General features: G+C 39.5%; 1 protein-coding gene and 1 non-coding gene across 10 annotated transcripts; one reads left to right on the forward strand and one right to left on the reverse strand.

The window, feature by feature from the left end:
• Positions 1-22,736: 22,736 nt before the first annotated feature.
• EYA1 (EYA transcriptional coactivator and phosphatase 1) lies at positions 22,737-201,104 on the reverse strand. Of its 9 annotated transcripts, none has more exons than XM_068984167.1 (16): positions 200,986-201,104; positions 178,008-178,085; positions 165,680-165,749; positions 165,209-165,354; positions 161,348-161,485; positions 142,363-142,445; positions 141,761-141,947; positions 108,355-108,494; positions 106,837-106,920; positions 68,040-68,129; positions 39,504-39,562; positions 39,247-39,407; positions 37,988-38,102; positions 37,756-37,877; positions 33,509-33,609; positions 22,737-22,825 (listed from the first exon to the last, which is right to left on the reverse strand). In XM_068984167.1, exons 1-16 carry the CDS (start codon positions 201,098-201,100, stop codon positions 22,745-22,747), a joined length of 1,770 nt encoding a protein of 589 aa, XP_068840268.1. In that variant the 5' UTR covers positions 201,101-201,104; the 3' UTR covers positions 22,737-22,744. The 9 variants fall into 9 exon arrangements, with proteins under 9 accessions (XP_068840268.1, XP_068840264.1, XP_068840263.1 ...); XM_068984163.1 differs by having other exon boundaries at positions 161,348-161,470; positions 165,209-165,351; positions 200,986-201,100; XM_068984162.1 differs by having other exon boundaries at positions 161,348-161,470; positions 200,986-201,100.
• On the forward strand, positions 144,790-144,861 carry TRNAW-CCA (transfer RNA tryptophan (anticodon CCA)). Its single transcript has one exon. It is a non-coding gene; the product is annotated as a tRNA-Trp (tRNA).
• Positions 201,105-288,358: the final 87,254 nt, after the last annotated feature.

Below are 288,358 nucleotides of genomic sequence, written 5' to 3' on the forward strand. Positions count from 1 at the left end.
GTTAATTTAATTAATATGTGTCTTGGGGTGTTTCGCCTTGGGTTTATCCTATTTGGAACTCTCTGTGTTTCTTGGACTTGGGTGATTATTTCCTTCCCCATTTTAGGGAAGTTTTCAACTATTATCTCCTCAAGGATTTTCTCATGATCTTTCTTTCTGTCTTCTTCTTCTGGGACTCCTATAATTCGAATGTTGGAGCGTTTCATATTGTCCTGGAGGTCTCTGAGATTGTCCTCGTTTCTTTTAATTCGTTTTTCTTGTTTCCTCTCTGATTCATTTATTTCTACCATTCTATCTTCTATTTCACTAATCCTATCTTCTGCCTCCGTTATTCTACTATTTGTTGCCTCCAGAGTGTTTCTGATCTCATTTATTGCATTATTCATTATATTTTGACTCTTTTTTATTTCTTCTAGGTCCTTGTTAAACCTTTCTTGCATCTTCTCAATCCTTGTCTCTAGGCTATTTATCTGTGATTCCATTTTGATTTCAAGATTTTGGATCATTTTCACTATCAATATTCGGAATTCCTTCTCAGGTAGATTCCCTACTTCTTCCTCTTTTGTTTGGTTTGGTGGGCAACTCTCCTGTTCCTTTACCTGCTGAGTATTCCTCTGTCTCTTCATCTTGGTTATATTGCTGCGTTTGGGGTGGTCTTTTTATATTCTGGTAATTTGTGGAGTTCTCTTTATTATGGAGCTTCCTCACTGTGGGTGGGGTTCTATCAGTGGCTTGTCAAGGTTTCCTGGTTAGGGAGGCTTGTGTTGGAGTTCTGGTGGGTGGAGCTGGGTTTCTTCTCTCTGGAGTGCAGTGGAGTGACCAGTGATGGGTTATGAGACATCAAAGGTTTTGGAATAATTTTGAGCTGCCTGTATATTGAAGCTCAGGGGAGTGTTCCTGTGTTGCTGGAGAATTTGAGTGATATGTCTTGTTTTGGAACTTGTTGGCCCTTGGGTGGAGCTTGGTTTCAGTGTAGGTATGAAGGCATTTGATGAGCTCCTACTGCTTAATGTTCCCTGAATTCAAGAGTTCTCTAATGTTTTCAGGCTTTGGATTTAAGCCTCCTGCTTCTGGTCTTCAGTTTTGTTTTTACAGTAGCCTCTAGACTTCTCCATCTATACAGCACCGATGATAAAACATCTAGGTTAAAGATGAAAAGTTTCTCCACATTGAGGGACACTCAGAGAGGTTCACTGAGTTACAAGGAGAAGAGAAGATGGAGGGGGTAGTTAGAGGTAACTGGAATGAGATGCGGTGAGATCAAAAGAGGAGAAAGCAAGCTAGCCAGTAGTAACTTCCTTATGTGTGCTCTATAGTCTGGCCCACTCAGAGGTATTTACGGAGTTATACGGGGAAGAGGAGAGGGAGGAAGTAGACAGAGGTGACCAGGAGGATAAGAGAGAGGAATGAGAAGGAGAGAGACAAATCCTGCCAGTAACCAGTTCCTTAGGTGTTCTCCACCATCTGGAACACACAGAGATTCACAGAGTTGGATAGAGAAGAGATGGGGGAGAAAAGAGACAGAGGCCACCTGGTGGAGAAAAAGGAGAGTCCATAGGAGAAGAGAGTGGTCAAGCCAGTAATCTCGCTCTCAGGTAAACTTGGGTAGTGAAGTTTGGGTTTTTAAATGAACAAAATTGACAACAAAAACCTAAGAGCAAAGGTTAAAAATCTAGAGTAGAGGTTGGATTTTCAAAAATCCAATATTAAAGAAAAGAAGCAGAAGGAAAAAAGGAGGAAAGAAAGAAAAAAAAAACAAGAATTATTAAAAAAAACAAAACAAACAAACAAAAAAAAAACCCACCAACAACCATCCAAAGGCTATATATGGTGTTTGCCTTAAAAAAAAAAAAAAAGTCTTTTTTTAAAAAATAGTAATAATAGGTTATAGTAATAAAAATTAGAGGAGAAATAGAAGACTTAACAATTAAAAAAAAAGTTAGGAAAAAAAAAGAAAAAAGAAAAAAAAAAGGAATGATTTTAAAAATAGTAAAAATATTTCTGGCCCTTCTCTGATGTTTTGGGCCGTGTGGGATCACTTCCAAGGTGGTTCCCTCTGTTTAACTTCTTCCATTTGCTGGTTTTTCAGGCTCACTAGTTCAGTCGCGCTGTGGGGAGGGGGGATGCTGCAAACAAATAGCACTGTCGTGTGCTCACAGTGTCTCAGCCCCGCTTGACCTGTCCCTTCTCGCGGCGCACAAACCGCTCCGGCTCTACGATGCACAGCCGGGAACCATCTGGGGCCAGCCCTAGGCTGCGTGCACTTCCTCGGTTCAAGCCGCTCAGGTTTGGCGCTCAGGCAGCCCTCAGAGGCACAGATTCGGCTGGGACTGCGCTTTGTGCCCTTCCCAGGTCCAAGTAGCTCAGGAGTTTGGCGAGCGTGATCGCCGCGGCTTGTCACCTTTTCTGCCGCCGCTGCTCAGCTTTCTGGGTGGACCGCTGGCGTCCCCCGTGAGGCAGATTGTGACTGTCCAGCACCCCCAGAAGTCTTAGCAAAGAAGCCTGCTTGCAGTTAGGTAAGTAAAGTCTCTCCGGGTCTGCAATTGCCCCTTTCCAGTCCTTACGGCTCTGGCTGCCTGTCCCCGGCGGGGGATGGTCTGCAGCCGGCTTTTTCCGTTCCGTCCTTTGTTCTGTGCTCGGTCCTGGCGGTGTCTTATGTTCGAGCTTTTCGTGCGGTAGCTATCCCACAATCTGGTTTGCTAGCCCAAGTTAGATCGTTCTGGTTGCGCGTGGGGCGTTCCTGCCCGATTCTTACAAAGCACTGCAGCCCGCGCCTCCCGCGCGTCCCTGCCCTGCCCCCACTTCCCAATGGCGGATGCAGGCGTCTGTGCTGCTTTTCCGCTGGGGGAGTTACTGTTGGGCTTGTAATCTCTTGGTTTTAATTATTTCTTTATTTTTCCTTCCTGTTATGTTGCCCTCTGTGTTTCCAAGACTCGCCACAGACTCGGTAGGGAGAATGTTTCCTGGTGTTTGGAAACCTCTCTTCTTAAAATTCCCTTCCTGGGACGGGCTTCCCTTCGCGGGACAGAGCTCCCTCCCCACCTTCTTTGTCTCCTTTTTCGTCTTTTATATTTTTTCCTACCTGTTTTTGAAGACAATGGTCTGCTTTTCTGGTTGCCTGATGTCCTCTGCCAGCCTACAGAAGTTGTTTTGTGGAGTTTGCTCAGCGTTGAAATGTTCTTTTGAGGAATTTGTGAGGGAGAAAGTGGTCTTCCCGTCCTGTTCCTCCGCCATCTTTATGCTCCCTGTTTACCTTTTCAAAGAGAAAATGTTATTTTTATTTTTGCTCTGAGTTTTGTTACTAACTTCCTTCTACTAACTTTGGTTGTCATTTTTTCCCCTGGTGCTTTAAGGTGCAAAATTAGGTTGCTTACTTGAGATTTTTCTTGTTGCTTGATGTAGGCCTTTATCACTATGACAATTCCTCTCAGAGCAGCTTTTGCTGCGTCTGATATGTTTTGATATATTTTCACTTTCCTCTGTCTCTTTTTTAATTTATCTTTTGCTTTCCTCTTTGACCCATTGGCTGTTCAGTAGCATGTCTCTACTCCACATATTTATGAATTTTCCAGGTTTCTTCTTGTAACTGATTTTCTAGTCTCATACCGTTGTTGTTGAAGATATCTGATATGATTTCAATTGCCTTAAATTTCTTAAGGTTTGTTTTGTGCCTGATATATGAACCCTCCTGGAAAATAGAATGTTCCATGTATACTCGAGCAGAATGTGTATTCTTTTGCTTTTGAATGGAATGTTCTGTGTATAATATATATGTTAAGTCCATCTGGTGTAATATGTTGTTTCAGGTCAATGTTTCCTTATTGAATTTCTGTCTGGGTGACCTAACCATTTATGTAAGTGGGGTATTAAAATCCCCTATTATTGTTTTGCCATCTTTTTCTCTCTTTAGGTCTGTAAATGTTTGCTTTACATATTTAGCTCCTCTTGTGTTGGGTGCATAAATATATACAAATGGATGTCTGTTTTCTTCCCAAGATCAGAGAAGTTTTCAGCCATTATTTATTCAAGTAAATGTCTGCTTCTTTCTCTCATTCTCTCTCCTTTTTCTGGGGCCCCTATTATGTGAATGTTAGTCTGCTTGATGCTGTCCTTTAAGTCCCTTAAATGATCTTCACTTTTTTCATTCTGTTTTCTTTCTGCTGTTTTGTGCTGCTCCTCTTGGGTGATTTCCACTGTCCTGTCTTTGAATTCGCTGATTTATTTGGACTGCTGTTGAACCCCTCTAGTGTGTTTTTCAGTATCGTCTTTGGGTCTTTGATGTCTATCACTAGTACTTTCTTATATTTTCTATCTTGTTTTTAAAGTGCTCACTGTGTTCATGCATTCTTCTTTCAATGCTTATGAACATTACTTTGAACTCTTTATCAGGTAAATTATTGTGCTTCATTAAGGTGTTTTTTTTTTTTCCCTAAGGTTTTATCTTGTGGAGCATACTCCTCTATTCCTTCATCTTGTTTGATTCTATGTTGGTTTCTATGCCTTAGAAGAAAGAGCCACTTCTCCCAGTCTTGAAGGGTTAGCCTTGTGTAGGAGATACATCTTATCATTCAATCCTGCTCTGGTTCTTAGCTGTCTGTCAAAACTTTGTAATTGTCTAAGAGGCCTATTTTATTTTTAGTGGCTCCCAGTAGTTAAGGGTGTTGTAAGAACTACAAGTGATCTGAAAGGAAAGATCTTAGCACTGAGATTCAGACTGACAGGAAGCCTGAACTTCAGGCAACACCTTTTAAAGAATACAAGTATATTTAGTCCTATGGGACCACAAGTGTAAGCTCCATTGGCCACCAGAGCCAAGCATTCTAGAAATGCCCCTTGGGTGACAGTTGCAAAAATTTGGGCTTCAGATGACTGTATAAATGCCTTTCTGGGAGATACTGGCAAGGTATACTGAGGCTGAGGGAGAGAGCAAAGAGTGTGTCCACTGGCCTGTGTTTCCTGAGAGCATCTCCATCAGGGTCTAGATGTGTGCCAAACCAGAAGTCTGCCCCTAGTGTTGAAGCTCTAGGACAAGCAAATAGGTTTCTTTTGCAGAAAGACTGGGAGTGTGTTTCTGTCTGCTCTCTGTGCCATGCCCTGTGGGTAGTAGCCGAGAACTGGGTTTCTAGTTGTTACAGTCCTGTGGGATCCAGGAACACAAGCCCGTCTGGCCATCAGAGCCAGGTGATCACAGAGTATCCTCTGGGTGGAAACTGCAAAAAGCACGGTACCAGATGTGTATAAAAGCTCCCCTCTAGGAGATACTGGTGCTCTGGAGCATAGCAGAGGAATAGCACAAAGACAGCATCCATCCTCCAAGATCTCTGGAAGGGATTTAGTCAGCCCTTAGATGTAGCTTTAATTAGAAGCTTGTCCCTCAGGCTACAGCTATAAGATAATAGGTTTGTTTCTTAGAAAGACTGAGTCCTGGGTCTGTTGCTTATTATTGTGCTCTGGAGGGTGGGAGATGGTAGCCATTTAAAAACTCTTTCTTCATTGGCTCCAGTCCTGTGGGACTCATGAGTTTAAGCCTCACTGGTCTCCTCCAACATAGAGGTTCCTCTGATGGCAGCCACAGAAATCAGGGCACCAGACAAGGATGTAAGCTCCTTTCTGGGTATACTAGTGAGCTGGACTGAGGTGAGCTGGAGAGTGCAGAAAGAATGTGTCCAATGGCCTCTGTTTACCAAGGGGACCTCTATAGGCCTCAAGATACATATGCCAAACCAGAAGGCTTCCCTTCAAGCCAAAACTTCTCAACATGCAGAAAGGTCTCTTTCACAGAGGAGTGTTTCAGTCTTCTGCCTGTACAGTACCCTGGAGATGGTAGTCTGCCAAGAGCTGTCTTTTCAATTGTTAATGTCCTGTGGGATTCAGGATCCAGAGCCAGGTGATGAAGTGGCATTCTCTGGGCAGTTCAGTACAGTTCAGTCGCTCAGTCGTGTCCACTCTTTGCGATCCCATGAATTGCAGCACGCCAGGCCTCCCTGTCCATCACCAACTCCTAGAATTCACCCAGACTCACGTCCATCGAGTCTGTGATGCCATCGGGCCATCTCATCCTCTGTTGCCACCTTCTCCTGCCCCCAATCCCTCCCAGCATCAGAGTCTTTTCCAATGAGTCAATTCTTTTCATAAAGTGGCCAAAGTACTGGAGTTTCAGCTTTAGCATCATTCCTTCCAAAGAAATCCCAGGGCTGATCTCCTTCAGAATGGACTGATTGGATCTCCTTGCAGTCCAAGGGACTCTTAAGAGTCTTCTCCAACACCACAGTTCAAAAGCATCAATTCTTTGGTGCTCAGCTTTCTTCACAGTCCAACTCTCACATCCATATATGACCACTGGAAAAACCATAGCCTTGACTAGACAGACCTTTGTTGGCTGCTTTTCAATATGCTGTCTAGGTTGGTCATAACTTTCCTTTCAAGGAGTAAGCATCTTTTAATTTCATGGCTGCAGTCACCATCTGCAGTGATTTTGGAGCCCCCAAAAATAAAGTCTGACACTGTTTCTATTGTTTCCCCATCTATTTCCCATGGAGTGATGGGACCAGAGGCCATGATCTTCGTTTTCTGAATGTTGAGCTTTAAGCCAACTTTTTCACTCTCCTCTTTCACTTTCATCAAGAGGCTTTTTAGTTCCTCTTCACTTTCTGCCATAAGGGTGGTGTCATCTGCATATCCTAAGTTATTGATATTTCTCCCAGCAATCTTGATTCCAGCTTGTGCTTCTTCCAGCCCAGAGTTTCTCATGATGTACTCTGCATAGAAGTTAAATAAGCAGGGTGACAATATACAGCCTCGAAGTACTCCTTTTCCTATTTGGAACCAGTCTGTTGTTCCATGTCCACTTCTAACTGTTGCTTCCTGACCTGCATACAGGTTTCTCAAGAGGCAGGTCAGGTGGTCTGGTATTCCCATCTCTTTCAGAATTTTCCACAGTTTATTGTGATCCACACAGTCAAAGGCTTTGGCATGGTCAATAAAGCAGAAATAGATGTTTTTCTGGAACTCTCTTGCTTTTTTGATAATTCAGCAGATGTTGGCAATTTGATCTCTGGTTCCTTTGCCTTTTCTAAAACCAGCTTGAACATCTGGAAGTTCATGGTTCACGTATTGCTGAAGCCTGGCTTGGAGAATTTTGAGCATTACTTTACTAGCATGTGAGATGAGTACAATTGTGTGGTAGTTTGAGCATTCTTTGGCATTGCCTTTCTTTGGGATTGGAATGAAAACTGACCTTTTCTAGTCCTGTGGCCACTGCTGAGTTTTCCAAATTTGCTGGCATATTGAGTGCAGCACTTTCACAGCATCATCTTTCAGGATCTGAAATAGCTCTACTGGAATTCCATCACCTCCACTAGCTTTGTTCATAGTGATGCTTTCTAAGGCCCACTTGACTTCACATTCCAGGATGTCTGGCTCTAGGTGAGTGATCACACCATTATGATTATCTTGGTTGTGAAGATCTTTTTTGTACAGTTCTTCCGTGTATTCTTGCCACCCCTTCTTAATATATTCTGCTTCTGTTAGGTCCATACCATTTCTGTCCTTTATCGAGCCCATCTTTGCATGAAATGTTCCCTTGGTATCTCTATAATTTTCTTGAAGAGATCTCTAGTCTTTCCCATTCTGTTGTTTTCCTCTATTTCTTTGCATTGATCGCTGAGGAAGGCTTTCTTATGTCTTCTTGCTATTCTTTGGAACTCTGCATTCAGATGCTTATATCTTTCCTTTTCTCCTTTGCTTTTCACTTCTCTTCTTTTCACAGCTATTTGTAAGGCCTCCCCAGACAGCCATTTTGCTTTTTTGCATTTCTTTTCCATGGGGATGGTCTTGATCCCTGTTTCCTGTACAATGTCACGAACCTCATTCCATAGTTCATCAGGCACTCTATCTGTCAGATCTAATCCCTTAAATCTATTTCTCACTTCCACTGTATAATCATAAGGGATTCTCTGGGCAGCCGACCCCAAATTTGGGCACCAGACCTAAAACTCAGGATACCAGATGCATATTTTCTCCCCTCCAGAAGATATTTGCACTTCAGGAGCATAGCAGAGAGAGAGCACCACAATGGTGCTTACCAGCCAGCAGGCCCCTAGATGTGCATTAAATGAGATGGCTCAGGCTAAAGGCTTAAGATTCATGAATGAGCCTCTTTAACATAGAGTCTGACTGCTTCTGATACAGAAGGGCTGCTATTGCACTGAGCCCTGGGGTGGATGAGTCTGTATGTGAGTCCTTTAACAACTCTTTCTTAGATGGCTATAGCCTATTACTCTCATGGACACAGGCTCCATTGGCTTTTCAGTCTTTTTTTTTTTTTCTTAATATTTTTATTTGGCTGTCCTGGGTCTTAGTTGTGGCACACAGGATCTTCGATCTTTGTTGAAGCATGCAGGAACTTCAGTTGCAGCATGTGGAATCTAGTCCCCTGACCAAGGATGGGACCTGGGCCCCTTGCATTGGGAGCGTGGAGTCTTAGCCACTGGACAACCAGGGAAGTCCCCTCCCCCATTGGCTTTCAAAGGTAGATTTGGGTCTTAGAAGTTGGGGTGCCCACTGTGGGGTTCAAATCCTTTACTCCTCAGGGAGATACTTTAGGTTTTGAAATCCCACAGTTGTGTGTTGCTGTGCCAGGAATGGAATTTATGGAAAGACTGTGTCCCAGCCTTTCCTGCCGGCTTTGATGGGGAATTTCTCTCATTCACCCAGTGTGTAGGAGGTGCTCGGCTAGGTTTTAGCATTTTTTTCAGAGGGAGTTATTCCACATGTACTGCAGATCCAGGGTGTCCATGGGAGGAGATGAGTTCTGGCTCCCCTGTGTCGCCATCTGGAACCAGAACCCAAGCATTCATTTTTACCCCCTGATCATGATTAGTCCAGCCAGGTAATTATTTTTGGTTCCCATTGCATCTCAGCTGCATTATGCCTAATACTAATTCTGGTGAATAAATAAATCAATAAATAATATTCCTCTGAATATATTCCTGGAAATTGAGTTGTATAGAGCTTATTTATTTAAAATCTAAGATATTAGTATATTTGATATGGAGAAGATATCAAAGAAAAATAAAATAATGGATTAGCATTTTTTTGGTAACACAAAAACATGCTTGTTGAGCTACACTACAAATCAACAGTACTTTCAACTGATATTCCTGAATATTTACCCTGTGATGGCCTGGATACTCTTTTGGGATAGGAGATGAGAAATTGTTTTCACTCTAATAAGTTTAAAATGTTGGGTAGGGGGTTAAGAAATGTCAAGGCAACAGATAATACAGAATAAATGGCATAAAGAGTATGTTCCCAGTCATGCAGAGGAGTGCAACTTGATCAAATTTAGCAGATATTGCCAGTTTTACAAAGAGACTATACTCATGTATACTCCCACTTGCATTATCTCTTTTTCATTTCAGCCATTCTGGTATAATGGAAAGGTATCTCATTACCATTTTGCATTTCTTTGACAAACAATGAAATTGAGCAACTTTTTCTATATTTGTCAACCAGTTGGATATCCTCTTTTTTAAAATTTATTTTTAATTGGCGAGTAATTGCTTTACAATATTGTGTTGGTCTCTGCCTTACATCAACATGAGTCAGCCATAGGTATATATATGTCCTGAACCTCCCTCCCACCTCCCACACCATCCCACCCTTCCAGGTTGTCACAGAACACCTGATTTGAGCTCCCTGCGTCATACAGCATATTCCCACTGTCAGTCAGTTGGATCTCCTCTTATAAGGAATGTTCATTCAAATCATTTACCCTTTTTTTATCTTGAGATTTATTTAGTTTATATTGATTTATAAGAGCTCTTTATATATTCACTTTATGAGTACTTTATCAGACATATGTAAGAATCTTTTTTCACTATAGCTTGCCTTTTCATTCTTTCAATATTGTGCTTTGAGCAGAACACCTTAAATTTAATTTAGTCCAATTTATAAATTTTGAAGTGGTTAATGATTTTTTGTGACTTACTAATCTATCTGGAATTCATAAATATATTTTATATGTATTTTTCTAATATCTGTACCAATTTAAACTTGGATATACATCTCAAGATTTTATTTTTGTGTATGGTGAAAGTTAGGGTCAAGTTTCATTTTTTCCCCTAAGGGAGATAAAATTTTCTGATCAACACCATTTATTTAATCATCTTTACTGTACTGTAGTCTCCTAGTCATCAGTGACAGAATATATGGAGTTTTCTTTTTTTATTCTTTACCATTTTTCCTCATCTGTTCTAGTGCCAATACCACACTAATTGATATAGCTTTGTGACTGGTTTTGACAACTGCTAGTATAGGTCTTCTTGGTCTTATTTATTTTAGCAATCAGCCTGTGTTCTCTCTCTCTCTTTCTGTAATATTCAGTATTCTAATTTATGAACATTGTACATCCTTCCATTTATTTAGGGCCTCAACTTCTGTCAACAATATCCTTAATTTTTAGATTTTTGTTGCAATTAGATAATACACAATTTGATATCTACTTGTACTTTTTTTGAGTACAAAAGCTGGAAAATGTTAGAAATACCTGCAGAATTTTTAAATAATGTGGATTCTAGATACTACCTCAGAACTACTGCAGCAGTATCTCTGGGAGCAGGGCTCTGAGAGTCTACAGGACCTTTCAGATTTCACAATACTTTGGGTGAAAATGTAAAAAATAGTGCAATTTTTTTGCATAATAATTTGGCAAATTTTATTGCATTAAATAGTCACACCTGTTAACCTTGCACTTATATATCTAGGAAGTTACTTTCTATGAATTATTTGTGCACATTTATAATACTCATCGGAGAAGGAAATGGCACCCCACTCCAGTACTCTTGCCTGGAAAGTCCCATGGACGGAGGAGCCTGGTGGGCAGCAGTCCATGGGGTTGCGAAGAGTCAGACACGATTGAGCGACTTCATTTTCACTTTTCACTTTCATGCATTGGAGAAGGAAATGGCAACCCACTCAAGTGTTCTTGCCAGGAGAATCCCAGGGATGGGGAAGCCTGGTGGGCTGCCGTCTATGGGGCTGCACAGAGTCGGACACGACTGAAGCGACTCAGCAGTAGCAGCAGTATAAATACTCCTGGAGTTTCCCCAGTGACTCACAGGTTAAGAATCCACCTGCAACGCAGGAGCCACAGGAGACATGGCTTCAATCCCTGGGTTGGGAAGATCCCCTGGAGGAGGGCATGGCAACCCACTCCAGTATTCTTGCCTGGAGAATGCCATGGACAGAGGAGCCTGAGGGGCTACAGTCCATAGCGTTTGGACGAGGTGGACATGACTGAGTGACTTAGCATGCACAAGGCCCTCCCATATTTGTGTGCACATTTTTAGCCAAGATGGATTCTAGAGAAGAGGTCTATGGGTAGTCGCATCACTTACTATGAGGTGGCGCCCACCCACCCTCTCTTTTGACCTCCAAGGAGCACATGTATAGTCAGGTGGTCTCCTTAACTTCTATCTGGTCAATTCTAGCCTCCTCCATCATCCTGCTCTTATGGAGGTTTTGTTTAGCCTGAGGCCCTTCTATCTCCTGCCTCAATTCTGTTCCTTACTGTTCAAGTCAAAATTACCCAACAGCACCTTTATCTCAGCAGCCCCCCAACCCCATCCTGGGAGTCATGACCTTCTCAGGACCTTGCTCCAGGCTGGGCACACAGTGTGTCTTCAGTACATGTGGAAAGATTACATGCCAAAGGGAACTATTTTTTCAGCATCTCATTTTCTTTAAAGTCTGTTGATGTTAGGCTGTTTGGAGCAGTCTGTTGTTTTTCCTGGTTCCTGCATTTCCCTTTGTTTTTCATGGAACGCGTAGCCCTGATTTCCTGTAAGGCTTTGCAAATAAATATCAAGGTCAGGCTGGGAGCATTGCTGGAGTGATCCTGTCACCTTTTGATTTCACTGGGCCAAGAAATGCTTTCAACCCTGGAGGGCAGAAGTTTTTCAAAACAAGACTGTTCCAATAAGGGCGTGGGCTTCCTCCATCAGCGCAGGCACCCGCCTGCTTACATTTTAACTGCTTGGAGAAGAATGGAAATTCTGCAAAACCCTTGGTATTTTTGAACCACTGAGTTGGTTAGGTGATGGGGCCTGTGGTGACTTCTCAGTGAGAGGTTGGTACAGATAGGAACATGGTGGGAAGCGGTAAAAGAGGCCCTTTCTGAAGAGACAGTGGAGGGGGCAGGGCCTCTTCTACTCAGATCTCCTCTCCCCTTCTTCAGGGCTCACAGAGCCTTTGATCCCTGTGACTTGAGGGAGGTGGGGGGGGAGAGCTGTCCAGACCTCCTGCACAGCAAAGTGAGGGCAAGTGCAGGGGGATACTGTTCAATGGTTTAGTTCTTTTGAACGTCCAAGTTGACACAACAAACTTTCCCCTTCTCCTCCTTCACACTCTGTCTTGGTTTTTCTCTTGTCTTTTCCTCTTCTTTAGTACTTTACCATCTATTTGAGGTGAGCTCCATGCTTGTAAACAGGGAAATGCAAGGGACACTGTCAGAGGGGTTTTGCATTTAAGGACCTTGGAGCACCCTCTGGGTACCTGGTTCATCCCTGAGGATGCAGTGTTCCTTAAGAGGAGGTGCAAGGAGTGGGGTGCAAGTTTGTGGGGACCCTTGTCCTCCTGAAGATGTTACCTGAAAACTGAGTTTGCCTCTTCTTGAGTGTTGAGCCGATAGACACAATCAAACCAAAGATGGGAAGAAAGAGGGATTTATTATTACTTGCAGCCAATAAGAAGAAGCCTGGGGATATTTCCCAAAGCAGGGCCTCCCTGCACAGCAAAACTGGGGAGTATTTATGCTAAGGGTCCATGCATGTTCATGAATGGGCTTGGGCAGTATATGCATATTCATGAAGGGGGTTGAGCAGAGCAGAATTCAGCATAAAATTGGAGCAGATGTCTACAGAGTTCAGACTTTAGTTGCCTCAGGTCAGGAGGATCAACATCATCATTCTGTCCTTTCCCCATGGATGAGGGCATTAGTTCCTTGAAGAATTCAGATATATTATTCTGTATATCCCTTGAGGAGACATAGGACTCTGCTTTGTCACTGTGCTTTATTTGGCTGCCTTTTCTCTGTTCCTTCATTCCCCTAAGATCATTGATCATTGAGACCTGTTCAGGGTCAAGCATGTGGCCTGGCTTACATCACAAAATGCTGAGACCAACATGGCCCTCTTTTGTCAAGAAAGCCATTCATAGTTCTCATTCTCTGGGGACCCTGTGATCCATCTGCTTACAATATTACAAAGGTCCCCTCCCCTGTCTCCCACCCAGGTTATGTTTTTAGAGGATGATAGTAAGGGCCTCCACAGAAGGGTTTAGCTTCTTTAAAAACTCCTTCAGTCAATACCCCACCCCCCATTTTGAAATAGAAAACTGCCATTTTCTCAATTACATGTAAAGGGCTTCAGCCTGATTGATGCATTTCTTGGAACCATCAGGGAAACCTGGTTGCAATTCTGGCTCCTTTAAACAAGTCAGTGCAACACACACACACTCACAAACAGCAAAGTCTTCCAGGTTTGGATTAGAGAGAAAATTTAGAAAGAAGCAACACCTTCCACATACACACACACAAAGAACCAATACCTTAAACATACACACACACACACACACACACACACACACACACACACTTTAGAGAGAAAATTTAGAAAGAAACAACACCTTCCCCTTAGCTATAATCCTGACTGGATTTTACACAACTTTACACTTGGCTGGATCCAACAATATCCTTTCCAGTGTTGACTGGAGGTGGGGCAGGGCGTCAGCAAGGGAACCTTGGAAGCTGGCCCTATATACTAGAATTGCCCTGCCTCTGGGACACCTGCTGTGTGGGTTCTGAATTTCTATCCCCAGGGCTGCCCTAGGACAGACCCTCCTTCCATCTTGCTTGGGTTATTGCAACCACCTCTTGATGTGTCCCAGCAACAGTTATTATACATCTCTCATTAATCTGGGGAGGACTGGAGTCTAGGTTTAGTAGCCTGAATGTTGCGTGCTAAGTCGCTTCAGTCATGTCTGACTCTTTGTGATCCCGTGGACTGTAGCCCGCCAGGCTCCCCTGTCCATGGGGATTCTCCAGGCAAGAATACTGGAATGGGTTGCCATTTCCTCCTCCAGGGGATCTTCCGGACCCAAGGATCGAACCCACAGCTCTTCCATCTCCACATTGGTAGGTGGGTTCTTTACCACTAGTGCCACCTGGGAAACCCTATCAGCTTCTTATTCTCTTATTTCATTCAGGCCAGTGAAAATGTCATCCTTTTAATGATACTTGTTTCCCTAGCCAACACTCACCACTCTCGCCTCGGGGCTTCCATCATAAACTAAAACTCTTTGCCACAGTTGTCCCCCTAGATTTCTGGTACTCTTGCAGTCCAGTGAGGCCCTCATCATAGTCTGCATTTTCTCACATTATCTGTTTTCCCACTAGATGGCTAGCCCCCCCAAGGACACCCCTGACACCAGGCAGAACTCTTCATTTGCAGAAGGAATTCCCTAGATTCTGGTATGGAATTGAGTTGGGGGTCATAAGGGTTTCAGAGGCACAGGCACAGCCAACCAGGAATCAGAATGGCTTGGAAAGGAAGAGCCAGGAGCTGGAACACACGCTCCACACAGCCAAGCCTTGTGGGGAGCTGCTGTAGGTGGGGGTCTTTCCCTCACACCTGGTTGGCCCACAGCAATGGCTCTCTGCCTTGGCTGCCACTCAAGCCCCAACCTAGACAAGTTCAGTGAGACTCTAGGGAGGAAAGGGCGGGGCGGTGGGGGTGGGGGATGAACTGGGAGATTAGGATTGACAATCTACACTAGGACACTGTGTATAAAATAGACAGGGCTTCCCAGGTGGCTCAGCAGTGAAGACCTTGCCTGCCAGTGCAGGAGACACTGATTCGATCCCTGGGTCAGGAAGATCCCCTGGAGGAGGAAATGGCAACCCACTCCAGTATTCTTGCCTGGAAGATCCCATGTACAGAGGAGCCTGGTGGGCTGCATTCCATAGGGTCACAAAGAGTTGGACAGGTAACTGAGCACGCATGCAGGCACATAAAATAGAAAACAGATGAGGACCTACTGTATAGCACAGGGAACTCTACTTACTGCTCTGCGGTGACCCGAATGGAAAGGAAGTCCAAAAGGGAGGGGATATATGGATATGCACAGTTGATTCATTTTGATGTGCAGTAGAAAGTGACACAACATTGTAAAGCAACTGTATTCCAATAAAAGTTAATTTAAAAAAAGAATCTATAGGAAGGGGCTCAGGGAGTTTTCTGAGCACCCAGGTGATTTCAAGGGGCAGCCATTTGAGAACCACTGCTGCTGCTGCTAAGTCACATCAGTCGTGTCCGACTCTGTGTAACCCCATAGACGGCGGCCCACCAGGCTCCCCCATCCATGGGATTCTCCAGGCAAGAACACTGGAGTGGGTTGCCATTTCCTTCTCCAATGCATGAAAGTGTTGAGAATCACTAGCAGAAGGAAATTAGAGCTTGCAGTTGGGTGGGGTGGGGGTGAGGCTCCGATTTTAGGGAGTTCCCAGAGGTCCCTGCAGAGTCCTGCCGAAGGGGTAGCAGACAGAGGAACAAGGTAGGGTGAGTTGGCGGACAGCACCAGGAAAACACCCAGACAGCTGATCTCCTTTCACAGCCGGTGGGCATGCTGTCATCTGTGGATCCTGGGGCTTTATATCAAGCCATGAGAGAAGGCGGGATAGGCCACGGAGTGCTGGGGGCAGAAGTGGAAGTGGGAGGAATCCATCATCAGGATGGTCAGTGTAGCCATGGTCCCAGGCAGCAAACTCAACCAGTCAGACAAGCCCACAGACCCAGAACCAAACCACTGTGTAGTGTGTAGCCGCTAATGCACTGGCTCTGGGCACACTCCGTCCCTCTACCAGAAAGTTCACTCCTAAGGGCTTTCCTCTGGAAGAGGATCCAGTTTTCTTCTGTTGCCAATAAAAATCCCCAGCGCTGTTCTTTCTCCTTCACGTCCTTCTATTGCTTCTGACAGAGTTTGCCAGTTAGCTGAGGTCAGGATTTCCTTTTTACAAACAACCTGCTTTCAGTCAGTGGGGCCAAAAGGTTTCCTAAATTACAAACTCTTTCATTTCTTCTGCCACAAGCTCGCCTGTCAGTTTGGATAATTGCACAGAGCGGAGAGAAATGGAAACCTTTCTGAGAGACACTGAAAGAAGGAAGTGCTATTGGTAGCTCTCTCCTTTCGGATTGTCAAAAATCCATCCTGAGCAGGATGGACAGGGTGACATGAGTCAGCTGAAGGTTTTGTGCCTGTGGGGACTGTTGCGGGGGCGGGTCCCAGGATCTGGGAGGGAATTCTTAGAGGTTTTAAATGAACACCCAGTGTTCATGGGCACATCTCCACATTCTGTTAAGCAAATGCGTGTGTGCTAAGTTGCTTCAGTTGTGTCCGACTCTTTGCGACCCGGTGGACTGTAGCCTGCCAGGCTCCTCTGTCTATAGGATTCTCCAGGCAAGAATACTGGAGTGGGTTGCCATTCACTTCTCCAGGGGATCTTCACGACCCAAGGATGGAACCCTGGTCCTCCTGCATTGCAGGCAGATTCTTTATCATCTGAGCCACCAGGGAAGCTCCTTCAGCAAATGGCCTCCTTTATATTCAGTTGAATTGGGGAACATCCAAGCCCTATTCCAGTTTTGAAAAGCAAATTTTAAAAGTTATTACAAAATGTATGTGCGTGGGCATATGTAAATGTGGATTAGGAGTCAAATTTTAAACCAATCTCTGGAAGGATAGCATGGAATTGAGGTGCTATGAGCATTCAGACCTCACTGAACAATTGTATTAACTGGACAGGATGTGAGATACCCCTTGAAAATGGAAAGGGCTGCCTAAGCCCTGGTGTGGAGCGATGGAGCCAGAGGAAAAGTCAGCTTGTACTGACCTGAGAGCCCGTAACCTTTTCATGATTCTGTGTTGTATCCAAGAGTTGCTCAGAGCCGTGACTGCCTGATTCGGCTATGACCTCTCAGAGCATTTAACTTGAGTTTTGTAATCTGTAAAATAAAAGAGGCTCTGCTGGACACTACTTAGGGCTCTCATCTAAGTCTAGTTTAATGTTGAATCAGGGGCCCCAGTAGAGGGTCCTCCAGGCTGTGTGCTAATGCAGGAGGCTGAGAACCTCTGGTCCTGTCTTCTTGCTTTCCTGTCTTCCATAGAGGGGTAACAGCCAAGCTTGTGGGTAATAAAAGCACTAAGTCCGAAGTTGTCTTTGGAGGTAACGGACAGTTCCCGTCCTCACCTTTCCCTCTCCTAGCTACTCAGACCCACACTCCCTCTGCTCCTGTAGTCCCGTGGCCTCTCTCCTATGCTCTCCTCCCCACTCTGCTCAGGCCAGCTTCAGCCTGCAGGGCTCAGCTTTGGGGCAGGGTTTCCAGCCTGCCCTGCTCGCCCCACCTCTCATGTCCACAGGACCGCTCACACAAGTCTCCTTTATCATTGTGATTCTTTTTTTCTAAAATTTATTCACTTATTAAGTGCTGCGCTGGGTCTTCGTTTCTGCTCAGGGGCTCTTCGTTGTTGTGAGGGGACTTTCTCTAGCTGCGGTGCAGGGGCTTTTCTGCCGTGGCTTCTGTTCTGGAGCAGGGCTCTAGGGCACATGGGCTCAGTAGTTGTGGCATGAGGGATTGGTGTCCCGCAGGATGTGGGATCTTAGTTTCCCTGGACCAGGGACTGAACTCGTGTCCCTGCATTGGCAGATGGATTTTTAACCACTGGACCGCCAGAGAAGTCCTTTTTTTTTTTTTCTAATTAATTTTCATTGGAGTATAATTGCTTTACAATGTTGTTAGTCTCTACTGTACAGCAAAATGAATCAGCCATACAGAGACATATATCCCCTTCCTTCTGGATTTCCTTTCCATTTAGGAAACAGGATGAAAAACTCGTTAATTCCTGACCTCAAGCATTGGGATGGTGGCTATTAAAAAAGAATTGCTACTCAGTGGTTGTCTTTTTCATCCTGTTTCCTAGACTTAGGCCTACCTGGTGGCTCAGACTGTAAAGACTCTGCCTGTAGTGCAGGAGAGCCAGGTTTGATCCCTGGGTTGGGAAGATTCCCTGGTGAAGGAAATATCAACCCACTCCAGTATTCTTGCCCAGAGAATCCCATGAACAGAGGAGACTGGTGAGCTAGAGTTTGAGCTATGACTAAGTGACTAACACTGTAACTTTCACTTTCCTTGACTAGTCCAGAAAAATGTAATCCCCTTGTAAATGGTCTATGCCATCAAAGAGCTGATTCTTTAGTTGGAGAGAAAAAAAAAATGTCTATAAATACTTAGCAAGTATATGAATGAACAGCATTCAATAATTTGCCAAGTGGTGTCCCAAGCACTTTATTCATATGAGCTTACTTGGTCTTCATTGTAATGGTCTGAAGTGAGTGATAGTCACTCAGTCGTGTCTGACTCTTTGTGACCCCATGGACTATAGCCTGCCAGGCTCCTTTGTCCATGGAATTCTCCAGGCAAGAATACTGGAGTGGGTTGCCATTTCCTTCTCCAATAGTCTGAAGTAGGTATTCTTGTCATCCCCATTTTACAGATGAGGAAACTAAGGCACAGTGAAGTTAACTTGGCAAGATAAAATGGGAAAGCCAGGATTTGAACCCAGGCAACCTGATTCCCTGGTGGCTCAGACTGTAAAGTGTCTGCCTGCAATGTGGGAGACCCAGGTTCGATCCTCTGGTCAGGAAGATCCCCTGGAGAAGGAAATGGCAACCCACTCCAGTACTCTTGCCTAGAAAATTCCATGGATGGAGGAGCCTGGTGGGCTACAGTCCATGGGGTCGCAAAGAGTCGGACATGACTGAGCGACTTCACTCACTCAACCTGCCTGCAGAGGCCAGTACCCCATTGGGTGTACTATCTGACAGTGGGTGGGGAGACACCTTACTCTGGGGGTGTCCATTCTCCTCTTGTGTCCCACTGCTCACTTCTTTCAACTCATCAGCCAGTGCTGTTGTTGCTATTGCTAAAAATAAATCCAAGTGTTCTTTTTCCCATCCTAATCTGAATCTGGCTGCTGCTCGCCTGGTCCTGGCTGTTGGCCTAATGACTCGTTTCCCCAGTTCTTCTCTTGCCCCAGTTCTTCTCTCGCCCGTCTATAGTCCACTCTCCACCCAGCAACCAGAGTGGTCATTTCAAAGAATGTATCAGATTGGGTCACAGCCCTGTGTAGACCTCTCAGTGGCAAGCCTTTGCAAAATCATTTCTTCTTGGACCCATGAGTGTGATCCTCACTCTGAGAAAACAATAAATAGAAGTCTTCTCCTCCTAGGACTTTGTGCCTCTCTTTTCTACACCTCATCTTCACACGCTGCCTGCTTCTTAGCAGCTGGTCTCAGTTCATCTGTCTCAGCTCTGTCCGTCCTTTCCAGGGAAGCCCTGTCACTTACATATATTCCCTGTTTTAATTTTCCACAAAGAATGTTTCCAACTAAATATATCTCATTCATTCACTCATGTGTCTGTTCACGCCTACTCTGATGTAAGCTCCATCCATAGGAGCAAGGACCTCCTATCCGCAACATCTCAGACAAACACTCCCCCACCTCCACCATGGTGGGTGCACAGTGAGCCTTTATTGAAGGGGGTATTAGGAACAGTCAGTAAGACTATGGACACTGGAGGTGGGGAGAAGTTCAAGAGAAGGAGTTCACACTGTGTGCCATGATGGGAAAGAAGGTTCTGCAGGGAAGGCTCTGGAGACTGAACATGGCTTGGGTGGATGGAGGGTGGGGGAAGTCACTGATGGCGGTGGGGCAAGCCCTGAGTAGAGGTGAAGCAAGGATTCTTAGGGGCTGTTTGGTCTATTAAAGAGCTCAGTTAACATGGACTGGAGGTTTGTTCATAAGAATAACAAGAGACAATGTTGGAAAGAAAGTAGAGACTGTATCTGAAAAGTCTAGAATGGCAGGGAGAGAAATGTGGCCTCTCATCTATGGACCAAAGGGCATCATGTTAGAAGTAGCACTTTAGAAAATCCATCCTTTGAGGGTATGCTCTCCTGTTGACTCTTTTCCATACTTTCTTCACCTGAGACCTAAAAGTCCCTCCACTCCCCACCCCTGCCTTTCTCTACAGACATTCTCCAAATGTCTCTCTTGGGCAACCGAGCATGCACGGACACTTCATTATTCAAGCCACTTGGCCAAACGTGTGCCTGTGAAAAATGAACGTCCTTGGCCTGATGAATGAGTCAGACCCCTGCATGTTTGATGTTCATGTGTTCTGTATGTGTGAATGTTGTGTTTCTAAGATGAAATCCCAGGAGGAAGCAAGTTGTGCTGTTATATAGCTCTTTGTCAGTGATGAAGCTGGCCAAATCTTAGAGATGTATGTTGTGGGCGTTCTTTACAGATGAAATGGAATGGAAACTAGTTTCCATTGCTGTCCCTTGGGTATCGAAGTGGCTAAATCTATGCTCTGACATCCAAGATACTTGATGCTGAATTCGGTTCCATAGTAGATAAATCTGAGTGAAGGTCTCGTTTATATAGTTTCAGAGGAAGTAAAGCTTTTCCATTCATCTGTTCTTAATGGTGATCAAAGAGACAGCTGTTATTTTCCTAGCTTAGTTCCTTGCAAGGGCTGATAAAGCCATTACTACAGTTGTTCCATACAGCTTCCTTTCATTGGACTATGACTGTTCTAACACCACCAAGATCCTGCTATTTTACAGAACCAAAAGATGAAGAAAATACTGACAGGGAGCTTACAGTACTTTACAAATCAGTTTTATTAATTTAAACACAAATTGAAGAAAAAGTCTGTACACAGTTGTGGACACGACACACCTTTATACAGTAAGGCCAAGATAAACTTTTGTCTTTTCAGTTTGTAGAGTACAAAAACATAAAATGGAAAGGCTAAAAAACTGTTGACTTCTGTTTGCTTCAAGCAAGAGAGGAAAAAACTGAATTCAATGATTAAACAATTTGGAGATATTCACAACTGACTAATTCTAGCAGCAACATGAAACCTTAGGAAAGGATAGGGCAGCTCTGTAGCTACTTTGGGTCAAAGCTGGTGGGTTTTTTTCCCTTCAATATACTATTAAAGAAAATTCATCCAAAAAGTAATTTCATGACAATGGAAGGCCTTTAGATGAGAGAAACTAGTGTCTAGATAAACTGATGGATTACTTTTGGCTAAACTTTTTTGGGGGTATTACAAAGGTGACAAACTTCATTTCTCAGATTTATGCTTATCATATAATTAGAATGGGGGTGAAAAGAGTAGCATTATTTTCTTGGTGATGATGACTGGATCATGTCCCACTGCTGGCAATGAACTTTTCTGGGATGGTGGGGGCGGGGGGTGGTGGGGGCGGGGGGTGGTGGAGGGAAAGAGAAAGAACATGAATGTAAGGAAGTAATACAAAGTTGTGCTGATTTGCAGATATGTGATGGCCTTCCTTAAATAAGAAAATATCATCTGGACATATGATAGTGTCCCTTTGCTAGTGTCCAATTCATGAACCATTTATAAAATCTATCCATCATCTACATTCTTTCTGTGGGAAGAAGCATTTGAATAACTGTCCTTTGCCAAATAGTTATACTACATTAATGCTAAAAATGAAAAAGTGAGGTTGTAAGAGGACTTGTCTTTCCCCTCCAATTGTTTAAGACACTGATGTGTTATTTACCAAGGCCCTCCTAACAGCATTAAAAAAAAAAAAGTACAGGTTGGGAAAAAAATTAGAAAACAAAATCCTATTGACACTTGACATCCATGCTTTTGGTCTTGACAACATGATCTAAAAAAAAAAAAAAATCCATTATCTACATATTTATACCCAGTACTTGGAGAAGGCCCTGCATGTCTGTGCAGGTCCTCCTCATACTTCACTATCAAGGCATTGCTACCTTTCAATATCATTTTTCTAAACAATATGTAAAAGAAATCATCCATTATTACAAATTTACACCAAAAATTCTTTCTGTACATGATTGTCTCAGTGATGTACATATTATACGTTTAAATTAGACATATTTTAAACTACTTTGCAATGTGCTAAAATTCAAAGTACTTGCTGTGTCATGAGGCCAGGGCCTTCGATCGCTTCTGTCATGCTACTGTCTCTTCAGTTATCTGATGTCAAAAGTCTGTTTTCGTGAACTGTATGGTTCTTGAATTATACCTCGATAAAGCTGTGGTTTTTTTTTTTTTTTAAAAGTCTGTTCATAAATAAGTAGAGATGTACAGAAGACCCTGGGTATGAGACACCAGAAAAAGTAAACCTTTACAAGAAAAATCCCCCCACTGGTACTCAGGAAACCCATCTCAGTCTTTGTTGTGCAATCAAGTTGGCTGTACTGGAGAAGCTGTGCTATGTCACATTGAAGATGCTAGAAACATAAAGCGTCTGCAGGTCCTTTCTTCACAGGTTCGAACCATGGTTAGTTAATGTGGCCAAGACACACGACACTGTGCTAGAACATTCTCATGGCTTATTTGCAATGGATTCACAGTACTAGGAGTCAACAGCTGTTCTGAAGAAAGGGGTGTGGTGTCCTTCATTTCCCACAGAGGTGGAGGCGAGGACCCACAGCAGCTGGGTGTCAAAATGCTGAAATGTTAATTTGGAGTCTGGCGCCCACTTGGGACTCAGCTTGGTGGATGTGTCCCCCGGTCACAGGGTGGCTGTGCAGCTTCAAAGTGCGAGGTGACTGTTACAGGTACTCCAGCTCCAAGGCATGATGTAGGGCCATGAGGTCCGAGTGGCTGGAGACCCTCCAGAAGGGCATGGCGTGCTGCAGAGGGGCGGACAACGTGGTGAGGATGGAGAGCGCTCCCAGCACCAGCCCTGAAGGGCTGCTTTGTCAGCCCACTCCACTGCCCACCCCCCTTTATTCCGAACTGTGAAAACTGCCCGTTAAGATCTCAACAACACATCTGTTTAAACAAAATCCAAACTTACTCCTCCCCTAAGAATGCCAGAGTGCATTTTAAAATGCAATTCGGGAATCTTTTTTTTTTTAAAAAGGTGATGGGTATTTCTTAAGCAGACCTACACTGCCGCTTGAATGCCTATTCCAAACTTCAAATAAAACCCAGTAGCTGTGAACAAAAATGTGTCAAATATCTCCCTGTCAAAATCTGGATCCACTGGAGCTTTCACGCTGCAAGTTTAAGTGGTTTTCCTTAAGTGGTAGTATTTTACATTTTACAAAATTTGATTTTAGTTCTAAAATCAAAATCTGATTAAAACAACTATTTTTTTCATTTATTTCCATCAGGCATTGTTCACACTGACCTTGAAACAACATTACCATATAAGAAAATTTTAAATGAACATCTAAGGTAGTTTTTTCAGCTTTTTTTTTTTTTGTAGTTGTTTAAAACATCAATCAAAAAATCTTCCTTAAATGATGGAGATATCTTTGCAAAACATCTGAATTAATCAGAGACAAGAAAAACAGCCCCCTTCCCCCTGCCTCGCAAAGTTTCATCATCCATGAAAGATAAAAACATGATTATCAACTTTACGGCTCAAAAACATTATAGTATGTATGTATCAGCAAACTCTTCTTAGATAAGAGGAAGATAATCATCACCTTTTAGAGAATAAAATTCTATTAAGCCCACAGAAAACATTTTTTTTTTTACACAAAAAATAATGTGAAGGTCTGAGTATAATTTGCGATTATAGTTCTAGGGGGTTTTTAAACAATTCAGACTATTAGGAGAATATGGCATGAAAACAAATAGAATTTGGAACTGAGGAGTTTTGGAGGGACTACCTAGATAAGTGACAGCAGAAGCTACTGTTTTCGTATAGATCACATACCTGTTGTTATTCTGGGGATGCAAAATATTGTTACTTATTGATAATGTCTTTGTCTCAAGTGATCTGCTAAAAACATATACCATAGTCCAATGTCACATGTAGGCCTTTCTGGATTCTATACTATTTTAGGGTATCTCTTTTTGTTATCCTTCAATAACAGTTCAGTACCAAGTACTAGAGATCTTTTTTCAAATATGTATGATGTTCCACTGGGCAACTTTAGATCATAAACATATACTGTACTATTTTGCATTCATTCATTAGAGATTTTTGTGTTTGCAAGCATGGCATAGAAGACATCCCTGACCCACCCTTTCATAGTCTGTGGTTGAGCAGCAGACATGAACGGCAATCATGCAAGTTCACCTCAAAGGAGCAGGAGGAGGTGATTCCCGTTGCCTGGGGAACTGTGGGAGACACTTGGTAAGAGGAGAGGCAATAACTGAGCTAGTCATGAAAGGATGGTCATTCAGACGAGCACTGTAATGGCTGCGTGTGTGAAGGGGCAGAGGGTAAAGGACAAGTCCATTGTTTCAATACTAGCTGTGTGAGAGAAAGACATGGCTCTGACATTATTGGCTGTAGGAGTCAAATGGTGCAAGACCTGGTTAGTCCTGTTAAAGAGTTTATTGATAGTTATTATGAACATTTAATATTGAGTAATTATAAGATTGAGTCTAGGGAAGAGAACGGGATTCAAACATGTGTTAACAAATAATTATATTGCAAAATAATATTTTCTCTAAGTAGGCACATACCAATGTGAAGCTTTTATGGATGAACAAGAGCTTCCCAGGCCCAGTAAGTACAAAGTAAATAATTTTTTTCCTGAATCAGTGTTTAGCTTGGAACAAATATTTCTTAAATCAGAGAGTGATGGTGGCAAAAGAGGAAAAGAAAAGCAGGTTCTAGAATGAGGAGACCTGGGTTATACTCTCAACTCTGACTTTAGTAACATGGCTTTGAATCATGACATCTCCTTGGAGCCCTAGTTTGTTTATTTGTAAAGTAATGGTTTAGGGGAAATGACTCAGGGTTGCTCCTAGGTTTAATAAAGTCAATAACTTTTTCATTAAAGTATTACTTGTTCAGCACTATAGCTAGAGCAGATTTATAAAATAATATACATACATAACATATCCTCCCACTGCCAAGAACCAGCAGGCAAGACATATCTGCTGAACATTTTTATTACAATGTAAGGCAGTGTGGGATTAAGAATCAAAATGACCTAGCCAGCACATCAAGTAAGAAAAATAAAAGCATCAGAATTGGAAAGGAAGAAGTAAAACTATTTGCAGATGACATAATTTTATGTATAGAAAATCCTGAAGACACCAACGAAAAACTGTTAGATCTAATCAATGAATTCAACAAAGTGGCGGGATACAATATTAGCCTACAAAAATCGGCCTTTGTATACACTAAGACCAAATTATCCAATAATAAAGTGATTCCATTTACAATAACATCAAAAACAGTAAAAGTGAAGGATTTCTACACTGAAAACTATAAGACACAGATGAAAGAAATTGAAGAAGACACAAATAATAGATGGAAAGGTATGTCAAGTGCATGACTAGAAGAACAGATATTGTTAAAATGTTCATTCTGTGTGTGCATCCTTAGCTGCTCAGTCGTGTCTGACTCTTTGTGACCCCATGACTGTAGCCCACCAGGCTCCTCTGTCCATGGGATTCTCCAGGCAAGAATACTGGAGCAGGCTGCCATGCCCTCCTCCAGGGGATACTCCCAACCCAGGGACAGAGCCCAGGTCTCCCGCATTGCAGGCGGACTCCGTACTCTTCTGAGCCACCATCTACAGATTCAGTGCAATCTCTGTCAACGTTCCAATAGTGATTTTTACAGAAGTAGAAAAAACAATCCTAAAATGTATATGGAGCTAAAAGACCTCAAATTGCTAAACCAATCCTGAGAAAGCACAAAGTGGGAGGCATCACACTTCCTGATTTCAGGCTGTATTATAAAGCTGTGGTAATCAAAACAGTATATAATAAAAACAGATACATAGAAAGTGGAACAGAATCAACAGCCCAGAAACAAAGCCATGTATATATGCTTAACTAATAGAAGGGAGAAAAGAATACTCAGTGGAGAAAAGATGGTCTCTTCAATAAATGTTGCTGGGAATACTGGCTATTCACATATAAAAGAATGAAACAACCTATAAAAGAAGGAAAAAATCTAAAAGGGACTAAAGATGTAAATGTAAGAACCAAGAACCATAAAACTCCTGTAAGAAAACACTGGGGAAAAACTCCTTGGCATCAGCCTTGGTAATGATTTTTTTGGATATGGTACCTAAAGCACAAGCAAACAAAATAAACATGTAGACTATATCAAACTAAAAAGTTTCTGCACAGCAAAAGAAATGATTGACAAAATGAAAAGATAACCTACGGAATGAGGAAAAAAATTTTGTAAACTATATATCTGATAAGGGGTTAATATCATAAAACTCAATAGCAAAACAATCTAATTTAAAAATTGGGCAGAATAGACATTTTTGTAAAGAAAATATACAGACGGCCAACAAGTATGTGAAGCAGTGCTCACCATCACTAATTAGTGAAATACAAATCAAAATCACAATGACATAATCACCTCACACCTGTCAGAACAGCCTTCATCAAAAAGATAAGGGGTAACAAATGCTGATGAGGAGGCAGGGAAAAGGGAACCCTTATGCACTGCTGGTCAGGATGTAAACTGGTATAATCAGTATGGAAATGAGTATGGCGGTTCCTTAAAATATTAAAAACGGAACTACCACATGACTATACAACCCACTTCTGGGTATATACATGCCCGAAGGAAATGAAAATAATATGTTGAACAGATATCTGCATCTTCATAGCAGAACTATTACCATACTCCAGATATGGAAGCAACCTAAGTGTCCATCAACAGATGAATGGATACAGACATTGTGAGATTACACCACATGTATATGCAGCTATTCAGATGGATGAAATGGGACTTAATGGACATGAATTTGAGCAAACTCTGGGAGACAGTGGAAGACAGGGGAGCCTGGTGTGCTACAATCAGTGGGGTGGCAAAGAGGCATACAGGACTTAGAGAATGAACAAAAACAACAACATGGAGATACTCCATCCGGTGACCAGAGCCCTGAAACCGAAACAGTTAACAATAATAGCCTAAACTGATGGGTGTGTGACTAGTTTATCGAGATTAGGCATATATTGAGAAAAATAGGCACCAAGACCTAAATTTTAGGAAGTAGCACATGTTTTAGGGTCATTAGAACCAAAATATTCCCTAATGGGAAGATGATGACATATCCTTTCTGTTCCTCTTGCCTACATGTGCAGTTTTCCAAATTTCCTTCTGCCACCTTTACGGTCTGGTATTTCGTGTTTATCCCTTCTGGTTATACATAAGATCAGTAATATAAAAAGCTGGGCGTGTGAACATTCACATGTAATTTGAATTTTGCTGAATTATTAAAAAATAGTTCAAAACCATAAAAGCACATAGCCTTTGCCCTAGGCATTATACTTCTAGGAATTTATCCCACAAATATATTGATACTTGCCCACGCATGAACCACGTAAGAACTGTCTGTAATAGTAAACACTGGAAACCGCCAAAATGTTGAGCCCCAGGGGACTTGTTAAACTATAGCACATCAATGTAATGAAATTCTGATGTGGTCATTCATAAGCATTAGTGATACAGAGCTCCATGTGCTCCTGATATGAAATAACTAAAGTGAAAAAAAAAAGGTATAAAAAAAGTATATAATTTGTATAAAAAAAAACTTATGTGTGCTTTCCTATGCATATATGTAGAAAATTTGCATATGGAGATACAAATACTTCACAAATTGTAAATAGATTATTCTGAGAATTTATGAAACTTTCGGCACAGCTTTGCTCTATGACTATTTGTATATCTGCATCCCCTCTGGACAAAGTCTGCACTTTAAAGATGAAATACATTTTAAGATCTGGCATATAGTTTGTGCTCATTAAGTTAAATAAGTGTAATGGCTTTAGAATAAAATTCTGTACTCAGTGTTAGTAATCCCTTTGTTTCATTTAAAACTAAAAGCAAAACTTGCATAAAAAATACTGTCTTTTTTTTTTTAAACAAAAGTCCTTATTTTTCTCCTAAATAAACTCAGAATCAAGCATTATGAAGCAGATTCCCAGTTTCATCTTGGTTTTGGGCAAGGTTTGGGATGCACAATGAAAACGGACATTTTTGATGAAGCCGCTGTTATTATGTAGAGTAATGGATGCTTCCCATACCCACTTCCCTCCATGTTATTCACAAGAGATTCATTTTAAGTGGTTCTCTGAAAAGTAAATAAAGTCAGAGTTATAAAACAAGGCCATTTTGCTCCAGAAACCAAAACTGCTGTCAGTGTGCAGAAGACTATTACTTATATTTTGATATTTAAATCATGCTTTAACTATTTTCACTGGAAGAATGTTAGGAAAACAAGAAATTTTATGGTTAAAAAAAAGCATGGCAAATTTTGATAACAAAAGACATACATACATCAAAGGAAGATATTGACAGGTAGGGAGATAGTTTCTCTCAACAGTCTTTCTAGGAACAAAGAGGTGCTTGAAGAAAACTCTTACAAGAGATCTTGTTTAGAATTTGCTTATTTCTTCTAGGGTGAAAAACTGAAAGCATTTCCTCTAAGATCAGAAATAAGAAAAGGATGTCCATTCTTACCATTATGATTCAACATAGTTTTGGAAATCCTAGCCACATCAATCAGAGAAGAAAAAGAAAAGGAATACAAATTGGACCAGAAAACTACTAGAGCTCATCAATGAATTCAGTAAAATTACAGAACACAAAATACACATAAATCTCTTGCATTCCTATATATTAGCAATGAGAAATCAGAAAAAGAAAACCTTAATTCAAAAAGATACACGCATCCCAGTGTTCACTGCAGCAAAATTTACAATAGCCAGGACATGGAAGCAATCTAAATGTCCATCAACAGAGGAATGGATAAAGAAAATGTGGTACACATATACAATGGAATATTAGCCATAAAAAGAATGAAATAATGCTACTTGCAGCAACATGGATGGACCTTACTAAGTGAAGGAAGTCGGACACAGAAAGACAAATACTATATCACTTAAACGTGCAGTCTAAAAGAACAGTACAAATGAACTTATTTACAGAACAAAGTGTTACAGATGTAGAAAGCAAACTTATGGTTACCAGGGGATAAGGCAGGGGGAGAGAGAAATTGGAACTGACACAGACACACTAATATATATATATATAAAGACCTACTGTTGCAAAGAGTTGGACATGACTGAAGTGACTGAGCATGCACATATGGCCCAGGGAACTCTACTCAACACTCAATGACCTACATGGGGATAGAATCTAACAGAGAGTGGATATATGTATAATTGATTTATTTTGACGTACATGTGAAACTAACACAACATTGTAAATCAACTATACTCCAATAAAAAAATTTTTTAAGGATCTTTTTAGAATAATGTTTTTTAAAAAACAAAGGTATCTCTAACCTTTTCTCTTTGAAGGAATGTGCTTTAATGATACAAATTATAGAATTAGATCCAATTACTGATGAAACTCCTGGAATTGTACTGGAAAAGATAGCAACGGTGACAGAGCAGATTTTGAGCATAACACAACAGGTAATTGGCAGAATACTTACTTACTACTTTTCATGCCTGGGCTAAAAAAACAAAACAAAACAAAACACAACACTACATCTAGCAAAAGAACTTTATTTAGGGAGATGAAAAATATCTCCACAGGTAGGAGGCAAGAGTGTTGTACTAGATTTTTAAAAGGACACAGGAAACTAAGACACAAGCAAAATGGTTAAAACTGATTTAGAAGAAAAGAAACATGTTTTGATTTTGCAAATCATTTTAGTACCCACTCTTGCAGCACTTTACTGTTTCACTGTCAGTTTTATTTAGTGATCTGAAATGCTTGTGAACCAAATTACAAACTAGAATTAATGATTTAAAAAATTTTAATCATGAGTATGAAATGGGGAGAACATTTAACACAGTTCTATATACCTCCCAAAAGGAAATAAACATTGCACACTATAACAATTTTTCAAAAGCAATAAAATTATTTTTTGTAAATCAAATCATATTTAAGATATCTAAGTGAAGTTTGTAATTTGAAGGAACTTTGCGCTGAATTTCAAAGATATAATTGGCTTCATATCTTACTTTGGTAGCTTTCAAGCACTGTGATTTTGGCCAAAGTATTCACCTTCCTGTGATATCTGAATCACAGGTGCAATTTTTAGGAATGAATATTTCTGAAAAATCTGTACAATTTACAAACACACATAAAGATCTTACAACTCTAGGTTACAGTTGCATTAGAGTTTCCAAGCTGGTAGGTCTCAAAGTACAGAGTTCCTTTGTAACAGAATACTGCACTGATCACAAACACTTATCCCAAGAAGCTAAAACAAACTTGAAGCTACAACTTCTCATTCACGGTCAAACAATTTAAAAAGGATGTTCTTTGTAAACAGTTGTCTAATTTTTTTTTTTTTTGGTACAGGTGTGTGTGTTTGTCCTCAATAAAAAGAATAATATGTCCAAGGGATAAACATTGGAAACAATTTTAACTGCTCTTCAGAGGGAATAAATACTCTCAGTACTGTTTCTACTTTCAATTCTAACATCAAACCAATAATTCCTTTTCTTTTTCCATGTTGTGTTCACCCACACAAATATCTAAGAAAGAAAATTTCTCAGAAAGGCTTAGGAAGAAACTGGTCTACAGAATCCTTGACTGGAGACCAAAGTTTTGACTTGTGTCTTTTTTTTTCATATTAAGTCATCACTTTTATAAACATTATTCTGTTTACCACAAGCTAGAAAGCCATGTTTTGGCTTCTCTTTAAAATATTTTGCTGAATACCAGATGGAGAAGGACCAGCCTGGAGGGCACATTCACACCTTGGCCCTGGGCCATCCTGGCATGCAATTCTGCTCTTCAATTCTATGATGCTCAGAGGGGCAAAACTATTCCATGTTCCCATCGCCACTAGGAGGTCCTGTCTAGAAATGGCAGGGAATTACTCAGGAAAAAGACTTGAGTCTGGATTTGCACCAAATATTCTCTTTAACTCTCCAGGGTTGAGTTTTGGGCACTTTACTTAGTCTGGGAAAGATTTCTTTTTATGAAGACAGCCCAAAGGGCTAACAGATGTACCTAATGACAATGGCCATTGGTGAAGCTGGAATGCAGAGTGACTGCTTAGATGGCAAATACTGCTTAGAATCAAGTTTTTAAAACGTGTGGGTGGGTTTCCACCAGTGCTGGTCACACTTGGGGAAACTGTAATCCTGGGCATATGGTGTATCTATGAATATAAGAGAAATAATCTATTATTTATAGAATTAGGGTCAGTTTCTATGCTTTTCTATGCTTTCCTGGTGGCTCAGACGGTAAAGAATCAGCCTGCAATGCAGGAGATGCGGGTTCAATCCTTGGGTCAGGAAGATCCCCTGGAGAAGGTCATGGCAACCCACTCCAATATTCTTGCCTGGAGAATTCCACAGAAGAGCCTGGCAGACTACAGTCATGTGGTCACAAAGAGTCAGACATAACTACGCGACTTACACTTTCTATCCTTTTACCGGAATTCAGAGTTACTGAAGGTGAATTTACCATTTTGGGACTCTAAAGAGGCTGGCCGTGTGCCATACTGCATCTATGGTGTGGTGCCATTTCTGGGATATACTGGAATATTCCAGAAGAGCTTGCCTCCTTTATGGAAATATATTGTCATTTCTATGAGTGAGGGTGTGGGCAAGAGATGGAAAAATTATCCTATTGGTTAATCTCAAAATATTTAATGCTCTTCAATTTAAGAAATATTAGAGCATGACTGTGCCAAGATTTAGGGAGTTGTAAAAAAGAAATGAAGACTGAGGGCCAAACAAAAATCAATCAAAATATAAGGTTCCCATCACTCAGGAGCTCATACTTAACTGCTGAGACAGGCACACACACAAATAGTTAATAATAATGGCTGCCACTTGTTGCATACTTCATAGGTATCAGGCTCTGTTTTATATTTTAACAACTTATTTACCAGAGACATATCAATATATCTCTTGTTAGTTGAATGTTATTGACCAGTGTTTCAATATTCACTTACGTAACAAACTGCCACAGTTGCTAGTTTCTGCAAAAGTCCCACAGCCAGTAATGTGTTAACTAAATCTAAGCCTTAAAATAGCCCAACGAGCTAGGTGCTGCTATTGTCCCTATGTATAGATAAAGAAAGAGAAAGGTAAAGTAACCTGTTCAAAGCTGGTAAATGACAGCTGCAATTCAAACGCAGGCTGTCTGGCTCAAGAATCCAAGTTATTTCCCATAGCTTCTCCAATTAAGGACTTCCCTGGTAGTTCAGATGGTATAGAGTCTTCCTGCAATGCTGGAGACTTGGGTTTGATCTCTGGGTCAGGAAGATCCCCTGGAGAAGGGAATGGCTACCCACTCCAGGATTCTTGCCTGGAGAACTCCACAGACAGAGGAGCCTGGTGGGCCTACAGTCCATGGGGTTGCAAAGAGTCAGACATGACTGAGTGACTAATATTTTCACTTTTTTCGCTTTCTCCAATTATAGAATAAGTGGTGCTACTGAGTTCTTAAAAACAAGAGAAACAGAAAAGGTGGTATATAAACTGGATTTTGAAAAATGAGGAAGACAGTGACATTCGGGCCCTGGGGAAAGGAGCAACAGCAGCGGGGGTGGTCCTGGGCATGGCCAAAGGAAGGTAAGCAGACCAGTATGCCTACAGTGTAAGCTGCAAGAGTGGAGGAGACTGAAAGGTAGGTTGTTACTAGGTTGTGTAGACCCTGAAAGCCTGGCTAAGGAATGCGGTTCCTCCTCCTTCCCCCTTTTAAAAATGCGATAAAGGACATTCATGAGAAAGCTTTTGCTAAAGGAAATGACAGAATTATACTTGCAGGGATGCAGAAAAATAGAAAGAAATATGATGGATAAACTGGGTAAAGAGACCTAATTAATAGTTGGGTCTGCTTCCTTCCTCCTTTCTGCGCATCCCCAAAGGGGTAATTCACTGACGTTGTGATCAAAAGAAGGTGCTATACTCTAGGGAAGAAAAGTTTTGCATCCTAGCTCTGATCAGCTGGTAGAATCTTTCTGAACTGATGTTTAGAAGGTTCTCAGAATTGATGTTTAGAAGGTTCATAGGCTGCATCCAGGCTTAGGTAACAAAGGTTTAATCACCTGGTGATGTCTGCCATGGGTGCAGAGAGGGGCATGCTGGCGTTAGCAGGCACGTATGCTGTCTCTATTCCAGGTGACAGATCCAGAGCTAAGCCTCCTTTTCTGTTCCCCAAGTCCACATTCTGTGAAGATGAACCATCCATGACCCCTGAGCTTGTGAATATCACTCTTCAAAAAGATTATTTCAATAATGATTTAATTCTACTCTGCCCTAGATCAGTGCTTACAGTTCTGGATGCATTCACAATCTGTTTCAGAGAAATGGAATGTGTTTAAATGATCCAGCTCAGAATTTTGAGGACTAAGAAAAATTAAAGGGCACAAGAAACGCCAATGAGGAACACTCACCTTTTTTGCCCCTTGTTCCTCTTCCACTCCATCTCCTATGACAACATACACCACTTTTCTTCCAAACCTCTGAATTATTCTCTCAAAACAGCTTTCCTTTCCTAATGAACAAAAGTAAATGATAAAAAAATGTAAACTTTGGGCAAGTCAGCACTCTAGGACTTAAACTTTTTATATAGAATGCTGTTTTTATGCTTCTGATCCAACTCTATCATACTTGTGTGAACTAGGAAAAGCATGCTTTTACATGCCATTTGGGGAGTATGCAGAACAGCATAATACAGCAAAAACTGTAAATGAATTACCCATGTGGTATCCTGTCCCTGGGAAATTGACAGTTTTAGTACTTTTTCCTCTAAGACTCATTTATTAAAAAGTAGGATCTGGTCATTTACCATATAAATTTGGTAGAGAAAGTATTGTTTTGTAGTACTTTGACCCTCTGAGCTGAGACTAAACAAAATCATGCCATTCTGCCAATATATTTTAACTTGATTAAAAAAAAATTTCACGATCTGTCAAACACTGAATCTAATATCTGATTGAAAGGCTATTGAGAAGGATGAACAAAACTGAAGGACTGGTTTTGTTATGGCAAGAGAAATCAAACACCGGACTTAGTTTTACCCTTCATTTTCAGGTTGGAATACTTCTTTGAATGAAAGACACTTCCAAGGCCAAATGTGTTGACTGGAAATATTCTTGGAAAACTGTTTCTGAAATGAATGTCATGTAATTTGGGGCCTTACCAGAGCATGCTTGTCTGACCCATGCTACAATACCTACAAGAGCATGCTTGCCTGACCCAGGCATCTAATGTTCAGTAAAGCAATTTCCTAGAGGAAAAGCGGGATAAAGGTAACAGAATGCCTTTATCTGTCTATTATCTTTCCCATGTCAAGGCTTGGTTTGGGCTCCAGTGGCAGCTACGCTGTCAGCACATCCCTGTGGTTAATGCAGTCATTGTTGCTTTGTAGAACAGGAACTAGGGTTCCAAGTCCAGGGCTGCCAATAAGGTCATTTTAATGGACAATGGGACAGTTTATAGTTTTCAGATGTGAATGCTGAGCGGGACCTGTACCTCTTTCAAATAAGGATCAGATATACACACGAACAAATTGCTTGTTTGCTTAAACAAATGTCTGCTTTATATTTGTATTTTGCACTAAAATCTCTAGTTTGCATCTGACAGAATGAAATGGAGCCAGCCTTATTCAAAGATGTCATTTCAATGCTTCTGTAGTTGCTCACTAACCTGTGAAATATTAAATCACTTTGAGAAACAAATACAAAGGCTGGTTTTCACTGCAAAAAAATATACAACCGAACACTTGGATGTCATGAAACTTTGTTTTCCCCCTTAGAGCAAAATGTTTGCATATTTTTGTAAAGTTTCCTCTTCACAGGAAAAGGAAGGTAAACTCAATGTGACTTTAAAATAAAGCTGTGATGGACAAATTCTCACCCAAATACTATCTTCCTAATAAGGTTCATTGTGAATACACAATAAGAATTAATAAACTGAAGCTCACATTTAGAGGTTAATTTGAGGTCTTACATGGAATTTTGATTTTGATGAATCCATTTTGTCTGAAAGAACATCACAGCTCTCTGCTGAATGACAGACCAGTCCCTTTCCTTCTCTGATTTTGCCATTCTGCCTTCAGGAAAAAATCCCTGGTTTTTCTACACTGATCCCCATATGACATATCTTGTTTGATGGCAAGATTAGCAGTAATTAACAGGAGTTTCAATCTCTATTTTTATTCCAAAAAAAAAAAAAATCACAGGAACGTAATTCTACCACTGGTTTTGAGATCATTTCTACCACTGTACAGTATTTAAATTGAATTTTTATTCTATATTGAAAAAAATTCCAATATTGCAAACAATATGTTCATTAAAAATACTTTCTTGATTGTTATTATAATTTCCTATTATCCTCACGTTTTCAGATTATTTGAGATTAAACTTCAACTTGCAGAACATGTAATATACTATTATTCCTTTCCTTCTAGGAAGTTAAGTACTATATCCCTTGTATATTATATGCTTATTTGGAATATGTTCTTTCTTTCATGTGCCAATAAAACCTTATCTTGGATCCCTGTTCACAAAATATGATTTCTCTTAATTGATACAGATAAAGACCTGAGTTAATGAAAATTGATTACTAATTTATGTGAGAACATGTAAAAATTCTGGGTATATCAGGCTACTAGGAATTCTTTGTTTTATAAGGGTCTTCTAGTTTTCTGTTCTTGGCCTTTCTCAGGAGGCAGCAGTCATTCTCAAACTCCAACTATTTCCAACTTTATAGGGTTATTTGAATATCCTACAGGTTCTTCAAACTCACATAAGTAGGATCAAACTCTTATTTTTGTCATCAAACCTGATTTCCCCATCAGCTAATAGTGTCAATACTGATCCAGTTGCCTAAAAGAAACCTCTATTGTCAGCCTTCTTCTGAATAAACAACCATATATTCATCCATTTCATTCAACATTGAGTACCTACTATGTGCTAGGCCCTATGGCTACAATGATGAATGATACAGACAGACTCAGTTATCAAGGAGACTATGAACAAATAACTAAACAAGTAATTTTTTAGTGATAGTTTAGTAAATTCTTTGAAGAGAAGAACAAATCAGATAGTCTGTTTTGCCTCTTTTTGTTTAGCCAGAAACAACCTTCTTCCCACTTACCAGGACACTCATCCTCTGTCCCTAGGACTCAATTATGTAACATTCACCTCATCATAGCAACATATGCTGCTGCTGCTGCTAAGTCACTTCAGTCGTGTCCGACTCTCTGCGACCCCAGAGATGTCAGCCCACCAGGCTCCCCCATCCCTGGGATTCTCCAGGCAAGAACACTGGAGTGGGTTGCCATTTCCTTCTCCAGTGCATGAAAGTGAAAAGTGAAAGTGAAGTCGCTCAGTCATGTCCGACCCTCAGCGACCCCATGGACTGCAGCCTTCCAGGCTCCTCCTTCAATGGGATTTTTCAGGCAGGAGTACTGCAGTGGGGTGCCATTGCCTTCTCTGATAGCAACATATACGGGCACTTAAAACCCAAATCTACCTTGCCAGCTACCCATGAATACTGCATATTAATCACCCAGAAAAGCTCACAAGTCCCTTAGCAGGGAATACATTTTAATTTCTCTGTTGCTTTGTTCTCACTAGCCATCTGCGTTTATAAACTACCTATATATAAACTCTTATATACTCTTGTATACCCAGCTCAAATGTCATACCTTCCCTTTAACTTTCACTGACACTTGACCTTCTGTCTCCTTCTGAGTGGGACTGAATGCTCCCCCAATGAAGGGCACACTTGGGCACTTACTGGTAGGATTCCTCAGCATGTGGAATGGTCTGCTGGACCTTAGACTCGGAGATCTACTCTAACTCTCAACTTTACTAGCTATTAACTTAAACTGACTTACTTACATCTCTGAGATTTAGCTTCCTCAGCTGTAAAATGAAAAGGTTGCAAAGATGGACTTTAAATATGTAAAATGTTTAGTACAATTCTGGGCACCTAGTAAATACTTGATAAGTGTTCATTTATATACCATTGAATACTCTGTCATACTATAGTTATTTTGTTGTCTGTTTCCTCTGTTAGAGGAAATTCCCTAAGAACAAGAGTCATGTCTTCTTTTAACTCCTACTTTTGTTTTGTCTTGGTTGATATTTTAAGTAAATTTCACACTAATCTTTTCTAACTACATTTTCTTTCTGTAAGAATCTAATTTTTTGATCCCCATAACAAAAATGAGAACTTAAATCATTTACACATGTTAAATTAAAGCAAAAAAAAAAAGAAAAATAGTTCCAGTAATAATAATATATTGGAGTTGCCTAATTAAAGCTATTAGTTATTTCTGCTTTTATATTTCTATATAACTACTTGTTTTAGCTTATAAAATAATTTTTGTTGATGCTGCCTAAGAGAATAAAAATAATAATCTAAAAATGATGCTAAGTTGACTGTAGTAAAATGCATAAGTTTTAATGTCAGCCAGTGAAGTAAAATTTTCTGAGTTTAGCTACATGAATTATGCTTTATATTTATCTTGATATCTAAAGGCAATTTTGACAATAAAATTGGTTTAAACATTATTCTAGTTTTCTGACATTTAGAATCCTGTAAATAAAATACTATTTGTTGCCTTTCATTTTTACTAGCCTGAAAGCAAAAGGTTGACTGTTATATAAATGATTAAAAAGTAGCTTACCTATTTTAGTTGCACTGTAAATATTTTCTATTGGAAATACAATTCCTAAACCATATAGCAAGACTTTCGCCAATGCTGGGATAAGCTGAGTAGTTGTTACTAAAATATTCACACAGTTCGTTCTATGAGAACAGAAAGAAAAAAAAGACAGTTGAAAAATAAGTCTCCAAAATGAACAAGCAAAGCCTGTCTTCAGGCAGAGGCCCTACAAAGTGACTTGGGGACAACTTACCGGGAGTGAATGAGCGTGAGGGCTTTTAGAGCCAGTGTCAACCAGGAGTCTGTCAGGGCTTCAATTTCAGCCCTCAGCTGCAACCAGGCTTCCCTCTTGGCTGGACCAAGCAGACCTGTGGATTTAAAAGCAAAGGAACTACTTCCTTATCAACGAGTCTCGCCAACTTTATAAACAATAAACATTTAAAACTACTCTAATACCTCCCTCAAGCTTTACGTGTACTAAGCAATTTTTCACATACCATTCAACAAATATTTAGTACTGTAGGAGACATCTATTGTTTCTGCATTCCCGGCATCCCTTTTTCTAGTTATCGAAGTCCTCTCTTCTATTGAGGGAGCCTACTCACCCCTATTTCTCCAACTGCATAATTTGCAAAGAGACACAACACTATCCTCTGGCTCCCACAATAGGCATATGACCTTGTCTTGGCCACTGAAAGTACCTGGAACTTTTTTGTTGAATCTATTGGGAAAGATGTTTCTCCACCCCATGGAGGTGCTGGACTGGTTGAATAGAAGCCTGGGTCTACTGGTGGTCACTTTGGCCACCTTTCGGGAGGGACTGACCCCAGAGGAAATCACAGGCCAAGGATTACTGATTGCATCACCAGAGCATCTGAATTTAGCCATGCTAGAAACCAACAATCACCCTTAAACTTTTCATTGTGTGTTAGTTGCTCAGTCGTGTCTGACTCTCTGCAACCCCATGGACTGTGTAGCAGCCCACCAGGCTCCTCTGTCCATAGAACTCTCCAGGCAAGAATACTGGAGTGGGTTGCCATTCCCGTCTCCAGGGGATGTTCCCAATCCAGGGATTGAACCCAAGTCTCTTGCATTGCAGGTAGATTATCATCTGAGCCACCAGGGAAGTCAATATATTCCTTTTCATACCAAAGTCCTTTTGAAACACAATCAAAAGATGAACTAATACAAGCATCTACCTGATAGAAGGATGCTTTATGATTCATCTTAAGTCCTTTAGGCAAGAGGTCAAGAAACTTACTCCAGTAAGTTTACTAACTCACACAACTGCTAAGAAAGGGAGCCAGGACTAGATTAGCCTGGCCAGGGCAGCTGGCTCTAAATCTATTACTTCCCTCATTCAATTACAGTAGAATAATCACTGGTTAGATGAAACTACTCTCAGCAAAAGCTGTTCTACCCCTAAAAATGTGATGTAAATGTATGACGCTCTGAGTATTTTATTGAGACTGTCTTAACCAGCCCAGCAAGCTACTGGTGATAGTCACTTGCCTCCAACATTATTTTTGTAGGTATTGTAGATCTCTTTCACTCGTCTGTAGCGGAAGGCCAACTTTCTCATCCAGTCTACACCGCCCCGGACACCGGTTGCCAAACATAAATTAGCACTGGTTGCTGCAGCAGGAAAGCCATCTGTTCCAAAGTTATATGTGCTATTTAGATGCAAGAAAAGCCCAAAGTTAACCAAAGAGAAAGTTCATCTTAGTGAGCTGAGCAATTAAACCATAACTTCCCGATCACGGGCTCACCTTAGGTCTTGTCCGTTGTCATCGGAAGAGACATCGTCTATATGAACTTGGTCACATTCCTAAAACACAATTAAAATTGATACATGTTAATTTTCAAAAAGGATCTACATTTTTTTGGGAAAAACCGTACACAACTATTTAAAAACAACCACCTCCAAACACTGAAATTGGTAGTGTTTGCCAACCACGTCAATCAGTAGGTGGCAGTCTCGTTAAATTGACATTTTTACCTACTTTGGGTCCTTTCTCAATGTAAGAAAGGAGCAATGTCAATAAGGACTACTGTTACTCAGGTTCAGAAAACACATTTTTGTGTTTAGAAAGGAAAGTGATTGAAAACAATTAGCATATGTGTTCCATAAACCTCAGGTACCTGAAGACATCACACTGCTCTGAGCTGATTCAGTCAATGCCGAAGTGTAACTGAAACCAGACATTTCGGTAAATCTAACATGCTAGAAAAATTAAACCTGATGCTAACTGCCAATGAAATTATGACCTTTGATTGCTGTTGAGCCACACACCAACACAGCCTGAGGCCAGCGTGGAGCCCAGACCAGAAAATCTGTTACTAGTTTGCTATTGATTTGAGAGATGTGAGTTTTATTTTGCTCACGCGTGCACATGTGTGTGTGTGTGTGTGTGTGTGTAGGAAAAAAGCATGGGAGACTTCCCAATATAAAAAAATTAACCATGAGGCGTTTTTCTTTTACTGTTTTCAAAACTTAACTTTTTTTTTTAAACTGTTTTTCTGTTATTACATATTCATTTTAAATAGTGGATTTATGAGTTGATTATAAAATAATATGATTGGAACAGACCTGATTTTAAAATCCCACACCATGCATAAACTGTTTAGAATAGGGGGTGTAATTGTGGGTTAAAGCCCAGTTGGACGGGTTCACACTGATACACCTGTTCACATGTAAGCACTCCTACATCTTACTGCTGTGCCCCAGCCTCCAGCATCTTTGTGGGAAGAGCAACACTCAATAAACATTTGCTGAACAAATGAAGGCAAACTATAATTTGGAGACAGACATGGTCTCTAGTCCAGAAACAAGTAATACGCACTTGGCATGTTTTAATATTTTAGCCATGATTCTTCTCTTGGCAGTCAGCCTCCAAATACCACAGTGGCCTTTCTGACACTTTTATTTCCATTAAGTTTTAGTGAAAAAAATCTTATAAGAAATCTGCAGGCGTGCATCTTGTATTTTAAAAGGTTCTTTGGACTAAAGCTCTTGTCATCCTTCCCATAGAGTTCACCTCATCAAATCTATCCTATCCCTCTCGTGCTTGACATTCAATGTGTAACAAAGATGCCCGAGATAAAGCACCCTAGGAACAGAAGGAGGATTTTTATGTTGCCGGTTCCTTCTGCACAAATTCTTTCTCTCCATGGATTTGTGAGGAAGGGAGCAGGAGATAGAAGTAGAAAGAAACTCAAACCAGCTGTTGCTTAACAGAATTAAAATCCTGACCCCAACCTCTTCCTTCTAAAGCATCTATTTTCCAGGCAACCCTCTCCCAGCAAGCCACAAGTTCCAAGGAGGAAAAGGCTTTGACCTTGTAACCCTTCCCTGCTCTCCTGAGGTCCATAACCCCAGATAAGAAAAAAAAGGAATAAAAGTCTAGGAGGCCTAGCAGGCAGGGCTGTGAATTTAACATTTTAAAAACAGGTCATTCCTGCAAAACTCAATGGGAAATTTCTGAGTTATTATACATAATTCGGAGGGTGAAAGATGAATGATAGCTGTGTTTTTTCAACAACGTACTTATTCTGGGTTTAAAGAATTACTAAATCGTGACTTTCTACCATCTAGCCATTCATCTAGACAGAAATACAAAAATGCCGTTGGTACACGACTCTGTTAGGGTGTGTGGTTAGTTAAAAAACATAAATGCGAAAAAGGGTACTCCCGCAAACAAACAGAACCCCCCAAAGCCTCAGTGCTGTTAACGCAGGATTTTTCTCTCTGGGGAGAAAGAACAGAGAGAGGGAGGAAGTTGAGGAATTAGAAGAGGAAAAGATATGTTTAAAAGAATTGAATTTAAGGAATCAAAGCTGACCCAAAGTTACCTGGTTAATTCTAGGGGTGGGAAGAATGCTTTGGAAAAACAGGGTGTTAAGAGGCTTTTCTTAAGCTAATGCAGTTGTAAATCTCCATTACTAACAGAGCAGCCTTATCTTCTAATGACTGTTGATGACTCTACCACAGCTATTGTCTGCCTGAATCCTGTATTTGTTTTGTCCTGCCAGCTTTCCTTAAGGCTTTTTGTTCCCAGGCTGGGCCCTCATTTGAAATACTGTTCAGTATCTTGGTTTACTCTAATTAAGGGTCAACTGCTCCCAGCCTTTTTACCTGCAGATAACCAAACTCACTTCACAATGATCTGATTAAAGCACAGTTTGGTGTGACAGCAACCACAAAACCCTGCTGTTTAGCAGGATTTCTTTTTAAACTTATTCTCTATTGGAGTATAATCGATTAACAATGTTTTGATAGTCTCAGGTGGACAGCAAGAAGAATCAGTCATACATATACCTTAGCCAGAGAATTTTTGTAGAATGATTTCAATCAAGAGAGATAACTAATGAGAATGTACTCAGGGAACTCTACTCAGTGCTCTGTAGTGACCTAAATGGGAAGGAAATCCTGAAGCAGAGGAGATGTTCATATAGCTGATTCACTTTGCTGTACAGCAGAAACTGACACAACACTGTAAAGCAACTATACTCCAATAAAGAGAGATTAAAAAATCAAGAGCATTCTTGAAGGGCCTAGTTGGCGCTTTTAGGAATTAAAACATCATTAAAGTGTCTATGTAAAATGTATTTTTGGAATGAGCTCTCAGTTTACTTAACAATAGATAAGTAGTCTGTTGCACAAACTTGCAATTGATAACATGACTTGGCGACTGAACAACAATATTAAAGATGATAAGTCACTATTATGAGTTTACAAATAATGGTAAAAATGTCTTGGAAAATAAGCTGTGTATTAAAAAAAATTTTTTTTAATGAGAAACTATAATATTACTATTTTGATGCTTACCCATAAAAAACTAATTCCTCAAAGAACGGAGACTATGAAGAGACTGAAATATCATTTCATTTCTCAGCTGAGCCCTGTATGTGAACTTGTACTCAGTGTACTTACTGTTAAATTAGAAAACTGTAGTTCCCTGCATTCTGATATCCTGAAATTGTCTCCTCCATGGCGATAAGGCTTCCCTTCTTTCACTTTTCAGAAGCCATCCAGCTTTTTGCCTGTTTTCCTAAGAGCCTAATTTGAGGCTTCCATTTTTGCTTTCTGAATTTGGTTGCTTTTCACTTGCAAATCTATTCTAAACCCAGACAGTTAGGTAACTGAGGGATAGGAGAAGAAACCAATGAAACAACAACAGCAACAAAGTTTAAAGCCCCACTGCAAGAGTCTATAGACGCAGAAGACAATAATGGAAGCTTTCTATATTTTCAGGTGCCAAAATCTATGCCTACAAACCATAATTAGATGCTTAATACACAGAGTGCAGAATATATATAATTTCATGAGAAAATACATTTTTATTCCCAAAAGACTGAATGTGCTGAAAATGTAATTGAAATAAACTTCCAAAAAGTATGCAGTAAGATTTTAAGGAATTCAAGCCATTACCGAATCCAAGTCTTGGGGTAGCATCCACATAGGGGCCTCCCATGGCCAGTGCAACCAATTTAGTGTTAATTAATTAATTGGTCAGGCATTATTCTGGCCTGCTGAGGCTTGAGACACCTAAGGGACCCCAAACACACGTGGGTGTCAGGCTTGGGGTCTCATATAGGGGTGTGAAGTAGTCATTTCCTTGTCTCCTGATAGACTCTGCACTCAACATGGATCCAAAGTGGCTAATGGGTGCTTTGGGTTAAAAAGGTGATCATTTATTTATTATTGTGTCTGATTATTTATTAAGGAATACCTGTTCTGGGTATTGCTATAGATGCTAAGGACACACCACTTAACACAAAAATCCTTACCATCTTAGAACTAACATTCCAGTTGGGAGAGACATCCAAACAAGAAAACATGCAAAACGTACAATCTGTTAGACAGTGATAAGTGCTAAGGAGAAACAATATGGCAGGCAAGGGGATATGCAATGCTGTGGGAGTGTCTGGGGAAACAGCTTTGCAGGACAAGGAAAAAGCAAGTGTAAAGGCCCTGAGGCCAAAGGGGGAGAGTTACATGGACCAGCGGGTGACAGGGACTGTCGATGCTGGTACTCTACTTCTGAATGGCTGTAGTGTGAGGATGGGGGAAGGTGACCTTTCGGAGGCCAGCCATCCTTCTCTCTAGAAAATACCCCACAGATGCAAAGGGACTCTGTGCAGTTAATCAGCAGGTCTCAGAGGTAGGAAGGAAAGATCTTAAACAGTTTCTTTTAACCCTCAAAGTACAGATACGAGAACTGATGCAGGGCTGAAAAGGGATCAAGAGATAAGCAGAGAACTATTTGTTGTTCATGGCTTTCCAAAGGGATGTCAATATCAATATTTTTGTATAAAGGTTTACATCATGTCATGTCAATACGAGAGGAGTATATAATTAACATTTCTATTTAACCAGTTTTAACATATACCCACATCCCTCAAAGAGCTTCTAAGAGTCAAGCCAGTGCTAGGCAAAGTTGTGGTTATCCTTCACTAGGTAAATTTCATAATTTTGTACTGAATTAGACATCGGTAACACATTGGGCCCACTGTTCTCACCCTGAGCTCAGTCCCTCCCTTTCCAGAAGTCCTAAAGCACCAGGAATACACCACCCACTGACACTGGATTACAAAGGTATCCTGTCTTGACAGTCTATATCCTATGAAGAATGGATTTTTCCTTCCCTTGAAGGGATGGATAACAACTCCAATAAGAGCTGTTTTCTATATTTGTGTGGTGGTAAAGAACTCCACCGGTTTTGGAAGAGACATAAGAGAGGCGGTTTTGTTCCCTGGGTTGGGAAGATTCCCTGGAGAAGGGCATGGCAACCCACTCCAGTGTTCTTGCCTGGAGGATCCCATGCACAGAAGAGCCTGGTGGGCTAGTCCATGGGGTCACAAAGAGTCAGACATGACTGAAGTGACTTAGCACATCTGCAGAGGCAGGCCCATGGTTGTTTCTACTCACACAGACTCCTTTATTGAGCTGAATTACTGATACTTATGTTGGACACAAAATAGTATTTAAGGTTACAGCCTATTTTATGGCTGCAAATAAATGAAGACTCAGAAAAGCTAAGCAACCTCAGTGCTGAGACACTATACGGGCCTTGGATCCCCAAGCATTATTTCTCCCTAGGATCCCTGGATTTTGCATAATTTAGACTATGGCCCACTCCACAACCTAGGCCCCTGCTGGCTTGTCAGTTGTTTGATGTTTACGAGATTCCTGCTCCAGGATGTATCCTCACCTCTGTTTGCCCCATGCCCACCTGGGGGTCCAGCATTTGTCACCACTGCCCCTCTTTTGGCCCAGAGCTCGGAGATTCAAGCTCCATCCTGCAGTTCAAGCCCCACCCCTTCATCTCTCCTCTTGGCCTCCAAAAGATTGGCACTTCAGAGAGAAATTTTCCCAGGAGGAAAGCCATCATGGAAACTCAGTCTTTACAAGGGTGGAGGGGGCAGAGCACAAGGGTAGATGAGAGCACAGGTATTAGCATGATTTTGTCACATGTCCTACTAGAAGGCTCGAAGCCTAGGAACAAGGACTCAGTCACAGTCACAGTAGAGTTGAATGAGGGCAGGTGGCAACCATCAGGGAAGCATGATGCTGAATCCACAGGCACTGGCCTGCAAACTCTGTTGTACCTGAAACGGCTCCTATGAGCAAGCATCCTTCAGATAAACCACAAACCCAACGCCCAAAGTTCAGCCTTGTCTGGCTTCCCTTTATGTGCCATGCCTTGTGCTTCTCACAGAGCAGTAAAATCAATAAAATCAGCAAGCTTCAGTGACTCTGGGCCCTCAGCTTACAGACATCTCAGCCCTTGTGGGGCTGGATTATAAAATGCTGACATGCATGGCTGGGGAAAAGTGCCAACCCATGAAGCAGCTGAATACCAGGTCCAGTGTTGGGAGCAGGAAGAAAGCCACATGGGGTCCTATCTCACGGCCATGCAGCAAAAGCATGGTCTCCCTCAGAACTCTGGTTGCACTGTTATTCTGCCTTTTTGGTTCTTTCTGTCATTATTCTTGGCACTGCAACTCAAGCTGACCTTTTTCCGATCCATCATCATCTCTGGCCTTCCAGGGCTGGGCCACAGACATGTTCTTTTGGACTGAGCTCCGGGAATAACTCAGATTTTGTACAGGGGCTCATATGCAAAATATTAAGTTATGGCAAAATTTTTCTGCAAATATTTATTCTGCTTTGATACCGTAGTGGTTGGACTTTTCCCTCAAGCCTCTCGCTTGTGCCATAATTATGTAAAAACACACCATGCCATTCACGTTCATTTAGGAAAATTAATGAAAAGAATTAAGACAGTTACAATGGGTCTTATTCTCTGTGCCAAACACAGTGACATCACAGTCAGGATGCTGAGGCGTTTACACCCCTGAACCTGACACTAGAAACATAAACTCCAAGTAAACCTGCAGGCTTTGCATAAACAGACTTGAAGACTTGGAGGCAGTCTGCACGTTATGAAAGGGAACAATATAAAAATGTTACAAACATGTCTTGGGAGAAGTTGAGTTATATAAGCCCTGATTCTGCTGACTGAAGCGATATTTGCTCCATTTTCCAAATTTACCATGAGAAAATGAACACCATACTGCCGACTAATTGTTTCAATACCTTCCTTTATGAAGCAAAAATGGAAAGAAAAAGCATCCTCAGAGAAGGAGCTATTTCCATTGTGTCCGTGCATCAGTTAAGCCTCCTGAGACTTGCTGGAGTTGGCCAGGGACACGGTGGCTGGGTTCTCTGCCCCCTTCTGTCATCAAGCAATTACATCCACTGCTCTGACCTCTCCACCAAACAATAAGATAACTAGCTTGACACCTTAGACATCTGCAAGTTACCAGAACGTTTTCCTTTTATTCCTAAATATGAAAACTGTAATATATGGAGTACAGGAGTATTTCTAGTACTTTTAAAGACAACTCACTCAAATGAGCTTCCCAGGTAGTGCTAGTGCTAAAGAACCTGCCTGCTAGTGCAGGAGACATAAGAGATGTGGGTTTGATCCCTAGGTCGGGAAGATCCCCTGGAGGAGGAAATGGCAACCCACTCCAGTATTCTTGCCTGGAGAACTCCATGGATAGAGGAGCCTGGTGGGCTCCATGGGGTCACAGTCCACGGGGTCACAAAGAGTCGGACACAACTGAAGCGACTACCACACGTGGCACACACTCACATTAGTTGTCTGGAAGGCAAGTGATTAACAGTGCTTTCAAAAATTAAAAGAAAAAACAAAAGATTCTCCCTGTGGATCTGCTCACACTACCCTCTTTCTAATAAAAAAATCCAATTGTACAGATGGCATTACAAGGTGACCAGTATTTGAGTGACAGAGGTTTTTAAGGGAGTGATTTCCATGCGGCTTTTGGAAATAACTCCCGACTGCCTAGATATCTGCATAATTTTGTTGGAAAAATAAGGTAAGATGGGTCAACACTAGAGATTTTCTGTGACTTGGAAGTTCTATGGAGGGGGGAGGGGTGGTCCAGAAGCAAACTAATTGATGGCAAAGATGTGAAGAGTCCTGCTCCTAATTCACTGACAATTAGATTCAGCTCCTTGAGCCCTGTGGTAAAGAAATTCTGTCTGTACGGCGTAGCACAGGGAAATGTATTCAATATCTTGCAACAACCTATAATGGAAGAGAATCTGAAAAAAATATACGTATAACTGAATCACTTTGATGTACACCTGAAACTAACACAACACCATAAATCAATGATATACTTTGCTTAAAACAGGAAAGAAAGAAATTCTGTCCATCAGTAAATGTGCAGAAACTTGGATTTTACTGGGATATTTTGCTCTGTATAAAAGAGGCTGTTCAATTAGCACACTGTGTATTTAGACTCACTAATCTAAATAGTAAGTCTAAATCATGTGCTTGTAGTGTGCTTCCTAAAGCTGTGTCCAAACCCGCACTACACTTTCAAATGGATGCAACGAGAAGTCACAGCACTGCTGTGACCTGTGCCTGTCACTGTGGACTGGTGGCATGCCTGTGGCACGAGCCTCCTGGGAAGAAGGGTGTGGGGCTGCAGCCCTGTTACTCTGGCTCTCAGCAGCAGGACTGGTCATGTCCGTCTGGGGTGCACCTTGTGACCTGTGGCCCGCCCTTGCTTTCCCGCACAATGCTTCCTTGCAAAGAAAAGGTTGCAGATTACCCATGGCTACAGCACAGGAGATGAAGAACAAAGGGAGTTTTTGAAATCTGCCTCATTCTGTTAGACAGTTTGGGGAACACAAGGAATTAAAATACAGCTGGACAAATTTATCTTTACATTCCCACTTTAAAACTATCTACTCAGCACAGCATCAGTGCCAACACGTGTTAATAAGTCAATATTTAAATATCCCGTTCTGTTTTGATAGGAATAGGATGACACAAATATAGAAGCCAACAAGGGGGGGGGGGGCGGAAAACAATTTCAAATCTCAAACTAGGTAAGAGGAATTTTAACATCAATTTTTGAGATCTGGTAATAAGATGCAACTTGTAGAGACATATGCTGTTTTTAATTATTGTTTCTTACTTAGAGAAACAATATTTTAATATATTTAAAGTTACAATATCCTGTAGGGATTATCTAAACAAAAGAGATATTTTTCTAGAATATCTCTAGTACCTGTATTTGAAACCCAAGACTTGAATTACAGCAGTTTCAGCAAAGGCAAGACATTAGCTATTTCAATCTCATTCTGTTTAGCTGAATATTCATAAAACATTTAGAGGATAAAATCTTTACTGAAAAGTATGTGAAGATGGCATGTTAAAGCAGAAGATAAAGTGCTTACGCTATGTTTTCATATATGTACAAGGATATACTAAATATTTAAGATCACTAAATAAAAATTATAGGGTTATCAAGCTTCTTATTAATGAATTAAAGAGAAGATGAGAACATGTTTTCAAATTTGTAATATGTTCTTATAGTATTAATTCCTTTAAAAATGTGCTCATTAAAAGTGAGATGGCATGATAATACCACCACAGCACACTTCTCCAAGAATCCCAAAGGAATTGCATGAAGCTGGTTTCTTCTTAGCGAGTGGTACAATGTTAATAAATATGTCAGTTTCACTCTGCTTGGAGTTCCTTCTTTCTAATCATGAATACCTTCTTTACCACATGGTCATATTAAATATATTTGTCTTTATTCACACCCTCACCTTAGGGTGAGGAAAAGAAGGCTTACTAATCAAAGCCAGACAGAACTGAAGATAAGTTTTTAAAATGAAATGGGCTTATCTGAAATTGTTCAACAGTGTGTCTCTAAAAGTAATGGATTCATTTAATTGATAATTATGGCATGTTACTACATTTGATCAAATGATATCAACAAATAATTTTCCTTTCTTTAAAAAAATACAGTAAATTAAAATATACAGTGAATAAAAAGCACCAAGTGAAAAGGTATATGGTGAATGCCTAAAAATTTAATGCTACAAGATCCATCTTTTATTGATTATGTTTTGTGCAATAGCACAAAATACATTTCAGTGCATTCTGTACCTTTACTGCATGATACTATACACAGAAAGCTTTGGCCCAAATTTAATAGCTTCATTTATAGTTCAGCTAATATAAGAAGATATGGCATTTTACAAATCTGCAGAGAATTCAGTGAAAATGTTCAGTTCAGGTCAGTCGCTCAGTCATGTCTGACTCTTTGCAACCCCATGAATCGCAGCACGCCAGGCCTCCCTGTCCATCACCATTTCCCGGAGTTTGCCCAAATGTTATGTTATATACCTTCAAATACAAAATAGGGTAGTGCATCAATGTTTCATAATATGTCAAATTGTATTACATAGTTTTTCATTAAAATATCATAGTTTTAATTGTATCATATAATTTAAAATCAAGTAGTAAGATAAAACAGTAAAGGCTGACAATGTACAAAATAATAATTCAGAGCCTTGAAAAAAATAAAACTCAGCACATGTCTAATATAAATGTCACTCTTTTGACTGTCAGGACTACTCTTAAGAATAAGCCTTTGATTTACTGCTGAACTGATTTCTCAGTTTTCAATGGGTTTGCCCATCATTTTGCAAACATAATTTGTCATTGGCCACAGTGTTCTTTGTAATTCCTGTTGCCTTTCTTTTAGATCTATTATTCCTGCTGAGAGTATCTACCAAAGAAGAATTTTTCATAGTGACACCAACTCTAGTCTTGCTGTGAATAATCACATTCTCATAAAAATCATTCTTTTTATTGCAAACTTGCTGCCAGAAGCACAGAAACATACTCAAACCAGGAAACCTTTTATCCTTTCCTGCAATCACTTTCTTTTAACTGTCACTGCCATTTGAAGAAAATTAATCACATACTAATTCATTCACCAAGCATTTAACTAGAAGTTTTCATTTACCTGGACTATTTCTGTTTTGATCATACATAAACCAATGAACTAAAGCTGTGATATTAAACAGGTCATATTTTAAGAGAGATTTTTTAATCTCTGAAACAATATTTCGCTCTAAAATTCAGTGTTTGCAACAAACACAAGTTCTGGTTTATTATCATTCCATGTCTATTGATTCATTTTCATTGACCTTCAAGCCATTTGTCTATAATCTTTAAAGGCATATTTCAATGTAATTGGTTTTTTAAGTGACTCTTTTTTTGCAGGGGTGGGAAGTAAAATTTGAAAGTTTAAAAGAGACCAATTTGTCAATTTTAGTTGACATATACAGTGAGATGACTTTATACTGGTAAAAAAGACTCAATTTTGTATCAAAGAATGTGTAGCTCAGAATAACACCCTTAGTTAATAAGTGAATAAAAATTTTCCACGCTGATTTCCTCTGCCATATAATTATTGCTGACTCCCGAGAGAAAAGTTGGCAGAACCGGACGTAGGCACTTAAAAAAATAGGTTCCCCATGAGCTGAAGGAAGGTTCCATCATCACCTTCCCTCACTGTCAGCCCCTTCGTGGGGAGTGAGGACCTCTCAGGAGGCACTTTCTTACTCAAAAAGCTCTCTCTTCTCTTCTAAGTATCAGGGGGTCTGAAATTCCACCCCTTGAAATCTTCCCTTTTCAATCTTCTTTTATAAGACAAAGACTTCCGGTAAGGGTAAATGACTTAAGTAAGCTCCATTACTTTGTGTGAACTGTCTTATCTGGTAAATTTCCTCCAGCATGGGGGTGCAAGGGGCTCTGGTATGCCCCAAACCAATGCATGTCAATAGCAGAGGGAAAAGGAGTTTGGGGCTGAAAACTACGGAAAAATTTTGTTCATACTCAAAGTCTCACTTCCTATAAAACCATGCCCTTTTCCTATGATTAAACATTTCAAGCCACAAAGAATACCTTTTGATTGTTTGTATATTATTCAGGAAAGTATTATATAGCATTAATATGGTCTATGTTATATATTACAGGACACACATTCTGTATTCTTTCATTTTGTTATGTACTCAACTAACAATGACTGACCACCTATACCAGGCACTAAGTATACAAAAATAAATGAAATGCACATATAGCCAGAATGGCTTCATAAACATGGGAGGGGCTGGAGAGAGAGGGTACAAGTGAGTGCCACTAGAATTTTCTCTCAGGGAAGGAACTAGAATTCTAACAAAGCTATGAGAATGGAACATGGGATTCACCATGCTTCTAGCCCTTTTCCTTTCAATCCAGCCTGTGCATCAAATCACTGTCAGATACAGTTCTCTCAGAGTAGGTTTTGTCCACCCCCCACCCCCAATCCCCTGCCCCGAAATACAATTTCCACTCTGGAGGGTTAGCTTCTTGGTGGCAGGTGATACACTTCACTTCTCTTTCTGTATCTGCCTTTTAGCCAGAAGGTGATCAGATGCTTGCGTGTGTGCTGAGTGGTTTCAGTTGTGTCCGACTCTTTGCGACCCTATGGACTATAGCTCACCAGGCTCCTCTGTCCATGGGATCCTCCAGGCAACAATACTGGAGTGAGTTGCCATGCCCTCCTCCAGGAGATCTTCCCAACCCAGGGATTACACTTGTGTCTCTGAAGTCTCCTGCACTGGCAGGTAGGTTCTTTACCACCAGTGCCGCCTGGGAAGCCCTAATAGGTGCTTAGGAAAAATTAAATTAGAAACACTAAATATATGCCAATGCAAATGGGCATTCGAAGGCTTTTCTACTGAGCCTTAACCTTGCCCATCCAATGCCATGTCTGTCTCTCCTTCACAGCCCATCTGGAGGGGTCACATGCTCCTGGCAGGCCAGTCTCAGCCTGGTCTCCACGTCCCTCTTTCACTGGATAACGACTGTGTCTATTGCTTGCTGGAATGCCTTGTCTCGGCTCTCTCACCTGTCAAGGCAAGGTTTCTTTCTTTGTCAGCCCTGACGAATGCTCTGGAGCTCACTGAATAACAGAAGCAACAATCATTAAGAGCTACTATGTGTCTGGTCCCTATACTGCAAGCCTATCCCTTCTCTTGGGGATCTTCCCAACTCAGAAATTGAACCAGGGTCTCTTGCATTGCAGGCAGATTCTTTACCAGCTGAGCTACCAGGGGAGCCCATGTTATTTCCAACCCTCCCTTAAACTCTACATTTGATGGATAAGGAAATGAAGGCTTACAGAGATCACTTCTGCATATCCCAGCAGGTAGTAAATTCTTGGAAGGAAGAGATAACTTTTTATGGGTCTTTTTTCTCTCTTTTTTCTAAGTTGGACCTTATTTCTGCCTATTCCTTTCCTACATGGACCAAGCACATGGATGATACTGAAGGAAACCTTCCAGATTATCTGACAGAATTTAATATGAAAGAATGGGTCAACCCAACTGGAAATTAATTGCTAACATTTTTACGTTTTGTCATTGTAGTGTTAAAAAGTTAGTAGTTTTAGGAAAATATATTTATTATCTTGTTTGATTGCAAAATGATACATACTCATGTACAGCATTCATGAAAACAGAAAAATATATAAAGGAAATAAACTTCAATTCCATCCCTCAGAAGTAAGCTGTTAAATTCTTCCATCGTTCTTCCTGGTCCTACTCACTCACTCACTCAGTCAGCCTTCCTCATGTTTTTCATAGAGCTTAAATTTTGATAGGTGATATATACCTCCTCCTCCCCCCCCCCCCCAAAAAAAAGTGCTTCCCAGGTGGTGCTGGGGTAAAAAATTCACCTGCCAATGCAGGAGATCCAAGAGACAGACGTTTGATCCCTGGGTTGAGAAGATCCCCTGGAGTATGAAATGGTAACTGCTCCACTATTCTTATCTGGAAAATTCCATGGACAGAGGAGCCTGGCGGGCTACAGTCCATGGACTCACAAAGAGCTGGACTGGACTATAAGACTGGAGCACAGAGCACGTACCAAAACAGCAGGCAAAACCAGGTGTCTGTTTTGCAGCTACTTTCTCTTCCACTCAGCAATGTGGAATAAGTATCATTTTCTATCAATTAACCATCTCTCTTATCTTTTACATTGCTGAATACTATTCACAATTATACATGTTTCATATTTCTCTTAACCAAACAATGGCTGATAGTTCTTCAAACTGTTTTAAAATGCTGATAGCATTTTTTTTTTTGTATGTTTTTTTTTTATTTTTTTTTTAATTTATTTTTTTTATTAAATTTTAAAATTTTTAAAACTGTTAATAAGTAGGGCAATGGCTGTCAATCTTCCTTACATTCTATTTTAAGCATCTAAAAGAATATTTATTATTAAAGAATAATTAATATTTAAGCATCTTTGTGCACAAAACAGTAATCACTTGATAAATGTTTAAGTGAATGACCAGGCTGATGAACAAACGTAGATTCATGACATTCAGTTATCTCTTTAGGCTATATTATACTTTCCTTATTTGACATTTTTCTTCACTCAAATCTCTGATCCTTGTTCTATATCCCTTCTGCTTAGAACATTCTTCTCTAAAGTTCACTCCATACAGCTCTGTCGATTCCTGTTAATCCTCTGTGGCAGTTTCAATGTCACCCTCATCTTTCTGAGTCCTTACTCTGAGCTTACATGATTTTAAACACTTTGAGAACACAGACGGATATCTGCATCTTATTTACTATCATCCCTAAAAAGCTTTAAAAAATTCAGTTGTTTCTTAACTCTAACATAAAGTTTTACATTTTCTCTTGGATTTTGGGAAAGCTTCTGTCAATTTCCTTAAGGCCTTGACTTCTGCTTACAACAATTTGAATAGGTATGTGATTGAAAGCAGAGTGAATCTTTCATTTTTGGCATTTAGAATGCAAGTAATTTCCCCTATATATTGAAGAAAGCAAAGACTATAATTTCTACTTTGCAAAGAGAAAGTATTATTTCACCACACCTCTACATGTTCTTATTACAAACATGCTAAATACTACCTTTCAACTATGAATGTTCCAAGCTACTTATTTTTTATTTAGTAGGAACATTTTTTATCTGCAAATCGAGGAGGACTACATGAATGTGTATTTAAAACAACAATTTCCTCCAATTAAAAGGGATGGTATCTTGGACCTAAGATGTCCCTTTAACTTCTTGACAAAACACAATACCAGAAGATACTTCTTAGTTGATTGTTTTTCCAAGAGGCAAACAAAATCACCAGATAATGTTGATCAAAAAACAGCATCCTCTCTGCCTGCCCCGGTCCTCTACCTGCCTTACAAAGGAGTAGCACACAATTAGTAGCAAGAAGAATCTGGGACTGAAAAGCCTTTCCTTAGAAATGCTGTTAGCATACTGGACTGGCTGAGCCCAGATAGAGGCTCTATTGTAACTGCCCCGAAATGGGAGAAGACTCCAGGGACCACAACTTAAGCACATTTGGGGGAAGTTGAAGTTACAGGCTTTCTCTTGCACTCGTCAATTTAAAAAAAAAAAAAAAAGAGAAAAGAAGACTTCTTTTTTCTCTACTAAGAAAACTTCCTATGAAGGTAAGTGAGTAAAATCTCCCAGACTGAAGATTACTGGGCACCTGTCAAAATGAAGAATCTAAACAAAAAGTCTGTCATAGGTGACACCAACAGGTCAATTTCTCAGGATTTTTAAATAAACTGACAGCCCTCAGCCAATTACATGAATTACCAGCCGAAGTGGCATGTCTGTTCGGTAAGCAGAAAAGGCACTTTACATGCAGAGGCCCACCAAGTGCCAGGCACTGACTGGGGCTCCAAATATTCTCCAACTGTACTGCACCTCTGAACCATCTCTGATGCTCACCAGGGTTGATGGGTGAAGCTCATGCATTCATTGTTCAGGTGAGGCCTAAACTTGGGCCTGAACTTCAAAGAAGTGTTCACTGTTTCCTCAGGCCACACTGCCTCCTAGTTGCTTCATCCATAGAACGAAGCCAGTATTTTATTTTATTCTATTTTTTAGGAAATAAAGCCAGTATTTTAAATAACGATAAATGGAATATAACCTTTAAAAGTGTGAATCAGTATGTTATACACCTGAAACTTACATATTCTTATACGTCAATTATACCACAATAAAAAATAATAAAAAAGAGACTTTGGTAAAACTAGCAAGATAGCTTCACAGGCAGGTCAGTTACCAGTTTGTTAGAACATCCACTTTTGTTTTACACATGTTATCAATGTATGTTGAGATTCTGTGTTGCCAAACAGAAATCTCACAAAGAGACCCCTGCTCTGAGATGTTTCTTTTTCACTCAATACGTTCTTCTTAGAATCTTAACTAATTTCATGAGTGATGACTTCAAACTCACTTTTCTCTGTTGAGCTTCAGACCTGCATTTACTACACTTGCTGGAGTCTGTCTGATGTACAGAACACACTTCAAATTCAACAACTCAAAAAACCTGTATTTAGCATCTTCCTCTTGGAGCCAGCTCACTGTCCTGGGTTTTCCATCTCTACCTTACTGTTCAAGCCTGAACTAAGATTCTGGTTTCCCAACCCAGTACATCGAATCTACTCCCACATCCTCTCCAGACTATTTTCTTAAGAGCTTCTCCATTTGCCCCCAGACTCTGTTCCCACAAACAAGCCCTGGTGATTTCTCCTCTAGAGTACTGATACCCCTCACTTCACGATGCAGTTCATCTCCATAGCAAAGATAAGCATTCGTTCATGATTACCCTGGGCATTCATATGACGTGGCACGTCCTTCGCAGAGTTTACAAAGCCTCTCATAATCTGGCTCCTCTGTCCTCTTATCTCCCAACTGCTTGGCATGCACTCTGCTTTGTGTGTGTGTTCGCTGCTCAATCATGTGCAACTCGTGGCAACCCCATGGACTGTAGCCCACCATGCACCTCTGTCCATGGAATTCTTCAGGCAAGAGGACTGGAGTGGATTGCCATTTCCTTCTCCAGAGGATCTTCCCAACCAGGGATTGAACCCTGGGCTCCTGAATTCCAGGTGGGATTCTTTACCATCTGAGCCAACACTTTAGATCTACTCAAACTGTTCCTAAATGCCGTGCTCTCTCGCCCCAAAGGTTACATACATCATGTGGAAGTCGTATCTCCTGCCTTCTTGTCTCGTCACTCCTCCCATAGGCTGGGTTGGTGATCTTGGTTTTGGACTCTGCTATCATTACATGTTTCCATCACTGTGGAGATTCACTGTGATATAACCGTTCCCTTACTTTTCTGTCTCCACCTCCCATCCTGACTCCTGAGGGTCCCATCCTGACTCCTGAGGGCAGTGACTATATTTCATCTCTTCTTCTCAATGCCTAGCATAGTGTCCAGGATGGAGTAAGCATGAGTAAATTTATAGCACTTTTTCTCTGTCACATGTGGATGTGTGTTAGGTGCTCAGTTGTCTCCAACTCTTTGTGACCCCAAGGACTGCAGCCTGGCAGGCTCCTCTGTCCACAGGATTCTCCAGGCAAGAATACTGGAGTGGGTTGCCATTCCCTTCTCCAGGGGCTCTTCCCAACCCAGGGGTCAAACCTGGGTCTCCTGCATTGCAGGCAGATTCTTTACCATCTGAGTCACCAGGGAAGCTGCAATGTAGATAGACAGAGGCAGCTAAAATAATATTTTTGTCTACTCAACAATAGGAATTTACAAGTACATCCGTCTGTCCATCATCTAACAATCAAGCAATCTATTTACCCACCTACCTCCAAACCTTTTCAAAACAGATTTTAGGTTTGCTTGAGCAACTACTAATAGTAGAGTACAACATATAAACGAAGCTAACAAATAACACATTGGAGACAGTATGTTCTGTTAATGGGATCTGCTATATGACAATGGCGTGTGACAGCATCAACATGCCACTATTTCCTTTACGTTGCTGCAGAGAAATTGCCAGGTTATGGGACATGGCTAGAGAGGTTTGTGTAATGATACTGAGGTAGGAAATCCCTTTTCCCATCTTAGCTTTACTATTACCTAATCAAGATGTGAAGAGCCAATTCATTGGAAAAGACTGATGCTGGGAAAGATTGAGGGCAGGAGGAGAAGGGGGCAACAGAGGATGAGATGGTTGGACGGCATTATCGACTCAATGGACATGCGTTTGAGCAAACGCCAGGAGGTAGTGAAGGACAGGGAAGGCTGGCATGCTGCAGTGCATGGGGTCGCAGAGTCAGACACGACTGAGTGAACCACCACCACCACCACCACCACCAAGTGGCTTTGGGCAAAAATCACATCATTTCAATTGCCTACATGTGTACCCTGCAGATAAGAAGACTGAGTTTCCAATGCTGATAGAGGTCAAGGTTAATGCTCTGTACTGATGTGAGAAGAGTTTCCCTTTAGCCAGCTTCTCCCTCTGCGTCACTCTGCACACGGCAAGGCTCTGCTCTATGACACAGACACCACTAGCAAGGCCCACAAGTCAAGTCTTCAAAACATGAGGCAAGAAGAGGACAAGAAAAGGCAATCAGCACAACCCAAGAAACACATTTCTTTTGGCCAAGAAGCCAGCATCCTTGTTTTCTATGAAGGGACAGCACAGGGTGAGTGGAGCCAGACACAAGAGCTATTTAACTGCCCCAAAGGAACCTTCCCTCTTGGAACTGGGGGTGGGGGAACAACACAGAGGAGGAAAGAACAAAAGGAGTGCACTGGATCCGTCTGCATTTGCAAACTGAACATCAGCAGAATTTCTGTTGTTTTCGTGTGATTTCTGTTGGAATTCTACATGGGAATTTTGGCAGCAAACCACTTATTATTTCAAAATTTTCATTCCCTATCTATTCCCTAAGCCACCCCCTCTTCTTTCTCCATGGCCCTACTCCAATTTTTGCATCAAAGATACTCAGGAAAGAACAGCAGATTGGACTTCCTTAGTGCCTCCTGTGTGTCAGAGCTAGTTCTATGCACCTAACAGATGTTTAAGGGGGACTTCCCTAGCAGTCAGGTGGTTAAGACTCTGCACTTCCACTCCACTGCAGGGGGCATGTGTTCGACCGGTGGATGGGGAGCTGAGACACCACATGTTGCATGGTCCGGTCAAGGAAAAAAAAATTTTAATAGGTATTTATGTACTGAATCTTCATACTGACCCTAGGATACTATCATTATCCAATTTTAAAGATAAGAAATTGAGGCACAAAAGGGTCCCTCCAAAATGAATGAATACTTAAGTTCAACCTCCAGTACCCTAGAATCGTAAGATGTGCTGTGCTATGCTTAGTCGCTCAGTCGTGTCCAACTCTTTATGACCCCATGGACTGCAACCTGCCAGGCTCCTCTGTCCATGGGATTCTCCAGGCAAGAATACCAGAGTGGGTTGCCATGTCCTTCTTCGGGGGATCTTCCTGACCCAAGGATCGAACCCAGGTGTCCTGCATTGCAGGCGATTCTTTACAATCTGAGCCATCAGGGAAGCCCAGAGTTGTAAGATAACATGCTGCATAAATGCAGGGCTTTGAGTCAAGTTGGAATAGTTGATTATAATTATTCAACAATTTTCTAATTATAAGAAATAGTAACTACAGAAAAGAAAAATATAAAGAGAACTTATAGTTTAGTTTATGGTCGTGTTATGCCCACTGGTGGTAGCTTAGTTGCTAAGTTGTGCCTGACTCTTGTGAGCTCATGGATGGTAGCCTGTCAGGTTCCTCTTCACATGGAATTCTCCAGGTGAGAATACTGGAGTGGGTTACCATTTCCTTCTCCAGGCGATCTTCCTGATCCAGGGATCAAACCCAGGTCTTCTGCATTGGAGGCAGATGCTTTACGGACTGAGCCATCAGGGAAGCCCACTATCCAGAGATAAATCCTTTATTGTAGAATTTATTTATTTTTGATAACATTTTTAATGTGAAAAATTGTTTATCTTCTTTTGGATGTATATACCTTAAAAAAAAACCTTAAACTGGAACTACACTGAATATCATTTTATATCATACCTCTTGCACCTCCACTGTGTTTTGCCACATTTTGAAAATATGACTTACAAAAAGAATAATACCAAAATTTCATCTCTTGGACAATTTCAATTATTTTTAGGACTTGTGATTAGACATTTACTTTTAAAAAGTTAATGTCTGCAAATTATTAAAAGTAGTGCTCACTGTAGACTATTACTTTCAAAATTTTGGAAAAAAAATTAAAAAGACATAGGAGAGCCTTCTACCTACCAAATCTGGTGCTTAAGCTTCCAGTGGACGAGTCATGGTCCCTGCCATCAAGGGACTGATGGGGGAGGATAGAAAGGGACAGACAGAAAATCATGAGCTATGAGGGAGGTATTTTCACAATGAGAACAGCCTCTTCTTCCAGCATCTGTACCTGGCGACTCTTCCTTCCTTCTTACTGAAGTCCAGCTCTGTCACTGGTTTTCTGAATCCTATCCTCTTGCTACCCAAGGACTTGACTCTTTCTGCTGCTTCCTCTCCTTTCCACATAACTTATCATTTCTATTGGATCATTCCAACTGACACTCAAACACGTCTAAAATAGCTTGTTTTAAACCAACCTCCCCACACCATGATCCTATGATCCTCTCTACCTACAGCCCAACTCTTTGCATCTTGTCATTGTGGAAACGCCAATCAATCTTTCCTGTTTTCACTTCCTCAACTCTCCTTTTATCTTCAACCCACTTCCATTGGACTTACATGTTCTGCTTAATGAAATGGTGCTTATCACAGTCATTACCAACCAATATCCTGGGCAGATCCAACAGTCACTCGACACAGTAGTGAACACCCCTCATTCTGGAAATACTATTCTCCAGGTCTTTGTGATGCCTCGTACTTTCCCACCTACCTCACTGTACACTCCTTACCACTTTCTCTTGCAAGTTCTTCTTTCTTGGTCCTATTTCTAATTGTCTGAGTGTCTAATGCCCAATCCTACACCCTCTTACCCTTTCCCCTTTGAGATGATATATCATCTTATGCCTTTATGACCCCCACTACACCTTTCCATTTTCTTCTCTCCTCTGAGACCCCAACCTAAATGTTCATAACCTCTTGATCTGGATGTTGAATAGGTATTTCAAACTTAATCTGCTCATTTCAGAAGAGTCGAGGACAGCTCTTTCCCCGGTCTTACTACTACAAACCCACCCATCCTCATCTCAGGTACGATGACCATCCATCTAGATACTCAGGTCAACAGCTAGTGGCCATCCTTAACTCTACTTTCTCTCTCCTCCCACATCTTGTCTAGTAGCAGATCCTGCCAGGGCTTTCGCCAAATTATATGTCAATCTTCCAACTTTTCATCATGTCTGGAAATGCTACAGTCTCAGCCAAAAGCAGCTGTCTCTTAACTGGTCTCAATGATTCTAGTTCCTTATATAATCAGACCAGTCATTTAAAAGTGTAAACACAAGTCGACCATATTCATGCTAAAAACTCTCTAATGGCTTCCCACTGCAATTGGAAATAAATCCAACTTTCTTTACTACAATCTACAAAGCCCTTTTTGATCCAGATCCTGTAACTTTCCCCCACTCACTCTGCTCCAACTACATGGATGACCTTGTTTATTTCTTGAAGAAGCAAAATGTATTCCCACCTCAGGGCCTTTGCACAGGTCATTCCCTTTCCAGAATGTCTTCCTGCTGTTCCAGGTGCTTCTTCCCACCTTCCTGGTTTCTCTACAAATGTCCTCTCTTAAACCAGAATTGAAAGAGACACATGTACCCCAATGTTCATCGCAGCACTGTTTATAATAGCCAGGACATGGAAACAACCTAAATGTCCATCAGCAGATGAATGGATAAGAAAGCTGTGGTACATATACACAATGGAGTATTACTCAGCTGTTAAAAAGAATACATTTGAATCAGTTCTGATGAGATGGATGAAACTGGAGCTGATTATACAGAGTGAAGTAAGCCAGAAAGAAAAACACCAAAACAGTATACTAACACACATATATGGAATTTAGGAAGATGGCAATGATGACCCTGTATGCAAGACAGCAAAAAAGACACAGATGTGTATAGTGGACTTTTGGACTCAGAGGGAGAGGGAGAGAGTGGGATGATTTGGGAGAATGGCATTGTAAAGTAAAGAAAAGAAAAAATAAAAATTAAAAAAAAATAAAAATAAAAAAAATAAAAGTAAATAAATCAAGTAGTATCCCAAATGTCCTCTCTTCAAAGACACCTCTTCCCACACATCTCAGCTAAAGATATCCCAGTCTGCAACATCCCTTATCCAATTACTCTTCTGATTTTCTTCCTACACATATCTCTACCTGAATCTATTTACAATAAAAATGTTTATTTTATACTTGCCCTCCAGAGCACATGCTCCATGAGGGCAGTAACCTTGATTTAATCATTGCTGCATCCTCAGCACCTACAACTGTGCTTGACACCTAACAATTAATAAATATATATTGGCTAGTAAATGAAGTGTCTCAGTGTTGGAGCATCACAGAGAAACAGCATTTATAACTGCAAAAAAAACATCCAAACTGGCAACATTTTAACGTATTTAACTCTGCTTATTGTATAATAAGTCATAAGTGCTAAAATCATCATCATACAGTATAGTATGATTTATTTTGCTGACTGTTCATTTTAAAACTTAAAGTTACATGCTGCTGCTCAGTCGCTCAGTTGTGTCCAACTCTTTGTGACCCCATGGACTATAGCTCACCAGGCTCCTCTGTCCACAGGATTTCCCAAGCAAGAATACTGGAGTGGCTTGCCACTCCCTTCTCCAGCAGATCTGCCCCACCCAGGGATCGAGCCTGTGTCTCCTATGTTTCATAACAGCAGTTTTTAAAATTTCCCTCCAATTTCTTTAACATTCCATACTTTAAGAAAAATTAATAAATTAAAAAAATATATTAGGTTTACAGCAAAACTGACCAGAAAATGACAGACTCCATACACTCCTTGCTCCCACACACCCATAAGGTCCCCTGCTGTTGACATCTCACACCAGAGTGGTACATTTGTTACAATCAATGAACCTATATTGACACATCTTCACCACCTGAAGCCCACAGTTTACATTAGTGTTCAACTTTGGCGTAGTACATTCTACAGGTTTATACCCACCACTGCAGAATCATACTGAATAGTTTCACGGCCCTAAAAATCTTCCGTGCTCCACCTAATTCATCTCTCTTTACTCCCACTCCCTGGCAACTAGCTGATCCACAGTTTTGCCTTTTCCAGAGTATCAAATAGTTGGACTCATTCAGTATGTAGCCTTTCCAGATAATTTGCCATACATTTTAAAATCAAGGCTACACTGTACTGCACAGTCTATTTTTAAAACTTGGAACTGACCATGAATATTTTCCCTATATTTAATAAGCAGTTTTAAAACAATTTTCAGTGAGGATGTAGCATTAACCACTATTCATCTATTTTAGAATTTTAAAAATATATTTCCATATTTTATTGGTTAAAAAAAAAAAACTACCGTGTGAGAGATACAGCGTGGAGTTGAGTGGATTTCTAGAAAGCACTGAACCTGAGTTAGAATCTGCCACTCAGTAGCTGTGTGGCCTTACACAAGTTTTGTTTTAGCCACTCTAAGCTTCTCTTGGATATTCTATAAAAAGGAGATAATACCAGTGCTCCTATCCTAGAAATATAAGGGTATTAAGTGGGATAATGTATGTAAATCACATAGGACAAGTGTTCAGTAAATGTTTATTATTCTATCAATTCTCTGCCTATAACTGTTTTCTTAGAATAGAAGTTAAAAGTGAAACTACTGAGTAAAAGGATCAGTACCTTAAGGTTCTGACGTATTATTATCAAGCCACCTTTCTGAAAACTGTACTAATTTATACCCTTATCAGTAACATAAGTGGTCATCTCACTGCACTCTAGAGACTATATTACTGATTTTAAATCTTTGCTAATTTGGTGGGCAAGAGGCTGAGCACTCACTCTGACATTTTTGATTACTAAAGGTGAAATCCAACATTTGTTTTTTCTTTATATATTGAAAATTCAAATGCTTTTCTCTTGTGTATTATCTGTTTACGTCATTTGCTAATTTCTTTAGGCTTTCCTTAGTGCACTGCAACAATACTTTTTATTGGTTAAAAATAATTTTGTCTTTTAATATTATCTATAGTTTTCAAAAAATAGTGTTTGTTTTCTTCCCTGACTACAAAAGAAATAAGTATACGTTATAGAGAGTTTGAAATACACATAAAAGTATAAGTAAGAAAACAATCAAACCTCTAACTGCAGGTAAAAATACTGTTAAAATTCTACAGAACATCTTTCAATCTATCTTTGTTCCTCCATTAATTCTAGGTGAATTATACTTTTCTATTAAAAAAATCAACTTGCAAATTAGCTTACAGCTCTTCCACTTTTAGAAGCATAAACATTAGGACAGAATACTTCACTTCAGATCAAAAGTAATTAGCATGGCGTTCCTTCCTTTGAAAGAAGATTCTTTTCCTAGCTAAAAATCAATTTCTTAACAAGATATCAAAATAATTAACACACAATAACCTAAATTTTACAGTTATCCAAGTTTATACTAGTTATTCTAATTTATCCTAAGGTTAAATTATAATGAAGCCAAGAGGCAAATTAATTTCTTTCCTTTATAAGAAAATTTATTGCAGCTTACTTCCTTTCAAGTGTGGCATTACTTAGAGGCTGTCCATGGTGCCCTTCCTTGGTCTTTGAGTTATCAAACCCAGGTCTATTGAGATCAGAACCTTAGTCCCAGGCCTTTTTTAAATAAAAAATTATGAAAACGAGGAGCTGTAAGAGTAAATGCTTTGAAAATCAGACCTGGGATAGGAGTCCACACGTTAAAGGCTCAAGAAAGGACTGTGGCATTCACATTGCAGAGCTCAACACCAAAGAGTCCTCTGGGCCGTCTCAACGAACCAACATACTAGGAGAGTGAGGCAGAAAGATACAACACAGCTCCACCCTTGACGAGGAGAACATGGTGTGCACAGCCCTGAAGACAAGAGGTGAGGTCCTTCTGAAATGGAGCAAGACCCTATGGTCCTCGCGCCCCCTGTCCCCTGCCTGCCGTTTCGCCTGGGGAAAAACTAGCTAAAGAATAAGTTTAATCAGAGAAGTGAGAAGGTGCAAAAATGAAGGAAAATAGTCAAAGGAGACTAAATAATAATAATGTACTCATTAAGCATAGTCAAGGACCTTTGGTTCCTTCTCAAGGGCTAAGATATCCTGTGAGCTGTCTTAGAGATACTGAAACTCCCACCAGGTGGAAGAAGTTAACTACTTGTGACCAGACTGTAGCCAGGACATAAGCTGCCACAACTCTAAGAACTGGCCTCAAAGAAATGGAAACAAACCGACCCTGGAACTGAAGATTAACTGTATCTAAAACAATCAAGATGAAGCGGATCAGTCAACCGATGACCAGTTTCACGAAGACTGTCAAAGGTGCCTGTGCTGTTTCTACTTGTAGCCCCTCCCTCAGCCTATAAAAGTTCTTGCCCCCTGATTGTCAGTGGGGAGCAGTCGGCCTATGGACATGGGTCCACCCTTCCCTCGGTTGTCAGCACTGAAATTAAAGCAAGCTTTCCTTTTGACCAACCTGGCCTCTTTATTGGCTTCTGAGCAGCGAGCAGCCAGACCCCACTTTCTGTTACACTTCTGCTTCTCCACCTTGACCCCTGTAGCCTGAGAGAAAGAGTCTCAGAGGCTACCACGTTGATACAAAATCAGTTAGGATGGCAACCGTAATGTCAGCGAGATGATACCACTTAACACCAGACAGACAGAGAAAACTCAACATAAATTTGTGCCTTACTTTTCTTTAGACTTATATCCATCAAATATCTTCCTGTAACTGTGGAGAAATCCAGTAGGAGAACCGATAAAAGGCAAGTTAAACTGAAATGTTATCATATTCAGAAGGCCCATCACCTTTCAATAAATAACCAACAGAAAGAGCTCTTTCTCCATTCAGTCAGAGAGAGACAGGCTTTACTCAAGAAGCTGGAAAAGAAATCCTCCAATTTCATACCGTCGTTCATAAAAAATGACTTTCCATAATAAGCATCATAGGATTGCACACGGAGACCTTTGGTAAAATGATACAGAGGGCATTAGACGTGGACATAGGAAAGTCAGGAGTGCATGGAACTCAAGTCTAAACCCTTCTCTGGCAGGGTCGGGGGCTGGAATAGTATTTTCTTTGATAATTGTGTCTCTCTGTCACTCATGTTCCTTCACATGTCAAGTATTTTTAATGGCTCAAAAAACCAAGATTTCTCTTTTCTATTTTTTTTCCTTAAGTGTCAACAGAATTAATTTAAATTGTGATTGCTTTTATTAAAAATTGTCAGTAAGCGAGATGACAAGATTTCTAAAACTAAAAACGGGTAACTTTTTAACACCTTAAAGTACAATGAAGATATTTGTAAATTACTTTAAAATCATATCTAAAATTTCCCAAGTAATATTCTAATAAACATTTTAAGCAACTATTTTTATAACATTAAGAATTGTCACTGGAAGCTCCTCACAGTGTGTTTCTTTATTCAGCATCTTTTATAAGTCACAGCTGCAAACTAACCAAATTATACAGACAGGCTGGCAAAAAGTTAAAATTTTAAAAGAAAGTGAGGCTACAGTCAACAATCAGAGTTCAGAAATCACACATCAAGCTAACCAACAGACTATTAATTTCCATAACATTACTAGTACTCTAGATCTTCAAAAGCTAAAAACATGTAATTAAAATATATTAAAATAGTAATGCCCCTTACCACAGTGCACTGCTAACTGGAGTGTGAAATCAGGCATTACCACATCATTTTTGCCTGATGAGATAATTTTGGTTTTCTAAAGAGTATTAAACTAATACATTTATTTTTGCCAGGAAATAATTTCACTCTTTAGTTTGAAAGAAACTAATACTTGTAGTAACCACTCTCAGCTTTGTTGAATTACAAAAATATAAAATGAAAGATTGAAATAAGTTTAAGAACCAATTTATTTTTTAAACATTGTGCAAATCTAGAGCAATGGCTAAGTGAATCCTTCATTTATACTTTTGCTGACACCTTTATATTACTCTCAGGTAAAATAATGTAAAGCCAACTGTGGTAAAGTTAACAAGCTTAAATAATTTTTCACTATTGATTTTCATATGTGGTTGAATTAGTCCTTTATCCTGTTTTCTACTTGACTTATAAGAAAGAGTCCTCAAGAATAAAATCTGGTATTTCAGTATCTTTATGGATCCTTAGTTCTTTTTTAAAATTTAGGCTTATGAAAAAACTACATCCATCACAAATCTAAACTAGGACTTTTAATATTTACTTTTATTTCAGACCTTCTCTGTATAGTTCAGCATGAATAATGTTAGTAAACAAATAAAAATCTGACTATTACATCCAAACTGAGTTTGGAAGCTTCTCTGTCTTATATTACACCGTTATTACTTTGTCTAACTTCTCACTTTTCACCACATAGTTCTGGCATTGCACAGACTAGCTTTGGCATTTTTAAGAAGGTAGAGTTTAAAAACAATAGAAAATTACTGCTAATTTCTTCTTGATGGATGCTATTAACACCTATTAATATCAGTAAGAGTAACAAGGCTGAATCCAAAATATCAATCTAGTCTGAATCATTGGAAACAAAAGGAAACTCAAGAAAGGAATTTTAATGTATTAGTAAAATATAGAATGTTTTGTTGCTGTTCTCTTATGAAGGGAATCACAACCAAATATCAGAAACAGCTTTTGAAAATAAGTATGATTATTAAGCTTTTCTAAAGGAATTAGGAAATTGTCACTCCCCCTTGGAATATTTCTACCTTAAAAATAGTAAGACCTTACATATAATTTCCTTAAGGAAAGCAAGCACATTAAATGCCAAAAAAAATCTGTATTTTACTCTATGTGTAAAAATAAATATTTCACTAAAGGAATGGAGGAAAAATGAAGCACATTTAAATAATTTCATTGCACTGGAAGTTGCCAATTCGTCTGTGAGTAGTTTCATTGCAGATGAAAAGAAATCAAAATACAGGACAGATGTTGAACAAACCACATTTAAATTCTGTCACACACTAGCATTTTTAAAATGATTTTGGCTCATCTATGAAATAAGGTGCATTTTCCTTGATTTTGAAAAGGGGAAACATCAGGAAATATTTAAAGGCCAATTGCTGCCAATTAACTTTGATCAGTAAAAGTTCTATTTGAATCTTTCAGATTCTTCTCCTGTCTGAAATAACATACATTTATAAAATCTAGCAAAACAACAACCTGATGATTAATGCCTCTTGGCAGCCCTACCACTAGCTTGCTTAATAGCAGGATTTAAACAAACAACTATCTCTATCAAGGAGAGAGTGAAAATAGGCATATTTTCTCATAGTGTAGACATGAAAACCAATATTCTGAAAAATGCTTCCAACCAAGATCAGCACGTTTGTCGCTGCCCATAACACATTTTACTAGCCACTGTATAAAAATTTCCTCCCGAACTATGAAGGACAAATAAAACCATCAGCAGTTTGACATAAGGAATCCTGGCAATCCCAAGCGTAGAGGCTTGACTAAACTGTTATACAACCAGCTGGACTAGCCTGACAGAAAAGCACCTGGCTCAATGTGACAGGAGTCTGACATGGATAACATATAACACATGCAAGGATCACTAAAGGTAACACATCTCAACAGTGATTATTAACTGAGAAATCTGTACTCCTGATAATCAGCACAGTTTCACATTAAAGATTCTTGCCATCAACCGTTAACCCGTATCAATGGTTCCACAGAATCAAACTTTGAAACACAACAACCAACGTAAAGCAAAACAAATTCCACGAAGGCAAAACACATCACCATATAATCAATAATTATGCTACCTCACCACTCCAATTATATGTTCGAAAAATAATATTCCACTGTTATTTCAGGACCAATCATGCATTTCCAAACACGCAACATGAAGAGTACATAAAAGAATCCTAACTTACTTCCAAATCATTAAAAAATAGATGAGTGTCGGCCAAGTTGAAAATCATTTCTTCCATTCGCAGTCCAAGGGAAACTGAAGTAGGTGGATCCTGAAAGAAGAATTTTACAGGTCAAGACCATATCTCCATCAGGGTACAGGAAATAAAGTGTCTCATCGAGAGGGACTTTACATCAGGATAGGCCACAAGACCTGGGCTCCAGTCTTTGTCAGATTATGTGGCTTATTCTGTATTTGGACTTCAGTGACTTATTTCATTTGAAATGTGCCTCTAATGTTGTTGGTACTTTGCCTAACAAAGAAAATATAAACTCCAGGGTTACTCAGACATGTAGAGTGGAGGAAATTCACCTTCACACAACTGTTTCAGAAGCAAGGGAATCAGTGACTCAGGAAGACACGTTTTTTATGTTCTACTATAACTCATACTAACTACTGCGGGCAAGAATCCCTTAGAAGAAATGGAGCAGCCCTCATAATCAACAGAAGAGTCTGAAATGCAGTTCCTGGGTGCAGTCTCAAAAAGGACAGAATGATCTCTGTTCGTTTCCAAGGCAAACCATTCAATATCACAGTAATTCAAGTCTATGCCCCAACCAGTACTACTGAAGGAGCTGAAGTTGAATGGTTCTATGAAGACCTACAAGACCTTCTAGAACTAACACTCAAAAAAGATGTCCTCTTCATTATAGGGCACTGGAATGTAAAAGTGGGATGTCAAGAGACACCTGGAGTAACAGGCAAATTTGGCCTTGGAGTACAAAATAAAGCAGGGCAAAGACTAATAGAGTTTTGCCAAGAGAACACACTGGTCATAGCAAACAGCCTCTTTCAACAACATAAGAGAAGACTCTACACATGGACATCACCAGATGATCAATACCAAAATCAGATTGATTATATTCTTTGCAGCCAAAGATGGAGAAGCTCTATACAGTCAGCAAAAACAAGACCAGGAGCTGATTGTGGCTCAGATCATGAACTCCTTATTGCCAAATTCAGACTTAAATTGAAGAATGTAGGGAAAACCATGAGACCATTCAGGTATGACCTAAATCAAATCCCTTACAATTATACAGTAGAAGTGACAAATAGACTCAAGGGATTAGATCTGATAGACAGAGGGCCTGGAGAACTATGGATGGAGGTTCATGACATTGTACAGGAGGCAGTGATCAAGACCATCCCCAAGAAAAAGAAATGTAAAAAGCCAAAATGGTTGTCTGTGGAGGCCTTACCAATAGCTGAGAAAAGAAGAGAAGCGAAAGGCAAAGGAGAAAGGGAAAGATATACCTATATGACTGCAGAGTTTCAAAGAATAGCAAGGAGAGATAAGAAAGTCTTCCTCAGTGATCAATGCAAAGAAATACAGGGAAACAATAGAACAGTAAAAACTAGAGATCTCTTCAAGAAAATTAGAGATACCAAGGGAACATCTCATGCAAAGATGGACTCAATAAAGGACAGAAATGGTATGGACCTAACAGAAGCAGAAGATATTTAGAAGAGGTGGCAAGAATACACAAAAGAACTATACAAAAAAGATCTTCATGACCCAGATAACCATGATGGTGTGATCACTCACGTAGAGCCAGACATCCTGGAATGTGAAGTCAAGTGGGCCTTAGGAAGCATCACTACAAACACAGCTAGTGGAGGTGATGGAATTCCGGTTGAGTTATTTCAGATCCTAAAAGATGATGCTGTCAAAGTGCTGCATTCAACATGCCAGCAAATTTGGAAAACTCAGCAGTGGCCACAGGACTGGAAAAGGGCAGTGTTCATTCCAATCCCAAAGAAAGGCAGTGTCAAAGAATGTTCAAACTACCACACAATTGCACTCATCTCACACACAACCAAAGTAATGCTCAAAATTTTCCAAGCCAGGCTTCAACAGTATGTGAACCATGAATTTCTAGATGTACAAGCTAAATTTAGAAAAGGCAGAGGAACCAGAGATCAAATTGCTAACATCGGTTGGATCATCAAGAAAGCAAGAGTGTTCCAGGAAAACATCTACTTCTGCTTTATTGACTGTGCCTAAGCCTTTGACTGTGTGGATCATAATAAACTGTGGGAAATTCTTCAAGAGATGGGAATACCAGACCGTCTGACCTGCCTCCTGAGAAATCTGTATGCAGGTCAGGAAGCACCAGTTAGAACTGGACATGGAACAACAGACTGGTTCCTAAAGGGGAAATGAGTACGTCAAGGCTATATATTGTCACCTTGCTTATTTAACTTATATGCAGAGTACATCATGAGAAATGGTAGGCTGGATGAAGCACAAGCTGGAATCAAGATTACTGGGAGAAGTATCAATAACCTCAGATACGCAGATGACACCTTATGACAGAAGGTGAAGAACTAAAGAGACTCTTGATGAAAGTGAAAGAGGAGAGTGAAAACGTTGGCTTAAAGCTCAGCATTCAGAAAAGATCACGGCATCAGATTAAGATCATGGCATCTGGTCCCATCACTTCACGACAAATAGGTGGGGAACAGTGGAAACAGTGGCTGACTTTATTTTGGAGGGCCCCAAAATTACTGCAGATGGTGACTGAAATTAAAAGATGCTTGCTCCTTGGAAGAAAAGCTATGGCCAACCTAGACAGCATATTAAAAAGCAGACATTACTTTGCCAACAAAGGTCCATCTAGTCAAAGCTTTGGTTTTTCCAGTAGTTGTGTATGGATGTGAGAGTTGGACTATAAAGAAAGCTGAGCACTTAAGAATTGATGCTTTTGAACTGTGGTGTTGGAGAAGATTCTTGAGAGTCCCTCAGACTACAAGGAGATCCAACCAGCCCATCCTAAAGGAAATCAGTCCTGAATATTCATTGGGAGGACCAATGCTGAAGCTGAAACTGCAATACTTTGGCCTCCTGATGAGAAGAAATGACTCCCTGAGAAAAACCCTGATGCTGTGAAAGATTGAAGGCAGGAGGAGAAGGGGATGACAGAGGATAAGATGGTTGGATGGCATCACCAACTCAATGGACATGAGTTTGAGCAAGTTCTGGGAACTGGTGATGGAGGCATCACTGACTCAATGGACATGAGTTTGGGCAAGTTCCAGGAATTGGTGATGGACAGGGAAGCCTGTTGTGCTGCAGTCCATGAGGTCACAAAGAGTCGGACACAACTAAGGGACTGAACTGAACTGATAACCCATAATCCTGGGCTTCCCAGGTGGTGCAGTTGGTAAAGAATCCACCTGCCAATGCAGGAGATGCAAGGGACACAGGTTTGATCCCTGAGTCAGGAAGATTCCCTGCAATAGGAAATAGCAACCCACTCCAGTATTCTTGCCTGGAGAATTCCATGGACAGAGGAAGCTGGTGGGCTATAGTCCAGTTCAGTTCATTCGCTCAGTCGTGTCTGACTCTTTGCAGTCTCATGAACTGCAGCACGCCAGGCCTCCCTGTCCATCATCAACTCCCAGAGTTCACTCAGACTCACGTCCATCGAGTCAGTGATGCCATCCAGCCATCCCATCCTTGGTCGTCCCCTTCTCCTCCTGCCCCCAATCCCTCCTAGGATCAGAGTCTTTTCCAATGAGTCAACTCTTCGCATGAGGTGGCCAAAGTACTGGAGTTTCAGCTTTAGCATCATTCCTTCCAAAGAAATCCCAGGGCTGATCTCCTTCAGAATGGACTGGTTGGATCTAAGCCATGGGGGTACAAACAGTCTGATATGACTGAGCACCCATAATCAACATAATCCATGAAGTGTCTAAAACCACTGTCACAACTACCAGAAAACAGATACAATTTAGATAGATTTCAGAAGCACAGTAAATAGCAATTTTACTCCAGATGATAACTACCATTATTTTTTATTTATTCAGCCTGCCTCCCAATTGTGAGTGCACTCAAAATAGGAAGCGGTGGCCATTCTGACCAGCTGGCACCATGCCAACTCAGAAGGCTGATCTTGACATTCTTGTGACACTATTTAGTCATCAAACAGCCAGTACCACACACAGAGGGGAGCACCAGCATTCTCAACAGTGGCTTCTACCCAACACTTCAAGCCTTTGACACTAGTGATTGATGGTCTGTGCCACACAATCTATATCCTGATGACATCTGCCGGCATTGAGATGGGGAGTGTGGAGGTATTTAATGGTGTTACTATGTTCAAAATGCATCTCACCCACAAAGCAACAATGTTCACGGTGAACATCCTGACTGTGTGTGTGTAAGTCACTTAGTCATGTCCACTGTTTGCATCCCCATGGGGTACAGCCTGCCAGGCTCCTCTGTCCATGTGATTTTCTAGGCAAGAATACTAGAGTGGGTTACCACTTCCTTCTCCTGGGGATCTTCCTGACCCAGGGATCAAACATGGGTCTTCTGCACTACAGGCAGACTCTTTACCATTTGAGCTATCAGGAAAGCCTGCATAGTTAGTGAAAAGCAAACAAAAAATTCTGTAGAGAAAGTATTCAAGGATATAATGTGAGTTTTTCAAGTTTTTATTGGCATTCTAACAGCAATACCAACTTTCACCTTTATGGCATTTAAAATTTTTCCAAAGAACAATAATTTCTGATCTACTACTTAATAATCACAGCAAACCTTTGGATGTACAGGTATCATTTAGTGAGAGAAACTATGACTAGAGAAATTACACCTTCATGTCGCCCATCCATCTGGCTGGGGTGTAATATGTGTATCAACCAACTCTGAGTCTTGGAGTAGAGAACAAAAAACCCAGAGAAAGAAATAATCTTGCTTCCTAATACTGTCCAACATAAACCTTGCCCATTTTCTCTATTGTCTTCTAAACACACTGTCTTCATTTTAAAGCTCAAGATTTGCCTGTTTTACCCCCTACCCTGTAAGTATCTGAAGTGCATCAACAACCTAAAGCCCCATCTTCTCATGGGCTTTGATACATAGCAACAAGTGGTGGAAGAAGAACCTAGACCCAGGGGCCAAGCCCTACCCTTGTTCTTCTACTTTGGTGTCTTTAGCTCACTAAGCCTCAGTTTTCTCACCTAATAAATCAGATGGCTAGATAGCAAATACCAGATAGAATATTTTATCCCATAGAATTTTAAAAAAACCTCCATCTTTTAATTTGTCACAATCATAGGGGCTTCCCAAGCAGCTCAGAGGTAAAAGAGTCCACCTGCAATTCAGGAGCTACAGGAGATGCAGTTGATCCCTGGGTTGGGAAGATCCGCTGCAGGAGGGCATAGCAACCCACTCCAGTATTCTTGTCTGGAGAATCCCATGGACAGAGGAGTCTGGCGGGTTACAGCCCATAGGGTCGTAAAAAGTTGGACACGACTGAAACAACTTAGGATGCATATGTGTTTATATACATGGGAGAAAGGAGGGGCCTGAGACTCACTGGGTACAGCCATGGGCCAATCAACTGTGGCCAGGAAGGCAGAGTTAACCCCATCCCTGCAGGACCCATCCCACTAGCTCCCGTCTACCCCACCTGCATGAGCACCTGGATGCTCTTACCTTTGCAAGAGTCCCAGAGAAGGACAAGACGAGGTCTGAGGAAATACAGCAGGATGGTACTGCTAGCCTCAAATCCCCTCCCCCCAAGGCCTTCTCTGCCAGCTGACTGGCAGTGGAAAGGAGGCAGAAAACACATCATTGCCAAAAATCTGGGGTGAGATTGGTAAAAGGGCTGAGCAAATACCCCAGGGTTTTTGTAAGAAGGCATACAGAAAAGAAAAATACTTAGGCCAGCAGAGTGTCCAAGAGCTGTGTGTGGAGAGACAAATAAAAACAATTCCTTCAAATTTCCTGTGCAATCAGATGAACCTATTTGTGAGGCAGGAATAGGGACACAGATATAGAGAATAGATAGGTGTACACAGGGGAGGGGAGGGTGGGATGAACTAAGAGAGTAAGATTAACATATATACACCATCATGTGTAAAATAGCTAGCTAGTGGGAAGCTGCTATATGGCGCAGGGAGCTCAGCTCAGGGCTCTGTGATGATCTAGAGGGCTGGCATGGGGGTGGGAAGGAGGCTCAAGAGGGAGGGGATATATGGATACAGTTAGCTGATTCATCTATTGCATAGTAGAATCTAGCATAGCATTGTAAAGCAATTATTCTCCAGTTAAAAAAAAAAAAGGAAACACATTTCCTATGCAATGATTTAGCCTTGATCAATCTTCCCCTTGAGCTACCACCTAAAATCAATGAAATTTCATAGGTTGTAGAAGAATTAAAAACAGTTTACAAGTGAGTAAAGAAAAACTCTTATCGAATCTTGGTTTTATAGGAAAATTGCTCACTCACAAGAATTCCAAGTAGCAATAAGCATGCTAGGAAAAACAAATGCTCAAATACAGCCCAGAGCAGAATGGATCAGCAGGGAAAGTTCAAACAGTTGTTTCTGAAACAAACACCTGACTCAGGTGTGTCCTCCTTCTCGTTGAGGCCAATATAAATACACTGACTTATCTCGTAACCACGTCAATGAATCTTTTTATGTGGCCAGGCGGAAGAGACACATGGCAATTATTTAATTGGCAATTCTAGAATTTATGTGCCACGGTAGCATTACTTCTGAAAAACGATTATTTCTCCTTGATATGGTTGCTTATTTATACCACCATCAAAAGAATTACTCTATTGTTTGTGAATATATAGCATACTCAAACTTTTCTTCATAAATTACAGTAATGACCTGTGAGTCAGAATACTAATAAATTTTAAAGGCTCATTCAGTCTTGTGGTCAAATACAACACAGATGTTGGCCTTATTTACCTCTTAATGCTTTTCTCTTCTGTTATTAGCTGTCATTCCTTAACAGTTTTCCTACTGCCACTCCACCATACTATCAGGAAACATTACGACACCTAAAGAACAGCCTGATGATGAACTGGGATGGAAGAATTTTAGAATAGGAAGGGGATCAAGTCAAAAGCAGTATTCCTCAAATATTTTAAAATAATCCACAGCAAAATCTAACAGCATCTCTCTCTGTGTCACACACACACAGCTGAAATGTGTGTTTGGCAAAATGAGACTTTCCATACTGTGAGGAGCCTATTCTTCTATTTTCCATTTCATCGCCCATTAACGTGTCGAAGTCTATAGTTTGAAAAGCAGAATTCTAGAGAACATGTACTTTTGATTTCAGAGACAGGAAAACTAATTTGCAACTGTGTTACGATTTGCTTGTGATGCTGGGAAAGACTAAGGGCAGAAGGAGAAGAGGGTGACAGAGGATGAGATGGTTGGATGGCATCAGCGACTCCATGGACGTGAGTTTGAGCAAACTCCACAAGACAGTGACGGACAGGGGAGCCTGGAGCACTGAAGTTCATGGGGTCACAGGGTTGAACATGACCGAACGACTGAACGACAGCAACGGAGCTGTGAGGGTGCAAAGTTGCCTCACCCCAAGTGTTCTACCTGAAAGGAAAGGAGCTGGAAGAACAGACAGATAACCATGGTCACAGATTTACTCCACATTCGAGCAACTGGAGTCCTCATACCAAGGTTAGATTCGATCTTCCTATTATAATAATCTTTTAATATTTTCACATTTTCCAAACATGCCTGATACAAGTCAAATGTCACAAAAGCTAACATTGAACAGTTAATAAATGAGTCGCAGCTTGATGGCTTATTTTGGCATATTTAGAGGAAGAAAGGGGAAAAAAACACGTTTTTTAAGACCCAAACTGAGACATTAAAATCACCATGTTTTTGGCTAAATCTTACTTTTCTTGTACTTTGCAGTAACAAATTCCAGAGCTGCAGTTATGAAAGAGTGGTTTTTAAAACACCATTTTTTGCTCTATCACTTTTGAAAAATTATTTAGAACCTTGCTTCCGCTTCAGAGAAATATTTCATTTTAAGTAAAACTTGTTGCCGAATGTTTCCATTCTTCTCTGAATTTGACTCCTCAGTGGTATTTGCCACTCCTGTCGAATTTCTCTTAACATTTTTCCTTCTCTGATGTCTGTAACATCATGAACTGTTTTTCTGAGCATTGTCCTACAATCAGATTATCCATGCCCTATCCCTTAAGTGAGGTCAGTTCCTAGGACTGTTTTCATCTGTTCCTCACTCTATTTACACTGCCTACAGAACCCACACACTCACACCTTCAACCACCACCCCCATCCCCCTCTATTAAATCTTAGACCTCATTTGTAGGCCCATGTATCAATCGCCTATTGGTCATTGATACTCGATGTACCATGCTGTTGTTGTTGTTCAATCCCTAAGTCATTTACGACTCTTTGCAACCCCATGAACAGCAGCACGCCAGGCTTCTCTGTCCATCATTGTCTCCCTGAGTTTGCTGCCCACTGAGTCAGTCATACCATCCAACCATCTAGTCCTCTGTTGCCCCTGTTGTTGTCTTCTCCTCTTGCGCTCAATTTTTCCCAGCATCAGGGTCTTTTTCAATGAGTCAGCTCTTCGTATCAGGGGGCCAAAGTATTAGAGCTACAGCATCAGTCCTTCCAATGTACCATACAGTACTCGAAACTCAATGGGCTGCAATCTGGAGTCATCATATTCCCCACATTAAATGAATCACAACCTTCTGCTGCTTGGACCTAGAATTCATAACTTCCTTATATTTACCACCATTTTCTTTTTCCCCAGGCCCATATCTCTTTATAACTATCTGCAGTAGCCTCTCTCACTGGACTGGTCTTCTCGGGCTGTCAGTATGAAGACATCAAGGTCTCTGTTCAACCCCCATGCCCGCATCCTGCATCCTTGCCCAGGGCTTCTCCCACTGACCCTTCATCAGCCCATGGGTTTCCTCCATGGCTTCTCTCAGACAGGCTTGTCAGCTTCTGGGTACCACGGCTGTGTGTGCTCTTGTCTGTGGCAGAGTCATACCCCTGTATCTCTCTCCTCCATCCTTGAGACCATGCATAGTGTCTGGCCCAGGGCTTCCCCAAAGTTCGGTGCAGAAGTAAATGAATGACAGCAATAAACAGCAAGTATTTCAAATAATTCTAATTAAGAAAAAATATTAATTTTTATCTTTAGTTAGTATCCAGTATCAGTGAAAAAAAAAAACACACCTTAGGTACTTAGCTTAGGAGGAAAAATGGGTGTTTGACTCTCAAAATCATTCTATCTATCTAAATACTATTAAACACATTCATTCATAATTTGTACCTGATTAAAGAGCAGCTCATTTTTAGAAACAGCTGCTTACAAAGCCTTTCTTATCTATGTGATACACTAAATAAGACTAGCCTAAGAACAGCATCCAATTATTTATTTTTTAAACTCATCAGTGATTATGTGTTAATACATCTTGTGAAATATATTATCATGTGCTCTGCAACTTAGTTCCCTAGTAAAAATTGAACAGTCCAGTGAAGAAGCTCAAATAGGGAAAATATAATCAAATGTTTTATCATTTTTCTGGTTTAACAAAGAAACACTGTAAACTTACTACAGTTCTTATGTCCAGGAAATTCTACTAGCTGTTCCTTGCCAAAATAAGACAAACAGTATTCAGAGATAAAGCTATTTGCAGCAACATGGATGAACCCAGAGACTGTCACACTAAGTGAAGTAAGACAGGGAAAGAAAAAATAAATGTGATATCACTTATATGCGGATTCTAAAAAGTGATACAAATTAACTTATTTACAAAACAGAAATACTCACAGACATAGGAAACGTATGGTTAGCAAAGGGGAAAGGAGAGGAGGAGGGAGGGATAAATCAGGAGTTTGGGATTAAGAGATACACACCAGTACATATAAAACAGATGAACAGCAAGGACCTACTGTATAGCACAGGGAACTATAGTCTATATCTTGTAATAACCTATAATGGAAAATAATCTGAAAAAGAATATATATGAATATTTATATATACATATATATATGAATCACTTTGCTGTACACCAGAAACTAACATAACATTGCAAATCAACTATACCTCAATTTTTTTTAGATGGCAAATGTCTGCTTAAAGTCATGAAAATAAGGTGAAGGAACTCGTTGCAATGCGAGGCTACTCAAGGTTGCTTTGTGTAAACTGAAGATGGTTATGTCTACTTAAGAGAAAGCAATATTATACAGAAAAGTTAGGTCCAAGTCTAAAGCAATTCTTTTGCTCTCATCCTCTATCCAGTGAACCCCACAGCCTCAAGATCTTTTTCTCCTGTTTCTAGAACACAGAACTGCCCACAGAGATGAACGTTATTATCATCCTGTATCCAGATCATCAGCATCACCCCGGCCATCGTCATTCTTTTATTGTCTGTCACTTGATTTTTTTTCAGCCTGATCACTGCCATTTACATTAGGTCTTCATGTGATGAAAATGCTTTGAAGAGAAGAAACTCTAGACAAAATCAGTGCATAGAAATGCTGAAATACCACTAAATTCATCTTTCAGGGAGATTCATGTGTCAGTCTTGAATTAACATGTTGACAGTATATGCACTATTGATACTATGCATTAAATAGATAGCTAACAAGAACTAATGTATATACCTCAGAGAACTCTACTCAGTGCTCTGTGGTGGCCTAAATGGGAAGGAAATCCAAAAGAGGCTATATGTATATGTATAGATGATTCACTTCTCTGCACAGCAGAAACGAACACAACATTATAAAGCAACTATCCTCCGACAGAAATTGATTTTTAAAAGATTATATATAATGTGAATTAAAGGAAAGAAAAGGATGTTTATAAGTATATGTGAATTAGAACATTGGAAGACTAGGATATGGGCTCTCGTCGACTTGTTTTGTCTTACAGATGAGCTAGGGCATTTGATAAGAGCTTCCCTGGTGGCTCAGAGATAAAGGATCCATGGGTTAATGCAGGATACATAAGAGATGAGGGTTTGATTCCTGGGTTGAGAAGATCCCCTGGAGAAGGAAATGACAACCCACTCCAGTAATTCTTGCCTGGAGAGAAGCCTGGCAGGCTACAGTCCATGGGATTGCAAAGAGTCAGACTCAACTTAGCCACTAGACAACAACAATGTATGACTTAGGAGACTAAACAACAACAAAGGGCATTTGATAAGCATCATTAAAAATGCACTTTTCAGTAAGCACAATCCACAGCAACTCAGAAATTTGATTTTGCCAAGACTCAACCACCAGACAAAGACACTGCTTTGACTGCAGGGCTGTGACACTGTTTCTAAATTTCCATCTAGGAGTTCTCTTAGGATGACGAGGACTGAAACTCCTTTCATCAGAGCTTATGAGGGTGCCATCGAGTTCATCTCTTGACTGAACTAGGTCTAACACTGGCCCACACATGAGGCAGTGGCAGGAGTACATATTTGCTACATGTCAAATAAATGGAAGTTTTCTAAGGTAATTGAGCTCCCAACCTGCAGGCATAAAGGGCAGAAGGACACCAGAAGTGTACATTCTCACAGTGGTCATACCATGCGCTTTGCAGTCATAGCATCTAGACTGAAATTCTCACTTTACCATTTACTAGCTCTGTGGTGGGCAGTTCAGTTACTTAACCCCTGGATTTCAGGTCCCAGATCAGCAAAATAGGAATACAACAGGTTTGCTTGAGCTTTTTAATTGATGATATATTTAAAGTTCTGAACACAGAGCCTAGCAAGTATTAAGCTGCTGCTGCTGCTACTATGGGTGGTGGTGGTGGTATTTCTATCTCTACACTACAATAATAACTGCAGATCAGTCCAAACATGGGACACCACGTTCCTACTACAGAAAGGTACATGAACATTCTGCGTTCAGACTGGATGTGAAGTTCATGCTTTTGTAAAAATAAGGTCACCCCTAAATTTCTCATGCCAATATTTTTGAGGTGATTGTGTTTTTAAGAGACCAATATCATTAGAGCTGATTTGTGTGGATGTTAAACTGGGAACATGCAGTGTGACCGCTCCAAGAAGCAATGCCACTGGTTCTCCCAAAAGATGCTAACCAAGCTTCTTATCACTAACAGTAATGACCCAATTCTAGGAAATCAGCAGAGGTGTTGTCCCATACTCTGAAGATCTAGGAATAGAGGGGAAAGCACTGTCATTCAGATAGGATCCAAGCACTACACCAATTCCATAGAAATCCAAAAATGCTCTTTAAGGAAAAAGCAATTACCTGCATAGCCAAGCAGTGTGATTTCTGTGGGTGGGTCACTTATACCTATTAGCTTATACCCTTTAATCATTAAAGGGTTAGATTTTTGGACAGGAACTTAAGCAAAGCCCAAATCCATTGTTTACAGTCCAAATGACTTGGCAGACCAGGTCATGGCAAAATCTTGATAAGCCCAAGCTTATCAACAAATAGCTGGTAGTGACAAAGGGCAATAAACCATAATTACTGAGGTACATTCCAAATGTAGTACCTTCACTGTATAGTCCCCGAAAATTTTCAGGGTTCAAAAAATGACTTCAGCATTTGAGGAATACATAATTCAGAGAGGCCTTGTTTGTGTTAGGGTCAAAGAATAAATCTGTGGGAGTACTTTAAGAATATCAACATCATACAAAATTATCTGCTACTATAACAGGAAAGAAAAGTAGGGTCTTCTAGTATTAGTTGTTCAAAAAATAGCACCTCTGATTGGAGTCATGTGACTGATGACCAGGGAAAGGTATTCCATTCCTCAGCTCCCATGTGAGCATAGCATCCTTTCCCTAATGTAAATAGTTGATTACTCCCAAGATTACCATGTATTTGCATTATACATGAAAGTAAAAGTCCCTCAGTCCTGTCTGACTCTTTGTGACCTTATGGACTATTCAGTCCATGGAATTCTCCAGGCCAGAATACTGGAGTGGGTAGCCATTCCCTTCTCCAGGGCATCTTTTGAACCCAGAGATTGAACCCTGCTCTCCTGTACTGCAGGCAGATTCTTTACCATCTGAGCCACCAGGGAAGCCCATGGTGGCCACCATATATATTGTACATAAACCTCTGCTAGATACGTACACAGAAAATGCCTAAGGCTAGATTTAAGCTTCAAGGGGCAGAATTGGATTTACCTTTAAAGTTAGCCACCAAGCATCAAGCACACCTACAGATTATTCATATTAGTTCACCGACTCAAGAGCTGTGGGTGGTAAACTGAAATTCACTATGTTGTTGAAAAGATAATGAAGGAATGGGGCACCTACATGAGCCACTAAGGATACCCATCTGTCTCCAAGAGGTGACCAGGAAGCCTTAGCCAGGATCTGCACTAATACTGGAGAGATATTCTAGGAGAGAAGATATTTAAGAAAATCTCCAAATTCAGAAAGCAGTTTAGGTTCATCCCATAACTGCCGCAAATCAACCCTGAATATTCATTGGAAGGACTGAAGCTGAAGCTTCAATACTTTGGCCACTTGAGCAGAAGAGCCATCACTGGAAAAGACCATGATGCTGGGAAAGGTTGAGGGCAAAAGGAGAAGGGAGCAGCAGAGGATGAGATGGTTAAAGAGCATCAGTGACTCAATAGACATGAATCTGAGCAAACTCTGGAAGATAGTGAAGGACAGGGGAGCCTGGCATGCTGCAGGCTTCATGGAGTCACAAAGAGTGGGACACTGCTTAGCAACTGAAAAACAACAACACTACCTCCCCAAAAGTAGCTACGAGCTAGTCATCTATAAAAAATACTGTCATTCTTTTTATTTCTTATGTGGGTCCACATATGCTTGGTTCTGCTGAGTTAATGAATTTGTGGTTTAAAAACCCCTCAAACTGGAGTTTTCTCCTTCTTAATCAACTTTGAGTCAAGGATTTACAGGATAATTGAGAACACTCTACAATGCCTTGTTAAATGAGACTTCAATCAGAATGTTGATGTTAAAAAAAAAAAGAGAGAGCAACCAGACACTGTGAAGTCACTCAGTAGTGTCTGACTCTTTGTGATCCCATGGACTGTAGTGCACCAGGCTCCTCCATCCATGGAATTTTCTAGGCAAGAGTACTGGAGTGGGTTGCCATTTCCTTCTCCAGGGGATTTTCCCAGCCCAGGAATCGAACCTGGGTCTCCCACATTGCAGGCAGACGCTTTACTGCCTAAGCCACCAGGGAAATGCAACCAGACATTCAGTTCAGTTCAGTTGCTCAGTCATGTCCGACTCATTGTGACCCCATGAATCACAGCACGCCAGGCCTCCCATTCCATCACCAACTCCTGGAGTTCACCCAAACTCATGTCCATCGAGTTGGTGATGCCATCCAGCCATTTCATCCTCTATTGTCCCCTTCTCCTCCTGCCCCCAATCCCTCCCAGCATCAGAGTCTTTTCCAATGAGTCAACTCTTCGCATGAGGTGGCCAAAGTACTGGAGTTTCAGCTTTAGCATCAGTCCTTCCAAAGAACACCCAGGACTGATTGCCTTTAGAATGGACTGGTTGGATCTCCTTGCAGTTCAAGGGACTCTCAAGAGTCTTCTCCAACACCACAGTTCAAAAGCATCAATTCTCTGGTGCTCATCTTTCTTCACAGTCCAACTCTCACATCCATACATGACCACTGGAAAAACCATAGCCTTGACTAGATGGACCTTTGTTGGCAAAGTAATGTCTCTGCTCTTGAATATGCTATCTAGGTTGGTCATAGCTTTCCTTCCAAGGAGTAAGCGTCTTTTAATTTCATGGCTGCAATCGCCATCTGCAGTGATTTTGGAGCCCCAAAAGATAAAGTCTGACACTGTTTCCCCATCTCTTTCCCATGAAGTGATGGGACCAGATGCCATGATCTTCGTTTTCTGAACGTTGAGCTTTAAGCCAACTTTTTTACTTTCTTCTTTTACTTTCATCAAGAGGCTTTTTAGTTCCTCTTCACTTTCTGCCATAGGGTGGTGTCATCTGCATATCTGAGGTTATTAATATTTCTCCCAGAAATCTTGATTCCAGCTTGTGCTTCTTCCAGCCCAGCATTTCTCATGATGTACTCTGCATATAAGTTAAATAAGCAGGGTGACAATATACAGCCTCGAAGTACTCCTTTTCCTATTTGGAACCAGTCTGTTGTTCCATGTACACTTCTAACTGTTGCTTCCTGGCCTGCATACAGATTTCTCAAGAGGCAGGTCAAGTGGTCTGGTATTCCCATCTCTTTCAGAATTGTCCACAGTTTATTGTGATCCACACAGTCAAAGGCTTTGGCATGGTCAATAAAGCAGAAATAGATGTTTTTCTGGAACTCTCTTGCTTTTTCCATGATCCAGTGGATGTTGGCAATTTGATCTCTGGTTCCTCTGCCTTTTCTAAATCCAGACTGAACATCTGGAAGTTCACAGTTCACGCATTGCTGAATCCTGGCTTGGAGAATTTTGACCATTACTTTACTAGGGTGTGAGATGAGTGCAACTGTGCGGTAGTTTGAGCATTCTTTGGCATTGCCTTTTTGGGGGCTTGGAATGAAAACTGACCTTTTCCAGTCCTGTGGCCACCGGTGAGTTTTCCAAATTTGCTGGCATATTGAGTGCAGCACTTTCACGGTATCATCTTTCAGGATTTGAAATAGCTCAACTGGAATTCCATCACCTCCACTAGCTTTGTTCATAGTGATGCTTCCTAAGGTCCACTTGACTTCACATACCAGGATGTCTGGCTCTACGTGAGTGATCACACCATCCTGATTATCTTGGTCATGAAGATCTTTTCTGTACAGTTCTTCTGTGTATTCTGGCCACCTCTTCTGCTTCTGTTAGGACCATAACATTTGTGTCCTTTATCGAGCCCATCTTTGCATGAAACATTCCCTTGGTATCTCTAATTTTCTTGAAGAGATCTCTAGTCTTTCCCATTCTGTTGTTTTCCTCTATTTCTTTTTTTTAAAAATTTATTTAATTGGAGGCTAATTACTTTACAATATTGTATTGGTTTTGCCATATATCAACATGAATCCACCATGGGTATATACGTGTTCCCCATCCTGAACCCCCCTTCCCGTCTCCTTCCCCGTATCATCCCTCTGGGTCATCCCAGTGCACCAGCCCCAAGCATCCTGTATCATGCATCAAACATGGACTTCCCTACTTTCTTCAATTTAAGTCTGAATTTGGAAGTAAGGAGTTCATGATCTGAGCCACAATCAGTTCCCAGTCTTGTTTTTGCTGATTGTCCAGAGCTTCTCTATTTTTGGCTGCAAAGAATATAATCAATCTGATTTTGGTGTTGACCATCTGGTGATGTCCATGTGTAGAGTCTTCTTTTGTGTTGTTGGAAGAGGGTGTTTGCTATGACCAGTGCATTCTCTTGGCAAAACTCTATTAGTCTTTGCCCTGCTTCATTCCACATTCCAAGGCCAAATCTGCCTGTTACTCCAGGTGTTTCTTGACTTCCTACTTTTTCACTGCAGTCCCTTATAATGAAAAGGACATCTTTTTTGGGTGTTAGTTCTAAAAGGTCTTGTAGATCATCATAGAACCGTTCAACTTCAGGTTCTTCAGTGTTACTGGTTGGGGCATAGACTTGGATTACTGTGATATTGAATGGTTTGCCTTGGAAACAAACAAAGATCATTCTGTTGTTTTTGAGACTGCATCCCAGTACTGCATTTTGGACTCTCTTGTTGACCATGATGGCTATTCCATTTCTTCTAAGGGATTCCTGCCCACAGTAGTAGATATAATGGTCATATGAGTTAAATTCACCCATTCCAGTCCATTTTAGTTTGCTGATTCCTAGAATGTCGACGTTCACTCTTGCCATCTCCTGTTTGACTACTTCCAATTTGCCTTGATTCATGGACCTGACAGTCCAGGTTCCTATGCAATATTGCTCTTTATAGCATCGGACCTTGCTTCTACCACCAGTCACATCCACAACTAGGTATTGTTTTTGCTTTGGCTCCATCCTTTTATTCTTTCTGGAGTTATTTCTCCACTGATCTCCAGTAGCATATTGGACACCTACCGACCTGGGGAGTTCCTCTTTCAGTATGCTATCATTTTGCCTTTTCATACTCTTCATGGGGTTCTCAAGGCAAAAATACTGAAATAGTTTGCCATTCCCTTCTCCAGTGGACCACATTCTGTCAGACCTCTCCACCATGACCCTCCCATCTTGGGTGGCCCCACACGGCATGGCTTAGTTTCACTGAGTTAGACAAGGCTGTGGTCCGTGTGATCAGATTGACTAGTTTAACCAGACATTACATTAATGTCTAGTGTAACCAGACATTACACACCTCTCACTGAAAGATTTAACCCACTCATGAAATCTTGCCCCAAACAAACAAGCCAACCATCAAATATACATCTAACTCAGCTGCTGGATCTAGCTACTGATGTGTAGGAAATACAGAGAACAAAAGACTGTGATAAAGGAAGACAATGGAGATGCAATCAAGACAGCCCACTCTCAGGAATGCTACAAGAGAGATGGTCTGATCATTTCAAGAGATACACTAGCGATTAAAAAAAAAGATTAGGTGAGAATGTACTATTAAAATACATAGTAAGAGACATACAATAAACTATCAAAAAATAAAACCACTGGGAAAAACCCTTTATAAACTAGGAATAGAAGATAGAAGGAAACTATCTCAATACTATAAAGGCCACATATGAAAAACCCACAAGCAACTTCATATTCAGTGTTTAAAGTTGAAACGCTTTTCCTCTATGAGCAGGAACAAGTCAAGGATATCATTTCTATTTGACATTGTACTGGAAGTCTTAGCCAGTAAAACTAGGTAAGAAATAAAAAACACCCAAATAGGAAAAGAAGAAGTAAATTTATCTTTATTCACAGATGACATGATCTTATGTGCAGAAAATGCCAAAGAGTTTCTAAAAACTGTTATAACTAACAAGTGAATTTGGCATAGCTACAGGATAAAAAAAATCAGCACACAAAAATCAGCTGCCTTTTTATATACTAACAATGAACAATCCATAAAGGAAATTAAGAACATTTCACTTAAAATACCATTAAAAGGAATAAAATACTTAGAAATAAATGTAACAAAAAGTAGTCAAAAGACTTGTATACTGAAAACTATAAAATGTTGCTGAAAGAAATCAAAGAAGATACAATTAAAAGGAAATACATTCCATCCTCACAGATGGAAGGCTTAATATTAATACTACTCAATGTGACTTATAGATTTAATGCAATCTCTATCAAATTTGTGTGTGTGTGTGTGTGTGTGTTAGTCATTCAGCCATATCCAATTCTTCATGACCCCATGGACTATAGCCCACCAGGCTCCTCTGACCATGGAATTCTCCAGGCAAGAATACTGGAGTGAGTTTCCAATCCATTCTCCAGGGGATCGTCACAACCCAGGGATTGAACCCGGGTCTCCTACATTGCAGGCAGATTTTTTACCATCTGAGAGAAGAATATTTTCAGTAGATCAAAATTTTAAGGGGATTTTTAATGGTATTTTTTTTTGTAAAACCAAAAAAATCCATCCTAAAATTCATATGCAATCTCAGAGGATCCCAAATAGCCAAAACAATCTTGAAAAATAAAAACAAAGTTGGATTTCATACTTCTTAATTTCAAAACTTAATCACAAAGCCACAGCAGTCAAAACAGGATGGTATATAGAGACGTGGATGGACTGAGAGACAGTCATACAGCATGAAATGAGTCAGAAAGAAAAAAATGTCATATATTAATACATATATGTGCGATCTAGAAAAATCGCATAGATGATCTTTGCAAAACAGAGAGACACAGATGCAGAGAACAAACATGGATACCAAGGAAGAAAGGAGAAGGATGGGAACAATTGGGAGATTGGGATTAGCATACATATATAAATATATACACACACATATATCAGACCACCTAACCTGCCTCTTGAGAAATCTGTATGCAGGTCAGGAAGCAACAGTTAGAAGTGGACATGGAACAACAGACTGGTTCCAAATAGGAAAAGGAGTACGTCAAGGCTGGATATTGTCACCCTGCTTATTTAACTTATATGCAGAGTACATCATGAGAAACGCTGGACTGGAAGAAACACAAGCTGGAATCAAGATTGCTGGGAGAAATATCAATAACCTCAGATATGCAGATGACACCTCCCTTATGGCAGAAAGTGAAGAGGAACTAAAAAGCCTGTTGATGACAGAGAAAGAGGAGAGTGAAAAAGTTGGCTTAAAGCTCAACATTCAGAAAATGAAGATCATGGCATCCGGTCCCATCACTTCATGGGAAAGAGATGGGGAAACAGTGTCAGACTTTAATTTTTGGGGCTCCAAAATCACTGCAGATGGTGACTGCAGCCATGAAATTAAAATATGCTTACTCCTTGGAAGAAAATTTATGACCAACCTAGATAGTATATTCAAAAGCAGAGACATTACTTTGCCGACTAAGGTCCGTTTAGTCAAGGCTATGGTTTTTCCTGTGGTCATGTATGGATGTGAGAGTTGGACTGTGAAGAAGGCTGAGCGCCAAAGAATTGATGCTTTTGAACTGTGGTGTTGGAGAAGACTCTTGAGAGTCCCTTGGACTGCAAGGAGATCCAACCAGTCCATTCTGAAGATCAACCCTGGGATTTCTTTGGAAGGAATGATGCTAAAGCTGAAGCTCCAGTACTTTGGCCACCTCATGCGAAGAGTTGACTCATTGGAAAAGACTCTGATGCTGGGAGGGATTGGGGGCAGGAGGAGAAGGGGACGACCAAGGATGAGATGGCTGGATGGCATCACGGACTCGATGGGCATGAGTCTGAGTGAACTCCGGGAGATGGTGATGGACAGGGAGGCCTGGCGTGCTGCGATTCATGGGGTCGCAAAGAGTCGGACTTGACTGAGCGACTGAACTGACTGAACTGATATCACATATACATATATATATACGCTACTGACTATACTATGTATATAGCATATATATATGCTACTATACTATACTATTTCATGCTGTATATGAAATAGATGACTAATGAGAACATACAGGGAACTCTACTCAACACTTTGTGGTAACCTAAATGGGAAGGAATTCAAAAGAGAGGGGATATACCTATATGTGTCGCTAATTCAGTTTGCTCAACAGCAGAAACTAACACAACACTGCAAAGCAACTATACTCCACTGTAAATAAATTTAAAAATAGTCATTTATAAAGGCTGGTATAGGGACAGACATATGGACTACTGGAATCCAACAGAGCTCAGAAGCAAATTCCCACACATATGGTCAAATGACTTTCAAACAGAGTGCCAAGATTATTCAACAAGGAAAACATAGCCTTTTCAACAAATAATGTTGTGAAAACTGGATAGCCACAAGCAAAAGAATAAAGTTGGATCCTTACCTTATACCATACACAAAAATGAACTCAACATGGATCAAATACCTAAACATAAGAGTGAAACTATAAAACTCTTTGGGAAAAACACTTCAGACACTGAATCTGGCAAGTGACTTCTTGGCTATGACACAAAATACACAGGCAACAAAATGAAAAATAGATAAATTTGACTATATCTAAGAACTTCCATGCATCAAAGGATCCAATTAACAGAATGAAAAGGTAACCTACGGAATAGTAGAAAATATCTAAACCCGTATCTGATAGGAGGTTAATATCCAGGATATACAAAGAACACCTACAACACAGCCATTAAAAAAAAAAAACCAACAACAAATGGGCAGAGAACTTAATGGTGATCCTGGTGGTTCAGCTGGTAAAGAAGTCGCCTGCAGTGAGGGAGGCCTGGGTTCATTCCCTGGGTTGGGAAGATTCCCTGGAGAAGGGAACAGATACCCACTCCAGTATTCTTGCCTGGATAATTCCATGAACAGAGGAGCCTGGAAGGCCCCAGCACATGGGATTACAAAGAGTCGGACATGACTGAGTGACTTTCACTTTCAAAGATAAACAAGTGATCAGCAAGCACATGAAAAGATGCTCAACATCACTAATCATTAGGGAAATGCAAATCAAAATCACCATGAGATACCACCTCACACTCACTAGCATGGCTACTAAAAAAGAACTGGAAATAACAAGTGTTGATAAAAATATAGAGAAATTGGAACACTTGTGCCCTGTTGGCACAGCTGCTATGGAAAACAGTATGGCAATTCCTCAAAAAATTAAGTATAGGATCACTATATGATCCAGCAATTCTACTTCTGAAAGTCCAAGTGAAAGTTTCTCAGTTGTGCGACTCTTTGCAATCCCTTGGACTGTAAAGTCCATGGAATTCTCCAGGCCAGAGAGTGGAGTAGCCTTTCCCTTCTCCAGGGGATCTTCCCAACCCTAGGACTGAACCCAGGTCTCCTGCATTGCAGGTGGATTCTTTACCAGGTGAGCCACAAGGGACGTCTAATTCTACTTCTGGCACCCAAAATAACTGACAGCAGGGTCTCCAAGAGATATCTATACAGCCACTTTCATAGCAGCCTTATTCACAATTGCTTAAAGGTAGAAACAATTCAAGTGTCCATTGACAGATGAATAGACGAAATGAGGCATTCCCATACAATGGAGTATTATTCAGTTCAGTTGCTCAGTCGTGTCCAACTCTGCAATTGCATGGACTGCAGAACGCCAGGCTTCCCTGTCCTTCACCATCTCTCAGAGCTTGCTCAAACTCATGTCCACTGAGTTGGTGATGCCATCCAACCATCTCGTCCTCTGTCATCCCATTCTCCTCCTGTCTTCTATCTTTCCCAGCATCAGGATTTCTTCCAATGAGTTGGCTCTTCACGTCAGGTAGCCAAAGTATTGGAGCTTCAGCTTCAGCAGCAGTCCTTCCAATGAATATTCAGGATTGATTTCCTTTAGGATTGACTGGCTGGATCTCCCTGCAGTCCAAGGGACTCTCAAGAGTCTTCTCTAGCACCAGAGTTCAAAAGCATCAATTTTTAGGAGTTCAGCATTCTTTATGGTCCAACTCTCACATCCCTACATGACTACTGGAAAAACCATAGCTTTGATTATACAGACCTTTGTCAGCAAAGTAATGTCTCTGCTTCTTAATATGCTGTCTAGGTTTGCTATAGCTTTTCTTCCAACGAGCAAGCGTCTTTTAATTTCATGGCTGTAGTCACCATCTGCAGTGAATTTGAAGCCCACAAAAATAAAATCTGTCACTGTTTCCATTGTTTCCCCATCTATTTGCCATGAAGTGATGAAACCGGATGCCATGATCTTCGTTTTTTGAATGTTGAGTTTTAAGCCAGCTTTTTCACTCTCCTATTTCAACCTTCATCAAGAGGCTCTTTAGTTCCTCTTCTGTTTCAAAAAGGAAAGGAATTCTGACACATGCATAAAGCATGAATAAACCTCGAAGACATTATGCTGAGTGAAGTAAGCCACTTACAAAAAGACTAGTACTGTATGATTGTACTCATATGAGGTATTCAGGAGAGTCAAAATCAGATAATCATACTAAGCGCAGCAAGTGAGACAAAGACAAATGTATGATATTGCTTACATGTAGGACCTAAAAAAATGAAACAAACCAACTTATTTACAAAACAGAAATAAACAGACTCACATACATAGAAAACAAACTTACAGTTACCAAAGAGGAAGGAGAGGATAAAATTAGGAGTATGGGATTAACAGATACATACCATTATATATAAAATAAATAATAAGGATTTACTGTTTAGCACAGGGAATTACATTCAGTATAATAATCTATAAGAAATATCTATGTACACACATATATAACTGTGCATCTGAAGCTAACACAGTATTGTAAATCAACTATAGTTCAATAAAAATAAAGAGCAATCAAAATTATAGAGACATAAAGCAAAATGGTGGTTGCCAGGTGCTGGAGGGAGGGGAAAATGGGGAGTTATTTAACCATATAGACTTTCAGTTTTACAAGATCAAAAGAATTCTGGAGATTGGTTGTACAATAATGTGGATGTATTTAATACTATTGAACTGTATGCTTATGAACTGTTAAGAAGGTAGTTTATCTTAGGTGTTTATTTTACTACAATTTAAAATCAAAATAGAATTGGAGAACTGTAACTGTTGATTAGACATTTAATATTAAGAAATTACTAATTTTGCTAGACAGCTAAACTCCTGAGTGCTAGCTACCATTTCTATTCTAAAAATTCTTTTAATGGCGTCTTAAATACACATTGAAATACATACAAACTAACTAATACAATCTTTATTTGAAAAATAATCCTCCAACAGAGCTAGGCAGGGAGGGATGTGGTAAGGACACAGATGCAACAAGATTAACTAGGATTTGGTCATTGTTAAGATGGCATCACTGACTCGATGGACGTGAGTCTGAGTGAACTCCGGGAGTTGGTGATGGACAGGGAGGCCTGACGTGCTGCGATTCATGGGGTTGCAAAGAGTTGGACACGACTGAGCGACTGAACTGAACTGAACTGAAAGTTGGCAGAGGTTACACTGGGTTTCATTATATCAATACTATTTCATTTACTTTTGTAGATTTAGAACTGTCTATACTAAATTTTTAAAAAATAGGCAAAAATATGCACTGAGACAAGATTGGTTGTCTTCTGGTGGTAAAACTATAGATTAAAAAACATTTTGAAAATGTAAAGCACACTCAAATCATACTTTTAAAATTACAAGTTTTTTTTTTTTAAGTCAAAGTCCCAAAAGCCTTGCAAAGTTCCTCAGCATATCCTCTTTTATTGAAAAGACTACGCTCAGACATGCTTGTTCATCTGAGAGATTTGGAATATACACAGGATGTGTGTCTGACACTGCTTTGTCTGTATTAACGCTACTAATTTTTATCAAAGGGAATGGCCTTTTCCAGGAAGCCAGAGAAACTTCTATTTAATACATTTATAATTGAAGCCATAGGGGCAGCACAGTCACACTGCAACACTGATCAGCAGCAAAGGAGAATTCCCAGTGTAATTTAAGAATAGCAGGAAACCTAGAAGCATCTCATTTAGGACTTCTGGCATTTAGTTTTTGGTTGTGTAGCTCCTGATCCTTTTTTTCTGGCCCATGATACTAGTGTTATCATCTAACATCCTATTATTGGCCTTTTCTTACTAGTTAAGTGGTTGTAGTTACCAGAGAACATTGTCATGAGTAATACAGAATACTTGTTTCCTTCCTAAGATTGTTATTCCTTTGGATATATGCTATTGTTATACCCTTTGGACATTCTGTGGTTTCCCTCCTTGCGGGTTTAGTGGTGTTGGTTTAGATCAGCCCATGAAGGACTGCTACTGAAGATTCATTCATTTCCTATTGACTATCTGCTTTATTAATCTAAAAGCTCCCTGAAGCCAGGAATTCTGTCTAGGCACCTATTAAACTACTATGTTGTATTCAAGAAATTACTAAGGACGGACTGTACTTTTTGAACTTTTTATTTTGTATTGGGGTATAGCGGATTAACAATGTTGTGACAGTTTCAGGTGAACAGTGAAGGGACTCAGCCATACATGTACATGTATCCATTCTCCCCCAAACCCCCATCTCGTCCAGGCTGTGACATACACTGAGCAGAGCTCCCTGTGCTATACAGCAGATCCTTGTTGGTTATCCATTTTAAATACAGCAGTGTGTACCTGTCCATCCTAAACTCCCTAACTTCTGTTCCCCCTGGCAATCATAAGTTTGTTTTCTGAAGAGGGATATTGTAAGTGACTCATTGGTATCAAGCCAGGAGACAAACGGTGACTCGGGCAGAAGAGGGGTGCATGGCCAAGTGCACATCTTGGGTACTAGAGCCCATATATGGAGAAGGCAATGGCACCCCACTCCAGTACTCTGGCCTGGAAAATCCCATGGGCGGAGGAGCCTGGTAGGCTGCAGCCTGTGGGGTCGCGAAGAGTTGGACATGACTGAGCGACTTCACTTTCACTTTCATGCATTGGAGAAGGAAATGGCAACCCACTCCAGTGTTCTTGCCTGGAGAGTTCCATTGACAGCTGAGCCTTGTGGGCTGCTGTCTGTGGGGTCGCACAGAGTCAGACGTGACTAAAGCGACTTAGCAGCAGCAAAGCTCATATAATATGAATGGTTTTGAATGTGCAACTAGAGAATGGTGACATTTGGTGGCACAATTTTCTGAAATACTTCATAGACATTTTCAGTGATCATTACCCACAACAAAACTACTATAGGCCAGAAGATTAAGGTACTGGGTATCATCTACTACTTCTGTTTTGATAATTTCTTCAGATGGGCTCTTAAATTTTGGTTAGTCCTAACATGGAGACCACACGGCATTAGCATGAAATCCAGACCTGAGGGGAAGAGCAGGAGAGGGTACTTCCTGACATGACTTTTGTTTTATTTTGGTGATCAAGCTGAAGTTCAATGCTCCTCAGATTATTTTGTTGGCCATTCATGTTGAGAAATATCATAGTTACATCCGCATTGCTAATTCCAGTGTTTGAACATATTTGATCTTACCTATCTGTGAAATTGCTTTGAAGGATGGTATGAAATGGCAGCCCCCTCCAGTGTTCTTGCCTGGAGAATCCCAGGGAGCCTGGTGGGCTGCCGTCTATGGATCGCACAGAGTCAGACACGACTGAAGCGAGTTAGCAGCAGCAGCAGCAGCAGCAGCATGCACTCATATGCACTCATAATTCTCATTTCATGGCTTTAATGGCAATTTAATCTATTTTTAATGGCAAAGATGACTGTCCCTTGTACCTACCCACTCTCCTTGCCACCCCTCTCCCCAAACTGAGACTGATTCAAAAATGCTTTTAATTCATTTTCATTTATGTTCTTAAAATTCTGTTTTAGGCTCAGAGTATTCATGGTCCTTTGAGCCTCAAAACAGTTTAAGGAACACTTATTTATATTTTCTTGGGTTTTTAGAACAGGATTTAGAATGTTTTTGAGTATAAAGATAAAATACTTTGTCCTTCCTCTAGAAAACTTAAAGCTAACCATTCATCTAGCCATAAAAATATCCCTTCCTTTTATGTAACTATTTTGAAAGATATATTCCAAGGTTTTTAGTTTTGGTTTAATGCTCCAATTTCTCACTTCCACTGTATAATCATAAGGGATTTGATTTAGGTCATACCTGAATGGTCATGCAGTTTTCCCTACTTTCTTCAATTTAAGTCTGAATTTGGCAATAAGGAGTTCATGATCTGAGCCACAGTCAGCTCCCAGTCTTGTTTTTGCTGATTGTAATAGAGCTTCTCTATCTTTGGCTGCAAAGAATATAATCAATCTGGTTTCGGTATTGACCATCTGGTGATGTCCATGTGTAGAGTGTTCTCTTGTGTTGTTGGAAGAGGGTGTTTGCTATGACCAGTGCAATCTCTTGGCAAAACTCTATTAGCTTTTGCCCTACTTCATTTTGTACTCCAAGGCCAAATTTGCCTGTTACTCCAGGTATTTCTTGACTACCTACTTTTTCACTGCAGTCCCTTATAATGAAAAGGACATCTTTTTGGGGTGTTAACTCTAGAAGGTCTTGTCTGAAGAATCGATGGTTTTGAACTATGGTGTTGGAGGAGACTCTTGAGAGTCCCTTGGACTGCAAGGAGATCCAACCAGCCCATCCTAAAGGAAATCAGTCCTGAATATTCATTGGAAGGACTGATGCTAAAGCTGAAACTCCAATACTTTGGCCACCTGATGCAAAGAACTGACTCATTGGAAAACATCCTGATGCTGGGAAAGAATGAAGGCAGGAGGAGAAAGGGACGATGGAGGATGAGATGGTTGGATGGCATCACCGACTCAATAGACATCAGTTTGAGTAAGCTCTGGGAGTTGGTGATGGACAGGAAGGCCTAGTGTGCTGCAGTCCATGGGGTCGCAGAGTCAGACATGACTGAGTGACTGAATTGAAATCCCCTAAGTTTTACCGCAAAAACAACTACAATTAAAAATGGCACCAAATGTTAATAAGAGTTTCTCTTTATTGCTTATATATACCACATATAATTCATTCTAAATATATATTATTGTGTGCTCAGTCGATTCTTTGTGACCCCATGGACTGTAGCCCACCAGGCTCCTCTGTCCATGGGATTTTCAGGCAAAAACACTGGAGAGGGTTGCCATTTCCTCCACCAGGGATCTTCCTGACTCAGGGATCGAACCTGTGTCTCCGAACTGGCAGGCAAATTCTTTACTGCTTGAGCTACTGTTAGGGGAAGCACACTGACTGACACCGCCCACCCTGGCCAGGCACCATAGTAACCAGTTGTATGAGTTGTTTTAGGACAGGAGGTCCTGTTAAGGAGCACAGAGCTAATAAGCCTCCACCAACCTGAAGAATTTGGGAAAGGTCAAAATGAGACATCACACGTCCGACCACCTCCCAGAACCCTTCTCTCTGGAATTCATCTTGGCTGAACAAGGTACCACCAGGAAGGACTCTGAGCCAGAACGATTGGCTAAAGACAACTCGGAAACTAATCCCATCACCATAAAACCCGAGACTGTAAGCCATGTGGCAGAGCTGTTGTACTGGGTTCCCTTACCCTACTGCTTTCCACCCGGGTGCCCTTTCCCAATAAAATCTCTTGCTTTGTCAGCACATGTGTCTCCTCGGACAATTCATTTCTGAGAGTTAGACAAGAGTCCAGTTTCAGGCCCTGGAAAGGGTCCCCCTTCCTGCAACACTACCACCACTAGACTAGATATCTGGGCAATGTATTAAAAGAAATAACTGTTTGTATTGTTAATATAACTCCAGTTCCTATATCCACACCTCTGCACATTTTGCCCTTTCATTCTTTTTCTTTAACCATATTTTTCTAAACTTAAAAGCAAAACAAGAACAATAACAACAGTGAAATAAATCAGGCAAAAGTATAGGCAATATACAGTTTTCCAATTTAAATTCTTTAACTTGAGACTTTTAAGAAATATTTTAATACCTAAGTTATTGTTCCGTTTTAAGCATTCCAAGCTAGGAATTGGGTTCTTCAAAGCACCAATGATGCCAGGGGTTTATTTCCCTGAAAGCCAAAAAATTAGTTTTGCTTTTAAATTTTTACCTATTACTATTTCCAATTTCCAAGTACATTTTAAATACATGATAAATTTCTTTTGCATCTCTCCTATTGAACTCCTGGCAATTGCTATTCTATTTTGGATCAAAAAGTAGAATCTGTCATGTTTTTACAATGCTATTTAAAGAATTTATCTTAGGCTAAAAGGTTCATTTCAGAAAGTCTGACTAGTACCTTGGGATATGGTACTTATATTTTAAATTTGTAGACTAAAAGGTAAGGTTCCTAAAAATCCTATTTGCCCTGACCCTGTGTGGGCAGTTAAGCCTCCGGTGGTGAATAATTACCGGGACTGATGTGGCCCAGTGAGGTGTGATGGGAAGGTTGTGAGCAGGTTTATGAGGATTTGCTGGTCAATGTGAAAATCTTGTAAAGTCTACTCAAAGCAACAACAATATTGGCCAGTCTCAATCCAAGGAAAGAAAAAAAAGCCATTCTGGACACGTTAAGCAACTCCTTATTTTCAATGCTAGTATTACAGCCACGGAACAGGGCCTGCATGCCATTGAAAATACATTCTCTTCATTCAGGACCCTTTGTTTTGGAGAAAAAGAAGCTGAAAAACAGGAATAGGCAGGCACTTTGAGTCCAGGGGTGGCTTATTTTCAAGGCCCCATGCTGGTTGCTCACAAGGGAAGGATTAAAGATAAGATGAGAAAATTAACTCCCTTACTGGAGAGAAGGAAAAAAATGCTAAAATGTTATTTCTTTAAAAAATACTTCTAAAAGTGTTATGTAAATAATCTGTACAGACTATGAGACCCAAGATTCCATTTTTTTCTCTAATCTGTCTAAAGTTATCAATACCATCAAAGGAATATTAACTTTTGCAATTTTATACAGCTCTATCATGTCAAGTTTTAGGAGCTGGGTGTAGTTCTGATGCCAATTAAGAAATAATCTGGATTACCAGGAAAGAAAGTACACACATGAGAAATAATTCATAGCTGAATTAATGGATGAATGACTTAAAAAAGTAAAAAAACAAAAAACAAAAAACCCCCACAACTTATGGTGGGGCTAATCAGGTTATTATTATTGATTAGATATGTGACACTGAACTGCTCTAATTTTCTCCTTATTTAAAAGACTCTTGCAACACCATGAAAATAATACCCAAGTAGAGAATAAGAGTAAGAACTTCACCATTCCAAAGATTAACTGTGATTGTGGAAAAAACCCAATGAATCCCAAACATGAGAGAGCTGCCAAGATGTGGTACAAAGAGGGAAGAAGGAGAATAAAGCCAGGACAGATCTAGCCAAGTCAGGGCCCACGCAGTGCTGGCAAAAAGCCTACACAGCTAAATCCAATCAAAAGACCTATCTAGATTTCATTTGTAACCTCTCCTATCCCTCTCTCCTTCCTAGTGTTACAGCCATTCTCTCAGACCTTGATTATTTCCTAACAGGAGGACTGCAATAATCTTCTCTGCTATCAGATCAGTCTTCTAAGTTGTACACGTCCATCATGGCTCAGACGGTAAGCATCTGTCTGCAATGCAGGAGACCGGGGTTCGATCCCTGGGTTGGGAAGATCCCCTGGAGAAGGGGATCTCCAGTATTCTTGCCTGGAAAATCCCATGGACCCAGAGCCTGGTAGGCTACCGTCCATGGGGTCGCAAAGATTCAGACACAGCTGAGTGACTTCACTTCACTTCTTCACGTCATGTCACTCTACTGTTTCAATACTGTTCATGCCACCCCCATGCCTACAGCACAAAACCTAAATGTTTAACAGTTTCTGTTTCCAAGCTTTTTCTAAACATGTAGGCATGAGGGATTTTATCAGCCAAAAGCGGTGTTGACCACAAGATCATGGACACATTCTTAAGCATCAGTTTTAATGTCTTAACCTTGAAGGGGCAGATGCAGAGGAAGTGAGATTACTTTTCCAAATTTTTTATTGGGTGCATCCCCTTTTTGCAGGCAATGAGCCCATCAGAAGATAGATGAAATTCCTGATGTTGTCACTTAACAGATGAGCTTCTTTGGGGCAATCATTTAATTTTCTGAGACACAGCTTCTTCATTAGAAAAAAAGAAGGAACTGACTGGATGTTTAATAACTGTGAGATGGCAGTGTAGGTTGTAAAAGCTGAACAAAGGGGCAGTATTTTTATTACCATTTCAGAACATTTTCTGCTACTCATCTTCTGCAAATACGATCCTCTATATATCCTTAATAGATATCCAGCCACTTTGTCGCTTATTTCCCTAAACGGTTATGCTCAGCTACCACCTCTTCCTGTCTGCTACCTGGAACAATAAAGTATTCACTATTTCCCACTCCCTCTTCTGAACTCCTCAAGGTAAGCAATAATAGCTTGTATTTAGAAAGTGCCTATGAGTATTTTTCTAGGTGCTTTATACTGTTTTCCCAAAAGCCCTGTGATTGCTCCCTTTTTACAGGGGGAAGATTAAGACAGAACAAGTGAGACTGGCTTATCTTCAATGGGCTATTCCCATGGCCTTAAAGCAAGGGAGGTCCAAAGCTGGTGATGGCAGACCAGAGTGGTGGCTGGAAAACTGTGGTGATTCATGTTTGTTCACTGCATTTCCTTTTACATGTATGGGCATGAGAAATAGAGCTTTATTCAAAAGGTAGCAGGACCATACATTTCAGTACGTTACTGCCAGGAAGGAGGAAGAGGCTGAAAGTTAAGGGAAAGAGAACCACTGTCAGAATAAGGCCAAAGGAAAGGGATGAAGGAGGCTCTTTTTGCTGGAAATCCCCTTAACAGCCAAACATACTGTGCTAGTTCATTTTGAGAGTTCAGGTTCCAGGTCATTTCACAGTATTCTGAAATTATATTGACAACCCTAATTTATTTCATCATTTTGATCTAACATGGCACTGATACACAAAGTAGAGAATAAAATCAGGGAACGAGCCTTTGGAACTAAGTGGCCCCTTGGCACATTTGGCACACAGCCCTAGGGCACTGCTCTGCTGGGATGGCCAAAGCCACCACAAGGGTTTGAAAGTTCTGGGCTTTACTCATTTGTCAAATATTTCTCAGCTGAGAACTGTGGCTGTCACTGCCACCCATCCACTGAAATCCACTTTCTGTGTTTTCCTGGCCACTCAACTAGGTTACATCTCCTGGTCTCCCTTGCACTAGGCCAAGAAAGCAGAGGTGTGTACCCTTCCTTCCAAGACTAGTCCTTAAAGTGTGCCATTCATGCTTCTCTTGCTTTTTCCCCCTGTGGGCTAGAAAGCTGATGACGAGGTCCCAGAAGCCTCAGAAGCTATTCAGTGAGATGGCACAATCATGCTGCCTAGACCATACAACCTAGCTAATCCACTCAAGACCATTCAATAGGACAGAGATGTTTCTGTTGTGTATGAACATGAGATTTGGGGCCTATTTGTCACTGCCAATTTGCCCACCCTGACAAATTCATGTGCTGGCTTGTGCTTCACTGGGGCCCCAGATGCAGACACACGATGCCTGCACTGAGTTTACTGTCTAGTCAGCCACACTGTGACCGTCATTGACTTTGCCCCGGTGTCCTGAAGGCAGGAGTAAAATTAATCAACACAAAATTCAGAACATGATCTAGAACAAGGGCAGGGAAACGTTTTCTCTAAAAGGACAGACAAAAAATACTTTAGACTTTGCTGGCCATATACAGTCTCTGAGAAGATTCTTTTATTTTAAAATAAATAAATGAATATAAACCCTTTATAGGGGTTCCCTGGTGGCTCATACAGTAAAGAATCTGCCTGCAGTGCAAGAGACTCAGGTTGACCTCTGGGTCGAGAAGATCCCCCAGAGACGGGAATGGCAACCCACTCCACTATACTTGCCTGGAGAATTCCATGGACAGAGGAACCAGGTTGCAAAGAGTTGGACATGACTGACCAACTAACACTAAGTAACTAATAAGCCTTCAAAAATTCAAGCAGCATTCTTAGCTTGGAAGCGCTACAAAAACAGGTAATGAATCAGATTTGGCTTTGAGATACGATTTGTCAATCCCTGGTCTGAATTTTTAAAATTCAAAGGCAGGCACATATTTCATGACATGGAAAAACTGCATGAAATTCAAACTTGAGAACTATTAATATAACATTTGGTGATATGTATTCATTTACATATTGTCTGTGGCTCACTACCAGGGCAGAGCTGAGTAGTCATGATAGCATATGGCCCACGACATTTTTATTATCTTATTACCCTTTACCAGAAAAGTTTGTGAACCTCTGGTCCAGAGGTTCCAAAAGAGAGATCATTCTGTTTAAGTATAACTAAATCCTCTGTAGTCCGAGGAAGACACTAGATGTCTAGCTGCTTTGATACTATGCTGAGAATCCAGCATCTACAGCCATCCTGGAAGGTGGTCATCCCTCATTAGGGTCTGGAGTTTACTGTCATGCCCTGAAACAGACACAGCACTCTAAAAAGCAGTAGTCTTTACTGGCTACCTGGAATGTTCTGATGAAATGGGGTAAACTGCTGTCAAGTCTTTCTTCCTTCAATGTGCTGAATGATCACAGTAATACACTCACTAGGGAGGTTTAGTTGATCTAAACTTATTGTGACAACTGGGACCATCCTATAAGCCTGGCACATTAGAAAACAAAAGCTTAGGCAGCAGATACAAGATCAATCAGTGATATATGATGTATTTATTATTAGGTTATTGCTGTTAGTAAGACATGGTGCTGGACCCTTCAAATTCATGACACAGCTAAATTTTTTTTTAAAATACCTTCTAGCTTTACTGAGATATCATTGATGTGAGTGAATTCTTAAAGCGATTACAAGCAGTCAGATTTATGAATATGGAAACCAGGCTCAGCATGGATAAACAGTTTGGCCAAGGTCAGTGAACTGAAAATCAGAGCTTGAATCTGAGTACAGCTCTATTTGAATTCAAATCTGATGCTCCTTCTATTACATCATAAGGCCTATCACATATTGATACTTCAAAAATTTAAAGATAGTATCATATATTACCTACTGGCCACTATGTCAGATTCAAGGGTTTTTTGTTGCTGTTTTTTTTTTTTTTTGACAGTCAAGGTTCAGCTACATTAAAATGCAGCTAATATGTATCTTATGTATCTAATATGTATGGTACTGTTTTTCACATTTGATCTCTAACCTCTTTTAAATTTCAGTTTCCTCATCTGTAAAATGGGTTTGGCAACAGCAGTTTCAGAGCACTAGTTAAATGAGTCCTGGGCACAGGGGAGATTCTTAATAAGTAGGGCCTACAATTGATGCTTTCAAGCTGTGGTGCTGGAGAAGACTCTTGAGAGTCCCTTGGACAGCAAGGAGAGCAAACCAGTCAATGCTAAAGGAAATCAATCCTGAATATTCATTGGAAGGACTGGTGCTGAAGGTGAGCCACCTGATGACTGGAAAGAGCTGACTCACTGGAAAAGACCCTGATGGTGGGAAAGATTGACGGCAGGAGGAGAAGGGGACGACAGAGGATGAGATGGTTGGATGGCATCACTGACTCAATAGACATTAGTTTGAGCAAATTCTGGGAGATGGTGAAGGACATGGAAGCCTGACATGCTACAGTCCATGCAGTCACAGAGAATCAAAATGACATAACAGCAGAACAACAACAACAATTGAAATGCTAAGCTTCATGCTGTCTTAAGTGTTCACATTTAGGCTTTTGTGTAAAATGAGGAGCAAGGCTCAAGACTCTGAAAACCTAGTCTAGCCCAAATCTGTATAAGACACAGGTGTTGAAGCAACAATAAAGAGAAAGTATTAAAACAATCAGGATACTGGGTATCATGAGAAGTCCTCCCCCAAGAAGGGACTCATGCTTGGGACATCAGTACAATGCTCACTTTAAATATAAATCTGGGGTCTATGCTTTGATGTCAGTAACTATATTATTACCTCATCTACTTTAAAGAGACCATTCAATGAAAAAAAAGGAAGATTCTTTTACTTCAGTAAAATTGGGGAACTTGGATTTGGTTTGAAAGCAACTTTAAAAGATGCTAGGACATATTAGGAACAACAACTTAATTTACATTAACATCCATAGACTTCATTTTCCTTTTAATATGCTGTTTCTTTTCTCTTCCCTAAAACTTGAACTGTACCTAGTACTTTCTTTTTGTTCCCATCACCTTTGTTATAAAACAGCACTTCCTTATAACACCCAGCAGGCCTGCTTCCCACAGCTAGGATTACATGGAAGGTGAGACATTCTCAAACTTTTTTTGGTACATATTGCTGTAACATGCCCTAATTTTGCATTATATCAACCAGATCCTGTATCCCTTTACTGAATGGCCTACTCATCGAGCAGCCTAAGCTACTGTGACTAAGCTACTTCTCAAGTATCTGGTTCCCATAGAAACTGAACAGCAATCACATTGTCAGGCATTCACTGCTTTATATGCTTGCAGAATAAGGCCCCGCCACATGCCCCCTTGACAAAGCCCAGTAACATCCCTGAACCTGTGCTCTAAGAGAGGTGGCTAGCTCCTGAACTGTCCTGAGACTTCTCTCCTGCATCATGGGTAGAAAAGAGCAATCCAAGTAATGATCAAAAGCATCAATTCTTTGGTGCTCAGCTTTCTTTATAGTTCAACTCTCACATCCATACATGACTACTGGAAAAACCATAGCTTTGACTAGATGTCCCTTTGTTGGCAAAGTAATGTCTCTGCTTTTTAATATGCTATCTAGGTTGGTCATAGCTTTTCTTCCAAGGAGCAAGAAGAGTCTTAATTTCAAGGCTGCAGTCACCATATGTAGTGATTTTTGGAGCCCCCAAAAATGTGGTGTTGGAGAAGACTCTTGAGAGTCCCTCGGACTGCAAGAAGATCAAACCAGTCAATCCTAAAGGAAATCAGTCCTGAATATTCATAGGAAGGACTGATGCTGAAGCTGAAACTCCAGTACTTCGCTGCCACCTGATGCGAAGAACTAACTCACTGGAACAGACCCTGATGCTGGGAAAGACTGAAGGCAGGAGGAGAAAGGGATGACAGAGAATGAGATGGTTGGATGGCATAACTGACTTGATGGATATGAGTTTGAGTAAGCTCTGGGAGTTGGTGATGTACAGAGAAGCCTGGTGTGCTGCAGCCCATGGGGTCGCAAAGAGTCAGACATGACTGAGAGACTGAACTGAACTAAACTGAAATCCTGAACAGCTTGGTTATTATTACTGTTTGGAAGCATCCTTGCTGAACCACACATTCTTATAAGACACAAGTATCAGATCGTGGAGCAATTCTGCCAGATTCTAAAGTTCTCCAATAAAGAGATCATACAGCAAGCTTTCTTGCATGATTTAGGCTACAAGTCAACATCCTCAGCAAGGAGTCCTCAAAAGTCAGGAAAGGGGCATGTCCCACCAATCAGAGGATAGGGTGACTGACAGTGCCAAGCTCAAAGAAGGTGTTTGGGAAGAAATTGAGCTAAATGTGTCTGAGGACCTTCTCATCCTGAGCTGTGCACTGTTAATTCTAAATGTGACATCTGCCCCGACCACTCTCCACCATCTCCCATGGTCCCCTTCCAAGTGTCACCTTGCCTGGTCTGGGCAGATGTTTCATGGGTATTTCAAACTTGAGCAACACTGAATTTTCCATTTTCCCTCCAAATTAGCTCTTCCCCATCTCAACAAATTCATGAAAATTCTTCCAATTGCTCAGGACAAAACCCTGGGAACGATCTGATCTCCTATTGCCTTTTGCCCACTGCTGCTGCTGTTGCTGCTGCTAAGTCGCGTCAGTTATGTCCGACTCTGTGAGACCCCATAGACGGCAGCCCAACAGGCTCCTCTGTCCCTGGGATTCTCCAGGCAAGAACACTGGAGTGGGTTGCCATTTCCTTCTCCAATGCATGAAAGTGAAAAGTGAAAGGGAAGTCGCTCAGTCGTGTCTGACTCTTAGCAACCCCATGGACTGTAGCCTACCAGGCTCCTCTGTCCATGGGAACCTCCAGGCAAGAGCCCACTAGCAGAGTCCAGTTAAATCCTAATTCTTTACCTGCAATAGAATCCATAATCCACTCATTTCTCCATTTGCACTGCCAGTGCATCTGATCACCCTGAAACCTCCTCTCTGTTCCTCATCCTCTCTCTCCCTACCACTAACTCTCCACACACAGCCAATGGAATCTAAAACACTATATCAGATCTCACATCTCCCCTTGAAGACTTCCAGTGACTTCTTACAGCGCGTGAAATGAGATCAGTTCTGTTGACTATGGTTGGGAGGTGCTTCATACCTGGCCTCATCCCAGCACCTATCTCTCTTGACTCTGTGTCTCTTTCACTAAGCTTGGCAACATTATCCTCTTTGTCTCTCAAACATTAAACCCTTTCCTGCCTCTGTGCTTGCTATTTCCTCTGCTTATAAAACTCTTTCTCCTGATGGGCACATTATCCACTGGACTCTTTAGGTCATTCAGACCTCAGGCTCACGGGATCATGCTCAGGTAGACGTTTCCAACCCGACTTTCTGAAGTTACCCTCTCTTCAACACCCATCAACTCATAAAGGATAACCTTACATTTAAATATCCCAAATCATCTGTATTTGAAAGAATACATACATCAAGCTTTGGGAAATTATAGAAGATAAAAATTTTAATCACATACCCTAGTATGAAAAAACTAAACAAAATACTATGGGTTGAAGTCTTAAAATACTAATAGTTGACACTGGTAAAAATAAAATCCATGATATTTATAACACTTGGCTTAGATGTCAAGAATCCAAGTGAAAAATTCTAAGCTGCCCTTGGTTTCCATGTTAGGCATGAATTCCATGCGTAAACCAGTAATTTATGGTCAGAGAATGACACAAGGCCAGGAGGTCAGGGGATATTCACCACCTCTAAGCAGGCCCCTTTCAATGGCTCAGAGCACACAGATCAAGACAACTCTCCTTAATCAATCTGGCCTCTAGTGACAAAGCTTTTAAAGACTTGAGACTTTCCCGATGGTTTTCAAATGTTGATTTCCTAAGTGTTTCCTTTTCAACACTTTTCTGTGAGTTCCAGGGGCCAGCTCTCTTCCTCCAGGAGTTAGTTGTAGGGACATTAAAATGGTTCAGTTAAGATGATCTTCAAGACTCTTCCTACTTACTATACTTTGATATTTTAGGTGTTTAAAGGAGCAGTTTTTGTAGAAATAGGGATAGTAATAATATCAATCAAAGAAATTATAAATAAAAATAACACAACTAATATTTATGGAATCCTTAATATGTGCTAGCCACAAAGTAAAGACTTATTTCGAATGATTGACTCTATGACTTCTGCACAGCAAAGTAAACCATAAACAAAATAAAAAGACAGCCCTCAGAATGGGAGGAAAAACTTGCAAATGAAGCAACTGTAAAAGGATTAATCTCCAAAATATACAAACATCTCATGCAACTAAATATTAAAACAACAAACAATCCAATCAAAAAATGAGAAGATCTAAATAGACATTTCTCCAAAGAAGGCAAACAGATAGCCAAGAGGCACATGAGAAGATGGTCAACATCACTAATTATTAAAGAAATGCACATCAGAATTACAATGAGGTATCACCTCACACTGGTCAGAATGGTCATCATCCAAAATATCTACAAACTATAAATGCTGGAGAGGGTGTGGAGAGAAGGGAAAATCTCTTCTACTGCTGAAAATGTAAATTGATACAATCTCTATGGAGAACACTATGGAGGTTCCTTAGAAAACTAAAAATAGCCTTATTTTTTAAATAATCTGTGGTTTTGTTCATTATCTTCTTCTCACAGAAAATCTGTTTAACAATAAATTGGGGGATATTGTGTTTTACAGATATTTCTGACAGACATTCAAATGGTGGAATATTCTAGCTCTTACAAATGTGCATTTTTCTGGCCCTCCCCTTTTTTTTTGTATTAGGTATATATTTAGGGTTAAGGAAAGGAAGGCTGCACTGTGACGCTCAATGAGCATCTCTTCACTTTCACCTCCAGATGCCTACATATCAAGCACTAAATACGTATTTATTGAAATATGATTTATTGAAAGGATGAATTCCTGCAAAGTCTGCAATGAGAGCATGATCATTTTATGAGTTATCAATTTTAACAGTTAATACTGAGAAACGTCTGGAGTCACCAACACATACGAATTCAGTTCCTAAGACTTCCAACCAATAGCTCCAAGGATCTAAGACTTGTAATATGATTTCTTTAACGATTAAAAAAATGAAAAATATCATATTCACAGGATAATTTCTCTTAAGGCACATTTAATAACATGATTTTTGCATGAGGAAAAGTTATGGAACCAGCAAGGAAACAAAAAGAGTTTCCAAGGTTTTGGGAAACCCAAATGCAGAACACTGAAATTAAAATTATATTCATGGAAGGTGATCTGTAAAATTATTCTGTACCTACACCACCAAGATAAGTGTTGTAACAACTAAGAATTGGATATATTTGTCCTTTGTCATTCAGAGGCCAAATTTTTACAAACTATTCACATAAATTTAGCTCTACAGTGAAGGGACTAATAAAGACATTCATAATAAGTGTTTTGAAAATAAAATACTAACACTGTTAATCATGGAAGACAATATAAAGTGAACTATCTGCTCCCCTGAATATGCTGGGAATAAAGAGAATAAAAATATGTGGCAAATAAAAAAACACAACACAGAAGATCTTTCTATATCATCTATATATTCCACTATTTCACCCTAGAATAGCATCCGATCACCTTTATTCATTGGGGTTTAAAATAAGAATGTATTTAATTGCATAAAGTTTATCTTTCTGAGATCTTTATATTCTTAAGAGCCTAAAAAGAACTCCTTCTGTTAATGTATGGCTTTGTCTTATATATATATTTATTTCAATAAATCAAGTTACTTTAAGCCACATTCCCATTTGGATAAAAAATTCAATTGTAGGCAGATTTAAAGAAATGAACAAATGATGCCTCTTGGTACTCACCCTCCCATATCTGTTGGCATAGGACCCAGTGAGCAAGGAATGGAAAACGATGATTGTCTCGTCCAAGTCCCAGATAAACACCCTCTACAAAGGAAGCACCAGATCAGTGTGTCTTGCCCTTGGCTGAGAAACCTGCTATTCATAACTTCAACAAGGAAAGGTAGTCTTGAAATGGGAGACAAATGAAAAGTCTGAATTTACTATTTTTTAAACATTAATGGACATGAGTTTGGGTGAACTCCAGGAGTTGGTGATGGACAGGGAGGCCTGGCGTGCTGCGATTCATGGGGTCGCAAAGAGTTGGACATGACTGAGCAACTGAACTGAACTGAACCAAAAATGTTCCAAAGTGTATGTCTCAGCTTTTCTCAGATAAAACCTCAGATAAGATATAAGAGAATAAACAACCAGCAACACTGTCAAAAATACAGGAAAGAAATAAGACTACATGTTCTTTCGACTTCTGTAGTCACTTCTCAGTCTTAGTTCTAAAGACATGGAAAATAAACTAAAACGAGTTTGTTTATAACTTCTAAGACAGAGGGGCAATCAATGAAAAAATCATTCAGTTGATCTTTTCTTTGCCTCTGATCACTGTTCATTAAGAAGTGTTAAAATAACTAATCTTAAGGCTTATTCTTAATAAGCCAAGTATCTAAAAATTGTATATAAAAACTAAAACTTTACATCATTTATTCACCTTGTATTACCTATTGGGATGTTATCAAATGGATGGTATATTGTTCCTGCCTGATTTTATTGACATTTCAGAGTTAATAACTTAAGTGGACATAACCTGCATGCTCTTGGCATACTCTTGGGGTTTTTAGAATTGAATTATTGAAGGAACTCATCTCAAAAAGGTCTTTGAGATATCACCAAAGGCTTCCATATTCTGCTGTTTTCTTCCCAGCCCCACTCACACCAGCACATATTCATACACTCAAGTTCTGCTGGAAATCTGTCATCTTTTCAGCCAAAACAATCATGTTTTCTACCATCAGTTTCACTTGGGCAATGAAAAGAAAGTTAAAATCAGTGGATTCAATGTTTTGAAATCTATCATCCTGTAAAGTTTTATTTAATATCTCCTGCTTTGAACTCCAACAAAGCATGTCTCAAAAGGTAATAACCACTTGTGTTTAGAACATTCTGGGTTTTCTTCCCCACAGTACACACAGTGTGCCTTTAATTTCCAAGTGAGTTTTATGAAGCATATTTAGTACAACACTTAATTTAACAGCAATGACACAGAGCAGTACAAGAGAAGTTTGTCAAAGCAGAATGATATAATTTATGATGTTTCACTAAAGAGGAAAAATAAATGCTTTACCACATGAAGTGAAAGCTGCTTTATCTTTAATATGGAAAAAAGAAAAAAAAATGGCTTATTTATGTTGATATGGAACGGAAAGCAGTAACAAAGGCATTTGGACACCTTACTCATAGCAGGTATACAGAATCCGCATTTAGCTTCTAAATCACTGGCTATTTACTTAGGCTTTGGCAATGACATACCTCAAGATCAGAATCCGGAGGAGGAGAAGGGTTATTGTTTCTTCGGCCCCGTCCACGTGACTTCCCATCTGAACCTCGACGCAATCGATCAGAATCTGAATCTTTAATAGGTGTTGACGGGCTATGGATTGTACCATACTCTGTGGAAATACAGGAAGGATTCTCATCTCTTGTTGTATCACCATGGTGTCAAGATTAACCCTGTTCTAATTCACAGGGAAGTCGGAAGAGTAAAGCACGTTTCATTCTACTCAAATTCTCCATTATCTTTTACTGGCATTGGTAAATAATTTAAGAGGAAGTTGATGCTAGCCTAGCTTAGAAAAAATGTGTGATTAGAAATACTTAAAATTTAATGGAAGGTGGGAGACAACAGGTTGTATGGAGCTGGAGAGACTTCCTTTGTGGTTCTCTGTGATGAAACAATGCACCCCATCTCCAGGTCCACCTGCTCTCTCATCCCACAGATAGCCCCTGGCCATACAGAGAGGTCCACACAACTGCCTTATAGGGGCTCTTCCAATGACAGAAAGGCTTCTGGTTCATGGAAAGAAATGAAAGAAAGACCCCTGGGCCAGGGGAAACAGAATCAGATGGATTTTTCTTTGAAAATTTAAATTCTCCGTTTTCTCCCTCATTTTATGTGAGAACAAGGGGTGGGCAAGATGAGAGCTGATGTGCGAGCAACACCACACTCTGCACAGTATTTGTCACAGGCTCTTTCTGTGTCTTAGTCTCTTTGAACCAAATATCCGAAACCAGGCAGCACAGTAAAGTCACTCATCCGGGAAACTCAGAGAAACCATGGAAACAATTGCACAGAAGCCACAAAATTAAAAACACCCCCAGCATGCTCAGAGGAAGAGCTGGACAGTGGTTGTGGAGCTGGGAGGAGACTCTTACCCTGCTTCCAGAAAGGAGACATCTACTCTTACCCCTAGGTCCGTTCTTTTCATAGTCCATCCAGTTTATCCATCAGACATCTCTACCCACATAACTCCAGATGTGCTGACTCCCCCCAAACCTCTTTGCCAGATCACTCTACTAGATAATGGGTTGAAATCTTTCAGTCTAATATGAGAAATATTATTTTCATAGAGACAATGACACTACATCTCACCAAACAGAAAACTGTAGAGAACAGCTAGAGACCTGGTAGCCATTGTTAACTGGTACTAAGTTACAGTACCAGTTACTCTATCAATTGAACAACAGTACAATTGTACCACTGACTCTAACCGGACCTTCCATGAGTCAAACTGCGTGGTCTCAGTATAACTTCCAAGTTGAAGTGTTTCTGCAAAGCCTTAAGAGTCAGGGTAGATAGGAATGGACTTTGACAGATTAAATTTCATTTCTAAATCACAAGAGACAGCTCGATGTCTCTTGTTTCACCTTAAAACCTAATTGGTTCCTATAACTTTTAGATGTAGCTTCTCCATGTCCTCTGGCACAGCAAACCAGATGGCAAACTTCCTCATATAAACTAGTCATGTGGTTCTTGCACCGAGAAATCACCATGAGGACTTAACAAAGCTACTAGTTAATTACAGCCAGAAAATCCAAAACAATGCCACTCAATGCTCAATTTATGTTAATCTAGATGTATTTCTGAGCTAACTCATCTGGTAGAACTGTTAGAATACAGTGCTGCCTGGTCAACGATAAACATTCTCTAAAATCTGTATTAGATTTTTTTCTTGCAGAGGTCAATGTTTGTGGCAAATTCTCAAGATGTTCCAAACCAAGCTTCTCTCTTCCATGTTTTATAGAGAATCAGGAACTATGCACAGATTTATTTTTTATGGAGTTCATTAGATATAAAGTTGTATTTTAAAGAAAACATCTTGATCTCTTTTTTCTTTAAATATTGTTCAATCTACATCTCCATACAGAATCTGAATAGTCACTACCCTACACAGAACACGCACCAATCCCTTTTAATAGTTTCAAAATGGCATATTAACTTTGTCTCTGGAATAGCTAACATCTAATTTGCCCTGGATGTCAAGCAATCGTTGTAAAGTCTATCTTGAATGGTGATGAGCTCTCTAGCTCTGGAAGTTCATCTCTGTGAAGAAGCTGAGGACACCAAGTAATGTGTCTTACCACGTGTTTTATACCTTGACTTCCAGAAAGAGATCATTTTGTCCTAAAAGTAATTTATCTTACCTAGGTTTTCTGAGCTCAGATTTCCTCCAATTGACTGCCTATTCCTTTACTTCTTGGTGTTTACTTATCTTTTTTTTAACTCAGTTAAATCTTTAAAAATACATTTTGTCTCAATTTGAAAATAGAAAAGCTAGAATGAAATCAGTTACTTACTTCTGTAAACCTCCCTCCAAAGAAAACAAACTGAAAGATCAAAGTTTACAAAAACATTTTTACATCATGTTATGTAGTTTTTCCAGGTGAAGAAAATAAACCCTAAGAGATGGACAATCTGACATTTTAAAATATTAACACACACACACACATACCCCTCTTTATAGGCTTCAATTTATTAGAAGGAATATGAAATCTGAATAATGCAAGCTATTTTTTAAAAATTCTTCCTCTTTGTTTTACAAGGTAGTATGAAATGCTTCTACTCTCCTAACCAGCTTTTCTGTCTCTTAGTTCTCCTTCCTCCTACTAGGGCAAAACAATTCAACCAATAATTTAATCTTCTAATCCACCATCTTATGTTTCATTAAAATCCTCTCTAAATTGTTCCACTTTACCCCCACTGAGATAACGGATGTGAAAACATTCAGAAGAGCATTCATTTCATTTAACCAACATTGACTGAATGTTCACATTCTTCAAGGACTATACTAGGGGCCTGAAGTATAATGACGTACCAACCAGGTATGGTTCCTGCTTTCTGGGAGCTTAACATTCAGAGGAGGGCACTGATTCATGAATAAAAATGACAGATTACCAAACAATAAGGAAAAGGTAATGAAATGGGAAAAGTAGACTGCTGGGTGACCACAGAGGAACTCCATGTAATCCAGATATGCAGGGTTACAGGAGTTTTCTGCTGATGGAAGCCAAATTTGCCAATGAAGAGGGTATATGACAGCTCCAGTCACAGATCATGTGTGAAGGTGCAGAAAGAGAGAGCATGTTGGGACTTCCCTAGTGGTCCAGTGGTTGAGACTCTGGTTGCCAATGCAGGCGACATGGGTTCCATCCCTGGTAAGATTCCACGTGCTGTGGGGCAACTAAGTCCACGCACCATGGCTGCTGAATCTGTGCTCTAGAGCCCAGGAGCCACGACTACTAAGTTCATGTGCTAAAACTACTGAGCCCATGAGCTCTAGAGCCTGTGCTCTGCAAAAAGAGAAGCCACCATAATGAGAGGCACACACACTGCAACTAGAGAGCAGCCCCCACTCTCCACAACTAGAGAGAAGCCTGCACAGCAGTGAAGGCCCAGCAGAGTCAAAGATAAGATTATTTAAAACAGAGAGAAAGAGAACACACTGAAGAACTGAAAAACAATCAATGTGGCCTGACTCTACGGAACACAGGGATGAGACTGGAGTGGCAGGCAAAGAATTCAACAAGGAGGTGATGTCATCAAACTTCAATTTTTTTTAGATTGATGACTCCACCTCTAGTGTAGTGAGGGTGGAGACAAAAGAAGACGGAGAAAGGGAGAGACATCCTCACAAGGGGATAACTCAGTCATCAAGGTGACGGATGCTGGTGGCCCAGATGGAGGTAGCAGGGATAAGGGAGAGTTATGGATTCAAAGAGGTATTTGGTAGTGAAATCAATTACTAATGGGATAAAAAAGGGGGTGAGGATGATGCTCACACTAGTGGTTGGCAGCTTGGCAGATTCCAGTATAAGCACGGGGCTTAGGAAGAAGGGATGGAGAGGAAAATGTAGGTGACAATTTGGGTCCAGCTTTGGATATATTGAAGAGTCTGTGGCATTTGAGTAAGATGTCTGATAGGCTGATAGCACTGAAGCTCAGAAAAGAAAGGTGGGTTGAGTTTAGCTTTGGAAATTGATACCACATGTAGTGGTACAGAGGTAAAGAATCCTCCTGCCAATGCAGAAGACGTAAGACATGTAAGAGATGCTAGTTCAATCCCCGGGTCAGGAAGATCCCCTTGAGGAGGGCATGGCAATCCACTCCAGTATTCTTGCCTGGAGAATCCCATGAACAGAGAAGCCTGGAGGATTATGGTCAATATGGTCTCAAAGAGTTGGATATGACTGAAGAAACTTAGCATGCACACATATAGTGGAACAAATAGATGTCATAAAAGTTGCCTTAAAGCTCAACATTCAGAAAACGAAGATCATGGCATCCAGTCCCATCACTTCATGGCAAATAGATGGGGAAACAGTGAAAAGAGTGGCAGACTTTATTTTTTTGGGCTCCAAAATCACTGCAGATGGTGACTGCAGCCATGAAATTAAAAGACACTTACTCCTTGGGAGAAAAGTTATGACCAACCTAGATAGTATATTCAAAAGAAGAGACATTACTTTGCCAACTAAGGTCCGTCTAATCAAGGCTATGGTTTTTCCTGTGGTCATGTATGGATGTGAGAGTTGGACTGGGAAGAAAGCTGAGCACTGAAGAATTGATGCTTTTGAACTGTGGTGTTGGAGAAGACTCTTGAGAGTCCCTTGGACTGCAAGGAGATCCAACCAGTCCATTCTGAAGGAGATCAGCCCTGGGATTTCTTTGGAGGGAATGATGGTGAAGCTGAAACTCCAGTACTTTGGCCACCTCATGCGAAGAGTTGACTCATTGGAAAAGACTCTGATGCTGCGAGGGATTGGGGGCAAGAGGAGAAGGGGACGACAGAGGATGAGATGGCTGGATGGCATCACGGACTTGATGGACGTGAGTGTGAGTGAACTCCAGGAGTTGGTGATGGACAGGGAGGCCTGGCGTGCTGCAATTCATGGGGTTGCAAAGAGTCAGACACGACTGAGTGAGTGAACTGAACTGAACTGAACTGAACTGAACAACATGCAGTGTGTGTAGAAGAAATGGGCACAGAATGGTGGGTCGGGTGTGAAAAGGAATACCAAGGTCAGTGCATTATAGATGAAAGAATATGATAGCAAGGAAAGAGGGATCAGTAATTTCAGATCACCCAAGATATAAAGAAAAAGGAACACTGAATTCAAAAGTACTTTAGAGCCGAAGAGGTCTTTGGTATACATGGTAAAAGTATAGGTCTGACAAGTAAAGGGCTTCCCTGGTGGCTCAGAGGTTAAAGTGTCTGCCTGGAATGTAGGAGACCAGGGTTCGATCCCTGGGTCGGGAAGATCCCCTGGAGAAGGAAATGGCAACCCACTCCAGTACTCTTGCCTGGAGAATCCCATGGAGGGAGGAGCCTGGTAGACTACAATCCATGGGGTCGCAAAGAGTCGGACACGACTGAGCGACTTCACTTCTACTTCACTTTGGTGGATAAAGATGAGAGAGTAGAAAGTAAAAGAGCAAGCAGGGGGCAAAGCTCCTAAAATATTACCGATGACCCTAAAATGGCCAAATCCAATAACTTTTAGTCTTCAATCGTATCTGACCTCTCTGTGGCTGTGCTGGCCACCTGCTCATTTAAACCATGAACCCATTAGAATAACTGGACTTCCCATTCTTCTGCTCTTCACTTTACCACTCACACTGTACCTTCTGTCTCTTTGGCTACCATTTCCCTCTACGTAAAGTTTAAATGTTCTTGATGTCAGTGATACTAAATGTGATCTGCAACAAAAAAAAAAAAAAAAGAAGAAGAAGAAAAAGGAGTTTGCAAAATCAGCATGTTAAGCAATGCAAGGCAATGCAATGTCTTGCTAAGATTTTTTAAAGACAGCTCAAGTAAACAGCAAGCTTATTTACAATTACATACTGAAGCAAATCCCATCTCTCACCATGGACCAGTGATAAACAACTGGTGCACAGCCAGCCCCTGGGTAGACTATATTCTGAGAAGCAGTGCACTAGAGTTTCTCTCCTTAGCCCTCTTAGCTCACTATAGGCTCTAAGTGGTTTGTAGCATCCATTAGAAGGATTTCAATGATAACCCAGGCTGATGATGGGCTAAAGCTTTACCTCATCTCTTTGATCTGACTATCCCACTGCTTGCCAGACCTCTTGATCTGAATATTCCATGAATACCACAACTAAAGTTGTTCTAAACTGAATCCTCCATCTCTGTTCTTCAGTCTGATGAGTGGTACATCTATCCCATTTTCCAAGCCAGAAATTCTTTGGTAGCTCCATCAAATCAAGACTAAGTTCTGTGGCTTTTCTCTCCTAAATACTTTTGCTCCAAGATTAGGCCTTCATTATCCTTTGTCTTTAATTCTTGCAAATGGCTATTTCCAAGCTTCCTACCTTCAGCCTTTTACCTATCTTCTGCACCACTATGACAGCAAGCTTGAAAACCATTCAATGCTCCAAACCCTTCGGGGGGAAGGGGACAGGAAGAACAGTCTAGATTCTAAGACTCTGACCTGTGGACTCAACTGCCACATTTCAAATTATGACCCCACTACTTATTAGGCTTTGTTCAAGTTATTTTCCTTTTCTTGGACTCAGTTTCACCACCTGTAAAATGGAAATCAATGGCATAAAGTAAAACTACTGTGTAAAGGTATTTAGAACCATACATGACACTAGCAGGAGAAAGTCCCGCTGAGCCACTTTCTGACACCTTATCTCTAACCGATCTGACTTCAGACACATCTAATTAGCTCAGCTCTCCACAAGTGCCATGCTTTTCATGATTCTGCACAGTTTCCTTTTCTTAGAATGCCTTTTCTCCATACTTACTCCCCTCATCAGTCTGAGAAATTCCTAGTAAGCTCTGAAGATCAAGCTCAAGTATCTTTTTTGTGATTTTCCATCTAAATCTTGGTTCCTACTTTGAATTTACTTTTACCTCTATTATAGGGTTATATAATTTTTGTAATCACTTATGCTCATTATGTGCTTATGAACTGTGGTGCTGGAGAAGATTCTAGGAGTCCCTTGGGCTGGAAGGAGATCAACTCAGTCAATCCTAAAGGAAATCAACCCGGAATATTCATTAGAAGGACTGGCGCGGAAGCTGAAGCTCCAATACTTTGGCCACCTGATGTGAAGAGTTGACTCACTGGAAAAAAACCCTGATGCTAGGCAAGACTGAAGGCAGGAGGAGAAGGGGGTTGACAGAGGATGAGATCACTGGATGGCATCACTGACTCAAAGAACATAAGTTGGAGCAAATTCCAGGAGATGGTGAAGGACAGGGAAGCCTGATGTGCTATAGTCCGTGGGGTCGCAAAGAGTCGGACATGACTTAGCAACAGAACAATAAATGTTCATTATAGAAAAACTTGTTTAAGCAAATGTCCATCACTCCTGCTCTTAGAGAGCAGCCCTGGAGGTATTTGTTTTATATTCTGAAAGCACAGTAAGAGTGCAGAGCATAAAGTAGATAGCAAAAAAAAAAAAAAATCAATGATCAAAAGAATGAGTGTTTCTCTAGTTTTTACTCTATTAAATCTATGAAGATTATCTAATTATTTCTACTGGCAAGTCAAAATATTTACAAGTGGGAAAGAGCTAGAATTCTTTTTAAAGCTTATTTAAAAGTTAATGTTTACATATTCAATCATAAAATATTAAAATCTACACAAGATTATTAAAATTCTACATTTGTAAATACTACCAAAGAGTTCCATAAACCCTTTAAGAGTCAAAAGGAAAACAGAAAACTGGAACTCAGAAGAGTCCAGCTAGTCCATCTGAGCTCCTAACTCCCACCTGAACCTTGGGGAAGGGATTTCCGTATTTTTTAGTCTTCAGTCTCCTGGTTTGTCAAGTTGAGGACACAACCTGGATTACATAAAGTCTGATTATCTACAAATGTACAATATTTACCAGATTGGCTCAGATGGTAAAGAATCTGCCTGCAATGCAAGGCACCTATGTTCGATCCCTGGGTCAGGAAGATACTCTTGGAGAAGGGCATGGCTACCCACTCCAGTATTCTTGCCTGGAGGGTCCCATGGACAGAGGAGCCTGGCAGGCTACAGTCCATGCGATCACGAAGAGCTGGACATGACTGAGCAACTAACACACGCATACCCCAGATGATTTTGTTTCTCCCTACACACACACACACACACACATACCCAACTTAGTTTTTGTTTCTCCCTCTCACTCACCCTCAGAATAATGGGTCTAAAATACTTCAAGCAACTCTAACTCTCAGAGCCAGCAGGGTTTACTATCTACAGAATCTAGTCCAAACTCCTTACCCAGTTTTATTTCTCATGCCTCCCACGACATGTTACCTGCCTCCTCACTTATAGTGCCAAACAGTTTTTAAAAGGATTTTGTCCATTTAAATTGGCCAGTTTGACCACAGCCCTATAAGCACTGGCTGTTGCTGTTTTAAAGATGTTCTTACCATTTTATTAGGTGCACAAAATAGTGCTTTAATTGGGAAATATTGGAGATGCTTATATGTATGTGGTTGAAAAGTAATTTCCCTCCATGAACTGTCCAAATTCTTTGTCAATTTTAAAATATTCATTTAATGATTTATATAAAGTTTTAACACCTTTTTTCATATTTGCAGACATTCTTCCAAGTGTGAGAACACCTCCAATTATGTTGATATTTCAAATTATGTTTTTCTTCGAGAAGTTTTTTATTTTGATGGAGTCCTGCTCCACAGCCTAAAAGCTTGATTGGCGCCTTGAAGATTTAGGAGATTGAAGATTTAGATTCATACTGTTCACAACAAATAATCTAAGGTTGCTGGGAAGTTCTGATCTAACTTTATACTCCTGGGAATATACATACCAGTGGAGTTGTAAGGAAAGTAGGGTACAAGGCTCCTCCAATTCCCTTCTCTGTGCTTTGGGATGATGGAGCCCCTCCTTGCTCAGTCCTAAGTCTAATCAATGGGAAAGACTACTCCCCCGAAAAAGAAGTAAGTAACTGAGCTCCTTGCCAAGAGGAAGCTCTTGCGACGTGCATATGACACTGCATTCAGGCCAGGACAGCCACTATCTCTGGACCCTGAATCTACATTAAAATGACACAGAAGTACAGAGCTTTGGGGGAAATGCTTTTTAAGACTATTTGAATTTAGTAAACATGAGACCTAGTGATCAATTTTTATACAGTTGACCCTTGAACAACTTGAGATTAATCTGCCTATAATGGATAGTCAGCCCTCTGTATCCACACTTTCTCCACTCACAGCATCAACCAATCTCAGATCATAGTCTTGTATGTGGTATTTACTAGTGAAAAGTATCCCTGTATCAATGGACCTACACAGTTCACATTAATGTTCAAGGGTCAACTGTATTCTGTTTGCTGCTAGGGAGGACTCAGATAAAAGGAAAAAAGTATATTACTTCCTTAAAAGCAGATATTGCCATGTTCAAGACTCAAGTGTTCAAGGATATGGGGTGAGTATGAAGAAGATGACAATCAACACTGAGGCACCCTGAACTTTGAGACTCTCAAGGTCAACCTAGGTACACACACAAATTATCTTAAAAGGTGGTTTATCAAGACAAAAATCATGAAGACTGAAAGGAAGAATTAATGAAGAATGAGAGAGGTTGATTCTGATTCAGTGAGGAAAGGTTATCATGGCTCTCTGGAGGCAGATGCATCAAGTTTGATGCTACTGGCCACAGGAACCATATACATCCATTGGGTATGTTTCTGTTAATAATTTTTATAATTGGTTTTCCTAGGTAAGGGAAAGCTGCTGGGTAAGGCTGAGTCCGATTACAGTAACCAAGGAGGATTGTATCTTACTCTAGATATAGATTCTGCAATCAACACAAAGTCAAAACCACCTACAATCAAAATTGCCCCCAAATTCTCTCAACCAGATACACTGAGTAGCAAAGGGTGGGACAGTGGGGTACAGATCACACAGGCCCTCGTGAGGCATGGAATTGACCTGCCCACGCTATTTAACTTCAATTCTCCTTTTTTAGGGAGAAGGCAATGGCAACCCACTCCAGTACTCTTGCCCAGGAAATCCCATGGATGGAGGAGCCTGGTGGGCTACAGTCCATGGGGTGGCGAAGAATTGGACAAGACTGAGTGACTTCATTTTCACGTTTCACTTTCATGCACTGGAGAAGGAAATGGCAACCCATTCCAGTATTCTTGCCTGGAGAATCCCAGGGATGGGAGCCTGGTGGGCTGCCGTCTATGGGGTCACACAGAGTCGGACACGACTGATGTGACTTAACAGCAGCTCCTTTTTCAGAGTGGCAGGTGTCTGTACATTCTAATACAGAAGTCAGTAAGGTTTTTTTTCTTTTTTGGGGGGGAGGTAAAGAGTCAGCAAATGGTTTCGTGGACCATATGATCTCTGTGGCAATGACTCAATTCTGCTGATACGGGCCAAAGGTAACCCCAGACAGGATGTTGGTGAAGGAGTACAGGGGTGTTTCAATAAAACTTTATTTATAAAACAGATTTGGCTTGTGGGAACATATAATTGTATTCATTAATGTAACCCTGTGTGATTATGAGATTCAGGCAAGTGACTGTCACCTGACTTTTCTGGGTATTATCACTTTTTCAAAAGTGTTAACCAATGGTGAATGGTAAAACTGTGTGGTAAACACAGTAAGTGAAACATGTTGTTGAAATACTTGGAAAACAAGGTCCAAAACAAGGTGTTTAATTTTAAGGGAGTTGATAACAAGTAGAAAAGGAATTTAATATATACTTTGGAAAAGGCACTATCCCAGGTGTTAAGAGAGCTTAGCCATCACGTCAAGCCATCACCCCTACCTTGAATATGCAAACAAGGTACAGGAGGATAGGATTTTGCTTTTCTCATGAACACAGTAACTTGACATGCAAAACAGATTACAGATTCTCCTGGGGTGGATAAGGGCACCAGACACCTCCATCCTGGGAGGGATTCTGGGTTCTCATCTCCAGCAGAACAGGTCTCCGTGCAGGTACCAGGCCTGATGAAGCTGCTTTAAGGTGGGCACTGCTCCAGGTGTGCCACCCTGGGGACACTTGTTTCCTGGGCTCTCTGTAGCTGACTGAATTCTGTCACAAATGACCAGAGCAGGCAAGCTCCAGTGACACTGGATGATAAGCTAAGCTTGTTTCTGAGGAAAGAAAAATTCAAAGGCCCCGCCTGCCATGGTCAAGTCATACTGTTCACAACACAGTCAGCCCTCTGTATCCTCAAGTTTAGCATCCATAGATGAAAAATATTTTTTAAAAAATCCAGAAAGCTCCAAAAAACAAAACTTGAATTTGATGCTTTTGAACTGTGGTGCTGGAGAAGAATCTTGAGAGTCTCTTGGACTGCAAGGAGATCAGACCAGTCAATCCTAAAGGAAATCAGTCCTGAATATTCATTGGAAGGAGTAATGCTGAAGCTGAAGCTCCAACTCTTTGGCCACCTGATGCAAAGGACCGACTCATTGGAAAAGACCCTGATGCTGGGAAAGATTGAGGGCAGGAGGAAAAGGGGACGACAAAGGATGAGACAGTTGGATGGCATCACCAATTCAATGGACATAAGTTTGTGCAAACTCTGGGAGATGATGAAGAACAGGGAAGCTTGGTGTGCTGCAGTCCATGGGGTCTCAAAGAGTTGGCCACGACTTAGTGACTGAACAAGGAACAATTCACATAGCATTTTCATCATATTAGGTATTCTAAGTAATCTAGAGATGAGTTAAAGTATACAGGAGGATGTGCATAGGTTATATGCAAATATTATGACATTTTATAAGGGACTTGACAATCTGTGAATTCTGTATGGGGTGGAGGGCCAACAGGAACCAAACCCCCAGGATACTGAGGGATGATGGGACAGGAAAATTAGGAAGTTTAGGTGAAAGGGCAAATGTAAAGGGGGCACGGATATGTCCGTGTTCTTTTCAAATACTCTTTTCACAATGAACACTCAGATTTTCTTTGACTTCCAGTGACCTCTGACAACTGTATCTGACAACCATTCCTTCCCAGGCCTACCCCCTCAACCCCAGTCCCCTGACAACACTATAAAATGGATTCTCCTCTCCTATAAGTCATCCTGGAACCAACCTCTCTACTCAGAGATCCTCAGACTTAAAAAGTGCAATTTCTACTATTCTCAGAACTCTACAGAAGTTCCCTTAGTGGCCTAACCTTCATGCTTGCATTATCTGGTGACAGAGTCATTCCTACGGAAGACAAATGCTCACAGCAGAGCACAGGTGTATATATTCATCTCATTCAGTTAATTTGATTTTTTTCCCCCAGTAAAAGGGGAACAATGTTGGAAAACGTCTTCAAAAAGGTCTTTTAGATACTGTTTTTGGAAAGCAACCTTTGAAAAAAGTCAATTTTAAAGCAGCTACAAAATCAGTCACCTTATGGGTGTGTGACGTTAGTCACTCAGCTGTGTCAGACTTTTTGTGACCCTATGGACTGTATAGCCCACCAGGCTCCTCTGTCCATGGGATTTCCCAGGCAAGAATACTGGAATGGGTTGTCATTTCCTTCTCCAGGAGATCTTTCCAACCCAGGGATTGAACCCGGGTCTCTTGCATTGCAAGCAGATTCTTTACCATCTGAGCCACCAGGGAAGCCCCCACCTTACTCATGCCTTAGATCTAAACTTCTGTTCACACTGTCTTTCTCTGCTGGAGTTTGAGAAACAAATGGGGAGGATTTTCTTTTGTCTTTTCTTTTTGAATCAGTCATCTATGCCACATCTATACTGACAATGAACCGTAACCTCTGATACTGACTAGTGTCACTTTTCCCACCTTCCCTTTCCCACTATTGTGATTTGGGGAATTCTGACTAGGGAGACAGCCCTAGGGCATGTTTTCAGTGATGAAAGTTTCTAAACAGTGCTGATGCATCTGCTCACTTTCTCAGAACACTGCTATACCCTCATCTTTGTCTATCTGTGATGATGGCGCTTCTCTTTCAGATTTGACCTTTCTTTCTTAAACTTTTAAAAGAAATGTAAACATGTAATGCTATCTTCTCCTGAAGTCCTAGCTCTGGCCAGTGCCCCTGGGTCTATAGCCCATGGGTGTGTTTGATCAGATTCAGCCGGTAGCCCTGTACCAGGCCAGCTCCATAGATGTGTGGCCTGTGTACTCACATGGCGCCCCAGGCTCAGAAAAGGCCCTGTACGTGGTTGAATGCCCTGCTGTGCTGTTTCTTTCTTTTTGAAAGTCTAGTGTTTATTTTATGTCATGGCAGGTACACATGAATTTCAAAAATTTAAGACATATAAAAAGTGGTTAGGGACTAACATTTGTATCAATAATCGATAAAGGTCTAAGATTGTTTATTATACAGCAGGGTACAACGGTAGTGCTAATTCTAACAGGGCACCATGGAAATGAGTCTAGAAATCATCATTTAGGTTTTATACAAACAAAGTATTTGCTGCTGTTTTAGAATTTGGGGACATAGCATGCTGTGCAGTTTTGAAAGTTCTAATCTATGAACAAAGGGCATGCATCTTGTGCCCTTTGGCCCACAAACCCTTTAGCCTTCCTGCCTGTGGCTGTCACAAACAAATGCCTGAGCCAGTGGAGCAGCTCCACCTTGGGATTACGTGCTTAGAGCACCTGCTTCGCGCCAGGCAAGATGCTAAGTGCAACAAGACAATGGTTCCTGTCCTGACAGAACCCCAGAGCTGCTGTGTTCCCTGCATATCAAGGCATCACATGGGACAGCTTGCCACTCAGGACCAAGTCTCCTTCTAGCCTCAAGCAAGAAACCTGCCTCCCCAACCACTGAAAAAATAAAAGCATCCACTCTCCATGCTTTCCACGCCTGGGTAAACCCCCTGCCAGTACTTTTCAGGCACTGTCTCCTCCTCTCTTGTTAGGATGGACAAATTTCTGTGCTCCTAAAACCAACCTCTCATTTGGGCATGAGATCCCAGCCCCTGTCAAGTACTTCAGCCAGTGTTCCTCTGGATCACTTACATATGCATACAGACTGGATCTATATCCTGCCTGAAAAAATATCCCCAATTTTTTCCTCCAGTTTCTGCACCATTTTTCTATTACCTTGTAATGGACAGCAGAAATAAGTGAAAGAATTGGGTTTGCTGCATACGTTTCTCCTCCTCCCATTCTTTTACACATCCATTCCAATCATGCTGTTTTCTCCAGCATGTTGCCAACACTCCCCTCTGCCAGTAGCCCCAGGGATGGCTTTCCCTGGTGGTCCAGAGATTAAGAATCCACCTGTGAATGCAGGGGACATGGGTTCAGTTCCTGGTCCGGGAAGATCTAACGTGACTCGGGGCAACTAAGCCCATGTGCCACAACTGCTGAGGCCTACACGCCCTAGAGTCCATGCTCCACAACAAGAGAAGCCACCACAGTGAGAAGCCTCTGCCCTGCAACCGGAGAGTAGCCCCCTCGCTCACCACAACTACAGAAAGCCTGGGAGCACCAACGAAGACCCAGCACAGCCAAAAAGAAGGAAGGAAATAGAAGCAATTATTAAAGAAAGAAGAAAAGATCCCCAGAGATTCCTGCTTTGTCATCTCCAATGGTCAAGTCTCAGGTTCCATGTTTTCAAGCCTTCACTGGCATCACACCTGGCGGATCACACCGCACTCCTGTGCAACACCTACTTCCCACAGCCTCGTGCTCCCTCTGGCTCTCTCCCCTGCTGTATTCACACTCAGCGTCCTGCTCAACTCATCCAGACACATCAGCTCTAAACGGCATCTCTGTTGACAAGTTTAGACTCTAAATGTTCCTGTGAGCATCAGACTTACTTATCCAACAACTTCCTTGCCATGCCCTCTCTGGATTTCTCAGAGGCATCTCAAACTCACATGCGCCAAACTGGAAACCCTGATGTCCCCAATTCCACCTTCTCTCCCTGCCATTTTCCCATATTGGTCAATGGCAAATGTGCTTTTCTAGCTGTTTGTACCCCAAACCACGATGTCACCCATGACTCCTCTCTTACTCTTCACATTCAATCCACAGACAAATCCCAGTAGCTACACTCTTTAACCTCTCTCAGGTCTGACAGCCATCAGTGCCTCCAGCCCCAGCCCGGCTCCCACTACATCTCACCTGGACCACTGGAAGCATCTCCTACATGATAGCCCCCAATCCCCATCTTGCCTTGCCACAGCTCACTCTCGGGTCAACAACCAGACAGATGCCTTTTAAATGTCATGACATCTCGCTACTTCTCTGCTTAAACATTTCTCAACGCACTCAAAACAAAACCCAAAGTCTACCCCATGCCTACACGCCTGCTGTGATGTGGCTCTGTACCCCTCACCCTCACCCCCACATTTTCCTCTGCCAGTGCACTCCAACCACACTGGCCTTCCTGCCACTCCCCAAACCCACCAAGCACAGTCCCCAGTCCAAGCCTTGGTAATTCTGTTTCCCAGAACAGTCTTCCCCTAAACACATAAGGTCTCTCCTCCATCCCCTTTCGGGTATCTGCTAAAATGTCACCTTGCTGGACCACAGTTCAGAAATAGTTCACCTGCTCTAACTCTTCTCTTTATGCACCATGTCATCCTTCCAGGTACTTCTGACTACTAAATGCATTTTAATATTTACTTATTGTCTGTGTCCACTCCAGGACTCTTGCCTGGAAAATCCCATGGATGGAGAAGCCTGGTAGGCTGCAGTCCACGGGATCGCTAAGAATCGGACACGACTGAGCAACTTCCCTTTCACTTTTCACTTTCCTGCTTTGGAGAAGGAAATGGCAACCCACTCTAGTGTTCTTGCCTGGAGAATCCCGGGAACAGGGGAACCTGGTGGGCTTCCGTCTATGGGGTCGCACAGAGTCGGACACGACTGAAGCGACTTAGCAGCAGCAGCATTGTCTGTGTTCCCTGGTAAAATGTAAACTCCCAGAGGGCAGAGACTTTATTTTGTTCACTGCTAAGTCCCCCATGTCTAGAACAGAGCCTGGAACATTCCAGAGGCTCAATAAAGTTTGTTGTTGGATGAACTAACAATCTGGCACATGGAGCATCCTTGGTTCACAAAATGCACATGACCACATGATTGATATTCCCTGACGTAAAGTTTAATTTTCAAAACTTTCTTATAGGATCTCCCTGGCAGTCCAATGGTTAAGACTTCGCCTTCCAATGTAGGGGGTGCTGGTTTGATCCCTGGTTGGGGAGCTAAGATCCCACATGCCTCATGGTTGAAAAACCAAACAGAAAACATAAACAACATTGTAAACAAATTCAGTGAAGACTTTAAAAAAAGGTGCATGTAAAAAACAACAGCAACAAAACACTCTCTTGAGGAATGTGTCACAAGTAAGTACGTATCTATGTGGCTTCACGCTCATTCAGGGAGAATGTGACACACACGCCCAGTTCCTTATTCCATTTTCTGGGTTCAATCAACTTCATCTGGTACAGAACTAGGAGCTTTTATATGTGTGTATATAAAGTTATGACAAACCTAGACAGTGTATTAACAAGCAGAGACATCGCTTTGCTGACAAAGGTCCATATAGTCAAAGCTATGGTTTTTCCAGTAGTCATTACAGAAGTGAGAGTTGGACCATAAAGAAGGCTGAGTGCTGAAGAAATGATGCTTTCAAATTGTGGTGCTGGAGAAGACTCTTGAGAGTCCCTTGGACAGCAAGGAGATTAAACCAGTCAATCCTGAATGAAATCAACCCTGAATATTCATCGGAAGGACTGATGCTGAAGCGCTAATACTTTGGCCACCTGAAAGGAAGAGCTGACTCATTGGAAAAGACCCTGATGCTGGGAAAGACTGAGGGCAGGAGGAAAAGGGGACAACAGAGGATGAGATGGTTGGATGGCATCACCAACTCAGTGGACATGAATCTGAACAAACTCTGGGAGATGGTGAAGGACAGGGAAGCCTGGCACGCTGCAGTCCATGGGCTCACAAAGAGCGGGACATGACTTAGTGACTGAACAACAATTCTGTGTAACATGTTAGTGTTGTCACATGAAGTGAACTGTTCCAAGTCACCTCTCTGGGCTCAGGTATCTTATTGGTAAAGATAATCATAAAGTGACTTCCAGCTTTAAAAAGCTTTGATCATTCAATGAAATTTAGTTTAAGTTTGTTCTGATTGAAGTGATACCATCACTGAGCTCATTCAAAAGGGTCTGTATCTCTAGCCTTGGATGGACAGCCCTTTCCTATCCTTTCTGTCCCACACTCATTTGCATCTTTGGATGCTGAGGATAAATTTCACCTCCTTTGTTAGTTTTTCCTTCCAACACTTTACATATGAAATCTCTGGTTCCTGACTTCTTCTGGACACTGTGCTGCTTCCCCTAGCTCTAAGGAAACATTTTAAAGACAACCTTTCTTAGAGTTGGTTGTTCACACAGGATACTCCTTAAGGACAGCGAATAACCCTCTTGCTCTCTGTATCCACATGGAACCCAAGAGTACTTGGTAAGTAAGAGATGCTCAATAATTAGCCAAGGGAATGTTGGAGAACACCACCAAATCTTCATTCACAAGTGGCAGAGAAAACCGTGCTTCCTGCCTTTCTTTCACCTAGAGAACAGTGTAACAAAATTTAATGGCAAGGTGGAGCAATACCTCTCAGGAGAACTGTACTTCCTCTATAACCTTTATCAACATCACAGCTGAGTCAAGGGAGGTAATTAGATGAACGAATGTACTGAAACGAACACATTAGGGGAAAAAATGGGAAACTGGAAAGGAAAGAGATCCCTCAGAAAGAAAGTGCTTAGAATGCCCAGAACATTTAAAATGTCCTCAGGGATGGAAAAGAAAAGAAACTGCAGAAGTCAAAAATGATGTCAGTGGTAGAGAAAATGAATCCTTACATTTGGGAAGCATATTACAATTGGCAACATGCTTTTTATATAAATTACCTGAATTGAATACAAGCCTATGAACTAGACAAGAAGGAATGAGACTCTGAACAGAGAAAAGAAAAGATGGAGACGTGCTCTTGGGAGGCTATTATTAGGAGACTCTTGAAGGGGTTTTAGCCAAAATGGTGGCACTTAAAAGATGGCTGTAATGTAACTTGCAAAACAGGCATTTTCTCAGCATGAGTAGTTGTGGTAGATCTTTTCTCTGGCCTTTATTCTTATCAAATAAAACATTTAAATTCTTCATCTTATTTTCTGAGTAATTCATATCCTACATTCACCAAAAAGGGTTTAAGATACCCACCAAATATATACACAATAACTATGCAGCAATCTTTTGAAACAATGAATGAGTATCTTAGAAGAACACCGAGTTGGGAATGTAAATAAAACGAAGCTGGAGGAGAGTGGTCAGTGCATGTCTGCAGTCAGCAAAAATATCAGGTTGGCCATAAAGTTCATTCAGCTGTTTCCATAAGATGCTATGGAAAACCCAAAAGAACTTTTTTGGTAACCCAGTGACTCATGGGGGATATAAAGTGAGACAAGACAATTTATCCACAGTTTTTGTAAAGAAACGAGACAGAAATACTTCACAGGATTGCTCATTGAGAGGGTGTGTGTGATACCAGGAACATGCCTTCCTAGTAAATAAAACAGCACGTTTCATAAGACTCTTAACTCCTAAGGCTGACTGCACTGGATTCCACATGGCTGACTTGGTGGTTCAGAGCACAGAACACTGACTTTGCTCATCTTCCTTATGTTAAGGATGAAACTGAAGGTTTCTAGAAGAACAGGGCCATTATTTACCTTTCTGGTAGCTGCCAGAAGCCAGTTTCCACTTGAGTTTTAGATGGCAATGAGGGAGGAGGCAATGATGGGTAAGTTGGAGGAGAGCGATACTTGGCTGCTGAGTTGAGACAAAACTCACAAGCTTCGTTACTAAGTTAGTTACACTGAGAACAGAAATAACATTCTCTTATAAAAATTAAGATGCCTTACCAGGAGAGATTCCCAGGTGGAAGGCCACAGGCCTGAGGGAAGGCCAATGATATTCCTCAAAAAGCTATTGAGGACCCATAGAGACCTACGAAGGAACAGGCCAACAAGCCTCCAAAGTGACCTGCCAATTTTATACTGGAAGATTTTTTAAGTGGGAGTTACCTCTCTTGGCAACAAATAACCAAACAACCTCATAAAATCCTTGAATAAATTACATTACACTATATAAGACTCTCAGTGACTATTACCTCACCAAAGGAAGTGCTCAGTTGTGTTAGACTTTTTGACCCCATGGACTGTAGCCTGCCAGCCTCCTCTGTCCATGGGATTTCCCAGGCAAGAACACTGGAGTGAGTTGCCATTTCCTACTCCAGAGGACTTCACAACCCAGGGGGATCAAACCCACATCTCCTGCATCGCAGGCAGGTTTTTGTGTGTGTGTGTGTGTTGATTTTTTTACCGCTGGGCCCTTGGGGAAGCCCCTATCAAATGATAAGACAAGACTTAAAAGAAATTGATAACTTCAAGTTACCAGTCACAGAAACACATGTGCAAAATAAGCCAAGGCAAGTACGCTTGATGACTAGTCTTAGAGAAGTAATCAGAAGTCAGAGACCAACAAGTATTACTAACTTTCAGTTCAGTTGCTCAGTCACGTCCAACTCTTTGCGACCCTATGGACTGCAACACGCCAGGCTTCCCTGTCCATCACCAACTCCTGGAGCTTGCTCAAACTCAAGTCCATCAAGTTTGTAATGCCATCCAACAACTTCACCTTCTGTAGGCCCCTTTTCCTCCCACCTTCAATCTTTCCCAGCATCAGGGTCTTTTCTAAGGAGTCAGTTCTTTGCATCAGGTGGCCGAAGTATTGGGGCTTCAGCTTCAGCATCAGTCATTCCAATGAATATTCAGGACTTATTTCCTTTAGGATTGACTGGTCTGATCTCCTTGCAGTCTTATAGAAGCAATATATAAGAAGTCTTATAGAAGTAATCAGAAGTCCAAGACCAACAGGTATTATTTAACTTTAGGGAACTGTTTTGATTTCTGTCTTGCATGACACTGCTTCTCTTTCACGAATCACTAATTGAGGTCTCCCAGGTAAAGCAGATCCTCAGTCAAGGTCTATTAAATAAGTTAAGAGAATTTTATCATCCCTGGAGTCAGGCCACTATCCACTCTCCAGTGCTTTATGGATGACCTCAGAGAAATGTCTGTCATCCTTTTCACCTGCTTCAACTTCTGACTTAAACCCTCATTCTATGGGCAAGAAATAGATGCGCACACTTTGGAGGCTTTACCTCTGAAACAACCACAATGCACAACTCACCCCATTTATCATCAAGAGGGGAGAACTCACTGGCTCCTGAGGCCAGGGACCTTGCCCTTCTTGCCACCTTTATGTCCCCAGCGCACAGCAAGCAGTCACACATATCTGTTGAATGCATAACTGAAAAAAACAAATATCTGAAGGCCTAGATCTGCAGTCACTTTGTTCACCACCACATAATTTTATTCTCTCATTCATCTCATACACAAGAGTGGTAGTATCCTCGTTTCATAGAAAACTGATACACTACAGAACCAAGTGACGTGCCCAGAGTAAACAACAGAACCAGTATTCCAAGCCAGGTTAACCCCACTCTGAATCCCAAGTCACCACTCCCGTTTCTCTCAATTATATTCCAAGAAGTGTGATGCCCAAGAGAAGTTCACAGATATGCCTTGTCGGGGGTGAGGGTGGGGGAAGAGTGGTACCCAGGCAGGTGTGATTAGGAAACACTGTGCATTATATTCAATTCTTAATAAATATCACTGTATCAAAGGATCACAGAAGACTTAAAGGAACCCTGCTAGTTTTAAACCTGAAGACTCGTGACCCTAACTGAGCCTACCTTGGGAACTCATTAAAGGACATCCATCCCAACTTTCTGGAGACAGCAGTGCTTCCTGGGGCACTGTGGGAAATCTGTACCATGTCACAACATCTATCAAGGCTGCCACTCCAACTTGCATTCAAGAGATGCCGCTGATAGCAGGCCACACCACTCTGGAAAAACTTACACTTTTTGGACTCCTTATTCATAATCAGTAGAGTGAATGTCTCCCACTCCAGTACTATTGCCTGGAAAATCCCATGGATGGAGGAGCTTGGTAGGCTGCAGTCCATGGGGTCGCTAAGAGTCGGACACAACTGAGTGACTTCACTTTCACTTTTCACTTTCATGCCCTGGAGAAGGAAATGGCAACCCACTCCAGTGTTCTTGCCTGGAGAATCCCAGGGACGGGGGAGCCTGGTGGGCTGCTGTGTATGGGGTCACACAGAGTCAGACACGACTGAAGCGACTTAGCAGCAGCAGCAGCAGAGTGAATGTCTTAGGCAAAGGAATCTATAAGGTCACTCCTAACTTTAAAATTCAAAACTGTCCCTAGGGTTTAACTGCTCCAGGCTAAAGTTCCTTAAGTGGATTTGTACCTTGAAGAGAGTGTCAGTTTGCAAATCAGCTATGTTCTAAATATTTTTGCATGAGTTGTTTGAAACTCAGAATCTATTTTCTCACAGACACATAGTAGACATGAGTTCCCAACCAAACCATGACCATCAAGTCTAATCAACAGTCCTGGTGAAAACCGCACACACACAACACAGAACATGAGAAAACTATACTCAGATATCGGCAGTTTCATCAAAGTGAAAAGTACAAAAATGTGTCTTAAATAATGGCTCTAAAGAAAATGCAGTTCTAACTTTATAGAGTTTCTGAAGGGGTAACAGAAATATTTTCAAATGTGTTGGAAGGTGATTGTACTGGATTAAGATTGCATGCTTTTCTTTTTTCCATTCACTTTAAAATGCACAGCTTCCCTTGAGACAAGAGTATTACCATCCCTATACTTAGTTCTCATCAACCATGACCTGTGAGTGGACCAAAAAAACAAAAAGAGTCAGTAAGGTAGAGAATGAAGTCATTTGCAGGGAAAGGGTTAAGGGATGTTGTGAAAACTGTCTCCTAAGCAGGTCCGTGGCAGTAATTATTAAGCAGGATAAATAGGGAATAGGAATCAGAGCAGATTTAGGGAAGTGGAAGGTAAGAGAGAAAGTGTACATCTGGTTGTGGATCATTTAAGAGCCTACACACTGATATTATAATTCAGGAAACATAGTACAACATCACCTTAGATATATCATATACCATTGTCCCTATAATTTCAGACAGACCTATGTTATTTTATCAGCAAATAGAGTTCATTCAAGTGGTGAACGTATATTTAAACTGAATACCTTCTAATAGAGGCTTTTAGTTGAGTGATTATGCTCATACGGGCTATGACTGATTAAAGAAAATGTACCCCATATAGCTACTACTTTTTATGATTCTGTTTACATTTTCATTTTTCTGCTTGCTTGAAACCTCAGACCCAGTGGTTTCAAGAAGCAGCATGCTTTCCTGATTAAGGACACAAAGTTGAAGCCGAACTTCTAGAAGTTAAATTCAGTGCTGCAGCTGACCTCTCCTTAGCTTCCTTGTCTATAAAATGTGGGTGATGATGACACTGCCTATTCCCCTGGGCCTGATGGAAATGAACTAAGTTCATACACGAACAGTGCTTGGAATGACGCTTGGTACATGGTAAGTGCTCAAAATGCACGTGCCATCGTTACGGGTGTGTTTTAAGTCATTTTAGTCGTGTCCGACTCCCTGCGACCCTATGGACTGTAGTGCACCAGACTCCTCTGTCCATGGGATTTTCCAGGCAAGAATACTGGAGTGGGTTGCCATGCCCTCCTCCAGGGGGTCTTCCCGACCCAGGGATCGAACCTGTGTCTCTTATGTCTCTGGCATTGGCAGGTGAGTTCTTTACCACTAGCGCCACCTGGGGCCATCATTATACTGGCATATGAAATATAAAAATCAACAAAGCTATATATTGAATATTTCTCTGCATATTACTAAGAGAAAAATGTAGGGTACAGAATATCTTTAAGGAAAAAGAAAACTAATGAAAAGTATACATACTTGAATATGAAAAAAGAAGTGCTCAGGGTATGTCCCATGTCTACATTTACAGAAACAAAGTGTATCACTAGGAGACACAAGAAGCTCTGCTGGAAGAAATTAAGGGTAGGGAAGATGAAGGGGTTTTTATTCTTTCCTGTAAACCCTTGTGGACCTTTGTAATTTTGTTCACGCTCACTTATTATTATTCAATACACTGAAAAGATATTCATTAAACTTAAATTTATTTTGAGTATGAAGCTAGGAATAAAATTGATAGCCATTAATCATCAATATCACCTCTATTGAAAAGTTAATCCCAAACTCATCCATTAAGCCATCCAATCCCAATTAAATGAAGTGGAGAGATGGGAAACACATACAACTTTCTATGTCCTTTGCCCAACCATCTCCAATTTAAAAATTTAATCTATATGAATGGATAAAGAAGTTGTGTGCATATATAAAGTGGAATATTAGCCATAAAAAAGAATGAATTTGAGTCAGTTCTAGTGAGGTGGATGAACCTAGAGCCTGTTATACAGAGTGAAGTAAGTCAAAAAGACAAACACAAATATAGCATATTAACACATATATATGGAATCTAGAAAAATGGTACGGATGAACCTGTTTGCAGGGTAGCAATAGAGAAAAGCAGAGACAGAGTTGTGCACACAGCAGGGGGAATGAGAGGGTGAAAAGGATTCAGGGTAGCATTGAAACATGTACATTACCATATGTTAGACAGCTAGCTAGTGGGAATTTGCTATATGATGCAGGGAGCTCAACCTCGTGCTCTGTGACAACCTGGAGGGGTGGGATGGGCTGGGAGGTGGGAGGGAGGTTCAAGAAGGAGGGGACATATGTATACCTATGGCTGATTCATGGTGATATGTGGCAGAAACCAACAAAACATTGCAAGGCAAATTATCCTCCAATTAAAAAGAAAACTAGAAATAAAATTAAAAAAAATTTTAATCTGTAAATGCTGATGTCCTTCAACTTAAACAAGGGAACTTATATTGATTTGTGTTGGTCACAAAGGATACGTAAGACTTTACAGAAGTAATGACTCACTTAGCTACAAAAGAAGATAACATGATAAATGCCTGGGAGATATGTAAACTAATTAGCTCAATAATATATGCTTTCTGATCTTTATTATTTTTTACCAATTATCCATTACATATAAATATAAGAAAGAATGACATATTGGAATCCAAGTGTACTAAAACTGACGCTAAGGCATCCTGATTTCATGCCAGCTAACTGAAAAAATTAGTCAAACTATTACGGAGGCACATGGGTAAATGTGAAAACACTGGATTTTTCAACTTCCTAGAAACAAATCTAAAATTCAAAGGTATGGCAATTGACAACATTCCTGGCAAAAAAAATTTTTAAGTGAATTTTATAATTTCATCAAGGTTAACACCACACATTCCCTGGGGTCGGGGGCAGGGGGGTGGTGGATGACAAATAAATGCCATCAAGACAACCAAGCACAAGAACCCCAAACGTCTGTTTTGTTTTCTCACATCTTAATAGCCTGGCTATTTTAGATACAAACATTTGTTTTGCTGACAATGTTTCCAAAATGCTGGTTCAAATTTTGTTGAAATAGTTGCTTTTTGTGCTGAACAAACAACAAACTGCAAACCCCTCCGAAGTCCACCAGGCATCTGTGGAAAGGAGCAAACACGGCCTAAAGTTTTGCAAAACAGTTCATGCAGCAAAATATAGGTAATATAGATGTGGCATTCATAGTGTTCCTGCATTCACTGGGAAGACGGCCGGCAGTCTAGTTTTTCATCCCATCTCACCAAGCTCCTGTTAAGAGTTGAGAACTCTCCTGCCACTTTGCGAAAGAATGTTCCCCTGTGTTTCATGTGCTTTGCTCTACTTTCTAGGCCTTGGCAAGGATCAAAGAAGCAGAGGGAACAAATCGTTTCCCATGCATATTGAATTCCCTCTTATACTGATTTTTCCTCTGTCACTTGAAATTCAATATTGGCAAGATTCCTGTACATCACCTTAACCAGTAAATTGTCTGCAGGCAGTCAAAGCATGAAAAGGGAGATTTCAACATTAAGGTTTTTGTAAGAAATTCAAATGAGCAAATTCTTTGAAAAAGGAACTTTTCTATGTGATCCATGCTAAAATTCATAAATACATAATTAGCTTTTATTTCCATTTGATCTAAAATGATTATGTATTATTTAGTTTTATCTCTCTCTGATTGCTTTGTACTACCCTAAAATTACAATGTTACAGGTGAATAGCCCTTTCATAAGAACTTGGCTTCAAAATTTCTGATCAACTTCAGTATTCAAGAGTTACATGCCTATTTTCCTCACCTGTAAATGGAAACAAATAGTACTGACTTCATGGGTATGTTTATAAGATTACAAGTAATATGTTGTAAAGCTTTAAACACAGTAATTATACTTTTACTATGTATTATTATTATATTCACCATCATAATAATTGTGAGATGTTCTAAGACTTTATGGGCAAGAATAACGTTTTCAAGCCAATTTAATTAACTAATAGCACAGTAATTAGATTACAAATGAGTACTCATTTTAATTATACATATAAGAGTCATATAATAAAAACATTTTTTAAAGAATGGCTTAAGTGTTCTTTTTAGAAAAGTCAATTTCAAAAGCCTCTTCGTGAATGACTCTCAAAGTGGTTAAATTATCTTTATCTCATTTCTTAAAAAATGTATTCAGTTATGTTGGTAACAATATGACTTAAGATTTCAGGGTTCAGTTCAAGGAAAGAAGATATTCTTTTCATTTCAGTGGCTAAGAGATGATAGTATGAGAGCTTAGATGTTAGCACAAAAGGAAAACAGCCTAAAATGTCCTTTTCTTTTTTCTTACTCTATATATTTTTAAACATAGAAGAAAAATCATTAACTTTGCAAAGAAAAATTGTTTTAAAAATAAAAACATGTTCTTTTAACATTTTAAAAGATATTTAAAATGAAAGCCATGATTTAAAAATTAAAGTAATACTGGATTTAATTTTTATATTATTTTACAGTATTTTGAGCAGAGTTTACTCTGACCAAAATTTTCTTATAGTAGATAATAGAATGTCAATGTACTATGTAATACCCTTCTCTCAGAAACAAAACATTCTCTGTCTAATTGGGAAGATGTGAATAACTAGATGGCTGTGATAAATGATATATACTGTACACTATCAAATTTTTAAGATTTTTCTCCAGTAAAGTATATATAAAATATATGTCTCTTTAGAAGGTAAGATTTCAATGATAGTGAAAATAAAAATAATCTGAACTAAATGAAAATAGAAAAAACCTATCAAATATTGTGGGATGCAACAAAAGCAGTGTTTAAAGGGAACTTCACAGTATTAAATGTGTATGTTAGAAAAGAAGATAGATTTAAAATCAATTATCTAAACTTCAAGCCTTAGAAAAGTGGAAAAAGAGGGGCAAATTAAATCAAAAGCAGAAGAAATCCTAAAAATCCTAGAAGTCAGTGAAACTGAAAATAGGAAAACAATAGAGAAAAATCAATAAAACTAAAAGCTGGTGAGAGGAGAACGGGACGACAGAGGATGAGATGGTTGGATGGCATCACTGATTTGATGGACATGAGTTTGAGCAAGCTCCAGGAATTGGTGATGGACAGGGAAGCCTGGCATGCTGCAGTCCATGGGGTTGCAAAGAGTCGGACACACCTGAGCAACTGAACTGAAAAGTTGGCTCTTTGAAAAAGACCAAAAAATTAATAAATTTCTAGTTGGGTTAACCAAGACAAAAAAGAGAGAAGACACTTATAATACCAGAAATAAAAGAGGGGTTCATCACTAGCAATTCCATGGACATTAAAAGGATAATAAAAGAATATTCTGAACAACTCTATGCCCCCACAAACTTTATAGATCATAACATAAGAGAAAACCTAGAGTTTGGCAATGAGTCTTCAGATACTAAACAAAATGATGTTCCATGAAAGGAAAAAATAATGCTAAGAATAAAGAGACAATATATAGACCAGGAGAAAGTATTTGCAAAAGTGTCCTGTGATAAAGGACATATCCAAAATATACAAATTACTTTTAAAACTCAACAACAAAACAATCTGATTAAAAAGTGGGCAAATGATCTGAACAGATACCTCATCAAAGGATACACAGAAGGCAAATAATTATACGAAAAGATATACTCAACATCAAATTTCATTAGGAAAGTGCAAATTAAAACAATTAGACAGCAGAACACACCTATCAGAATGGCCCAAATCTGAAAGCTGACAAACCAAATGCTAGTAAAGATGTGGAGTGAAAAAAACCTCTCATTTTTGCTGGTAGAAATGCAAAATGGTACAGCCACTTTGAAAGACATTTTGGCAGCTTCTTATAAAACTAAACATACTCTTACCATACAATCTGGCCATCAGACTCAGGAATTTTCTGAGACAAGTTGAAAACCTATGTCCATATAAAAACCTACATGAATGCTTATAGTAGTTTTATTTATAATGGCTAAAATTGGAAGCAACCAAGATATCCTTCAGTTGGGAGTGGGAAGGCTGGCATTGCTAGTTGAAGAGGAGGCACAATTTTTATGAATTCAATAAGTTAATTAAAATTGTGTTGAATGATCAAATAAATTTCACTATACTTCTCAAGGTATATGGATTCTTACCTATCTCCAAATGATATAAATTTTTTTAAGACTGTCAATGCATGACTAACAAATTCCTTTTTTTTAAATGAATGCAAAGGCACTGGTTTTAGTTTTTAAAACTTGAAATTATGCTTTCATCTTCAAATTATGTTATTTTTAATGTATGACATATGTCTACTTAAAGGAGGATACAGCTTTCAATATTTAACTACAAACATATTAAAATAACTTATGAGCTTAAGATTCATAAGGAAGTATATATTTATAACAAATACTGCATAATATCATAGACTTGAAAGATTACTATCGTGCATATAAATTTTAAAATGTAGAATTAAAAATAAATGAGGCCTGGGAATTCCCTGGCTGTCCACTGGTTAGGACTCCACACTTCCATTTACAGTTTCAATCCATGATTGGGGAACTAAGATCCCGTAAGTCATGAGGCATAGCCAAAAAAACAACAAAAACATAAACTCAACTGAAAAAATGAGTCCTTACCTATTCATATTGAAAAAAGCCCTTACAAGGTCATCTTATTTGTGCATTATGATACAACAATTCTATCAACAATAAAGAACGGATATCATAAAGCATGGAAGAACTCATGGATTGTGGGTTCATCTGTTCTGTGTAATTCCATGAAACTGAAAGGCAGAAACTTAGTTATACATGAGATAATGACTAAAATTTAACTTTCCAGTATTGCAAAATACTGACTTTAAACCAAATAGACTATTAATAGGAAAAAAAAGCACCTGAAATAATTTCAACCTAAATAAACATGTTATTTTAACTACTGTTTCAATCTCAAAACAAAAGTGTTACGTTATATGTAGTAAAACATTCTTATAATTCTTTAATGATTTTTATAGACTTTACCATCAACACTCTGTTGTCATCTATACTGTTCTATATGACTAGTAAGAAAGTAAAGGGAATGCCAAACAACTTAGGCTGAATCCACAGTCTTACTACAAATGTTTAAAAAAAATATGAAAATTTCCTTGAATTTTTAAAGTAATCCACATTTCTTTTTCAATGTGTAAACTCACTAAACTTTTCACTCCTCACTATGTAACACAATAAAAGTTGGTCCACTACACACATTTTTAGTGGGAAGTGCTGAATATTAAAAAAATCTGAAAAATATTATTTTTTCTCCACCTCAATTCATTCCTATTCTATAGCCATAAAGATACTGAAATTGAAATAAGTACCTAGAACACTAAGCATACATTCAAATAAAACCTAAAATAAATCATTTAATCTTAAAATAAAATTATATATACTTTTCAAAAATTATAATGTCACACTTTTTCCCATCTGGTGTGGCTTGGTGCCCACTAATCCCCACTCTTTCACATGGCATCCCTTTTACAAACAAAATTTGCTTAGAACAATGTCAAGTTTCAGACATAAAGTTTTATGATATGTCCAAATGGCCTTTTTATAAAGCTCTAACCAAACTTAAGAAATGACTAAGTCTTCAGTTTGTTTTATACTGTGCTCTTCACAACCAAAATGTCATTAATTAAGTAAAATTATTCATCTGTCTCCTTTTCTCAGTATCTTATTCCACAGACCCTAAAGAGACTTTCTGTTTCACATTCACATATCTGTCCTCATTTCAAAGTGCCTTTCAGTCCTCAAGAACCTTTCATGACCCAGAAGATTCATGTAAAAACACAAGTTATCTCTAAATTTCAATAAACCATTATTTCTTCTCTTGATACCTACATGAAGTCAATGTGACAAGGAAGAGACAGGAAAGTTCTACAGTAACTTCTACCAGACATTCAATTCCTTTTATAACAAAGTTTACTTAAGTGTGATTATATAGATGTGAAATCTAATCAAAAGGCAGAAAAATACATATATGAGGTTCTATGAATACTGTTTTTATATATGTGAACTGAGTGAATATTATATCAAGCTACTTTTTAAAACTGAAGTATAGTCCATTGACAATGTAATGTTAGTTGCCGGTGTACAGCATAGTGATTCAGTAGTAATATATACACACACACATATATGTATATATTTAGCACAGCGACTCCGTCTTATTTATATATGTCTTATATATTAGATATATATATTCTTCTTCGGATTCTCTTCCCTTATAAGTTATTACAAAATATTGAGTATAGTTTTCTGTACTTTGCAATAAGTCCTTATTGGTTATCTACTATATATATAGTAGTGTTAATCCCAGCCTCCTAATTTCTTAGTTCTCCAACCTCCACTTCACCCTCTGGTAACCATAAGTTTCTTTCCAATGTCTGTGAGTCTCTTTCTGATCTGGAAATAAGTTCATCTGGGTTTTTTTCTTAAGTTTTCACATATAAGCCATGTCATAAGATAAAAGCTCATTTTTTTCTTAAATAAAGGTAAGTGGAATATGATAATCAAGATAAACATGTCTAGAGTTGAGATATGCAGCAGAAATTGTATTTATAGTTAGCTGGAATACAAGATTAAGAATGATTTAACTTCCTGCTCTGGAACAAAACAGTGTCTATACCCATTTAAGAGAAAAAGTAGAATGATAAACATTAAGGGAGTTTTGAGGAGGATCATCTGCTAACATTTACAAGGTAATCCTACAGTCAAAATTTAAACCAGCATCTATCACATAAAACTTTTTTCTCCCCATGATTTGGGATAACCACTGAGAATTAATTAATACTCTGATCACGTCATAGAATTAAGTTACATTGTAATTGAGTTACAATGTAAGACCATTTTAATATGACTGACTGGGCTCTGGCTTTAGGAGTAAAAGGCAAAGGGAAAAAACTCACAGCTTCTTTAAGGATAATAGTTCACTTCTAATCTATGCAAGGAAAGATTATATTTTTTAAAAGTTAAGGATGCAGGGCTTCAGTGGTGATAGAGTGGTTAAGACTCTGCACTCCCAATGCAGGAAGCCTGGGTTCGATTCCTGGTCGGGGAACTGGATCTCACATGCTGCAACTTAAAGTTCACATGCACAACTAAAAGATCTGGTGTGCTGCAACTAAGATCTGGCACAGCCAGACAGACAGACATTTTAAAAAGTTAAGAATGCAAGAAGCACAAGAGGATATTTAAGAAACCCAGGTGGAGGCCAATTCAGAAAATTAAGCATACACTATTAAGAGTTCCAGAAAAAATTAATGGAGGGGAAAAAGTATTAAAGACATAGTAGACAGACTTTTGGAGATAGAGTTTCATTTAAAAGGGCCCATCAAATGTACACTTGCTCCTTAAGAAAAGCTATGACAAGCCTAGACAGCATATTCAAAAACAGAAACATCACTTTGCTTTCAGAGGTCCATCTAGTCAAAGTTATGGTTTTTCTAGTAGTCATGCACACATGTGAGAGGTGGACCATAAAGAAGGTGGAGTGCCAAAGAAATTGATGCTTTTTAACTGTGGTGCTGAAATAGAAAGCCCAGAGATAAATCCACACACCTATGGACACCTTATCTTTGACAAAGGAGGTAAGAATATACAATGGGGAAAAGATAATCTCTTTAACAAGTGGTGCTGGGAAAATTGGTCAACCACTTGTAAAAGAATGAAACTAGAACACTTTCTAACACCATACACAAAAATAAACTCAAAATGGATTAAAGATCTAAACGTAAGACCAGAAACTATAAAACTCCTAGAGGAAAACATAGACAAAACACTCTCTGATATAAATCACAGCAGGATCTTCTATGACCCACCTCTCAGAGTAATAGAAATAAAAGCAAAAATAAACAAATGGGACCTCATTAAACTTAAAAGCTTTTGCACAACGAAGGAAACTATAGATGAAAAGACAGCCTTCAGAAAAGGAGAAAATAATAGCAAATGAAACAACTGACAAAGAATCAATCTCAAAAATATACAAGCAACTCCTGCAGCTCAATTCCAGAAAATTAAATGACCCAATCAAAAAATGGGCCAAAGAACTAAACAGACATTTCTCCAAAGAAGACACACAGATGGCTAAAAAACACATGAAAAGATGCTCAACATCACTCATTATCAGAGAAATGCAAATAAAAACTACAATGAGGTACCATCTCATGCCGGTCAGAATGGCTGCTATCCAAAAGTCTACAAACAATAAATGCTGGAGAGGGTGTGGAGAAAAGGGAACCCTCCTACACTGTTGGTGGAAATGCAAACTAGTACAGCCACTATGGAAAACAGTGTGGAGATTCCTTAAAAAACTGGAAACAGAATTGCCATATGACCCAGCAATCCCACTGCTGAGCATACACACCGAGGAAACCAGAATTGAAAGAGACACATGAACCCGAATGTTCATCGCAGCACTGTTTATAATAGCCAGGATATGGAAGCAACCTAGATGTCCACCGGCAGATGAATGGATAAGAAAGTTGTGGTACATATACACAATGGAATATTACTCAGCTATTAAAAAGAATACATTTGATTCAGTTCTAATGAGGTGGATGAAACTGGAGCCTATTATACAGAATGAAGTAAGTCAGAAAGAAAAACACCAATACAGTATACTAAAGCATATATATGGAATTTAGAAAGATGGTAATGATGACCCTATATGCAAGACAACAAAAGAGACACAGATGTATAGAATAGTCTTTTGGACTCTGTGGGAGAAGGTGAGGGTGGGATGATTTGAGAGAATAGCATTGAAACATGTATATTACCAAACGTGAAACTGATCACTAGTCAGGTTCGATGCATGAAACAAGGTGATCAGGGCTGGTGCACTGGGATGACCCTGAGGGATGGGAGGGGAGGGACGTGGGAGGGCGTTCAGGATGGGGAACACATGTACACCCATGGCTGATTCATGTCAATGTATGGCAAAAACCACCACAATATTATAAAGTTATTAGCCTCTGATTAAAATAAATTAAAAAAAAATAAAATAAAATAAACTGTGGTGCTGGAGAAGACTCTTGAGAGTCCCTTGGACAGCAAGGAGATCAAACCAGTCAATCCTAAAGGAAATCAACCCTGAATATTGATTGGAAGGACTGATGCTGAAGTTCCAGTATTTTGGGCACCTGAAGCAAAGAGCCAACTCATTGGAAAAGACTTTGATGCTGGGAAAGATTGGGGGCAGGAGAAGGGGTAACACAGGATGAGATGGTTGAATGGCATCACTGACTCAATGGACATGAGTTTGAGCAAACTCTGGGACATAGTGAAGGACAGGGAAGCCTAGCATGCGGCAGTCCATGGGGTTGCAAAGAGTGGGACATGACTTAGTGACTGAACAACCACAACCAAATACTGTGAAGTACAAAAAATGCCCTCTCTCAAAAACATTGTTATAAAATTCACAGTAGGTCATGAGTGGGAAAGGGTAGGCCAAAAGAATCACTGTCTTCCATGATTGATCCTTAGAGGCTATTTGATTTTTTGAAAAACATTAACTAGTTCATGACGATAAACATGATCTATAACTTTACTAAACTTAACTATAACTAAATTCAAGATGATGTCATTTATATTCATATGTCAACACATTTAAAGTTATAGTTAAGCATCCTAGCTAAATATTTATAATTATACATCCAAAAAGCTACATATATACCCTGAAAATGGAGTACATGTACAACCAAATAAAATCACATGTATTTTTACATGAGATCATATCTCATCTTATTTCATGTAATTTTCAAGTTTATAACTTCATATGAAAGCTTTTAAGCAAATAAGTAAAAATAAAATTAATGTCACAATCATGCTGCTTGACTAAAGGCCTTGCCAAAACTTGCCAAAAGTGTACAACCATTGTCATGAATATATGACTGTAGAAAAATGCATTTAAACCATCAGAAATACAGCCTGCAGGACTAATAAAGGCAAGTAATTACCTGCTGCTGGATCTGTAACTGCTTGGCTGGTAATGCCGGATGGTGGCTCCTGAAGCTGGTAAGTGGCATTCGTGGACGGTGTTGTTGGGCTGCTGTTGCTACTCGTCATGTAATGTGCTGGATACGGTGAGCTGTTATAATACTGTGCATACTGACCCTGGCCGAAACTGGGATAAGATGGATAGTCCTACCAAATTAAACCACACAAGAACAATCAGTCAGAACACAGCTGCTGCCTTCTTACATTTCAGAGTATAACTGTAAATACGTTTGCATCTCTGCTTTCTCTGAATTCACAAAGGAACACACAAGCACACACTGACTGAAATGCACAGACATGCAAACCAATTTTAGGTAAGATTGGATTCCCTCTTCATATTTCTTCTATTTCAGGTTGCATTATTAGGTAAAATTTAACCAATCTGAAAACCAAATGACTCACCATATAGGACTGCTAAAGACATTTTTTCAAGAGCAAAAAATCCATCAGAAAGCTTAAGAAAGCTCTCAGTTATAGGTAATATAAATGGATCTTTCTTTATATAAGAAAATAATCTACTTTTTTTTAAAATTTCAGAAGTCAACCTGGCTTTTAAAATTACCTGCTGTGAGCTGTTAAATCCAGAGGAATTTGTGAGTGAATTATTTCCTGTATATAATCCTGATGATGTTGTAAAACTGCTACCTAAAACAAAATGACAAGAAACATGGGTGACTAAGCTATGTCGAGCAATGTGTCTATAGGAAATTATTATTTAGATAAAGTAGAGCTGGGGTCCAAAGAAATGCATTTGGTTTATCTTGAAACCAGAATAAATTGCCAAAGCTAAAATTCTGGTTTCATAAAACAGCTGACAATTTTAGTATCACTATACAACTGAGAATTCATAAGTAAAGAGGTTTAAATTTCTAAGGACATGAGGAACTCATAAACTATGGACGAAATTATGTATTTTTGTAAAGATATCAGACACCTAGCTTTCCATTTCAATTTGTAAAATGCATAGAATTTTCACATCTTTACATTAAATATGCTTTATTGTAAAGTAGTGGGATCAGATTAGATGATCTTTAAAATTCCTGCTAACTCAAAAACTATGATGCTACTTCCAAAAGTTCAAGATGCTTTCCAACTGGTACTTGTTATCTGAATGGCCCATGGAAAAAGCTGATTATTTTATTTCACAGAAGAGTAAATGGAAGCTCTTGGAGTATTTGATAAAACAAAGATTAGAGAGGAACACGTGCTGTGTAGTAATATTCTATTTGTCGAATGCCTCTGTACTCAAAAACAAACAGCAGAGTTGTGCAGGATTCACACCAAAAAGCAAATCTTAGTTTTCTCCTTCAACAGATTTACTATCTTTTTGTTTAGTCATGTAAAGCAACAATATACTGTTTTTTTAACTGAAGTATAATTGATTTACAATGTTGGGTTAATTTCTGCTGCACAGCAAAGTGACTCCGTTTTATATATACACATACATTCTTCTTTACATTCTTTTCTGTTACAGCCTATCTCAGGATATTGAATACAGTTCCCTGCGCTATACAGTCAGACCTTGTTGTTCACTCATTCTATATACGCAGTTTCCATGTGCTAATCCCAAACTCTCAATCCATAGCTCGCTCACCCCACATTCCCCTTGGCAACCCCAAGTCTGCTCTCTACATCTGTGAGTCTGTTCCTGTTTCGTAGGTAGGTTCATTTGTGTCATTAGATTCCACATATAAATCATATGATATTTGTCTTTCTCTTTCTGACTTACATCCCTTAGTATGATAATCTCTAGGTCTATCCATGTTGCTGCAAATGGCATTATTCCTAGTTTATGGTTAAGTAGTATTCATGTGTGTGTGTGTGTGTGTGTGTATTCAGTTCAGTTGCTCAGTTGTATTCAACTCTTTGTGACCGTGTGTGTGTGTGTGTGTATTCAGTTCAGTTGCTCAGTTGTATTCAACTCTTTGTGACCGTGTGTGCGTGTGTGTGTATTCAGTTCAGTTGCTCAGTTGTATCCAACTCTTTGTGACCGTGTGTGTGTGTGTGTGTGTGTGTGTGTATTCAGTTCAGTTGCTCAGTTGTATCCAACTCTTTGTGACCCCATGGACTGTAGCATGCCAGGTTTCCCTGTCCATCACCAGCTCGCTCTCTCTCTCTCTCTATATATATATATATGTATGTATGTATACACACACACACACAGCTCATCTTCTTTATCCATTCATCTGTCAGTGGACACTTAGGTTGTTTCCATGTCTTGAATATTGTGAACAGTGCTGCTATGAACATAGGGGTGCATGTATCTTTAATAATATACTATTTTTAACTATCATTTTAGTGGAAGATTTTTAAAAGGCCAGGGATAGCAAATGTGTAAAAAATGGCATTTGAACATAAAACAAATTAAATAAGACAAGCTACTGGGCAATTTGGTCATAGTCAAGAATTTTATATACCGTTTTAACCCAGTAATTATATTGCTAGGCTTTTACTCTAAGAAAAAAATACGATCTATACTATGAGGTTAATTAGCAAAGATGTTCTTCAGTGTTGTTTCTAATAACCAAACACAGAAAGTAACCCCGAGTCCTTAATAGACATTATTCAGAAAATGGAATATTATGAAGTTGTTGAAATAGTATCATAATGACATTTAATAATGGGAAATAGTTCCATGCTAATTTTTTAAAACAAAAACTTAAGCAATGAAAATGTTCTCTGTGATTTCATTTGAAACATTTTGAATAGCATAAAGTATTTCCGAAAAGCACAAAAGTCTATGGAGGAGGGAATCTATGGTCACAGAATATTCGTGGAGCCAATGATCATTTTTAAATTTTCTACTCAGAACCTGTGTTACTTTTGTAAATAGAAAAACCATTTTAAAATAAAACTTCTGGCAAATGAGCAGTCTAAGCAGTAAATGTGTTGGTGGTTTAAGGAGGATGTCTTCAGTGTGAACCACCTATTCACAGATGCCTTCAGGTATGACGTGCTAGTTAACATACATTAATTATGTGCTTGGACTTCCCTGGTGGCTCAGACAGTAAAGCGTCTGCCTCCAATGCAGGAGACCCGGGTTCAATTCCTGGGTAGGGAAGATCTCTTGGAGAAGGCAATGGCAACTCACTCCAGTATTCTTGCCTGGAAAATCCCATGGATGGAGGAGCCTAGTAGGCTACAGTCCATGGGGTCACAAAGAGTCGGACACGACTGAGCAACTTCCTTTCATTGAACATTTAAGTACTGGCCAAAGAGTCAGAAAACCGTAGAGTTTCCAGTTCATTACTTATGAGCTGTTTGGACTCTGGACAAATCACCTAACTGCTCTAAGATATAATTTCCCTAGCTGCAAAAACTCTATTTCATAGGCTTCTTAAACAGATCAAATGAAGTTTTGGAAAATATAACGAACAAGCCATAGTAACACACAAATGTTCAGAACCGTTACTGTTTATTCCAGTAAACCTTTCTAAAAGTCTCTACTGTATTTATGTATCCTCTCCCTCTTTTGACATTCCCAAACTAGAGAAGTATGGCAATATCCTTGAGTGTCTAAAATTATCTTCCTACTTACTTATCAAGTATCTGCACACTTTGAAAAACCAGTCAAGGACCTGCTATTTTTATTAAGAAAAGGAAATATTTCCTAAGGTAGTTTTAAATGTTATCACAGAATCATATTTGAGGTTTCCTGATTTGTAAATTTTAGGAATACCAGTTGTTCAAAGTTCCCAGAACACCTATTATAGAAAAGCAGAGAGTTCTCACACTACTGGTACTTATTCCACCACAAAAGTAGGAGTATCACTAGATAAGTTTTTCATATTGTTCATCTGCATGTAGCAACCACACAGTCATTAAAAAACTATTGAATATTGGGGTCATGGTGATAAATACATGGGGAAAGAAGAATGATTAAGATACAGGCATGGACCTCTAAGGCTTATCAGGTTAACATTAGCTTTTTTTTTCTTTTTAAACAATGGACTTCCTGGGCATATGTATCCCTTCTATATATCTATATATCAGGGAAAATTAATATTAAATCTATATATCTATATAAATATATGACAAACTTATAACAGACATTCTAAAAATTCCTTGTAAAAAACTCAAATTTATTGTGGATAAGAGTGTGACTATCAATACTTTTTAAACTTTATTACACACATTTGAGAGAAAAAATTACTCTGGGTTATGACTTGTGACTTTCATTTAAACTACACATTTTTGGGTTATGACTTGCTACTTTAATTTATATTACAAATTTTTGAACAGTAAATACTGACCTCAATAATCCCCATCCACTGAGAAAATGAATAAGATATAGAAAATATATTTTTAAAATGGATGTTTTCGTTCCATAACTTATTCCCTGGAACAAAGTAGAAAAGACCATGGAAGCTATATTGGCACATATAGGCCACTAGGGTCTGACCATGTAAATCACAGCTCAGTACTCTTAATGGTACCCAAGTGACTTCCCAGACTTCATGCTACTTCGACGACTGTACATTAGCTGGAATTCACCATAAGTTACACTCATTTACTGGCTGACTGCAGGCTGAGATTCCATTCCGTTTCATATGCAGGAGCAGGAGTTTAACGGCACTCCAGTGGCCTACGAGACTTAATGCAACTTCCACAAGGATCTATGTCAGGCAAAGGTAGACAAGCTGGGGAGAATCAGGCTCAGGCAATATTAATTTCTAACCCCCAGAATCAGACCAGTAAGGCCTCCCCACCCACCTCCATGTGTGACAAAGAGCTGCTAAACTTTTAGTCCAGGCCACCAGCACTGGATGTCTTCAAGAACCTGCTTTCCTAGTTTCCTGCCCATCTTCTGGCTCCATCCAGCTCATGCTCCACAACAGCAGTAGAATACTTTCTCTAAGCTACATATTTCATCTTCTTACTCCCCTGTTCAGAAAGTAACGCCCCCTAATATCCTCAGGATTAAATTCAAACTTATCAGGGCTTATTCATTAGGCCCTACCTGAGCTTCCCTGGTGGCTCAGATGGTAAACAATCTGCCTGCAATGCGGGAGACCTGGGTTCAATCTCTGGGTTGGAAGATCTGAAGGCGGGCATGGCAACCCACTCTAGTATTTTTGCCTGGAGAATCCCCACGGACAGAGGAGCCTGGTGACTACAGTCTATGGGGTTGCAAAGAGTTGGACATGACTGACAACTTAAGCACAGAACAGCACCTCGTGTGAATTCAGTCCCTTAGATTTCTCTTGTCTCTTCCTAGGAATGCTGACCACACACCCACACAGGTACACACTGCAGCCTCACACATACTTTTTTATACTAAGAAAGTAATCACACTCATCAGGCATTTACAGAATGGAAGTTTCTCAGAGACTGTTTTGGGTATTGTGGCCCTTGAGCTGGGCTAAACAAAGCTCATAGGGAACAAACAAAGTGAAATAAAAGTCACTCAGCCATTTCTAACTCTTTGGGATCCCATGGACCATAGTTCACCAGGCTCCTCTGTCCATGGAATTCTGCAGGCAAGAATACTGGAGTGGGTTGCCATTCCCTTCTCCAGGGGATCTTCCTGACCCAAGGATCAAACCTGGGTTTCCAGCATTGCAGGCTGTTTCTTTACCATCTGAACCACCAGAGAAGCCCCAGGGAACAAAGGGTCCCACTCTAATAGCTGATCTGATTCAGACTGGGTACCAGTACTACCAGATGAATTTCACCAAAGCTTAGAACACTGCAAAGCAAAGGCAAAATAGCAAGGACAATACTCCCAAAAAAGCTTCCGTGTGTATAGCTACTAAACCCACTTCTTACTCTACACAGGCCTGGGAGACAAGACACAATTGTGCAGAAGGTTGCCATGTACCAGACTTAAGATGAATGGTACAGGGGAGAAAGGGCAAGACATGACCAGGAAAAACAGACTCACTTCTTCCATTAGGATCCAGCCTCTAAGACAGCAGACCCCAACCATTTTGGCACCAGAGACTGGTTCCATAGAAGATAATTTTTCCACAGACCTGGGGTGGGGGGTGGATTATTTCAGGATGATTCAAGTGAATTATGTTTATCTTACACTTTATTTCTATTATTATTACATCAGCTCCACTTCAGATCATCAGACTTTAGATCCCAGAGGTTGGGGACCCCTGCTCTAAGATAGTTTCTGTCCAATTGGTTAAGTCTTCACTTACAATGTTAGATCACAGAATTAGGCTTAGTATTGAGAATTCATTTATCAAAATAAAATATAGAAGTATTTTCCTTTCTAGACACAAACGATTTTACATGAAAAGTCATCTCCAGATAAAAAGAGAACAGAAATATTCTATGATAAATTGTTTGACATTTTATGTAACATTATATCATTAAAAATCCCCAAAGTAGAAAGAGCTCCCATTTAGAACCCATTATTTCTCACTCAAGGAGTTTGACAGAATTTGGTTCAAATGGAGCTCCAATAATGCTCAATATTATTCTTGGTAGAGTTGGGAATTAAGTTACCTTCCGAGTGGGGTGGCAGTGGGACACTTTCTTTTCCATTAGTGAAAAGGAAAATCTTACCTGTTTAAATAGTTTATTATTGTAAAAAAAAAAAAAATCAGAGCCATTATTCTTTTCTGGCAGGGAGAGGAGAAATTCCTTTCCTGACTAGAAAACTGGAAAAATCTTTCCTTTCAGAACATCTCTAAGACAAAATTAATATTCATTCCATTGCTTTTTTTTTTTTTCCTATTTTTTGGCTGAACTGCACAGCATGTGGGATCTTAGCTCCCAAACCAGGGATTGAACCCATGCCTCCATTCACTGAGAGTGTGCAGTCTTAACCACTGAAGCACCAGGGAAGTCCCTCCATTGCCTTCTTTTTAAAGTTAAGAACTTTTATATTCTGAATGGAAAGATTTTGTATGTCATATTATGGAAATAAAAACTTTTCAAATTAGTTCAGTCCACACCATGTATGGGCACATCTAATTGGCATTACAGACACAGTTACTATCCTAGAGGATGCTGTGGACCCAAAGAAGCCAATGTCAGGAGTCCATCCCTTCAGGAAAGTTTAAAAACACACAATCTCATGAAAACACCACCATGAAATATCAGCTTGTGTTACCTGTGTAGGCACCATTAAGTTCTGACAGGGAGCTGCTCAGTCAATGAAATGAAAACATCTAGTTTGACTGGGAAGGACAATACACAGAAAATACACAAAGAATGTCAAGAAGGGTATTCTTGGCTCGGGGTGAGAATAAACTATCCAGAGAAGATCCAAGAGTGAGAAGTTTATAGCCCAGGAGAAAAAGAGACTCAAGGAAGGTGACAGAAGTTTCCTGATCATTTAAGAAAAGAATAACAGTTCAGGAAAAGAAATGGCACGCTTTATCACAAAAACCCAGGGATCTGAATGTTGATCATATTAGGACATAGGAAATGTTATGATTTCTGATTCTCCTTTTAAGGACTGCAGGAGGTGGGGGAAGCTGTTATAAATGCAAAGATGCAACTGGAGCTGGAAAAGGCGAGTTGGGGATGGAGGTGCCCAGGGGAGGAATATGCTGGTCAAGCTACTTCCTAAGGGTTGCCCGTCCACAGCTCACTACGTGAATTCAGGATGTTGTCCTGAAAACTCATTCACTGTTGCTCCTCTTACTTACTGCTTCCCTCTATCAGTCCCCATTTCCCATCTTTACGATCTAGCCAAAGTCCTGTCTTCCCAATCAGCTTTCCCAGACAGTTCTTCTCTGTATTGACTTGACCTCTGGGAACGTGAGCTCAAAAATAATCGATACCATTGTTCTTGTACTAAACAAGCCTTCATTGGTCTTGTTTTCATTATGACCATAAGTTCCTTAAGTACATGTGTTATATTTATTCACCTGGCTCACATGGAGAAGAGGGCTTCCCAGGTGGTATAGAATTTGTCTACCAGGCAGGAGATGTGGGTTCGATCCCTGGGTCAGGAAGATTCCCTAGAGAAGGAAATGGCAACCCACTGCAGTATTTTTGCCTGGAAAATTTCAGCGGACAGAGGAGCTGGCAGGCTACAGTCCAGGGTGTTGCAAAAAAGTTGGTACAACTTAGTGACTAAACAACAATAATGTGTGGAGAAGGAGAAACCGTGTTCATTTCATGCCTTTGAAGAGTTTCATGGAGGCTCCAGCAGGAGACAGAACTAGTTATTTGAAAGTTTCAATTCAAGATGGTAATGACAACAGCATCCAGAGATGACACAACTCTCATAAAGAATCAGGTATAGGAAGAATGGAAACCTTCCCATAATTTTTTTTTTAATATGGTAAAGGTAGAAGGCCATTTAGAAGGGGGATCTGAAGGCCCAACAGACACGAGGAAAGAAAACCTCTCTCAAGTTCCTTTTTTATTCAGCAATAAAAATGACAGTGGGGAAAGGAAAAAATAACCATATAGTAATTGTTTATTTCTCAGATTTTTATCAAGAGGACACACACTTTGCTTATTTCTTTTAAACTAGATGGTGGTTTGTAAAGGCTTATCTTTAAAAAGTAGATTATAATTATTACGTCAGATACAAATTATATGAAGAATATTAACCTCAGGGCCTATAAGCACCTTCTGGAAGGATTTTAAATGTCTGAGTTTCCAGAAAGAAAATCCCACAGAGTTTTAAATCAAATCAAATCTTAAATTGACTAAAGCATCATGAATTTTGAACAGGTCATAAAATCTCACAGATGTAGCTCAGTCAGATATTGATGTATCATCAGTGCGTACGTGCTGCTGGTGCTGCTGCTAAGTCACTTCAATTGTGTCCGACTCAGATCCGAGGGACTGGTATCATGTGTATATGAATGAAAAGAACAGACTCGGTTGCAAATGAAAATTTTCAAATTCAGAATGCAGTTAACATTCTGTGTGTTTACTGTCCACTTATACTTCAGGATTTCCACATCCACTGTCTCAGGTCATGTCCCACATCTGTATGTGAGGTAATAATTATTACTATGGGCCGCCTGTCACTTTCTAAAAAGCACACATAATGATTTCCTGGCCCCAGAACCCTGAGTTAGGGAGTGGCCACTAACTCCACTTTCAGGCCAGCGTTCACCGTCCTGCCACACCAAATCCACCTTTACACACTCTGACTCAGCAATGCTGAAGTGAGTTAGATATTGTGAAAAGTGGTATTTTTAGTTTTTAGTACCGAAGTAGAGTTGACTTCCCATGTTGCGTTAGTTTCTGATGTATAGCAAAGTGATTCACTTATATGTGTATTAATACATATTCTTTTTCCTATTCTTTCCATTATGTTATTATAAGATATTAGTTTCCTGTGCTATCCAGTAGATCCTTGTTTATCTGTTTTGTGTATAGTAGCTTGTATCTGCTAACCACTTACATGTGGAATCTAAAATATGATACAAATGAACTTGCTCACAAAACAGAAACAGACTCACAGAGGTAAGAAACCAAAATTAGGGTTACCAAAAGGAAAAGGAATAAGCGAGGGGAGGGTGGGGTAGAAAAGTGGTATTACTTTTTGGCTACACAAACATCACTGACACACAAAGTGAGAGACAAGGACATCTGAGAAATTTTTCATAAATGAATCTGGAAACAAACTATCTCATTTCTAAAAGACTTCTTCATTATAACTCTTTTGAAGCTGGTAAATAATTTTAAAAGTAAGTTATACAGTCACCCCAAAGATGGTATATTAGAAAGACTGGCTTCCTTCTTGTCACCATGAGGGGTTCCTACAGGGAAAGGGTGGTGGTCTCGTCAACCGTAACAAACAAGAAACAGTCCTGCTAGGAGACCCTGTGTGGCCACCCGGTTCTATAGGTGCTAAGCAATTACAGTTTAAAACTAAACTGATTCCTGCAAATCTTTATTAATAAATCCTAAGTACTTTTTCATAGTTAAGAATCCAGTCTATGTTGATTTATAACATGATTTAAAATGATAAATCAACATTTTGTGTGTGATTTAACCTAGAGAACACTGCCTAGCTATAACTTCAAAAAAGTACCAAAAAGAAAAAAAAAGGTAACATGTAGGTCAAAGGTCTACTTCACAGAGAACAAGGACTTGCATTAAAAACCAGAATCCCAGCCAACGTAAGAATGCTGGAACCTGCAGGGGCCTGTCTGTACTTACCATGTTTTAGAGCATTTTCTAGCACTTACTCAGCAAGCAGGATGCTATTTGTCCCCCGTGTATTTTCACAAAAGTCCATTTGCTTTTCTTCCCTGGCCTCTTTGCCATGGGCTATGTCCATCATCAGGCGCGATCTCTGCGGCAGAAGTCAGCGCAGCTCCCTGGGGAAAGGCCTCTGAAGGCCAGATGGGCTACTTTTTAAAACCAAAGTTTTCTCCTTTTCTTATAAGAAGGATTTTAAAGGACCAAGCCAAGGACGATTCCTTTTTATCTCAGTAATAATTTTTCTACGTCGAAGATAATTTTTAACTAATGTCATAGGTGGCAAAGCCTTAATATTTACCTTTATTGATCTATTTCTCTATATTTTAATAAAAACCAGTTCATACAGACAAGAATGTGGATACTGATTAACTAATTACTGCTATTACTGACTTCAAAAGATTTCCCTACAATTTCCAACATTTGTCACTTGAAATAACATAAGATGTCAAAATAAGTAAAACCAAATATTCCTGCTAAAAAATCAACTTAAGCAAGAAAAAAAAAATCTGCAATGCAAAAATTTCCACAAACTCAAATATAAATGTGAGCAGACTGGCAAAGCAATTAAGAGAAATTGTGACCAACCAGGGCGAGCTGAAATGGCAATTCTCCAGTTATAACTTTCTTCTGTCACTTTATGCCAGAAAGTGCAAACTTCAAATGCTTTATCAGAGCAGATTATTAAAAAGGTTTAGTAAATATTTCCTTAAAACTGTATATTTGCAAGTGAGGAAAAATATCATTTCTATAGGTAATGGAAAAATTTTAATAGTATATTTTACTAAGCCATTTTGAAGTTCTAAAAGCTTAATAAACTGAAAGACTTCAGCTATATATTCAAAAAACTACAGACAGGCAGACCAAAGGAAATCAGGGTGGTTGCCCTTATTAGATTATTATTGGATGGTTCCCACTTGATAACAAGCCCTAGAGCAAGTAAGTAAGTTTCAGAGAACTATGGAATTGTCACCCTTCCATGTCCCATTAACAAACCTCTGTCCTTATTTATGGCCCTTCCTCACTGGGTGGGCCTCCAATCTCTTTAACAGAACAAACAACATTATACACTGAATACAAAGAGGGAGTTAGAATTTGCCGTTATTTTCTCCTCTGAGAGAGAGCAATAAAGCCGAAAAGAAAATAAACAAAGTAGGGTTTCGTGCATGTACATCTGTGTAGTCCCTCTCATCTACCTAGGCAAATCCTGACACCTTCTTGCTACAGAATGACAGAATGTCCCCCACCTCACTGCTATTCTGGGACAATAAAGCACTCAGAAAGGCGTTCTACACAACCACCGCAATTCTCTAACACCTCCATCCACTCCACCTACGACTGTGAACACAAGGCAGGACTGCTTTGAACATAATATGATAATAAACTAATCAAGGATTTTACGATGGGTAAATTCCAAATTCATTTCCCCAAACAAACAGATTAGAGTCCTTATGAATCTTAACTTCTAACTGCCATTGTAACAGAGGCCTTTCCACGCCCAGCAAAACATTCGTGTATTTCAGATACTACCAGATAAAACAAAACCATGAGCTGGTCAACCCCTGCAAATGGCGATCAATAGAACTAAGTTATCATGGCAAGCTGGGTTTACCTCAAAGCTGAAGCTTAACCAATTAAGAGGCCAGACTTAATTTGAATTGCTTTTAGTGTGAAAATTGTTTGCATTTACCTTACCTCAAACAGACTGCTAAACAAAATGCCATTTTCTTCCTATGACTCAGCCTCAAGCTTATTATTTTTGGCTGTGTCACATGGTATGTGGGATCTTAGTTCCCTGACCAGGGATTGAACCCATGCCCCTTGCAGTGGAAGCACAGAATCAACCATTGGGCCACCAGGGAAGTCCCTCGGCCTCAAAGTTACGAGCACTCTCTTATCTTCGGTGGCTGATGGTACTCTTTAAGTCTATAGTGTATAGGATGTGGGGGTAAATGAATGAACAGGAATTATAGCAATGGGTCCAGAACTTGTGGTTTTTAAAATACTATAACTAAAAGATTGATTTCAAATCAGACACCTCTTTTATACAAAAGGAGAATAAAGTTTGCTTTTGATAAACTGGGCAGGTATTCTGTGAAACAGGTCGGTGAATCAAAGGCTAAAGTTGTTTCTCCTAAATGGTTTCTCTGCTCTTAGTTCATGTAAGCATGTGTGTGTATACACACCCCCAACCCCAGACATAACACAAACTTGCACCCTCCTCTTCATTCCTGTTGTCAGTGTCCTTTGATTGGCAGCATTGAAAACACTGTCAACTGGATCTGCGCAGTTGACCCAGGTGTCTCCAGGCACCCTCTGTCAGTCTACACTCCCTCATTCAGTTCGCTCATTTGCATGTTTGTCAATGGTGTATGAAGAAAAATCTCATACCATCCAAATCTTCTTCCAGAAACAGAGACTGACCCTGGAGAGCAGGAAGATATCAAAAAGTAACAGTAAGGATTTCACCTCCTGGAGTGAACTCTGCAGTTGTCCACGAACAGAAACACTTTGTCCTGCTCTGTTACACTGAAATTTCTAATCTGTCACTGGATGTGCAAAAGAGATGCAATGAAAGCAGAGATAGAATTTTCCAGAATCTTGCAGCAAAGGTAAAAACAATCAGATTTTCCAGTCCCTGAGGTTTTACTCCATGGGCTTTTACTGTTAGTGCATATAAAGCAAAAATCCAAGCCATTTTGGCTTAAAACAGCATGTACCGGATTCACAGAAGCCTGCCACAGACAGAAGTGTTGAGCATTGGAGCTGGAAGGATTCAGAAGGTTTACCTGGACTAAATGAGGGCACCAAGGCTAGCCTAGTTCACAGGGCCAGGCAGTGCCAAAATGGCCACAAATTCCCAAATAAATCTTTTCCTTAAATTCCATGAAAAAAGAAAAAAAAGCAGTGCTCAGAAATGAACTGTCTAAAAAATTTTTTTCTAGAGCTTCGTGAGCTGGTATTTTTGACTAATTACATAGTGGGGTATGTGACGCAGTGTGTCTCAGCTATAAAAAGAGCAAATCTACCCTTCAGAAAATAAATGCTGCAGGCAACTACATTTCTTCTTTTTTTGGTAGTTTTCTATAAGTGCCTCCCCTATAGGTGCTGTCATGCAATTGAATAGAAACATGGCAGGGCATGACAGTTCTAAGCCATTCTCCATTTTGATGTATTCATCAGCATTTTCAGCTTCTTATGCTTTAAAGCCATTGTTCCAGGTTATTATAAGGATTAAATGAGACAATATATGTAAAATAATTAGAAAAGTCTTGGGCCTATGATAGGTCCACAATCAATGGCAGCTGTTATTTTGTGTTATGGACAAGAGTTTTCTACCTTGATAGAGCATAGCTTGTCACGTTCCCATTGTCCTCCCTAATCGTGGCTTCAGAACTAAATAATGTGGTGTTTAAAGTGACTTTCACCTCCATTTTCCCCATCAGTTCCTCTCAAAGTTGCACTGTGACTGCAGGGATTTCTGGGGCATAAAGACTGAGTTTCTACTTCTTTCCTTCCCATCCCTGTGTGCTAAGTCGCTCATCGTATCCGACTCTGCGCGATCCTATGGACTGTAGCCTTCCAGGCTCCTCTGTCGTGGGATTTCCCAAGCAAAAATACTGGAGTGGGTTGTTGTTTCTTTCTCCAGGGGATCTTCCCGACCCAGGGATCAAACCTGGGTCTCTTACATCTCCTGCATTGGCAGGCAAGTTCTTTACCACTGGCACCACCTGGGAAGCTCAGTCTTTGTCCAGGACCCTTCTGTGTTACCCATGGCTCCTGCTCTCTAGCACCCACCACCACTGTGGCCAACACAGCCTTTCCTCTCTTCTGATTTTCTCCCTGTTCCTGGCTGCTTTCTCTTGTTTCTTCTACATTTTTGTATCATGTACACAAAGCCTGACCTTTGCTGACAGTGATTTTCCTTCCTTGCCAGCATATTAGTTAGATCTGGCTCTTTTCTAGCTATGAGTATTTATTTGATTACTGGGTTCTTGGAACAATCCGTGCTGGTTATATATATTATATATATCTAATGTTTATATTTATTTCATATATATATATATATATATATATTTTTTTTTTTTTTCCTCCTGGGAAATGCAGGAGAAGGAGAATTTGGCAGTGCTTCCTAATCTGGAACTATTACATGATGATGATGATAATAACAATCACCACCACCACATCACTATCACAATGAACATAGTTAAATGAAACTAAGCATTTAAATGCTTACCAGTGCTAGATGTTTGTCAGAGTGATGAGTCATGTCTGACTCTCACAATCCCATGGGCTGTAGCCCACTAGGCTCCTCTGTCCTTGGTATTTCCCAGGCAAGAATACGGGAGTGGGTTGCCATTTCCTTCTCCAGGGAATCTCCCCAACCCAAGGATCAAACCAGTATCTCCTGCATTGCAGGTGGGTTCTTTACCACTGAGCCACCATAGAAGCCCATACATGGGTAATCTCAATGAATTCTCACAATACTACAGTGGGTGTGTGTACGCACTCAGTTGTTCAGTCGTGTCCGACACGGCAACCCTGCCAGGTTCCTCCATGGGATTCTCCAGGCAAGAATAGTGCAGTGAGTTTCCATTTCCACTTCCAGGGTATTTTCCTGACCCAAGGACTGAACCTGCATCTCCTGAATTGGCAGGCAGATTCTTTACCACTGAACCACCTGGGAAGCCCACTACTGCGGGAACAGACAATATTCAAGACAAAGAAATGGGGTCATGAAGTTGAACCCCATGCTGAAGTCCCACCAATAGCAAGTGCAGGGTGTTCAACAGGCAGCTTGACTCCAGTACCTACACTGTTTGCCGGAAAGCAAGATTATATCTTTAGTCCAACCTTCTAAATCTGACAGAACCAAAGAGGTGATCATCATAAATTCTCCTGAGGTTAATCAGCACAACACCCTAAAGCATAAATGCCACCACGGAGTTAGTTCAAGTCATCTTGGTTACTAAAGTACTTCTTCTAATATTGTGAAATCCTAATATGAAATCTTAGCAACTAAATCTCTGAATAACTCATCATATTTTATATTTTAAAGGTCAAAAGATCTTGGATAAAAAGCTAGGTAAAATATTAATACTCCCAAATCACTAAAATATGTATACTGTCATCCAGGATTCTAAGACTTTTTAACAGCTATAAGAGTGATATGAACAAAAATCACTGTTATCCATTAAGGATAACAGAATTTGGAGAATTTAAAAAATAATTTTAGACATTATAGAAAGTTTTATATTGAAAAGCAGTATTGAAAGACAAAGGTCAACAGATTCCCACGACTGGACATATAATATCATTTCATCCATTTTTTTTTTATAATGCACTTAATGTTTAAGAAATTCATATTAATCAGAGTTTAGTTATTTATCCATATGTGACTACAAGTAGTCTACAGAATATCATGTATCATTATCCATCATCATTTTGGCAAGTTTCAAGTTAAAAGCATGGTATTCTCTGGCTTGATGTGTGAAAATCATATTTTCAGATTACTCTAAAAATGAGCGAAGTGCCATTATACAAACATTCATATGAAATAAAATTTTAGTGAAAATGGGTTCTAAAATTCCACTGGAAAGACCATTCAAGCAGGGTATGCCTAAAAACACAAAGAGTTTTAATGCAATATCCCAGATGCGATGAAATCTATGACTAGAGAGCAATGCTACATTTACTGTATTTGGTTCTAGAAACGTCCTTATTTCTGCTTTAAAATGAAGACTCTTTTCCTCCTCCAAGTTAACTATCTTTTCTTCTTCATTTCCATTCTTCTCTATACTCTAAAGCTATACTTACATCTGATAGCTAGCTAGTTCTTTTAGGAATTTTCTGCCACATAAGCTTTTGATCTGAGAGGAAAAGAGGGAGGGGACATATATATACACATACCTATGGCTAATTCATGTCGATGTATGGCAGAAACCATCATAATACTGTAAAATAATTATCCTCTAATTTTAAAAGATCTTGAATTTCTGCAATATGGCCACTTGATAATACAGTTATTGAAATAAACTTGAATAAATGAAAAATTATGAACTGTATCTCCAATATTAGGACATATGCCAAAACAAAAAAAGCAAAAGATTACAACTGCCTTAAAAAAGAACTCTTAAGTGCCACCTTTCTTGAATTCCCCAAGATATAACCCTGTTTTCACTTCTAATCCTTCTCAGACTGACAATTGAGCAAAATATAATAGTTACGTATGACTAAACGAAGGAGGTGAAAAAAGAAAAGACACAGAGTATATGTCTGATTTCCTAATGTTAGTGTTTCATTTCACCAACATAATAAGTTTACTATGACATATCATAAGCGTTTCTAAACACTTACTCGCAATTTCTATACTCAACGCATTGTGGATGGTAGCCAAGGGGCTGGCTGCACATGGGCTCAAGCCCAGGAATCACACATGTAGGTAATCTCTCTTCTCTGGAGGGCACTTCACCTATTTCATTTGGACTCTTAGGATCCACTTCTCCTTTAAGAGACCTGGATGCCCAGGGTAGAATGGGACCCACCACAGCACCCAACTTTTCCCCCTAACTCTCCCAAGACTCTGCAATTGCATAGTTCATTTATCTGTTTGTCTGGTTTCTCTCTATTTCACACAAATGAACTTTACAGACTTTGCTCACCTTATGAACCATTTCACTATTAAAGCCTAAGATGGTTCAATTCTTCAATGAAGTCTCATCACTTTCTGCTCTTTTTATCCCTTTACTCAACTGACATTTAGCATGTACATAACCATAGTTCTTTCCCCAAGGCAGCTTTCAAGTTTTAGAATCAGGCACAAAAGTAATATCCTTCTAACAATAAACATCATCCATTGTAAGATAGGTTTAACTTTGTAGCCATCAAGTATTTTAAAACTTTATAATTCAGCCCTTTTTATACCAAAGGCAAAACAAATATGAAAAGATTAATGGATCTGGTCCCATAAAATTTTAGCTTCCCCAAGCAGGGAAAAAAGCTCTTTAAAATGGAAATGTATCTATTATAGAAAACACTATAAAATATAGAAATTTACAATGTTTTATAGAAAACATTATAAAATATAAAAATATTTTATAGAAAAATATCTATAAAACATTACCAAAGTTTAAGAAGTATAGTACAAGAAATAATCAGAAAAGATGAACATCACCATGTTAGAAAAGAAAAAATGGTTTATTAGCTCTGCTTTCTAAAAATGCACATGAAAACAATAAAGTCTCAGACCTTCCAATATGACAAATTTTTAAAAGTTAAATATTTAATGTGTTCACTCTAATTCACAACCCTTCCTTGTGTAAAAACATTACAAATCCTTAACAGAGTTTAAAACAATTTACCTAGCCACACTTAAATTTACTCAAAGGGAATAATTAAGGATGCACATAAGACATTCGTAGAATCGCTCTAGATGTCTGATAATGGATTAAATAAAATATATCTATGAAACCATGCAGCCATTAAAATGATGCTATAGAGTTTATTGATATGAAAAGATGTTTATATGTGTTATTAAAAAGAGCAGGTTGCTAAGTGTCTTCAAACAGATGAATGGATAAAGATGTGGTGTGTATGTACACACACACACACACACACACAGTGGAATACTACTCAGCCATAAAAAAGAATGAAATTTTGCCACTTGTAGCAACATGGGTGGATTTGAAGGGCGTTATGACAAGTGAAATAAGTCAGACAGAGGAGGACAAATACTGTATGGTATCAATTATGTGCTGCTGCTGCTGCTGCTAAGGCACTTCAGTTGTGTCCGACTTTGTGCGATCCCATAGATGGCATCCCACCAGGCTTCCCCGTCCCTGGGATTCTCCAGGCAAGAACACTGGAGTGGGTTGCCATTTCCTTCTCCAATGCATGAAAGTGAAAAGTGAAAGTGAAGTTGCTCAGTTAAAGTCACCTCAATATCAATTATATGTGGACTCTAATAAATAAAACTAGTGAATATAACAAAAAAAGAAACAGACTCACAGATATAGGGAACAAACTAGTGCTCACCAGCGGGGAGAGGAAAGCGGGCCTATCCCTATCTTGTCCATTCCCCTTTTTCTCTCCCCACTGGTAACCACTAGTTTGTTCTGTTTATCTGTGACAGAGGAGCCTGGCAGGCTACAGTCCATAGCATCAAACAGAGTCGGACTCAACTGAAGCAACTTAGCACACACACATGCACATGTATGTACAGAGTACATGTACAACGAAGGGAATATAGCCAGCATTTTGTAGCAACTATAAATGAAATATAACCTTTAAAAAGGTTAATCACTATGTTGCACACCTATAATTTATGTAATATTATATATCAACTACACTTCAATAAAGAAAAGCAAATAAAAATTTAAAACATAGATATTTAATTCTACTATAGTGTGTGCTCAATCGCTCAGTCATGTCTGGCTCTTTGCAACCCCATGGACTGTAGCCCACTAGTCTCCTCTGTCCATGGGATTTCCCAGGCAAGAATCCTGGAGTAAGTTGCTATTTTCTCCTCCAGGGAATCTTCCTGACCCAGGGATTGAACTCGTGTCTCCAGCACTGGCAGACAGATTCTTCACCACTGTGTCACCTGGGAAGCAATTTGACTATAGTTTGGCACTATTGAAAGGATATGATTTATTGAACTAATTAGTAGTAAATATATATATATATATATATATATGTATATTAGGAGAATGTTTAAATTATGCAAGAACAAATTTCAAGTACTTTACAGACACATTTGCATGACAATAATCTGCCAATTACAGTAATGCCTACTCTTGAAAGAGTTTGACAATATAAACTTTCAGCTGTCATCCTTATGATATGACATGTACTTAACATTAGTTTTGTCTACAGTTTCAAAATCAGAACCCAGGAATGGGTCCTTGGAAGCAATATCTTGAAGATACATTGAGTGGCTGTCAATTTGATCTCCTGGTCTTTGACAGATCATTTAGCCAACACTTATCACAGTTCCATTTCCAGAAATGTGATAATGAAGAAAACATAGCCCCTCGAAAAAAGCTGAATGGCCACAAGTGCCAGAGTTTTTAGGATAGTCCACATTAAGATGTTACATCATTGACTCCTACTTTTTTCCATTCCTTTTTTCACTGATAGAAGCAAAGGCAGAAAACTTCAACGTCACAAAAAATTTTAGAGCTTTTTGAAAAAGAATGTTAGTGATCATCCTGTCTAATCCCTGGATGTTAAAAATAAGAAAATTTAGGCTCGGAGAATAGGCGTGTAAAGAGCCAAATGAGAACCAGGCATCTTGCCTCCAAGCCCAGTCCACTTAGCATCATCCACAACTCTTACAGAATAGCAGGGTCTACTTTAGAATCTAATTATCTTGTAGGGTTAATGAAAGGACGGATGTCAGTATGTATACAGACCTTGCATCTGGTAGCTGTACGGTGCCTGTCCAGGTTGAGGGGTCCCAAAGCTTGTGCCATAGCTGAGAAATCCTGTCTGCCCAGGTGACTGAGATTGTGATAATCCACCTTCAGTCTTGATGCCTGCCCACAATGCACCTAAATCAGTTAGTGATAGCTTATCTATCTGTTCATTTTCAACAGCTGGTGAGTATACAAAAACACTCCCATAGCTATCCAGTCACAAACTTTTCCCAGTATTATCTCAATAGCCAAGGCCAAACACGCTTAGAGAGAAATACCCTTAACTCTACCTTCAATTGAAAAAAACAAAAAAAAGGATTATGACAGATTTGAATGCCTATCTCCACTGTTCTTTTTTGTTGTTTTCCTGAATTCCATTTTTTATAAAATTTAACTCCAGTGATTAGTTGTTACAATATTCAGCTTCTGTAATTAATTGTGTTGTTTTACAAGAGTTAAAGATCATCTTTATAGTTCAGAAATGGTCATAATTAAAACGAACTATATTGTTCTAAACACTGTTACGTTAATGTCAAAATCAAAATATTTTTTTCTAAAAAGCGATGAAGAGCCTCTAACCTCATAGCATTTTAAAAGTTTTTTCTTTACTCTTTCTACCACAATGCTGATTTTAGTACATAATTTATTTTCAGGTCAGAGGTAGCAATACTGGACATAGAACTAAGCAACACAGGAGGAAATCTTTTCCCAGGTATCCACAAAGTAAACACAAGGAAAGCAGAATAGTAAAGAATTCAGTCCTACAGAAGAGCATGAAGGAAACCAATGGTTCCCTTTTTGGCCCTTGTTGTTTCAAGTATTTATTCAAATATAATTTTTTAAGTGTAACCTAAAGTACACATTTTTATGTATTTTTAAAAGTATGCTTTTAAAATATCACATAATATAAAAATAAAGTATTTGTGCCCTCAAACACTTCCCAAAGTACCAGGCTGACATCCTAATTTCAGGGCTTGGGTTTGGCAGTATCGTTGCACAAGGCTCAGACTTGGATCATAATTAAAGACAGTCATGAAAGTTAACAACTGTCTTTAATTCCCACAGAGGGAGGGGAGGAAAATGTCTGCCAAGGGAATTCACATTTTGGAATAATTTTACTTTGCACTTAAGATAAATAATATCTTTGGGATCTAGAATACACAGTAGTCTCACTGTTTATTTCCATTTTAGGGGAATTTCATCAGTAGAATGAATTTAGGTACCTTTCCTAAGGCAGTGGAAGAATCTGACTCTTGGCTGAGAGAGCTTACTCTAATTTCTGAAGTATCTCTAAACAACCTCATAATGGTCTTGCATCACAGTCTTAACACAACTTTAGCATTTAAAATATGTCACTTTCCCTGCAAAGGCAATCCCAAACCAATGAATAAGCCACACTTATAAATGGACCCTGGAAAAACAGCTGCCCAAGACAGGTGGTTTGATGGCTCCAGAAACTCACTTCCTTTTCATAGGGTCACAATAGGGATTTTCTCCTCCTCTCTTTCTGATGCTATACTGTTGTACTTTCGGTCTTCACCTGTGCCAGTTCTGTTTTCAGCCTGGAGGCTCAGAATAGTAATCTTTGTGGTAAGAACAGGTAAAGAAAAGCAGGAAGAGGTAGAAAATGCCCATAGCCACATCCATCTCCGTGGCTTCTAGCTAGAAGCTGGCAAACTCATCCCACTGGTTGACTCCATGCAGATCCAGTGAAGAATGGCATGACCCCTTCCTCCCCATTGCTCTTACTGTGAAAACATTTGCCTATCTTTTCTCACTGGGTCTAATTAAAAAGTCAGGGGACACACGTCCTCAGAGATAGTCAGAATTCTAAGACCATCAGAATCTTAACTATCAGTTTAGGGTTAAAACCCATAAATTTAAATTATGTGCTTTTCTTCCAAGAGCAAACAATGGAAAGAAAGCTGCCATATTTTTCCATGCTCTGGCCCAAGAAAAATAGAATGGCAGGCCAGAAGTGCTAGGGCATCTCCTTGCCCTCAAGGCACAAAAAGAGAAGAAGGGGGTGGATCAGGAAAGTGCTCAGGACTGAGAATCATTTATTCCCAGATTCATAAGCATGGAAGGCTCTGGGATCAAGTCCTTCACACTAAGCCTGACTCTCACCACTTTCCCAGTCCCCACCTACCATATGAAAATCCCCATTCTCACTTTACTAGCTGGGAGTATAACCTTAGAACGTCTGTTCATCTCACCCTACTGGACCAACTATTTCAAACAACAGAGATATCTGTTGATGGTTTAAAACTAGAGGGGTCCTTACCCAGAAACTGGCAAAGGGCTCAATCATGACTGAATGGGGAGGAGTGAAAAAAAAAAACCAAGAGAGTTGTGTGGGTAGCAGCCAAAGCACTATCAGGAAAGGTACCTTCTCCTGGCAGCACTGATACATCTATAGCACTCGAATATTGTTTGCCCTAGAATATGCATTTATATTTCAAATCCTCAGCTTATAAATAAATTTTGAGAATATAAATTGAGGGATTGCCTTAATTCACATTATAGAATTTGAAGTCACACAATTCAAATCGTGGAATCATCTTCCTCCTTCAGCAAAGGAACAGTTTAAAAGTAAATTACAGATAATCTGATCTATATTTAACATCATTTTGAGAAACTCAGCGAAGTCATGGAAATGAAAGATAATTCTAGGAAGTCCGTTTGATGGCTGTTTTTAAGTCTAGTTGAAAAACACTTCACTGGATCACATTCAGTTGTGATCTTTTTAAAATAAAACTATAAAAGCTGAAGTAATACATAATTTAGATTTTCATTTCTGTAAAATGTATATATGGGAAATTTGCCTGGGGTAAAGACAGGACAAAAAAAAAAAACAAAGATAATTCACCTTCTAATGATCAATGAAATACCTAAAGAAGAACATTATTTGTTTCAACATACTGAGAAGATTATGAAACATCAATAGCAGCAGAAGCAAAATTAGAATATTGATCACAAAATAATCCACTAGTCTTTTCTTTCAGTCATTGCTTCCAAAATTTCATGTATTTTTTTTCTGGATCACTAGGTTTTATTTATTTTGTAATAAAATGCCAATAATTCATTTTTTTATATTTCAACAAGCTGCAATTTGTTTACGATCACAGCTACCATTCCACAGAAAAGAAGGTATTTTTGGAATCCTAAGACTTTTAAGAATTAAACTCTGAAGTTTGACTGGCTTTATTTTTAATTTACAGGTATTGACCCTGTTAACAATTGAGTTAAATTACACCAAGATAAAAATAATCTCCAGGTGAGAGGGAACAAATAAGGATGTGAGCTTTCAATGTTTCCTGATTGGGCTCTTTAAAGTGCAGCCCAAGCCACGATATAGATCACTTTTCCTAGTGGTTGATAACACTGACATATGAGACGACTACTCCCATCAAGTTTAGAGCCAGGGTTTGTTGAATGTGGCTTGTACTTCTCTAGTCATAGCTCAGCACCTGATAAATAGGAAATGAATCTTCACCCCCAAAAGACTTCATTCACAGAAGTTTTATCAGAAATATGCACCAGAATACTTCGGATTCCCGAACCAACTGTTCAAATGGCAAATTAAGAATTGAGGAATGGGGGAAAATAAATGCGGGAAAAAAACCAAAGAGCAAAAGAGCAAGTGAACCATGCTATCTATCTGCCACTTCTGACCTCAAGATAAGTAGCCACCCCTTCTTACAATGTTCATTAGAAACAATCATATTAAGAATTCAGACACAAAAGGTGAAAACCCCTTCTCAAGTGACCAAGAGCTCCATCCACTCCTGTGACACTTTCACACGTACAGGTGAACCCACTAGGCAACACCACTGCTAAAGCAACGAGATTACTCACCATAGGAGGAGATTCCATAGGGCTGTCCTGGCTGTGGGTACGTAGCGTAGGCTGTAGCTTGCTGCATTCCTGTAGTAAACTGTGTTTGCCCATATGCAGCCATAGTTTGTGAAGAAGGGGTAGGAAGAATATGTGGGTATGGTCTGCTATTTGTCAGAAATGACAGAAAATAGAAAGCCCATGCATTAGATGGAAACATGCAAGGTAACTGATTAACAACCAAATCACAAATTCTAGTTAAAGATTGTTTCTTCATGTATAACCTTCAACTATAATAGACAAAGTACCAAAATATTTCAGTGTCCCTCCTAGGTGATGCTCCAAATAAATTTACGTAAGTACACTTAAGTCTCTATGAAACACACTTTAGTTTAACTTTAGATGTAACATGTGGGCACCAGACCTGACTAGAAATAAGATAAAAGACTACCTGGAAAAGTCATCTATTGATTAAGAGAAAATACATCTTACTTGGAAGGATAAATCTGTGGTGGGGAGAACTGATGAGTTGGTCTTGGGCTGAAGCTGCTGCTCCCAATGGCTGGAAAAGAAAAATAATGCACAATCATGAAAGAAAAACACAAAATATGTGTTTGATAACATTGATATAGTTTCAGCTCTGGGTAGACCACATGACATCATAGACCTTTCTGACCTGCAGAAATAGTAATTGCCTAAGTCGACATAATAGAAAGTTAGACTATACTAAGGAACCTACAGACACTGATTAAGCGATTCTGATTTGACATCAACTCTTAGAAAATATACTCACAATCCTCTTACATACCAGTCAGCGATGACTTTTACAGTGGCAATACTTTAAGAGCACAGGGAGTCCTGGCTACTGTTTGGAACAATGCACTGAAAGGCAGGGGATGAACAAGGCCAGGCAGGACCGCAAAGTCCTCTGGTGTATTGTTCAGATTCAAGGGGAAACACACCCCTAAGACCATGGTACCAAGAAACAGAGTCTAGTCTCTGAAAGGAGTAGAAATAAGACAGATTCTCATTTTCCTGCATTGATTCAGCAATTTTTTAAAATAAAAATGCATTCCTATATGAAATTTCTCAAGTTGCAAACTCAGCCTGTTATTTTCTTGCTTGGAGGTAGATGTTCCTGTGCCTTTCAGAGATATGTGCTCCACTTCAGTGTCCAAGTCACAAAATTGTGTTTTTGTATTTTTTTTTAAAGAGAGTATTTAAGCATTCAAGCAGAATTTGATTTCTTTTTAATCACACAGACTTGACTCAGTAAGTCTCAGAAATGCACTAAACTCTCTTAGCAAATATTTACACTCATTCTGAACTAAAGAAGCAAAAAGACATACTTTTTGCTAACACAAGACCTTAAAATGTTAATTATTGGTTTCTATTTATGTACATAACTGTACTCATTTACATACACACATTTACATATATGTACACATTTATATATGTATTGCCCCCTTTACCCTCAAATTCTTCCTGTTCTTTTCCTGGCGAAGGTGCATCTATGCTTTGGGTACAATTATTATATGATGTAATATGTTTGCTTTCTTTTTCTACTAATAATCACTGCAGAGGTTCTTATTATATTCTACAGTAAGACTCTTTGTAAACTTCCACACACCCCAAGTTTTATATATTTCCACAACATCACATCAAAACAGTTATGTTTTTCAAAAATGTAATTTTCTAACTTGTGTTTCGGAGAATAGTGGTGGATTTGCATTAGAATCTTAAAATCTATGACTAATCCTTTCCCGGTAAAGAAGACTGGCCTAACAGTGACAAGAGAATAGCTGGAGGTCAGTATTACTCTTCCGAGTTGCTAGATTTCAACCCTCTGGCTGTTGGTCTGCAAGAGACAGAGGCCGTATGAACAAGAGAAGGCCGGCTAGCCCAGCTGGTGTCCCCTCCCTCGTCTCTTGGCACGTGTTGGGTTACCACTCTGTTCCAGGCATTGAGCTCCATGCTGCAGACACAAACAGGCAAAGACAAGTCCCGGGTGTCACACGTGGGGAGGCCAACACAAATAGCCACAGGAGGACAAGTTAAATATTGCAATTTATAGAAGGGAGAGGTTAGTGAAAGAACGCTTGGACCACAAGTGCTGCCACTGCCTGGGTCATCTGTGACTATAGTCTTTCTACTCCCCTCTTCTAGGCCTGGAAAGAGACCAAGGGCAGAGGAGATTGACCCAGTAGGATATTACAGATGGAAAGGAAGTTTTTAAAGAATGAAACGATGACACAAGTATGTACTATAACACACAATGAACCCCAAAGCCGTCTGATGATAGAAGCCACAGAAATCCCTTTTATTCTTTTCAAGCTCTATCCCTGTATTTTTCAAATTGTGGGTCATGACCCAAGAAAAGACCCATGAATTCAACTTAATAGGCTCTTAAATTCATCTTAATAGGTGCCACTCAATAATTTTGTTTTTACAAACAGAATAATAGAAGCTATCAGCATTATTATATAGAGTAAGGTAGGTTTGGAGAGGCTTTGATTTAGATTATATGCATCCTCTATGTACGTACAAATGAGGAAAGATTTAGGAGGCTACAGAGTATGGTAACACAAGCACAGGTTCTGGAATCAGAATTTAATTTCAGCTCAGATTCAAGATCCAACTCTTCTGTGCGGTCTTAGTCAAGTTGTTTGTTCCCTCTATGCCTTGACAGGCCTTCACAGGTGATTCAGTGGTAAGGATCTGTCTCCCAAAGCAGGAGACTCAGGTTCAATTTCTGGGTTGGGAAGATCCCCTAGAGGAGGGCATGACAACCCACTCCAGTGTTCTTGCCTGGAGAATCCCATGCATGAGGAGCCTGGCGGGCTGCAGTCCATGGGGTCGAGAAAGAGTCAGACACAACTTAGCAGCTAAACAACAACAAAGCCTTGACATGTTCTCATGTAAAATGATGGTAATACTACTACCACACAAATAGGCTGGCTATGAGGACTAAATGAAATAATGACAAAAAGTGAATAATACAAAGTTTGTGTAAGAAATGCTTACCATCTCAGATTCCTAAATTCCCACTATCTTTGCCCTATATCTGCCCCTCCTTTTGTATTTTTAAGTCCACTCAAAGGACAGCATCACCATCTATAATATTCAGTAAAATGCTTAAAAACTGGATTCTTTGTCCCCAATTTTATATATGGGGCTAGAAATTAAGTAACACGTCCAAACAAATAAGAAGGTTGGTATTTGAACTCATATCTGCCCATTCTTTCCACCCAAACATGCAATCTCCTCAACCCCTTCTTAGAAATCAGAAACCTCAGAATCATCCTATCCCCCTCCCCACATTATATAACTCTCAAGTCAACCACCCCAATCTGGAAGAGCTTGCTGAGCTGTCCTGCATTCTCCATTCCTACTCTCCAGTCCTGGGGTGGGTTCTCAGTAAGTCTTCCCTGGCCTGGATCAGTAGGCATTGAGCTACTATCCCTGTATTCTATCCCTGCCCTTTGACTCTCACTACTGCCACCATATTGATCTTCCCTACATGGCAACTGCATGTCCATTCTCCAGCTTACGATATCTCAACTCCGCTCACATTATCCATAGAAAAGAAAAAGATCCTTGGCGGAACGCCTCAAGATATTGGTTTAGTTACACAGCATCCCTGGACTTGAGAACTGCTCATGCATGCCATGTATTTTCCCATCTGCCTTGGTTGCTCTTCATGTGAGACCCTACGGTCTCTTCTTTCCTCTGCCTGTCAAACACTCACTCCTCCACTGGGACTAAAACATCATTTTCTCTTTAGGATAATGTCTTCCTCCCCTGTACTTTTTGGAATGTTGTAAACACTGGCAATGTGATGCTTAACCACACTAACAAACACTGGCATGATGGTTAGTGTATGTAAGGTATAGATGTTAGTTTCCTCTGCTAACCACAAGCTTCTGGGGTCAAGGACCTCCTATTCTCCTTTGTTTCCTGGCACCTGATAGGGCCCAGCATGTGGTGGTGGTAGTAGTAGTAGTAGTAGGGGGGTGTGGGTGTGTGTGTGGGTGTGTGTGTGTGTGTGTGGGTGTGTGTGTGTTAGTCGCTCAGTCGTTCAGACTCTTTGCGACCCCATGGGAATGTACCCCACCAGGCTCCTCTGTCCTGGTTTCTCCAGGCAAGATTACTGGAGTGGGTAACCAGTCCCTTCTCCAGGAGTTCTTCCCAACCCAGGGAATCAAAACTGGGGCTCTTGCATGCAGGCAGGTTCTTTACCATCTGAGCCACCAGGGAAGCCCTCAGCATGTGGTAAGTTATCAATAAACAATGTGTGTTTAGTAAGACTGAAGTTTAGGTCAAAGGCAAAGTAGAATTTTTAAAATCATAATGACATGAAAGTTGTTATTTTAAGTTATTTATAGACATAACATATAATATAAATGGGAATCAATAGTCTTCCTTATTAAATAGATGCAAATAAGAACCTATAATGCTGCCCAAGTGTCCTGCTATTTCTCTGTGTGCACTTAAAACGATTGACCATGTAATGCCCTATGAACAGCCACATCCTTGGGGCTTTCTCATTCAAACCCCTATGATCTCTATGTAGCCTCAGGCCAAGAATCTTCTGCCTTCTACCTATAGTACTTTTTCCCTTACTTGCCTAAAACACTTTTAACTTTTTTAAAAACAATAGTCAAAGAATTCAGATTAAGTGCAATTTCATGAGTCCAGAATAGCCTAAGGCAAAAAGAATGCTCCCAGGCCATTTATCAAGGTAAGTAAAATGGCCCTCACGCCTTAGGTAAACTCCACAGGATGCAGGCCAGAGCCCTGGGGCAGAGGGACAACGGCTCCTTCTCTGTTATGGCACACTTGTTTCCTATCACTTCACACTTTCTCCTACCTCTCATGTGTAAATTAAAGAAGCTCCCCAAATACTACTGCAGGAAGGGAGAGGAGAAGGACCTGAGGCAAGTAAAATCCACAAGCTGGAGATCCTCTGAAAAGGTTGATAGAAATCTCAAAATTAGCAAGTCCTCAGTTCAGAGCTCCCCTGAGCCTCCTCTGGTTCATTCAGAATCATTCAGCTGGACAATCAGCTCAAAAGCCTAAAAGCAAGTTCTAATTCTCCTCTTTCCCACATATCCTTTTATCTTAAGTCCAGCCAGCTCTCCCTCAAATATAAGCTAATGGTGACAACTTCCTTTCTCTCATCTGCCAACTATTCCAATTACCAACGTTGGGTGTGACCAGAGGAAAGGACAGCCAGGATACCTCCCCTTCCCTCTACTCCTCTCCCCTAATAGGATCCTGGCACAATATATTCTGCCTTGGTGGCTCCTCCAGGAGGCAGGTGAGCTAACATGTTCTTCCAACATCATCTTCTGAACTAGGAAACACCGGTCTCCCTGTTTCTCCTTACCTTCTCCTCACTCTTCTCCTAAAGAAAATGTTCCACATGACAAACAGTGACCTCTTAAAAACACTAATTAGATCATCATGTCACAACCCCCACTTGCCTTCAGCTCCAAGCCCTGTTATCTTCCTATTTCACTTCGATTAACCCAAACTTATTCCCTCACTTCCCTAAGAGCTCTGCTCCAACGCCCTCTCCTCAGAGGAAGCCTCCCTCTAGAAGAGAGCCCTACCCCCACTCTTCACTATAGACTTTGACCTGCTTTTGTTTTCTTCAGAGTACTTTTCACTGCCTATTTATTTACACTGCTACTTATCTACTGATCATCTGTCTCTCCCACAAGAATGAAAGCTCCATGAAAACAGTGACCTGCTTACTTTTTTACCACTATGTTGGCCCACAGCCTAGCACACTGCCTAGCACATAGTAGGTGCTCAACACATAACTGTTGAATGAATAAATCAGATCCCCAAAGGTAGATCTTTCTGTGAACAATTACAAAGAAATCATATTTTGTCACACAAGATGTTTTTTTCTCCTCCAGAAATTTCCAGTTTTCAAATACACCAGACATCAACTTTATATGATCAATATCATCAACTGGCATGATGAAAACAAATGAATAACAAATTTGGGCTTTGCGGAAGTGGAAGCAGCAGGTAAAGATATTTTGCAATCCCTCAAAATAAAGCTTAAAATAAAGATATTTTGTGATTATTTTCAATTGCAGTTGTTCTCAACATTTAAATCATTAAAGTATTGTTTTTCATTGGTCATTTTTATGACTGTATTTTTAAAACATAATAAACACTTAAATCATCGAAGTATTGCTTTTCATTCATCATTCTCATCATTGTATTTTAAAAACATAATAAACAACCTTGCATTTTTCAATTCAGCCACACGCACTGGAAAATCAACCTCTCCCCTTCTCAGTCTCCCCACACCCTGGAAAAAAGTGAGCCTCGCTGCCTCCTTAGAGATTTAAGATGCTAGAGCTCACTGAAGGACACAGGTGGAAATAGCTATTACCAATGTCAGGATGACTCTACTTCTACTTTTGATATCCATCTCCTTAAGATACCCTGAATATTTGAGACGTGAATTTTGAAGCTATCATGGAGAAGGAAGGAGGCATAGTGACCACAGAGATAAAGACCATCTTGGAGTTAATGCCTGGATATTCCTTTCTCCAGCCTCCTCTTCCCTTAGAAACCCTAAGTCCTATTCATAGTCACTCCAGCAAGCCATGGTTTTTGCTTCTTCAATTATGAAAGAGAGGGAGGGAGAGAGTAGAGAAAGGAGGATAGGAGGAGGAAGAGGAAGACAGAAGGGAAGAGAAAACTAAAAGACAATAGAAAATGAAGGTCCATCCCCATGTTGTTCTGTATCTGCTATGCTTTGACCCAATTACCCAGCTCACGTGATCCTTTCCTCTGTGTCCAACAATCAATCTATGGCAAACAAGATCCTCCATAGCTTCAGTCTCTTCACCAAACAATCTCTCCACCTTCCACTAAGCCCTTCAAGGCCCTAACTTTTTTTGCATATCTTTTCCCAGTAGAGAAAAGAGATCCTTTTTTGCGTATCCTTCTCCCAGATTCCAGAATCATAAAGACCTAAAAATACATCCTCCTTGTTTCTCCCAAACCATCGTTTTTCTGCTGTCCCAGGAAATCCTCCCTTCTCTGAAGTTCATGACAACTCTTTAACACTTACATGAATGACCCATCACCTAAGAACTGCCTGGAGTTTATCGAAAATGAGTATTTGACTGTGTCCTGACATATCCCAACATTATCTTGGGTCATGCATCCAGTGCTTTGTCATTCAGGCTTGGCCTCAACTCTGGTCGTCTACTCTGGTCAACCATCAAGCTCAAGACCACATCATGGACTTCCTTCTCCATTCCAGTCTTAAACCACAATAGCACCAACTGATTCATTTGTTTATTTACAAACACGTACTGATCACTGCCCATAGACTCCAATCCATGATGGCCACTGGGACGGTAAGTGTGAACAAGACAAAAGAATCTCTACTCTCACAGGGCCATGGTTTAGCAGAGGAAGTGAAGTGAGTGAAAGTTGATCAGTTGTGTCCAACTCTTTGCGACCCCATGGGCTGTATAATTCATGGAATTCTCCAGCCCAGAATACTGGAGTGGGTAGCCATTCCCTTCTCCAGGAGACCTTCCCAACCAACCCAGGGACTGAACCCAGCTCTCCCACATTGCAGGCAGCTTCTTTGCCATCTGAACCACCAGGGAAGCCTGGTAGAGGAAAGAGGATGCAAAATACTTTTTAAAGGGATGATAAAGGCTGAGGAAGGGAAGTACAAAGAACCAACTCGAGAAGCATGAGGTGGGGACCTGAGTTTTGAGATGAAAGAAGAAACATCCTCTTTCCACAGAATTTTCATTCCTTATTCCCATCTTATCTGTTCTCCAAGCCATCAAGAGAGGCAGACCCCATGACATGTTATATTCCCTCAATCTATTATCCTCTTCCTTCACTCTTTTCTACCTATTCTAGGAAGGAAAACAGTTATTTGAAACTAGCCTTTCACTGATGCCCTCAGTTCTCATATTGAGTCACTTCAGAGAATAAAGTAGAAGCCATCATTCATTCATGTATTCAAAATTTATCTAGTAAATATCTGAGTTAGAACTGGACATGGAGTAACAGACTGGTTCCAAATAGGAAAAGGAGTATGTCAAAGCTGTATATTGTCACCCTGATTATTTAACTTATATGCAGAGTACATCATGAGAAATGCTGGGATGGATGAAGAAAAAGCTGGAATCAAGATTGCTGGGAGAAATATCAATAACCTCAGATATGCAGATGACACCACCCTTATGGCAGAAAGTGAAGAGGAACTAAAAAGCCTCTTGATGAAAGTGAAAGAGGAGAGTAAAAAAGTTGCCTTAAAGCTCAACATTCAGAAAACAAAGATCATGGCATCCGGTCCCATCACTTCATGGGAAATAGATGGGGAAACAGTAGAAACAGTGTCAGACTTTATGTTTTTGGCCTCCAAAATCACTGCAGATGGTGACTGCAGCCATGAAATTAAAAGACGCTTACTCCTTGGAAGAAAAGTTACGACCAACCTAGACAGCATATTAAAAAGCAGAGACATTACTTTGCCAACAAAGGTCCATCTAGTCAAGGCTATGGTTTTTCCAGTGGTCATGTGTGGATGTGAGAGTTGGACTGTGAAGAAAGCTGAGCGCTGAAGAATTGATGCTTTTGAAGTGTGGTGTTGGAGAAGACTCTTGAAAGTCCCTTGGACTGCAAGGAGATCCAACCAGTCCATTCTAAAGGAGATCAGCCCTGGGATGTTTTTGGAAGGAATGATGCTAAAGCTGAAACTCCAATACTCTGGCCACCTCATGCTCAGAGTTGACTCATTGGAAAAGACTCTGATGCTGGGAGGGATTGGGGGCAGGAGGAGAAGGGGACGAGAGAGAAAGAGATGGCTGGGTGGGATCACTGACTTGATGGATGTGAGTCTAAGTGAACTCCGGGAGTTGATGATGGACAGCGATTCACGGGGTCGCAAAGAGTCGGACACGACTGAGCGACTGAGCTGAACTGAACTGAAATATCTGAGTGCCTGTGTTGTTAAAGTGTTAGTCACTCAGTCATGTTGACTCTTTTGTGACCCCATGATCTGTAGACCACCAGGGAAATCCATGGGATTTTCCAGGCAAGAATATTGGAGTGGGTTGCCATTCCCTTTCCCAGGGCATCTTCCTGACCCAGGGATCAAATTCAGGTCTCCTTCACTGCAGGCAGATTCTCTATGTCTGACCACCAGGGGACCCCAATCTGACTACCTAACAAATGCCAGGTACTTTTTCAGGTGTCAGGGATACAAATCAATAAAAGAAGACTGAATCCCTGCCATCTCAAGCTTACATTCTGATGGGGTTGAGAGACCAACAATAAACCTAATACAAAACTGAATGCTATCGTTTGTCAACGGTTCTGTGTGTCATTTGGTGGACAGGAGATTCAGCATTTAGAGAAATCAGAAGTCTAGAGTGAGAGTTCTGTAACACCGAGTAGGGTGGTCAGAGTGGGTATCATCAAAAAGGTGGGATGAAGGTCAGGCAGGGATGGAGTCAGGCAGGTACCTAAGAGTTACCTGTCAGCGGACTGCCCTTGCAGAGACCCTGATTAAACGAAGAGCAGGAGGCAAGGGAGGCAGGCAATAGGATCTGCTGGGCTTGCAAGCTCATTTTAAGGATTCACCTTTCATTCAAAGATGAATGGGAGCTGCTGGAGGGTTTGAACAGAGGAATCAGGCAGGAATTCCCTCACTATCTTGCCTCCTCCTCTTCCTCTTCAAACTCATCTGCATTACTTCCCATTCAGGTTTCTGTGGAAAAGCTATTCTTTTCCTAGGCTGATTCACTCCTGTTTTGAATGTAAGCCACTGCTATCTCATCAGGATTGCCTCTACCTTTCACCCTTGCCTCTATAAAGTTCATATTCGCATCCCCGACCACTCTGACCTTCTAAATGTCATCATCAACACTTCAACCCTCTTTCTAATGAACCATCATCTCTTCTTTTACTACCTATGGACGTGAAAGACATTTTTCTTTTCCCTGTCTCCACTTTCTCATTCATTAAGTCATTCATTCATTCAATAAACTTTATGAGAACATACTACCTGCGAGGAACTATGCTGAAGACACAGAGGCTGTGCACATGGGCCAGTGGGCACAAGGGGCAATGAAGCTCGCTCGTCCACTTTGTCCACTAAAACTGCTAAATCCATCCATTCTTCTCATTTTTTAACTTTCCTATTTTGAAATAATTTGACAATTGCAGAAAAGTTGCAAGAAGAGTAGAAAAACTTCCCAGATACCTTTCACTCAAACTTCCTTCCCAAATGGTAACATTTTCTGAGATTAGCTTTTATTCTCTCTCTATATATATGTGCGTGTGTGTGTGCATGTGTGCACCTGTGTAGCTCACATTTTTTGGAGCTGTGGATATGATACCTCTTTACACGTAAATATTTAGTGCATATTTCTTAAAAACAAGAAATTTCTTCACCACAGGACTGTGATAAAAATCAGGAAAAACATTCGTGCAATGCAATACCATTATTCATAGATACTTTAGGATTCATAAATACTTTGGGATTATTCATAGATACTTTGAGAAAATGTGGTAATCATGTCTTTGCAGTATGTGATTGTTCACTTGTACTTTAAAATGATGCCTTTTAAAAAGTATGACTTTTACACATATGCTGTGCAAAAAAATCATGAAAAAGGCAGAATGAATAAAATTTCTTGTTCACCACCAACTCCCAGAACTTGCTCAAACTTGTGTCCATTGAGTTGGTGATGCCATCCTACCATCTCATCCTCTGTCGTGTCCTCCTCCTCCTGCCTTCAATCTTTCCCAGCATCAGGGTCTTTTCTAATGAGTCAGGGTCTATTCTAATGAGTCAGTTCTTTGCATCAGATGGCCAAAGTATTGGAGCTTCAGCATCAGTCCTTCCAGTGAATATTGCCAGCACCCTATTTCATGTCTTCACTATTTCTTGTCCAGATGAAAAAAAAAAAAAAAAAAAACCCTAACTGTTCTCTACCCTTCTGTTCCCCAGCCTTCCTTTCATTCTGCCCAAGTCATTCCATAAGGGAATATGATCACGCAATGCTCTTCCTCTGGGGCCACCCATGGCACTCAGGATAAAACACACACACCATATGGAACACACCTGCCTGTTTCGATTCTGGCCCCTGTCTCCCCATACAGCACCCCGCACCACCACTCACACCAGACACACCAAGAATGTTGGTCCATCAGTGGCTCCTCCAAGTTCCACGCCTCTTTGCCTTGGTCTCCTCCCATGGAATGTGCTATCCGTCCAGCTTCCTCATCCTCAATTCTATGTGTGCTTTATTGCTACTCATTCTTAAAGGCTAAGCATAGGTATCTCCCCTCCAGAAAACCTTCCCTGACCAGCCCACTCCAACTCGGTTTCTTCCTGGGTGCTCTCAGGGGTTCCCAGGCTTCCCTCTGGCATTATCGAGCTGAACGATGATGGCCTGGTGATTAGGTTGCCCTATTAAGCCACAAGCCAGGACTGTTCTCACACATCTTTGAATCCATAATAGCACTAAGCACACTGCTTGATATGAGTCAAATTCCAGTAAATGCTTTATGAAAGAACTATAGGTATAACATTTTATTTCCTATTGCCTCTAGCTGGTACCATTAGCATAAAATTTGTGCATCTGCAGTTTGTTTTATATCTACATATAACTCTTTTTAGTTGTGTTATATGTGAAATGATCCTGAGAGCTGGATGAACTCAATCACAAATTTACAAAAGTAGAGCTTCTCCAATGGAGAGCTTTTATAAACCCAGCAGACAACCTGAAGAGGGTTAAAATTTGAAGAATTACTTCTGATAAAAATGATTTTTTAATGGAAAGAGTCCAAGCTGGGTAATTTGACAAAGATAAACTCAAATCTTCACAGTGAATTTATTATCACAGTCGCTTTTTTTATCAGGAATTTCAATATAATGGAGGTGAAACACAGATATTTTGTTTGTTGGAGGCAGACTTTATTGATGTGAAAGAGATGAAAAACCAACTTAAGGATCTAAAGCTGCTTTACAAAGTCTAATCTCTAGTGGATGTGGCAGTTACTTAGGAGGATGACTTGACCAGTCAGTTTAGTGGGTATCAGAAGCCAGTATTTTGCTTGATTAGAAAAATCACACAGGAGCTTCCCTGGTGGTCCAATGGCAAAGATCCATGCTCCCAGGGCAGGCAGCCCAGCTTTGATCCCTGGCCAGGTTCCCTTGTGGCTCACCTGGTAAAGAATCCACCTGCAATGTGGGAGACCTGGGTTCGATCCCTGTGTTGGGAAGAGCCCCTGGAGAAGGGAAAGGCTACCCACTCCAGGATTCTGACCTAGAGAATTCCACGGACTGCATAGTCCACGGGGTCACAAAGAGTCAGACACGACTGAGCGACTTTCAGGAAACTAGAGTCCACGTGCTGCAACTAAGAGTTTGCATGCTTCAACTAAAGACCCCACATGCCACACAGCAAAGACCAAAGAGCCTGCGTGCCGCAACTGAGACCCGGCACAGGCAAATAAATGACTAGTTTCCAAAAGGAAAATCACACAGATGAGAGACAAAAGGAGTCATTTAACATAATAAGGATAATTTAGAGATGAGAACCACACCCATTTTGATTTTTCTCCAAATTTTTCAGCATCACAATAAATAAAAACATCAGAATTGCAAACATGTGACTCTGAGAAAAACTGTACAGTATTACATAGAGAATCTACACATACATTTGCGTCTACACACATATTTGTACATATATAAACCACGAAAAATAATGTTTCATATTAATGTGAAAATCTAATATTTATTCCTTACCTGAACCTGAGAAATTGTCTAAAGACCCGTCTGCTGTTGTTGAAACTATTTCACTGCTGCTCATTGGCTCTGTTTTAACTACAAAAATAAACAACATATGTCATGTATCCAATTAACAGTTATTTGTAAAGGCACAGTAGAGAAGATATAACATTCAAAAAAGTTTTAAGAAAATAATCTAAAAATCAACTCTTTCATATTAGTATATAAATCAGATTGATATTCCTAATCGGGTCTTTTTTAAAGAAATTCACCTTAAGTTTTTCTAAGGAACCTACTGTGACAAGTAACTTTTAAAAGAAACATTTTAAACTAAAAGTTGCTTTCTCAGTTATCCAGCATGGCTGAAAAACAGAGTGCTAACTTTAATGGATTATTATTACCACCCTGCCACACCAAACCACCAATTCATCAATGTCTAATGTACACTTAGTACCAAAGCCACACTAAATACAAATAAAGCGTAAATAAAATTTTCCATTTAAAAATAATAATGATAGCAGACAGTTTGTGGAAAATATAACCTTTGGTAAAGTCCCTTGGGTCTATAAACTAAAGACATTTATATTTATGCTATTGGTTCTCCAAAGCTAATCCCCTCTACTGTTACAGTGATGGGATTGTTACCAATAAGCCAGGTCACCTCTGGACCCTTTTTCTCCTAGTTTTATATTTTTTTTTAAATAAAAATGTAGAACCATTATTTTCCCTAGAAATTACTAGCAAAGTGCTATCACTGGAATCTGCCCAGCCCACTTTGTGAAAGTTATACATCCCTATTAACAGGCTTTCAAAAAGAGTGTAACAATATTTTAGAGGTTACCTAAAAATCAATAACATGTATCCCAAAATGAAGGCCACAACAAAAGAATATTTGGGGAGGCTTCTCTCACCATGTAAATACATTCTGGAAGGGGGAAAGATGATGGAGAAAATGCAGCTTTTCCTTCTCTTAACACCCAATCTCATATAAACATAAGGCAAAGGACAAATTCACCCTCTTGGGCCTTCAAATCTTTCACTCGGGCATAATGAGTAATTTAAAATACACATTATGAATAGTTGCAGCAGATAGTTACTTTCAAAAAATTAATTATTTAGACTGTCTCTAAACCAAGTTGAAAAATAAAATTATTTCAAAATATTAATTATTTAGACTCTCTCTGAACCAAGTTGAGTCTAAAGGAAATCACTTCAACTGAGTGTTCCAATGTAGAACAAACAATAGTGTGATTGAAGTTTGCACTTTTCCACTTCTTTTAGATTGAAGTCTTAGTTGATGTTGATAAATTCTGATATAAGCCTGTATTTCCCTTTTCTCTCCATGCCTCCATGAAACTTAACAGTATTGCTCTTCATACTCATTACACTGCCACAGATTCAAGAAGCCAGGGAAACCTGTGCTGGTGCAGTTTCCTGCTCACTTCCCCACATTCTTATCTTACTGCTTTAAAAAGAAAGAACTCATATAATGCCCTGTACATACAAAGCAATAGTTCTATTTCACTCTGTACTTGACAGATTACCACTGGGATCTGAACTTAGTATCAAATATCACATGACCAGAAAAAGACCAGAGCTATGCCCAAGAGGAATAGGTCCTAAAAGCACCTACTATGTGTGAGAGTCTTTACAGACATTCTAATTAATCCCTTTAAATAATCCTACATGTAGATCTCAGAAGACAACACACAAACTCTCCAGTTTCATGTGCAAAAACTCAAATCAGAGATATAAGGCAATTGCCCAAGTGGCTGAAATGGGATTTCATGTTAGCTATTTTTTATTACAAGGCTGAAAACACTGGCAGTTAAGTGGCTCATCCCAGTAATAAGAGCTACTTGACAACACAGCACAGCAATGGAGGCACTGCCATTTTCTGCAGACATAACGGGAAGCAAAACCCCTACAGTCCTTGTATTCCTGGAGTGTTAATGCTTCCAGGCCAGAGAACTCACTGGCAGATCTCAAGTGGAAGGTCCACACTCACCTGGCTGCCCGGGAAAGATGGTGAGGAAGAAATTTACAGTGTGAGATGTTAGCCCAGGCGACTCCTGAGTCTTTCCCAAATCTGAAGTCCTCGATTCTATAGATTGGACTGTAAAATTCAACTACCTTTGTACCCCTACGACCCACCCCAGCTACTCTCCATATTTGGCTTAATCAAGTAGTTTTCACTCTCAAGAGGCATATTGAATTGTCCTTGAGATGCCATTAAAAACATGCAAAAAGAATAGTAAGGAACAGAAGGGGATACTTAATCTTTTAGGCCTCAAACCCATTGCTTTTTGCCATTGTTCAAACATACTCATCTATAGGCTATAGAATAAAGATTCCCTTTTCCTGATGAATCCATTTTTTTTTAAAGGCTCACTGTTTAAGAGAAGAGCCAGTACATAAGGTAACTACCATAATATTCATGGTCTTATCAGGTACTGTGGGTCAAGCTGCCATCACCAGCCACCTGATGCTACAGACACTGGTGACTTACTGTGATAGAAAATAGTTTCTGAATGAAAACCAAATAAACAGAGACCTCTTCTGGCTTTGGGCATGCCAAGCATACACCCACAAGAAGATTTAAAAAGACAAGACAATAATCCTGTGGCCACCAAAGCTTTACATATCCTTACTAGTGCCATGACATTTATAAATATGTCATAAGCGACATAATAAAGCACCTTACCAAAGCTCTGAATTTAAAAACACAACATACTGGATTTTTAGTTTGATCATTCTAAGGTGCTGTTATGTCTGACAATAAGGATCCCCTCTACACTACCTATCTGAAAAGAAAAAAAATCTATTAATAACCTGTTTTCCTCTAAATAATGGTAGGATTCTTCTATCTTCACCACACTTTTTCCTTTGCTATATGATTCCATTCTGTCAGAAAACAGCAACTTTTATTCTCTTTTGCCCCCCACTCAAGAATGTCTTTTCTCTACCACTCTGAATACTCTAAATTTTCAGTCTCCTAATTGATATTTAACGACTCATCCTTTAAAACATACTCAAATTCTTCTTCCCCACTTTAATCTCCCTGATCCTTTCAACAGCTTCACCTAACCATAGCACTTTAGGTTTGAGCTATACTGGGCAACTTGCTATATCCTCCAGAGGTACCACACACTTCCATCTATCAGTGCCTTTGAGCTTTTGTTCTGAAGGCAAATAATTCAAATACCCACCATAAGACTTTGCGAAGTTATTCCAGCTCTTCAACACTGGTTATCTCATCTAAAAATTTAAGAAGTGGTATCTACAATGGCATTTACATACAAAATACACTCAACCATAAAAAAAAGAATAAAATCTTTCCATTTGTGATAGCATGAGTGGATCTTGAGAGTATTAATGAAACAAGTCAAAAGAGAAAGAAACATTGTATGATTTCAATTCTTTGTGGAATCTACAAAGCAAAACTCACAGATAAAGAGAACAGATGCTCACAGATACAAAGTGGTTGCCAAAGGGGGTTTAGAGGGTGGGTGAAATGGATGTAGGGGGTCAAGAGATACAAACTTCCAGCTGTAAGATAAACAAGCCATGGAGAGGATGACTATAGTCAATAATATTATACTGCATATTTGAAAGTTGCTAGGTTCCTGTCACAAGAAAAAAAAAATGTTATCTACATCCTAGGAATGCAGTAAGGATCCATAAAATGTATGTAAAGTACCTAGCATACAGAAGGAACTAAAGCTATATTTATCATCATCATTAGTAGCAGTATTATATAACTACTATACTGAATGCCTTCCTCCTAGGGAATAGTACAGGGGACAACAGGGAATAGAGTTAAAATATATACTAAATAAGTGAATGAATGAATAAAGGAAAGAATAAAGAGTTAAAAGCACCAGCTTTGGAATTATCAGTTGAAGTTCAATCTAAATTTGCTATTAACAGTATGAACCTGGAAAAGTGACTCAATGTCTGTGTGCCTCTGCTTCCTCATCAGTAACTGGAGACAATACACTCATGAGAATATTTTCAAAAGATAAATGCTTATAAATCATTGAACACTGAGCTAGGTCCAGATGCCATGCTTTTACAGTTACTCTGTCATTAGAGTGTCTTATTAAGATGATGATGGGGCAGAATCTGTCACAAACTTCACATTAAACTGAAGCTTACCCTTTGAAAAGTAAATGAGAAGAATCTGAAGCTAAGTGGCTTGTCTATGATCAGCCATGAAGCCATTGCCTCAGGACAGCCAAAATCAAATCAAGGTAATTTGGATGTAACAAGAAGGCAGGACTAAATCATGATTATATTAAGAAAACATACACCTCTGTCATTACAATCAGTGTATACTCTTTCTGAAGAAACGGACTAGAGGAAGAATTTTGACCACGGTAATTGGGATAGAAGATTCCAGGAGAAAATATGGTCATCTCTCTCCAGCACTATTCAGGGTGCATATACTATTATGTTAGAGCTTCCCAGGTGATGCTAGTGGTAAAGAACCCGGCTACCATGCAGGAAACATAAGAGACACAGGTTTGATCTCTGAGTCAGAAAGATCCCTTGGAAAAGGAAATGTCAACCCATTCCAGTATTCTTGCCGGGAAAATTCCCAGGACAGAGGAGCCTGGTGGGCTACAGTCCACGAGGTCACAAAGAGTAAGACACGACTGAAACGATGGAGCATGCACGATACTGTATATGGCCCACGAAAAAGAGAACTCTGTTTTGATTCACCATAAATTTAAGCGGAGATAGATCCATCAGATCACTCTCAAGATCAGCCAACTAACCCATCATACCATGATTCCATGCTCATCAAGCACCTTCATTACCGATGCAACATCCATATCTTCTTTGCAACAATACCCCACTATTTGGTTATTTGGTCTCAACAACTTCATCTCAAGGGACTATTTCCCTTCTGCCTCACCTAATTTTAAAAACAGGCAGCAGAACTATTTACAATAGCCAGGACATGGAAGCAACCTAAATGTCTATCGATAGATGAATGGATAAAGAAGATGTGGTATGTATATACAATGGAATATTCAGTTCAGTCGCTCAGTCGTGTCCCACTCTTTGAGACTCCATGAACCGCAGCATGCCAGGCCTCCCTGTCCATCACCAACTCCCAGAGTTTACTCAAACTCATGTCCATTGAGTTGGTGATGCCATCCAACCATCTCATCCTCTGTCGTCCCCTTCTCCTCCTGCCTTCAATCTTTCCCAGCATCAAGGTCCTTTCAAGTGAGTGAGTTCTTCACATCACGTGGCCAAAGTATTGGAGTTTCAGCTTCAGCATCAGTCCTTCCAATGAATATTCCAATGGAATATTACTCAGCCATATAAAAGAATGAACTAATGCCACTTGCAGCAACATTGATTGTCATATTGAGTGAAGTCAGTCAAGATAAAGACAAATATTGTATGATGCCAATTATATGTACAATCTTAAAAAATAGTACAAATGAACTTATTTATAAAACAGATACAGAGTCACAGATGTAGAAAAACTTATGGTTATTACAGGAGGTAAAGTGGAAGAAGGGATAAACTGAGAGACTGAGATAGATACACACACACTATGTATAAAGTAAATAATAAGGTTAATTAAGCCAATATAGGGACTTCCCAAGTGGTGCCAGTGGTAAAGAATCTACCTGCCAATGCAGGAGATGCAAGAGATGTGGGTTCAATCCCTGGGCCAAGAAGACCCCCTGGAGAAGGAAATGGCAAACCACCCCAGTATTCTTGCTTGGAAAATTTCAAGGACAGAGGAGCCTGGTGGGTTACAGTTCATGAGGTTGCAAAGAGTCGGACGTGACAGAGCACATATAAACACATCATCACATATGCATATGACTGTTAGGGTTATTGATGAAAAATTCTAGTTTGCTTCCCAGGTGGCACTAGTGGTAAAGAACCCACATGCCAATGCAGGAGGCGTAAGAGACACAGGTTCAATCCCTGGGTTGGGAAGATCCCCTGGAGAAGGGCATGGCAATCCAGTCCAGTATTCCTGCCTGGAGAATCCCATGGACAGAGGAGCCAGGCGGGCTATAGTCCATAGGGCCTCGAAGAGTTGGACACGACAGAAGCAACTTAGCAAGCACTCACAAACCAATATAAAATAGATAACTTATACTGTACAGAACAGGGAACTCTACTTAATACTCTTAAGGGCCTATATTGAAAAACAATCTACAAACACGTGGATAAAAAGTATCTATATAACTGATTCACCTTGCTGTACACCTGAAACTAACCCAACTTGTAAATTCACTATACTCTAATAAAATTTAATAAAAGAAAAACCAAAATCTAAATAAATAGGCAGGTCTCTCCTAATTAAAAAAAAATCTTTTCTCAACCACTATCTCTTTTCTCTCCCTTCTTTCATCACTAAGTTTTCTAAAAATCTGCCTTTGAACTTAGTATCTACTCTCTCTTTGCTGCTACTGTTGCTGCTAAGTTGCTTCAATCGTGTCCAACTCTGTGCGACCCCATAGACAGCAGCCCACCAGGCCTCCCCGTCCTTGGGATTCTCAAGGCAAGAACACTGGAATGGGTTGCTATTTCCTTCTCCATCTTTAGTCCTCTGAAATATCCCTTTATAGCTACTATTTTACTGAAAGGATTTTAATTGCCTAATTCAAACTCTTCTCCATCCTGATTTTCCTTAATTTTTCTGTAGAATGGGCCTTCCTCTGACATTTCTCTCCTCATTGATCAATACAACACAGCAATGTTTCCCTGTTCTCCTTGTGTTTTTTCCTCTGGACTGTTCTCCTCTGCTTACTCTATGGTTCAATCATTGTACTTCTTCCTTATCTATCTAAATTTTCCTTCACAATCATGTCTTTCCTTGCAACTGTTTAAAAAAATCTTCTCCATGTAGACAACTCTCAAATCTTTATCCACATGCACACCTTTTTCATGGGGACCAATCCTCATATTCTAATTATGCAATGCCCTTGTCTGGATCAAGGGCAAATCAAGTGCTCAAATGCAATCTCCTCATCCTATCCTTTTCTAGTGGTCTTCTCATCTAGACTAAGCATTTCACACTGATTCCTCCCAGCAACTCTTTCCTCACACTCCACTGTCAATCTATCATCTCTACCGTTCTAATCTTTCGCAACCACTTTTTCCCCTAATTTCACAGTCACAAGCCTAATTACTATATACCTCTTCTCTCTGAAAAGCCAATCAATCGGCCTTTTAGTCTCTCTATTTTGAACAGAGATATTTATCTTTCTATAGACTAGACTGGAGCAAGTCACTCTGCTGCTGAGGTCTTCAACAGGCTTTTCATTTTCTTCCTAATTAAGTTATCATAACTTTATCACTGGAAAAGATCCTGATGCTGGGAAAGACTGAAGGCAAAAGAAGGGAGAGGCACAGGATCAGATGGTTAGATAGCATCACTGACTCGAAAGGTCATGAATTTGAGTGAACTCTGGGAGATAGTAAAGGACAGGGGAGCCTGAAGTGCTGCAAGCCATGGGGTCACAGAGTCAGACATGAATTAGCAAGTGCACACCACCACCACCAACTTTGTCATATTCTTAAGGCCCTCAATAAGACCAAGCTTTTTTCTTTTTTTTGCTTTCCATGCCACTCCTTTATACACACTTTGTATTTGCATAACAACGAGTAACTTACAAGAATATGAGAGCACTACAAAATAGTCACATTTAATTATCCTAACTTTGCTATCTGACACTTATCTCCATTTTATAAACAAAGAATCACACGCCCAAACAAACACACCAACACTGGCCTACCAAACTGGCCTACCAAACGTTTAATACTTCCTCAATTCCACAGTGTTCCTAGTGCCTTTCCTTCTGGCGTTAAATGTTCTGCAGTTTCCACTGATCTGAATCCTTCATGGTCCAATCAAAGTCCCACTTGCTTTGTGAAGATTTGCCTGATCTACTACTCAGGGCTTATGCTTCTTTTCCTTGAGCCACTAAATCTGAGTTTATACCTCATTTAGAACACATATCCTACTCAACCTTGCTTTACATTTCATAGTCTTATCCAAATATGTTATAGATTTCTTCATAGTTGGAACTCCAACTTTTTATATCCCTATAGAACATAGCCCAGTGCTTCACACGTAATTGGAACTCAATATTCACTGAAGAAATGGATGAAGGTAAAAATGTACAACTGACTTTGAAAAGCAGATAACTGACTTCATACCACTGGGCACATTGTACAGGGCAATTAAACACACTGTATATGATTAAACTGAAAATAACATTCTATTCCTCCAAAATTATCACTCTGTCAACTTCTAAGCAGGTTCTTATAAAACACTCACAGGACACATTTCCCTCATACTATTTTGAGCAAAGTATTCTTTGGAGAAGATATATTCACATAAAGGAATATCAATCATTGGATTTTTTTTTTTGGTATATTGAGAATCTTTCCTGATCTTTAAAAAGAGAGATAAGTCAGTCAGATATATTTAATAATAATTTGTGAGCATGATCAGTCCAAGGCAAAATATTAGATATTGCTGTAAGCAAACTTTTACACAGAACTTTAAAGAGCTACACCACACATGATTATGCTGTACAGATAATAAATAACCTACAAGACAAAAGCATAACCACTGTAATATTAAGTTATAATTTGGATTCAATGATAATATCACTCACAGATTTAATGAGTTTCCTGTCTCAACTCATGAGGTAGAAGTAGAAACGTACGTTTTTTAAAAATGTGTCAAATGACTCAAAAAGTGGCATCAAGGGATACCAAAGGCATATAGAAAAAGAATGGATAAAATTACATGAAATGTGAAAGTAGAAGATAGCAATATTCCTACATTTATATATTTTATTTTAGACATAACTGAATAAGTGAAAGATTATAAGCAGCCATTCAACTATTTCCCCTTTATTGAAAAGAATATATATCCATGAATCAAATGATTTTTCTTTGGTTAATACCCATTTGGAAAACAAGGTATCCCTTTATGTTCAGATTGGTTTTACAGTCTGGAATATGATTATGAGTACTCTAAAATTTAAATTCATCTCTTTCTGAAAAGGGGCTTCCCTGGTGGCTCATATGGTAAAGAATAATCTGCCTGCAATGAGGGAGACCTGGGTTCAATTCCTAGGTCTGGAAGATCCCCTGGAGAAGGGAAAGGCTACCCACTCCAGTATTCTTGCCTGGAGAATTCCAGGGAGAGAGGAGCCTTGTGGGCTACAGTCCATGGGGTTGCAAAGAGTAAGACAACTCTTCAAAATAGAAATTCTATCTTTTGAAAACCAAATCAACACACATAGACTAAACTTGAACTTAAGGGTGTACCCAGCCAACAAGGAATGTTAGTCAAGCGAAACTCGTTATTCACAGAAAGTATAGCATATTGGAAGGACACTGCGCAACGACTTATGTAGAGGTCTAGACTAATTGACTTTTTGGTGAAAGAAATGATACTTGGTAAATGATGGCCGTTCCTTTGAAATATCCCTTTGAACGTTTGACTCAGTGGCTTCTAACCTTCTGGAGAATGAAGCCCTCTTTCTAACATCAAAATATTTCAGAATCCAGATGATAACTTATTTTTAATCTGCTGATTGAGAAAGTGCCGATGACAAAAACCCACTGTGAATTTTCAGACAAGAAAATTTGTTGTGTTTTCATGAACATAACAGAACCCATATATGAAAAAGAATTAAACATGTATGCGGCCTGGACAGGATTCCAGTTTTGTTGTTGTTGTTCAGGTTCCTAACACACAAAATTCAGGCAGATCTCATGAGCCTCCGTTTTGCTGTACCTGTCTCCCTCAATCCAATCTACCCCTGAAATTGCTGCCAGATTCATACCTAAAACACTTGCACCATATCAACCCTCATTCAAAATATTAAATGGCTTCTCTACTGGCTCCAGGATAAAGTCCAAATTCCTTAGCCTAGTATTCAGGGTCCTCCACAGTCTGGCTTCAGATGATCCTTCTAACCTTATCTACTATCAATTCCTTTTTCAGCTCCACTAGTCTCCTCCCTGTCTCCCACACTGTCCTACCTTTGTTCACATTGGTCCCTCATTTAGAATGCATTCCATCTCTTCTCAATCTATTCAGGTTCTACCCATTTCCCAAACACTCAGCTCAGATTCCATCTCCTCCTTGAAGCCTGGCCAGACCTCAGCAAGCTGAAGAGCTCTTTTCTCTAAACTCTGAGAGCACTTTTGTTTGACTCAGTGGCTTCTAACCTTCTGGAGAATTAAGCCCTCTTTCTAACATCAAAATATTTCAGAACCCAGATGATAGCCTATTTTTAATCTGTTGATTGAGAAAGTGCCTGATGACAAAAACCCACTGTGAATTTTCAGACAAGAAAATTTATTGTGATTTCATAAACATAACAGAACATCCACATATGAAAAAGAATTAAGCATGGATGTGGCCTGTTATTCTTAAATGTGCCATTTGATGACTTTTAACAAATACCTACATTTAGATGCTAGTGTGTTATAAGACGGAGAAGGCGATGGCACCCCACTCCAGTATCCTTGTCTGGAAAATCCCATGGACAGAGGAGACTGGTAGGCTGTAGTCCATGGGGTCATGAAGAGTCGGACACTTACTGAGCCACTTCACTTTCACTTTTCACTTTCATGTATTGGAGAAGGAAATGGCAACCCACTCCAGTGTTCTTGCCTGGAGAATCCCAGGGACAGCAGAGCCTGGTGGGCTGCCATCTGTGGGGTCTCAGAGTCGGACACGACTGAAGCGACTTAGCAGCAAGAACGCAAGCACAGCACAAAGGCCTGAAAAGACTGCTCCAATTTTAAGAATTAAGGTAGCACTATAACAGTCTCAATTTATGGCACAGGGAATATTTATGTAGAATTTTCACCTGGAAGAGTAATCATTTTAAAAATAGCATTTACTACATGTCAGGCATTGTGCTAAGCACCTTACAAGTAATAGCTTATTTGCTTCTTGTGGCAATTTTATGAGATATTTACTATAATTGTCACATTTGAAAGATGAGAAAACCACAGCTTAAAGATGTTTCAAAACTAGCCTAAGGTCACACAGTTAGGTTTCAAATATCTTTGATTACCATACCTTTTATGAAACCACTTTTTATGAAAAGTCAAGTGTTGTTCAATGAGGGTTTTATCATCCTTAATCATGTCTCTGATGGAGAGCCTAACAATCATTGACGGGCACAGCAACAGAAACATCCCAGAAGAGCAGGGCATTAAACAAAGGTGTATCAGTGCATGCTGCAATTTGGTGAAAGGTAAAACAAACTAGTGTATGAAGAACAGAAGCAGATGGGCTGGCTCGGGTTCAGAACCTCAATCATATCAATCTGGAAAAATGGTGTACTTGCCTAAAATGTAATCAACCTACCTAATTTACATCTCAGATCATACCCCTTTCCCATGCTTCACCAAACCACAGGAGCACCCAGACCTAAATCCTACCCATATTGGGTATTAACTGAGCAAGTACTTATGGAGTACTCCAGGTACTCAGAGGATCTGCAAAGGCTATCAGGAGAAGTGAGGATCTCCAGGGGAAGTAAATCTCTCTTTCCATGGAAACACTGCAGTAGCCATTCCCAGTACGTATGTTTGCTTAAAAAAAAAAAAAGTCACCTGTATTATTCTTTACCAATTGTTGCTCTTCTTTTGAGTAGATGACAGGGACTGGAGTTAGTATTTTAAGTCTACAGCTGAAGAGAAGGCATAATTTGTTGTAGGACATGTATTAAGTGAACCTTAAACATGCATTCCTATATGTATTAGGTGGAGACAAATACTATTTGATTCCACTTATACAAGCCACCCAGAATAGTCAAACACCTACAGTCAGAAAGTACACTGGTAGATCCCACGTGCTGGGGAATGGAGGCATACAGTGGGGGGATGGGGACTTAGTGTTTAATGGGGACAGAGTTTCAGTTTAGGAAGGTGAAAAATTTGGAAGATGGACGATGGTGAGAGTGCCCAACAATGTGAATGTACTTAGTGCCAATGAACTGTACAGTTAAATATGGTTAAAATAGTATATTTTATGTGACTTTTACCACAATAAAAATTTTTTTAAAAAAGAACCTCGAGCCTCCACTAGGTGAAATAGGCCCAGTGATAAAGGTGCAGCCCCTATTTTACAGTGGGGCGGGCAGAGGCTCAGAGATCTTAGTCGCCCAGTCATGTCCAACTTCTTATGACCCCATGGACTGCAGCCCATCAGGCTCCTCTGTCTATGGAGTTCTCCAGGCAAGAATACTGGAGTGGGTTGTCATTTCCTTCTCTAGGGGATCTTTCCAACCCAGGGATTGAACCCATGTCTCTTATGTCTCCTGCATTGCCAGGTGAGTTCTTTACCACTAGCACCATCTGGGAAGCCCAGAACCCGGGCTTGTCTGGGATCAGAGATCTTACATGATAATAACAAAACAGCCAATGGATATTAAATATTTCTTAGAAGTCAGTGTGTTCTAAGTGCTTTACCGACTCATTTAACTATCCTCACATCCCGAGAGGTAGAAACTTTCATTTTACAGACCAGGAAGCAGAGATAGAAACAGTTCAGTAACTATTCGGCATCACACTCAGTCTCCAGCAAGTGGCAGGGCTGGTTTCCTTGTTTCAGAGCCTTCCCCCAGTCCTCTGCTCTCTCTCAAAACCCATATGTCAGTTACAGAATTATGACACTGAGATTTTGAGATTTTAAGCCCAGGTTAGTCTGATTGCAAAATCTATCCTTACTATCATGCAATACTGCTTTGCTACATATATATATATATATACACACACATATACATACACACACACACACACACACATATATATACATACATATATATATATTATCCATTCTCTGCTTTCCTTAGGGCAAGTATCAGAAATTTGTGCTGAAATGGTAATACATAAATAAGTACATGATTTCAGATAAAAATGCCCTCATAACTTCTTACCTGCAGTCTTTTCTCCCTACCTGTCACCCACTGGAAAAGACCCTGATGCAGGGAAAGACTGAAGGTAGGAGAAGGGGATGATAGAGGATGAGATGATTGGATGGCATCACTGACTCAATGGAAATGAATTTGAGCAAACCCCAAGAGACGGTGAATGACAGGGAAGCCTGGTGGGCTGCAGTCCATGGGGTTGCAAAGAGTCACATACGACTGAGAAACTGAACAACAACAACAAATCATCTGTTGAACCAAAGTTTCAAAATACTACCTAAGTGTATTTCTCAGACCAGACTCAATCGCATTACTCTCCTGTTTGCAAGTCTTTGGGCCATCCAGCTCTTTCAGGATTGAATTCAAACTCCTGAACTTGGTACATAAGGTTGTAGGTTGTTCATCATCTGCTTGGGTGACTGTCTTAGTCCCATCTCTGTGCACTCTAGCCATATGTCTCGCCTCTCCTGCCACACACAGTCCCCGGGATTAGAAATGGCTTTGCTCCTTCCTGGCATAGCATCCAGTGTTTTTTCTACCTCTCCTTCAAGATTCAGTTTAAGCATTACCAGTGTGCAGACACTATCCTCAATCACTACAGTCATGGCTGGGTATCCCTTATCCTCTGGAGAATACAGTCCTGATCATCAAGTATGGTGGTCATCTGACTGCTGCTGCTGCTGCTAAGTTGCTTCAATCGTGTCCGACTCTGTGCGACCCCATAGACAGCAGTCCACCAGGCTCCCTCGTCCCTGGGATTCTCCAGGCAAGAACACTGGAGTGGGTTGCCATTGCCTTCTCCAATGCATGAAAGTGAAAAGTGAAAGTGAAGTCGCTCAGTCATGTCCGACTCTGTGCGACCCCACAGACGGCAGCCCACCAGGCTCCCCCATCCCTGGGACAAACCTAGATGGAATAAAACGCAGAGACATTGCCGACAAAGGTACAGTCAAAGCTATGGTTTCTCCAGTAGTCATGTATGGATGTGAGAGTTGGACCATGATGATTGGATGGCATCACCGACTCAATGGAAGTTAATTTGAGCAAACTCTGGGAGATGGCAAAGGACAGGGAAGCCTGGTGTGCTACAGTTTCGTGGGGTCACACGAGTCAGACACAATTTAACAACAACAAATGATTATCATCATTCACTTGCATTAGTATACAATAACAAATATATATTGACTGTTTATTCACTTCCAAGCTTTCTACCAGCTGCAGAGAACACAATAGTAAACAGGCCTATCCCTCCCTTTAAGGACTCATGAGCCTTAATAGCTGAAATACATATAATAAATGGAAGCTGTAGTTCCTCTATTGGGTAATAATCTTAGATAAGGTAACAAAAAATCTTAAGGCAGATTTAAGCATTTCAATAAGCACTAAGCTTTTGGGCTATGGGGAGTCTGTATTTTTTGAGTGTAAAGGATGTAGGCTTTAAAATCAGCCTGACATGCTGTTGAATCTCTTTTTCAACACAGATACTATGCTGTATAGACTAATCACAAACTCTTTAAGATGAGGTGTAAAGAAGTTCTCCTAGTCTTTTTGAGGGTAAAACAAATAAGGTAGGTGGAAGGAATGAAAGATGTGCTCAAATAGCTAGTGAGAACTCAGTCTACTCAGCCTATAGTCCTTATTTTGCTAAAATAGTATTTTTCCCACACAAAAGTTCCCTTACATAAGGTAACAGACACAGTGATAAGATAGGGAAGTATTTTAGATTTTGATTTAGATTAATTTTATGAAAGAAAAAAATATCTGATTTGTATTATAGGGAATACTTTAAATACCTCCTTGAAATGTGTATGGTAGAGTTTGCCCACCTTTTTTCAGAGTGACAGGATACCAGAAGCATGAAATAGAACTGAAAAATCTGCAAAACCAGCAAACTACTTTGTATTAGGTTGGCCAAAATGTTTCAAACACACTTTTTGGCCAACCAAGTACATAGTCATAGTAAGAGTTTAGTTATAAACTACTTGGGGTTCTGAAACTTAACATAAATCCTTGATTAGCTTCTCAAAATTTATGCCCTCTTTTAATAAAGGCAATATTTAGCAGTCTTTGAGGATAGCTATGTAACAAATGACTTTTTCCTACCCAAAGTGAAATGGAAAAATAGAAAATCTGCAACTATGTGATAATTTTCTATTATATTACATGTTGGGAGGCAAAAGGAGGAAAATAAATTACTCTTAGGCCTTACCCTAAGTAAGCAAGATGAGAATAACCATGTGTGTGTATGCGTGTTCTAAGTCACTTCAGTTGTGTCCGACTCTGCAATCCTATGGACGGTAACCCATCAGATTTCCCTGTCCATGGATTCTCTAGGCAAGAATACTGGAGTGGGTTGCCATGCCCTCCACCAGGAGACCTTCCCGACCCAGGACTGAACCTGTGTCTCTTATGTCTCCTACCACTAGCTCCACCTGGGAAGCCCAAGAATAAGCACACACATGCACAAAACCACACCACTTTTATCTATATACTGCTCACCCCACAACGTCTTCAGGCACCCTCAGAAATTAGTAATTACTTAAAGCAGAAAATCCATGATCCAAGGGATAAGAATTAGCCTAAATAACTAGTATTCACTAAAGATTTGCGTATCTCTCTGGGGAAACCATAAGTTTCTCCCAGAGACAGGATGCCCTTACGTAGATACATCTTTCTGTTCCTATGAAAGTTTTAGCCCAGCTAGGGAAGAGGTGAGCCAGAACTATTAGGTATTGGGAATAGATGAAAACTGTCTGTATTCAGGTCATTAGTTTATCAAGAAGCCTGGCCTCCTAGAAACTCTGAGCCTTTTCCACGCAGTATTGGAGTTCCCATATATTAAAGAAACAGTTAGTGATATACAATCAACCAGGGTACATTTGCTAACCTGTAAGCCCCACACGACACCCCCCTTTATTCCTCCCACTTGATCTCCTCTACTCCCTGTCATTCTCTCTCCTGTTCTTAGAATGTGCCATGCACATCCCAGCTCCTGGCGTTGGTCACTGCCCTTCTATGGAGCCCCCAACAAATGCCATTTAAAGCTGCTTCTTTGAGTTTTACTTGGTTACCATAAGCTGGCTCTCAAAGTCAAGAGACATATGACCAGTGTATCATCCACTTCCAAATATCTGCTGCTGCTAGGTCATGTCAGTCGTGTCCGACTCTTTGTGATCCCATGGACTGCAGCCCACTAGGCTCCTCTGTCCATGTGATTCTTGAGGCAAGAATACTGGAGTGGGCTGCCATTTCCTTCTCCAGGTTCAAATATCTTCCAAGGCTTCTGAGCCTTGGAAAAAGACTTCTGAGCTTCTGAGGCACGAAAGACTTCTGAGCAGTAGTAAAACTGCAAGCACTTTTTAAATTTCACAGTAATACTGTTTCAATCCAAATGTGCATATAATGACTATGATAATGAAAAGCAGAGATGACTTCCCATCTCTGTTTGATCCCAGGGAGGCTTAACAGAGACAGACGGCTGGTGGCATTATAATTAAGTCTAAAGCTTTGAAAACTAGTAAGAGACAATCCCCTAGAAGTGAACCTATTGATACAATATGCTATATGCGCCCAACAAAAGGAAGCAGTCTCACACACTCATGCACAAAAGAACTTAAAATCAGAGTAGGACTACCCTGGGGAGTTGTCCTTAAAATAAAGTCCTTTTGTCATCAAAGCCTTTGCCATTGGTCCTTTTATAGGTCTGCTGTTTGCTAGAGAATGTCTCCAGTCATGAAGACAATGGGAGTACTGATATTTGGTATGAACGTATTAGAAAAGGTATTGGCAGATGGTGGGAACTGTGGTGCTGGAGAAGACTCCTGAGAGTCCCTTGGACTGCAAGACCAAAGCAGTCAATCCTAAAGAAAATCAATCCTGAATATTCATTGGAAGGACTGATGCTGAAGCTAAAGCTCCAATACTCTGGTTACCAGAGGCAAACAGCTGACTCATTGAAAAAGACCCTGATGCTGGGAAAGATTGAAGGCAGGAGGAAAAGGGGTCAACAGAGGATGAGATGGCTGGATAGCATCACCAACTCGACAGACATGAGCTTGAGCAAATGCCAGCAGATAGCGAAGGACAGGGAAGCAACGTGCTGCAGTCCATCGGGTTGCAAAGAGTCAGACACAACTTAGCAACTGAACAATAATTGGCAGATGGTGGGAATAACATTCTCTCCCACAAGTGATATACTGATTTGAAAACCTAGAGTCTGGACTCAAACAGAACTTGATTCAAACACCAGTGGTACCAATTACAAACCATGTGTCTTTCAACTTGGCATCTAACTTTCCAAGACTCAGTTTTCTTACATTGGGTTGGCCAAAAAGTTCATTCGACTTTAAGTAAAAAATGAAAGACATCTGTCATTTTCACCAATTACTTTTTGAACAACATATTCACTAACCAAACAAACATTCTGGAGAACTCAACAGGAGACAGTAATGGTACTCTGTTTAGTTGCTTAAATTGTATCCAACTCTTTTGCAACTCTGTCCATGGGATTTCCCAGGCAAGAATAATGAAGTATGTTGCCATTTCCTTCTCCAGGGGATCTTCCTGACCCAGGGATCAAACCCATGTCTTCTAGAAGGGGTTATTATTTACATGTGGTCTAGAAATTCGAAGAGCACTTAGTAAGTCACTGCTGCTGCTGCTGCTAAGTAGCTTCAGTCGTGTCCGACTCTGTGTGACCCCATAGACGGCAGCCCACCAGGCTCCCCCATCCCTGGGATTCTCCAGGCAAGAACATGGAGTGGGTTGCCATTTCCTTCTCCAATGCATGAAAGTGAATAGTGAAAGTGAATAGTGAAAGTGAAGTCGCTCAGTTGTGTCCGACTCTTAGCGACCCCATAGACTGCAGTCCACCAGGCTTCTCCATCCGTGGGATTTTCCAGGCAAGAGCACTGGAGTGGGTTGCCATGGCCTTCTCCAAGTAAGTCACTAGTGTGTTACAAGTTTTGCTGATCATCCTCACAGCAAGTAAGACCTGCTATTGTCCCCATTATACAGTTGAGGAGACTGAAACACACAGAAGCAAACACATCTGAGCTCACAGAGCCAGCAAATGGGGCTGAGGGTCAAACCCAGTGTCCTACCCACCATGTTGGTGATTAAAGGATCCTCTGAAGATTAATGAAATGAATCATAGAATGGTCAGCTTAGTGACTAATAAGTTATTTATTAAAATTACCCATTATTTTTATTAAGTATCAATCGGTATGTGAGAATTATTCCCATAACTATATATGCAAATATTAAATCTTAAATTATTTTTTTCATCCTTTCATGGCTTTTGCTCAAGAACACTTTGAAAGAGGCCAATTTTGTGACTACAAACTCTAAAAACGTCACTTAGAAGCTCTTTTACACACAGCGTCCCTTCATCTTCCAGAAACTAAATCATGTGCAGAATGTAAACAATAATAAAATTAGATTACCATTTTTCTATTGACAATAGACTATTTGACCACAAATATACAAATATAGTTTTTTAAATGTAGCCTCAAACCATAATTTTATACACATTCACTCTAGTTTCCATATTTTTCATAAATAAGATTTCTTTAAAATACTCTGGTAGGATATAACTGTACTTTATGAAATTAAAATTACAGTGAGGAAAACAAATTCAAGATAATTTGCATTCTAAGCTTTGTAGGAATGATAAATCAACTTTAAACTCCTGATAATACAAATTTGTAAAACTGAATTAACCTATCATCCTAAAATATGCAATACACAATTAAATCAATCTTAAAATGCAGAAAATTTAGCCACCTAATTTGAGATTGTATCTCTTATCATCTTGGAAATCTGATATACCAATTCAAAATTACTATTCAAATTACCATCAGAATTCCTGAAACCCTATTTGCAGTAAAGATTCCAACTGCATCTGGTTTAATGTCACTTCAAGGCAAATTCCTCTGCTTTAAGACAAGTTTAGCCTCTTCTTGAGTTTGTATCTAAATTTACAATCGAGAAAACTCAGATTGAGAGCTTTTAGTTCCGCCCGCTCACACCTCCTTTTTGCCCTTCCCCACTCCTCACCCCCAGACAACCAAAAATAAACACTCACACTAGCAATACATGAACTGACCAATCTTAGGCTCCCATGGTCTTAAGACAGCCAGAAAAAACAAAGATGGAAGAATCACTGCTTTGCAAACAAGGCCTTAATTAGGTATGTAAATAAAAATCCCTTTACTGCTAGATCCGCAAGTCCTTCTGAAGAAACATTTCCCAACTACTTTCCACATTTACACAACACAAACATCAACATGCAGCTTCTACGAAACAGAGACCTGAACATATACCTATACGTTAGAAATCCTCTCAGATCAGATGCTCATATTTAACTGACGGAAGCATCATCGCCCAAGAGCCCAGGTCTTAAAAATTATTCTTTAATAATCTAATAACAAATATCTTTCCCATTCTGTCCCGGAAGACCAAAAGACTAGGAAAAAAATCAGTTAAAAGAAAAGCCATCATAACCATTCCATCAGTCTCTCTAAGTCAAGATTTAATTGTACAACAGTAATCTAAAATATTGACTAATTCCTTTGGAAACAAATTACTCCTAACAGTGCTTTTCTGAATGCAAGTCAAGCATCCATTTATGCTATGTTATATTCTTGCCTCTTTATGCTTTCTATTTCAAAGACTTATAAACTGGGTGATACCCACAGTTCACTACAACAATAAATTCACAGAGAGGTTGGAATATACAAACATGCAGGCTTGAAACTTTTGAAACCTGAAATATTCAAGCAAGAAATCTCACTAAAGAATATTTCAAGTAGGAAGTAAAAAAGCACAATGTCTGAGGTTGTAGCTCAGTGTCTTTATCCCTTAGATGAACCATGAAAATAGGCACTAGCCTGCAAGGACAGAACCTACAAACACTGAGTCTTATGATAATTTGGCAGCAGACTTAAGAAGAAACTTAATATTCTCTGCCTTGCCACTCCATTCCCTTATTTGTTCTTCAGATGAAGTTATGGTTTTTGAGACAGAAGATTTTCATGTTTTCTTAGCCTCATAACAGGAACAAGTGGTTGCAGGAAATTTAAAAAAAAAAAAAAAAGGCCCTGGAGAAAGAAGACAACCTATCTAAGTGGAGCTAGGGTTAACAACTATGTAAACTCAATGGAAGTTTTGTCAACCTAACTAAGGAGATGCATTGCAACTGGACTACCATAAAATCACTTTAAATATCCACTGTGGCATAGAGAGCCTGAAATACCTATTATGGACTTAGGGGAGGTGATTGATATTTTAAACATTCTTTGAAAAGTTAAGGAATTTCTTGTGGCTTTTTTTTTTTTCATTCCACTAATTCATTGGTGAATATTGCTAGTTTCGAAATAAACAAGATTTCAAAAAAGGGATAGGAAAATCTATAAAGATTCTATTCCAGGAAAGCTTGCAGACACTGAATTCACTGATTTTAAGCTTAACTCCTCTAGTGGTGACTGAAGGGAAAGACACACATGCCTTATGGAATATGTAAGTGGCATGATAAATTGATTCACAAACTTAATAATAACCCAGAACTTTCTGATGCTGTTTGTATCCAAACAGGCCTGTCACACAGATGGTGGGGAAAGTTTGGGTCCACGTTTTCAAACTGTGCACTAAAACTGAATACCCCAGTCAATGGACTAAAACTTCATGTATTCTCTGGATAATTTATACTGATACCTCTCACCTCACTTTCTAACTACCATAACCCTTGTAAAGTACTCCAGTGAAGAATGCCTGCAAACAAAAGAGGTAAATATACAGGTATGATAAAAACAGCAATAAGAAAAGAATGCCCGAAAACAGAGTCAGATGAGTAACTGGGTACTTGTTTGAAATATGACTTAGAAATGGATTTTTTTAGGCCAAAGATAAATTAGAGTTTCTTTCAGGATAAGAAATAATTTCTAAGTATCTCTCAGGCTGATGGTTTGGCAGGTTATATAGCTATCTAAGATATTCTCTCATTTTTGATTTATTATAGCTATGTAAAACTTTGATGAAGTACATATTCCTGAATATGAACATGATATCAAGCTATTAAATGTAAATATTCAGAAATATGATCATCTCACATGCCCTTAAAAAACCAACCACACATCATTCACACGAAGCGATCCAAGAGGCAGTTTCCAACACATACTCTGTTTTAATATTGTCTGATTCTTCTTTTGTAGATGATTTGCCAGTAAAATGAAGACAAAATGAAAACATTTTACCCCTATTTCTTCATATATGAAAAAATTAACTCTCATCATTTCACAATTATTCCTACCAATATGTATTGGTCTATTCCCTTAAGCAAAACAATTTAACATACTTAAAGCTTTGTTCTTTAAGTTACTTTAGATGATTGTCTTACTTGGACTTCACAGTGATGAGAATGACTGTAAAGGTTTCCATCCCTGGTCCCCTGATGCTGCCCTCGGTGGTCGCCCTGCCCGCCAACACTGGTCTGGAGTAGGCCAGTCTAGGGCCCTGCAGTGGTCTGTACACACCCCGAGTCCAGTCCATACACCAACAGCTGCCATGCTCACACGTGAAGCCAAATTCCACAGGAGAGAAAGGAAGGACTGCTGGCTTTTTATCTTATTTGCTCTATAAAATCTACTTAAACACTAGAATGACTTTCCTATACATAACTGAGATTTCTTTTTGATTGCCTATTGATATGGACAGAGAAGAGTTTCCCATACAAATGAACCTTTTTCAGAGATTTTTTTTTCTTTTTGGCTAGGTCAGCAAAGTTTCTTCTTTTAACAGAGACCATTTTCCATAATGTGAAGGTATTTACTCAAAAAGGAAAATACAGACTACTTACATGTAAAAACAATCACTGTCGCTATGAAAGTTACCAGTTAACTCCTATCAGAAACAACTGATTTTGTTATTGTATCTCTTACCAGAAATTTCATATTATTATCAGCTTTAAAAGGCTTTCCTCACACATACTGGAATACTGCACCAAACAAACAATTTTATGACATGGGGTTTTTTGTTTGTTTTTTAAGAACTATGATTAAAGATCATCATGGTGATTAAGAAATGATGATTAGGGTTTGGTTCATGCATGGAATTCTAAGATCAATAATCTATCGAACTTCTAATGAAACTTATGCTCTAAGGTCCTAAAGCTTGATAAGGAATAAATAAGCAAAAATATCACCTTCAAAGAAGAAAATTTTCTATAGAATAAAATAAAAATAGATACAATACAAAACATACCCTTCTATGAAGCTTTAAAAATATAGTACTTAAAATAAACATGCACACCAGCTAATGATACACACAAATAGCTTTACCTATATGTTTAGACTTAGGTATACATGCACTTAAATAGGTATTTCTACTTACATGAAATTTACATAAATATTTGTATGCATTATACAGAAATCATTGAACAGTACTATGTTTGAAATATATACTGACTCTTTACAAAGTAAATGAATTTCATATTATCTTCCAAATAAGGTTGTATATTTGTAAACAGTAAGTATCTTTTACTTCTTTATATTTTAATGGTGAAAGTCACAAGAATATTAGGCACACAAATTATTTTATTGCTATTTAGTGACACTCCAGGCCAATGCTGCATTGAGACAAATTGGGTTATATTTAGTAACCAAGGGAAAGTAAAATAAAGGAAATAATTTCAAATGTTCATGGCTCATAGAGCAAAATAATTACAATTGATCCTGTGCTGTGAAGAAAAATCAAAAAGGAAAAATACACTCAAAGCATAAATATGTCATGCACACATACACATGTATACTGTGCATATACATATGCATCTCTCTGAAATAACACCAGTCTATGAATGGCGTAATAACCTAGCAACATCAGCCCCTCATTGAGGCTGAATGCTGATTCATATAAGTCAAATGACCTAAACAAGAACTGGAAGAGTAGTTTCACGGATTTGACAACTGAAATCATAACCACCTAGGAACACCGGGTACAGTGATGAAGAAACAAGGTGCAAAGTAAACAGTGAGAAGGCAGCCACTCACCTTCGGTGCCATTGGGAGTCATGGAATTACTATTTATATGAGAGTTATCGAGTTTGGGGGATTCACTACTACCACTCAGACGGCTATGCGGGCTGGTTAGATCCTGCATTTCCATAGACCTAAAGACAAGAAGCCTTCCGTTTGACAGATGTACCAAATTCATAACCCCACTATTTAATGCGCTAACGACTTGACACCTCCTTTGAAACACATTCGCACAAAAGTCCCATTGTATCTATTTTCTTCAACTCCAAATAGTTCCCTCTTATATTTTCACTTCAGCCATCCTTTCAAAATGTGGACTATTAAAAGATGTCACTGACCATACCTATCCAGCCAAATATCGTAAGGAGTTTTTTGGGTTTTTTAAAAATATTTCTTTTTCTCTCCTTCAATAGCTCATCAAGTGCCAAGATCTAATGAGATGATTCCATCTGTTTTTATTATCAAAGAAAACAGACCATCCTACTTTTCTTTTTAGATGGGGTGGGGGGGGGAACCCTAAGGTGTTATTTTTCTAAAACACAAAAGTGTAACATTGAAAAAAAAATTCACTTTTGTATGGAATCTCTTTCATCTAATAAATTAGCACTAGGAACTCCCTTATAATTTACCACCCAATTGTAATTTAATGGGTCTCCAAACCAAATAAAACACTTGAAGCCTATAGTCCAGTGACAGGGAATGAGATAGCCCTGATGCATGTGTTTACTCTGGCAAACTGCTTAATTGTTCCTCTGTTTCCCTTGAAACAAATGCAGCATTAAAACATTCTGATGTCGGCTCACTTGTTTGCTTTGTGGATTACATACAGCCAGCCCAAGTGAGGAGGGATCAGGCCGGCATACAGTGAGTGCCCAGGAACATGAGCACTCAGGATACCTCAGCTGTCACCTACTTGGGGAAATCAGAACAATGCCATTGCCCTGCTCAAATTGGGGATTTTTACAACACAAAACAGCAAAATCTTCCCGGAAAGTTCTTAGGCTCAGCAGTTACTCTATAGGAGATAGAAGCCCCTATTCATGTTCACAGCTGCAGAACCATCCATTTCTATTTCACCTTTTCTTAATGAAGAGAGGAGACCATTTCTTTAAAGTGACTAAAAACACATCTAGATACCATTCTGTTCTCTGCCAGCCAAGCGTTTGGAAGTCTAAGGCCTATTCACTTTATGTTAAACTTTGTGTTTTTCTTAAAAAAAAAAAAAAAAAAGAGGGGGATTAATATTACATGTATGAAGCTAAGACTGTCTGCTCCTCACCCCCACAGGGTCAATAAAAGCTAGTCAATTTGGAAGTTGCGCTTAGACTGCAAATGTCAGCTTTTATAATAAAGAACGTGAACTGTTTTACTTCTAAAGTGAGTTTTGACTTCCCCCAAGTCTTTGGGATTCAAATGAGAAATGGCTTAAAAATCCAACTTTTCTCCCCTAATTCTCAATACATATTCAGAGTTTTCCTAACCCCAGAAAGTACAGCCCCTAATCATTTTCAAATCCAGGCTCCTCTTCACTTTCTACATATTTAACTTTTTTTTCTTTTACAAACACACTCACACACACACATTGTTAAGTAATTTCCAACCAAGGCTATTAATAGAAATAATTAAGAAATACTAGACAAAAATAGATAGGGGGTCACAGAGAGGTAATCTCCCCAAATGTCAAATATCAACAGTATCCTTACCTGCAACTTGAGGAAACAGCAACATCTGAACTGGTTTGAGATGTTTGCACCTGTGATCAGGGGTAAAAAATTAGAAGCTGTTGTTACTCTGCTTCAGTGTCAGCTCTTAATTATACAGAGCACATGGCTCAGGACGACAATGCTCTCTTTTAACCAAAAGAGAAAAAGGAGGATTCTGCAGCGGTGAAAGGCATATTGTCTTTAAGTTGAGGTCTCCACTGTTGTTTCCTCCTCCAGGTCTACCCTCCTCCTCCCCTTGTTGGGGGGAGGGGGGAGGCAGCCAAATGACGGGATAGTGATTCATCACTGGCCTATGACAGCTGCAAACGGGATTACCCCTCCCCCAATCAACATGCAAAGCAGCCTTACCCAGGCAGCTTGGAAAAGGTACTTGAAAAAAGATAGCTATTAGCAAAATGAGCATGTTTCACAGCAGCAGTTCAAGCATTAACCCTCCAGCATCCTCAGATCTTTCATCTTCTGCTATCACCAGCTGAAATAGAGTTCCCGCCCATGAGTTTGACTCCTGACAGTGTTTCTCCTCATGGTGATGGTTTTGTCCTATATTTACTATTTGTCATTGAACAGTTTACTCCAAACGGCTTCTGGGCAACTTGCAGGCTATGCCAGACTCAAGGAGAAATGGCCCAAGGCAAGTTCTTAATCCTCATGGAGCCCTGCACTCATTCACCCAAGCAAACCGAAAATTCAGTGAATGTTTAAGTTCAAGGGAAATTCACGCCTGCCTGGTGAAATAGCCAGAGCAGTTCCCTTTCTGTTTAATTTTCCATCTTTTAAATCAGGAGAGAGAATGGAGAGTTGAATAATCAGTTCAGTATCTTAGCTGGCCAGAGTTCTGGTCTCTTTTGTCCCCAGAGGAATCTATATTTGGGTTTTTACTGAACAACTAACTTAGCCTGCAGGCTTTGCTAGTCCTCCAGAGGCAGCAAGGTGATAAACTCAGGTGAGGGTGGGCTGCTGGCTCACCAGCTCAGGCATATGCCTGACTCTGAGGTAAAGAACATTCTGCATAACGTTTAAAAGGACTCAGAAATCTAGATCTTTGATGTGCATTTTCATTCAACCGGAACAGACATCAATTAGGGTTACAGAGCAAAGATGAAAAACCTGAAGCATCTCAAATGGCATAAAAGTTATCCAACCAAGTATCTTCTATTGAGTCCTGTTATTTTTTAATTATGATTTATGACATTAAGTAGTACTACCTTTGGCAGGAATAAAAGCATCATTAAAGTCTAAATATCTTGGTCTAATATTACATGAAATTCCTAGGTCTACTTTTTGAGAATATGTGCAGGAGGCAAAATAATTTGAAAGAGATGCCTGCGTATTCAATGAAAAGTATTTGAATGCCTGCAAGGTAGGTCACTTGACGCTAACAGCTTTCTGCAATTTTTTGTTAAATTTTCTCACACAAGAGTAAAATGTTTCCATTTAGAAACTACAGTGATATACTTCAAGGATAAATTTCCTTTCTCCCCCATTTCCATTTTTATACACCTGGAATAAATTATAGGTGAGAACTAACTTCGTTTTAAGAACTCTCTTGGCTTAATTATGTGAAAGAGTATGTAAAACATCCTTTCTATTACACGTTAAAATACATTCCTATTTTAACATTGGCTAGATACTATAATTTTAGAAACGTAAGGTTAGTTTCCTTGTATACTTTCAAAGTTTGATATTTTTATTTGAGGTTTAACCTATTCTATTTTAAATTTCAAAGTCAAATCTGTTAATAAAAAATGAGCTTCAAAACAGGAATTACTCTAACACGTTTTCTCACTGAAAACAAATGCATTTTCACAACATACTTTTTTTGTGTGCTGGCTAGACTTTTACTGTACTTTGTACAACTTTTGATTCCACATCCATGATCTTCATTTCATTAAGTATACTTCAGATATTCTTTTGTGTCTCAAGGATTATTTAAACCATGTGTTGTGTGTTACTGTTTTTAAAAATGACTCTTTAATCAAAATAACTTTAAAACAACTAATCCTCACTTAGGTTGGTCAGCTGAATCCACATCGTGGTCCAGGAAAAATAAATCTACTCTCAAGAATGCGAATGCAGACAACAATTAGACACAGATGTGAGCAAAATTAGTTACAGTTTACAAAATGCTACACTTCACATGCTTTTAGTTTTTTACGTGTAGTACAAGATTACAGCACAGTAAGGAAACATGGTCTTGTAATGACTTATCTAAAAAGAACACCTATTTCTGATTGGCGCTGATTTTCTCTTATGTTTGCCAAAATCTCTGGAAGGTTCTGGGTTTTCAAGGTCTCAAAACATAATGTGCTGCAAAAATAATTAATTAGGCACCTTTCCATTCAAAAGAGAAAAAAAATATTTCATGGTTTTTAGAAAAATGCTGTTAGGCATTCAGTAAGCTCATGTTCTCTGCTTTATATCCATAAACCTAATATGTTCCTTGTCTCCTCCTAATCTGGTATTTTTTAATTCAAATGCTCCTAGGAGTGTAAAAATATTTCCCATAACATTATAAATGGTCATCTTAGATTACAATGAAGTCATTTCACTTTAATGCTTTTTAAAACTCTTTGTAGAGAATACCCAAGTAGCGTACTGACAGAGTTGTGAAAATACAGAGAGGAAAAAAAAAGAACTTTTTAGAATTTCAATTCAAGAATCCTCAACTAGTAACTTTGACTTCTGATTAGTTAATGAGGTCTTTTAAGTTTGCCTTTTTTCTAATTAAATTTCTAATTCTTCACAGATGTAACTTTTGTTGATGTTCAATTTGTCTCTCTCATTTTGTTAAACCTCACATAGTACTTCGCCAATCCATTGAATAGCCACATTAAATCTGTTAATACCATGCTCTTCAACCCCAGAAATTATTTCCAGAAGGCAAACTTGCTTTGAGAGATCATCAAACAAGACTTAAGGTACACATTTTATCACATTTTTCCCTACCACAGAGCTCAGGATGCAGAGCAAAATTCATGACTTTTGCACTGTTTATTATACTTTGCTAAATTACAAATCAAAAGCATCTGACAGAAGATCATGTATGAAGCCAAAAAGTTAATAATGTTCTGTGAAAAGTAAACTGTAAATGGAAAGGGATTCTAAATCTCAACAGCAGAGAGCAAATAAAATGTAGGTACTTGTCTAAATTATGGGTTTTCCATTGGCTCTTTTGCTTGCTAGAAGCAATTTTTATAAAATGACTATAATTCTAAACTTTTTTTTAACTCAAAAGAAATTTTCAAAGTGAAAGTACTGAACTTATCTAAATAAATAGAGTTGGCAGGCAAGCTAGTTTTGCCCAACCACAGATCAACGTGAGTACTCCCAAATTTGAAAGACAATGGCAATTTTCTAATCAGAATGTATTTTATAGAGGAGGAAAAAAAAGGTGCCTTGGGCAGAAACCTGCTTTTAAATCAGAATATATTCTTGCTACAATGTTCCTCAATCAATATTTCCTACCATGGTGTCAATGATGTAATAAAAGTCTAAACCTAAAATTGAAATGAACTTTCAGAAAAGGCAGATAGATGTCTTTTCAGTGTTAATACTTATCTTCTTTATCAAAGACTCCATAAAATGAATGCTTTAAAACTCCTGATTTCTAGTGATATACACCGTATCACTTTTTAAAGTATCTCGTTTAAAAAGGAGAAAATAGAGTTCCTAGGAAAACAAAAACAAGTACATATTTAAAAGACTGATTCTACCTATAGTCTTCAAGGACTGTTTTTAAAATTAGCATTTAAGATGTTGAATGTATCAATAATACTCTGATGACTGATTAAATGGAAGACGGGGTTTATTCTCATGGCAAGTTAAGTTTTTTTTTTTTTAAGATATTCTTTACAAAATAAATTTCCAAATACAAGAGGAAACTCTGAGAAAATCATTGATTATATCTATCAAACACCCAGAGCAGTTGACTTCCCTTTCCCTGTTCAGTTTATTCTAAAACTGAACAGTTGTTCTAAAACTGAACACTGGCTCAATCAGGCTGCTCTGTCACAGCGAAGAATTTTCAGGATTGAAAATCCATGGCTGTTTGCTCACTTACTGAACACTTTGGGCCTTAGGAGAACTCAAGCTGCGACAAAGTCAAATATCAAATATTTGATAAAGCAGAAAAACATGACTTTTGCGTGCATATCTTCAAATCTCAAACAGTGGGCAAAAAAACTCGCACACGCCTAAAATAAAACCTACTCTGAAAAGACACATTAAAAAAACAATCCCCAGACTATAAAACTTCACTGTGTCCTTAACTAGAGACTTTTTGTACCCTTGTCATTTTAAGAAATGAAACATAAAAACGCTTGCCTACATTCAGTGACAGCTCTGAATTTATGGAATTCCTGCAAAAGCTGTGCTTAAATGTTTCAAAAACTCCTCCCAAGAAATATAAGCCCATGAGTCATTAGCAATTCATACACTCATTTTGAATGACAAATATTTTAAGTGGTAATTCAAAAGTTGAAGAACCTTGTTTTTAATTTCCAGGTCCATTCAAGTCCTATTAAGTGTCAATAAGTGAGAAATATCTTAATTTGCAAATGTTTATTATTTCACCTTTTGAAGATGAGCCCGTTTAATATAATGTTTGGGAAATTTGTGTATTGAAACAAAAGGATTTCCTTCCTTAAAAATGGGTTTCAATTTATTTTTGTTATCTGTTGTCCTTAGAAAATGTTAATTCCTTCCTCCTTTTCTCCAATCCACCCAAAATGTGTAGGAAAAGCTATCTCTGTGTTAAAATGGATATAGACAGATACCGCTTTCATCAATATCACATAGTAATAGTTGAGGTTTGTGCAGAAGAGAGATATGAAGTGATCCCTTTACAAGAGTATTGCCCTGCAAGAAACTTTTTTTTACATATAAGCCAACAAGTCATTGTTAACAATTAATTTCTAATTACCTCTTAATGATTCTAATCGCTCAGTTAAATTGGGGGTTAAGAACTTATACTTTTATGATGGAGCCCAGTGGCCCAGAAAGCACTGGGCACAAAGTGTCATAATCTTCCCCACGCCCTAATGTTTTTCTTTTAAAACAAATCAAAACAATAACTCAAAGCGCTCTTGTTATCTTGGGCTTTGCCCACAGGACAGCTGGTGTCACGCAGTACAATTTTTCAAACAGTCAGCTTGTACTTACAGCGCTTTACATCTGCTGCATCCACCAGTTTCCTGGGCTCCTTCGAATTTTCTGGTTTAGCAAACCTCCATTCCAGACATAGTTTTTGCTCCTGGAGGAGGACGCGAGAGAGTCTTAAGGGCTCCCGGCGGAGCCCGGCGCCGTTGGAAGCGGAGCGCGTCCGCTGGGGGAAGCCGGGCCGCGGGGACCGCCGCCTGGGCGCTGCTGCAGGCTCGGGCTGCCGAGCGACTGAGCGCACACGCTGGCCCCGGCGAGAAAACCGCCACACCGGACGGCAACAGGAAGGCTCCGAGTCGGAAGTGGCACTGGAGAGTTTCTACCTCGCCCCAAACTCGGAGCCATCAGCTCCCACCGGTCTGTTTAGCCAGCGCCTTGAGCCCCGCGCTCTTTCGTTCTCTAAACGGCAGCAGCTGATAGCATCTGAGAAGCCCAGACAAAGAAACAGCACCATCTCATCTCTCGGTTTGTTTGCGCAGCCTTGTAGGTCTGCCCGTGGAGCCTCGGGGCTTTTTTTTTGTTTTTGCAACGCAAACCACAGCTATTCTCTTGTCCTAACCTTATTGGTTTAAATGCAACAATTGAGAGGAGCCCTACTCTCTCTGACTCAACCTTGCTGCTCCCAAAAAATTTATTATGTAAATGAACGCGCCCCCATGCTATCTGAATAAACAGCTGTGTGAGAATCAGGGGACACTGTCAACACACGTCTCTTGCTACAGCAGCTACCAATTACGAGCTTTGGGGAGTCGTTTCGCGTTATCTTTCAAAGTTTCCCAAAACTTGTTTTCAAGCCCTGAAATTTAGGGAATCGATACTTAAAAAAAAAATTTTTTTTTCCCTGAATGTAACAACCAACAGGTCTGGGGGAAAATGAAAACTAGTATGGCTATTTCCATTTTAAATAAGTAAAGGGAGAGAAAAAGCAAACGTGTAAGCCATCAATATCAGCTTAACAATGAAAGCCTGGATGTTAGCTCGGCAGTGATTTCTAGAATGGCAAGTTTTACGGGAGCAATTTTTTTTTTTTTTTTTGGATGTGAACCAGATACTATTTCAGTGTTGATATTTTAAAATGATTTGGGGGAAAAAGATTTATTTTATCTAGAATTCTTACAGTCTGTTCTTTTTAAGAAGAATTCTAACTAAATTCAATCTATGCATGCTAGTCTATAATGCTCACCTGGGTAGCTGAGCTATTCAGATTACAACTAAATTAAAGATTAAAATATTTACTTACTATCATGTTTTAGGCAAATAAATGACTTCAGTTATTAGATCAATGACTTAACCATTACATTGATTTCAAATATTTAAAGAAGGCATCACTTACATGGCTAATTATTATATTTGCCAGCCCTGTATCATAATTAAAATATAAATGTTTATTTTTGATACTACTCACTCACCATAACCAATTTTGTACTTTAAAATGGAATCTTTATACCCTTTGGGTTTTCCTTCAAAGTATCTGACAGTAATACTATTCTATGGGTCTAGTCTTTCTATTATTAATAATAAGCATCTTCTTCATTAAGGCTCCTGCCTTGGTATGAAAAAAACATTTTTAAAATCACAGTAACTTCTTAAATGATTTTATAATACATTTCAGATCATCCACTCGTAAAAAAAATAGACACAATTTTACCTTACCTTTACTTTGCTAATTTGTAAATGAAAGCACCGTTCTGATGCAAACAAAACAAAAAGCTTCTAATGACCAAAATTCAATATAGACTTTCCCATCTCTCCCCCAAAAGGGAGCCAATGTAAATTCCTCAGAAGAAAACATTCTGTTAAACCTAACAGACAGCTTAAACTGCTAATTCACCTAGGATTTCATTTTGTATGGTACCAGCAAGGAAACCTGGGCTAACCATCTACCATATTTGGAAACCAGGTCAAAAATCATTTGATTGCTATTGGATCTGTTCATGCAGCTAAACAAAATTATGTTACCACCTACAGAACTTTCTTAGAACAGAAGTATTGGTTATTTAATATACTAAAGTATATGTGAAGAAAATAAAATACTCTAGTGCCGTGAGATAAAATATAATGATACGTCAGTTCAATCTATGATAGCGAACACCCGCACAGGAACTGCTTTTGCTATCATATTTATTTCTAAGCTTCATAAAATACAAAATTTGAGGTGCTGGTTGGAGAATTCAACTGTGTTTGAAACTTTACATTAAGCTATTGTGCCCATGCTTCCCATGGTTTAAAAATTATTTTAGCTATAAAAAGATAAAATATTATTTTTCTGATCATGAAAGATTATACTGGCAAATCCAGAAGACAAACTATGAAGTCATGAGGAATATCATGTAAAGTATCTGACTTTTATATATAATTGCCTACATAGTAATCAAATTTATCATATCACATTAGTTTTTATATTGAAATTCAATTATTTTTATTTGTATAACCAAATGAATCACTTTAAAATGATACATGTCATTATGAAGAAGATGATGAAAAGCATGATGACTGTAATGTGAGCACTAATTGATATGATATTGGTCATGCTGCATAGTTATATAACAAAGAACTTAGTAATTGGCTACAAAAAATATGCATGTATACGATTTTTTTTCCTTACTTTTCAAAAGTCTATGCCACTTTTAAATGCTTTCCTTTTCCTAAAGCAAAATCAGATGGCCTAAAAACAATTACATGCTTATCCATAAATTTTGTCTGGTTACTACAAATATATAATAAATACCATATAACTCACACCAAAATAAGTTATCCTCTGATAAATAGCCAAAATGTTAGTCATTACTAGGAAGATCTAGTTGGTAATATACTGTTAACTTCCTATTTCTAAATTTTCACAACTATAATTTCATGACTTAACCATATACTTTAAGGACCAATGTGTTCCCTAAACAAAATCATACCCCTTACAAAAGAACTTAGGAAAATTTGCTGAAAACCCACTATTAGTAAAGACAGATAGATAACCGTAAAAAACCTACTATCTGACATTTCCTAGAAAAATGTCAACACATAAGCATTATGAATAGGAGTAAAAAATAATGACTTTACCCCACTAAAAATATGACTAATATGACTTTACCCCACTAAAAAATAAATTTCATCTGGAAAAGGAAAACATTTGGAAAAGCCAGTTGTAACAAAATGTTTGAATATCCTCATAAGGATGATACCTTTCATAAATCTCCAAACAAGCTTTATCATATTGATATAGAACAAACTGTTTTCTGGTTATATAGATATTTGCTTGGTTATATAGAAGTCTGAAATGTTGACAGAAGTTGTTAGATCTGTTCAATGAATAGAGAAAAAAGCATGATTACAAGAATAAGCAAATATGCCTAATTTAAAAAGAAAAAATACAAGGGTCCATTAGAACAATTGAAAAGGTAAGTTGGAACTTTTCTAAAACTACATGAATATAACAGTTGATTAATCCAATTAAATATAACAAACAGTGAGAAAGCAAAAAAGCTGAAAACCTCTTCCCTTCCGTTTTTCCATTCCAGTAATGGTCATAAAGTTCTGGAGTAGTTCTGCAGTTTTCAGTATAAGATAAACTCAGAAATTTTTTCTTCCATTTGTGTTTAGTTTTAAATCAGTTTAGAATTAACCATGCATGTGATTACCAAGTCTGATGCCAAGCATCTTTTACCTCTCTGTTTCTACCATTCTTTATTTTATGAAGATTCTTATTCAACAATAACAGTACAGAAAATTACATAATAGAATTAGCACTTAAAAATCAACGCTTTTTCTTCAAGAGTGTTGTCCTAGTTATTATTTCTTCCACATTCTTAAAATCAATAATACCTGGAAAAAGTCAACATTTTGTGATTGAAACTGTTCAAAGTAGAACAGCAAATATTCCAAAATATTTGGTACTTCCAGAGCTTCTGCTTCCAGATAACTCTTTCTCATGGTCCATGCCATGGCTCCACATTTCTGGCTTGTAACAGAACCTTTGGCACACTGTCTGGATGACTGACACTACCATCCTTGCTGGCATGCGGAGTGGCCACTTCCATGACCTACTCTTTCCCTGCTGGCGCGAGACCCGCAATGAGGGCCCTGCTCCCGGTAGCCTTCTGCTGAAACGCAACCAAGTAAAACATCCTCTATTTATTTTAAGAATGATATTAAATCTGCCAAACTGAATGTCTACCAGTATTTTGCTAAATGTTTCCCATTCAAACTCCAATATGAATAGCTTTTAACAGTGAATTTAAGGAGGCAATTACTAACTAATCACTGCACCATGGAAAATTATCATAATAAAAATTAGAGTCTTTATACCAACACAATATGGAAATATAACCTATTTCCTGGCCCCCTAATAAGTACATTGGTTATTACATAAGAATAATAACCATTTATTTATGTAGGGTGAGAAACTTGCTATCTTATGTAGTAATGACTGCCTAGATGATGTTTTTTTAAAAAACTATTATTCTTAATTAGAAAGTTTGAGCAGTACTTCTTGAAACTAATAATGATAACAGGGAAGCATTAGGTTTTTAAGATGAGAGAACAGGATGCTAGAGGTACTTCATCTAAAAGGAAAAAAAGGCATACTGGGTTTTCTATTTTAAAATCAACTGATTTCCCCAAATGGCAGAGTTACTTTTTCTTTCTTCTGCCAAAAATATGTAAATAATTGGTCTTGGAAGCATATGCTTAATCTGAGCAATAACTCTTTTGCTTTCTCACATTATAAAATGGATTTCTGTTGACATGAAGCAACCTGGAAAACCCAGGTTGTCTCTTCCACTTTTTTTTCTCTAAGCCATGGGCAAAACCAATCTTGTCAGCACCTCCCAATACCTTTAAGAGGATCTGGAAATTTGCTCTGTGTTTTCCAGGTTTCATGACAGCTAAGTTCACAGTTTTTTAATTCTTTGAAAATGATGACTGTCTCACAGAAGAAGGAAGGGAATTAGTGCTTATTGAGTGCTTACTACATGCCAGGCAGCAAGGTAGGCATTTTATGTACATTCTTCATTCATTGTAACACATAACAGCTGATCTGCCCACACCCCACCCTGGCCTGGTCTCCCACTATTTGTTCTGGAATCTGCCTCCTTTCTCTAGCACCATCCAAGTTACCACTAAACAGCAGATGGAGCACTGGAACATCATTGTGTCCTAGCTGTATCATCATTTTGGAGCAAGATGACATCTAGTAAAGTTAATAAATCTAGAAAGGTGTGTGATATATTGGAATGGTATATTCAGTCTAGAATAGACATCAGCACTATACAATATCTGATTATTTACAAACACATACTGCAAGTTAGTGTGCTGGTTCAAAAATAAAGTATATACATTAAATGGGCTTCCCAGGTGGGGCTAGGGATAAAGAACCAAGCTGCCAATGCAGGAGATGTAAAAGGTGCAGGTTCCATCCCTGGGTCAGGAAGATCCCTAGAGAAGGGCATGGCAGCCCACTCCAGTATTCTTGTCTGGAGAACCCCATGGACAGAGGAGCCTGGTGGGCTACAGTCCTTGGGATTGCAGAGACGGACAGGACTGAAACAACTCAACACACACACACATGCACACACATTAAATAGTCAACAGAGGCAAAAATGTGATGAATCCTTTAACGTGAAATTGCCAAATCAGGAGATATATTTTTTCCTCGTTATTTACCAAAAAATGTGAATTATCTTCCTAAAGCAGGATTATAAATATTTCCAACTTTTTCTTTATAATAAAAAGAGCAGCTAAGGGTCTGATCTTAGTATGGGCCGTTCTATCAATTTCTTCCTTTTTGTATTCCTTAATTTCATTTATCCAATGTTACAGTGCTTTGATCTTAATAACTATCATAAACAATTGATTTATTCATCGGGGAAATAATTACATTCAAAATGCACTGCAATTCTCCTTATGTATTTTGAGGTGTGGTTTAAGCACTCAGAATCAAGAGACTGTCTTATTGTTACAAAGGATTTGCCAGAAAGGGACAAATAAAAAACCCCAAATCTAATAACCTATAAAAAAATTTTCTTCCTTCAAACAGCATTAACTTTCCCCCCACTCTAGTCTCCCAAATCGGAAAAGAAAAAAAGAAGAATAACCTCTAAAGCTGTTTTAGACAGAAGGTCAGAATTCAAAGGATCGGTAACTCAATCCACAGGGTGCTGCAATCACATTGCTATTGGAAACACAACCAGAAGCAGCATTCTTCTACATGTTTTTATTAAGCCATGTCAATAGGTATACAATCTGGAGGTTTCTCTCTACTGTAAAGATTCATACTTGCAGGCGATCAAGTTGTCCTGGCTTTTTAAATCTTACTTGAGAATGCTATAGATTAAGGAAAAAATAGTCTCTGCCTTACATGCTAAGGAAAACAATGGCTTCGGTTTTTTTGAATAGTGAGAGTACCTTGATGTGGCCAAAAGGTAAATAAAGCTTCAAGTATTTTAGTCTTTAGATGCTCATAACTAATAAGAATTCTTATTTCAGATGGCCTAATATTGGGACTATTAGAGTGATTCTTTACATGTGTAGTTCATATTCTTTTAAAAAACGGAAGTCTGGAAACCTCGGCCGCTCCTCTCAGGGCTTCGTTTTAATATCACCAGTGATTTGGTTTACCTGAATTACAAAGTAAAACCAAATCCAGAGTCAGGGTTTTTTCCTAAAATCATATATTTTAAATGTGTATGATTCTTAAAAAACAATGCCCCAATTGATAGGGAGTTACAGGCTGGTGTCTTGTTTTTTTTAATCAATACGAGGAAAAACAAATAGTTAACCAAGAGGTCAGAAAGCCAGTAGAGGAGCTCTCAACCACGTGGTTAGCATCGACAGCCCCTGCTGAAAGATCCACAAAACCCCCATTAGCTCTGGCCTCCTGGGAGAACTGTTCACTTTTCTTCCTGTCCTTGTCTGAGAGGACTGCTCATCCCCACCAACACCACGTGGCTGGAGAGGGCTACGGAGGAGGTGCAGAAGGACCAGGACACAAAGCGGAAAACAAGAAAGAAGTTATTTGAGACAATAATTAGAAAGTCAGCTCCATCTTAGGCCTTTTGGAAAGAATGAGGGTCCATGACTTTGACGTTCTAAAGAAGAAAAAAGGATACCATTTTTAGATGTGCAAATTTCCTATGTTTTAAATTTACAGTACAGTTACTTGCATGCTCATCTCTTTTGGGAGGCATGGCATTTGATCAATTTAAAAATTAAAAAAAAGAATGACTTATCTCTCCACAAATACATTAGGTTCAGTTCAGTGCAGTCACTCAGTCATGTCCGACTCTTTGTGACCCCATGAACCACAGCACGCCAGGCCCCCCTGTCCATCACCAACTCCCAGAGTCGACTCAAACCCATGCCCATCAAGTCGGTGATGCCATCCAACCATCTCATCCTCTGTCATCCCCTTCTCCTCCTGCCCTCAATCTTTCCCAGCATCAGGGTCTTTTCAAATGAGTCAGCTCTTCACATCAGGTGGCCAAAGTATTGGAGTTTCAGCTTCAACATCAGTCCTTCCAATGAACACCCAGGACTGATCTCCTTTAGGATGGACTGGTTGGATCTCCTTGCAGTCCAAGGGATTCTCAAGAGTCTTCTCCAACACCACAGTTCAAAATCATCAATTCTTTGGTGCTCAGCTTTCTTTATTGTCCAACTCTCACATCCATACATGACCATTGGAAAAACCAGAGCCTTGACTAGACAGACCTTTGTTGACAAAGTAATGTCTCTGCTTTTTAATATGCTGTTTAGGTTGGTCATAACTTTCCTTCTAAGGAGTAAGCATCTTTTAATTTCATGGCTGCAATCACCATCTACAATGATTTCGGAGCCCAGAAAAATACAGAAAAACAAATATATTAATTCATGATTAATTGTACTCCAATGCCGAATTTGCCTGTTATTCCAGGTATCTCTTGACTTCCTACTTTTGTATTCCAGTCCACTATAATGAAAAGGATATCTTTTCTGGGTGTTAGTTCTAGAAGGCTTTGTAGATCTTCATAGAACCCTTCAACCTCAGCTTCTTCAGCATTACTGGTCGGTGCATAGACTTGGATTACATTCAGAAAACTAAGATCATGACATCTGGTCCCATCACTTCATGGCAAATACATGGGGAAATAATGGAAACAGTGAGAGACTTTACTTTGGGGGGCTCCAAAATCACTGTAGATAGTGACTGGAGCCATGAAATTTAAAGACGCTCCTTGGAAGAAAAGCTATGGCCAAGAGACATTACTTGGCCAACAAAGGTCTGTCTAGTCAAAGCTATGGTTTTTCTAGTAGTCACGTATGGATGTGAGAGTTGGACTATAAAGGAAGCTGAGCAGTGAAGAATTGATGTTTTTGAACTGTGGTGTTGAAGAAGACTCTTGAGAGTCCCTCGGACTGCAAGGAGATCCAACCAGTCAATCCTAAAGGAAAGCAGTCCTGAATGGTCATTGGAAGGACTGATGCTGAAGCTGAAACTCCAATACTTTGGTCACCTAATGTGAAAAACTGACTCATTGGTAAAGACCCTCACACTGGGAAAGACTGAAGGCAGGAGAAGAAGGGGATGACAGAGGATGAAATGGTTGGATGGCATCACCAACTCAATGAACATGAGTTTGAGTAAGCTCTGGGAGTTGGTTATGGACAGGGAGGCCTGGCATGCTGTAATCCATGGGGTCACAAAGAGTCGGACATGACTGAACTGACTGATGATTAATTGCTGAAGACTATTTAAAAGAAGGAATCTACATCTCTAAGCTTTCTATTTACAGTTTCCCAAAATCATACCTATTACTAACCAATGAATGATCTAGATTTGAAAATAGATGTTTTAAATGAAATATTTCACTTGAAGACCTTTGGGAAGGAACATATGATAACCTTGATTTCCTTCCTCTATCTTTCTGTCTTTTTGGATTGTACGTGTATTATTGCTCAAGGTTTAAATGCTCTTTCCTTAAATGTGTAGAATTATTAAAATCTATCTACAATCAAGAGGGTACCACTCACTAGACTGAAACAAATACACAACAGATTCAAGTTTTAATTCTAGCTGTAGCACAGGATTTTTTTCTGTGCCCTTTGTGGTTGTATTATGCATACTCTCCATTTATAATCTGTAACTAGGCCAAACAATAAAAATGACACAAAAAGGTTTCACACCTTTCCAAAATGGCATGAGGATAGAAGTGTTTATAGCTATGGTAAAGCTCTCATGATAGTAAAATAGCAATAGAAGACTAAAAATTAAGGACTTCCCTTGTTATCCAGTGGTTAAGACTTTTTGCTTCCAATGCAGAGGACATGGGTTTGATCCCTGGTCAAGGAACTAAAAACTTTCCAGGTGACTCACTGGTAAAGAATCTGCCTAGAAACACAGGAGATGTGGGTTTGATCCCTGAGTTGAGAAGATCCCCTGGAGAAGGAAATGGCAACCCCCTCCAGTATTCTTGCCTGGAAAATTCCATGGACAGAGGAAGCTGGCAGCTACAGTCCACAAGGTCTCAAAGAGTCGGACACAACTGAGCCCCACCCCCGCCCCCCCCCCCCACACACCACAGCCAAAAAAAATAAATTTTCAAAATAATTAATTGAATTACTTTTAACAACTGAATTTCCAATCAGTTTAATTCAGTCAGTTTAATTAAACAAGTGTAGAAGGAGTGCCTAGATGGGGCATGGTTGTTTCCAGTTTTAGCACAGCTTGGTACACATAATCTGTACTCAGTAACTGTTACTGTAATTAATACAGGCATACTCGACTACTTGAGAGATTATGGCTGGGGGTTTGTGAAGGAAAAATAATTTCCCTAGCTTCTATGTTTTCCTTTATTTTCCTTGTTGTTGTTCTTTAGTTGCTAAGTCGTGTCCAACTCTTTGCGAGCCCATGGACTATAGCCCACCAGGCTTCTCTATCCATGCATGGATTTCCCAGGCAAGAATATTGGAGTGGGCTGTCATTTCCTTCTCCAGGGGATCTTCCTAATGCAAGGATTGGACCCACGTCTCCTGCACTGGCAACCAGATTCTTTGCCACTCAGTCACCAGCTGCTGCTACTGCTGCTGCTAAGTCACTTCAGTCATGTCTGACTCGGTGCGACCCCATAGACGGCAGCCCACCAGGCTCCCCCGTCCCTGGGATTCTCCAGGCAAGAACACTGGAGTGGTTTGCCATTCACTTCTCCAATGCATGAAAGTGAAAGTGAAGTTGCTCAGTCCTGTCCGACTCTTAGCGACCCCATGGAGTGCAGCCTACCAGGCTCCTCCGTCCATGGGATTTTCCAGGCAAGAGTTCTGGAGTGGGGCGCCATTGCCTTCTCTGGGGAGCCCCTTTATTTTCCTTACATGTTGTTATATTTGCCCCCACTGGCAACTCTAAAGTTGGACTGGGTGGGGATTATCATCTTAAGGGAGTTTATTTCATTCTCCTGTTCAAAACATACTTAAAATATTTTGTGGAACAAAATTCAGTCATGGAAAATGTGCTAGAAATTTGCCATCCTAATATTGTGGAATAACCAAACTGTAAAGAAACTAGGAAATTAGAAGAGACCTGGAGTCACTGTATTCACCTGGTGTATGTGTTTATGTGGGACAGGAAAATGGCATAAAAAGTTCAGGTTCAGTTTTTCAAAAGCTATCATACGTTGATTTAAGTCACACCCATCATATTCCTCCTGAAATGCTCTGTTACTCTAACATCAGTTTATGTTTCCCTTTTAATTTCTTAACTAGACTTCCCTACAGCCCAGTGGTTACAACTCTGAGCTTCCACTGCAGAGGGGCACAAGTTTGGTCCCTGGTGGGGGGAACTAAGATACCAAATACCTCAACACATGGCCAGAAAATGAAGAAAAACATTTTTTTTTCAAAAGATTTCTTAACCAAGAAAGAAAAAAAAATAATTTTTTAAAAGTTTAAAGATACACATCCTTAAAGTAAGCCTGTATCTTCTGCTTTTCAGAGATACCTCATTGTAGATGCATCCATAATGCTGTCATTTAAAAGATTTTCAGCCTTTAGGTTATTTAGAAGTCTAATTAATGAAGCTAGTTAGCAAGCCAGTCAGCCATTCAGCAAATATTTTTCATGCATTTAGTATCTGCCAGGAACTGTGGGCACTGAGAAATGAAGCAAGTAAACAAGACAGATAGAATTCCCACTTATCATGGATGCCTAAAAGAGACTAAATAAATTAAAAGTTGATCAAATGAACATAAGCGTTTATTTTTTTGCCTTTCTCTATGAACCCCACTAGAGCAACAGTAAATAGATTTTTTTTAAAGCATAAATCCCAAAGAACAAAGAGAGCAGGTAGTAAGAAGATAGCAACAAATGTCATGAGTGAAAAAGCAGGCAGAACACTGCTGACTGATAACTGACTTGGCAGATCTGAGCAAGCTGCATCTAGCGCTGGCAGTGCCTAAACACTCAGTGAAAGTGCAAGTCGCTCAGTCGTGTCCACGGCTTTGCGACCCCATGGAATGGAATTCTCCAGAATACTGCAGGCCAAGAATACTGCAGTGGGTAGCCTTTTCTTTCTTCAGGGGATCTTCCCAACCCAGGGATTGAACCCAGGTCTCCCGCATAGCGGACAGATTCTTTACCAGCTGAGCCACAAGGGAAGCCCAAGAATACTGGAGTGAGTAGCCTATCCCTTCTCAGCTATCAGGGAAGCCCAGTAATGAGCAACCCAACTTACACTATCACCTTGGATTATCTATGTCTGATGAAAGCCTCTACCAAGAAATGTAGAAACCAAATGAACAGGAAAGCACGAGAGTGATGAGGCAAAAGCAAGCAAAACAAAACCAAACTCTCACTAAACTGAAATTCCCCTGAGAAATAAGATACTGCTACCATAAAACAAAATATGAAAATAATAATAATGATTTTTTTTTTAAAAAAAGGAACATCCAACAACAAAAGGAGCCTTTAGAAATAAAACATAGGATAACTGAAGTGTGCAATTCAATGATGCTTGAAAATAAAATTGAGAAAGTTTCCCAGAGTATACAGTACAAGACAGAAAATAGGAGAGAACAGAAAACATAATAAAATGAGAAACTGTAAGAAGACCTAGTGGTCCAACATCCAAGGGTAAAATTTAAATAAATAATTCTTAAATATTTCCAGGAACAACAGTTTTCAGAGTTCAATGTATACCGAACAAAACAACTGGAAAAAAAAACACACACCAACAAAAATTATTGAAAACTTTCAAAACACTAGGAAATAGGGTATCCCCTAAAATCTTCTAGAGAGAAAAAATAGATCAAATGCAAAGCATGGATCATGAATTCAAATTTCTTAGTTGGAACATGTATTTCTAGAAGGTAATAGAGAAATATTTCAAATCCCTTAAAGAAAAGTAACTCTCAACCTAGACTTTTATATCCTAACAAATTTTATATCAATAGGAAAATTGAAAACATTTAAGCTAAGAATATTTGCTGATATGTCAAGTCTCAAAACTTTCTTTTCCAAATATTCTTTCTCAGGAAGCTGAGAATAGAATAGAGGGTATGTTGCATTGAAATTTGGGAGCAAAGTTCTTTATGAAATAAGTAAGTGAAATAGGAGCGAGAAGTCTCTGGTCCCTGGTATTGATGATAAGAAGAATTTCTAGGAGGATAGCTAGGAAACGCGAGTTTGATCCTCATGGATTGGTAAGATCCGCTGGAGAAGGCAATGGCAACCCACTCCAGTATTCTTGCCTGGAAAATCCCATGGACAGAGCAGCCTGGTGGGCTACAGTCCATGGGATTGCAAAGAGTTGGACATGATTTAGCAACTGAACATACACACACATATAATTTTTATTAAAATAAAAAATGCTGCAGAAACATAGATATTTTCTTGCCTCCGTGTGTGTGTGTGTGTGTGTGTATGCATGCATGTGTGCATGTGTGCATGAGTCCATATTGGTTATTGACAAGCAGAAAAAAATTCAGGTAAAATTTAGTAAAGAAGGACATGGGGGAAGTGGTGGGTGCTATGTTAGCCAATCAAGGAAAGCCTCTTTGAGGAGGAGTGACTTGAGTTAAGACACAAATGATGAAAATATGATAGACATGTACAGTCTTGGGATGGGTGGGGAGGGGAGAGAAATATGGTCCACACAGAAGAAACAGCAAGTTCAAAGCAAACAGCTTGGCATACAAAAAGAGAAAAAGAAACAACTGGAGGGTAGAGCACATGAAGGAAAGAACAGGAAGAGAGCTGCGATGGAACACGGGGCGTTGTAAGGTAGGTAAGGAGTTGGGATTTTATTCTAGGTATGATAGGAAGCTACCAGAGGAGTTGTTTGTTTGTTTGTTTGTTTCTCACATCTATTTTGTCTTTGAGCATAAAAGTGGCATGATCTGATTTATATGTAAGAAAGGCCACACTGGACAGCAAGAGAGAGACAGAGGCAGGGAGGCATATGTGCTGTTGCCAGAGACCAGGAGAAAAGTAGTGATAATCTAGACCAGGGTTTTATCCGGAGATGATATGTAGTCAAATTTAGGGCATATTTTGGAACTAGAGCCAACAGAACTTATAGAATGGAAGTGGTTTTGAGAAATTAAGGATGGCTCCAGTCTCTCTGTACAAACAGTAAACACCACTGATTTGACTTTCATCTCCATTCATTTCTTCTTTCTGCTTTCTTGCTCACACTATAACATGATCTAAACACAAAGAGCATGAATAATTAGAATCTAAATAGTTGAAAGTTAACTGGAAGTTTTTTCATGACTATCTAGTTGAGCTAGCCTGCAAATCTTCTCCCCCTCCCCCACTCCTCGCCAGCCTCTTTCCTGTCACCCATACCCGAGGCTCACTCCTGTGTCTGTGTGTGTGTTTATGTTTCCCCATACTCACCAGCCTGATATCAGTGTCTTTATCCCTCTTTTCTACTTAGTCTATCTCTTATCCACTGCTGGCTTCTGTCATCATGGTAGCCTATTAATTTTATACCCATATTCAACGTGCATGCTAAGTCACTTCAGTCATAACCAACTCTTTGCAAACTTACGGACTGCAGCCCGCCAGAGTCTTCTGTCCATGGGATTCTCCAGGCAAGAATACTGGAGTGGGTTGCCACGCCTTCCTCCAGGGGATCTTCCCAACCCAGGGATTGAATTCGCATCTCCTGCACTGGCAGGCAGGTTCTTTACCACTAATGCCAGCTGGGAAGCGCCCCCTAATTCAACACATATCTCCAAAAAAAAACCTAATTCTGGGCTTGGCAAATGGGGCACTAACAAGGATGATGCAAGCAGAGTCTTGAATTCAGCTTGCACCTTGGAGCTTATCCTCTAAACATGGTTACTCTTTGAATCTAGTCATCATGTAAAAATCCCAAGCCAGCCATGTGGCAGAAGAGGAATCTTGGTCTACCAACCATCTCACCAAGGTTCTGGACATGAGGTTTGAATCCCTTTAGAAGGTGGAATGAGGTTGTTCCCTTAACCAAAATCATTAATTGGTCTTAGTCATAAAAAAGAATGAAATAATGCCATTTGCAGTAACATAGATGGACCTAGAGATTATCATCCTAAGTGAAATAGGTTAGACAGAGAAAGAAATTATTTGATGTCACTTATATGTGAAATCTAAAAAAATGACACAAATTAACCTATTAGAAAACAAAAACAGACAAAGGAAACAAATGTGGTTACCAAAGGGGAAGATGGAAGGAAGGGATAAATCAGGAGTTTAGGATTAACAGACACACAAATTATATATGAAACAGACAAACAGTAAGGATCTACTGTATAGTGCTCAGTCACTCAGTCGTGTCCAACTCTTTGTGGCCCTATGGACTGCAGCCTGCCAGACTCCTCTGTCCAGAGAATTTTCCAGGCAAAAATACTGGAGGGGGTTGTATAGTACAGGGAACTGTATTTAATATATTATATTAATTTATAATGGAAAAGAATCTGAAAAAATATCTATGTAAAAAAGAATATATATATATATATATAAATCATTGAATGGTCAATGATCAAGAACTAGTAACCTCACCTGGTATTCTCTTGGGATTTGGTAAGAGCACATAACTCCAGGAATATACAGAAATGTATTTAGTAAGGATATATATATGGGTTATATTTTACAATAAAAATGTAAAATGTGAAGATGTGAATGAAGAAATCAGACTTTTACTGTTAACATTTAAAGTTTGAGGACCAATGAAGTAATGTATTTTATAATCACTGGGTTGTTCTGCATATGTTTCATCAATTTTTTAGAGATATTGAAAACCTTTACTACATCTTGAAATCACAGACTTATAATTTAAAATGACTAAAGGAATTTGATTAACTGAATGCAGTTAATGTTTAAAGAAGATTCAATTGATTAAACAAATAAATGAAAGTAATTTTTTTATAATTTGGGGAAAATAACCAGATTTATAAGTAAAAGAAGTTCTTAAATTGACTTTTTAAGCTTTGGCTTAAACTACTTATGGAAACAGAAGTGAATATATGAATTCCTTTCTATATACAAAAGTCTTCTTTAAGCATGAAAACTTATCCCAGTATGGAAGAGAGAAGGCAGCCAAGAATTTCTGGGTCTTCAGTGGGGACACAAAAGTGTCAAGAAACTTAATCAACTAGGTAAGGGCCTTTTGTGAAAATGAGGAAGGCACAAGTGAGTCGCTTGAGCCTGGAGAGCACTGTAGAGACCAAGGACTTGAAGAATAAGGACAAGCATGGTACTGGACTGGACCAGACAGGACCAGCCAAACATGTGCCAGCTACCAGGCCAGGTGCACAGCAACCCAAGAAGGTGAGGACACAGCCATGTGAGCCACAGACAACACCCGGCACAGCATGTGTACCAGAGATGGAACAGCTACACCTATCCCCAGGCCATCCCCAAGGTCAGGATGGTACATGAATGGGTCCCTCAGGGCACTTAGATCACCCAGGAAGAAGGGTGAGCAAAGGAGTTCCAGGGCATCTAGAAATATCAGGGATTACATCCTGAAAGGGCCACCTGTTTACCTAAGAGATCATTACTTTGAAATATAAATAGAGGTGTTTAAGGACTTTGGTTATTGTTATCATAATTGCCATTAGTTTTCGTTTTGTTACTGTGTGCCTGGAAGGAGGATACCATCAGTGGTGGAAAATATAATTAATTTTTACTTCACGTCTGAGTTCTGCATAAACTGTCAGAGTGCAGCCCTAACAGATGACATCTTTTAAGCACCAAACACCTTCCAAGAGCCAAACACCATTCTATCCACAACATAGGACCTGCATTGCCACACTCTCTTTATAAAATATAAATCTCATCCCCTCTCTGATCGAAATTATCCTTCATAGATTTGAAGGTCAAGTTCAAATTCATCAGTCTATCATAGGGGCCCTGGGCAATCTGGAAGGAAGCTTCCTTCCTCAAGCTGAAGTCCTATCCTGCTGCTTATCCTTGTTTCTTTGTGATCATTCTGAGACACGAGTAGTTCCCAAACCTGACCCAAGGGTTCCTGCCTTTCTGTTGTTCCCTGTACCTGAAATTTTCAGTCCCTACCATCTTATCAGGGCTTCCCAGGTGGTGCTACTGGAAAAGAACCCACCCATCAATGCAGGTAGACAGGGGTTCAATCACTGGGTCGGGAAGATCTCCTGGAGGAGGGCATGGCAACCCACTTCAGTCTTCTTGCCTGGAGAATCCCACGGACAGAGGAGCCTGGTGGGCTACAGACCCACGAGGGTCTGTGGGTCACAAAGAGTCAGATATGACTGAAGCAATTTAGCACACACACATCTATCAGAGTTCAGCGTGGCATCTCCCTGGCCATACTTTCCTCATAATCTTACCACTCGCCCCATACTGTCACTAGCTAGCTTCCCCATAAACATTTGGATTACAATCTGTACCAAAGTAAACTCACATTCTTAGCCCCAAACCTGCTTCTCTATTTCTCTCTTCCACTTGGGGACACAACCAGTAACCCAAGCTGCACATGTTAAGGTTTTCCTGGACTCTTCCTTCTCCATATCCAAATCCAATGCCAAGTCTAGCCAATGCCACCTCTCCGTATCCTGTCCTCAGTCTCCTTGACTCCCATCCTGTTTCTACTGCCCAGATTAGGCAGCCTCCCAGCTAGTCCCACTGCTCCAGCATTCTCTTCCATCCACACTGCAGCTGGCACCAACTTCAGACACCAGGATTCTGATGATTTCCCTGAGGCACTTAAGATCCTTTAACAGCTGACATGACTCCATTATCAGAGATTAAAACTGAATCCATAAAAACAGCTTGCAAGGCTCTGCATAATCTAGACACTGCCCACCTTTCTAGTGTGGTGCCAGGATGACTCACTTGCCTTTTCTGCTCTAGCCCTAGCCTGTCATATACACTTCTCCTCAAGGTGCATGCCTTTACTCATATTGTTCCCATCATTTGAAATGTCCATGGACTCTCCAGTTAGATACTAATTAAAAACAAGCAAATTAGGTCCATAATAGCCGCAAAGAGTCGGACATGACTGAGTGACTGGACAGACCTCCAAGTAAGTTCCAATGAGAACAAAAAGGAGAGAGCCTTTAGTACTTCCTGTCTCTGCATTTCTTAGCACTTTCCTAATTTCACCTTGTACCTAGTCTAACAGGCAAGCTCAAGTCTTCTCCATGCCAACAATGACATGAAACTGCCCTTAACTTCTTTCCACTCATCTGGAAACTGGGTCCATGAGAAGGTTGAGAAACTGGAAGAAAGAGGAAAGAACGGACTATAATCAGAGGCTAGGTTGAAACCTGGGACAAGGCACACACAAGCACTTTGTATACACAATATGGGCAATGACTTAGAAACAAGTGGTTTGGTAAAGTTTTGGGGTTTTTTAAGACAGTGAAAAGGTAGAATTTACTTTTACCAAGGCTAAGGTAATCATCTTTTTAAAAATATATCCTATGGTATAATCTTTAAAGCCAGAATTCTATAGATGCGAGCACCAATCCTGTAAACATGCCTTAGTGCTTTGCTTCTAAAATTGCTTTGAAGATTTCCTCCCTTCTATTTCTCTTAGAGGAGTCTAAAGATACTTCAGCGTACTCTCCTCCTCAAACACTTCCGCCCGTGTACAAGCTCATGCATACATAAACACACACATGCACTGCCCCCCTTTCCCCCCACTCCCCCCTGCCATCACATGCACTCTGGTGAGCAGATACCATTTATAATTGTTCTCCCTCTGTATGTCATTTGGGATTTACTGGTATTTTCGTTAACAGGTTGATTCTAGGCTCTTGTAATATAAAAAGCACTTTGTATACACAACATGGGCACAGATCCAGAGTAATGTCTTTAAAGCCTGGGGCACTTTAAAATTTGTTTTACATCAAGCTAATCATGTTATGAATCTGCATTTTCATTATACATCATAACCATCCTTATTTTTCCTAATGACATACAAGATGAGAAGAAACAGAACGCATATGTTAAGGCTACCATCTGATCTCCCATTTGTTAGAGTAAAACTAGACATTTTGGTAGAACCGCAGATGAATTACATAATATTTATGAAGGGATCTTATAATAAAAGTGAAGAAATCAAAACCAGATGAAAGCAGATAAAAGCTTTATTTTCATAATTAAAATTATATTACACTGAATTGAACGAGTACTTACCCAGTGGTAACAAATTACTGTGTAGAATATCATGTTACTTTGCATGACAAGTTGCTAAAATATACACAAATTTGTGACATAAAAAATATCTCAAGGTTTCCTACCTTCACAGACAGAAATTAAATTAAAATGATCAAGTATCCCAACTGTTGTCCAAATGGTTAAAGTTATATTAGAGGTAAAGTATCCACCTTAAATAGTTAAGTATATTAAATTTAATTTTATATTCACTGCACATGTATTTCAGCACACAATATTATTTTATACTACAAACATTTCCTTCTAATTTTTTAAAGTTGCAATTTGTCTCCTTAAAAGGTATGCATTAATAGGAAACAGATAAGCCACATTTATGTTTTAAAGGGCCTGGCATTTTCTCATTGTCTAATAAAGGATATATATGCTTGTTTCTTAAATTACTACCCAAAATAAAGCAGAGTTGGTGATAAACTAAGGAATCTACATAGCATAGACAGTCAAACTAGATATAGACAAGACAATGTATCCACAAGTTCACCTCAGAGGATTTTATGACTGAATGGCTCACACTGTCTAATTCAGCAACTCTGTGCTTCAATTTCTGTGCTAGGTCACAGTGTAGAATAAACCAACAGCTCATAGAAAGCATGTACATTTCTAGGCTCTTAAGAAAATTCTATATTGAAGGAATAACAATTTTTAGTATCATAGCAGTATAAAATTTGCATCAGTCCACATTTTACAAGAATGGCAGAACAAAATGGATGTGGCATGGCAGACCAATATGAATAAGAAATCATAATTTTAAAAAATTTGAGGGGCTTTCCTGGCGGTCCAGTGGTTACAAACCTGCCTGCCAGTGCAGGGGACATGGTATTGATCCTGGTTTGGGAGGATCCCACATGCTGTGGAGCAACGAAGCCTGCACACCACAAGCACAGAAGCCCAGGCTCTAGGCCATGTGCTTCGCAACAAGAGAAGCCACCTCAACAACAGAAAGCCCAAGCACAGCAGCAAAGACTCAGCATAGTCCAAAAAATAAATGAGAAACAGAATTTCTAATGTTCTAATTTTGCGGGGAGGTGCACCTTGGCTTAAGGAACCTTTTTCCCCATTGGTCAGTTAAATGAATATACGATATCCGTTGTGCGTGTTAGTCACTTAGTCGTGTCCAACTCTTTGTGACCCCATGGACTGTAGCCTGCCAGGCTCCTCTCTCCAAGGGATTCTCCAGGCAAGAATACTGGAGTGGATCCAGGGGATCTTCTTGACCCAGAGATCGAACCCAGATATGCATTATAGGAAGATTCTTTACCATCTGAGCTATAGGGAAGTCTGTATGATATCCATACTTACACTGTTACCTCCCAGCCCCCCACCTCATCCCATTCCCCCACCCCATCCCATCTTTCTAGGGTGTTACAGAGCACCAAGCTGAGCTCCCAGTGTTTAAGATTACCTTTTTTTAACACCAATTTAAAAAATATTATATCATTTAACAAAATGCAAATTAAAATGACATACATAACATTTTATTCTCAGCTCAACTACAATTAAAAATTCTGACAAATCTAAATGTTGGTGAAGTTGAAGCAACAGGAATTCTTATCCACTGCTTTTAGGAGTTCAGTTCAGTTCAGTCACTCAGTCGTGTCTGACTCTTTGAAACACCATGGACTGCAGCACGCCAGGCTTCCCGGTCCATCACCAACTCCCAGAGCTTGCTGAAACTCATGTCCATAGAGTCAGTGATGCCATCCAACCATCACATCCTCTGTCATCCCCTTTTCCTCACACTTTCAATCTTTCCCACCATCAGGGTTTTTTCCAGTGAGTCAGTTCTTTACATCATGCGGCCAAAGTATCGGAGCTTCAGCTTCAGCATCAGTCCTTCCAATGAACATTCAGGACTGATGTCCTTTAGGATGGACTGGTTGGATCTCCCTGCAGTCCAAGGGACTCTCAAGAGTCTTCTCCAACACCACAGTTCAAAAGCGTCAATTCTTCAGTGCTCAGCTTTCTTTATGGTCCATCTCTCACATCCATACATGATTACTGAAAAAACCATAGCTTTGACTAGACAGACCTTTGTTGGCAAAGCAATGTCTCTGCTTTTTAATATGCTGTCTAGGTTGGTCACAGCTTTTCTTCCAAGGAGCAAATGTCTTTTAATTTCATGGCTGCAGTCACCATCTGCAATGATTTTGGAGCCCCCTAAAATAGTCTCTCACTGTTCCCCCTTGTTTCCCCCTCTATTTGCCATGAAGTGATGGGGCTGGATGCCATGATCTTAGTTTTCTGAATGTTGAGTTTTAAACCAACTTTTTTTCTTCAAGAGACTCTTTAGTTCTTCTTCACTTTCTGCCATAAGGGTGGGGTCATCTACTTATCTGAGGTTGTTGATATTTCTCTTGGCAATCTTGATTCCAGCTTGTGCTTCATCCAGCCTGGCATTTCTCATGATGTACTCTGCATATAAGTTAAATAAGTAGGGTGACTATACAGCCTTGATGTACTCCTTTCCCTATTTGTAACCAGTCTGTTGTTCCACATCCAGATCTAACCGTTGCTTCTTGACCTGCATACAGATTTCTCAGGAGGCAGGTCAGGTGGTCTGGTAGTCCCATCTCTTGAAGAATTTTCCACAGTTTGTTGTCCACATAGTCAAAGACTTTGGCATAGTCAATAAAGCAGAAGTAGATGTTTTCCTGAAAGTCTCTTGTTTTTTTGATGATCCAATGGATGTTGGCAATTTGGTCTCTGGAAAAGTATATCAATTTTGTAAAAGAAAAAAAAATATCCTCACAACTAGCAATTTCATTTCCAGGTATATTTCCTAGAGAAACTCCTATATGTGAGCACAAAGAAAACTACATTAAAATATCTACTACAACATATACTTAAATATATGTGTTCCTGCTTACCTGGTGGCTCAGATGATAAAGACTCTGCCTGCAATGTGGGAGACCCGGGTTTGATCCATGGGTTGGGAAGATCCCCTGGAGTATGGAATGGCTACCCATTCTAGTATTCTTGCCCGGAGAAGCCCTTGGACAGAGAAGCCCAGTGGGGCTACAGTCTATGGGGTCGCAAAGAATCGGACACAACTGAAAGACTAACACACACACACACATACTTAAAACAGTAAATCAAGTTTAAGGATGATAATAGACTACTTTTTTTAAGTTTTAAAACATGCAATAATAAAAATTGCCTATAGATACACACTTGGAGTAAAACTATAAGGACATGAGTGGGAATGATGAACACCAAATTCAGAATAGTAATCACCTCTGGGAAGAAAGGAAGGAGATAGAAAATGAAGAAAATGAACCAGGGCATTCAATGCCTTCTTTAATGTTTCATATCTTAAAAAAGAGTAAAAGACATTTGAACAAGACAAGACAAAAATATTTCATTTTGGCCATCTGGGTAGATGTACACAGGTATTAATTGCATTATTATTTCTAATTTTCTGTATTTATAAAATATTTCCAAGTTTAAGAATAGACCATTTTTTGGGCTTCCCAGGTGGCTCAGATGGTAAAGAATTTGCCTGCAATGCAGAAGACCCGGGTTTGATCTCTCGGTCAGGCAGATCCCCTGGAGAAGGAAACGGCAACCCACTCCAGCATTATTGCCTGGAGCATCCCATGGACAGAGGAGACTCACAGGCTACAGTCCATAGGGTCACAAAGAATCAGACACGACTAAAGTGAGTTAGTACACAGACCATTTGTTACTATGCGTATATCACTTTATAAAAGTCCTGTATCTCAGAGATAGCAACTACAATTTTAAGTATTTTCCCCTTCATAATCTCCTCTAGATCTTTAGGAGGGCATCGAACTTCCCAACCTCACTAAGAGACAAGTTTAGACCTCTGATGATACACTGTCTAGTAAGGTGATTGGTTATTTTCAAGTTTTCATATCAGCCTGCATATATTTTAAGTTGGTGTGTCTGTTCCATAGTGAACATTTTTAGGAAAGTGTATTTGAAGAGCTTAACTTCTCCATATAGATTTCTTCTTTTCTATGCACTGTAAGATTCAGGATGGGGCTAACTTATACCTTAGCAGGTCCCACTGTCCATTCACAGTGGGACTTTTCATCCTTAGGACCTGCCTCAGGCGGGACCTACCCTGGGTTGCCTTCTCTGACTAACTGAGGCCAGGTACGGCTTCCTTCCTGGAATTTCCTTTGTGCCCACAATTATCTGGATTGGGGGATTTTTCACCCTGCTGTCTGTCAGATAATTCTACCTCCTCTCCTGAAAAACAGGCTTCCCCAAAAGCAGCAAAACAAATTCTGCTTTTACCTTTTCAAGATCTTCTTGCAGTCCTATATTCACATGATAAGTATCTCGTGAAAGAATAAATGAACAAAAGAAGCTGTGAAAACACCAGTATCTATATGTCTATACTAGTATTATTCTTTAGCCAGTACTTTTGTGTCTTAAAAAGGTGAAAGGCAAAATCAACTTTGACTCCTTCTCTTATGTCAGTACTCCCTGGAGGGAAAAATACCACCTATTCTTGAATCCAAGTTTTGAGTCTGAGGGCATATAGTTTGCAGTGTTTTGACCTGATAATGAATAGTTCTCAGAACAGCACTATTTTTAAGTGACATAGCAATTTTTAAGTAAATATTAACTACTCCTGTGCCAAATTGGGATGAGTAGATCCTCATAGATATAGAATATTAAAATATGATCTCAAAGATGTTTCTAACTTACTGTTAATAATTGAAGAATGAAGCTAATGGCTTTCTGGGCATAATGTTAGCCTGTATTTTCTAATAAGGATATAAATTTTGAATTACTATTTAATAAAATGAATGACCAGAGACATATTCTGGAGGAGTCAGACCAGTCATCAAGCAGATGAGCCCAGGATTCAATATAACAGAACACCCTCTAACCCTAAGAGAATGAAGGTCGATCTCAAACTGTTAGCCATCATAGAAGACAGGAATTGGTAGAAATGTAGGTACAGAGGGAGAAAAGTTAAGAAAAGATCCTCAAAAATATTTTATGGGGGATTGGGGAGAGAAGGGATAAATTGGGAGATTGGGATTTACATATACATACTACTATACATAAAACAGATAACTAATAAGGACCTGCTGTATAACACAGGGAACTCTTCTTAATATTCTGTAATGATCTATATGAAAAAAGACTCTAAAAAGAGTGTATATGTACAAATGTGTGCATGCTCAGTCACTTCAGTCGTGTCAAAATCTTTGTAACCCCATGGATTATATCCCGCCAGGCTCCTCTGTGACAGAATTTCCAGGCAAGAAAACTGGAGCAGGTTGCCATTTCCTTCTCCTTGCCAACTGAGGGGTCAAACCTGTGTCTTCTGCATTGCAGGCAGATTCTTTACCACTAAGCCACCAGGGAGGCCCATGTGCATATATATAGGTATAAAACTCATTCACTTTGCTGTACAGCAGAAACTAACACAACATTATAAATCAACTATACTTCAATACAAATTTTTTAAAAGTTACCTGTTACAGTAGCTACTAATTATACAGCAAGACCTTAACTTTATACATGCTTTGTTTTATTCAAAGAGTAATTTCACCCCCATGTAATCTTATTAGAGGCCACAGCAATCCTGAGATTAGAAAGATGAAGTAACATGCCTGTTCTACAGATGACGAAATGGAGGCTCAGGGAGGCTAAAGATAAAGAAGGAGAGTCAGAACTGACCCTTAAACCCAATATTTTTTACATTTAATCCAGTCTCTTTTCAAAATGTGGTAGTCATTCTTCCTCAGGTAATTTTCCTCCACTTACAAAATAATGCTTCTAAGCATTCTAATTAATAGTTGAGGTGGAATTTAGAAAAATTTGAAACTCTTCTATAACTGGATAACATCAGTTAGGGTTACACTTAGTTGTACAGTTTATTTCTGATTGCATAAATATTCATAGGGAAACACCTAAGAGGAATATTCAAAGCACTGAGCAATATAGTTCTTATTACATTAACAAAGATCAGATGGATAAATCCCCATTTACCACTTTGAAGATCTGTCTCTGACATTTTACCATTTAGATAGCTGTAAAGTATACTGCTGATTGTTTTGGGTTTGTAGTAAAAAAAATATGCTTAACTGTACTAATCACTCTGATACCACTTAGAAAGATGTTTCTGTCTTCCAGTAATGCTAATTCTCTCCATTAAGTCAAATTATTCCATCACACTTCTTCAGTTTCTTTAATTTCACCATTTCCTGAATCTCTGAGTCTCAAAAATCTTAAACTCCCATTCATCTAAGATCAACAGTGTCTCCAAGGCCAGGGTCAACAGTAATGATGCAGGTGACAAGCTGCAATGCTTTCAGGAGTCAGTATGCGTGAAAGAAAAATGGGGAGGGGGCAGGGCTCAGTGCAGTGCAACCTCTCATGAATGGGTCATTTGTCATTCAAACCAAATGGATTGGTGTCATGCAGGAGTATGGATTTACTGTTACTGGATCTTCTGAGTGTTTGAGAGAGGCCAGAGAGCCATATCTTTTTCATGAGAAAGTTTCTAATCTTTAAATGTTACTATTAAAAATCATTTTTTAAACAGTGTATGGACCAACTTAATCTAAAGCAATAAGCATTTGTAAGCCTTGAGTTTACAATTGCTGGACTCAGAACATGCAGAATGGTGGACCCAAAGTCAGATTACAGTAGGAAAGGCTGTCTTCTTTCACCGGTTACAGTCCAATTCCTAGGCAAATTTAGCGGAAAAAAGTAGGGTGATGTAGAGATAACTAGAATGTTAGAGAGCTACAGAATGAATATGAAGAAAGAAATTGTTTGCTCATGTCAACATAAGTGAATATTGATGAGAAGCCAAGAATAAGGAACTTTATAAAGGAAGAGCTATAATCTTCTATTTTATGACAATCTGATATAAAGACTCAAAAAATAACTGGAAACAATTTTTCATTCTGAATCAAACTACTTATATCATCCTATTGAGTAAAGGCTTTGGAAAATGGTTCTAGACATAGATTTTATTATGTAGATAGGGATTAGTTCAATTCATGTCAATAAACATCTTATGGTCTCTCATGTGGACTAAACTGTACCCAGTGGTGAGAATATAGATGAAGGCGATATTTTCCTGCCCTCACAAAGCTCATCATCCAATAGGCAACCATAGCACGATGTGACAGACTTATGTGAAGGCTTCTGGCGGGGCAGGGTATAGGAAAAGATTAGGGAGCACTGAATAGGCAGATTGTGAAAATCAGTAGTGACTTACTTCAAGTGATCGTGGAACTACATACTGCAGAACAAATGGAAGTCATTTAGGTAAACTGGCAATGACAAAACAAAGCAGCATTTGCAAAGGGATGGAACACTGAAGTACGTGGTGTCTTTATCAGTGTACAAGCAGAAAGTCATTGACAACATTAAAGAGAAATGAACTTTGCCATCTATTTCAGATAGATGATCTGGTGGACTTTATAAAGGACAGAATGAAAAGAGATAAATATAGGGTAGACCAAAGTTGTAGTCCAGTTGAGAGATAAGGACCTAGACTAGAGAAAAGAAGATATAAAGGCTTTTGAGAGAAAAGGGAGAGATCTGAAAAGTACTGGGAGGATATGTTATTGGGCCAGTGATTCACGAACTTCTGCTTTCAGATCATAACGTAGATAGTGGTCACGGAATCTAGAGGAACAGTTGTCAGGGAAGATAATAGTAATAATACTTTCAGTTTGGATGCTCTTAAGTTAGAGGTGCTTATGGGATATTCAGGTGGAGATTTTCAGTTGTAAATCTTGGGGCTAGGACGTGAGCTGGAAATATGCTTTTGAGAACTCTTAGAAGACAAGTGGTGGTTAAAGCATGAGAACAGTAGAGAATGTTTAAGGTAGGGTAAGTGTGCAATGAGAAGAACATAGAAGCCTAGGACAGCAGTGTAACTTAACACAAAGAATCATCAGAAAAGCACAGATAGAATATGTGAAAAGGCTTCAAGAAGTGGAGAAATAGTACTGTAGAACTAGTACATGCCAGGAACTGTGCTAAACCTATACAAAGTGTCCATATTCCCAGAAGTTATGATTAAACTGTATTTATCAAGAAAACTGAACTATCCCCAAAGCTAAAATTTCTTGCTCAAGTTCACTCTGGAATTCAGACACCTGTGATTCAAACCTAGTCCTGCCCCATTTCAAAGACTGAACAATTTCTACTTCATCAAGTTGCCAGGGATCTTCAAGGTCAAACAACAAAATGGTCAAGGATGAAAAGTGTCCAGAATCAGCAATATGAAGGCCAGTGGTAATCACAGCTAGAATCCCTTAGCATTTGGAAGGACAGGCAAGGCAAGAAATGGATTTAGCTTGGCTGTATTGATAGGAAAAAGAAAACAGAGGGGGACATGAGTTAGATAGTGAGGGTAACCATAGTTATTCAATTGTCTGTTAAGACAATTGTTTACAAGATATTCACTATTATAATGGCTCATGTATCATTTAATACAGAGAGAGATGGTGAAAGGACCTTTCTGGAAGGGTGACTCTACTGATCATCTCTACTTAGCTTCAATCCCAGCTGCATAGGGATAAGAACCAGAGATATTGATGATACTGTCCAATCTTCTAATTAATGCCACATGAAACAAACAAAAATACAGAGCTCCTATGACACTCTGATGCTGACGCCCTATCACACATGTTTGAGAAGAGAAAAATGAGCAGGTCTTTCTTGGCACTGTAGTTTAGATCAGAGGAAGTATATTTTAATAAGTCCGAGAATTGTAGTCAAAATCATCTTGGAAATGAACTGAATTATGTAAATCTAGTCTTATGTAGACTGGCCCTGGTTATCAAACATCATGCTGGCAACTTCACAGCATCCAGCTAGTTCCTGGGGATCTGGGAGGCCAGCCAGTTCCTATACACAAGCCCCTCTGTAGACGAAAAGATGTAGAGTATTCCTTTTCCGGGCTCCCCTCACCCTCTGCACCAGGATGCCTGCCAATCTGGTTCACCTAAGACTTTACCAAAACAATTAAGAAACAAAAACAGCAACCAAAAAACATTTTTTTTTTAAAGGAAGAGAGGGAAAACAACAAAGTTTCTCCTACCACCCCTCCCCAGAAATACATTTCTGCCAGGAAACTCTCATGATCTTTTCATTCTAGTGGCTTCCCTGATGGCTCGGGGGTAAAGAATCCGCCTGCAATGCAGGAAACATAGGAGACTTCCGTCTGATGCTAGCAAAGATTGAAGGCAAAAGGAGAAGAGGGCAGCAGGGGATGAGATGGTTAGATAGCATCACTGACTCAATGGACATGAATCTGAGCAAACTCCAGAATACTGTGAAGGACAGGGAAGACTGGCATGCTGCAGTACATGATGTCGCAAAGAGCCACACATGACATAGCAACTGAACAACAACGACAAGGTGAAAATAGGGTGGGGAGGAGTAGTTTCCAGTTGAAATAAAAAATTTCATCCAAAATAGCAACAAAAATAACAAAGAACAAATTTAACACAAAAGATATGGAGCTTTATAATGAAAACAATATATTATTATTAAATGTTATAGACCAAACACAAGAGTAAACATAACATGCTCAAAGATGGGAAGACCTAATTTTCTAAATTAAAAAAAAATTTTAATGCTAACATATACAATAATATATCTTTCCATAAGATGTTAAGAAAAACCTGAACAACATTTTTGAGTAAACCAATAATTCAAAGCAAGGCATCTTGAATGGAAATAATGGCCCAGGTAAAATTACTTTAGAATTCACATGAAATTTTAAAATGTTCAAGAATATCCCTCAAAATTTTGAATTGAAGACTAAAACAGGACTTGACTTCACAGATAATAAAAGTTACTATCAGATTAATTAAAACAGTGAGCATTTGGCTTAGGAACAAACACAGAAATTAGGGAAACAGAAAGGGAAGACTATAAAAATAAATCCAAGTATAAATGGATATTAATTTATGACAAAAGTGACATTTCAATTCAGTGGAGAAGTAGAGTTTACTTAATAAACAGTGCAAGTGCAATTGGCTAAGGGAAAAAGTACAATTTTGCTTGCATACTACACAAAAATTAACTCTAGATGGACTAACAATTCAAGCAGAAATTATTTTAAAAATATTAAAAAAGAAAACTAGGATACCAATTGTACATCTTTTGACTCAGTACGATTTTCCTATGCAAAACAGGGAACTCAAAAACTATAAAGGAAAAGAGCATAATTAGTACATAAAGGTTTTAACTTATTGTGTGGCAAAAGACAGAATAACTAAAGTCAAAAGGTAACAGGCTGGGAAAATGTTGAACAGAAATTGGGTTAATAATTCTAAACAATCAAAATGCCACATTTGATTAGAAAATGACAAGCAATCCAATGAAAAATTATTCAAAGAATATGAGTGGGCAATTGGCAGAGAAAGGAATCCAAATGGCCAATAAACTTATGAAAAGAAATGTATCCTTACTGGCAAGCCAAAGAAATTGGGGGAAAATGGGTGTGCAAGGTGTAACAAACAGTGCTAGCAGAGTTGTGAAGAAATGGAAATTCACATGTGATGAAGTTGGGATTTTTTTAAAAAATGCCACAACATCTTGGAAACATGAACTGGTACTATTTATTAAAACTAGCTCTGAAGCTTGCAGATGCTATGGCCAGCAATTCCATGTCTGAAAATATATCCTATTGAAAAAAGAGAACTTCTGTTGCATCATTTTGGTAAAGGCAAAAATGGAATCTACTCGATCATCTATTTCATCATTAGAGGAATAAATGAATAAATCATAGACATTAAAATCACATGCTACTTCAAACCTGAAGGGATATGCGTTTTCAAGTCAGAGTAATATGCATACTATACCATTTTTTAAATAAAAAACAGAAACTAGTAAACAATATATATATATTTAGACGGGGATGGAGAAAGTTAAGAAAGTACGCACCCCAAGGTGTCAGCAACAGGTCACATCAAGAAAGTGTGAATGGAAGGGAGTTGAGGGAGGGTTATTCACTTTTTCTTTAAATAGAATTGGATTGTTTCACTTCTTAAATTACATAACTTGGCCTTTTTAATTTTAAAAACAAACATCAAAAATTTTAAAAATAATTGTTCTTGTTGGGGTAAAATTATAAGTTGATTTGGTGACAGCACGGTGATTGAGAAAGAAAGCATTGTGAAGTTAGGTTGAAAATGGCAATGGGATTCAGTTTATGAAAGTGAAAGTGTTAGTTGCTCAGTCGTGTCTGACTCTTTGTGACTCCATGGGCTGTATGTAGCCTGCCAGGCTCCTCTGCCATGGAATTCTCCAGGCAAGAATACTAGAATGAGCTGCATTCCCTTCTCCAGGGGATCTTCCCAACCAAGGGGTCAAACCCAGGTTTCCCACATTGCAGGTAGATTCTTTACCATCTGAGCTACCAGGGAAGTCCAGACTCAGGTTCAAAAGATTATAAAGGACTAACATAATTAGCGCTATTCAGGAACCTTTTGTGTTTAAGAAAGTGATCTAACAAGAAATGTACATTTAGAAAGCAATAACATTTTAGAATAAGAGCAGGAGATTTTTGGAGGAGTCCAGATCATAGAGCTAATAAAAAGTACCAGTAAGGAGAGGAAAGAGGAATATGGGAATAGTGTTTTTGAAACCACTGTCAGAATCTATTAACGGGTGTTGAACTGATAAAAATGATTTGTTATTAACATTTTTGAAAAGCGAAATATAAAGTAGAATATTTGGGGGCATCACCCCTCATAAGGGTCATATGACTCCATAAAGTATTTTTCAGACACATAAATGTTCACATATACAAAGGAGATTGTACTGGATTGTGATGGGAAATATTTCCAACTGTGGTTTGCAGTTTAAAAAGTTTCAAAGCAATGCTTTTAGAGGTAAAAATGAAAGAACACATCAACTGATAGGGTGTGAAGTAAAGGAAGAGAGAATCAAATGATGTTTAAGGTTCAGGAGTTTAGAAAATGAAAGGAAAATACACTTTTATCTTATTTCATTTGGCCATAGCCACCTCTAGGAATCCATCTCTTTAATTAACATCTATTCCGAGATGCCAGAACAAAATTAAGATTCAGGCCAATTCTTAAAAATAAGAGTAGTACAGAGGTCCCAACCTGGTAACATATCAGGCATTCCAAGCTAATGTTTAGAAATAGTCCCCCTCTTCCAGGACTTACTATTCTATCATTATTGTGTTCCCTTTTCTTTTTAAAATTTTTCTTTATTTATTAATATTTATTTTTGGCTGCCCTGGACCTTTGTTGCAGTGATTGGGAGCTATCTTCGTTGCAGTACAAGGGCTTCTCGTTGAGGTGGCTTCTCTTGTTGTGGAGCACAGGCTCTATTGTTATGGTGCACAGGCTTAGTTGCTCTGAGGCATGTGAGATCTTCCCAGACCAGGGATTGAACCCATGTCTCCTGCATTGGCATGTGGATTCTTTACCACTGAGCCACTTCATTCCCTTTTCTGAATCATTGTTAATTTGAGGTCAGCTCTGTCTCTGTCTCTCTCTCTCTGTCTCTTTCCCTCTTTTTAAAAAAGAAATTCATTTAGAATAATGGTTCCTTAAGTCATGACCTGTCTCATCTTCACTTTCCTCCCCATATTTACCTTTCCTCTCTAACCTTTATCTGGGTTGCCATCTCTTTATTATACAGAATGTCAACCAGTTAGAATTAAAGACTGGGCCCCTTTATCCTTGGAGCCACCTGCTGTTCCAAGCACAACCAATTACAAAATTGTTATCAACACTTAATTCCCTTACTAGTTCACATGGTGATCTGTCTCTTTTAGCACATAAAACCCTTGAATGCATGATTAAGTCTTTTTTGGTTTATACTGTACACAGCCTGAAACAGGTGAATAAATGAATACATAATAAGCTGCTCATATATTCTAACTATATAACTTATAAGCTTTCTCTTCATAAATATCTATCTTTCCTGTATCTTAAACTTTTGTAATCTGAGTCTTTCCCCATCTTATTCAATAAGCATGTATGAACTTTCCATATTAAATTATTTCATGTCACTGCCAAACATTCTGAAAACTAGTCAAATTTTTCTGTCTTCACTGTCTCAACTTGCATTCACTCTTCAACTCTTAAAATATGGCTTTCCTGATCAAAACTTTAAATCCAACTGCAATTTACAAGAAATACCATTGACAGGGGAACATACTGCAATCCAGCAAAGAGGAGGTGGCCAAGATGGTGGAGTAAGAAGACGCTAAACTCATCTCCTCCTATGCACACACCAAATTTACAAATATCTACAGAGCAACTATCTATGAAAACAATCTAAAGACAAGTAGAAAAGATGTCGCACAATTAAAGACATAAAGAGAGAACCACAATAAGAGCAACTCTTAGTTTCATTGATCTTTTAAAATTGTTTTTTAGTCTCTATTTCACTTATTTTGATCTTTATTATTTCCTTCTACTAACTCTGGGTTCTGTTTTTTCTTTTCCTAGTTTTCTTAGGCATAAGTTTCATTTATTTACTTGAAATTGGTTTCCCTGATGGCTCAGTGTGTAAATATTTCACCTGCACGGCAGGAGACACAGGAGACGTAGGTTTGATTCCTGGGTCAGGAAAATCCCCAGCAGAAGGGCATGGTAACCCACTCCAGTATTCTTGCCTGGAGAATCCCATGGACAGAGGAGCCTGGCAGCTATAGTTCAAAGAGTTGCAACAAACTGGACACGACTAAGGAAAAAAGCACACACACACACAATGAGTATGTGGAGAAAAGTGAACCCTCATGCAGTTGATGGGAATGTAAATTGGTACAACCACTATGGAAGACAGTCTGAAGATTTCTCAAAAAATAAAAATAGAACTACCATATAATCAAGGAATTCCACTTCTGGGAATTTTTCCAAAGAAAACACAAACATCAATTTAAAAATATATGCACCTCTATGTTCGTTGCAGCATTATTACAACAGTCAAAGTATGGAAGCAACCTAAGTGTCCACTGGCAGAAGGACAGATAAAGTGAATGTGGTATCTGTACATGCAATAGAATAGTTTTCAGCCATAAGAAATGCAATCTTGGCATTTGCAACAACATGGTTGGATCTAGAGGGTAGTAAGCTAAGTGAAATAACTCAGAGAAAGAGAAATACTCTGTGATCTCACTCATACGTGAAATCTGAAAAAAAAGAAAGGAAAAAACAAAACAAAATCAGACTCACATACAGAGAATAAATGGGTAATTGCTAGGATGGATGGGGTGAGGGATGGAGAAATAGTTGAGGGGAATTCAGAGGTATGAACTTCCATGTATAAAATGAATTAATCATGGGGGTGTAATATACAGCATAAGAAATGTAGTCAGTAATATTGTGATAACTGTGTGGTTACTAGACTTATTGTGGTGATCATTTCATAATGTATACAAATGTCAAATCATTATGCTATAGACTGAAACTAACATAAAATTGTACATTAACTACATTTCAATTTTAAAATGTCAATTAAAAATAGATAATTAAAATAAAATAAAATACATAGGGACATTACCAGCGCCATCCAGACTATGACAAACTCTACAGAACAAATGACTCAATTTCTTTATCAGGAAATAAATGGAGGGAGGGGAAGTCAACATAGATCTTAACAATAGCAAACAAACTCAGTTCACAGGCCTTTTTTGATTCAAACAAACTCAGAAAGTATTTGATGACATTCATGCAAAGTCGTGGAAAATGACAATAATATTAATATTATAATAATATTAATAATATTAACAATATTCAGCATTAACTGGATTTTGATGACACAAAGAAATTATTATTCATTGATTTTAGGTGTATTGATGATATGATACTCGTATATTTTAACTGATTTTATTTTTAATGATACATGCTAAAATATTCAGGGATGAAATAATATGACAACTGAAATTTGTTTCAAAATAATACAGGTGGTGGTGGATGGAGGCATGTATGAAGGAAGGCCATGAGCTGATCATTATTAAATCTGAGTAAAGGGTAACTGGGGCTTATCATATTATACTTGAAATATTCTGTAATAAAAATGTTAAAAAGAATCATGGCTTCCATTCCAACATCCTCCTTAAACTTTTTTGGGTATAGTCACTAGTGACCAAACTGCCCAACTTCATGAGTATGTTTTCAAGTCATTAACATGATCCGTGTTGTCCTGACTCTGTTACCTACCTCCTCTCTTGATTTCAAGGTCATATCTGTCCGCATTCTTCTCTGTTTCCTGTGCCCTGATTACAAAGTCTGGTAGGAATACCTCTTGGGGACCATGCTAGGGAAGGGGACTTCAGGACTGAATTAGAGGGGATGAGATGGACTTGTGTGAAGCAACAGAAGGTCAAAAGGTTGAGAAAACATAATCATCATCCAAAGCCAGTAGCCAACATCATAGGTAAAAACACCAAGGTTTAATTCTACAAAATGAGGGGAGGAAAAAAATGGAAAGACTTGCAAAGGTAGTAGTTTGGAAGTTCAGAAGCAGAGCAGAATCAAAGATGAGCAAAAAGTCCAAAGATTATCTTTAAAATGTCAGTACAAGTGTGTACTGGAACACCCTTCTTAAGAGTCTCCAGCATCTCTATGGTGGTGGTGATGACAGCCACAGGTGCTACACTGGGCCAAGAGCCTGTCTCTCCAACAAGAACCACTGAGACTTCGGCATGAGCAACTCCCGTTGCCCCTAGATATTCAGCAAGTATTTGAGTGCCTTCCATATGTTCAGTACATTATCCTTGTTCTGATTCTCATTTTACTTATACCAATTGTTCTTAACCTTTTAGGGGGCATGGATTCCTTTGGGAATCCAATGAAAGGTATGAGCCATTTCCCCAGGATAAAATGCCCATAAACACCTATGCACAAAATTTAGCATGACATTTATTTTATTGCATTGGAAATCTGCTTTGAAATATGTAGACTCTAAAACAATCTTCATGTCACAAATCAACAACGAGTCATTTCTGATGATGAGAAAGAGAAAATGCATATGGTATATGAAAAATAAAAAGTAACCTAATTGTATTTAAAAGTACATCTCAATGCTATTATTTAACTCAATAGCAATGCTGTAATTGTCACACGATTCATGATCCAGTACATTTGTAGCACCTTTAGATATTCAATCAATTTGGAATTTCCATTGAGTTAGTAACTACTGCTCAAAGTCTTACTCCTAAAGGTATGCAGCAAGAAAGGAATTATTTTGCTTTGTTCAGTCTGTTACTTGAAGGCAAGTATTACAAGTTGGATTTCCTAGAAAGTTGTTCAGTGGCTAAGTTGTGTCAGATTCTTTGCAACCCCACGGACTGCAGCATGCCAGGCTTCCCTGTCCTTTACTATCTCCTGGACTTTGCTCAAACCTATGTCCACTGAGTTGGTGATGCCATCCAACCATCTCATTACTTGTAGCCCCCCTTCTTCTGCCCTCAATCTTTCCCAGCTTCAGGGTCTTTTCCAGTGAGTCGGCTCTTCACATTAGGTGGTAGAATCTAAGGTGATTAGCACTCGGTCAATTTATGAGGGTGTGTTGTTGGGAGCAACACTGTGGACAGGGAGAGAAAAGCAGGATATGCAGACAGATGGACTGCACGGCAGCCCCTAGGAAGGCCTTGGCTACACAGGGGGAAGGTGCTTCAGAGGTAACCTGAGTTGGGGTTAGAAGCAGGACCATTAGACTCCCATATTAAATAGTCCTTGGATGCCCACGACCACTGGAAGGGTGTGCCCTCAAGCAAGGCTGTGCTTTTCAGCCAAAGCAATTCTGCAAGTGCACTGACAGCTGATGAACACCTTCCAGCAGTGCTGCCGGTGGCAATCTCAGCAGCTGGGGAGTCAGTCTCAATTCCTGAAGGGTGGGTCTAAGCAGCACTTGACAGTGTCCACTACAGTAGGCTCCTATCAAGAAACATCAGCGTTCTCTAAGACTCCTTGAACTGAATTCCTACCCTGTCATTTCTATGCCCAATTTACACTCCATCTTTGACAAGGGTTGCAGTCTTTCTAATTTGGGCCACAGAGAAATGGCTGAACTGTTATCAAATGAAATGTCCATTTGATTCAAACCTTGACTTCTGGAATGCCTGTGAACTTCAGGAATTCTGGTACTCTGAAGAAGCAGAGAAAACCCTTCTGTTGTTTTCCCATTTCAGAACCAAATTTCTGGTTAAAAAAAAGATACAGCTTTAAATCTATAGCTCCAATTGAGTTCATGGCTGTCATGTAAGATGATTATTTGGAAAATTCTTCAATAAAACAACAAAACCTGACTTGTTCTGGAGCATTGCATATACTCCATTGATTCACAGAAGATCAATATTTTTCTTTGACCAGAGACTTATAAAATAGAAATTGTTTTTTTGACGGCATTAGTATGCACATAACAGAAGAAAACTATAGACACCGGGTGCTCTGAGAGGCATCCATTATTTTATCCAGTTGCAATCTGAACTGGAATCAGAGAAATATTTGTGATTCTTTGATGAAGGAACCACTTCAGGTTCTTCCTCTGCTTCTTTCACCATTTCCAGAGCACTTAAAGATCTCACTAATTTTGACTACTTTTATTTAGAAAGATGGCAATCAACCTTATAACAACAATAAAGATAAGAATTATTGAAGTGAAGTTGCTCAGTTGTCTCCGACTCTTTGCGACCCCATGGACTGTAGCCTACCAGGCTTCTCAGTCCATGGGATTTTCCAGCCAAGAGTACTGGAGTGGGTTGCCATTTCTTTCTCCAGGGGATCTTCCCGACCCAGGGATTGAACCCGGGCCTCTGGCATTGTAGGCAGATGCTTCACCCTCTGAGCCACCAGGGAAGCTTGCTATGTATATAGTTCTAAGTGTTTGGCTTGTATTATCTCAATTAGTTCTCATAATAACCCAATGACACAAGTACTACTATTATTCCCATGTTATAGATTCCCATTGATTGGCAAGCAGGTCAACACCAAATGATGCTAATGGCCAGTCTACATTCACTTAACTAACAAGTGGGAAGCTTGGATTCAAACACATGTGGTTGCCTGACTTCCAAGTCCACCCTCTTAACTACACTGCATGGTGTTTTAAGCATCTATCTGGGAGACAAATCATAGCCTGGGAGTCATGCTAATATTTTTTAAAGAATTCTGCTTTGCCTGGTATACTTTCACATGCATGCACACACACACACACACACACACACACACACACACACACACACACTGCCTCTTCAGTATCACTGGCTCCATGCCTTCATCAATAGGACAAAGAAGCACTGGGGATACTCGCTATATGCTTAGGAACAAAAGCACAACCAAGGATAATTGAGCTCTGTTCTACTTTTGGTAACATTTTCCAATTAAAGTCAGAACCAATACAAACAAGACAAATTTCTATGATCATAATAGCAGGATCTATTAGTTAACCATATACTGGAAACTAAGTTGTTCTTGTTTAGTCAGTAAATCATGTTAGACTCTTTTGCATCCCCATGGACTATAGCCCGCCAGGCTCCTCTGTCCATGGGATTTCCCAGGCAGGAATACTAGAGAGGGTTGCCATTTCCGTTTCCAGGGAATCTGCCTGACCCAGGGATTGAATACTCATCTCATGCATTGGCAGGCTGATTTTTTACCACTGAGCCACCAGGGAACCCTATTGGAGACTATCAGTTCAGTTCAGTTCAGTTCAGTTCAGTCGCTCAGTCATGTCTAACTCTTTGAGACCCCATGAATCGCAGCACGCCAGGCCTCCCTGTCCATCACCAACTCCCGGAGTTCACTCAGACTCACGTCCACTGAGTCAGTGATGCTGTCCAGCCATGTCATCCTCTGTCGTCCCCTTCTCCTCCTGCCCTCAACCCCTCCCAGCATCAGAGTCTTTTCCAATGAGTTAACTCTTCGCATGAGGTGGCCAAAGTACTGGAGTTTCAGCTTTAGCATAATTCCTTCCAAAGAACACCCAAGGCTGATCTCCTTTAGAATGGACTGGTTGGATCTCCTTGTAGTCCAAGGGATTCTCAAGAGTCTTCTCCAACACCACAGTTCAAAAGCATCAATTCTTCAGTGCTCAGCTTTCTTTACAGTCCAACTCTCACATCCATACATGACCACTGGAAAAACCATAGCTTTGACTAGACAGACCTTTGTTGGCAACTATACTCAATACCAAAATATGGGGATAATGACAAATACACATAGCTTGAATATGTATATTTTATACTTATGTAGAGTGTGTATTATTTACTCTTTCTGTGTCTCCCCTCCCTTCAGACCTATTCTCTGCTCTTCACCCTCTCTTGCCTCAGCAGGCTGATCTCTACAGACTATATCACCCAGGTTCCCATCCAATTGGCTTCAGCTGGACTTGGCCAGTGGGAAGCACCAGGTGGACAGTCAGAGGGCTAGAGGAGAGAGAGAGGGCAGGTGTCTCTACCCTGCTCCTCTGGCTTTGTGCCTGGTTCTCCCAGGCACGGCATCCCTCGGGGACCCCAGCTCTTCCTCAGTTGTCCTTCCTCTGTGGCACTCTTTGGCCATCCCAATGCTGCCAGTCTTCTTGTTGCCTCACTATGACTTATTGCTTTCTTCAACCTTTCCTACATCTGTGCAAATAGATACTTTATTAAATGCACTTCATTTGCCTTATCTGAGTGGAATTCTGTCTTCTGCTGGAACTCTGCTGTTGTTCAGTCACTAAGTGTGCCTGACTCTTCATGACCTCAAGGACTGCAGCACACCAGGCTTCTCTGTCCTCCACTATCTCCCAGAATTTGTTCAAATTCATGTCCATGGAGTCAGTGACGCTGTCTAACCATCTCATCCTCTGCTGTCTGCCCTCTTCTCTGTTTGCCTTCATCCTAAATATTCATTGGAAAGGCTGATGCTGAAGCTCCAATACTCTGGCCACCTGATGAAAGGAGCTGACAGTGCAGTCTTCTTCTCATGCAGAGGACTCTTGAGAGTCCCTTGGACTTCAAGGAGATCAAACCAGTCAATCCTAAAGAAAATCAGTCCTGAATATCCATTGGAAGGACTGATGCTAAAGCTGAAGCTCCAATACTTTGGCCACCTGATTCGAAGAGCCCACCCATTGGAAAAAGACCCTGATGCTGGGAAAGATTCAAGGCAGGAGGAGAAGGGGATGACAGAGAATGAGATGGTTGGATGGCATCACCAATTCAGGAGTTTGAGCAAGCTCTGGGAGATGGTGAAGGACAGGGAGGCCTGGCATGCTATAGTCATTGTGGTGGCAAAGAGTTGGACACGACTGTGTGACTGAACAACAATATTAACATTTTAATATAGTATTGGTACACAATTGTATGATTTAAATGCATATTTTATTAGCTCTATAATTATTACTATATGTAAAATGTCCTCTATACTTGACATGTTGGGTAAGTGCATAATAATAGAAAAATCCTCTAAGATGGGCTACAAACTAGGAGCATTTACAAAAACTGGAAGTCTAGAACACTAGAATATCTGGCAGCAAGTTTCTTGTCTATTTTTCAGACACAGTAATTTTAATCCTTATTATAGTTGTTTTTAAGAGGGCTAAAAACTTATTCCCATTAAGGCCTGCTAGGTATAGTATCCCAAATGTACTTAATAAATTGCACCTCCTTTGAAAAGAAAAGGTGATGGATTGAAAAATGTTTAGCTCGACCATGCATAATTGATAGGTTTCCTAGTGCAAATAAGTGTCTAATAAATAATTAAATTTAATCTCATTATAAGAGTTTTCATAATGGGATAATTTAATTAAATGAAAGTCAAAAAGGTTTCTAAGGAGTTGAAAGATGTTAATGTTGCTATATTTGGCTAATGGTCTGGGGATGCTATAGTGAAGAGCGTAATTCACATGGGTGCATGCATTATTTAATGAATCCCTCTGAGATGGAAGAAAGGACAGATCAATGATAACTTGTCGCTTTATCATTGCTTACAAGGCACATTTAAACAACCTAAGATATGTTAAAGGTAGAAAACAGTCAAAAATGAACAATTGTTTTAAAGGACAATGTAATTACATTCATAATATTATACTGGAAGCTTTAATTACAATACACATTTTCTAGGCACTGTTATTTCTCTCTTTGATCTATTACTAAAATGAAAAATAATAAAATCTCATAAGCTGCTGTACAGTTAGGTCAGATTTGGCTCTAAGTGAAAGTAATAATGGAACAGCATGTATATCTGATACTAAAAAATTGATAGCTGAGTCAGGAGGGACCCATTAACAAGCTTTTTGAGTGAGCAGAGTTTTGTGCTTCAAGTCTCCAGAAGCACTTAGCCAGACTAGAATAGTAAAATTGTAGTCTAAGTAGTTATCTCAGTTACAGGTGATCAGTTATGAGTTAATATGAAAGGTGAAAGGCATCATTCTTCTATCAGATGTTACTTTTAAAACCATCATTTTGTGAGAGGTAAAGGTGCAAGTACCACAAAATTTGAGACACGTGATCCAGTCAGGATTTTTTTTTCCTACTAATAACATGGCCAATAACAATGTAAAGACTAGGCACACTCTTGATTTTAAATTAAACATAATTTCATATGGTGACCATGTCCAAATTTGCAGTTAAAAGAAGCACAGAATAAATTAGGAATTTGGGAGTAACATATACATGCTACTATACATAAAACGGGCTTCCCAGGTGGCACTAGTTTTAAAGAATCCAATGTCCTACCAATGCATGACATGTAAGAAACATGGGTTCTATCCCTGGGTCAGAAAGATCCCCTGGAGGAGGCCATGGCAACCCACTCCAGTATTCTTGCCTGCAGAATCCCATGGACAGAGGAGCCTGGCGGGCTACCGTTCATAAGAGTTACAAAGTGTCAGACACAACTGAAGTGACTTAGCACACACACACATATTTAAACCAGATAAAAGAAGAGGATCTATGGTATAGCACAGGGAACTACATTCAATATCCTGTAATAACCTATATAGGAAAAGAATCTGAAAAAGAATATATGTACAGAATATATATATATATACACACACATATATATACACACACAGGAAAAATACCTGAAACAAACACAGCATTGTAAATCAACTGTACTTCAATAACAAATATATTTTTAAAAGTTTCAGCCGGGGGAAAAAAAACAGCACAAAACCAACACATTGGCCTTAGAATACAGGGTCTATATCTGGGGCAAATGGCCCATCTCCTGAAACCTGAGTCGTGGGGCTTTCTAAGTCTTGGGGAAAAGGTACTTTATTTACAGGGAAACTCCTTGTTTTCATCAAGGATAAGGAGATGGATGAGCACTGGTAGCTATTTCAATCCCCAAGAGTGATCCATCAACTGCTGTAATGTTGTTGCTGTTGCCATGAATCCCATTGAAACTTTGATGCATCTTTCTCCTGGATAGGAATTTATAACAGAATTATAGTTGAAAGGACTTGTGACGTCTCTTAGTTTCAGTAATTCTAGGCCAAGAAAGGTGACTTGCTCAAGGCCATCCAACTGTTTAATAGAATGAAATCTGAGTGTCAGTCTAGGGGTTATTTTTATTTTAAAATTTTTGCTATGCCAATTGGCCCAAAGGATTTTTTAAATGATGGTGACATAATAAGTCAGTGTATCTCAAACTGTACACCCATCCCTACAAGCTTAAGAGTCTGTGTGGTGGGGAAGGGCAATTTGTGGATGGGGAAGTCCAAGAAGGCTGAGGAGATAAACGATGTACATTTTGAACAATTGTTTGATGGTGGCAGTGGTCAACTGTGGGTTACACAAATACAGCGAATTGGCTTTATCCAGCTCTTCACTTGGCCTCCTCCAAACTTCCTCCCTGCTCGCTAACCTTCAATTAAGACATATGGGATGTCAAAAAGGTAGCTGAAACACTGAACTAATGTGCTCTCAACCGCTGTTGCCACTGCACCTGCAAAATGAACAAAGGTTTGCGTTGTCCACATGAATATGGGTGTGTAAAGTGTGAAGGCGGACAGGGCTGACCCTCAGATTTCAAAAACAGGGACATCAATATTCTAGGTACGTTGGGTAGTGTTGAGAGACGTGATTCTCCATAATGATTGATTTTTAAAGGTGATTGTTCTATTACGGTCAGATACTTCCCTTCAGTATTTTTAATCTGAATGTCTGGTTTCACTTAATGTAAAGATGAGAATTCCTTATCTGGGAATTTCTTATGCAGTAAATATCATTTGCTTTGAATGACTCTGGAAAAGAAATGGTTACTTTGCTTTTGATAAGGAAATCTCCCAGTTTTATTTTGTCCTGTTTTACAAAAAAATCAGTGATAATCTGGTGAGTTCTTCTGGGGAAAGATAGAAGATAGGGGACAACTTTTCTAATCCATTCTTCCTCTGGGGACACTAAGGGTTTTATTCTCTAGGTCTGCTGTCTCTCCAAAAACTCTTCTATTGCTTACTGATCAATAGAAGTAATCTATAATGGAAATGGGTATATGCAGAATATCTGCTTCTGCTGTTTCTCAGGCATAAAAAGTACATGCCCTCGGCAGACACACTCCTCATCTGTTCATAACCAGACTTCTCTGACTGCGGTTGTCAGTGTATTCTCAGGGGAAGGAACCTGTATACAGACAACTACCCTTAATAGAAATAAAACTATAAGTCTGATTAGTCTCATTTTACACTTGAAGACTAAAACTCAGACACCTGCAGACACTTATCCAAAATTATAAAAATAAAAGGCTAAATAAGGATCTCAATTCTCTCTTTTTTTTTTAAAGAATATACTTTCCCCTTTATTAAAAGATGCTAAAAATACTACTGTTCAAGGACTTCCCTAGTGGTCTAGTGGCTAAGACTCTGCACTTCCAAAGGAGGGGGCCCAGAGGTCGATCCATAGTCAGGAAACTAGATCCCATATGCCTCAACTAAAATCTGGTGCAGCCAAATTAAATGAATTAATTAATTTAAAAAACACTATTGCTCAGAAAGGCATTACATTTTCATACTGCTGTGGTTAGAGAAAGGCATGTATCTTTACTACCAATCCAAAGTTTCCATCTCTTACAGTATACAACCAGGTTGGCAAAAATATTCTTAAAAACTGAATTTAAATAGTGACAATAGCACACTGAACATCTGAACTAATTTCCCCTGACAACCACAGTACAAACAGGATTGACATTCATTTCAACGTTGCTGATTAGGATGTGACTTTTATGACTGGTCTTGAATGTTTTTTATCTTTATATTCTCCAATCCATTCCATTCTAATGGGATAGTATTTGGTTTTGGTCTTAAAATTTGCCAGAGAAATTCACAATTAAATTGCTTTTATTTCTTTAGAATATCCAAATGATAGTAGTAGTTTTCAACAAATGAGTACTATTTTCTTGGCTTTCCGGTTTAGTTACCCTCATTTCCTTCACATTGTAGATTGTATCTCTGCATGAAGGATTAGTGATCCATGACAGACAGCTAAGGAATGGAACAAATATCACCTCTGCTGATTTTATTTAATGTAATTCATGTATTCAATACTTCTATTTGAAAATGCCTAAGAAAATAATTTTGATATTTCCCCCTGTATATCCAGTTTTTTTTAATAAAATAGGTAACAGCAAACTATGAAAGATTTTTTATTCAAAGGCACAAATCCCCAGATAACTTTATCATGTACATGTATCATGTTTCCAGAAAATGTGTAAGCAGAATCTGAAGAGAATTGAGTAGATGCAAGTTGTGGATAGCAGGTTAGGGTCACTTTCTAGAGAGGTTAACTGCTTTCATTTTGCTTCTTTATATATATATATTTTTTGTTATAATTCTTTTGTTACCTTAGTCTGACATTAACAGATTTATGTTTAGAAAAAGACCTCCTCTTTATAGAAGTTACAATTTTTCTGCTACTTTGAAATATAAGATAAAAAGTGTGAGGGAAGGAGTTAAAAGATACCTACTGCTTCCTAAGCAAGACCTAGTCCAGGCCCAAGGATTTTTCAATAATGAATGTTGCCAAAGAAATATACATCTTGAGAGCTAAAGCAATCTGATCCCTTATAATGGTTATGATCAGATCCATGATCTCTAGTTAATAGATTCAGTTCTATGACATACTTGGGTCCTCAAAATCCAGTGATTCAGAGAGTTAGAAGATAGGGAACAAGATGGTGGAGGAGTTGGTGGATGTAGAGTATATCTCTCTCCACAGATACATCAGGAATACACCTTCAGACACAGAAGTGCATGCAGAACACCAGCTGAGAGCGGACAGGAGTACCCGACCAGTGGAAAAGAATATATAGAACCACGCAAAACTCAGTAGGACAAAGGAACTAGGGGGAAAAACAGGAGTTAGCAGGCCTGGACCTACCCTCGGTGGGCGGGAAAACTGAAGCAGATATCTGATCCCCACAGCGGGGCAATTGTCTGAGTCAGAGGAGAAACATTTAAGGCTGAGAGTGAAACAAAACAGTTGATCTGTGGCAGCCTAATGAAATGAGAATCAGAGAGTCCTTGCCCCAGCCATACATACCCTGGAACGGGACACAGGTCCCCTATAAGGCGCAGTGGGTGGGAGCTGGAGTTTAGGGATTGTGGAGCAATTCCAGGGTGAGGGCTGCTGTTGACTGTGGAGAGACGGACTGAGGGGACGTGAGGGAGGGGATTGTGGTGGGAAATGCCTGTGGAGGAAAGCCAGGCAGCCAAGGAAGCAAGGCGATCCTGCTGAGTCATGCGTACGGGGTGGAGCCATCACCATAGCCTCTCTCCCGCCACAGGCCAGCAGCAACAGCTGAGCAATAGAGAGGCTGGCCCATCAAACACCTGATGCACTGAACTACAGAGTAGGACCCCACCCAGGGTGCCCCTTTAAGTGCCTGATGCACCAATCTACAGAGAGGGCCCCAGCCAAGGGGTGCCCCTCTATGTGCCTAACTTGTGGAACATCAGAGAAGGACCTCAGGCAAGGGAGCCCTCTAAGTGCCTGAACGAGTGGAGCTATGGAGAAAGACTGGCCAAAGATGCCTTCTGATCACCAGCTACAAGAGGCTTGAAAAATGACTCTTGATAGGGCCATAACTCCTGTGGTGGAGGCAGTCCATGTCCCTGCACAAGGCACCACCAGGGTCCCCGCAAGCCAAGCAGCTACGCCACCGTCATACTCAGCCCTCACTGAGGCAGAGCTGCCACAGGCAGAACAAGTCTTGGGTCTACGCATGCAGGGTTGCTTCGGTCTTGTCCAGTTCTTTGCGACCCTGTGGACTGTGGCCTGTCAGGCTTCTCTGTCAGAGAGGATGTTCTCCAGGCAAGAATACTGGAGTGTACTGGCCAATACTGGTTTCCATACCTTTCTAGATCACTATATTTCCTGTTGCCCTAGCTGCCAACCCCCCTGAGATCCTGGTGCTGCCAGAACCCCTGTGACCCAAGAAACTGTACCTCATCCACACCTGGCCTTCACTGGGACAGACCCAAGTCCTCCAGGACAGCCTCAGGAGCCAACCCCAGTGGACAACCCACATACAGAGGTGGAAATAAAACCACAACTGAAACCCAGGGGCAGTGCGGCTGAGGAAGAAGACCCAAAACATTCCCACCAGCTGTATAAGCTGCAGATTAAATCCACACAATCAATTAAGCACTCTGTCTATGGAATATATAAAAGGACATTGAGAGCTCCCACAAAAGAAAATGCATTAGTTCTGATAGCTGTGGACATTGGAGGCAAGAACACACAGGAGTAAGACCAGATTAGAATTTGAACTGCCCCCACAGCAGGTCATGAGACCAGCGCAGTGTTGGAGGGCAACCTGCGGAGGTTAGGTGGACTGTAACTCCCAGTAAGGGAAAGGACTCTGGGCAGCAGTGACTCAAGAAAAACATTTATTATTCTTATGTTTTTACTTGCTCTATAGATTCTTTTCGATTTTTTCTCTTTTTTTTTTCCTTTTTTCCCTCCTCTGTTGTAGTTGTTGATTTTATTGGCATTATGAAATCTAATTGCACTTTTGAGCTTTTCTTAATGCATAAATATTTATGCACCCAACATAGGAGCACCTCAATACATAAGACAAACACTAACAGACATAAAAGGTGAAACTGAAAGTAACACAGTAATAGTAGGAAACTTTAACACCTCACTCATACCAATGGACAGATCATCAAAACAGAAAATTAATAAGGAAACACAAGTCTTAAATGATACACTAGACGAGATGAATCTCATCGATATCTTCAGGATGATCCATCCAAATGCAGAAGAATACACCTTCTTCTCAAGTGTATACAGAACATTCTCCAGGATAGACCACATCTTCGGTCACAAATCAAACCTCAGTAAATTTAAGAGAACTGAAATCGTATCAAGCATCTTTTCCAACCACAATGCTATGAGACTAGATATCAGTTACAAGGAAAAAAACTGTAAAAAACACACCAAAAAATGGAGATTAAACAATACATTTCTAAATAACCAACGGGTTACTGAAGAAATCAAAAGGGAAATAAAAATATTTCTAGAAACAAATGACAATGAAAACACGACAGCTCAAAACCTATGGGATGCAGCAAAAGCAGTTCTAAGAGGGAAGTTTATAGCAATTCAATCCTACCTGAAGAAAGAAGAAAAACATCAAATAGACAGCCTAACTTTATGCCTAAAACAACTGGAAAAAGAAGAATGAAAAAACCCCAAAAGTAGAAGAAAGAAAGAAATCATGAAGATCCGAGCAGAAATAAATGAAAAAGAAATGAAAGAAACAATAGTAAAGATTAATATTAAAAACTAAAATCTGGTTCTTTGAGAAGATAAACAAAATTGACAAATCTTTAGCCAGACTCATCAAGAAAAAAAGAGAGAAGAATCAAATCAACAAAATTAGAAATGAAAAAGGAGAGGTTACAACAGACAATGCAGAAATACAAAGGATTAAGAGAGACTATTATGAACAACTATGTGGCAAGAAAATAGATAACCTGGAAGAAATGGACAGATTCTTAGAAAAGTTCAATCTTCCAAGACTGAACCAGGAAGAAATAGAAATTATGAATAGCCCAATTATAAGCACTGAAGTTGAACCTGTGATCAAACATCTCCCAAAAAACAAAGGCCCAGGACCAGATGTCTTCACAGGAGAATTCTATCAAACATTTAGAGAAGAGCTAATGCCTATCCTTCTAAAACTCTTTCAAAAAATTGCAGAGGAAAGAACACTTCCAAACTCATTCTATGAGGCCATCATCACCCTGACACCAAAACCAGACAAAGACAACACAAAAAAAGAAAACTACAAGTGAATATCACTGATGAATATAGATGCAAAAATTGTCAACAAAATTTTAGCAAATGGAATTCAGCAACAGATCAAAAAGCTCATACACCATGATCAAGCTGGGTTTGATCCTGGTTTCCAGGGATGCAGGATTCTTCAATATATGCAAATCAATCAATATTAACAAATTGAAAGATAAAAACCATATGATAATCTCAACAGATGCAGAAAAAGCCTTTGACAAAATTCAGCACCCATTTATGATTAAAACTCTTCAAAAAAATGGGCATAGAAGGAACCTACCTCAACATAGTAAAGGCCATGTATGATAAGCCTACAGCAAACATTATTCTCAATGGTGAGAAACTGAAAGCATTCCTCCTAAGATCAGGAACAAGACAAGGGTGCCCATTTTCACCACTATTATTCAACATGGTTCTGGAAGTCCTAGCTACAGTAACCAGAGAAGAAAAAGAAATAAAAGGAATCCAGATTGGAAAAGAAGAAGTAAAGCTCTCACTGTTTGCAGATAACATGATTCTGTGCATAGAAAATCCTAATCAGAAAATTACTAGAGCTGGTCATTGAATTTAACAAAGTTGCAAGATACAAAATCAATACACAGAAATCACTTGCATTTCTATATACTAACAATGAAAAATCAGAAAGAGAAATTAAGGAATCAATCCCATTCACCATTGGAACAAAAATAATTAAATATCTAGGGATAAACTTACCCAAAGAGACAAAGGAACTGCACACAGAAAATTATGACACTAATGAAACAAATCAAAGATGACATAAACAAATGGAGAGATATTCTGTGTTCCTGGGTAGGAAGAATCAATATTGTGAAAATAACTATACTACCAAACAGAATCTACAGATTCAATGCAATCCCTTTCAAATTACCAATGGCATTTTTCACAGAACTAGAACAAAAAATTTCACAATTCATACGGAAACAAAAAAGACCCCAAATAGCCAAAGTAGGCTTGAGAAAGAAGAATGGACCTGGAGAAATCAAGCTCCCTGACTTCAGATTATACTACAAAGCTACAGTCATCAAGACAGTATGGTACTGGCACAAAAACAGAAATATAGACCAATGGAACAAGATAGAAAGTCCAGAAATAAACCCATGCACCTATGGGCACCTTATTTTTGACAAAGGAGGCAAGAATATACAACGGGGGCAAAGACAGCCTCTTCAATAAATGGTGCTGGGAAAACTGGACAGCTATATGTAAAAGAATGAAATTAGAATACTTCCTAACACCATACACAAAGATAAACTCAAAACAGATTAAAGACCTAAATGTAAGACCAGAAACTACAAAACTCTTAGAGGAAAGCACAGGCAGAACACTCGATGACATAAATCAAAGCAAGATCCTCTATGACCCACCTCCTAGAATAACAGAAAAACAAAAGTAAACAAGTGGGACCTGATTAAAAGGAAACTATAAGCAAGGTGAAGACAACTCTCAGAATGAGAGAGAATAATAGCAAATGAAACAACTGACAAAGGATTAATTTCCAAAGTATACAAGCAGCTCATACAACTCAATACCAAAAAAACAAACAACCTAATCAAAAAGTGGGAAAAAGACCTAAACAGATATTTCTCCAAAGAAGACATACAGACGGCTAACAAACACATGAAAAGATGCTCAACATCACTCATTATTAGAGCGATGTTGAGCATTATTAGAGCAAATCAAAACTACAATGAGATATCACATCACACCAGTCAGAATGGCCATCATCAAAAAGTCTACATACAATAAATGCTGGTGAGGGTGTGGAGAAAAGGGAATGCTCTTGCACTGTTGGTGGGAATGTAAATTGATACAGCCTCTATGGAAGACAGTATGGAGATTCCTTTAAAAACTAGGAATAAAATCACCATATGACCCAGCAATCCCACTCCTAGGCATATACCCTGAGGAAACCAAAATTGAAAGAGACACGTGCATCCCATTGTTCACTGCAGCACTGTTTACAATAGCTAGAACATGGAAGCAACCAGATGTCCATCGACAGATGAATGGATAAAGAAATTGCTGCATATATACACAATTGGTATATTACTTAGCCATAAAAAGGAAGGCATTTGAGTCAGTTCTAACGAGATGGATGAACCTAGAACCTATTATACAGAGTGAAATAAGTCACATAGAGAAAGTAAATAACGTATTCTAATGCACATATACGGAATCTAGATAAATGGTACTGAAGAATTTATTTACAGGGCAGCAATGGAGAAACAGACATAGAGAATAGACTTATGGACATGGGGAAAGGCGAGGAGAGGGTGAGATGTATGGAAAGAGTAACATGGAAACTTACTTTACCATATGTAAAATACATAGCCAACAGGAATTTGCTGGCTCAGGAAACTCAAACAGGGGCTCTGTATCAACCTAGAGGGGTGGGGATGGGGAGGCAGATGGGAGGGAGTTTCAAAAGGGAGGGGATATACATGTACCTATGGCTGATTAATGTTGAGGTTTGACAGAAAACAATAAAACTCTGTAAAGCAATTATCCTACGATTAAAAAATAAATTAATTTTAAAAATAAGAAACTAAGCATGATTGTTGGTTCTAAAATTAAAATTCAATGAACCTGAACTTTGCACTTAAAAGATCCTAAAATACTTTGCCTCAGAAGAACCTTGAACAGACATCGTATATTTACATGAAGATAAAAGTTTCCCCAAATCCAAGGCTCAAGTTAATAAAATAGGAAGCTCTTTCAAATAAAAATTAATCAGAGAACAGAACTATTCTGACTGGGAATGTTGATCGCAGTTAAGGCAGTACAACCGTTGAATGTCACCTTACCTGCACAGCTGGAGAAGTGTTTATGTTTGCAGTCTGTACATTTTCTTTCTTGCTTTATGTGATTGATTCTAGTTCTCCTTGAACTTTCTACCTGCTAAGGGTTTTCACTTTAATTTGTATAAGGTGAGAAATTTTTTGTGGCATTCCAGGTGTCTGCCCTCACCCTGGCCTGATGGATGTTTCCCTATGGCCTGCCAGGTTACCCTTGCCTTCCCAGACCCTGGACTGGGAGCCCTTATGAGCCCTCTAAGCAGGACCCATCATCAAAACTCTTAGAGAAAATTTCCCATAGAACTTCAGACAAGAAATAGAACTTCCTGATTAATTTTCTTCGTTTCAAAGAAAATTCATACTTAAAAATTTTTCTTGAATTGGGAGAGGTTGAGAAAGCAAGCAATCAACTTATGAAACAGTAAAATATCATGTGTAGAAATAAGATATGCTAATGAAGTTACTGGGCTTCCCTTGTGGCTCAGTGGTAAAGAATCTGCCTGCCAATACAGGAGACTCGGGTTTGATCCCTGGAGGAGGAAATGGCAACCCACTCCAGTATGCTTGCCTGGGAAACCCCATGGACAGAGAAGCCTGGCAGGCTGTTGTCCATGGGGTTGAAAAGAGTCAGACACAACTCAGCAACTAAACAACAACAACAAAATTACTAATCTAAAAAAAAGTTATCCTTATTTTTCAACAAGCCTATGAAATTTTAACATTATGTTTAATTCTTACATGTTCTGAAATATCCCTCCCATAACACACATGCAATGGGAAAAGTCTTCTGTGTACAACGTTCCTCATCGAAGAACCTTGATATTCATAGCTACCTAACTCCTTTCCAAATTTGGATATTCCTGGATCATATAAAGGTATCTTCTTTAAAAAAGTAAATTCTCCATGAAATCTTGAATGTATTTGTGTGTGTTTGTAAGTGAATATACTTGTTGCTTTGGGATCATCAGGACCATGCATCAGTATTGTAACATAAACAAGCATGCTTTCTGGAATAGAAAGAAGGATAACATTCCTGGCAACTGACGGACAGGCTGGCACCGCTATGAGGCATGGCGAACGATGGGCAAAGAATCCAAAAAAGGAAGTTCTGAGACAAACTCAGCTCTAGGCTTGATGTCCAAAGGTCTGGGAGGTGGGAGGAGGAAAAAGTGAAAAGGTGAAAAGGTCCTGATTAAAGCCACAGAGACCTCACAGGCTGAATTTGATATGACACAACTTCCTATTTTTTTGCTGGGATGCTTGAATTAGGGGAGTGAGACTAAGGAAGTAAATATGACATCACCAGTTCTGGTGGATATCTTATTATGCTAATAATAATGAGTATGCAAGTATAAATTAATCAACTTTAGTATAGTTTAAACTGACTGCTATAGGTAATTTCCTCAGTATCAGTTCAGTTCAGTTCAGTTCAGTCGCTCAGTCATGTCCGACTCTTTGCAACCCCATGAATCACAGCACACTAGGCCTCCCTGTCCATCACCAACTCCCGGAGTTCACTCAGACTCATATCCATTGAGTCGGTGATGCCATCCAGCCATCTCATCCTCTGTCGTCCCCTTCTCCTCCTGCCCCCAATCCCTCCCAGCATCAGAGTCTTCAAATGAGTTAACTCTTCACATGAGGTGGCCAAAGTACTGGAGCTTCAGCTTTAGCATCATTCCTTCCAAAGAAATCCCAGGGCTGATCTCCTTCAGAATGGACTGGTTGGATCTCCTTGCAGTCCAAGGGACTCTCAAGAGTCTTCTCCAACACCACACTTCAAAAGCATCAGTTCTTCGGTGCTCAGCCTTCTTCACAGCCCACCTCTCACATCCATACATGACCACTGGAAAAACCATAGCCTTGACTAAACGGACCTTTGTTGGCAAAGTAATGTCTCTGCTTTTGAATATGCTATCTAGGTTGGTCATAACTTTTCTTCCAAGGAGTAAGCGTCTTTTAATTTCACGGCTGCAATCACCATCTGCAGTGATTTTGGAACCCAAAAAGATAAAGTCTGACACTGTTTCCACTGTTTCCCCATCTATTTCCCATGAAGTGATGGGACCAGATGCCATGATCTTTGTTTTCTGAATGTTGAGCTTTAAGGCAACTTTTTCACTCTCCTCTTTCACTTTCATCAAGAGGCTTTTTAGTTCCTCTTCACTTTCTGCCATAAGGGTGTTGTCATCTGCATATCTGAGGTTATTGATATTTCTCCCGGCAGTCTTGATTCCAGCTTGTGCTTCTTCCAGTCCAGCGTTTCTCATGATGTACTCTGCATAGAAGTTAAATAAGCAGGGTAAGAGTATACAGCCTTGATGTACTCCTTTTCCTATTTGGAACCAGTCTGTTGTTCTATGTCCAGTTCTAACTGGTGCTTCCTGACCTGCATACACGTTTCTCAAGAGGCAGGTCAGGTGGTCTGGTATTCCCAACTCTTGAATTGTCCACAGTTTGTTGTGATGCACACAGTCAAAGGCTTTGACATAGTCAATAAAGCAGAAATAGATGCTTTTCTGGAACTCTCTTGCTTTTTCCATGATCCAGCATAGGAAGTCATAAACAAGCAAGTCAAAACTTGCCTTTTAAAAGCAAGTAATAGCTTTTAATATGTGATTTTGTAACTTCTAAGGGAATTTTAAATGACAATCTGTTCATTCTCACATGGAGATATTAACAAGAAAAGTAAAATTATCACTCACGTGTGAAGAATCCTCAAATAGTTAAAGCTAAGCGAGGACAGGAACCACATCTGAATAGCAGGATAGTAGATGTTCAAGATATATCTGATGTACCTGATATACAAGATCTAGCATTTGCCAAAAAATCTGGCTAAGGAAATACCCCTGGAGTTGAGATGAGAGAAAGAGTCAGGGAAGTGAGGGGATGAGGTATGCAGGTAACTACCAAGTCCAGACAGGTGAGATATACTATCCCTTGCCTTCTGGCTTCCCCACCATCCCCTAACTAAGTCTGCAAACTAGAGATCTGGTTTACTGAAAACCAAGTAAAAACATTCATCATGTAAAAAATCAGTCACTTATTTTGCTTCAAATCTAACCTCTTTTAATATGGCAGTGCTTAGACTCTTATTAAATTTTTTTATGAAATAGTTGTTTTTAAGAAAGTGACTTTTTGTGTACAACTGAAATTTTTACCCTACTTAAAACACAGAAGATATCCTGCAACCCTGAAGATTCCTAAAGGAGAAAAGAAACAGAAAGGAAGAATGAGTAATTTGACGCCCTGAGCTGAAATGTGCATGAAATGGACTGTATAACAGTGTAAAATCCCAATTACAACTAGCGACTTATATGTGATTTCTAACAGAGTATTAAGCTAGTTGACTTTAAGGCAGTATCTTTCCTTTCCCTTCTTCAGAAAGACTGATCTAGTCTTAGAAGCGATTTTGGAGCTAGGAGTTCTGTTCTGTTGAAACATTGCCATTTTGTTTGTCTTCTTTCCCATCTCCTGTTGCGTATTGAAGTTGGCCTTGATGTTGCTCTGATGGGAATTTCCACGAGGCAAGCCTGTCTTAACTATGACAGTTTGGGGATGCTTTCTTTCCTCCACTGTTTACTTAGCTTATTATATCGTCTCCCTGCTGTTTAGTGACCTGGTTGTAGCTTTGGTTTACAGACTTTCTTTTTAAATGATAAAGATTAAAAACAAAACAGAATAAATTTCCTGGGCATCAAACCAAAATACACAGAGAAATAAAAAGACATGAAACGCTTAACATAGTTTCATCCAGAGCCACCTATTACAGTCTGAATCGTCTGTATTTTCATCAGTGCCTCACTGGAGGTCACTGAATAAATCACACACTTCTCTCACCTTGTTGTGAACTAAGATTGTGTCTCCTTTGATACCTCATGTAATGCCTAGTGAAGTCATTGAAAAATTAATAACATGTTATATACACTAATGTTAATACACTAAATGTCTTATCCACCCTCTCCTTGACCCCACCCCCAATTTTTTTTTCTTTGTTTTTTCTTGATTTCTACCATGTGCGTGAGCGCTCAGTCGCTTCCAACTCTTTGTGACCCCATGGACTGTAGCCCACCAGGCTCCTCTGCCAATGGGATTTCCCAGGCAAGAATACTGGAGTGGGTTACCATTTTCTCTTCCAGGGGATCTTCGTGACCCAGAGATGGAACCTGTGCCTCCTGAGTCTCTTGCATTGGCAGGAGGATTCTGTACCAATGAACCACCTATGAAGACTAGTCTGGCACACACATGGTTAAATAGAATACCAGATGCAGTTCAATATATATGCTAAAACATTTTTTAAACTCCAAACCAGGAAACCTAGTGCATCTCAAAACTTGCTAGGGCTGGAGTAGTAATATAATTTATACTCTCAGGAAAGGGTCATGTGGGTGAGCCTTCATCGGCTTGTGACCCTGTCTCCACTGAATGAATCAAATGAGATAGGTTAGCAAAAGTTTGGTGCATGGGAAAAAATACCCCTGACTGATGGACTGAAATGGACTGCCCAGAAAAACTTTGTATAGTAGGGTTTTTTTTTTTTTTTTTTTTTTTTTTTGAGGAGGTTGACAGGGAAGGTGTGGATCAACATTTTTTAGGGGTGAAGAGTATCAATGAAATGTATTTAATATAACATCAGTTACTGCTCTAAACCATTAATAGTAACCTACGTTGTTATGTGACAATGATGCAATGTTTAAAAATTCATGAAATGCCAGAATAAGATTTATGCAGTAGTTACAAAACTCAAACTATCCCATGAATTTAAAAAGTAATGAACTTGCTTGTATAGAAAAAAATTAGTAATGCAAAATACATGAATAAGATAAATTTTCAAGGCTTAAATTTTCAAATGCTTGGTTTTATTTAAATGCAGAAAAAACTGGGAAATTTTCTGAACAGAACAACAAAAAATATATAAACTTTCCTAGAGTAAGATCTGGTTGTAGCCAAATCTACCCCACTGGCTAGGCTAGCTACCTCAATCTGAATAAGAAACGCTGTTAAATTTAACAAAGCACATCTGTTTTTCATTTGAGGTGCATTCAAGTGTTCATTAAAGTGTCCTAACTGCTCTTTTCTTTTTCTATTTCACAATGGCTTTCCTTTCTAATACTATTGCAAGTTCAGCATGTGACTTAAAAAACCTCAGAGTCATTGTGGCATTTCCTTTGAAATATGCCAGGAGAAACAAGGGAGAAAGCTGAAATCTCTAAGTTTAATAACATTTTATTACCATTCACCTTTTCCATACTTCCTAGGGGTGTTTATTTTCTACAATTATTCAGCTAGGCTTCACTGAACCTGAATACCCCAGAGGCCTTCTCTCCTGTCTGCAGGGAGGCTCAGGAAAACTGAGCTTGAGAGTGAGTTATCGGCATTAGCCTCTTTGATGGAAGTATTTGGTCACCTTCTATAGGAGTAGAAATCAGTTCAAAATATAGTTTAAATGCAAGGCCTCAGATTGCTTCATTCTGCCAAATTCTTTTGAATATACAATTTATCCTGAATGTCAAAGTCATTATTTCTCAAACCTTTCTTTTGTTTTCTAGAAGGCATCAGCCCACTGAAATTCACAAATGAACTTGGATACTTATTTCCTTGAAGAAATAGAAAATGTTTCTAGACTTTTAGGGCAGACTCATCAGATTTTAACCAATAAATTGCATGTGAATAAAAGCAAAAATTTTAGTAAATTATTTAAGATGTTTAATCACTCAAGTATACCTCTAAGTTGATCTGAAAAAAAAAGGTATATTTTTAAGCACACTTTAAACATGCTGCTAAATACATCTCTATAATAAAAAATCTTTGTATTTTAAATAACTAAGGTCAAATTTAAAATATACTACATTGGTGAGCACCTGGTAATAGAAGAAATGTAGAATTATCTTGTGGTTGAAAAAGCAGCACAGAAATCATTGATCCAAGTATGAAACAGATCTTTGTTAAAGATCACTTAGCTAATATGATGAATTGTCCAAAATGTTATAGATGGAAAAACAAAGCCTGACTCATGGCAAGCTCTCAGTAAACACTGGGCCCTCACAAATGTTTAAGAATAGAGAGGTGGAGGAGATGAGCCAAGAATCTATCATTCCCTTTCATGGAAAAAGGGATTCGTGCTATTTCCTGATAACGCTTCTGATTCCCTGCCCAATTTGCTCTTTGGGGATAGTCTTTCCCCAGGTTTATTGAGAGGTAATTGATGTAAAACACTGTATTAAGTCTAGGTGTACAAAGTGATGATTTGATACAAAGATATGTTGTAAATAGGACATTTTGCATAGACTGGTTCTCATATGTTTACCACAGCTATTATCTTATTCCTATTGATTACAAAGGTGAACTATAAATTAGCAATTATTAAAATTTTTCAAATTAAGTGTTTTTAATCATTTGGGCAAAAATTACCCTGCTGTTTAATTTTGGCACTATCAATATAATCAAATACTCTATGGAAATTAGTTATAAAAACTGGATTATATATATATATATACATACACACACACACACACACACACACACACACACACACATATATATATATATATATGGTGGTGGTGGTTTAGTCACTCAGTAGTGTCTGACTCTTTGCAACCTCATGGACTGTAGCCCACCAGACTTCTCTGTCCATGGGATTTCCCAGGCAAGCATACTGTAGTGGGTTGCCATTTCCTTCCCAGGGAATCTTCCTGACCCAGGGATCAAATCTGGATCTCTTGCATTTCAGGTGGATTCTTAACAGACTGAGCTATCAAAGAAGCCCTAAATGCAAGTAAGTTAGTGCTAGTAAAAAATAACTTACAAATATTCATGAAACAATGTTTTGTTGATATGGTCTGAGTCACTGTATAAATTTGAAAGAAATGAATATTTTACTTAAAACACATTAGTCCTATAATAAAACCTTAATTCATAAGTCTTATTTTCTCTGAGAGGCTCAATAATAACTAGTCTCTATCAAACAACTTCTATGCCAGCAGCCCTGCTACATTCTTTATGGGTATTATCTCTTTTGATCCATCCTATAACCATCAGGGAGATATCATTAAGATAACATAATTTTTATCCTCATATTACTGCTTCAGGAGAGTGATGTTCAGGGAGGTTAATACAATGCCCAGAGTCACATACAACTGGTTAGTGGCAGGACTGGAAGTCTTAATTTGCAACCTGCTAACTATACCTGATCACAAAAATGACCATGAGAAATCAGTAAGGCAATGAAATAAATTAGGTAAACGAATACTGGGAAACCTATATTAAAATCTTGAACTAGGGGAGATACAAATAAGATGGAAGTCATGAATCAATACTGTTTGGAATTGTGCCCTGCATCATCAACCCTGAGTTGGGCTAAGAACTTCCAGTTGAGTCATGCCTAGAAATAACCCGGGGTAAATAATTAATTCCCTTAGGAGAGGTTGGAGCCAGCCCATCTGGGATGCTGGCCAAGGGGCTGTTATCCCTGAAACCAACTGGGGCTGGAGCTGTAAAGGTTGTTGAAGCAGCCAGAAATAGAGGAGCCAAAGGATAAGAACAGAGTCTTTGTAGAGCACAGAGTTAAAAGCTACCTAAGGCATGTTCAGATCCAGCCCAAAACTTGAAGTGGGAGAAGATAAGGAAAAACCCAAAGGCTGGAGGAGAACAGGAAGCAGAGCCTAAGAACATAGGACAAGAGACCTTGGCTTTTGCTAAGTGGATAAAGCCTTTGCAGAGTCAAGGTAAACATCTCCAACTTTCAGGACATGAGAAGAATTTTAGTCTACCTTTGATAGTTACCTCCTGATATGCAGACTTCCTTGGTGGCTCAGACAGTGAAGAATCTGCCTGCAATGCAGGAGACCCAGGATGCATCCCTGGGTTGGGAAGATCCCCTGGAGGAGGAAATGGCAACATACTCCAGTATTCTTGTCTGGGAAATCACATGGACAGAGGAGCCTGGCGAGCTACAGTCTATGGGGTTGCAAAGAATTGGACATGACTGAGCAACTAACACCTTCACTTTCACTTTGATAGTTCTGGATAGCTTAGCATGTAATATCTAAATAGTCCACTCGCTAATATTAAATCAGATACTAGACAAGAAATCTGTAACTGCCTATTTGTTGTGTATGGATCATGTTCTCAGTCCTCTGTGAAGTGCAAAGAGAAAGAGAAAGGAAATAAGATACAGTCCTTGTCCCTTGGCCTTATATTCTCTCTTCCTCCAAACTTTATAATCACTCAGGGAGCATCTCTCACACTTGACGTATGGAGTGATTATGTCAACTCACTCTGCCTTTGAAATGTGTCTTGAACCCAATAATTTCTTTTACTTTCCTTTTCCACCACTCCAGTCTTGGCCCACAAGCCTAGACTAGCAATTCCTAATGTTGCTTTTCTGTGGGTGACTAATTTCATGGAATATGTAGAAGCGTTACACTGCCAACAAAAACAATAGCGTTCTAGGGATAGAAAAGTATAGGATACACAGGTTAAACATAATTAAACAGGTGTCTTTACTGAGGAATAGCTTTGGACCTTTAAAATATGCTAATTAGCTTTGTACTTCCCCCAAAACACATTACAGATAGTCTCAACGATTTCTCAACTTCAACTTCATGACGGCGTGAAAGTTATACTCATTCAGTAGAAACTGTACTTTGAATTTTGATCTTTTCTTGGGCTAGTGACATCTGTAAATACTTTCTCATGATGCCAGGCAATACAGTGTGCTAGTCAGCTACAAGATCACAAGGTTAAACAAATGATAACAGTTTTAATCATTCTGGATCCAGAAGCCCTCTTACTTCTCACTTGCAGAACACTTCAGTTCAGTTCAGTCGCTCAGTCGTGTCCAACTCTTTGCGACCCCATGAATCGCAGCATGCCAGGCCTCCTTGTCCATCACCAACTCCTGGAGTTCACCCAGACTCACGTCCATTGACTCAGTGATGCCATCCAGCCATCTCATCCTCTGTCGTCCCCTTTTGCTCCTGACCCAGTCCCTCCCAGCATCAGAGTCTTTTCCAATGAGTCAACTCTTCGCATGAGGTGGCCAAACTACCGGAGTTTCAGCTTGAGCATCATTCCCTTCAAAGAAATCCCAGGGCTGATCTCCTTCAGAATGGACTGGTTGGATCTCCTTGCAGTCCAAGGGACTCTCAAGAGTCTTCTCCAACACCACAGTTCAAAAGCATCAATTCTTCGGTGCTCAGCCTTCTTCACAGTCCAACTCTCACATCCATACCTGACTCTGGAAAAACCATAGCCTTGACTAGACGGACCTTAGTCGGCAAAGTAATATCTCTGTTTTTCAATATGCTATCTAGGTTGGTCATAACTTTTCCTCCAAGGAGTAAGCGTCTTTTAATTTCATGGCTGCAATCACCATCTGCAGTGATTTTGGAGCCTCAAAAAATAAAGTCTGACACTGTTTTCACTGTTTCCCCATCTATTACCCAGGAAGTGATGGGACCGGATGCCATAATCTTCGTTTTCTGAATGTTGAGCTTTAAGCCAACTGTTTCACTCTCCTCTTTCACTTTCATCAAGAGGCTTTTTAGTTCCTCTTCACTTTCTGCCCTAAGGGTGGTGTCATCTGCATATCTGAGGTTATTGATATTTCTCCCGGCAATCTTGATGCCAGCTTGTGTTTCTTCCAGTCCAGCGTTTCTCATGATGTACTCTGCATAGAAATTAAATAAACAGGGTGACAATATACAGCCTTGATGTACTCCTTTTCCTATTTGGAACCAGTCTGTTGTTCCATGTCCAGTTCTAACTGGTGCTTCCTGACCTGCATACAGATTTCTCAAAAGGCAGGTCAGGTGGTCTGGTATTTCCATCTCTCTCAGAATTTTCCACAGTTTATTGTGATCCACACAGTCAAAGGCTTTAGCAAAGTCAATAAAGCAGAAATAGATGTTTTTCTGGAACTCTCTTGCTTTTTCCATGATCCAGCGGATGTTGGCAATTTGATCTCTGGTTCCTCTGCCCTTTCTAAAACCAGCTTGAACATCAGGGAGTTCATGGTTCACGTACTGCTGAAGCCTGGCTTGGAGAATTTTGAGCATTACTTTACTAGCACGTGAGATGAGTGCAATTGTGCGGTAGTTAGAGCATTCTTTACCACTCCCTTTCTTTGGGACTGGAACGAAAACAGACCTTTTCCAGTCCTGTGGCCACTGCTGATTTTTTCAAATTTGCTGACATATTGAATGCAGCACTTTCACAGCATCATCTTTCAGGATCTGAAATAGCTCTACTGGAATTCCATCACCTCCACTAGCTTTGTTCACAATGATGCTTTCTAAGGCCCACTTGACTTCACACTCCAAGATGTCTGGCTCTAGACGGGTGATCACACCATCGTGATTATCTGGGTCGTGAAGATCTTTTTTGTACAGTTCTTCTGTGTATTCTTGCCACCTCTTCTTAATATCTTCTGCTTCTGTTAGGTCCATACCATTTCTGTCCTTTATCGAGTCCATCTTTACATGAAATGTTCCCTTGGTATCTCTAATTTTCTTGAAGAGATCTCTAGTCTTTCCCATTCTGTTGTTTTCCTCTATTTCTTTGCATTGGTCGCTGAAGAAAGGTTTCTTATCTCTTCTTGCTATTCTTTGGAACTCTGCATTCAGGTGCTTATATCTTTCCTTTTCTCCTTTGCTTTTTGCCTCTCTTCTTTTCACAGTTATTTGTAAGGCCTCCCCAGACAGCCATTTTGCTTTTTTTGCATTTCTTTTCCATGGGGATGGTCTTGATCCCTGTCTCCTGTACAATGTCACAAACCTCATTCCATAGTTCATCAGGCACTCTATCAATCAGATCTAGGCCCTTAAATCTACTTCTCACTTCCACTGTATAATCATAAGGGATTTGATTTAGGTCATACCTGAATGCTCTAGCGGTTTTCCCTACTTTCTTCAATTTAAGTCTGAATTTGGTAATAAGGAGTTCATGATCTGAGCCACAGTCAGCTTCTGGTCTTGTTTTTGTTGACTGTATAGAGCTTCTCCATCTTTGGCTGCAAAGAATATAATCAATCTGATTTTGGTGTTGACCATCTGGTGATGTCCATGTGTAGAGTCTTCCTTTGTGTTGTTGGAAGAGGGTGTTTGCTATGAGCAGTGCATTTTCTTGGCAAAACTCTATTAGTCTTTGCCCTGCTTCATTCCGCATTCCAAGGCCAAATTTACCTGTTACTCCAGGTGTTTCTTGGCTTCCTACTTTTGCATTCCAGTCCCCTATAATGAAAAGGACATCTTTTTTCGGTGTTAGTTCTAAAAGGTCTGTAGGTCTTCATAAAACCGTTCAACTTCAGCTTCTTCAGCATTACTAGTTGGGGCATAGACTTGGATTACCATGATATTGAATGGTTTGCTTTGGAAATGAACAGAGATCATTCTGTCGTTTTTGAGATTGCATCCAAGTACTGCATTTCGGACTCTTTTGTTGACCATGATGGCTACTCCATTTCTTCTGAGGGATTCCTGCCCACAGTAGTAGATATAATGGTCATCTGAGCTAAATTCACCCATTCCAGTCCATTTTAGTTTGCTGATTCCTAGAATGTCGATGTTCACTCTTGCCATCTCTTGTTTGACCACTTCCAATTTGCTTAGCTTCATAGACCTGACAGTCCAGGTTCCTATGCAATATTGCTCTTTACAGCATTGGACCTTGCTTCTACCACCAGTCACATCCACAGCTGGGTATTGTTTTTCCTTTGGCTCCATCCTTTCATTCCTTCTGGAGTTATTTCTCTACTGATCTCCAGTAGCATATTGGGCACCTACTGACCTGGGGAGTTCCTCTTTCAGTATCCTATCATTTTGCCTTTTCATACTGTTCATGGGGTTCTCAAGGCAAGAATACTGAATGTGGTCCCTTCTCCAGTGGACCACGTTCTGTCATAAATTACATAATCAACACTTTGTAAAATAGGCTTTGTGTTGGATGATTTCTGCCCAACTGCAGGCTAATGTTAGTGGGATCTGGGCACTTCTAAGGTAGACTAGGCTCAGCTATGGTGTTCGGAACATTAGGTGTATTAAATGCATCTTCAATTTGTGATATGTTTTATTTACCATGGGTTTATTAGGATGTAACACCACTGGAAGTTGAGGAAGATCTTGTTTATGACTTACTTACTTGCAAGTCCCTTCTTTTGAGGAAAATTTCTTTCACGCAAACTCAGGGAAGCATTAGGGCTTTCCTGGTGGCTCAGACAGTAAAGAATCTGCCTGTAATGCAGGAGATCCAGGTTCAATGCCTGGTTGGAAAGATCCCCGGGAGAAAGGAATGGCAACCCACTGCAGTGTTCTTGCCTGGGAAATTCCATGGACAGAGGAGAGTTGGACACAACTTAGCAACTAACACTTTCACACTTAACACAGGGAAGCATTAGTCTGTATGACTCCTCTCTCCAAAACAATTGCACACATTTCATACATGTTGTTTTTCCACAGGTATTATTTTGGAGATAATCAGCCACCTGATCACAACTTTCTGAAGCTCCTCTATGTCTACTCTATGAAGTCTAAATTTGGCAACCTGTCAAGATAGGTCCCCTCCATTCTATTAGTCTAATCTACTCATATTTCCTAGGTTATCCCAGCCTCCACATACTTGTGTGTTATTTCTATTTCATAGAGCTGAATTATGACTACTCCATTAGTCTTGGTATTGTAAAGTTTATAAGATTTTGCTTAAGTATCATTGGAGTTTTTCCTAGTTGCTTCCTTCTTTGAATTTTTGCCATACTTACTTTAGGGACTATATATATTGTGCTTTCCTTAAATAGACGTTAAGCCTCTCGTGGTTAAGAAACGTGCTTTTTGTTTCGTTTTGTGTTATTTATATCACAAGGACCTAGAACAAAGCTTTCTATAGGTAAATGTAAAAGATGACTATATAAGAAAAATAATAAACAATTATATTTTAGAATGTAGCCATGCTCTGTTTGCTAAACCATCCACCGAACAAGAAGGCCGAATACAGTGTGCTTTCAGAATGGCTCACTTGGAAGGGCTTGTGGCCATTATACATCCTCATCTGGCATTCATCAAGGACGCTCTATTAGTTTTCTAGGGCCACCATAATAAAATGCCACTGACTCTGTAGCTTAAAAAACAGAAACTTCTTTTCTTACAGCTCTGGAACTAGAAGTGCAAGATCAAGGTAACTTTGTTTCTTCTGAGGCTTCTCCTTGGGCTTGTAGAGAGCTTCCTTCTTTCTCTGTCCTTGCATGATCTTTCTTCTGGATATGCACGTCTGTGTATCAATCTTCTCTTTTTATCAGGACACCAGTTAAACTGGATTAGGATCCACCCACATGACCTCATTTTACCTTCTCTACTTCTTTAAAAGTCTATCTTCAAATACAGTACAGTCAGAATATGAGGTGCAAGGGGTTAGGACTTAAACATATAAATTCTGTGGGGACACAAATCAACTCATAATAGATGCCTTTGAAAAATGGATTCAGATGACTGGAAACAACCAGACTGAGACATTGAACCAAGACACATTGTTGCTGTTGTTTAGTTGCTATGTCATATCCAGCTCTTTGCAATCCCATGGACTGTAGCCTGCAAGGTTCCTCTGTCCATGTGATTTCCCAGGCAAGACTACTGGAGTGGGTTGCCATTTCCTTCTCCAGGGGATCGTCCTGACTCAGGGATCAAACCCACGTCTCCTGCACTGGCATGCAGGTTCTTGACCACTGAGCCACCAAGGATGCCTGAAGCAAGACTAAAAGAAAAACATCACCATAGAATTGCTCCAAATTTTCACTTAGTTTTTTAAGTTCATATCATTTACTCTAGAATAATATCTGGTGCATAGTCATAAAACTTTTGAAGCTAAGTGACTACCTCCTCCATTCCAGGAAACATAAGTTAACAGCATAGTCACAAAGAAACTTCCGTCCCAACAACTGTGGCTCCTGGAAGCATACAAAGTATATACTTGGCAATTTTTCCTTAGAGCTTCACATTTTTGCAGAGTTCTGATTTCTAGAAAATCATTGTCTATTGTATGTATGAAAAGGTAGGGGAAAAGATTTGAGGAGAAAAAAATATGAGAATTTCATAACTTTTTAGCATCTTCTAAGACTTCTTAGACTATTTCAATATTGTTGTTGTTCAGTTGCTAAGTAATGTCCTATTCTCTGTGACCCCATGGACTGCAGCACTTCAGGCTTCCCTGTCCTTCACTATCTCCTGGAGCTTGCTCAAACTCATGTCCATTGAGTCGGTGACGTCATCCAACCGTCTCATACTTTGTCACCATCTCATTCTCTGTTGCCCCTTTCTCCTCCTGCCCTCATCCTTTCCCAGCTCAGGGTCTTTTCCAATGAGTCAATTCTTCCCATCAGGTGGCCAAAGGATTGGAGCTTCAGCTTCAGCATAAGTCCTTCCAATGAATATTCAGGGTTGATTTCCTTTAGGATTGATCTCCTTGCTGTCTAAGGACTCTCAACAGTCTTCTCTAGCACTACAATTCAAAAGCTCAGACTATTTCAATATAAGGAATTAAATAAGTGTAAGAATATATTTAGTGACATCCCTAGAGTCTGGCATACGGAGTAAAGTAAATCAGAAAGAGAAAAACAAATATCAAATATTAATGCATGGATATGGAATCTAGAAAATGATACAGATAAACCTACGTTCAGGCAGGAATAGAGATGCAGACCTAGGGTACAGGTGGACATAGGTGGGAGGAAGATGGGATGAACGGGGAGATTGGGTTGATGTCTGTGCACTGCCAGGTGTAAAACAGATAGCTAGTGGGAACCTGCTGTAGAGTACAGGGAGCTCATCTCAGTGCTCTGTGATGACCTGGATAGATGGGATGGGCTGGGAGGGAGGTCCAAGAGGGAGGGGATATACATATATATATATATAAAACTGATTCACGCTGTTGTACAGCAGAAACTAACACAGCATTGTAAAGCAGCTATACTTCTTCAAGGGGAAAAAAAAAGAAAGAAAGAAAAAGAATATACTCCAGTGTCACTTGAATGGTTTAAAATAAAACAGGAAACTTCCTCTCACATGGAGCTTACCTTCAAATAGAGATTGAGGCACAGAAGAAAGAAAGAAAGACCTTGTATATTATTCTAGTACAATAAAAACCAATAGTCGCCCACTGGAACTGAGAGAGCTGCAGTTTAAACAGAGACAGGGGAAAGTAAAATTTCATCAAAAAAGTTCCCTGTATGCATAGGCCAGAAACTGGAGTGGGAACAAGCCATGGGGATGTTAGGGGAAAGAACATTCTAGAATATGGATGGGAACAGCACATGCCAAGGCCCTGAGTGGGAGTGTGCTTGGTGGGTCTGGGGAACAAGAGAGAGGCCAACATGGCTGAAGCAGAGTTAGTAAGGGGTGTGAGAAATAGACAGTGATGTTGGAGATACACCCGTGGACCAAGTCATTCAGTGTCTTGGAGGCCATTGGCTGTTCCTTGCAGGGATGCAAGTAACCATGGAGGATTCTGAGAAGAGCAGTCACAAGAGGACACGTGAATTTCAGGTGGGACACTTCTAGCTACGGAGAGTAGACTACAGTAGAAGGGGCAGCAAGCTGAGAGGCTGTTTTAACAGCCCAGCTGGGAAATGGTGGTGGCTTGTTCCAGAGCTGCAGCAATGAAGTTGCTGAGAAGTGATCAATTCTGAATGTTCGTACACACACAACCGGTTTTGCTAATGGATTGGATATGGAGTGTGAAGGGAAAAGCTGAATCAACCAGAAGGCCAAGATTTGGGGGCCCGATTAACTGAAGGATGGAGCTGCCACTAAATGTATATTTAAACATGTACATGCCTATGACTGATCCCCAGTTATAGTAATAATTTTTTAGATATTAAATTTCAAGTCAAAACTTAGAGAAATGACATGCTTTAGCCCCTGGCACACAGATTCACACACAGAGGCACTCCAAAGTCTCCTTGGTAAATACAATAATAAAATATGTATAAGGAATAGAATAAAGCATTTCAGCTTTCTGTAAATCTGTCCCTTAAAGGACATTCTTTGCACATTACCTCAGCGATAAGAGGATTTTTGCAGAAGGAAAAGTTTAATACAATTGGATAAGTTATGGCATTAATTCAACTTGAAAGGCTTTTCACATTGGTTCTTTTGGTGAAAGATGAATGGAGTAACATGGATTTCTTACAAAAAGAAAAATTAGAGGTTGCTTAGAAAGTTGAAGAAGGTTGCCACAGGAACAAGGTCTTTCAGAAATCTGGTGACAATGCCTCACCACGAATGCCATACATTCTAACTGTGAAACTGTTCAGCTTCTAACTGAGTACAGGTAGATGTGAGTTATTAGAGACGGGGGAAATTAACTCAGCAGCATCACATACAGAGGAAAAATAAAACGGTGATCAAAAAGTTATACTAAATCTGAATGATAAAACAGGAGAGTTGAGTATAATTTCTAGGAAAAGTATGTGTGCAATCAGAAGTCTAAATATATTGAAAGAAGCAATTCAAGTTTTCTTAAAGCAATTTTACCAAAGTAAGCACTATTTATGTAAGAAAATGCGTATGTGAGAGAGAGTGTGTGTGCTCAGTCGTGTCCAACTATTTGTGACCCCATGGACTGTAGCCTGCCAGGCTCCTCTGTCCATGGGATTTCCCAGGCAAGAATAAAGGAGTGTGTAGCCATTTCCTTCTCCAGGGGATCTTACTGACCCAGGGATCAAACCCACCATCTCCTGCATTGCCAGTGGATCCTTTACTACAGTACCACCTGGGAAGCCAAAAAAATTATCTGTATCTATCTATATATACACATATACTCACTTTACTCAATAGTATGTGTGTGTGTGTATATACACACACACATACATAGACAATACTTGTAGCTTCCCTTTTATAGAATCATAAAAGACTTCACAGTTCTGAAAATTTGGCAAATTCACCTTTCAAGTAAGCAAAGTCAGTTTCTCCAGATTTATACTTTCTGTCTATCTAATTCTTATCCATCATTCAACGCTCTGGGAAGCCACCTTGGATTTTTCCAACCCACAGTGGTTCTTCTTTGAACTCACTCTATATGATTCTACTAGAATGATCCATAATCACATGCCCATGACATTTCTTGTATTATATTTTAATGTGCTTTTATTATTTGTCATTTCAGTGTTTAACCTGTGCTAGCCAAATGAATTGTGAGCTTCTTAAGGGTAGATGCCATATGGCTTACTCCTTCCCAGCTAATTAGGTAGTATATAGGAGCATTAGGATGTTTTATTTAAATCTATAAATTGATTCACATATAGTTGGTAATAAAGATTCATTTTCTTCCTTTTAATTATTAAAATTATCTATTGGAACATAAGCTTAGTAAAAGTCAGCCTTAAAATAAGAGTTTATCTTAGGGATAAAAATGTATATAAAAATAATCACTTAAGAATTCTGAAAGAAAAGAAAAGCTAATATTACATTAACTAGAAGGCTGTTTAGACTCTTTTCTATGATTTTTTCTAACCATGTTTGCAGTATTTTCTATGCTGCTTAAAGGGCTTCCCCAGTGGCTCAGCAATAAAGAATCTGCCTGTGATTCAGGAGCCGTGGGTTCAATCCCTGGGTCAGGAAGATTCCCCTGGGGGAGGAAATGGCAACCCATTTACAGTATTCTTGCCAGGAAAAATCCCATGGACAGAGGAGCCTCATGGGCAACAGTCCGAGGGGTCACAAAGAGTCGGATGCAACTAAGCACTCACTCAAGCTACTTAAATTTTAAACCTATATATTAATAACTAGATATCACTTCATGGCAAATATATGGGGAAACAGTGGAAACAGTGTCAGACTTTATTTCTCTGGGCTCCAAAATCACTGCAGATGGTGACTGCAGCCATGAAATTAAAAGACACTTACTCCTTGGAAGGAAAGTTATGACCAACCTAGATAGCATATTAAAAAGCAGAGTCATTACTTCGCCAACAAAGGCCCATCTAGTCGAGGCTATGGTTTTTCCAGTGGTCATGTATGAATGTGAGAGTTGGACTATAAAGAAAGCTGAGCACTGAAGAATTGATGATTTTGAACTGTGGTGTTGGAGAAGACTCTTGAGAGTCCCTTGGACTACAAGGAGATTCAACAAGTCCATCCTAAAGGAGATCAGTCCTGGGTGTTCATTGGAAGGACTAATGTTGAAGCTGAAACTCCAATACTTTGACCACCTGATGCGAAGAGTTGATTCATTTGAAAAGACCCTGATGCTGGGAAAGATTGAGGACAGGAGAAGGGGACGACAGAGGATGAGATGGTTGGATGGCCCCACCGACTCGACAGACATGGGTTTGGGTGGACTCTGGCAGTTGGTGATGGACAAGGAGGGCTGGCATGCTGTGATGCATGGGGTCGCAAAAAGTCAGACACAACTGAGTGACTGAACTGAATGAAAAATATTTATAAATAATGTATTTAATGTTATCCTATAAAGGGGATTTATTGAATTCTATGGAGAGGATCCCTAGTCATTGCCTTTAGTATCAGCCCCTAAGAAAATCTTCTGACCCAACGCCTTCTCTCAGCAACATTCAGTTCACTTCAGTAGGGCATGGATTCAAATACAGCAAGAGTCCAAAGGCTCTTGCTGTCTGTAATGCCAGTTTTGGAACTGTCTCTCCACTTCATAGTTAACAGTTTCCACTAAACTTAGGCATGATGGATTTTCAAGTATCTAAATATAGAACCATATTTCTCCCATAACACCAAGATCATTTTAACATTAGTTCTCTAAATCTGCTCCATACTGTCAAGAGTATCAAAGTATTTTTTAACTTGTAGTGCCATAAAACTGCAGGGCTGTAGGAATCTTCTAGCAAAACAATGGAACACCTGACAACTCCAACATCTTGATGATAGAACCTAAGCATCTTAAATGATGTAAGATAATGTACATGTGAATAGCCTATAAACCATAAATCTCGATGGAAATGCAAGATCAGATGACAGAGCCCATAGACTACCCAATTCAAGATTTACGTTTCATTCATGCATATTTACAGTAAGTAAAACCAAAACAAGTTTTAAATAACCCATTGTAAGGAACATACCCAAAGAGGGAATCATTATTTGTATATGGTACACTTACACCACACCATCGCTCTTCCCCAACAGCACCATTTAGTACAAACAGAGAAATAATTTGTTTAGCTATATAATGAGGAGAGGCTGCACACAATAAAAGAAAGCATTCTGGTTTTTAAATGAATAAAAATTGATTGTGTCCCTATAAAAACTAAATTGGCAGAGTGTTAACTGCATTTCACATAAACATCTGCAGCGGGCTGCGCCTCTCTGCTGTGCTGTAATGCAATATGGGACCCAGGAATAAATGCATCCTCCAGATGAGTTCAGAGAGATTTTCTAAAAGTGCCTGATGAGATTGTAAAAATTGGATTAACCGGGACTGCTAATGACACTTAAAACAAAGGGGAATCTTTCAACCAAATTATTTTGCACTTTTCTCTTGATAAATTACATGCAAATGAGTGTTGATTGAAAAATGTTTGCCTTGAAGGTAAATTCACACTAATAAAGGAGAGGTCATCCTGCCTCCAACACAGTACCTCTCATCAGGGGGACTTTAAAATTAATCACATGATTTCCTTCCTGTAAACTATTTTGAGAAACTGTGTAATGATGTTAGAGACATTTATATCTTATCTTTAGTGCATTCTTGGGTATTATAAGCATAATATGCATGATTTTATATTATGTTAAGTTCCAGGTGTGTGTATATGTGCCTGTGTATATATCCATTTTTTGTGTGTATCCTCTTTATATATAGTATAAACATATATCCATCTATACATGTGTATATATATACTATATATAAGAATATATACATATACACTTTTAAGCTAACAGAGTTTTCCATTTTTTTCAGTCCATTAGTTGAAGAAAAAGCTGCTGTTTCAGGATTTCTTAGATTTCTGAATAGTTTCATCCTTGGCACAATGTTTTAGAAATTCAGTCCTGATGGATTAAGTAAATGTTTTTGTATCATTTTTGCCCTCTACTAAAATATCAGTGGACTGTGTTAGAAAGAGCAGAGTTCAACTTCTAGCTCCCCTTGTGCCAGCTTTAAAACCAGAAACACGTTTAAGAAGGAGCAGCTTTATAACCAGGATCCTGAAACTTATCCTTGAAGCCTCAATTTCCCCACCTCGAAAATACATAAAATAATATACAAGTCTTTAAAATGGGTAAGATTATACATTTATCACTACCAATTCACTTGCTCATAATCAAATGGTCTTTAGTGAATTAAATATGTTAATTTACATAATATATGTATATATAATAAATCTAAATCAATAAATGACCTAAGTAAATTCAGACATTTACTTTTATATGCATAGCAGTGTGCTGGGCACTGAAGAATGCCACAGACACAAGTCACAGCTCTTGTCCCCAAGGATCATCAAGTCTCATGGAAGAATTATGGGCATTTAAAATAGTTAATAACATTGTAATGAGTGATACAGGCAGGCAGTGCTGTTAGGGTTGATCAATGAAGAGTGATGAGGCGTGATGACTTCCTGAAGGATGGTAAGGGTTATTGGAATGATGCCTCACTAAAACAGTGAGGCCACTAAAGGCCTAGATAATTCTGTAAAGCTGAACCTCGGGAAGGATAACATGTTTTCCATGTTTCCATATGAAGGGCCCACAGGAGCTGCAGGAAGCATAGCATATGCAAAGATGTGACTAAGACTAGCTTGGCCACAGTGAGAGCTCCTGGGTGAAGGAGAGGAGACAGATCTCCAGCTGCAGCTTATGAGACAATGTAACAGAACTTTCAAGGAAGGGCCAGATCTGTGTATTAAGACGTGGAGAGTGTCTTCATTTGTTTTACAGGTCTATATAGCTTATAAACTTGGAGTCTGTAAGAACAACTGTGGAGAAGAAAGGATTGCCAGAACAGGCAGAGTCAAACTCAAAACAGCCAGGCTATACTGGATCAGTCAGGTTTCAAGGAGCTGACCATTGATTCTCCATGGTTCTTGATTCTCCACCAAGGAATCAAGGTCAGAGATTTTGATAGAAGGATATTCAGTCACTAAAACAGTGAGGGCACTAAAGGCCTAGATAATTCTGTAAAGCTGAACCTCGGAAAGGATAACATGTTTTCCATGTTTCTAAAAGAAGGTGGCACAAAAGCTGGGACTAGGACACAGGAGGCTTAATTACTTCTTCATCGCTCTTTCCTAGGGACCACTTCTCAAGTCCCCTGCTCCCCTGCAATTAGCTGCTTTACATTTTGAGCTTGTTCATCCTCCAATAAATGTTAAGGATTGTGACCAGGTAGTTACTCCAGCTGGGATAAAGTGATACACTTATGAGTAGTTTGCTGCTCTAAGCTGTTTGACATTTACAAATTAACTGGGATGCTAGTCATCCAGCTTGTCTCCCAAGAAATATCCTGATGCTGTTAAATGTCTTTCCATTAGATTGTGATTATGAAACCTGTACTTCAGGGTAGATTCATCATTTCCTTTTAACTCATTCAATAAAGACTCGCTGGGCTCCTCCATCATTTCTTGCCTTTATGGAATTACTTGGCTGACCATTCATTCTGGTGTCAGTGGCATGAAAGTGGCATAAACTGTGATGGCTGTGTCAATCCTTCCCATAACAATACTCAGTTGCAAGAATATTTCCTAATTTATTCATTCCACAAATACTCACTAAGCACCTACGAGTGCTATGGGAGGTATAGAATAGAGAGTAGTGTTATGTTTAACAAGCAGGTAAATTCTCAGTTCCTCCACTAAATTAGCTGTGCACCTTAGCTCCAATGAGAAACACATTCATCTCACCAAGTAATTATGAGGACTAAATGGATTCAGACATGTAACATGTCTAGAACACGGTGCATGTTACTTCACAATAAATGTTAGTTGTCAGCATTATGATTACTATCTTTAGAAACTGGGTAAGCCACATCAAAGATCTCTTTGCGAGGAGGAGACATTTGTGTAGAATTCTGAAGTGTTAGTATGTGCTCAGTCATGTCCAACTCTTTGTGACTTAATGGACTGTAACCCACCAGGCTCCTCCGTCCATGAGATTTTCCAGGCAAGAATACTGGAGTGGGTAGCCATTTCCTATTCCAGAGGATCTTCCCAACCCAAGAATCAAACTCATGTTTCCTGCATTGCAGGCAGATTCTTTACCACTGTGCTACCTGGGAAGCCTTGAAGTGTTAGTAAGCATTGTCTGTTTAGAAGAAATAAGAGAAGGTCACTTGAAACACATTTAAAATAGCCTGTGAAAATAATGGAGGTGTGAGGTCAAAAGAGAGAGACTGCTCATTCTGGCCGGATTCTGAACATTTGGAAGTAGAAGCTAATTGCAAAGGCATGTCCTAGATGCTAAGCTAAGGGCGTTGAGTTTTCTAGTTAAAGCTACAAGGAACCATTGGAAGATTTTATGATGGGGATGCAAAATGATCCATTTTGTGCTTTAGAAAAATCATTCTGGCAATGGTGATAAAAAACAATCATTCTGGAAGGTCTTGAGCAACAGGAACAGGAAGTGCTGAGAGATTGAGCTAAGATAGGGCTAATGCAAATGAAGACAAAGGACACAATCAAGAGGGGTTTTGGAGGAAATCTTCATACGGCTTGATAACTAATTAGACCTGGGAAATGGATAAAAGAGAAGAACAAGATGACAAAAGTTCCAGACCTCAGGCAAGTAAGTCAGGGATGGGCCATTTTCTGAGATGGGAAAAGACTAAACATGCGACAGGTTTAGGGGTGTAATGATGACTCATGTCCAGACCTGTGGAGTCTAAAATGTGGGGCAGGCAGGTGAGGATGTGCACTAGGCACCTGGACATAAACGTGGAGTTTATACATGAAGTTCCTATCAGTCATCTCTACCTGAATGTCACTAGAGATACACTAGTGAGTTCTGAGTTTCTAAATTGTAGTTCACAACATGAATATAGATAAAGTTGCCCAGGAGGAATATACAGAAAATAAAGGAATATATAAATGAGAGAGAAAGAAGAAGAACCAGTTTCATGAGATGCAAGCTCCTACTAAGAACCCTAAAAGTCAAAAGAACAAATCAAGATTGCCCTCCTATGGACACACGCATACTTAGGAAGAAGCTCACTTAAATTCACAGATGGATCATTTTACAGAATAGGTTACATTAACTATGAAAGTCAACCTTTTTTTTAGCATTCATCAAAATCACTGACAACTCCAAAAACAGACCCAATACATATTCATGCAGGAGAGAAAAGAAAAACAAAGGAACTCCGAAGATTTGAGGCCTAAGTGACAGGCCCCGTATCACAGCTAAAACAGGAGTTTTCATAAGAGTTAATATTGCATATAAGTAGCAGACTGCAGTCAAGACAGAGATACAGCTATAATTTGTTTTTGGATTTACTTACATATTGAAGTTAAAACTACCCATTCAGATTGAAAGGTTAATCTCTATGTGTTTCACATAGAAACAATACTGGAAAAGCAATGGGGCAAATCTAGCATTCAGATAGCCCCCACTACAACTTCTGCTTCATTGACTACGCTAGAGCCTTTGACTGTCTGGATCACAACAAACTGGAAAATTCAAAAAAAGATGGAAGCACCAGACCACCTTACCTGGTCTCCTGAGAAACTTGAATGCAGGCAAAGAAGCAACAGTTAGAACTGGACATGGGACAACAGACTGGTTCAAAATTGGGAAAGGAGTACGTCAAGGCTGTATATTGTCACCCTACTTATTTACCTTCTAGGCAGAGTACATCATGTGAAATGCTGGGCTAGAAGACTCAAAAGCCGGAATCAAGATAGCCAGGAGAAATATCATCTACCTTAGATATGCATATGATACCACTCTAATGGCAGAATGCAAAGAAAACTGAAGAGCCTCTTGATGAGGGTGAAAGAGGAGAGTGAGTAAAAAAAGCTGGCTTAAAACTCAACATTCAAAAAACGAAGATTATGGCATCTGGTCCCGTCACTTCATGGCAAATAGATGAGGAGACAATGGAAATTGTGTCATATTTTATTTTCCTGGGCCCCCAAATCACTGATGACAGTAATGGCAACCACAAAATTAAGACATTCGCTTCTTGGAAGAAAAGCTATTACAAACCTAGATGGGATATTAAAAAGCAGAGACATTACTTTGCCAACAAAGGTCTGTATAGTCAAAGCTATGGCTTTTCCCATAGTCATGTATGGATGTGAGAGTCCCTTGAACTGCAGGGAGATCAAACCAGTCAATCATAAAGGAAATCAATCCTGAATATTCATTGGAAGGACTAACGCTGAAGCTCCAATACTTTGGCCACCTGATGCGAAGAGTCAACTCATTGGAAAAGACTCTGATCCCAGGAAAGATTGAGAGCAGGAGGAGAAGAGGATGAGATGGTTGGATAGCATCACTGACTCAATGGACATGAGTTTGAGCAAACTCTGGGAGATGGTGAAGGACAGGGAAGCCTGGAGTGCTGCAGTCCCTGGGGTCGCAAAGAGTCAGACACAACTCAGTGACTGAACAACAGCAACCTTCTACTGATAAACTTGAAGTAACACATTATGGTATCTACACAGAGAATGATAAAAAATATTAGCTTATAAATTGGGTATTTCTGGATTTAAAATTCAAGTCCTCTTATTATACGCAATATGACTGAGGACAAGTTAATGAATTTGTCCAAATATCAACTTTCCAATATTTAATTCAATCTAATAATATAGTTCACTTATAGTTTATTGTGCATAAGGATGATTTAGATAAATTATAAGTTGATAAATATATAAAGTTGATAAAAATATATATTTATATATAAATATATAAAAATATATTTTATATAAGTACATTATATTTATATAAATATATATTTTTTATTGGAGTGGGGTGCTATTGCCTTCTCCAATATAAATATATAAAAATAAATATAACAGTTAATATTTATTTAGCTCTCAGTATAAGGCAATGTGCTAACCTCTTTACATGTACCACCTTTTAAAAAATCATTTTATTGAAATAATAGTTGAGTTACCATGTTGTATTCATTTCTGGAATACAGCAAAGTGATTCAGTTATACATGTATATCATAGTTACCATTGTACCATCTTTTAAATCTCACAACAGCTCTCTAAGGGAAAGGATTGAACCATGAATCAATGGGTGTCATGGGGAACAAGAACTGTGGTGCTATTTTGAGTACATTTTCATCCTGGAGGCAACTTAATTGCTTTCTAGATAACAAGAGACCCAGATAATGGAATCTTATTTTTGTGTTTGTATAAGCTATCGTAACATATATGCACATGACGTTCTCCAAGTTTAAATAGAAAGTGATTAAGATAGAAGCTTGTATCTCGGAAATTCTGTAAGGGGTATGCAACTTCTGGTTCTGCCTCTTGACCAGAGTGTGTCTGTAATACAATATGGACCATTTTACAGAGCAGGATGTATTAACTGTGGAAAAATCACAGGGCTAATACCCAGAGAGGGGTCATGTGTACCCTATTTAACATGTTCTGGCCAATTCTGATGTCATAGGCCTTTATCTCTGAAGTACTTCTTTTTACGTGTATTACAGTTTCCTTTTTATTCTCCTATGCTTTACACTCATAGCCAAATGAGAGCCAGTACAGAGCACTTGACTGTACTCTCTCAACTAGTGAGAATCTATCACACATGTGGTGCAGTGGTAAAGAATTTGCCTGCCAATGCAGGAGAAGCAAGAGATAGGTGTTTGATCCCTGGGTAGGGAAGATCCCTTAGCAGAGGGCATGGCAAGTCACTCCAATATTCTTGCCTGGAAAATCCCATGGACAGAGGAGCCTGGTGGGCTACAGTCTAAGGGGGTCACCAAAGAGTCGGACAAGACTGAGTGAATAATCAACAACAACAACAATTATTGAGTGATATGACTCTGACTGCCATTGGGTTCACCCTCAAAACATGCAAGTTTTGAGACCCCTTAGTAAAAGATATCTTGACATCCTTAACATCGAATTTAAGTTTTGCCTTTATGTAAAGCAAAAAAATTTTGAAAACATTAGGAATGCTATAGTTTTAGAGGTTGAGTAGATAGCTTTCTAGAGTACTTTTTATAAATACTAATGAGATTAACTCTTTGTTTTCTCTGGGAAAATGAGATACACAATCTCAAAATTTTATTCCCAAAGTGGCTATAACCTGGATTCCTACATGAGGGCCAAAACTATGTTTTCTATAAATATCTACTGAGTAAATGAATAGTTGGATTGCTACAGGTATTGATTTTCAAGGGGAAGAATAAGTTGTCATTGTGTTTATCCCACCTATTATATGCCCAGATGACCTCTATCACATAAATTTACTGCAACATAGGTGACCAGTATACATATGTGTTCTCCTCAAAGCAGAGAAGGAAAGACTAATCTTCCTTTCTAACAAAAGAGAAGTGGCTCACGAGCAGAGTAAGTCAGAATAGGAGGAGAAGACTTACAGGATTGGATCTAAACACGAGCCCATAGTCGGGCATTCAGTGTTCTGAAGAAAAGATTTGTCGGAACACAGATTCAGAAAAGAGAGCAAAAAGAAGAGAGGTTAGTTCAAAAGCAGAAAGTACAATCAGAAATTAAGTATCATTTGCCAAGAATAGAATACATGATCAAAGACCAAAAGGTAGCGGAGAGAGTGACCAGGAAAGATTTGGTACTAAAGATAGAGACCATGATATTGAGACTTTAGTCAAATAAGATGAAGACATAAAGACAGGAGGTCAGCCTTCTGGTGTTAGAAGGGAGGCAATTGGTACCTTTTTTTGCATAGTTCTTCTGTGTATTCTTGCCTCCTCTTCTTAATATCTTCTTCTCTGTTAGGTCCATACCATTTCTGTCCTTTATTGTGCCCATCTTTGCACAAAAGGTTCCCTTTGTATCTCTCATTTTCTTGAAGAGATCTCTAGTTTTTCTCATTCTATTGTTTTCCTCTACTTCTTTGCACTGATCACTGAGGAAAGCTTTCTTATGTCTCCCTGCTAGTCATTGGAACTCTGCATTCAAATGGGTATATCTTTCCTTTTCTCCTTTGCCTTTTGCTTCTCTTCTTTTCTCAGCTACTTGTAAGCCCTCCTCAGACAACTATTTTGCCTTTTTGCATTTCTTTTCCTTGGGGATGGCCTTGATCACTGCCTTCTGTACAATGTCATGGACCTCTGTCCATAGCTCTTCAGGCACTCTTTCTATCAGATCCAATCCCTTGAATCTATTTGCCACTTCCACTATATAATCATAAGGGATTTGATTTAGGTCATACCTGAATGATCTAGTGGTTTTCCCTACTTTCTCCCATTTCAGTGTGAATTTGGCAATGAGTTCATGATCAGAGCCATAGTCAGCTCCTGGTCTTGTTTTTTTGCTGACTGTATAGAGCTTTTCCATCTTTGGCTGCAAAGAATATAATCAATCTTATTTCGGTATTGACCATCTGGTGATGTCCATGTGTAGAGTCTTCTCTTTTGTATTTGGAAGAGGATGTTTGCTTTGACCAACGTGTTCCATTCACAAAATTCTGTTAGCCTTTAACTGTGTGTAGAGTCTTCTCTTGTGCTGTTGGAAGAGTGTGCTTTCTATGACCAATGCATTCTCTTGACAAAATTCTGTTAGCCTTTACCTGTGTGTAGAGTCTTCTCTTGCATTGTTGGAAGAGGGTGTTTGCTATGACCAGTGCGTTTTCTTAACAAAAATCTGTTAGCCTTAGATTCAAGGCATGAGATCTACAAAAAAGATCTTTATAACCCAGATAACCACGATGGTGTGATCACTCACCTAAAGTCAGATATCCCGGAATGCGAAGTCAAGTGTGCCTTAGGAAGCATCCCTACAAACAAAGCTAGTGGAGGTGATGGAATTCCAGTTGAGCTATTTCAAATCGTAAAATATGATGCTGTGAAAGTGCTGCACTCAGTGTGCCAGCAAATGTGGAAAACTCAGCAGTGGCCACAGGACTGGGAAAGGTCAGTTTTCATTCCAATCCCAAAGAAAGGCTGTGGTAAAGAATGCTCAAACTACCGCACAATTGCACTCATCTCACATGCTAGTAAAGTAATGCTCAAAATTCTCCAAGCCAGGCTTCAATAGTATGTGAACTGTGAACTTCCAGATGTTCAAGCTAGATTTAGAAAAGGCAGAGGAACCAAAGATCAAATTGCCAACATCCACTGGATCATGAAAAAAGCAAGAGAGTTCCAGAAAAATATCTACTTCTGCTTTGACTATGCCAAAATCTTTGACTGTGTGAATCACCACAAACTGTGGAAAATTCTTCAAGAGATGGGAATGCCAGACCACCTGACCTGCCTCCTGAGAACTCTGTAGGCAGGTCAAGAAACAACAGTTAGAACTGGACATAGAACAACAGACTGGTTCTAAATAGGAAAAGGAGTACGTCAAGGCTGTATATTGTAACCCTGTTTATTTAACTTATATGCAGAGTACATCATGCAAAATGCCAGGCTGGATGAATCATAGGCTGGAATCAAGATTGCCGGGAGAAATATCAATAACCTCAGATATGCAAATAACACCACCCTTATGGCAGAAAGCCAAGAAGAATTAAAGAGCCTCTTGATGAAAGAGGAGCATGAAAAAGTTGGCTTAAAACTCAACATTCAGAAAATGAAGATTATGGCATCTGGTCCCATCACTTCATGGCAAATAGATAGGGAAACAATGGAAATGGTGACAGACTTTATTTTTTCGGCTCCAAAATCACTGCAGATGGTATTTGCAGCCATGAAATTAAAAGATTCTTGCTCCTTGGAAGAAAAGCTATGACCAACCTAGATAGCATATTAAAAAGCAGAGATATTACTATACTGACAAAGGTCCATCTAGCCAAAGCTATGGTTTTTTCAGTAGTCATGGATGTGAGAGTTGGATTATAAAGAAAGCTGAGCGCCAAAGAATTGATGCTTTTGAATTGTGGTGTTGGAGAAGACTCTTGAGAGTCCCTTGGACTGCAAGGAGATTGAACAAGTCAGTCCTAAAGGAAATCAGTCCTGAATATTCACTGGAAGGACCAATGCTGAAGCTGACACTCCAATACTTTGGCCACCTGATGCGATGAACTGACTAACTGGAAAAGACCCTGATGCTGGGAAAGATTGAAAGCAGGATGAGAGGGGGATGACAGAGGATGAGATGGTTGGATGGCATCACTGACTCAATGGACATGAGTTTGAGTAAGTTCTGGGAGTTGGTGATGGACAGGGAAGCCTGGTGTGCTGCAGTCCAAGAGTCGGACACAACTGAGTGACTGAACTGAACTGAATTGGTACCGAGGTGAACAGAGAGCTAACCTTGTACCAAGGACATGAGCATCCTTATGTTTCTTGCTCACAGCACTAAATATACACAGAGAATCTGGAAATAGAATTATACATCTGAACTTATACCCTTAGAGGAGAGTATGCCCTTAACCACTGAAGATGGATTTGAACCGTCTGCCCCATTAACTAGATTTCGCGTCGTGTGAGGTAGTGATAGTAAAACTATCTTTAGAAAAATATTCCTCAAGTTGGCCATTACCAATCTATTTGTGGAAAATATGTAGTTTAAGGGCAATTTTAAAATGTAATATTTTTTCCAAGAACTAGAGATGTTAATTCAAACCATGTGTGAAATTGGAGAGAAATGAAACTCCAATCTGACCCAATCAAAAAAAGTCTCTGAGTTTTCACAAGATAATTAACCCACTGTTTTAACATTGCCACTAGTAGAATACCTTTTGTTTGGTTTTAGTTTAGTTTAGTTTTTAGTGCATGTGTGAGTTTTGAAAGATTTTGAATGTACTTCTAGAATCTGGCTGAGTTCAGCAGTTCAAAATCCACCTTCATCATCCATTCCTTTTCTTTTTAAAACTCCCTTTCCACATTACCTCTTTCACTGTTTCTTACTATACTGCATATGTTCTGGGAAAAGAGGTTGGATTTTAAACTTTGTCTAGTGATTTAACAGGAAAAAAATTGAAATTGGTAGCTGAAATGGAGATAGATTTTTATAGTAACAGAAAATCAAAGAGTGACTAATAAAATACTTTGTAAAAAAAACTATCAATTAAAAATGCAAAATTGGACTTATGCTTAGAATATACTAGAGACAAAACAATCCTTTTGTCTCTTGATATCTAATGACAGTAAAAATGTAAACATTAGGAACTTCTTTTTTCAGGTAATGACATTAATTAATATTAATTTAGGTTCTATTTTCTAGATGTGTATTTTGCTTTAAGATTTTTCTTGTTATCACAGATCATTCTAAACATTTCAGAACTTAAGATGCATGTGAGTCGTATAGGTCTTCATTTTGCAATCACAACCTCCATTGTGTGCTGTGCTAGGTTGCTTCAGTCATGTCTGACTCTTTGCAACCCTATGGACTGTAGCCTGCCAGGCTCCTCTGTCCATGGGATTCTCCAGACAAGAATACTGGAGGGATTGAACCTGCAAGCTCCTGCAGCTCCTGCACTGCAGACAGATTCTTTACCACTGAGCCATCAGGGAAGCCCAGCCTCAATTCTACTCCCATTAAAATCACTTGCTCTCTGACACACTATGAGAATACAGTTGAATGAACAGGTAACCAGTCTCAGACAGAAGGCCTGAATTTTGTACTTCTTCCACTATAAAATGCAGTAGCCCTGTTTATCTTTTGTCACTCACTGACTAGTAAGTTCTCCATTTCTTTGAGGTCTTCCACTTCCTCAGCTTTCAACCATCTAAATATGTCTTGCCTTAAATTATTGCTAAATGACTA

Source organism: Capricornis sumatraensis, chromosome 11 (genome assembly GCF_032405125.1).
Source record: "Capricornis sumatraensis isolate serow.1 chromosome 11, serow.2, whole genome shotgun sequence".
Taxonomy (NCBI): domain Eukaryota; kingdom Metazoa; phylum Chordata; class Mammalia; order Artiodactyla; family Bovidae; genus Capricornis; species Capricornis sumatraensis.

Bases quoted from the DNA above. Each gene is read 5' to 3' on its own strand.
- EYA1 (XM_068984167.1), bottom strand. From the start codon at position 201,100: ATGGAAATGCAGGATCTAACCAGCCCGCATAGCCGTCTGAGTGGTAGT. The intron at 165,355-165,679 runs GTAAGATGTATT...TCTGACAAATAG, and splicing joins CCACAGATTTATCCTTCCAA to CAGACCATACCCACATATTC. The intron at 68,130-106,836 runs GTGAGTACCAAG...TTCTTCTTTCAG, and splicing joins ATGCCAACAGATATGGGAGG to GATCCACCTACTTCAGTTTC.